The sequence below is a fragment of the Hyla sarda genome, chromosome 3 (assembly GCF_029499605.1).
Source record: "Hyla sarda isolate aHylSar1 chromosome 3, aHylSar1.hap1, whole genome shotgun sequence".
NCBI lineage: Eukaryota > Metazoa > Chordata > Amphibia > Anura > Hylidae > Hyla > Hyla sarda.
The window spans coordinates 219,993,823-220,282,180 of NC_079191.1; positions in this window are offsets into that span (position 1 = coordinate 219,993,823).

The following is a 288,358-nucleotide window of genomic DNA, read 5'->3' on the forward strand; positions in this document are numbered from 1 at the left end:
CTGTATAAATTGACCTGCTTGCAAATTTTAAGTCTGTAGCATGTCAGTTTGGGTTGTATTGAGTTGTGGTCTCCTCTAGTTACTTTGGAAAATTTTTGCTGTTTGGTATCCACTGCAAAATCTAAAACATATAGACAAAGTTTAGCCTTTTCAACAAAATCTGTAGTGCCACTGTGGATTTATCAATGGAAATTCTGAAAATCCAAATAGAAAATGTGCAATGTATCCATTCCATGTGAGTATACCTTTAACCCCTAGGAAAAATTGGACTTAAATGCATGGCATGGCCACCTGGTACTTGGCACACCCTGACATACTTTTACATTCTGCAATGCATTCTGTCTATGAAGGGAGCACAGAAGCTATACTCACATTATACATTGTGAGTGACAGCTGCTATTAGCAGCCATGGACATCAATGATCAGTTAAATAGTGTAATATATATAATTATACTGTATATATAACATAATGGAAGACATTTATCATTGTTTGCTTTGGTAAGCAAGTTCTTAAGTCAATAGGGGGAATTTATTGAGGGATTTACACAGTTTTTTGTGTATATCTGTTGCAACAATGTGCAACTTTTAGTGGTACGCCGGCCTGCACGATTTCTCAATGAACAAATGTTTTACACCAGATCTGCTTTTTACTTTGCAGTGGTCAGTGATTTACGATGTGCGACTTTTCTAAAAAAAAAAAAGTCTCAGATTTGTCTGACAGCTTTCTATTACACATAAAACCTACAGCAGAACAGGCCTGGCTTACAAAACTGGCTTTCAAAAAGTTGCACAAAAGTCACCAAAAGTCGCAGCTGAGACTTTTGTGAGACTTTTTTTTTTACTTTTTACATTTGTTCACATACTGGAGATTTGTACTCCAGGCCAGACCGGGAGCAGACTTGCAACTTTGTGTAGTGGGTTTTCGCTTTTTTTTTTTTTTTTGCTTATGTGTGACTTATGCACATCAAAAATACGTGACCACTGTGGTGTGAAAACTAAAATTTGCTTAGGTAAGGCTGAGTTCTTATCCACAAAAGTCGCTCAGGCGCACATGCATCTTCATACCTTGAAATACCTTGATAAATATCCCCCATAGTGTGAATGTGTGTATGTTCCAGCATCACTTTTAAACTTCGAAATATATTTCCATTAAATTTGGTACGCATGTTACTAATATGTCAACTAAGAATAAAGGGTAGGTTAATTAACCCTTACCCATTTCCATTTGCGAGGGTCTGGGTTTTTGTTTAAAGTCCCATACAAGTTTATGGGAAATATATGTAACTGCATAACTTACTAACAGCTGGAGATATCTCAATAATACTTGGTACACATATTACTTATATGTCAAATAAAAATATACCTACTCCCTTAAGTGAAGAATGGGGTTTTTGTTTCAAGTCCCATACAAGTATATGGGGCTTCCACTACCTTACTCCACAAACCTTGCTCTTCATCTACTGGTGAGTGTGTCAGTCTGGCTTGCAAGCCACACCCTCCCTGCATGACATGCCCCATCTTACAAAGCCACTACCTTTAAGTCCCACCCCTTTTATTTTCTACCCTTTTGTGCATCAGTCTGGCTGGCAAATCATCCCACTCCCACAAAGCCATGCCCCCTTCTATTTTCAGCATAAATATCTTCATCACAATTCAGCCCCACCTAGGACAGCATATGGGGACGGGATGAAAGGTAGGGATATAAGGACCAGATAAAAGGTCAGGATATGAGGTCGGGATATAAGGATAGGATTTGAGATGGGGATGTGAGGTTGGGGATGTGAGGACGGATTTGAGGGTGGGATATGAGGACATATATGAGGTTGGGATATGAGGATGTAATATGAGGTCGGGATATGAGGTCGGGATGTGAGGATGGGATGTGAGAACGGCATGTGGGGACGATATATGAGGACCAAAGCTTCCTCATTTGTTGCTTTTCCTCACAAGGATTAGGTAGGAAAAACCAGGCAATGTTGGGTACTCAGCTAGTAATGACTTAAAAAAGAAACATATATGATATTGCATGTGGAATTGTCCAAACTGTTAAAACAAAATGTTCATGATCATGCACGGTGAAAATATCAAAAGCCAGAATTGCAGATTTTTCATCCCATCATCAAAAAAAAAACTAATAAAAAGTAAAATAAAATAATAAAAGTAATCAAAACTTGTATCAAAATGAAAATGGTACCAATAAAAATTACAGACCATTGCACAAAAAAGTAAGCTCTCATCAGGGCCGGCTCCACCTATAGGCCAAATAGGCAGCCGTCTATAGCGCTTCCTTAATGTCCACTGCAAGAAAGGTATTGCACACTGTCTCCAGGACTTGATAGCAACCGCTCACCCCAGTAGTAATGAGGTTAGTTTATTAATGTGTCATGCCAGTAGTAAGGTGGAGCGTGTAAAAGTGCACTGTCTAACAAAAACCCCTCTTAAATATTGCAGAATTGCCCCCCTATTTGCCACCAATCATAAAATGAATAGCAAAATATTTCTGTAAAATAGATTTAAAAAATATGTTCACGTTTTTAATCTCATAGGGGGACATTTATCAAAGCATTTAGTAGTTTTTTTTTGTGTAAAATTTTCGCAAAAAAGTCGCACTTTTTTCTGCGACTTTTTGCTTGTTCAGTGTCCTAAGCAAAAAATAAAAATCTTGCTTACCAAAGCAAAAAGTGATTTTTGACTTGCAGTGGCATACATTCAATGCGGGGCTGCATCTCCAGGCTCGGAAACCCGGAAGTTTCCGGGACTGGAGACGTGACGTAATGGCCGTCACGTCCCCTCCCATAGACATGAATTGAGGGGCTGTAATGTCACGAGGGGGCGTTGCATTACATCACATCTCCAGTCCCAGAAACTTCCGGGTTTCCGAGTCTGGAGATGTAGCCCAGCATAGAATGTAGGTGGTGCAGGGAGATCATGGGGCTTCCAGCAGTGGGCCCCCCGCAATCAGACATCTTATCCCCTATCCTTTAGATAGGGGATAAAATGTCTAAAGTTGGAATACTCCTTTAAAAGATAAATTGAAAATTTGTGTTGCCAGATTACAAGACCGGTTATTGTTTTTACTTTTACCTGATGGTGCTATGTTATGTCTGCTTTTAAAAAAAAAAAATCTTAAAGTTCTTATTGATACCATTTTAGAATACATATGACTTTTGGATCACTTTTACCTTTTACTTGTCCAACATGGGAACATTGACAGTGATCAGTAGATCGCTGGTATAATAAACTTCACTAGTTCTCTAGTGCAGTATATTCTACCTGTCAACATAACACTGACAGACAATGTACTTTGCCATGCTGCATGTCACATCTGGTTACTCAGATATCCATGACAGGCTATAGGGTCTTTACATGGCCCATGGCTGCCATGGAGACCCATTGTGTTATTGGAATCCCGATGGGGTGAGCGGAGAAAGGGGACTCCTTACATGCATCAGTCATAAATTGAGCACAGCATGTGAGGGGTTACTCTACCAGGAGCTGACTTTTCTCCACTTCTAGTAGTTATATAGGGAGCCTGGCTCTCAATATGAGCTCCCTTGATCATTGCACAAGACTCAAGCTGCCTTATTCAAGCCTCCCCATAAAAACATGGTGGGCTAAAATAAGGACCCTTAATAAAAGGGGGTGTCGGCAGTCATTAAGAGGCTATATGCATAACAAACAATACATTACCAGAAAAATATGAATATCACATAATTAATAAAAATAATAATAATATATATTAAAAAATTGTGTTTTTAGAGGCTTTTTTAAAAGACATATCAGAAGAAAACCCATCAACTAAGCCTAAAACTATCATTTCTAAATAACACAAGTAAGAGCTATAATTCATTTTGAATCCATAAATCAACGCATTTGGAAATTGCTACTTGCATGTATTGCGGGAGTTCTCAGCAACTAGAGACACGCCAGAAGTGTTTCTTTTTAAACAAACTTTTGGCTTTGGCTCAAAAACTTCACCTGCAGTTTTTCAAAAGTTTAAAGGGGTACTCCACTGAAAACATTTTTTTTTTTTATTAACTGGTGCCAGAAAGTTAAACAGATTTGTAAATGACTTTTATTTAAACATCTTAACTCTTCCAGTACTGAATAGTTGCTGTATTCTCCAGAGGAAGTTCTTTTCTTTTTGAATTTCCTTTCTGTCTGACCACAGTGCTCTCTGCTGATACTTCTGTCCATGTCAGAAACTGTCCAGAGCAGGATAGGTTTGCTATGAGTATTTGCTCCTACTCTGGACAGTTCCTGACATGGACAGAGGTATCAGCAGAGAGCACTGTGGTCAGACAGAAAGGAAATTCAAAAATAAAATAACTTCCTATGAAGAATATAGCAGCTGATAAGTACTGAAAGAGTTAAGATTTTTAAATAGAATTAATTTACAAATCTGTTTAACTTTCTGGCACAGGTTGATTAAACAAAAATGTTTTCCAGGGGAGTACCCCTTTAAAGAAACAGAATAACAACACAAACCATGAGCATGTGTTCACATCTTGTAGTTAAATAACAGTTTCAATGCAGTACTGTGGCAGTACTAAAGTTCTTTGACTGTGATTATGCAGAATTTTGACATCATTCTCAGCGTGGGAATTTCGACTGTCTTTTCATACAATGAGTGCACTAATGGCCATATTTTCATATGCGTTAATAGAACACATTATTGGACAGAAATCAGCTTTTTAGACCTATTTTACTGCCATTTTTTGTTGTCATAATACACTGTGTGAACCAAGCCTAATACATTTTGAACACAAGGATGCTTTTTATATTGCTATTGGAAAATGAAATAAGCAGAGAGCTACAATACTGTAACATACTTGGTTGGCAAGCAAATCTATGAAATGCGTGCCTTATGGGTCCATAATTTCCCATGTGACACTTTTAATTGCTTTGCCCTGCTTGTTGAAGATCTGTCTAAAGACGCATCAACAATCTCATAAAATCTCCCTGGTAAATTAAAATAAGAGCATAAATGAGTCATTTTTCCTAAATTGATTATTCACAGGAGATTCTACCCAGTGGTAAAGTCAATGAGAAATAACATGATCCCTCATGAACAACATATTTTATTAAGTTTATTAAATTGTCCTGGCTTTTAAGAATGCTTTGTGATTCCATGATAGCAATAGAATATGCAATTGATGTAAAATCTTGTAGTGTGCAGTATTGGAGTAATTAGACGAAGCCCATAGTAATGCAGGGCAATAACTAGGAGACTCGAGCTGTGTAAGTTTTAATATTGCTAAGCTCATTCACTTAGGTCAAAACAGATGTCAACTGTATCATAAAATTCATAAAAACGGTAACTTTTTTAAAGCCTAGGTTTGGTGGAATACAATATATAGGTTCTGCTTGTGAAGAGTGATAAAAGCACAAACATGCTATAAAGTATAGAAAACATCTGTTTCATGTCACACACCCTAGGAAGCGCTCACACTGTCAGGTTTTTCTTTTCAATTATTAAATGGTTAAAGGAAAGACTGCAGCTTCTCCTCTTTTTAAATCCAGTCCTCACTTTATATTCAATACTTGAAATTAAAAACCTAACTGTGTGAACACAGCCTTTTTGTTTTTCTTAATTGACCACATCTTCAGTCATCACGTATGAATTTCATAAACAGCAATTGCTTTTATATTGTTGTTGCTGTTTTTGTAGCTAGTTATGCATTTATTATTATTTAGAGCATTATGAAAACATATCAGGGAAGATAGAAGAATTGATTATTATTTGTAATGGTTTTTCTGTCTTCTTTCTGTCACAAAAATTTTTGGCAAGACAAAATTTTTTTTTTTTTTTTTTATGATAGCAATGCTTTAATTTAACCCCTATACATCCTATACATAACAGCTAGCATCGGAGCAATGCTCCGGTCATGCGTGGCAAGTCCCGGCTGCTGATAGCAGCCAGGGACTCGCCAGTAATGGCCGACATCTGTGATAGCACTGAACAGTATTAACAATCAAATTATTGCTATAAATAGTCCCCTATTAGGAATATTAAAGTGTAAAAATAACAGTAAAATCCCCTTCCCCCAAAAAATTTTTAATTGTCCCCCAAAAAGCGTAAAAAAAATATTTTATAAACTTATTTTGTATTGCCGCGTGTGTAAGTATCCAAACTATTAAAAAAAATTTTTTATAACATTTTATTTTTTAAAAAATGTATAAAAATGTCTTAAACGTTTTATATATGCAAATGTGGAATAAAAAAAAATTACAGATCACAACGCAAAAAATTTGCCCTCATACAATAAAGTGTGCAGCATGAAAACAAAACCTTCCAAAATTAGCAAAAGTGCAGTTTTCTTATCAATTTACCCACACAAATAGTATTTTTTTGGTTGCGCCGTACATTTTATGGTAAAATGAGTGATGGCATTACGAAGGACAACTGGTCACGCAAAAAACAAGCCCTCATACTAGTCTGTGGATGAAAATATAAAAGAGTTATGATTTTTAGAAAGCAAGGAGGAAAAAAGCAAGCAAGGAATCCTTAAGGCCCAAATGGGCTGAGTCCTTAAGGGGTTAACATTGGTGGCTAAGGAACTAAACATCACTGCAACCCTGCCACCATGACTGGTCAAAATTTTTGACTCATTGAAAAAAGTATTACTGTATTGATATTTTGATATTTCTTGCACAGAGTATAATGCTTCTTTTTTTTGACAATAAGCTCTTAGTGATTTCTCAAATCCATAATAAATTAAATCTAAATAATTGCCATAAATATTGCTCGAATAATGTTCATAGAGTACTGTTCTATTGCTAACTATTGTATTACAGATGTTGTCTCATCAAGACAACCTGTCTATGTATATATATATATATATATATATATATATATATATATATGTATATATATATATATATATATATATATATATATATATATATCAGAATGGCAGGTCCCTTGCTTTTTTTTTATGGCCGGACAACTTTTAGCATTGATTCTAGTGGACAGTGGCTACCACATGGAAAATACTGTATATGGCTGGCCATAGCTTTTCTGAAGATATAGCATTCAGGTTATCAAATAATGAGTTAAAAAGGGTGTCTTGATGAGAGAATACTTTTTTTGGCATCCCCAACCCAGTAAAACATGCAGCATTATATCACTAGATGGGGACAAGTTATACATAAAGGTTGTATTCATTTTTTTTTTCAAATAGAACTCATTTGCCCAAATATGTGTGACCTTTAAGTGGTTTAATGCCATAGTCTTCAGATTTAAGTGGGCAGGGCTATCTTAAAGGGTGTGGCTTCTACTGTCCTAGCACATTTATTATATTTTTCTTTAAAAAGTGGTGTTTATTATAGCTGTAAATTTCTATATGTAGTGCATTGACAGTCTCCAATGAGCCATATTTATTAAGATTTGCCAGTCTTTAATAAATTCCCCCTCAATAATCTCTGCTGCAGGGTACCTTGAAGTCAATGTGTTTTTTTCTTGAGTACAATATTTCTCCAAATGTTTGCTCACACAGCTATTTTAACTAGTTAACTTCCGTGTCCCCACATTCTAAGGCCATTATCATAAAGTGCTTATGTAACTTTTCTTTATTTAATAAATTAGATACATAAAAGAATTACTTGCTTTAATACTGAATTTATATTTTTATGTTTTAGTTGTCAATATTTAATTTATAAAAAAAAGGACTGGAATTTATATTTGTGATGAACAAACAAATCTACACCAACAAAGAGATTTTGCAAGGTTTGGGATTTATTATTTGAGTATTTTTATTAAATTTATATTGATTTTTTTTATTATTTGCTGCGAGGAAAAGACACTTATGTTTTCATAAGCAACAATACTTTAGAAAGAATAGATTTACATTAGCTGTTGAAGTTACAGCTTTTTTAATATAACTTTCTAAACAGAATGGCAAGATGCTTTTAAAAAATCATTTACTGGAGTCGTATTTCAGTAATGGTCTGGGCTAAGCCACTATAAAGTACATTGTGCAGCTTTAAAATAATAAGACAAACCTTTACATTTTTATTGTTAGAAAATGAGCTACTGCCAGCAAAAGTTATCATGCCCTAATATATTTGCTCTTCCAAACTTCCAATACATGATCTATTCTCATCATTTCCATCCTGAAAAAAAAAAGCTGTATAATGGTGTAATTTCTCATTATTGGTATTCAGTATTTATAGGATTCCATCATATTGAAAGCAGTAGTGCTATACAACACAGGGAAATGACTACAGAATCAATAAACATAATCTCAAGTATTTCCTTCCAAATGAGCAGGCAAATGGCAAGAAAGGAAACCAAGCAAGAAATTAGAGAAAATTCTATTGTCTGACCTGTAGTATAACATTTATTTTTATAACATTACATTTCATTATCAGTAACCACATGTACAAACTTTATTCTTTAGTGTCAGTCTTCTCTTTAAGAGTAAGGCTGGGTTCACATATATCAGTCGTCCGGCAAAGTTTCCCTCCGGCGTGCACTGGAGGGAAACTGATGCTAGAACTGATCCCATTCATTTGAATGGGACAGTTCACAATCATCCAGCGTCTCAATTTTGACGCCGGATGGTTGGACATGCCGGAGGGCACAGGACAGGGGAACACAGCTTGCTGCATTCCCCTGTCCATTGTCCAGAAACAATGGACGCCGCATGCCATACAACTGATGACAAGTTGTCATCAGTTGCGGCATCAGTTGCGTCGAGATTTAGGCTGAGTTCACCTATGCCGGATGCCAGACATACGTGAACCCAGCCTAATTCATTTGCAAAAAATATGTCTGAAAAAATGCATCCCTTTTTTTAAAATGAATATGCTCTATGTAAGTCTATGGAAAGTGGTTGCCTGTGCACGCAATATTTAAAAATACAGATTCATTTTTGCAGCAGTGTAAAAAGCATGACATGGCACTTATGCACATGGCTGTAAAAATTCTGCTGTATTTTTTACACATAGTGTGCACAAACACAGACATAAACACACACACACAAACACACATATTTATTTACTACTTTTGACATCCCACATAACAAGTTCATTTTTATTGTCTGCAGAACGTGTGTTTGTGTGTGTGGGGGGGGGTTCGTTTTTCAGATCTAGTCTCCGTTCACCTACGCCGGATGCCGGACATATGTGAACACAGCCTTATTGTTCTGACTGCTTGGTAAACAAAATAGAATAAACAAACCCCCACATAATGGAGCAGTTATGTTATTTCTTTATTTCCCCCTTTAATAAACTAGTCCTCCAAGTTCTTATGTGGCTTATATGAAAGTGAAAAATACTAAATACAAAAATTTGCTAGAGCTGAAAGAGGTTAAAGAGTATAGAAAAATTAAGTAAAATTAATTCCCTTCTTATTAACCTCCTTAACCTAGCAGAAATAGTCATATTGGTCTTTTGCCAAGAGACTGTAGTAAAATGATACAGTGTATTGGACTGTGGGAGGATAATTTAAATTAATTGTAAAAATCAAGCTGAAAACTAAAGAATATACAAGCATTATAGTAAAGATTCACAAGGCTCTCACATAAAATCTAAATAAAGTTAATTATTGTTCATCTGCATTTTAAGGAAACAAGTCATTCTTGCTTTTTTGTATATTTCCAGGATGGATTTTCCATATAGTTATCAGCTGGCAAAATAGGAATGCTCATAGTTAGGCTTCTAGCTATTTCGCTTTTTCATTTCATGGCTGCAGCACTATGCTGTATTGAATGTAATGCCTGCTTTTTTTCTTGTGCAAAGTCCACCTTTCTCTAAGGGATCTTTGAAAACATATCTTCATGAATTTTGTATGTCTGTAACATCAGCTGACAACAAAGACATAGTTACAAAGTCTTATTTTTGTACTGAAAATTGTGTTCTACCCTATCTGGGATTTCAGGGTTTATAACTTCGAACTATATTTCTCATTGCTTTATGCTTATACATCAGTATTACAACAATATACCTGTAAATTTAAAAAAACGTCTGCTGCATATAACAGTGATAACAGGGGATTTAGCACTGAACCAGAATATGGATGAGTCAAGTTATTAGAGAGAGGGTCATAAATGACAACCAGGTAACTATGCTTATCATGCTGAGTAGTATTGTTTAGGCAATATATCTTTTGGAATTATTCTAGATTTTTTCATTGAAATCTTTAGCATGTTATGGCTGTAATTTAACCCCTTAAGGACCAGGCCCATTTTGGCCTTAAGGACCAGACAAATTTTATTTTTGCATTTTCGTTTTTTCCTCCTAGCCTTCTAAAAATCATAACTCTCTTATATTTCCATCCACAGACCCATATGAGGGCTTGTTTTTTGCATCACCAATTGTACTTTGTAATTACACCACTTATTTTACCATAAAATGTATGGCGCAACCAAACAAATATTGTTTATGTGGGAACATTGAAAAGAAAACCGCAATTTAGCAAATTTTGGAAGCTTTTTTTTCCAAGCTGTACACTTTCCGGTAAAAATGACATGTTTTCTTTATTCTGTGAGTCAATATGATTAAAATGATACCCATGATTATATCCTTTTCTATAATTGTACCGCTTAAAAAAATTCTCAAACCATTTTAACAAAATTTGTATGTTTGAAATTGCCCTATTTTGACCACCTATAACTTTCTAATTTTTCCGTATATGGGGCTATATGAGGGCTAATTTTTTGCGCCATGATCTGTAGTTTTTATCAGTATCACTTTTGCTTTGGTGTTACTTTTGATACATTTTTTATAAAATTTTTGGGGAATAAAATGTGACAAAAAAGCAGCAATTTTGGACTTTTTAAATTTTTTTACGTTTACGTCGTTCCCCGTACGGGATGATTAACAATATATTTTAATATTTCAGATTTTTACACATGTGGCGATACCAAATATGTGTATTAATTATTTTTTTTACGCTTTTTTGGGGTAAAACGGGAAAAACGGACATTTTACTTTTTCATTGGGGGAGGGGGATTTTCAAATGTTTTTACTTTTTTATTTTAAGTTTTTTTACTTTTTTTCTTTTTAGCCTTTTTATGTCCCCATAGGGGACTATTTATTGCAATCAGTTGATTGCTAATACTGTGCAGTGCAATGTATAGGACACAGTACTGCTCAGTATTATCAGTGATCTTCTGCTCTGGTATGCTCGATCTCAGACCAAAGCAGAAGACCCCGGGAGTTGGCCAGAGCCAGGTGAGGGGACCTCTGGCCGCCATGCTGGATGATCGGATCCCCGCGGCAGCGTCGCGGGCGATCCGATCATCCATTCAAAGTACCGCACTGCCACAAATGCCGTGATCTGTATTGATCACGGCATCGGAGGGGTTAATGGTGGACATCTGGGCGATCGCGGATGTCCGCCATTACCGGCGGGTCCCTGGCTGCTGATAGCAGCCGGGACCTGCCGGGCATGACTCGAGCACCGCTGCGGTGCTCGCGATCATGTCGGCGCGTAAATGTACGTCATGGAGCGTTAAGTACCACATCACCATGACGTACATTTACGTCCATTGTCGTTAAGGATGCAGGGTTTTTCCATTTTTGCATTTTTATTTTTTCCTCATCACCTTCTAAAAATCATTACACTTTAAATTTTGCACCTAGAATTCCAAATTATGGCTTATTTTTTGCGCCACCAATTCCATTTGCAGTGACAGTAGCCATTTTACCAAAATATCCACGGTGAAGAGGGAAAAAATTCATTGTGCGACAACATTGAAGAAAAAATGCCATTTTGCAATTTTTGGGGGCTTCCGTTTCTACGCAGTGCATTTTTCGGTACAAATGATATCTTATCTTTATTCTGTAGGTCCATCTTGTTTAAATCATCCCTACTTATATGGGTTTGATTTTTTTATTACTTCCAAAAAAATCATAACTACATGCAGGGAAATTTATATGTTTAAAATTGTCATCTTCTGACCCATATAACTTTTTATTTTTGGTATGAGGGCTCATTTTTTGCGCCGTGATCTGAAGTTTTTATTGGTACAATTTTTATATTGATCGGACTTTTTGATCGCTTTTTATTAATTTTTTCATGATATAAAAAGTGACCAAAAATACGCTATTTTGAATTTTTTTGCACATACGCCATTGACCATGTGGTTTAATTAACAATATATTTTTATAGTTTCGACAATTCAGCATGCAGCGATACCAGATATGTTTATTTTTATTTACACAGGTTTTTTTTAAATGGGAAAAGGGGGGTGATTCTTACTTTTAAAAGGGAAGGTGTTAAATGATCTTTATTAACTTTTTTTTACACTTCTTTTTGGCAGTGTTATAGCCCGAACCCCCCCCCCCCCCGTGTCTATTTTAGTGCATATACTGGTCTCATACACAGATCATTGCTGTGAATTGACATGGAAAAGATCAGTGTAATCGGCGGTCAATTGCTCAAGCCTGGATCTCAGGCTTGGAGCAATCAATCAGCGATCGGATGCGATGGAGGCAGGTGAAGGGACGTCCACTCGTGTTCTAGCTGATTGGAACATCGCGATTTCACCGCAATGGTCCCGATGAGCCCGACTTCATTTTAGACCCGGCGATCAACTTTGAACACCTCTTCTAAAGGGTTATTATGGCACGGCACAACGATCGGTGCTGCATGCTATTAGCCCAGGGTCCCAGCTGTCATTAGCCACTGGGACTGACCCGGTAAGAGGTTAAATAACACTTTTGAAGTTATATACATTTTATTGGAGTAATCATTTTTTCAGAGTTCATAATACTGTATAACTGACTTACTACTTTATTCTATGGGTCCGGATGATTCCAATTATATCAAACTTGGATAATTAATGTTTCACTTTAAGGTTTAAAAAAAAAAAGAATATTATAAAAGATAAAATAAATCTGTTCATTGCAGTGTTCTCACCCCTACAACCTTTTAATATTGTCACCTATAAAGCTGTGTTAGGGTTAATTTCTTGCACCATGACCTGTATTTTTTAATGGTAACACTTTTGTGTAGTTTTGGCTATTTGATTACTTTTAATTACAATTTTTCTAGGAAGTGATGTGACCAAAAATTAGTAATTGCAATTTTGGCCTTCGGAATTTTTGGGCTTTTCACCATTGACCTGCAGGAACAGGAATGTAATCGGCACTCGATTTCTGAAGCCTAGCTAAGTCAGGCTTTAAGAATTGCCGATAGAAGGAAGATGCTTCCCCAACAACCCATCAGCAGGGGGAGGGGTAGGGGACAATAGGACCCCTATACCCCAGAAATAATGGCATTTAATAATTCAATCGCTATTAATTGTAACATTTAACCATTTAAATTAAGAGCGTTAGAGCGATCTTTGATGTCGGTCATTATTGGCAGATGTCAGCTGCTTTTAGCAGCAGGCATTAGCTAGTTATGATGGGAATCAAACTCGCAAACTCACATCTTATTCCCCTCCCATGACGTGAAGGTACCTTAAGGGTCAGGAAGGAGTTAAAAGATTTTTAATAAAGCTGTTCTGTATTAGTATAGTGGGAAATAAGTAAAATTAGTTGCAATAGTTTGCATACTATTTCATATATCTTTATTTAAAACCGTATAAATAAGTATAGAGTCTATTGTTTTCCCTTCATATCAGTGCTGTGTGGGCCAGATGATAGCTTAACATTTTCTTCATGATTATTCTTTTTTTTTTGTTATTGTTTAAACTATTACATTACTAATGGTAATAAAGTTAATAATACTTTTATGCAAAAATATCGCAGTAGATGTGTAAGTAACTAAGAATTCTTTTACAGGAAGTACAGAAAGTACAGTATGCATGTCGATACCAGTAATGCATGGCTAAAATTACATCCCATTGCTGCTGGATCTCTACTTGATAAGTATAAAGGGGTTAGCCACCATTAAGTGATTTTAGTACATACCAGACAGTAATGGACTTGCTTAGGAAGTATCAGTGCTTTTCTTTGGGCTAAATGGCTACGTTGTGAGATAACTATAAAGCTAAGGCTACCTTTTTGTGAATAGGCTAATTTATGTTGTAGTTCGTTCCCTTAAACTACAAATTCCTTGATTCATTGTTTTTAAGTTTGAGATCCCTTTTCTCCCTCCCACACATCAGCCACCCCACCCATTGAAACACATCCAGGGGCGGACTGACAACACTCAGGGCTCCTGGACCAAAAAAAAGCAAGGCACCCCTGTGTGGTTCCGCCGCTGGTCACACTTCTGCACCTATTCTACCCAATTCCCTCGACCACTCAAACACACAAAATAAACTACATTTTAAATATAAGAAACACTTTAACAAAGGTAAAATAATTTTCCATGAACAATCATACCAGTATAAAATGAGTAAATATATATAACCACACAATAAATTGATAATACCGCCATACTGTACTGAATAAAACCACTATACACAGACCAGTATACTATACAGGAGCTGTATAAAATATAGGTGATTATACCCAGGATCATATGGCGGTAGATATCATTGGGGAGATTTATCAAAACCTGTCCAGAGGAAAAGTTGCCCAGAGCAACCAATCAGATCGCTTCTTTCATTTTGCAGAGGTCTTGTTAGAAATGAAAAAAGCATGCTGATTGGTTGCTGTGGGCAACTGGGCAACTTTTCCTCTGGACAGGTTTTGATAAATCTCCCCCGATCTGTACACCATATAAGTGATTACAGTTACATAAAGGGACCCACAATTATGTCTTTTCTGATCAGCAGCGGTGTATACATCTTCTCCTTTTACCCCTTGTAAAAATGCAAAAATTGGGTCTACAAGAACATGCAAGTGTAAAAAATGAAGATTGTGAATTTTCTCCTTCCCTTTGCTGCTATTCCTGTGAAACACTTAAAGGGTTAAAACACTGACTGAATATCATTTTGAATACTTTGGGGGGTGTAGTTTTTATAATGGGGTCATTTGTGGGGTATTTCTAAGATGAAGACCCTTCAAATCCAGGTCAAACCTGAACTGGTCCCTGAAAAATAGTGAGTTTGAAAATTTTGTGAAAAATTGGAAAATTGCTGCTGAACTTTGAAGCCCTCTGGTGTCTTTCAAAAGTAAAAACATGTAAATTTTATGATGCATACATAAAGTAGACATATTGTATATGTGAATAAAAAAAATTATTTGGAATATCCATTTTCCTTACAAGCAGAGAGCTGCAAAGTTAGAAAAATGCAACATTTTTAACTTTTTCATCAAATTTTGGGATTGTTCACCAAGAAAGAATGCAAGTAATGCCGAAAATTTACCATCAAAATAAAGTAGAATATGTCACGAAAAAAACAATCTCAGAATCAGAATGATAACTAAAAGCATTCCAGAGTTATTAATGTTTAAAGTGACAGTGGTCAGATGTGCAAAAAATGGCCGGGTCCTAAGGTGTAAAATGGCTGGGTCCTTAAGGGGTTAATAATATTCTTAGGATAAAATATATGTTCTCAACATTTTTGGGAAATCAAACATTAGGAAAGGCATGCAAAAAACACCATGTGCCACCTACACCACCAAGTATTGATGTGATACAAAGACCTCTAAAAGGTGAAAGGGAACAACGTATGGTTCATTGTAACCGGTGGGGGTAAAAAACTTACCCTGTAAGGTCCTACTCTCGCATTATTAATTCCCTTCTTGGTAGGTGGCACATGGTGTTTTTTGCATACCTTTCCTTTTCTAGGATATAAAAAAAATTGGGGTCCATATATTTTATCTTAAGAAAAGTTAAAGGAGTACTCCGATGCAAATCATTTCATGGGCAAAGCATGCATTAAGTAAAGTTATATAACTAAGTAATATACTTGCGCTTTGCATATTGAATGGATCCCGATGTTTTTCAGCTCTCTGCCGCCGACCGGAAGCTCTGTAGTTCTCCCGTGTTTGATGACGCTTGACCCTGTATTCTCAGCGCTCCGCTGCCATGTTAGCCCGGTGACTCACATTTCCCATGAGTCATTGTGGGCTCTGCCTGCCTCCCAGCCCGGAGTAGGCTACTCCCCCCTTGCTTATTTATTCATATATTCATGTTTGCTGAGCTGGCATAGGCTCAGCTCAGCAAATGCCTATCTAGCGCAGCCGGCCAATCAGATGTGATGAGCGGGCATTCTGGGAGGTGTAGTTTTTTTACACTGCGCTGGCCATGCACAGAACCAGGAAGTAACGGAAAGTTCGGACAGGCATAGCGCAGGAAAGGCTGGACCATTCTGCACGATATGAGGCTCTATGGACAGGTACGTGAATGGGCTACATTTTGATATTAGTTTATTTTTTTTAGGGGGCATCTGAGTTTTTCTTTAAGTTTTAGCTAATACATATCCTCAATACTTGTGGTCTGATGCAGAGGAATTTCTGTAACTGGGGAGCAGCACCTTAAATATGTTTTTCACTATCCATATTTGTGAAGTGTTGTTGTGGCACCATGGTCAATCTACTCTCATGCATCGGGCATTGGTGGGTAAAAATCATGACTGATCCATGCCTGATTCATGTTCACAAAGGTCAGTCTCTTCATATTTTTTATGGACAGACGAGTTCTACTTGGGGTTACTATGGCCCCTCACTGCACTAAACACCTGCTCTGATGGCACACTGCTGGCCAGGCAGGACAGCTTTTCCAGGGCAAACTCTGCTAGTTGCGGCCACAAATCAAGTTTGGCTGCCCAAAAGTCCAGCAGATCTTCAAGGGGTGTTGGCATGGTCATGTCAAGGTATGCCACCACCTGCTGGTTAAGGTCCTGCTCCAGGTCTACCTGCTGCTGAGGAGTTGCTTCACTATGTGGGTGAAGAAAGCTACTCATCAGCGACTGTAGACTCAGGCTGCTGCTGATGGAGCTGGTACTGCTCCTTCCACCCAACCCCTCCCCAGCAGCCATGGCAGTGGAAGGTGAGCGCACAGGGTCCCCTGAGTAAGACCGGCGAGAGGATGAATGATGGTGCCGATAGGCATCGGCCAAATGACTATGTAGTATGCCTCTTTAGGAGGTCAGTTTGTCCTCCCTCTCAGTGGGTGTTAAAAAGGCCCCCATTTTGAGCCGTATAGAGGGTCCAATAAGGTGGAGAGCCAGAAGTCATCCCACTGCAGAATGGTGACAATTCGGCGGTAACTACGCAAGCAAGCGAGCATGCATCGTGCCATTTGTACAGGTGACTTGGAGGGACTCCCTGCCTCCATCTCCACTACATACTGCCACGGTGTGTCTGGGTCCTCTGTCTCACTGTTACGCCGAGCGCTCCGGGTTCCCGCTCCTCCCCGGAGCGCTCGCTTCACCTCCTCCGCTGCAGCGCCCCGGTCACGTCCTCTGACCCGGGGCGCTGCGATCCTGCTGCTAGCCGGGATGCGATTCGCGATGCGGGTAGCGCCCGCTCGCGATGCGCACCCCGGCTCTCCTACCTGACTCGCTCCCCGTCTGTTCTGTCCCGGCGCGCGCGGCCCCGCTCCCTAGGGCGCGCGCGCGCCGGGTCTCTGCGATTTAAAGGGCCACTGCGCCGCTGATTGGCGCAGTGGTTCCAATTAGAGTTATCACCTGTGCACTCCCTATATTACCTCACTTCCCTTGCACTCCCTTGCCGGATCTTGTTGCCTTAGTGCCAGTGAAAGCGTTCCTTGTGTGTCCCTTGCCAGTGTTTCCAGACCTTCTGCCGTTGCCCCTGACTACGATCCTTGCTGCCTGCCCCGACCTTCTGCTACGTCCGACCTTGCTTCTGCCTACTCCCTTGTACCGCGCCTATCTTCAGCAGCCAGAGAGGTGAGCCGTTGCTAGTGGATACGACCTGGTCACTACCGCCGCAGCAAGACCATCCCGCTTTGCGGCGGGCTCTGGTGAAAACCAGTAGTGGCTTAGAACCGGTCCACTAGCACGGTCCACGCCAATCCCTCTCTGGCACAGAGGGTCCACTACCTGCCAGCCGGCATCGTGACAGTAGATCCGGCCATGGATCCCGCTGAAGTTCCTCTGCCAGTTGTCGCTGACCTCACCACGGTGGTCGCCCAGCAGTCACAACAGATTGCGCAACAAGGCCAACAGCTGTCTCAACTGACCGTTATGCTACAACAGTTGCTACCACAGCTTCAGCAGTCATCTCCTCCGCCAGCTCCTGCACCTCCTCCGCAGCGAGTGGCCGCTCCTGGGATACGCTTATCCTTGCCGGATAAGTTTGATGGGGACTCTAAGTTTTGCCGTGGCTTCCTTTCCCAATGTTCCCTGCATCTGGAGATGATGTCGGACCTGTTTCCCACTGAAAGGTCTAAGGTGGCTTTCGTAGTCAGTCTTCTGTCCGGAAAAGCCCTGTCATGGGCCACACCGCTCTGGGACCGCAATGACCCCGTCACTGCCTCAGTACACTCCTTCTTCTCGGAAATCCGAAGTGTCTTTGAGGAACCTGCCCGAGCCTCTTCTGCTGAGACTGCCCTGTTGAACCTGGTCCAGGGTAATTCTTCCGTTGGCGAGTATGCCGTACAATTCCGTACACTTGCTTCAGAATTGTCCTGGAATAATGAGGCCCTCTGCGCGACCTTCAAAAAAGGCCTATCCAGCAACATTAAAGATGTTCTGGCCGCACGAGAAATTCCTGCTAATCTACATGAACTTATTCACCTAGCCACTCGCATTGACATGCGTTTTTCTGAAAGGCGTCAGGAACTCCGCCAAGATATGGACTCTGTTCGCACGAGGCGTTTCGTCTCCTCGGCTCCTCTCTCCTCTGGTCCCCTGCAATCTGTTCCTGTGCCTCCCGCCGTGGAGGCTATGCAGGTCGACCGGTCTCGCCTGACACCTCAAGAGAGGACACGACGCCGTATGGAGAACCTCTGCCTGTACTGTGCTAGTACCGAACACTTCCTGAGGGATTGTCCTATCCGTCCTCCCCGCCTGGAAAGACGTACGCTGACTCCGCACAAAGCTGAGACAGTCCTTGATGTCTACTCTGCTTCTCCACGTCTTACTGTGCCTGTGCGGATGTCTGCTTCTGCCTTCTCCTTCTCTACAGTGGCCTTCTTGGACTCTGGTTCTGCAGGAAATTTTATTTTGGCCTCTCTCGTCAACAGGTTCAACATCCCAGTGACCAGTCTCGCCAGACCCCTCTACATCAATTGTGTAAATAATGAAAGATTGGACTGTACCATACGTTTCCGCACGGAGCCCCTTCTTATGAGCATCGGATCTCATCATGAGAGGATTGAACTTTTGGTCCTCCCCAATTGCACCTCGGAGATTCTCCTTGGACTTCCCTGGCTTCAACTTCATTCCCCAACCCTGGATTGGTCCACTGGGGAGATCAAGAGTTGGGGGTCCTCTTGTTCCAAGAACTGTCTAAAACCGGTTCCCAGTAACCCTTGCCGTAACTCTGTGGTTCCTCCAGTAACCGGTCTCCCCAAGGCCTATATGGACTTCGCGGATGTTTTCTGCAAAAAACAAGCTGAGACTCTACCTCCTCACAGGCCTTATGATTGCCCTATCGACCTCCTCCCGGGTACTACTCCACCCCGGGGCAGAATTTATCCTCTCTCTGCCCCAGAGACTCTTGCCATGTCCGAATACGTCCAGGAGAATCTAAAAAGGGGCTTTATCCGTAAATCCTCCTCTCCTGCCGGAGCCGGATTTTTCTTTGTCTCCAAAAAAGATGGCTCCCTACGTCCTTGCATTGACTACCGCGGTCTTAATAAAATCACGGTTAAGAACCGCTACCCCTTACCCCTCATCTCTGAACTCTTTGATCGCCTCCAAGGTGCCCACATCTTCACTAAATTGGACTTAAGAGGCGCCTATAACCTCATCCGCATCAGAGAGGGGGACGAGTGGAAAACGGCATTTAACACCAGAGATGGACACTTTGAGTATCTGGTCATGCCCTTTGGACTGTGCAATGCCCCTGCCGTCTTCCAAGACTTTGTCAATGAAATTTTTCGTGATCTATTATACTCCTGTGTTGTGGTATATCTGGACGATATCCTAATTTTTTCTGCCAATCTAGAGGAACACCGCCGGCATGTCCGTATGGTTCTTCAGAGACTTCGTGACAACCAACTCTATGCCAAAATTGAGAAATGTCTGTTTGAATGCCAATCTCTTCCTTTTCTAGGATATTTGGTCTCTGGCCAGGGACTACAGATGGATCCAGACAAACTCTCTGCCGTCTTAAATTGGCCACGCCCCTCCGGACTCCGTGCTATCCAACGCTTTTTGGGGTTCGCCAATTATTACAGGCAATTTATTCCACATTTTTCTACCATTGTGGCTCCTATCGTGGCTTTAACCAAGAAAAATGCTGATCCCAAGTCCTGGCCTCCTCAAGCAGAAGACTCCTTTAAACAACTCAAGTCTGCCTTTTCTTCGGCTCCCGTGCTCTCCAGACCTGACCCTTCCAAACCCTTCCTATTGGAGGTTGATGCCTCCTCAGTAGGAGCTGGAGCTGTTCTTCTACAAAAAAATCCTTCCGGGCATGCTGTCACTTGTGGTTTTTTCTCTAGGACCTTCTCTCCAGCGGAGAGGAACTACTCCATCGGGGATCGAGAACTTCTAGCCATTAAATTAGCACTTGAGGAATGGAGGCATCTGCTGGAGGGATCAAGATTTCCTGTTATTATCTACACCGACCACAAGAACCTCTCCTACCTCCAGTCGGCCCAACGGCTGAATCCTCGCCAGGCCCGGTGGTCTCTGTTCTTTGCCCGATTTAATTTTGAGATTCACTTTCGTCCTGCCGATAAGAACATTAGAGCCGATGCTCTCTCTCGTTCCTCGGATGCCTCAGAAGTTGATCTCCCTCCGCAACACATCATTCCACCTGACTGCCTGATCTCCACTTCTCCTGCCTCCATCAGACAGACTCCTCCAGGAAAGACCTTTGTTTCTCCACGCCAACGCCTCGGAATCCTCAAATGGGGTCACTCCTCCCATCTCGCAGGTCATGCGGGCATCAAGAAATCTGTGCAACTCATCTCCCGCTTCTATTGGTGGCCGACTCTGGAGACGGATGTTGTGGACTTTGTGCGAGCCTGCACTATCTGTGCCCGGGATAAGACTCCTCGCCAGAAGCCCGCTGGTTTTCTTCATCCTCTGCCTGTCCCCGAACAGCCTTGGTCTCTGATTGGTATGGATTTTATTACTGATTTACCCCCTTCCCGTGGCAACACCGTTATTTGGGTGGTCGTTGATCGATTCTCCAAAATGGCACATTTCATTCCTCTTCCTGGTCTTCCTTCTGCGCCTCAGTTGGCTAAACAATTTTTTGTACACATTTTTCGTCTTCACGGGTTGCCTACGCAGATTGTCTCGGATAGAGGGGTCCAATTCGTGTCTAAATTCTGGAGAGCTCTCTGTAAACAACTCAAGATTAAATTAAATTTTTCCTCTGCATATCATCCCCAGTCCAATGGACAAGTAGAAAGAATTAACCAGATCCTGGGTGATTATTTGCGACATTTTGTTTCCTCCCGCCAGGATGACTGGGCAGATCTCCTTCCATGGGCCGAATTCTCGTATAACTTCAGGGTCTCTGAATCTTCCTCCAAATCCCCATTTTTCGTGGTGTACGGCCGTCACCCTCTTCCCCCCCTCCCTACCCCCTTGCCCTCTGGTCTGCCCGCTGTGGATGAAATTTCTCGTGACCTTTCCATTATATGGAGAGAGACCCAAAATTCTCTCTTACAGGCTTCTTCACGCATGAAGAGGTTCGCGGATAAGAAAAGAAGAGCTCCCCCCGTTTTTTCCCCTGGAGACAAGGTATGGCTCTCCGCTAAATATGTCCGCTTCCGTGTCCCTAGCTACAAGTTGGGACCACGCTATCTTGGTCCTTTCAAAATTCTGTGTCAAATTAATCCTGTCTCTTATAAACTTCTTCTTCCTCCTTCTCTTCGTATCCCTAATGCCTTTCACGTCTCTCTTCTCAAACCACTCATCCTCAACCGTTTTTCTCCCAAATCTGTTCCTCCCACTCCTGTTTCCGGCTCCTCGGACGTCTTCTCGGTCAAGGAGATTTTGGCTGCCAAAAAGGTCAGAGGAAAAAATTTTTTTTTAGTAGACTGGGAGGGTTGTGGTCCTGAAGAGAGATCCTGGGAACCTGAGGACAACATCCTTGACAAAAGTCTGCTCCTCAGGTTCTCAGGCTCCAAGAAGAGGGGGAGACCCAAGGGGGGGGGTACTGTTACGCCGAGCGCTCCGGGTTCCCGCTCCTCCCCGGAGCGCTCGCTTCACCTCCTCCGCTGCAGCGCCCCGGTCACGTCCTCTGACCCGGGGCGCTGCGATCCTGCTGCTAGCCGGGATGCGATTCGCGATGCGGGTAGCGCCCGCTCGCGATGCGCACCCCGGCTCTCCTACCTGACTCGCTCCCCGTCTGTTCTGTCCCGGCGCGCGCGGCCCCGCTCCCTAGGGCGCGCGCGCGCCGGGTCTCTGCGATTTAAAGGGCCACTGCGCCGCTGATTGGCGCAGTGGTTCCAATTAGAGTTATCACCTGTGCACTCCCTATATTACCTCACTTCCCTTGCACTCCCTTGCCGGATCTTGTTGCCTTAGTGCCAGTGAAAGCGTTCCTTGTGTGTCCCTTGCCAGTGTTTCCAGACCTTCTGCCGTTGCCCCTGACTACGATCCTTGCTGCCTGCCCCGACCTTCTGCTACGTCCGACCTTGCTTCTGCCTACTCCCTTGTACCGCGCCTATCTTCAGCAGCCAGAGAGGTGAGCCGTTGCTAGTGGATACGACCTGGTCACTACCGCCGCAGCAAGACCATCCCGCTTTGCGGCGGGCTCTGGTGAAAACCAGTAGTGGCTTAGAACCGGTCCACTAGCACGGTCCACGCCAATCCCTCTCTGGCACAGAGGGTCCACTACCTGCCAGCCGGCATCGTGACACTCACCTTCCTCATAACCCTCTAGCTTCTCTAGCTGCTCCTGCTCCTCCTCTCCTGTCAGATGACTAGAAATGCCGCCCATCTCGTGAAACCTAAACTGTGCTCCACTGTGCCCCTCCTCCAGTTCAGCCCCCACAGGGCTCATGTGGGCGAGAGAAGTAGGCACCACGTCTCCAGTGCCCTGACCAGCCAACGTTTCCAACACGTGTTGTCCAGTAAATGAAGCACTGAAATGAAGTTGTTCATCCTGTAATCCTGGCGACTGACTAATAATGAGGCTTCCTCAAAGGGCCTGAGCAAACGGCAGGTGTCACAAATGAGCTGCCACTGGTTGACATTGAAGTTACCCAGGGGAGTCCCCCTATCCACTTGGATCATCAAGAAATCGGTGATGTCTTTTCTCTGTTCATATAGTTTGTCCAACATATGGAGGGTGGAATTCCAATGTGTGGAAATGTCGCAAATCAGACTATGTTGGGGGATACCCTCATGATGCTGCAGCTTAAGGAGGGTGTTATTTGCGGTGTACGAGTGGCTGAAGTGCATGCAAAGTTTCCTTCCCATTGTTAGGATGTATTGCAGATAGGAAACACTTCAGGAACCGCTTGACAACCAGATTGAAGAAGTGTACCATGCAGGGCGCATGGCTCAGGCTTCCTTGTTGCAGTGCATGCGAGATATTCTTCCCGTTGTTGGTCACCATGGTTCCCATTTCCAGTTTTCTTGGAGTAAGCCATGGTTTTATTTCTAGATGAATAACTTTTAGCAGTTCCTCCTCTGTGTAACTCTGTTCGCCAAGGAAAACCATGTGAATAATAGCGTAATGTCTCCTCCACTTCTTGGCTGGGCAGTAGCTGCTGATTGTCCTCTAGTAGATCGTCCTCACTAAATAGTGGAGCTGAACCCACAGCATTAGATACTTCTGTGGGGGGGAGGGAACAGCATAGGACAGAGGCAATTGGAGGACAGGGACTGCTTCCAGGCCATGCCAATTGAGGGTGGTGGTAATATAGAGAAAAAGAGAAGACCGCGAACGGCGCCTAGAGAATAGTGTAGCACCTTATAGGTGGCCGCTCACCTTGAAGTAGAAGATAAATAGCATATCCCCTCTGATAGAGGTATAGAGGGGGAGCAGGCTGCTCAGCCGGAGGGTCCTCAGGAGTCAGGAAATCCTGTCCTGTAGTAGCATGCGAAGAGTATAGAAGAAAAGGGACCAGCAGATTCCAGCCGCTGCTTGCTCAAACACCATAAGCAGAGATTAGTAGTAAAAGATCCTTGCAGGGATCATATTTATTATTAAAATAATAAAATTACAGATGACGCGTTTCGAGGGTAACCCCCTCTTCATCAGATCAGTATGATCAGTACTATTGTCACACACAGTAATAGTACCCGCTTTGCATAAAGTTGTTAGGCCCCCCTGTGCCCCCAAATATAGCAGTAGGCCCCCAAACTGCCCCCATATATAGTTGTAGGCCACCATACTGTCCCACTTTGGTGCTCCACTGCTCCTCTGGTCTGAGGACCTACTGCTATGGCTCATAGCAGTATGTCCCCAGTCTGCAGGGACAGTGGAGTAACAAAGCTGATGGTAGTTACTGCCCACAGAAGCCCAATGCCCGCGCTTCCCCTTTGCTTTCCTTGTGCTCCACTTCTTGGTGCAGTGACATCAGTCTAACATTTTTTTCAAAGTGGTCCAGACCAGTAACCAGTGACTGTGGCTGCCATTACTGATTTTTTTCAAGTACTCCCTGGAGAACTGCTAAGTACCCCTGAGGGTACTTGTATCCCAGATTGAGAACATCTGATCTAGAAGAGGATTGGGAGAATGTCTTATGGCCAAATGAAACCAAAATAGAACTTTTTAAAACCCATCGTGTTTGAAGGAGAAAGAATGAGTTGCATCCAAAGAACACCATACCTACTGTGAAGCATGGGGGTGGAAACATCATACTTTTGGGCTGTTTTTCAGCAAAGGGACCAGGACAATTGATCCGTGTAAAGGAAAGAATGGGGCATGTATCATGAGATTTTGAGTGAAAACCTCCTTCCATCAGCAAGGGCAATGAAGATGAAACGTGGCTGGGTCTTTCAGCATGACATGATCCCAAACACACTGCCCGGGCAACGAAGGAGTGGCTTTGTCAGAAGCATTTCAAGGTCCTGGAGTGGCCTAGCCAGTCTCCAGATCTCAATGCCATAGAAAACCTTTGGAGGAAGTTGAAATTCCGTCTTGCCCAGCGACAGCCCCAAAATATCACTGCTCTAGAGGAGATCTGCATCACGGAATGGACCAAAATACCAACAACAGTGTGTGATAACCTTAATGAAGCCTTACAGAAAATGTATGACCTCTGTCATTGCCAACAAAGGGTATATAACAAAGTATTGGGATTAACTTTTGTTAGTGACCAAATAATTATTTTCCACCATCATTTTCAAGTAAATTCTTAAAAAATCAGACAGATTATATGGATTTTTTATTCTCATTATGTCTCTCATAGTTGAGGTATACATATGCTGAAAATTACAGGCCTCTTTCTTTTTTAAGTAGGAGTACTTGCACAATTGGTGGCTGACTAAATACTTTTTTGCCCCACTGTATCAGGCTGAATGAGCTCTGGTCACAAGTGGCCTGCATGGGGAAGAACACATATTGTAGAGGGGGCTCAGCTAAACAATATAACTGCAATGATTTTGGGGTGCTAAATTTAGGCATCTGAATAGAACAAATACTCAAAAGAAAAGAAAAGCGAACACCTTTATATCATCAATACACACCCAAAAAGGGAGATACATAGAATTTTTTTTATTGTACACTTAAATAAAAAAAAAAATGACAGGACAAGACATTTAAAATCACTTTAAACTTCCCCAAACATGTTGGAAATCCTTCACTGGAGGGGACAAAAGAAGAATACCCTCTAGCGGGAACCCACCCTCTATGGAATACACAGGGCTGGATTATCATTGGCGCTCCTGGAGCGCCTGCTCCGGGCCTCGGGCCCGCATGGGGCCCCTGTCACATTCGGGACATCCCTGTGTCTTGAAAAATCTTTTCAGGACACAAGGATGTCCCTGTTACCTCTCTGCAGCCCCGCGTTATCTTTAAAAACGCAGGGGCCACTGGGAGGTAGGGCACGTAGGAACATCACTGACGTCCTGTGAGCGGAGCAGTGAGGAGGACACATGCATGGTAAGTTGAACGTCATCTTAAGTGTTCCGACCACCGCTCCTCTGGTCCCGGGACCTGCTGCTATGGCCCATAGGCCATAGCAGTAGATCGTGACCCCAGACCGAAGGAGTGGTGGTCGGAACACTGAAGTGGGGCAGTACACAGGCATACAGCCTCCAGCCATACACTGTATATGGCTGAAGGCTGTATGTCTGTGGGGAATTAAGCTGCACTCAATGTGGAGAACAATACTGCACCTAATGTGGGGGAACTATACTGCACCTAATGTGGGGCAGCTGTACTGCACCTAATGTGGGGGAACTGTACTGCACCTAATGTGGGGGAACTGTACTGCACCTAATGTGGAGAAGAACCAAGTAGTGGAGAAGAACCAGGAGGACATGGGGGGCTGAAGTGAGGTTGTTTGGGGGGGGGGTGTTGAAGTTAGGTAAGTGTGGGTTTGGTAAAGGGGGCAGAGGAGTGTGAAGGGGACTGGGGGGGTAGAGGGTGATGAAAAGTGGAATAGTGGAGAAGGACCAAGAGTGTTGAAGGGGGGGGGGGGGGACTTAAGGACCAGGGGAGGACTAAGGCTAAGTTTCCAGAGAAGGCAAAAGCACAAGAAAAAAATGCCCAAAATGACCATAACACAGGAAAAAGCAGTAGCAGTTTTTCTGTGTTTTTGCTGGTAAAAAAAGGGCTCCTCCACACTACGAACTTCCGTCAGCAGAATTTTGCTTGTTTTCAATGGGATGCTGCTGCTCTGTGCACACTACGGAAGACACAGTGTGTGGTAGTATTATTTTTAGAGGGCATGATGTTTGGCAGTATGATATACAGGGTACACAGGGTTTGGCAGTATTATATTTAGGAAGCACAGTCTCTTGAAGGGTTATAATGATTGTTGTCTTTATACAGAGGATGAGGATCGGCTGGCAAAGTGAGGAACCAATGATGTCCAGGCGTTGAACTTTACAGAGGCAGATGGAGCTGGACCAGATGAAGAAGAAAAGAAAAGGAAAGACAACAGAGAAGACATCTCCTGTGAGTCATGTTATGTTTGTGTATTCTTCTGACTGTCCCATTAGATCTCTCGTCACTTCTAAGTTTTCTAAGTTTTGCAGTAATGATGGATGAAGCTGTACTCCAATTTGAGGCTCTAGCTGTTACAAAACTACAACTCCTAAAATGCCTGAAGCTCTCCAGACATTATGGGTGTTGTAGCTTTGCAACAGCCGGAAAGGGTGACTTGAACTGAAGTGATTTTAGACCATGCAGCCCATTTTATTTTAATTGGGGCCTGTCTCCTTGACAGACATGCAACAAGTCTCAGTGGAAGGGAAGGGGGACTGTCAGGGGGGGGGGGCATCATAATGAAGTGCTCCGTCTTCACAGGCAGCCTTAAAGGGGTATTCCAGGCCAAAACTTTTTTTTATATATCAACTGGCTCCGGAAAGTTAAACAGATTTGTAAATTACTTATATTAAAAAATCTTAATCCTTCCAATAGTTATTAGCTTCTGAAGTTGAGTTGCTGTTTTCTGTCTAACTGCTTTCTGATGACTCACACCCCGGGAGCTGTCCAGCTCCTATGGGGATATTCTCCCATAATGCACAGCTCCTGGGACATGACATCATCATTGAGCAGTTAGACAGAAAACTTCAGAAGCTAATAACTATTGGAAGGATTAACATTTTTTAATAGAAGTAATTTACAAATCTGTTTAACTTTCCAGAGCCAGTTGATATATATATAAAAAAAGTTTTTGCCTGGAATATCCCTTTAATCTGGCCCTGGGAAAACACAAGTGCATAAAACCTCCTCACAAGAGTCCCAATATGCTAATAAATCTGCAGAAGATGGCCGTATTAGTAGTAAAATACAAAGATAAAGGTAAAAAATACTAGTTTACCCCTAGAATGGACAAAAAGCAGGAAAAAATTTATAATGGCCCTCTGCCTCCAGATGGCCCCTTACAGTGAAGACTGAAATACACACATATAAATATAAGCAACACTGTGAATATGGTGTAAAGCGAGACAAGGCTGGACACAAACGGAGGAGCTAGTGGTAAAAATGTACTTATCAAGGGTGGGTATCCCCAAAGATGCCCATATAGGCTAAATAAGGGCCAGGGACTATATTCGACAGACTAGGTGGGCTAAATGGTTATCTGCAGACACATTCTATGTTTCTATATATTTGGCTACTATAAGAGAATGTAATACAATTATTTAATAAACATTTTAAGCAATACATGTACTGTATATAATGCTTTATAACAAAAATTATAAACAAAAAATCTACCGAAAATAAAAGATGAACACAAAGAAGTTCATCAAAAATTAAATAGAATAAATGAAAATATCCCAAAGCTATAAAAAATATTAGCCAAGTAATGTCTCATGCGAAACATTGCCATAAATGACACAGACCTCTGCACTACAAGCTTTTCTCAGTATTGCTGTAATTTGATATTGTGTGATATAGTGGGTTGTTTTCCATAAAATATTCTAATTATATTTGACAGATACCTAATTAAATTAACATATTAGAAATACTTGTACATAAAAAGCTTGAAGCTATTATTTCTTGTAAAACAAATGGTGGTCATTATTACAATGTCCCATGAGACCAAGAATGAACGGTGTAGACTAAAATATAATTGGTTGATAAGCAAATAGCATGAAATATATGTTATCATTTGTTCTGCTCTGCAGTACATTTACCTGCTCAGATGTTTGTTTTCTTCAGCATCCACCCATAGTTTTATACATGGAAATAAGGTAATTAGAAGACAGATTATTTGTAGTAACCTGCTCCTTAATTGAGAAAAATAAAGTATAATTTTACAGTAAATACTGTTCGATATTTGCTTATAAAATGTAACAAACTATAACAACTTTATACTTCATTATATAAAAAAATTGTATTATAATTTTAATTTAAACCATGTGTGACCCATCAAGAGAAAAAATGAACAGGCTATTTTTTTTTATCATATTGTATTTTATTATGTATTGAATTATTTTTAGTTCATTTATTTTTCTTTGGGGGCACTCAAATGTCATAAGTTAATACTCAAATGTCAAAAGTTAACTCTCAAATGTCAAAAGTTAATTGAAATGACAGTAACCCTTTAAAAACGCATTATTTGATATTGGACACTGGGACAGAAGTGGTATGAATGACAGCACTGATCTACGTTCTTGCTGCATAACGATTAGTCTACATTTTGGAATCAGGTTCTGTGGCCTAAGTGAACTGATATGTTTAAAGAATAAAAAGGAGGAACAGAAGCTATAAGAAAATAACTGTCAATGATGAGGGTATTCCTGTAATGCTTTGTGGTTTAATGGCATTTAGTGGTGCTCACAATGTTATGTATTTCCAAGGAAGTGCAACATAGTTTCAGCGACATGTTGTTGAATATGGTTTCACAACCTCCTTCCCTCATAATATAATGCAGATTTTCACAGTGGACTTCACCCTCTGCATAGTAAAGAGTAACATCTACAGCAAATCTACCAAAACATTTGGAAAAAAAACACTTGTGGAGTTTTACAGATTTATTGAAAATTTCCAATATAAAAAGAGCAATCTCTCAATATACCTTTATTGGTCACGGTTGTTTCAAACAATTCCCCTATATGAGATAGCTCATATAATTCTAAACATTTTTGTAAATCATTTGTTTACCAAAAATGACTCATTTCCCTAGAAAAACAGCTTAATGGTCTCGGCAACTAGGTATCTACCTTTCTTGCAATTTACTGTTTACTGTCTGCTGTTAGGGGAAATTTGTCTCTAGCAACATACACAGCAGAGAGGGTAGAGAGAGAGAGAGGAAGAGAGACACTGTGTACTTGCATCTGTGAGTAATACTACAGAAAAAACTATGAAGTCATTTAATAAAGATACAAGAATGATATGTTTATTATTCACATTTTAAAAACACATGGAGGTATTCAAAAAGAGTGGGGGGAAATACAATACCAAAAGTGTCACCTTGAACCCTGCTACATCACCTCATACTCTTCAGACATATATGACAGCATGTAACTTGTGCATGGTAATCATGATATATACAATTTAAATACAGAGTATAGGCAAAGCTGAACCAATACATACTTAAACAACAAATACCAACGGGTCTCAGGGAGCAGAGTGACACCACCTCAATGCGGCGTTTTGAGATCAACCTTTGTTGAGGGGTTGATCCTCTTAGACTGTCCTCTCAGCTGTTCGGGTTTCCGCGATTTCACTGCGGCAGACCCGAACAGCTCCGCTGAGCTAACTGGCAGTGTATTCTCCCGTTTTAGATGCCGGTATCAACTTTGATTGCGGTGTCTAAAGGGTTAATACTTGACATCAGCCCGATCGGTGATGTCTGGTATTAGCTGCAGGTCCTGGTTTCTGATAACAACTGGGACTCAGCAGATACTAAGTGTGCTCAGCTTCTGAGTGCGCTGCACATTATGGGAGCTGGCCATGGACAATATATGTCCGTTGTTGTTAAGGGGTTGATCATTTTTTAATATCCAAATTAAATTTATATATGATCTTACCCCTTTTTTAATATTTCTCCCCGCTGGCTCTGTGATGTCCCTGTCCTCTCGGAAAAACCTTCTTATCTACCAGCTAAAATAAAATTTTGTTTTTCTACATACAGAATACATTCCTAAGCTATCAATAAATGCCTTAGGTACCACTTCTGTTTTTTAATATTTCATAGTACCCAACAAAATATAAGAGGCCTATGTACATCCCTTTCTTCAATCTATTAAGTACAACAACTGTAGACTTCTATGGGAGAAAAAAAAAAAAAAACATTGTCTAAACATGCTGGCGTTTTTGAAAAACTGATACAGACATATACCAAAACAGTAAAATTCAGCACTAATTTGGACATCATCTGTGCCTTATCTGCATCCAAATAAGGCTGGGTTCACATATATCAGGCATCCGGCATAGTTTCCCTCCGGTATGCCCCTGAGGGAAACTGATGCTAGAACTAATCCCATTTATTTGAATGGGACAGTTCACAATCATCCAGCATCTCAATTTTGATGGCCGATGGTTGGACACACTGGAGAGCATCGGACAGGGGAACGCAGCTTGCCTGATGTCCAGAAACAATGGACGCCGGATGCCATAAAACTGATGACAACTTGACATCAGTTGTGGCATCAGTTGCGTCCAGAATTAGGCTGAGTTCACCGATGCCAGATGCCAGACATATGTGAACCCAGCCTAAGAAGGAAGGACCACAAGAAACCGTCTGTGAGAGAGATGAGGACATGGAAAGCAGTCTGGCCCTCTGCTCCCTTGCCCTCTGTTTCCCTGTGGCTCCTCTTCTCCCTCTCCATCTTTTACAGGCAGCATCTTACAGTGATACTGCCTGCACCAGAGATTTTCATCTACCTGCACTCAAGCGACAGAAAAGGCTGCCGTCTGCTTTCTGTTACATCACGCTGAACTAAACTGCTTGTGGATCCTAAAGATGCACATGCAGCTGAGAGCTGTGCTCACATTGGGATTTGGAAAATGTGTTCTGGATGCCAGTCCCCTTGTGACTGCAACCATTTTACATCTGATGTACAGAGATAATAGTTGAAAAAGAGATTGTTGTAATGTTTTATACCACATACTGTACAGCTTGAAAAGCATATACTGTATGTGCGAAGAGGAACTTAGAAATGCTGTATTACAGTAATATCATTGCTTTGCGTTGTGTGCAAAACCATTCTTTTATTGCAGAAAGAATAGTTTAGAAAGCTAATGTTAATGTAAGTATGCCTGTACAAAAGCCGTAAGAGATTTTCTTTGTCAGCACAAGTTACCTTACTGAAATATTAATAAGTATTAATAGTAAAAGTCATTTAGCTAAGAAGATCATTAAAGGACTCAAAGAGGGAAGCATGAAAGTATAGAAACTGAAACTACTTTACAGTGAGATAATTCAATTTACATTTCTATTCATTTCATATAATATCATATTTAAACTGTATGCGTTAACAGATAACCATGGCTAATGTAATGCCTATAATGTATTCACAACACTGTATTTAAGTATATTGACTGCAGGTTGAACTTAAAAGTGGAACTTTTACTCTGTCCCCACAATATTTTCAAGTAGATTAATAACAGGAATATCTGTTGTACAGCAGGTTTAACATTTGCTAAAGTAATGAGGTTATACATTTATTGAATAACTTATCATTATAAGTATGATTACTGTAAACTTTCTCCATTCCAGAATTATGCTTTGTAAAGTTTTCAAAAATTATCTAAAACATTTTCTTTCAGTAATATATATGTTACCAGTCATTCCGTTGGAACCTTTTTTTTTACCTACAAAGGTAAATATATGTTTTGGCCTTGTGATGCGACATACAGGTTGTTTTAGTTACAGCACAGTTTTCAGTCTTGTACTGAGCCGTGCAGCCATGTTGTCCATCACATAACCAAGACAGAGTTTCGTCCTCTGGATGTAAATAATAAATGTTTCTCTAGAAGGACAGCTGAAGTATTTAAAACTATGAGGATTTTTTTTATTCAGAAAATAATGGCACAACATGCTAAATATATTTAGTTCCCACTTATGGACTCTGTGGATGTGATTTATAACCTACCAGTGCAGCAACACTGGATTTTAACATTAGGTTATTATCATCATTATTACTTATAAGTTATAATACCACGATTGTCACGATTCGGCTAGCTGGTTGTGGATCCACTGTGTCAGCGAGGGATTGGCGTGGACCGTGCCGGTGGACCGGTTCTAAGAGGCTACTGGTGTTCACCAGAGCCCGCCGCAAAGCGGGATGGTCTTGCTGCGGCGGTAGCAACAAGGTCGTATCCACTAGCAACGGCTCAACCTCGCTGACTGCTGAGAAGGCGTGGGACAGAAGGACTAGGCAGAGGCAAGGTCAGACATAGCAGAAGGTCGGGGCAGGCGGCAAGGTTCGTAGTCAAAATGGATAGCAGGAGATCAGGTAACACAGGCTTGGACAACACTAAACACTTTCACTGGCACAAGGCAACAAGATCCGGCAAGGGAGTGCAGGGGAAGTGAGGTATTATAGCCAGGGAGCAGGTGGAAGCTAATTAGGCTAATTGGACCAGGCACCAATCATTGGTGCACTGGCCCTTTAAGTCTCAGAGAGCTGGCGCGCGCGCGCCCTAGAGAGCGGAGCCGCGCGCGCCAGCACATGACAGCCGGGGACCGGGACGAGTAAGTGACTTGGGATGCGATTCGCGAGCGGGCGTCCCGCTATGCGAATCGCATCCCCGCCGGCAATGTCAGTGCAGCGCTCCCGGTCAGCGGGTCTGACCGGGGCGCTGCAGGGAGAGAGCCGCTGTGAGCGCTCCAGGGAGGAGCAGGGACCCGGAGCGCTCGGCGTAACAGTACCCCCCCCCCCTTAGGTCTCCCCCTTTTTTTGTCCGGCAACTGCTTCACATGGGACGAGGACACCGGGAGTGATTGTAGGGTTTCCTCAAAGGCAGGCAGTACAGCAGGAGTGGGAATGGGGAGGGAGGGCAGAGGGTGAAGCTTGGCACGGGGCAGGGTGTCACATGGACGGGGGCCATGAGGAGGCAAGGCACAGTCCTGATAAGTCTTGGGGAGACCAGGTGTAGGAGGAGGCACTGAGGCTTGCCTGACGGGACTGGGAGAAGAGGAGAGGCATTTGTGGCAAGCAGAGCCCCAATTCTTGATCTCCCCGGTGGTCCAGTCAAGGGTGGGAGAATGAAGCTGGAGCCATGGCAGACCGAGGAGGACTTCGGAGGTGCAGTTGGGAAGGACGAAAAATTAAATTTTTTCGTGATGGGGTCCAATGCACATTAAGAGGGGTTTTGTGCGGTAACGCACGGTGCAATCCAATCTAACTCCGTTGACCGCGGAAATGTAGAGCGGCTTGACGAGACGGGTCACCGGGATGCAGAACTTATTCACCAAAGAATCCAGAATAAAATTTCCAGAGGCACCAGAGTCCAAGCAGGCCACGGCTGAGAGGGAGGAGTTGGCAGAAGGAGAAATCCGCACGGGCACCGTGAGACGTGGAGAAGCAGACTTCAAACCAAGAGACGCCACACCCACGTGAGCTGGGTGCGTGCGTGCGTTTCCTAGACGTGGAGGACGAATAGGGCAATCCACCAAGAAATGTTCGGTACTGGCACAGTACAGACAAAGATTTTCTTCCCTACGGCGATTCCTCTCTTCCTGGGTCAGGCGAGACCGATCCAATTGCATGGCCTCCTCGGCGGGAGGCACAGGCGTAGATTGCAAAGGATACTGTGGGAGAGGTGCCCAGAGATCTAGGTCTTTTTCCTGGCGGAGCTCCTGGTGTCTCTCAGAAAAACGCATGTCAATGCGGGTGGCCAAATGGATAAGTTCTTGCAGGTTGGCAGGAATCTCTTGTGCGGCCAGCACATCCTTGATGTTACTGGATAGGCCTTTTTTAAAGCCTCGTTATTCCAAGATAATTCGGAAGCGAGAGTACGAAATTGGATGGCGTACTCGCCTACTGAAGAATTACCCTGGACCAGGTTCAGCAGGGCAGTCTCGGCAGAAGAAGCTCGGGCTGGTTCCTCGAAGACACTACGGACTTCAGCGAAGAAGGACTGGATTGTGGCTGTGGCAGGCTCATTGCGGTCCCAGAGCGGTGTGGCCCAAGACAAGGCCTTTCCAGAAAGAAGGCTCACTACGAACGCCACCTTAGACCGTTCTGTAGGAACATATGCAGGGAACATTGAGACAAAAATCCACGGCAGAGTCTAGAGTCCCCATCAAATTTGTCCGGCAGGGACAAGCGGAGGCTAGGAGCGGCCACTCGCTGCGGAGGAGGTGCAGGAGCTGGCGGAGGAGATGGTTGCTGCTGTAGCAGAGGCAGAAGTTGCTGTAACATGGCGGTCAACTGCGACAGCTGCTGTCCTTGTTGGGCAATTTGCTGCGATTGCTGAGCGACCACCGTGGTAAGGTCAGCGAGACTTGGCAGCGGCACCTCAGCGGGATCCATGGCCATATCTACTGTCACGATTCGGCTAGCTGGTTGTGGATCCACTATGTCAGCGAGGGATTGGCATGGAGCTTGCCGGTGGACCGATTCTAAGAGGCTACTGGTGTTCACCAGAGCCCGCCGCAAAGCGGGATGGTCTTGCTGCGGCGGTAGCAACCAGGTCGTATCCACTAGCAACGGCTCAACCTCGCTGACTGCTGAGAAGGCGTGGGACAGAAGGACTAGGCAGAGGCAAGGTCAGACGTAGCAGAAGGTCAGGGCAGGCGGCAAGGTTCGTAGTCAAAATGGATAGCAGGAGATCAGGTAACACAGGCTTGGACAACACTAAACGCTTTCACTGGCACAAGGCAACAAGATCCGGCAAGGGAGTGCAGAGGAAGTGAGGTATTATAGCCAGGGAGCAGGTGGAAGCTAATTAGGCTAATTGGACCAGGCACCAATCATTGGTGCACTGGCCCTTTAAGTCTCAGAGAGCTGGCGAGCGCGCGCCCTAGAGAGCGGAGCCGCGCGCGCCAGCACATGACAGCCAGGGACCGGGACGGGTAAGTGACTTGGGATGCGATTCGCGAGCGGGCGCGTCCCGCTATGCGAATCGCATCCCCGCCGGCAATGTCAGTGCAGCGCTCCCGGTCAGCGGGTCTGACCGGGGCGCTGCAGGGAGAGAGACGCCGTGAGCGCTCCGGGGAGGAGCAGGGACCCGGAGCGCTCGGCGTAACAACGATAATAAAAGATGATGAAATGTTTTGGGGAAGATCTCCTATATAGGGGTCTTTGTGTCCTGGGCATTATTGCCCTGGTTTTGGTATATGTTTACTTAAAATCAGCCACTATTTCCTCTTTCAACTAACAGTCTGCTCACCATGAAGTTTTATAGGCCATGTTAGACAATATGCCAATGGCACCTTGAGCCTATGAGTTCCCTAAACTCATACTAAATGTCCCAATATGCAGATTTCCCACAAGCTCTTCATCATTTGCTCTGAAACACACTGTAATGTCTAGTTTTGCATTTTTCTGCTTTGGTGTCTTGTTCATTCCCTGGCTAGGGAATAGTTAATGCTATTGCAACTTGGGCAGGGTTATGTAAACCCGAGCTCTGCTGGTACCCTCTGCTGGTGATTAGTGCTACTATGACTGTTTTATGATTCACCTTTGCTATGTCTGTCTGTTAAGATCTGTGTGTTAACCATAGTTATTATTCCTGTTATGATATACTTTTTTGTCTGCTTGGTTTTAGTAAATCTGTTGTTTTTTTTGTATTATATATGTCCGTTCTGCTTTAACATTGTTATCTTAGTCTGTGTTCACACTGTTAGTCTTGTGCTTGTTCCCGTGCTCACTATTTAGTCTCTAGAGTCTGCTCAGACTCATCCGGTTTTCAGTCCAGTGTTCCGTGTATTATATTTCTGTTTCCTTCTAGGCCAGTATTCTGATATCTCGGTGAGATGTCTCTCCATGTTTGAAGTGGTGTGTCTTGTTTGTTTATTTGTTCAGTGCTCAGTGTGAACTGTGCTCTATGTTTCCTGACCTGTTTAGGGTTTGAAATTCAGTTCATCTGTTCATCCCCTGCATCTCCTGGTTTCTGCTGTATACTTATTCCATATCTAGTCTTGTTCATTTATTCATATCTGCCGTTAATCTTGATTCTGGTTTCTGAACTGTATGTTAGTATGCTTTATTCTGCATTGTTTGTATATTTATATCTGTTCTGGTTTTTGGATTCCCATTTAGTTTCTGACCTGTCCCCAACTATTTACTGTATTATATCTGTACCTTTCTGCCCATTGGACTTTTGCGCAGGAAGGGAACAGGGCCCAGTTGTCAATCCATCATTTACGGTGGATGGGCAAGTAGGCTGGGAGAGTGTTTCTAGGGACAGCTTAGGGCTCACTCTCCCTGTCCACCCATGATCATGACACCCACATTCTATTTTTAACAAACACGTCATTCTGACCTCCAGCCCACCGATGTTCCTATTATGAACAAGCCACTTCACAATCCAACTCTCTAACACCCCACTTATGTACAAGGCCTAACATTTTGAGGCCAATCCCAACTGTCATGTGAGACATTTATTTTAAGCTTCATGGTCTCAAACCAATTACTTTTATTTTCTACTTTCTGCCATGGTGCATTAGCACTGTGGCGCAGGTTCCCATTGCACACCCCCACATCAGCATCTAGCTTTTTCTGGGACCCCACTTATGCTGTCAACTTCTCCTGACAGTTAAAAAAACATTTTCCTTTCAGCTACTATGACAGAGCATGATGGTGCTAGTGAATACCACACTGAACAAGTCTGTGCAACCAGGGATCTCAAAATATAAATGACATTTACATAGTATTTTTTAAATAGAAACAAACAATAAAACAGTCTGGACATGTGACATATGCAGTCTTTTTACCTTAATGATTTGAGCATAATGGAAATTGGGTCCCCGATCCCCTGTTCTATTAGCCAGAGGGGGGAAGCAGCTACAATAGGAATCAGTCACTCTGGACGACCCAGTATCTCCATTCGTTAAACAGACAGCCCATTGATTTCAAGGGATATTGCATTGATTGCAGGAAAATTGAACACTTGCTACTTGGTTGCCCCATAGATTAACTCTTTAATGTTGCACCCAGTTTTGGCCCTAATAAGACAGACCCATTTGTCAAATCTGACATGTATCACTTAATGTGGGAATATCTTTTTAATGATTTTACTCATCCAAGGGATTTTGAGTTTATGTGTGTCCGTTTTTACTTTATGGTGGTGATGCCACAAACTTCTTTGTATGATTAAGTACCAACATTTTTAGACATGTGAATTTCTCAGCCTACAATAAAGATAGTCAAGTCATACAAATTCATTTGAAATTACCATACCTACCATTTGGACCCTTTTAATTTCTAGCATATTTTCTTTTGTTCCAGTCTTGTACTAAAAGGAAAAAATGTAAGGGGTATTCCGGCCAAAGATATCTCATCCCCTATCAAATGGATAGGAGATAAGATGTCTGATCATGGTGGGAACCTTCACTTAACTACCATGATTTGTTAAAAATAATACAGTCAACAAGGGGATCATTAAAAATAATAAGAGACAAAATCACTTTTGTTACCAGCTATAGTCAACAGTTTAACCTGTTGGGGACGAAGGGCGTATGCATACGCCCTTGCGTCCTGGTACTTAAGGACGAAGGGCGTATCCATACGCCCGTGGGAATTTCGGCCCCCGCCGCGCGCCGGGCGGGGACCGGGCCGGGGTGACTGCTGATATCTATCAGCAGGCACCCCGTGCAAATCCCCAGGGGGGTCATTAGACCCCCCATGTCGGCGATCGGCGCAAATCGCAAGTGAATTCACACGTGCGATTTGCGCCGATTCCGGGTCATTCCGGGTCTATGGTGACCCAGTGACCCGGAATAGAAGGGGGATCGCGGGTGTCTAAGACACCCACGATCCCCCTAAAGCGTTAGGAGTGAGGTGGCAGAGTTGCCACCCCTCCTATCTCTGCTATTGGTGGTCTAGACGCGACCACCAATAGCAGATCTGGGGCGGAGGGGTTTACTTTCGTTTTCCCCGTCCTGCCCTCCCACAATAGGGGAACGGGGAAAACGAAGAGGAGCGGCGCCAGAGTCCACTTACCCCTCCAGAGGCCACGGAGCGACGGGGATCGTCGGGCGGCGACGGAGATCTGCGGTGGCGTGCGGCAGAAGAGGACGGCTCCCGGATGCGACGGAAACCGGTGAGTAGTTGCCTAGCAACATCTAGAGGGCTACAGTGTGAGACCACTATAGTGGTCTATAGACTGTAGCCCTCCAGATGTTGCAAAACTACAACTCCCAGCATGCCCAGACAGCTGTTTGCTGTGAAGGCATGCTGGAATTTGTAGTTTTGCAACAGCTGGAGGTCTGCAGTTTAGAGACCACTGCACAGTGATCTCTATACTGCCCTCTAGATCTTGCAAAACTACAACTCCTAGCATGCCCACACAGCTGTTTGCTGTCTGGGCATGCTGGGAGTTGTAGTTTTGCAACATCTGGTGGTCCACAGTTTGGAGATCACTGTTCAGTGGTCTCTAAATTGTAGCACTCCAGATGTTGCAAAACTACAAATTCCAGCATGCCCACACAGAAAACAGCTGTCTCGGCATGCTGGGAGTTGTAGTTGCGTACCTCCAGCTGTTGCATAACTACATCTCCCAGCATGCCCTTCCGTGATCAGACATGCTGGGAATTGTAGTTTTGCAACAGCTGGAGGCACACTGGTTGGAAAATACTGAGTTAGGTAACAGAACCTAACTGAAGGTTTTCCAACCAGTGTGCCTCCAGCTGTTTCAAAACTACAACTCCCAGCATGTACTGACAGACCGTGCATGCTGGGAGTTGTAGTTTTGCAACAGCTGGAGGCTCACTGGTTGGAAAATACTGAGTTAGGTAACAGAACCTAACTGAAGGTTTTCCAACCAGTGTGCCTCCAGCTGTTGCAAAACTACAACTCCAAGCATGTACTGACAGACCGTGCATGCTGGGAGTTGTAGTTTTGAAACAGCTGGAGGTTTGCCCCCCACCCCATGTGAACGTACAGGGTACATTCACACGGGCGGGTTTACAGCAAGTTTCCTGCTTCAAGTATGAGCTGCAGCAAATTTTTTGCCGCAGTGCAAATTCCTAGCGGGAAACTCACCGTAACCCGCCAGTGTGAATGTACCCTAAAAACACTACGCTACACTAACACCTAATAAAGAGTAAAACACTACATATACACCCCCTTACACTGTCCCCCCCAATATAAATGAAAAACATATTGTACAGCAGTGTTTCCAAAAGGGAGCCTCCAGCTGTTGCAAAACAACAACTCCCAGCATTTCCGGACAGCCACTGATTGTCCAGGCATGCTGGGAGTTTAGCAACAGCTGGAGGCACCCTGTTTGGGAATCACTGGCGTAGAATACCCCTATGTCCACCCCTATGCAATCCCTAATTTAGTCCTCAAATGCGCATGGAGCTCTCTCACTTTGGAGCCCTGTCGTATTTCAAGGAAACAGTTTAGGGCCATATATGGGGTATTTCCATACTCGGGAGAAATTGCACTACAAATTTTGGGGGGCTTTTTCTCCTTTTACCCCTTATGAAAAGGAAAAGTTGGGGTCTACACCAGCCTGTTAGTGTAAAAAAAAAAAAAATTTTACACTAACATGCTGGTGTTGCCCTTTACTTTTTATTTTCACAAGAGGTAAAAGGAAAAAAAGACCCCCAAAATTTGTAACGCAATTTCTCCTGAGTACGGAAATACCCCATACCCCAACAAGGCTCAGGAGTGAGAGCGCACTATGTACATTTGAGGCCGAAATTGGTGATTTGCACAGGGGTGGCTGATTTTACAGCGGTTCTGACATAAATGCAAAAAAATAAATACCCACATGTGACCCCATTTTGGAAACTACACCCCTCACGTAATGTAATAAGGGGTGCAGTGAGCATTTACGCCCCACAGGGGTCTGACAGATTTTTGGGACAGTGGTACGGGAAAATGAAAAATTTAATTTTTTTGTTTGCACATCCCACTGTTCCAAAGATCTGTCAAACGCCAGTGGGGTGTAAATGCTCACGGTACCCCTTATTACATTCCGTGAGGGGTGTAGTTTCCAAAATGGGGTCACATGTGGGGGGTCCACTGTTCTGGCACCACGGGGGGCTTTGTAAATGCACATGGCCCCCGACTTCCATTCCAAACAAATTATCTCTCTAAAAGCTCAATGGCGCTCCTTCTCTTCTGAGCATTGTAGTTCGCTCGCAGTGCACTTGACGTCCGAACATGGGGTATTTCCATACTCAGAAGAAATGGGGTTACAAATTTTGGGGGCATTTTCTCCTATTACCCTTTGTAAAAAAGTAAAATTTGGGGAAAAAACAGCATTTTAGTGGAAATTTTTTTTTTTCATTTACACATCCGACTTTAACAAAAAGTTGTCAAACACCTGTGGGGTGTTAAGGCTCACTGGACGCCTTGTTACGTTCCTTGAGGGGTGTTGTTTCCATAATAGTGTGCGATGTGGTTTTTTTTGCTGTCCTGGCACCATAGGGGCTTTCTAAATGTGACATGCCCCCCAAAAACCATTTCAGAAAAACTCACTCTCCTAAATCCCATTGTTGCTCCTTCGCTTCTGAGCCCTCTACTGCGCCCGCCGAACACTTGACATACACATATGAGGTATTTTCTTACTCAAGAGAAATTGGGTTACAAATTTTGAGAGGATTTTTTTACTGGGTCTACAAGAACATGCCAGTGTAAAAAATGAAGATTTTGAATTTTCTCCTTCACTTTGCTGCTATTCCTGTGAAACACCTAAAGGGTTAACACACTTACTGAATGTAATTTTGAATACTTTGAGGGGTGCAGTTATTATAATGGGGTAATTTATCGGGTATTTCTAACCAGAAGACCCTTCAAATCCACTTCAAACCTGAACTGGTCCCTGAAAAATTCCGATTTTCAAAATTTGGCAAAAAATTGGAAAATTGTTGCTGAACTTTGAAGCCCTCTGGTGTCTTCCAAAAGTAAAAACTCATCAATTTTATGATGCAAACATAAAGTAGACATATTGTATATGTGAATCAATATATAATTTATTTGGAATATCCATATTCCTTATAAGCAGAGAGCTTCAAAGTTAGAAAAATGCAAAATTTTCAAATTTTTCATGAAATTTTCAAATTTTTCACCAAGAAAGGATGCAAGTATCGCCGAAAATTTACCACTAACATAAAGTAGAATATGTCACGAAAAAACTATCTCGGAATCAAATTTATAAGTAAAAGCATTCCAGAGTTATTAATGCTTAAAGTGACAGTGGTCAGATTTGCAAAAAATTCTCCCGTCCTTAGGGTCATAATGGGCTCCGTCCCCAAGGGGTTAAAGAAGTGGGACATATTATTAGGCTTCTGCCACCAGAGAGCCAGAAGGAGTTGCGGGCTGCCACTAAAGAGAAGGGGCAAGAAGAAGACATCATGCACTGCTGCTTAGGGCCTGACACCAGACACCGATCACACAGACACCGCACCCACATTGCAGACACTATAGACTTTTTCAGTCCCAGTAAACCCACCCACACTATTGATGCATGCACAGTTTTATAATTACATTGAAGCATATGTAACAGAGTTCTCAGTCCGCTATATGGAAATATAAATCCCCATATCTCGGGAATGGGGGGCTCAATCACCACAACATAAAAAAGGGCCTAACCTATCTATCCACAGGTCCTCTTTAATGACAGGAAGCATTTTCACAACAAGAACATATTTATATTATACAAATATGTTCTGAATGGGAACTAGTAAACAGGAAATTTCTGCAACAAATATTTATTTTTAGAAATTAAAAAAATGTGTAGCACATTACAGTGTTTCAGCATTCTGCTGTTTTGACTTCTCAGATATGTTTTCTTTGAAGATGGTCCAAATATGATGGGCAGAACATCAGGATTATACAGAACAAAGAAATGGATAAAGACGTATTTATATTGGTCTAATTTTTAGTTCAGGAGCCAGGATAAAGTAAGATGAAAGACGGATGCCCTACAGATTTTTTTTATGTACTGTAGATTTCCATGGACTGAATGCTTTTGCACATTCAATTCTTTATTTTTCATTTATTTGTTTGATTTGTCCTTTCCATGACCTCTTCACTAGAAGAAGCATATCAAATATATTTATTCCTGGAATATTCATCTCAGGCATTGATCATATCGAGGATAATATAATATTCATATTTTCCAGAAACTATTTTCTGCTTTCCATGTTATTTTGTATATAAATTTTTTTTTTTAGGATTATCTACAACACAACTCGAGGAGAAATAGGTGAAAAAAAATGAAAAGCTCAGCAAAAACAAATATTGTTAACAAGTTATTGATAATGTAACTTATGATAAGTGTATGCCTGGAGTAGAGGGAAAGTGCAAAGAATAGAACAGATCCAGAGAATATTTAAGTTTTTTAAAGATCCAGTTCTCTAAGAAGACAGTGGGGAAGGAAATGCAAGTGCCCAAACATAATATAGATAAAGTATGTTCCTCAAAGGGGAAGCCTATTACAGATGCCTCGGAGTCTACTGAACTTCAATATAATATTTTTTTTTTATTTCATACTGAGGCATAAAGAGATTTGGCACCTTTTTCACAGCAAATAATTCTTGTAAGCACTTTTTTCATGCAGAGGTATTCTCACCTATAAGCATATTTTTTTTGCTACCATACACAGAGCATACCCTGAGGTTGTATTTTTAATGTACACAATGAAAGTTTAGAGCACTGGGCTGACTTTTCATTGGGGTGCAAACTCTATTCTACGGATAATTTGCACCTGAATGGAAGGGGGTCCGCTGTGCTGAGGGAGAGAATCCTGGAAGGGGTGGCTGAGTATTTAAACTAGGTGAGTGGGGGGAGGATAATAAAGCAAAGAAAGCAGACAGTGGGATGGATAGGTTAGAGAGGGGTCAGGACATAATGGTGGGTGGAGAGGAGTCCTGTGGGGGGAGGTTAAGAGCAGTGGATAAGGAGATCCATGGGTTACAAACCAGCCGTAAAAATAAATGTTGCCCGAAAATTGTAATCTCAATAATTCAAAAAATTCCATTAGCCCCAATAACTCAATAACTTCAATAAGCCCCATTAACTCAAAAAATACCATTAGCCCCAATAACTTAAATAACAACGTTAGAACCAATAAGGCAAAAAATCCCATTAGCCCCAATAACTTAAATAGTACAATTAGCCCTTATAACTCAAAAAATAACATTAACCCCAATAACTCTGAAAATCCCATTAGTGAGACTATATGTGTAAAACTTAATGGAAATGTAAAGTGTATGTTCACAAATGCCAGAAGCCTAGCAAATAAAATGGGGGAGCTTGAGGCCTTGATACTGGAGGAACATATTGATATAGTTGGGGTCACTGAGACATGGCTGGACTTCTCGCATGACTGGGCTGTTAATCTGCAGGGGTTTACATTGTTTCGCAAGGATAGAATGAACAGAAAAGGTGGTAGAGTCTGTCTATATGTAAGAAGTGGTATGAAAGCCAGTGTGAACGATGCCATAGTGTGTGATGATTCTGAGGATGTGGAATCACTGTGGGTAGAATTACAAAAGGAGGGAAATATTGAAAAAATAGTATTTGGTGTAATCTACAGACTCCCTAATATCACTGAAGAGATAGAAGGTCAGCTGTATAAACAAATAGAGAGGGCCGCCCGGGCAGGTACAGTGGTAATAATGGGAGATTTTAACTATCCAGACAAAGATTGGGGCCGGGGGCTGGCTAAAACTACAAAGGAGAGAAAATTCCTTAATTTATTGCAGGATAATTTTATGGGCCAGTTTGTGGAGGACCCAACAAGAAGTGATGCCTTGTTGGATCTGATCATTTCCAACAACGCAGAGCTGGTTGGTAATGCAACTGTGCGGCAAAACCTTGGTAATAGCGACCACAATACAGTTACTTTTGACTTAAAATGTAGAAAACAAAGACAGACGGGGAAGGCAAAAACATATAACTTTAAAAAGGCAAATTTCCCTGGGCTGAGAGATGCACTACAGGACATAGACTGGGGGGAGGTGTTCTCAAATAATGATACAGAAGGTAAATGGGACATATTTAAATCAACTCTAAATAACTATACAGCTAAATATATAACAAAGGGGAACAAATATAAACGATTAAAACTAAATCCTACATGGCTGACAAATGATGTTAAAAGAGCAATAAACAACAAAAAAATAGCCTTCAAAAAATTCAAATCTGATGGGTCAGCTATAACATTTAAACAGTACAAAGAGCTTAATAAAATCTGTAAAAATGTAATAAAAACAGCAAAAATTCAAAATGAGAGACAGGTGTCCAAAGAAAGCAAAACTAATCCTAAATATTTTTTTAGATATATAAATACAAAAAAAAACAAGGACAGAGCATGTATGACCCCTTAATAATGATAATGGGGAGGTTGTCACAGGCGATCAAGAGAAGGCAGAGCTACTGAATGGGTTCTTTAGTGCTGTATACACTATGGAAAAAGGAGCTGACATTGGCCAGGTCAGTGCTGGTAACACATCATGTAATGTACTGAACTGGCTTAATGTAGAGATGGTACAAGGTAAGTTAAGTAAAGTAAATGTAAGAAAATCTCCAGGGCCGGATGGGCTACACCCAAGAGTTCTTAGAGATGTAAGTTCAGTAATATATGTACCCTTGTTCATGATATTTAGAGATTCTCTGGTGTCTGGTATTGTGCCAAGGGACTGGCGCAAGGCTAATGTGGTACCAATCTTCAAGAAGGGCTCTAGGTCTTCGCCAGGCAATTATAGACCGGTAAGTCTAACATGCATTGTGGGTAAATTGTTTGAAGGACTTATAAGGGATTACATACAGGAATACATAGGGGATAATAGTATTATAAGTGATAACCAGCATGTGTTTACTAAGGATAGAAGTTGTCAAAGCAATCTAATTTGCTTTCATGAAGAGGTGAGTAGAAGCCTTGACAGAGGAATGGCTGTGGATATAGTGTTTCTGGATTTTGCCAAAGCATTTGATACTGTCCCTCACAGACGTCTGACAGGTAAATTAAGGTCTTTGGGCTTGGATCGTACCCAGAGAGTGGTGGTCAATGATTCGTACTCTGATTGGTCCCCGGTTATTAGTGGTGTACCCCAAGGTTCAGTACTGGGCCCGCTGTTGTTTAATTTATTTATCAATGATATAGAGCATGGTATTAACAGCTCTGTTTCTATCTTTGCAGATGACACCAAGCTTTGTAGCACGGTACAGTCTATATAGGGTGTGCATAAGTTACAAGATGACTTGGATAGACTAAGTGTCTGGGCATCCACTTGGCAAATGAGGTTCAATGGTGATAAATGTAAAGTTATGCATCTGGGTACTAATAACATGCATGCATCGTATGTCTTAGGGGGGAATAAACTGGCAGAGTCACTGGTAGAGAAGGATCTGGGTGTACTTGTAGATCACAGACTTCAGAATAGCATGCAATGTCAGGCTGCTGCTTCCAAAGCCGGCAGGATATTGTCATGTATAAAAAGAGGCATGGAGTCAAGGGACAGGGACATAATACTCCCCCTTTATAAAGCATTGGTACGGCCTCACCTGGAATATGCTGTTCAGTTTTGGTCGCCTGTTCATAAAAGGGACACTGCGGAGTTGGAAAGGGTGCAGAGACGCGCGACTAAACTAATATGGGGCATGGAACTGTTACGCCGAGCGCTCCGGCTCCCCGCTCCTCTCTGGAGCGCTTGCAGCGTTTTCCTGTTCGCAGCTCCCCGATCAGACCCGCTGACCGGGAGCGCTGCGATAATGTCCCTAGCCGGGATGCGATCCGCGATGCGGGACGCGCCCGCTCGCGATTCGCATCCCGGCCCGCTTACCAGACTCGTTCCCCGTCTGTGCTGTCCCGGCGCGCGTAGCCTCGCTCTCCAGGGCGCGCGCGCGCCGGCTCTCTGCGATTTAAAGGGCCAGTGCGCCGCTGATTGGCGCCTGGTTCTATTAGTGTATTCACCTGTGCACTTCCCTATATAACCTCACTTCCCCTTCCCTTCCTTCCGGATCTTGTTGCCATTGTGCCAGTGAAAGCGTTCTTTGTATGTCCCAAGCCAGTGTTCCAGACCTCTTGCCGTTGCCTCTGACTACGATCCTTGCTGCCTGCCCTGACCTTCTGCTACGTCCGATCTTGCTCTTGCCTAATACCTTGTACCGCGCCTATTTCAGCAGTCAGAGAGGTTGAGCCGTTACCGGTGGATACGACCTGGTTGCTACCGCCGCTGCAAGACGATCCCGCTTTGCGGCGGGCTCTGGTGAATACCAGTAGCAACTTAGAACCGGTCCACCGGTATGGTCCACGCCAATCCCTCTCTGACACAGAGGATCCACCTCCAGCCTGCGGAATCCTGACAGGAACATCTTAGCTATGAGGAGCGATTAAAGGAGTTACAATTGTTTAGTCTTGAGAAGAGACATTTAAGGGGAGATATGATAAACGTATATAAGTATATAAATGGCCCATACAAAAAATATGGAGAAAAACTGTTCCAGGTTAAACCCCCCCAAAGGATGAGGGGGCACTCCCTCTGTCTGGAGAAGAAAAGGTTTAGTCTAAAGGGGCGACACGCCTTCTTTACCGTGAGGACTGTGAATTTATGGAACGGTCTACCTCAGGAACTGGTCACAGCAGGAACAATTAACAGCTTTAAAACAGGGTTAGATACATTCCTGAAACAAAATAACATTAATGCTTATGCAGAATTATAAAACTACATCCATTTCCCTTATCCCCTTACACCAATTACCAGGTTGGACTTGATGGACGTATGTCTTTTTTCAACCATACTAACTATGTAACTATGTAAGTTAATGGAAAAGTTGATGTCATTATACACAGTGTTTAAAAAAGTTTCCATTACTCCAACAATGGAATTATGGAAATGTTTTAATCAGTGTGTGCACTGACAGACACTTTTCCATTGCCTTTCATCCTGCAAATTATTAGATTAAAAATAAGGGCATATTTTATTCCTATTTTATGGACATGTTTTGCTATTTAATTTGCGATGTGTGAACATAGTCTTACAGGTACTAGTCTCTTAATAATGATGGTGCATTTTTGATTGTCCATGCACCGCACACTTATATCTAAAGTAAGAGTTGGTGTAGAGTTCATATATAATTTATCAAAGTTCTTGGAATAAATTATAATAACCCTTAATTAAAAAGAAATATGTAAAAATGGCATTTAAAAAAAACACACCAATATGTAAAAATGGCATTAAAAAACACACCATAGCAAAACCCACACTCAATGAAACAATGCCATTGCCTCAACAGACAGTGATTTTGAAAAAAAATTGCCACTGAGCCCAAAAATGCTTAAAAATGTCAAAAAGTAGTGAAAGAAGACCCAACCTGAAAACGTGTAGCAGCAAAGTCATAGGACCTGCATTTCATTAGATCAGTGTTATCTAAACAGTGTCTCCAGCTGTTGCAAAACTACACCCAGCATGCCCGGGTAGTATTTGGCTGGAGACACACTGTTCGCAAAACACTGCATTAGACTCTACTGAATAAAGTGACTAGAGATGAGCGAATTTTCGAAAAATTTTATTTCAGACGATTTGCCGAATTTTCCGAAAATATTTGGTTCAGTCCGAATTTATTCAGGCAAATCACTATTAAAAATGGCTATTTCTGGGCTACAGAGAGCCTCAATAGGGTTGTAGAACACTTTGCCTTGTCATAACACTCATAGGGAGTGTGCTGTGTTAGTGAAATAATACTGTTATTCAGTATGAAATGCAGATTACAGGAATCCCTATTAGAATCACTGTCAAAGAGCGGCACAATGACTGAGCCTGGAAGTGGCATCAGTATGAGGAGACCATATGGCAGCATAATGACACAGCGTGGAGGTAACAACAGCATGAAGAGACCATATTTTGGCTGAATGACCAAGCCTGGAAGTGGCAACAGTCTGACGAGACCATAGGGCCCCACAATTGAAAAGATTAAAGATATATTTTAACATTCAAATTGAAGATTTCAAATAGATGAACCTAAAAACATGTATTTAATGTGCCAGCAATATGAGGAGATCACATGGCAGAACAGTGGCACAGCCTGGAGGTATCAGCAGTAAGAGAAGACCAAATAGAGGCGGAATGACAAAGCTTGGAGTTGGCAACAGCCTAGCGAGACCATAGGGCCTCACAATTAAAAAGATTAAACATATTTTTTACCATTTATGTTGAAGATTTCAAAGAAATGAACCTAAAAAGGTTTATGCAATGTTCCAGCAGCATGAGGAGACACCATATTAGACAGTGACACAGGCTGGAGGTTGGCAGAAGCATGAGGAGACCATAATCTGGCAGAATGAAACAGCCTGAAATTGGCGGCAGCAAAAGGAGACTATAAAGTGGCTGAATGACACAGCCTGGAGTTGGTGGAAGCATGAAGAGACCATATAGTGGCTGAATGACAGAGATTGAAGGTTGGGGCATCATGAGGAGACCATATAGTGGCTTAATGACAAAGTGTGGAGGTGGCAGAAGCATGAGGAGACCACATAGTGGCTGAATGACACAGCCTAGAGGTGGCGGAAGCATGAGGAGACCATATAGTGGCTGAATGACACAGCCTGGAGGTGGCGGAAGCATGAGGAGACCATATATTGGCTGAATGACACAGCCTGGAATTGGCAGCAGAAAGAGGAGACCACATGGTGGCAGAACGAGACAGCCTGGAGCTGGCATCAGCATGAGGAGAACATATGGTGGCTGAATGAGAAGCCTGGAGCTGGCATCAGCATGTGGAGAACATATGGTGGCAGAATGGGACAGACTGGAGCTGGCATCAAGATGAGGAGAACATATGGTGGCAGAATGAGACAGCCTGGAGCTGGCATCAGCATGAGGAGAACACATGGTGGCTGCATGAGACAGCATAGAGCTGGAATCAGCATGAGGAGAACATATGGTGGCAGAATGAGACAGCTTGGAGCTGGTATCAGCACGAGGAGAACATAAGGTGGGGGTTGAATGAGACAGCCTGGAGCTGGCATCAGCTTGAGGAGGATATATGGTGGCAGAATGAGACAGGCTGAAGCTGGCATCAGCATGAGGAGAACATATGGTGGCAGAATGAGAAAGCCTGGAGCTAGCATTAGCATGAAGAGAACATATGGTGGCAGAATGAGACAGCCTGGAGCTGGCATCAGCCTGAGGAGAACATATGGTGTGTGAATGAGACAGCCTGTAGCTGGCATCAGCTTGAGGAGAACATATGGTGGCAGAACAAGACCGCCTGGAGCTGGCATTAGCATGAAGATATCATATGGGGGCAGAATGAGACAGTCTGGAGCTGGTATCAGCATGAGGAGAATATATGGTGGCAGAATGAGACAGCCTGAAGCTGGCAGCAGCATGAGGAGAACATATGGTGGCAGAATGAGACAGCCTGGAACTGGCATCAGTATTAGAAGAACATATGGTGGCAGAATGAGACAGTCTGGAGGTGGCATCAGCAGCAACAGGAGTCCAGAAAGTTACCCAGTGGCAGAGTGGGGTGGTGGGTGGCAATACCAGTACCAGGTGACAAAGGTGGGTGAAATGAGGAGACCATATAGTGGCTGAACGACACAGCGTTGAGGTGGCAGAAGCATGAGGAGACAAGATAGTGGCTGAATGACACAGCCTGGAGGTGGCGGAAGCATGAGGAGACCATATAGTGGCTGAATTGCACAGCTTGTAGATGGCAGAAGCATGAGAAGACCATTTAGTGGCTGAATGACACAGCCTGGAGGTGGTGGAAGCATAAGTACACCATATAGTGGCTGAATGACACAGCCTGGAGTTGGCAACAGCATGAGGAGAACATATATTGGCTGAATGAGACAGCCTGGAGTTGGTGGCAGAAAGAGGAGAACACATGGTGGCAGAATGAGACAGCCAGGAGCTGGCATCAGCATGAGGAGAACATATGGTGGCAGAATGAGACAGCATGGAGCTGGCATCAGCATGAGAAGAATATATGGTGTGTGAATGAGATAGCCTGGAGCTGGCATCAGCATGAGGAGAACATATGTTGGCCGAATGGGAAAGCCTGGAGTTGGCATTTGCATGAGGAGAACATATGGTGGCAGAATGAGACATCCTGGAGCTGGCATCAGCATGAGGAAAACATAGTGGCAGAATTAGACAGCCTGGAGCTGGCATTTGCATGAGGAGAAAATATGGTGGCCGAATGAGACTGCCTGGAGCTGGTATCAGCTTGAGGAGAACATATGGTGGCAGAATGAGACAGCATGGAGCTGGCATCAGCATGAGGAGAACATATGGTAGTAGAATAAGACAGCCTGGAGCTAGCATGAGCATGAGGAGAACATATGGTATCAGAATGAGACAGACTGTTGCTGGCATCAGCTTGAGGTGAACATATAGTGGCAGAATGAGACAGCCTAGAGCTGGCATCAGCATGAGGAGAACATATGGTAGCAGAATAAGTCAGCCTGGAGCTGGCATCAGCATGAGGAGAACATACGATGGCAGAATGAGACAGCCTGGAGCTGGCATTTGCATGAGGAGAAAATATGGTGGCCAAATGAGGCAGCCTAGGGCTGGCATCAGCATGTGGAGAACATATGGTGGCAGAATGAGACTGCCTGGAGCTGGTATCAGCTTGAGGAGAACATATGGTATCAGAATGAGACAGCCTGGAGCTGGCATCAGCATGAGGAGAACATATGGTAGTAGAATAAGACAGCCTGGAGCTGGCATCAGCTTGAGGAGAACATATAGTGGCAGAATGAGACAGATTGTTGCTGGCATCAGCATGAGGAGAACATATGATGGCAGAATGAGACAGTCTGGAGGTGGCATCAGCAGTATCAGGAGTTCAGAAAGTGAGCCCGTGACAGAGTGGGGTGGTGGGTGGCAATTCCAGTACACGGTGATGAAGGTGTGTGAAAGGAGGGGAACTTGGCATCAGATGTGTGGCATCAAGTGGGTGGCAAGATCAGAATAGTCGCGGAGGCAGGTAGGCAGAAGAAAATGGTCTCTTTTGTAAAAGTGTTATTGTGCCAGAGTAAGTATTGAGGATATGCATTAAATAACATATATACACCCAATTGTTTTTATTTAACAAAAGGAAAGGTGTGCAAAAACACCACCTACAAAACCAAGTATTGATGTGATGCAAAGACCTCTAAGGTGGAAGTGAAAAACGTATGGTCCATTGTATCCGGTGGGGGTAAAAATTTCTCCTATAAGATCCTACTCTGGCACTATTAATTCCCTTCTTGGCAAATGTTACTCACGCTTAAAAGGCCGGCCCCACACAGGAACCTCTCCCTATTTCTACATACAAACACTGCCATTTTCCAGGGTTTTCAGTTGGAAATAGGGAGAGGTTCCTGTGTGGGGCTGCCCTTTTTAGGACGAGTAACACTTTCCTCCAAAGGTATTGTCCATTGTAGAAGGTGGGGGTAAAAACTTCCCCTGTAAGGCCCTACTCTCGCCCTATTAATTCCCTTCTCGGCAAGTGTTACTTGCCCTTAAAAGGGCGGCCCCACACAGGAACCTCTCCCTATTTCCAACTAAAAACCCTGGGAAAGGGCAGTGTTTGTAGGGGGAAATAGGGAAAGGTTCCTGTGTGGGGCCGCCCTTTTTAAGGCGAGTAACATTTGCTAAGAAGGGAATTAATAATGCGAGAGTAGGGCCTAACAGGGGAAGTTTTTACCCCCACCAGTTACAATGGACCATAAGTTGGTCCCTTCCACCTTTTAGAGGTCTTTGCATCACAAATACTTGGTGGTGTAGGTGGCACATGGTGTTTTTAGCACACATTTCCTTTTCTTAGATATAAAAAAATAATAATTGAGGTCCATATATTTTAGAAAAGTTAATCTTTAGCTAATGCATATCCTCAATACTTACTTGTGGTCTGATGCGGAGGAATGTCTGTAACTGGGGAGCAGCACCTTAAATATGTTTTGCACTATCCATATTTGTGAAGTGTTGGGGTGGCACCATGGTCAATCTACTCTGATGTATCAGGCAATGATGGGTGTAAATCACGTCTTTGGCTGGCCTTTCACAATAACTAGACAAAAATTAGTTTTTCCAGGAAAAAAACAATAACGTGTGTTGATATAAAGCTGTTTTTCTGTGCAACACACGCAATCCGAAATAAAACGCTGCTGATAGGCTGCATGCTGCTTGTGATTCAGGGTCATCCCGCCTACCCGCCTTCCCAGAGTTTCCTTGCCCCACCATTTTAGATGCCCTGGAGCCTGGACTGCACTAAATGGAGTTTATTGAAGCGATTCATGCAATCGAATCGTGGCGATACTCTGAATCGTTGCAAAGCAAATTTTATCTGAAAAAGTGCAATTCTGTCACAGGTTATTACCTCTATTACAATTACTTAGCAGGTTATTCTGTTTATTACAGCTGTCTATGTCTCATTCCATAATCTCCTTTTGGTTTGGCTAATATTTAATAATATACTTCCTTCTCAAGGACAGATAATTTGCATTTCTTTAAACTTTTTCCCATGGGGCATTGCCTTAACCCCTTAAGGACACAGGGCGTATCCATACGCCCCCGTTTCCAAGTCCTTAAGGACACAGGGCTGGATACGCCCTGCGCATTTCCGGCCCCAGCCGCTAGCTGGAGCGGAGCCGGTGCCGGATGCCTGCTGAAATCGTTCAGCAGGCATCCCGGCATATCGCCCAGGGGGGTCATTATGTCCCCCCATGTCAGCAATGGCCACAGATCGCTGGACAATTCAGTCCAGCGATCGGCGTCGGATTCCGGGTCAATCGGGTCTCCAGTGACCCGGTGACCCGGAATTACTAGCTGATCACACAGCCATAGCCAGCAGGGGTGAGGTGGCACTGGTGTCACCTCACGATCGCCCTGATTCGTCGGCCGACCAATCAGGGCGCCTGCTGCAGTTGTCTTCCTCTTCCGGAGGACAGGAGCGGGTGCGGGAAGAAGACCCCCGGAGCTGGGGACCCCGATCCCCGGCGTCAATGTTGGGATCGGGGCCCCAGGAGCGACGGCGGCGGCGAGGGACTGACCTACGCGGCGGCGGCGTGGAGCAGCAGTAGGAGGTGAGTGACAGCCTCCTGCTGTTGCTTAGCAACAGCTCCCAGCATGCAAAAAGGGCATGCTGAGAGCTGTAGTTATGCAACAGCAGGAGGCAGACCACCACAACTACCAGCATTCCCTTATGGGCATGCTGGGACTTATAGTTTTGCAACAGCTGGAGGCACATTTTTTCTATGGAAAAGTGTACCTTCAGCTGTTGTATAACTACAACTCCCAGCTTGCACAATCAGCTAAAGTGCATGCTGGGAGTTGTAGTGGTGCATCTGCTGGTTGCATAACTACAACTCTTTTGGGGAAACCAAGCATTTTAGGTAAAATATATATATATATATTTTTACATATGCAAAAGTTGTGAAACCCCTGTGGGGTATTAAGGTTCACTTTACCCCTTGGTATGCCATGTGTTTTTTTTTTTTTTTTTTGCTGTCCTGGCACCATAGGGGCTTCCTAAATGCGGAATGCCCACAGAGCAAAATTTCCTTCAAAAAAGCCAAATGTGACTCCTTCTCTTCTGAGACCTGTAGTGCACCAGCAAAGCACTTTGTACCCCCATATGTGGTGCTTTCTGAATCAGGAGAAATTGGGCTTCAAATTTTGGGGGGTATTTTCTGCTATTACCCTTTTTTAAAATGTAAAATATTTGGGAAAACAAGCATTTTAGGTTAAAAATCTTTTTTTTTTTTTTTTTTTACATTTGCAAAAGTCATGAAACACCTGTGGGGTATTAAGGCTCACTTAATTCCTTGTTATGTTCCTCAATGGGTCTAGTTTCCAAAATGGTATGCCATGTGATTTTTTTATTTTTGACATGCCCCTCAAAAACTATTTCAGAAAAATGTTCTCCCCAAAATCCCCTTGTCGCTCCTTCCCTTCTGAGCCCTCTTCTGCGCCCGCCGAACACTTTACATAGACATATGAGGTATGTGCTTACTCGAGAGAAATTGGGTTACAAATACAAGCAAAATTTTTCTCCTTTTACCCCTTGCAAAAATTCAAAAATTGGGTCTACAAGAACATGCGAGTGTAAAAAATGAAGATTTGGAATTTTCTCCTTCACTTTGCTGCTATTCCTGTGAAACACCTAAAGGGTTAAAACACTTACTGAATATCATTTTGAATACTTTGGAGGGTGCAGTTTTTATAATGGGGTCATTTATGGGGTATTTCTAATATGAAGACTCTTCAAATCCACTTCAAAACTGAACTGGTCCCTGAAAAATATCGAATTTGAAAATTTTGTGAAAAATTGGAAAATTGCTGCTGAACGTTGAAGCCCTCTGGTGTCTTCCAAAAGTAAAAACATGTCAATTTTATGATGCAAACATAAAGTAGACATATTGTATATGTGAACCAAAATGAAATTTTATTTGAATATCCATTTTCCTTACAAGCAGAGAGCTTCAAAATAAGAAAAATGCAAAATTTTCAATTGTTTCATCAAATTTTGGGATTTTTCACCAAGAAAGGATGCAAGTTACCACAACATTTTACCACTATGTTAAAGTAGAATATGTCACGAAAAAACAATCTCAGAATCAGAATGTTAAATAAAAGCATCCCAGAGTTATTAATGTTTAAAGACACAGTGGCCAGATGTTCAAAAAATGCTCTGGTCCTTAAGGTGAAAAAGGCTCGGTCCTTAAGGGGTTAAATTAAGTTGCCATACTCTTTATTGAGAAACTGTACCTATCCCCTCTGGGGAATTTTTAAGCCTAGATAAAATAAGTAATGCATGTAAATTAAAATAATTTTCTTAGAGTAATTGGTTTAAGGGTTAATTTTACATATATTTAATTATTATTTAATATATGAAATATATTTTAGTAAACATGCTGTTCATAGCATAAAAAGTCTGCTGTAAGCAACATTATATCTGCATCACCTGTCATAGGAAAGTTGCTAGCCTTGCTGGTTGTACAGTAAATATCTGTAAAAATAATTACTGTATAATTATAGTCTTAGAGGAGTATGCATAAAAGCATTCAGCATGCCTAGATTTACATTGCGAAACCAATACTGCAGAACATTTACAATCTGCTAATACTATCAGGCGTGTTAAAGAAAAATAGTCTGAAAGGAAATAAACTATTATATAAATTTACTAGGCAAAATTAATTCTGTCTCAAATATTGGCCAAAAAGTATAATAGATGGGCACAACATTTTTTATGTATATTACACATTTATTACCCCTACCTTGACATTATAAAAATGTATAGTGAAAGGTGTGAGGCTAAAGTAAATCATAAAGTGCAAAATATTGATGTCATTCCAATCTGACATTATCTGTGCCATTTATACTCTTGTTTTAAAAGGGTATACAATGACAGTATTAACCCCTTAAGGACCAAGCCCATTTTTACCTTAAGGACCAGGCCAATTTTAGTTTTTGCACTTTTATTTCAAATCATACCACTTTCAATTTTGCACCCACAGACCCATATATGGGCTTTTTTTTTTGCACCATCAATTGTACTTTGCAATGACATGAATTATTTAATAACAAAATCTACCGCAAAACCAAAAAGTATATATTTGTGGGGTAAAATTGAAAAAAAAAAAGCCATTTTGTAACTTCTGGGGGCTTCTGTTTCTATACAGTGCAATTTTTCAGTAAAAATGACACCTTATCTTTATTCTGTAGGTCTATATGGTTACAAGGATACCCAATTTCTGCAGGTTTCATTTTGTTTTACTACTTTTAAAAAAAATCCTAACTACATGCACTAAAATTAATATGTTTAAAATTGTCATCTTCTGACCTATAACTTTTAAATTTTTCCACATACGGGGCTCTATGAGAGCTAATTTTTTTGTGCCATGGTCTGTAGTTTTTAATCGGTACAATTTTTGTTTTGATGGGACTTTTTGATCGCTTTTTATTAGTTTTTTATGGTATATGAAGTGACCAAAAATGCACAATTTCGGATTTTGGTATTTTTTGTGTGTACTCCATTGACCATGCGGTTTAGCTAATCTTATATTTTAATAGTTCGGACATTTATACACACGGTGCTACCACATATGATTATTTTTATTTTTTATTACATTATTTTCTTAAAAATTTTTGAAAAGTGGGGTGATTTTAACTTTTAATAGGGAAGGGGTTAATTAACTTTTTTTTAACTTTTTCTTAAATTTTTTTTTTGCCCCCACTGGGGGCTTCAACTTGCAATCTTTTGATTGCTTACACTTATCAATGCTATGCTAAAGCTCTACAAAAATATTCTGCAATGTGTTAGAGGTTTCCATTACTTTATAATTTGCTATAGATCTTGAGTGAGGCAGCCCTTCTGAAAGCAGCTGCTCCTGCCTAGATCTACATTCCATAGCCGCAGCCATCCTGATTAATGTCAATGGTAGTTACACGAATTGCGTGAGACAGTTGACTCAGCTTTTTCAGGCTTCCTGACCAACTGAAGCCACCACAACCAGAGAGCCATCGTTTTTGCTCATGGGAAATCTCTTTACAACCAATATTGAGACTAAACATATTGCAAAACTACCATACCACTTGTATATATACACATATAATTATTATCGTATTATCTCATACTTTAAATACATCATGGCTTCTCACATGTTTTTTTTGACATATGAATTATCTCCAAGACACTTCATTCAACTGAATTTAATGATTGACATTTTGGTTAAGCTGCCTAGACCTTGTTATTCTCCTTGGGAAATCGTTCAATTTCAAGTAGAAATTACCTAATTCTGTAAAAGCTTCAATGGGATTATTTTTCACCCCATGTGCCTATGTCTATGTTGAATGTCATTTTTATCTGCACTCTAGTCTTAAATCTTTATCAAATGCAATAATACAAAACTGTATGCAAGTTTCAGTACTTGGTGAAATTGCATTTCATGTTAAAAGTGAAAAGTTATTACAGTCAATGCAGGAACAAAACAGAAATATTTAGCATTTTTGCAAATATTAATGCAACATAAGGCCCATTTTGATAAAGAGGAAGACCATGTTTTTTGTCATATTTTCAGCTAAAAACTGACAATATTCAGGAAACATTTTCTACTTTTTTTCAGTTATTTTTCATGAAAAAGAAATGTTTTATAGCCTGGAAATACCGACCCACAAAAAGGCAGTTTTTTAGCCTTAACCCTTTAAGGACTCAGGGCGAACCTGTAAGTCCTGAGTCCGCTCCTTTCTATAACGCGGGGCCACAGCCGGGACCCGTGGCTAATAGTGCCCGGCACTGATCGCGGTGACGCGTGCTATTAACCCTTTAGACGCGGCTTTCAAAGTTGATCGCCGCATCTAAGGTGAAACTAAAGTGCTGCCGGTTAGCTCAGGGGGCTGTTCGGCACAAAGCGGCATCATGAACAGCTGTTGGACACAAGGAGGGTCCCCTTTCCTGCCTCCTGGTGTCCGATCGCTGAGTGACTGCTCAGTGCCTGAGATCCAGGCATGTGCAGTTAAGTGGCAGAATCATTGATCAATGGTTTCCTATGAGAAACCATTGATCAATGTAAAAGATCATTTTGTGCAGTGTTATAGCCCCATATTGCAAAAAAAAAAAAAAGGGGGGGGAAAAAGTTAATAAAGATCATTTAACCCCTTCCCTAATAAAAGTTTGAATCATCCCCCCTTTTCCCATTTAACCCCTTAAGGACCCAGCCAATTTTCAGTGTAGGACCCGGCCATTTTTTGCACATCTGACCACTGTCACTTTAAGCATTAATAACTCTGGGATGCTTTTACCTTTCATTCTCATTCCAAGCAGGTTTTCTCGTGACACATTCTACATTATGATAGTGGTAAAATTTTGTTGATGCTTGCATCATTTCTTGGTGAAAAATTCCAAAATATGATGAAAAAATTGGAAATTTAGCATTTTATTTTTTACTTTGAAGCTCTCTGCTTACAAGGAAAATGAAAATTCCAAATAAATTATATATTGATTCACATATACAATATGTCTACTTTATGTTTGTGTCATAAAGTTGACATATTTTTACTTTTGGATGACATCAGAGGGCAGCAATTTTCCCAAAAATTTTCTAAATTGAAATTTTTCAGGGACCAGTTCAGTTTTGAAGTGGATTTGAAGGGCCTTCTTATTAGAAATACCCCATAAATGACCCCATTATAAAAAACTTCACCCCTCAAAGTATTCAAAATGACATTCAAAAGTTTTTTTTAACCCTTAAGGTGTTTCACAGGAATAGCAGCAAATAGAAGGAGAAAATTCAAAATCTTTTTTTTGCACTGGCATGTTCTTGTAGACCCAATTTTTGAATTTTTACAATGGGTAAAAGGAGAGAAATCTTCCTAAAATGTGTAACCCAATTTCTCCCGAGTATAGACAAATCTTATCCAATATATGGGACAAGTATGGGGAGATACTTAAACTTAGCTTTTATTGATTATAGATAATAAATCAAATAAAAAAACCAAGTGCAACCAAGTGTATAGACAACAGTATAAAATTGCTGAATATATTCAAGAGAAGGCTAAAAAAAAGGGCCTTCTATGGATATTTGTTGGTAGATGGTGGTTACCAAGAGACTGTCAGTCCAGCCCCACCAATGATAACACTTACAAGAGACACTCGTCAATAATATCAATAAATCTAGAAACCTCAACATACGGGTGCCTTACACGTTTCTGTCACAGTGGAGTGACGTCATCATGGGTAAAGCTTATGTTTATGTTCACTGAACTAATGTGGTGCTATGGTGAAAGAGCCAGACATTTAGGTTCAGCCTATGATCTCAATATTCAATATAGTAGTTGATAATATCTAATAATATTAATCATTCGTATCATATCCATGGGGGATGGCAACCCATGATGTCGGGCATGCCTTTTTCAATATAATCGGGAACCCATCCAATTAGATATATATTACAGCCCTGAGACTTGAGGAATAGCCTTCCGTGGGCATATGAGATTACAGTCTCTGTATTGCGGCACATGTGAGATGCAGCGTGCACCTGCATTAGCAGGGAGCTGGACTGTTTGGCTTCAGAGCGCTGTCTTAAGTAAGGAAATGCCTCTCGAGTAAGGAAATACCTCATATGTGTATGTCAAGTGCTCTGTAGGTGCACTAGAGGGCTCAGAAGGGAAGGAGCAACAGTGGGATTTTGGAGAGTGAGTTTTTCTGAAAAAGTTTTTTGGGTGCATGTCACATTTAACCCCATAAGGACCAAGCACGTATGAGTACGAACCTGCACCCTGGGTCTTAAGGACCAGGCACGTATTCATACGTCCGTGGGAGTTTCGGTCCCCACCGTGCGCCGGGCTGGGACCGGACCGGGGTGACTGCTGATATCGATCAGCAGGCACCCCGCGCAAATGCCCAGGGGGGTCATCAGACCCCCCCATGTCGGCGATTGGCACAAATCGCAAGTGAATTCACAATTGCGATTTGCATGATTCTGGGTCATTACAGGTCTATGGTGACCCGGAATATAAGGGGGATCGCGGGTGTCTAAGACACTCACAATCCCCCTGAAGAGATAGGAGTGAGGTGGCAGGGGTGCCACCCCTCCTATCCCTGCTATTGGTGGTCTAGACGCGACCACCAATAGCAGATCGGGGGGGTTAACTTTCGTTTTCCTCGTCCTGCCCTCCCACAATAGGCGGGGCAGAACGGGGAAACGACAGAGGACAGGTGCCGGAGTCCACTTACTGATGTGTGGAGGCTGCGGGCGATGATCGGCGTCGGAGATCAGCGGGCGGCGATGTCGTGCAGCAGGCTCCCTGGATCCGACGGAAGCCGGTAAGTTGCCTAGCAACATGTGGAGGGCTGCAGTCCGAGACCACTATATAGTGGTCTCTATACTGTAGCACTCCAGATGTTGCAAAACTACAACTCCCAGCATGCCCAGACAGCTGTTTGGGCATGCTGGGATTTGTAGTTTTGCAACAGCTGGAGGGCTGCAGTTTGAGACCACTATATGGTAGTCTCTGAACTATAGCCGCATCTGGCAGATTGCTGCATCTGGAGGGCCACAATTTGCAGTGGTCTCTATACTGTAGCTCTCCAGATGTTGCAAAACTGCAAATCCCAGCATGCACAGACAGCAAACAGCTGTCTCAGCATGCTGGGAGTTGTAGTTGTGATCCTTCCAGCTGTTGCATAACTACATCTCCCAGCATGCCCTTCGGTGATCAGTACATGCTGGGAGTTGTAGTTTTGCAACAGCTGGAGCCACACTGGTTGGAAAATATTAGTTTTCCAGATAACAGAACCTAACTGAAGGTTAGATAACAGAACCTAACTGAAGGTTTTCCAACCAGTGTGCCTCCAGCTGTTGAAAAATTACAACTCCCAGCCTGCATGGTCTGTCAGTACATGCTGGGAGTTGTAGTTTTGAAACAGCTGGAGGTTTGCCCCCCCATGTGAACGTACAGGGTACATTCACACGGGCAGGCTTACAGTAAGTTTTCTGCTTCAAGTATGAGCTGCGGCAAATTTTTCACAGCAGCGCAAACTCCTAGCAGGGAACTCACTGTAAACCTCCGGCAGTGTGAATGTACCCTAAAAACACTACACTACACTAACACAAAATAAATGGTAAAACACAACATATACACCCCCTTACACAGTCCCCCCAATAAAAATTAAAAACTTATTGTACGGCAGTGTTTCCAAAACGGAGCCTCCAGCTGTTGCAAAACAACAACTCCCAGAATTTCTGGACAGCCACTGACTGTTCAGGCATGCTGGGAGTTTAGCAACAGCTAGAGGTACCATGTTTGGGAATCACTGGCTAAGAATACCCCTATGTCCAACCCTATGCAATCCCTAACTTAGTACTCAAATGCGCATGGTGCTCTCTCACTTCGGAGCCCTGTCGTATTTCAAGGAAACAGTTTAGGGCCACATATGGGGTATCTCCGTATTCGGGAGAAATTTTACTACAAATTTTGGGGGAAATTTTTTTCCTTTTACCCCTTATGAAAAGGAAAAGTTGGGGTCTACACCAGCCTGTTAGTGTAAAAAAAAAATTTTTTACACTAACATGCTGGTGTTGCCACATACTTTTTATTTTTACAAGAGGTAAATTGTAACACAATTTCTCCTGAGTACGGAAATACCCCAGATGTGGGCACACAATGCTCTGCGGGCGCACAACAAGGCTCAGCAGTGAGAGCGCACTATGTACATTTGAAGCCTAAATTGGTGATTTGCACAGGGGTGGCAGATTTTACAGCGGTTCTGACATAAACGCAAAAAAATAAATACCGACATGTGACCCCATTTTGGAAACTACACCCCTCACGGAATGTAACAAGGGGTATAGTGAGCCTTAACACCCCACAGGTGGGTGGGAAAATGAAAAAATATTTTTTTTTTCACAAAAATTCTGGTGTTTCCCTAAATTTTTCATTTTTACAAGGGAAAATAGGAAAAAAGCCCCCCAAAATTTGTAACCCCATTTCTTCTGAGAATGAAAATACCCCAAATGTGCATGTAAAGTGCTCGGCGGGCGAACTACAATGCTAAGAAGAGAGGGAGCGCCATTGGGATTTTGAAGAGAAAATGTGTCCGGAATTGAAGGCCACATGTGTTTACAAAGCCTCCATAGTGCCAGAACAATGGAACCCCCAACATGTGACCCCATTTTGGAAACCACACCCCTCACGTAATATAATAAGGGCTACAGTGAGCATTTACACCCCACAGGTGTCTGACAGATTTTTGGAACAGTGGTCCGTGAAAATGAAAAATTTTATTTTTCATTTGCTCAGCCCACTGTTCCAAAGATCTGTCAAATGCCAGTGGGGTGTAAATACTCACTGCACCCCTTATTAAATTCTGTGAGGAGTGTAGCTTCCAAAATGGTATGCCATGTCTTTTTTTTTTTTTTTTTTGCTGTTCTGGCACCAAAGGGGCTTCCTAAATGCGACATGCCCCCCGACCAAAATTTGCTCTCAAAAAGCCAAATATGACTCCTTCTCTTCTGAGCATTGTAATTCGCCTGTAGTGCACTTCAGGTCAACTTATGGGGTACCTCCATACTCAGAAGAGATGGGGTTACAAATTTTGGGGGGGTATTTTCTGCTATTAACCCTTGCAAAAATGGGAAATTTGGGGGGAAACACACATTTTAATGAAAAAAAAAAACAACATTTTTTTTTACATATGCAAAAGTCGGGAAACCCCTGTGGTTTATTAAGGCTCACTTTATGCCTTGTTACGTTCCTCAAGGGGTCTAGTTTCCAAAATGGTATGCCATGTGTTTTTTTTTTTTGCTGTTCTGACACCATAGGAACTTACTAAATGCGACATGCCCCCCAACCAAAATTTGCTCTCAAAAAGCCAAATATGACTCCTTCTCTTCTGAGCATTGTAGTTCGCCCGTAGTGCACTTCAGTTCAACTTATGGGGTACCTCCATACTCAGAAGAGATGGGGTTACAAATTTTGGGGGATATTTTCTGCTATTAACCCTTGCAAAAATGTGAAATTTGGGGGGAAACACATTTTAGTGAACATTTTTTTTGTTTACATATGCAAAAGTCGTGAAACACCTGTGGGGTGTTAAGGCTCACTTAATTCCTTGTTACGTTCCTCAAGGGGTCTAGTTTCCAAAATGGTATGCCATGTGTTTTTTTTTTTGCTGTTCTGGCACCATAGGGGCTTCCTAACTGCAACATGCCCCCCAAAAACCATTTCAGAAAAACGTACTCAGCAAAATCCCCTTGTCGCTCCTTCGCTTCTGAGCCCTCTACTGCACCCGCCGAACACTATACATAGACATATGAGGTATGTGCTTACTCGAGAGAAATTGGGCTACAAATAAAATTAAAAATTTTCTCCTTTTACCCCTTGTAAAAATTCAAAAATTGGGTCTACAAGAACATGCAAGTGTAAAAAATGAAGATTGTGAATTTTCTCCTTCACTTTGCTGCTATTCCTGTGAAACACCTAAATGGTTAAAACACTTACTGAATGTCATTTTGAATACTTTGGGGGGTGCAGTTTTTATAATGGGGTCTCTTATGGGGTATTTCTAATATGAAGACCCTTCAAATCCACTTCAAACTTGAACTGGTCCCTGAAAAATAGTGAGTTTGAACATTTTGAGAAAAATTGGAAAATTGCTGCTGAACTTTGAAGCCCTCTGGTGTCTTCCAAAAGTAAACACCTGTCAATTTTATGATGCAAACATAAAGTAGACATATTGTATATGTGAATTTAAAAAAAATTATTTGGAATATCCATTTTCCTTACAAGCAGAGAGCTTCAAAGTTAGAAAAATGCAAATTTTTTTATTTTTTCATCAAATTTGGTGATTTTTCACCAAGAAAGGATGCAAGTTACCACAAAAATTTACCACCATGTTAAATTAGAATATGTCACGAAAAAATAATCTCGGAATCAGAATGATAACTAAAAGCATTCCAGAGTTATTAATGTTTAAAGTGACAGTGGTCAGATGTGCAAAAAACGCTCTGGTCCTTAGGTGTAAAATGGCCTGATCCTTAAGGGGTTAAGAAGCCCCTATGGTGCCAGAACAACCAAAAAAAAAACCATATAGCATACCATTTTGGAAACTACACCCCTGAATGAACGTTACAAGGGGTACAGTGAGCCTTAACACCCCACAGGTGTTTGACGACTTATGTGTATGTGTAAATGATTTATTTTCACTAAAATGCTAGTTTTCCCCCAAATTTTTTATTTTTACAAGGGGTAATAGGAGAAAATGCCCCCCAAAAGTTGTAACCCCATCTCTTCTGAGTATGGAAATACCCCATGTGTGAAAGTCAAGTGCTCTGCTGGTGCACTACAATGCTCAGAAGAGAAGGAATCACATTTGGCTTTTGGAAAGCAAATTTAGCTGAAATGGTTTTTGGGGGGGCATGTCGTATTTAGGAAGCTCCTATGGTGCCAGAACAGCAAAAAAAACTACTTGGCATTCTATTTTGGAAACTACACCCCTCAAGGAACGTCACAAGGGGTACAGTGAGCCTTAACACCCCACAGGTGTTTGACGACTTTTTGCTAAAGTTGGATGTGTAAATGAAAAAAAAATGTTTTCACTGAAATGCCGGTTTGGAAATACCTCGTGTCGACGTCAAGTGCTCTGTTGGCGAATTACAATGCTCAGAAGAGGAGGAGCGCCATTGAGCTTTTGGAGAGTGAATTTGTTTGGAATGGAAGTCAGGGGCCATGCGCGTTTACAAAGCCCCCCGTGGTGCCATAACAATGAACCCCGCCCACATGTGACCCCATTTTGGAAACTAAACCCCTCACAGAATTTAATAAGGGGTGCAGTGAGTATTTACACCCCACTGGCATTTGACAGATTTTTGGAACAGTGGGCTGTGCAAATGAAAAATTACATTTTTCATTTTCAAGGACCACTGTTCCAAAAATCTGTCAGACACCTGTGGGGCGTAAATGCTCACTGTACCCCTTATTAAATTACATGAGGTGTGTAGTTTCCAAAATGGGGTCACATGTTGGGGGTCCATTGCTCTGGCACCAGGGGGGCTTTGTAAACACACGTGGCATTCAATTCTGGACAAATTTTCTCTTCAAAAGCCCAAAGGCGCTCCTTCTTTTCTGAGCATTGCAATTCACCCGCAGAGCACTTTACATCCACATATGGGGTATATTCTTACTCAGAAGAAATGGGGTTATGCATTTTGGGGGGCTTTTTCCTATTTTCCCTTGTGAAAATGAAAAATTTAGGGTAACCAGCATTTTAGTGAAAACATTTTTTGTTTCATTTTCCCATCCAACTTTAATGAAAATTCTTCCAACACCTGTGGGGTGTTAAAGCTCACTATACCCCTTGTTACGTTCTATGAGGAGTGTAGTTTCCAAAAGGGGGTCGCATGTGGGTATTTATTTTTTTGCGTTTATGTCAGAACCGCTGTAAAATCTGCCACCCCTGTGCAAATCACCAATTTAGAACTCAAATGTACATAGTGCGCTTTCACTCCTGAGCCTTGTTGTGCGCCCGCAGAGCATTTTATACTCACATATGGGGTATTTCCGCACTCAGGAGAAATTGCGGTAAAATTTTGGGGGTTTGTTTATTCCTTTTACCGCTTGTGAAAATAAAAAGTATGGGGCAACACCAGAATGTTAGTGTAAATTTTTTTATTTTTTTTATACTAACAGGCTGGTGTAGCCCCCAACTTTTCCTTTTCATAAGGGGTAAAAGGAGAAAAAGCCCCCCAAAATTTGTAGTGTAATTTCTCCCGAGTACGGAAATACCCCATATGTGACCCTTGAAATATGACAGGGCTCCGAAGTGAGAGAGAGCCATGCACATTTTAGGGGTGGACATAGGGGTATTCTACACCAGTGATTCCCAAACAGGGTGCCTCCAGCTGTTTCTAAACTCCCAGCATGCCTGGCTGTCTGGAAATGTTGGGAGTTGTTGTTTTGCAACAGCTGGAGGCTCCATTTTGGAAACACTATTCATTTTTCATTTTTATTGGGGGGACAGTGTAAGGGGGTGTATATGTTGTATTTTACCCTTTATTATGTGTTAGTGTAGTGTAGTGTTTTTAGGGTACATTTGCACTGGCAGAGTTTCACAGCGAGTTTCCCGCTAGGAGTTTGCACTGCGGCGAAAAATTTGTCGCAACTGAAACTTCAAGCAGGAAACTTACTGTAAACCCACCAGTGTGAATATACCCTGTAAATTCACATGGGGGGACAGACCTCCAGCTGTTTCAAAACTACAACTCCCAGCATGTATTGACAGACCATGCATGCTGGGAGTTATACTTTTGCAACAGCTGGAGGCACACTGGTCGGAAAACCTTCAGTTAGGTTTTGTTACCTAACTCAGTATTTTCCAACCAGTGTGCCTCCAGCTGTTGCAAGACTACAACTCCCAGCATGTACTAATCACCGAAGTGCATGCTGGGAGATGTAGTTATGCAACAGCTGGAGGTACGCAACTGCAACTCCCAGCATGTCTAGACTGCTGTTTGCTGTTTGGGCATGCTAGGATTTGCAGTTTTGCAACATCTGGAGGGCTACAGTTTAGAGTCTCCTGCACAGTGATCTCCAAACTGCTGTGTGGGCATGCTAGGAGTTGTAGTTGTGCAAGATCTAGAGGGCCACAGTTTAGAGATCACTGCACAGTGATCTCCAAACTGTAGCCCTCCAGCTGTTGTAAAATTGCAAATCCCAGCATGCCCAGACAGCAAATAGCTGTCTGGGCATGCTGGGAGTTGTGGTTTTGCAACATCTGGAGGGCTACAGTTTAGAGACCACTGTATAGTGGTCTCAAACTGTAGCCCTCCAGATGTTTCTAGGCAACTCACCGGCTTCCGTAGGATCCAGGGAGCCAGCCGCACGACATCGCTGCCCGCCGATCCCCGTCACCCGCTGCCGTCGGATGAGTAAGTGGATCTTCCGTTTTGGTCCTCTGTTCAGCCTATTGTGGGTGGGCAGAACAGGGAAACCGAAAGTTAACCCGCCCGCCCCCGATCTGCTATTGGTCGTCGCTTCTTGATGACCATTAGCAGGGATAGGAGGGGTGAAACCCCTGCCACGTCGCTCCTATTCCTTTAGGGGGATCGTGGGTGTCTTGGACAACCCTGATCCCTTTTATTTTCCAGGTCACCGGGTCACCATATACCCGTATGACCCGGAATCGTGCAAATCGCAAGTGTGAATACACCTGTGATTTGTGGTGATCGCCGACATGGGGGGGTCTGATGACCCCTCTGAGCATGTGCACGGGATGCCTGCTGAATGATTTCTGATCCCCACCGGGCGCGCAGCGCTTGAGTCAAGGGTCCTTAAGGGGTTAAAAAAACTGTGTAAATAAAAATAAATTATGAGGTATTGCAGCGTGCAGAAATGTCTGAATTATAAAAATATATAATTAATTAAACCGCACGATCAATGGTGTATGCGCAAAAAAATTCCAAAGTCACTTTTTATATCATGAAAAAATTAATAAAAAGCGATCAATAAGTCCGATCAATACAAAAATGGTACCACTAAAAACATCAGATCACAGGGCAAAAAAATTAGCCCTCATACCGCCCCATACGCTGAAAAATAAAACAGTTATAGGGGTCAGAAGATGACAATTTTAAATGTACAAAATTGTACAAAAAGCTATGATTTTTTTCAGAAGTACGACAAAATCAAACCTATATAAGTAGGGTATCATTTTAATCGTATGGACCTACAGCATAAAGAGAAGTTGTCATTTTTACCAAAAAAAGTACTGTGTAGAAACGGAAGCCCCCAAAAGTTACAAAATGGCTTTTTTTTCTTCAATTTTGTCGCACAATTTTTTTTTTCCATTTCGCCGTAGATGTTTGGGTAAAATGACTGATGTCATTACAAATTAGAATTGGTGGCGTAAAAAATAAGCCATCATATGGATTTTTAGGTGCAAAATGTAAAAAATTATGATTTTTTTAATAGGTAAAAAACGAAAGTGCAAAAACAGAAAAACCCTGAGTCCTCAAGGGGTTAAATGGACAAACCATGTTACCAAGACCATGTTAATAAAAATTTTTTTTTATTAAACATGTTTTTATTGTGCAAAAAATAATACAATGTAAAAAAAACTTATACATTTTTGATATTGCTGCATTCATACTGACTCACAGAAAAGATCATATATTTTTATTGAATGGTAATAAAACATCTGTGTAAAGGGAGAAAAAATAATGTTAGACTTGCTGTTTATTTGGTTTCCATTTCCATTTCCAGAAAAAATAAATGTAAGAAAAATTTTTCAGAAAGATATATGTACCCAAAAGAATTCCTATAAAACTACAACACGTTCCACAAAATAAAATGTCTTAATCAACCATTCTCCAAGAGGATCTGTGGCCTACCCAGACATTATGACTTTTAATACCCCCTGAAATCTTAGGATACCCTGAGTTCTTATTTTAATAATATTTCTCCTGTTCCAAATACATGAGGGGTTTTGTATCCCATCTGACTATTGATTAATCTGTCAGATGAACGTATCCTTCACAATGCTGGCGTGTGATCTCAGGCAGAAGGATGTTATGAGATGTATATGATCTCATAACACCCTGTAAGTGTAGGGGATGATGGGGGTATAGAACCCAGGCAATTTTCTCCTCTTCAGCTCATTAAGGTTGTTTCAACTCCCCAAAGATGAGCGAGTTTAGCACCAGATCCCTGCTCCCAGTTCCATGCTAAAAAATGGTTTGTAGTGTAAAGCCTGCTGGACCTGGAAGAGTAACAAGAAAAAGGCAAAAGTTGGGCCGTTGGTGGCGCTGGTCCTGATGAAAAGAAAGCTCTGTAGACCCTTCTCAGTGTCTAAATGTGGTTTTATTAGCACAGAAAGCAACGCGTTTCTGGTCCGAACTGGACCCTTCGTCTGGCAGTGGCAGTTTTTTTCTTCTACTTTCTATATGGACCTGGAAGAGTGTAAAGCAGGAGCCATGCACTGGAATGTACACAAGGTGAGCTTCACACTGCAAGGACCTTTAAACTACAAATCATTCTCAGGACCTGTCAGTGTGTAGCCTACATTATACATTTGCGTGCACAGCTCCTGCTCCTGCTCTACACACTGCCAGGAACTGCAGCCTATACCCTACAAACTTTTTTTTACCATTGAGCTGTGAGCCAGAATCTGGTGCTACACTCGCTTGCCTCTGGGGAGTGCAATCAACATAGGGAAACTGGAGAGACTAGGATTGTGCTGGAACTTTTACCCCATCATACAGTTGCAGGATAGTTTAAAATCACAAAAATCTTCCTGTCTAAGGCACAGCCAGCCAGCTCCAGCACACCCCTTGTAAATCGCTGTCCCTTAGAGCATAATCAGCATACAGTAGTGTAATGAAGGATAAGCTCATTTGACAGTTTTACTGACAGTCACAAGGGGTTCAAAACCCTTTATATCTTGGAAATGGCAGGGCATATTCTTAAAGTAATAAGACCCCTAGACTCAGGGCATCCTAAAATTGGGAAGTGGGAAGTACTGAACTGACCATAACTAAGTTATGAATGGATTGGATCCAGGGCCATTAAGCTTAGTTTTACAGCAGCTATTTTCTTTATTCAGCCACATTGTTCACACTTATGAAATGTATGATGCTTGTATGCTCTTTTAACCATTCTTGCCCTCCTTGATATATTAATTATGTCCCAGGGGTGTAGCTACAGGGGGTTGCAGAGGTTACAGAGGTTGTAGTCAAACCAGGGCCCTGGTGCCGAAGGGGGCCCCAAAGCACATTTGCCCCATAAGAGACCAATAGTTTAATTGGCACATAGGATTCTTTGGAAGATTTTGCATCAGGCCCAAAAATTAGAAGTTATGCCTCTGTTATGCCCTTTTTTTTTTACATCTCTCCTGGCCATACAGTAGTTGACATGTATCACAGCTATGTACATTCAACCAGATGAATAGGTGCGGATGTATGACATTAGGGTTAATATAAATCGAAATGTAGGTGCACAACTGTGGTGGATGTACAATTACATTGGCTAACCCACAAAACTGATGTAAAATTGAAACATTAGCCAGTATTTCCTTAGATGAAGGACATACCTGAGCCCGCACACCACGCCAAGGTTTCTCAAGTGGCACGGGACCTAACACTTATCTGCCTGTGCATGATAAGCAAAACCAGGGGCCAGTGGACAATTACAGCAGCATTACATCCGATTTATAGACTGCTCCCACGTCAATTTTACATCAGTTTTGAGGGTTAGCCAATGTCATTTTACATCCACCACAGTTATGCACCTACATTACGAGTTATATTAACATTAATGTCTTACATCCGCACCTATTAATCTGGTGTAGGATGCCATTATGGTACTTGTGGTTTGTTGCAGGCATCCTCCATTATATGCATATTTATGCTGGGGATTGCCCTTAGCAACAGACCACAAGTACAGGATCTGCCCCCCACTAAAAATGCATATCGACATTTGGGGTTAGCATCTCCTGCCATGTGAGGCTACACCTTTGTAATTCCTAAATATTACTTACTAATGTGCCTGTATCATCACTATAGGTAGCATTAAGATGCACCTGTGAGGCCGGCAACATATAAGCCTACTTGGGTGGGGCTTATGACCTGTCTCCCTCCTCCCATTGTATGTGTATAACGACACTGGAGTTGACCTGGGAGCAGTCTATGAGTCGAATCTAATGCTGCTGTAATTGCCCACTGGCCCCTGGTTTTACTTATCATGCACAGGTAGTTAGGTAGGTAGTGTTAGGCCCGTGCCACTTGAGAAACCTTGGTGTGGTGTGCGGGCTCAGGTTTGTCCTTCATCTAAGGATATACTGGCTAATGTCTCAATTTTACATCAATTTTGATGGTTAGCCAATGTCATTTTACATCCACCAGAGTTGTGCACCTATATTACGATTTATATTAACCCCTTAACGACGCAGGACGTATATTTACGTCCTGCGCCGACTCCCGCGATATGAAGCAGGATCGCGCCGCGATCCCGCATCATATCGCGTCGGTCCCGGCGTTCATCAACTGCCGGGACCCGCGGCTAATACCACACATCGCCGATCGCGGCGATGTGCGGTATTAACCCTTTAGAAGCGGCGGTCAAAGCTGACCGCCGCTTCTAAAGCGAAAGTGAAAGTGACCCGGCTGCTCAGTCGGGTTGTTCGGGACCGCCGCGGTGAAATCTCGGCGTCCCGAACAGCTGGCAGGACACCGGGAGGGCCCTTACCTGCCTCCTCGGTGTCCGATCGGCGAATGACTGCTCCGTGCCTGAGATCCAGGCAGGAGCAGTCAAGCGCCGATAACACTGATCACAGGCGTGTTAATACACGCCTGTGATCTGTGTAAAAGATCAGTGTGTGCAGTGTTATAGGTCCCTATGGGACCTATAACACTGCAAAAATTTTTTTAAAAAGTGTTAATAAAGGTAATTTAACCCCTTCCCTAATAAAAGTTTGAATCACCCCCCTTTTCCCATAAAAAATAAAACAGTGTAAAAAAAATAAATAAACATATGTGGTATCACCACGTGCGTAAATGTCCGAACTATAAAAATATAGCATTAATTAAACCGCATGGTCAATGGCGTATGCGCAAAAAAATTCCAAAGTCAAAAAAAGCACATTTTTGGTCACTTTTTATGCCATTTAAAAATGAATAAAAAGTGATCAAAAAGTCCGATCAAAACAAAAATCATACCGATACAAATTTCAGATCACGGCGCAAAAAATTAGTCCTCATACTGCCCTGTACGTGGAAAAATAAAAAAGTTATAGGGGTCAGAAGAGGACATTTTTAAACGTATAAATTTTCCTGCATGTAGTTATGATTTTTTCCAGAAGTGCGACAAAATCAAACCTATATAAGTAGGGTATCATTTTAACCGTATGGACCTACAGAATAATGATAAGGTGTCATTTTTACCGAAATATGCACTGCGCAGAAACGGAAGCCCCCAAAAGTTACAAAATGGCATTTTTTCTTCGATTTTGTTGCACAATGATTTTTTTTTCCGTTTTGCAGTGCATTTTTGGGTAAAATGACTAATGTCACTGCAAAGTAGAATTGGCGACACAAAAAATAAGCCATAATATGGATTTTTAGGTGGAAAATTGAAAGGGTTATGATTTTTAAAAGGTAAGGAGGTAAAAACGAAAGTGCAAAAACGGAGTCCTTAAGGGGTTAACCCTAATGTCTTACATCCGCACCTATTCATCTGGTGTAGGATGCCATTATGGTACTTGTGGTTTGTTGCAGGCATCCGCCATTATATGCATATTTATGCTGGGGATTGCCCTTAGCAACAGACCACAAGTGCAAGATCTGCCCCCCACTAAAAATGCATATCGACATTTGGGGTTAGCATCTCCTGCCATGTGAGGCTACACCTTTGTAATTGCTAAATATTACTTACTAATGTGCCTGTACCATCACTATAGGTAGCATTAAGATGCACCTGTGAGGCCGGCAACATATCAGCCTACTTGGGTGGGGCTTATGGCCTGTCTCCCTCCTCCCATTGTATGTGTATAACCATACTGGAGTTGACCTGGGAGCAGTCTATGAGTCGGATCTAATGCTGCTGCAATTGCCCACTGGCCCCTGGTTTTGCTTATCATGCACAGGTAGTTAGGTAGGTAGTGTTAGGTCCCGTGCCACTTGAGAAACCTTGGTGTGGTGTGCGGGCTCAGGTATGTCCTTCATCTAAGGATATACTGGCTAATGTCTCAATTTTACATCAGTTTTGAGGGTTAGCCAATGTCATTGTACATCCACCACAGTTGTGCACCTACATTCCAATTTATATTAACCCTATATGACATATAAGTAATATGTGTATCAGATATTATTGAAATAACTCCAGCCGTATGGAAGCTATGTGGGAACATACATTCCCATTGATTTGTATGGGACTTTAAACAAAAAACCCGACCCTCACAAATGGGGTTAGTTAAGGGTTAAATTAACTATCCTATATTTTAAGTGGACACATAAGTAACATGTGACCTAGTATTATCGAAATATCTCCAGCCGTTTGGAAGTTAAGCAGTAACATATATTTCCCATAGACTTGTATGGGACTTTAAACAAAAAACCCAACCCTGGCAAATGGGGGTGAGTAAGGGTTAAATGACCTATCCTATGTTTGTTGTTGACATATAAGTAACATGAGTGTCAAGTATCAGTCAGTGTTTTGTCTTTTAATCAGTAGCCATTAAGATCAAACAATATTGGAAATAGTTGGAATGTTTAGCAAACTCCAATATAGAGATATCTTGGCAGTATCCCGGTGGGGAGTGTCATGACTCACTATATCATTAATGAATAGGAGTGACTGCTCCATCTAATACTCGATCCAGGCTGTGTTTATAAGCGCACATCATATTTTTGGTTTTTCACAACTGGTAATATTTTAAATAAAGAATAATAAAGAAGTACTTTTAATTTGGGGTTCCCTAGTTTGGGAATTTATTCCCAGAGGAGTGTAAATCCGAATGGGAATAGTAGATTTTGAGTTACTGACCCTAGGAATCTCTTTGGGATTATTTGATATTGATTTTGATGAGCGATCTCCTCCAATATAGACATGATTTTAATGATTTTTTTACAAGTTTAACCCCTTAAGGACGCAGGACGTAAATGTACGTCCTGGTGCGATGGTACTTAACGCACCAGGACGTACATTTACGTCTCATGCATAACCGCGGGCATCGGAGCGATGCCCGTGTCATGCGCGGCTGATCCCGGCTGCTGATCGCAGCCAGGGACCCGCCGGCAATGGCCGACGCCCGCGATCTCGCGGGCGTCCGCCATTAACCCCTCAGGTGCCGGGATCAATACAGATCCCGGCATCTGCGGCAGTGCGCGATTTGAATGAATGATCGGATCGCCCGCAGCGCTGCTGCAGGGATCCGATCATTCATAACGCCGCACGGAGGTCCCCTCTCCTTCCTCCGTGCGGCTCCTGGCGTCTCCTGCTCTGGTCTGGGATCGAGCAGACCAGAGCAGCAGATAGCCGAAAACACTGATCTGTTCTATGTCCTATACATAGAACAGATCAGTATTAGCAATCATGGTATTGCTATGAATAGTCCCCTATGGGGACTATTCAAGTGTAAAAAAAAATGTAAAAAAATGTAAAAGTAAAAGTAAAAAAAAAGTGAAAAATCCCCTCCCCCAATAAAAAAGTAAAACGTCGATTTTTCCTATTTTACCCCCAAAAAGCGTAAAAATTTTTTTATAGACATATTTGGTATCGCCGCGTGCGTAAATGTCCGAACTATTAAAATAAAATGTTAATGATCCCGTACGGTTAACGGCTTGAACGAAAAAAATAATAAAAAGTCCAAAATTCCTACTTTTTTAATAGATTTTATTAAAAATTTTTTATAAAAAATGTATTAAAAGTTTTTTATATGCAAATGTGGTATCAAAAAAAAGTACAGATCATGGCGCAAAAAATGAGCCCCCATACCGCCGCTTATACGGAAAAATAAAAAAGTTAGGGGTCATCAAAATAAAGGGATTATAAACGTACTAATTTGGTTAAAAAGTTTTTTTTTAAGCGCAACAATAATATAAAAGTATGTAATAATGGGTATCATTTTAATCGTATTGACCCTCAGAATAAAGAACACACGTCATTTTTACCATAAATTGTACGGCGTGAAAACAAAACCTTCCAAAATTAGCAAAATTGCGTTTTTCGTTTTAATTTCCCCACAAAAATAGTGTTTTTTGGTTGCGCCATACATTTTATGATATAATCAGTGATGTCATTACAAAGGACAACTGGTCGCGCAAAAAGCAAGCCCTCATACTAGTCTGTGGATGAAAATATAAAGGAGTTATGATTTTTAGAAGGAGAGGAGGAAAAAATGAAAACGTAAAAATTAAATTGTCTGAGTCCTTAAGGCCAAAATGGGCTGAGTCCTTAAGGGGTCAACCACTACATGTGGTCAACTTTTTCAAGTATTATATGCATTGTAGCAAAAAGCACTTTATATGGACATGTATGCCCTAGTTGTGATAATACACAGTATAATGTAATCACATTGACAAGTATAAAAATCCCCTTATTTGTATGTACCCCTATGTGTATGAAAGGTTCAGTTGGGGAACTGAAATGTTGCATCTGGGACATGAGTCAATAAATAACCACCATGTTTACAGAGCTGGAGTGCTGCGTCATTGTGTTGCCTATTTTATTTTGTAGCCATTGTCCTACACAGCAAAATGGCCATTACCTAAAAATGACTAGTGGTATAGACCGGTAGCTGTATTGTGCTATCCTTACATAGGGCAGCATATTCAGCTGAAAGATTATATTTAACATATCTGACAAAGGCTACAAAATCATTTGATTTCATATACAGCATTTAAGTCACGTTTCTGGTGTTGATTTTAGAGATATTTTTTAGGCTAAGTTTCCACTTGCTTTTTTTTTTTCTGGCAGTTTTTGGAAAACTACCACTGTAGTTTTTGAGCCAAAGTCAGAAGTGAATCCATAAGGGAGGAGAAGTGTAAATTCTTCCTTTATATGTCCTATTCCTTTTGAATACACTTCTGGCTTTGGCTCAAAAACTGCAGTGGCAGATATCCAAAAACTGCCAGAAAAGAAACCAAGTGGAAACTTAGCCTTAGGCATTTTTTGATTGAGGTTGCCAGTTGTTCTCAACATATAATTGAGGAGGTTTTTCCAAACTGGTGCAAGGCAAGCAAAGTAGCCAATAGCCACCAGAAAAAAATCCATCTTATATTTTTCAAGGGTCTTGAGAAAAATAAAAGCAGTAACCCTCACAGGGCGCAGGATATTTTTCCAGTTTTGGTCAAAAATACATTTTTAAACTAATGCCTAATGCAGGTTCTGCAGGAAAAACATATTATTATTTATAACCAATAGGTACATGCTCACTCGGAAACAAATGTTGTCCTTTTTGACTGAAGCAATTTACAGGGTTAAAGTATCACCAAAGTCAGTTCATTGAAAATCTAACTTGCCCGTTGAGATATTCTTAGGTCCCAGCTGTCCATTTCAGTGCTAAATGATTTAATATGCATAGACTATAATTTACATAGCAAGTAGTTGTGTGAAATGAATTATTTATTCACTGACAAATACTCATTGCCCATTGTACTGTCAGATACCAAGATGAACCATATTTGACCCGTTGTGCAAATTTGCTTTAGAGAATTTATAATCTTTGTATAGACGTGACATTGAAGTTCTGTCACTGGAAATTCAAGAAATTCAAGCTTTGATTAAATCGGTTTTAAGACACAACAGCATAATGATAAAAATGCAACAAAAATATCTCAGTTCTCAATATTAGAAATTTCTAAATAAAATAATCATGCAAAGGTATTAGAGTATTTTTTTTATTTCCTATACCATGCAAATGACCAATTATGAACCACCTAGACTTCTTAAAAAAGGAATGTATAATGTATCGTATTAATATTATTTATTTATAATTGTAGAAGGGAATATGGGAATATGTGTTGCATAGATTTTTTTTTCCTGATTAGAGCTACACACTGAAAACAGTTTTTTTTTCTAATCTATTATTATTTTCTGATTATAATTTTTTTTTATTTAACATTTTTTACATTAATATGGGACAGCCTTCTTGCCTGATTGAAAAAGCATTTAGTGATATGCTTTACATCAGGACCCATGGACCATAGACAGCTATAGACAGGACATACCATTCAGATAAATTGGAAATCTTTAGAGAGGTCATTTTGCAGGAAGGGGGATGCTGATCTCTGCTGTGATTGATGGTGCATCCAGAGGTATCTCTCTACTGGTGTCACCTTTCACTGTACTCTTGAGAAGAAAGGCATTAGTGGGAAATGAACTGCACAAAACATGAAGTCTCAGCTTAGTTTTAGTCCTAGTGGCCAAAAAGGAAACTACAAAATTTCAGGATTACTTTAACCCCTTAGGGACTCAGCCCATTTTCACCTTAAGGACCCTTTTTTTGCAGTTCCGCCAACTCTAACTTTATGCATCATTAACTCTGAGATGCTTTTACCTTTTATTCTGATTCTGAGATAGTTTTTTTTTGTGACATGTTCTACTTTATCATACTTGTACAATTTTGTGGGCTTCCGTTTCTACGCAGTACATTTTTCAGTAAAAACAACACCTTATCTTTATTCTGTAGGTCCATGCAACTAAAATGATACCCTACTTATATAGGTTGGATTTTGTCATACTTCTGAAAAAAATCATAAATACATGTATGAAAATGTATACGTTTAAAATTGTCATCTTCTGAACACTATACCTTTTTTTATTTTATTTACTGCGTATGGGGCGGTATGAGGGCTAATTTTTTGTGGAGTGAGCTGAAGTTTTTAGCGGTACCATTTTTGAATTGATCAGACTTTTTGATCGCTTTTTATTCATTTTTTCAAGATAAAAAAAGTGACCAAAAATACGCTATTTTGGACTTTGGAGTTTTTTTTGCGCGCACGCCATTGACCGTGTGGTTTAATTAACAATATATTTTTATAATTCGGACATTTGCGCACGCGGCGATTCCACATATGTTTCTTTTTATTCACTCCGTTTTTTTTAAATGGGAAAAGGGGGATGATTAACCCCTTAAGGACTGAGCCCTTTTTCACAATTCTGACCACCGTCACTTTAAGAATTAATAACTATAAGATGCTTTTACCGATTATTATGATTCTGAGATTGTTTTTTCGTGACATGTTCTACTTTATCATACTTGTACATTTTCGTCGTTACTTGCATCCTTTCTTGGTGAAAAATCCCCAAATGTCATGAAAATTTAGCATTTTTCTAACTTTGAAACTTTCTAATTGTAAGGAAAATAGACATTCCAAATAAATTATATATTGATTCACAAATAAAATGGGGGACATTTACTAATCTAGTCTATTCTGGGTATGCTTATAGACCAGCGTATGTGGTAGTCTCCTATCTATTGTGCTCCTAATTTATCAAAGGTCTCACAGCCCTTGATAAATTCTGTGCTCAGACTTCAGGGTCTACAGCTTAAACTGCATTTAGACCTGCTCCAACATGGTCTGACATTTCAGAGTATTTTGGGCAGATGCGACTTGTTGCACAAAAGTCGCACTTGATAAATTCAGCACCAATGCATTTTCCAATGCATTTCAGTCTAAAATAGACTTGCATGCATCATGTTCTAAAAATCCTCTACAGCAAAAGTCGCAGAAAAGTCGCACATATTTAGACTGCGACTTTCTGTGCGACAAATTTAGACAGGAAAAAACAGTCTAAATCCTTTGATAAATCTCCCCCAATATGTCTACTTTATGTTGGAATCATAAAGTTGACATGTTTTTGAAATTATTAGAGGGCTTCAAAGTATAACATCAATTTTCAAAATTTTCACGGAAAATTCTAAATCTGAATTTTTTTAGGGACCAGTTCAGTTTGAAGAGGATTTGAGGGGCTTTTCTGTGAGAAATACCCCACAAATGACCCCATTATAGAAACTGAACCCCTCAAAGTATTCAAAATGACATTCAGAAAGTTTGTTAACCCTTTAGGTGATTCAGAAGAATAGCAGCAAAGTGAAGAAGAAAATTAAAAATCATAATTTTTTACACTCGCATGTACTTGTAGAGCCTTTTTTTGAATTTTTACTAGGGGTAAAAGAGAAATCCCCACAAAATTTGTAACCCAATTTCTCTAGAGTAAGGAAATACCTCATATGTAGATGTAAAGGGCTCTGTGGGTGCACTAGTGGTCTCAGAAAGGAAGGAGCGACAATGGGATTTTGAGAGTGAGAGTGAATTTTAGGAAGCCTCTATGGTGCCAGAACAGCAAAACAAAAAACATGACATACTATTTTGGAAACTACACCCCTCAAGGAACATAACAAGGGAAACAGTGAGCCTTAACACCCCACAGGTGTTTGACGACTTTTCGTTAAAGTCGGATGTGTCAATTTTATAAAAAAATTTCAGTTTTCAAGTTTTTTGCCAAAATTTTACATTTTCACAAAGGGTAATAGGAGAAAATGCCCCCCAAAATTTGTAACCCCATTTCTTCTGAGTATGTAAATACCCCATATATGGACGTCAAGTGCTCTGCTGGCGCACCACAATGCTCAGAAGAGAAGGAGTCACATTTGGCTTTTGGAAAGCAAATTTATCTGAAATAGTTTTTGGGGGGCATGTCAAATTTAAGAAGCCCCTATGGTGCCAGAACAGCAAAGAAAAAAAAAAAAAACAACCACATGGCATACTATTTTGAAAACTACACACCTCGTGGAATGTAACAACGGGTGTAGTGAGCCTTAAAACCCCATAGATGTTTGACAACTTTTTGTTAAAGTCTGATGTGAAAATGAAGAAAAAAAAATTGTCACTAAAATGCAGTTTTTTTCCCTAAAATTTTAAATTTTTACAAGCGGTAATAGGAGAAAATGCCCTCACAATTTTTTAACCCCATGGAAATACCCCATGTGTGGATGTCAAGCGCTCTGCTGGCGCACTACAATGCTCAGAAGAGAACGAGTCACATTTAGCTTTTGGAAAGCAAATTCAGCTGAAAAAAAACACATGGCATACTATGGAAACTACACACATCAAGGAACAAAACAATCAAGAGAGGGAGAAAAGAGCAGAAGCGGCGCTGATAGTGCCGTTAATCCTAGATGATATGGGATGCTAGTAAGGATGTAGGTAAAATTCTGCTCACCTTGGCATGTTGCGCGGGCAGGCACAACACTGATTAGTGCTTGAGAAAATGTTCAGATGTCGGGAGGCAGCCGGACGTCGATCCCGCTGAGGCAGCAGTGCAGATGCAGAAGGGAACAGCTGGAAAGAGGCAGCCTGGCAGTGCTGACCTCTGGACCAGGAGGAGAATCTGACTATTTTGGCTCAAAAGGCGCGCTCGTGGAGACTTCAGATTTGTAAATTAATGCCATCTTTATTGGGTCAAGAATGTGAGTTTTACAGCAAGGACAATGTGTTTCAAAGGTTACACCTTCTTCTTCAGGTCCAGTCAAGGAATGTAACAAGGGGTACAGTGAGCCTTAACACCCACAGGTGTTTGACAACTTTTCGTTAAAGTCAGATGTGTAGATGGAAAACATTTTTTTTTCACTAAAATGCATTTTTTTCCTCAAATTTTGTATTTTTACAAGGGGTAATAGGAGAAAATGCCCCACCAAAATTTGTAACACAATTTCTTTTGAGTATATATGTGGAAGTAAAGTGCTCTGCATGTGAACTACAATGCTCAGAAGAGAAGGAGCGCCATTGAGCTTTTGGAGAGAGAATTTGTTTGGAACGGAAATCGGGGGCCATGTGCATTTACAAAGCTCCCATGGTGCCAGAACAGTGGACCCCCCCACTTTGGAAACTACACCCCTCACAGAATTTTATAAGGGGTGCAGTGAGAATTTACACCCCACTGGTGTTTGATAGATCTTTGGAACAGTAGGTTATGCAAATGAAAAATACTTTTTTTCATTTTCTTGGACCACTGCTCCAAAAATCTGCTAGACGCCTGTAAGGCAAAAATGCTCACTGTACCCCTTATTATATTACATGAGGGGTGTAGTTTCCAAAATGGAGTCACATGTATGGGGGGGGGGGTCCATTGTTTCTGCACCATGGGGGCTTTGTAAACATATGTGGCCTTTAATTCCAGACACATTTTCTCTCCAAAAGCCCAATGGTGCTCCTTCCCTTCTGAGCATTGTAGTGCTCCCACAAAGCACTTTACATCCACATATGGGGTATTTCCTTACTCTGAAGAAATGGGGTTACACATTTTGGGGGGACTTTTTTTTCCTATTTTCCTTTGTGAAAATGAAAAATTTTGGGTAACACCAGCATTTTAGTGAAAACATTTTTTTTCATTTTCCCATCCAACTTTAACGAAAATCGTCAAACAACTGTGGGGTGTTAAGGCTCATTATACCCCTTTTTACATTCCATGAGGGGTTTAGTTTCCAAAATAGGATCACATGTGGGTATTTTTTTTTTTCGTTTATGTCAGTACACTGACATTAAACTAACATTGTTTTAAAATGAAAACAAACTTTAAGTGTCCCGGCCCCCATCGTGTGGGTACAAAGGACCAAATCCAACAAGCCCCCACAGCAACATCAGTAAAGCATATATTGCCTGAATGACACAGCCTGGAGTTGGCTGATTCACGAGTACACAGCAGGGCTTCACAATTCCTCAAAAAAAAAACCACATATTTAGAATTTTTTTTAAAAGATTTTGGAAAGCGGGTGCTACCTATGAGAAGATTTGAAATTACCAGACCCAGGCACAGCAGTGCCATCATTTTTTCATTTGAAATTTAAAACAACCTTTGCATGTCCCGGACCCCATTGTGTGGGTACAAAGGATCAAATCCAACAAGCCCCCACAGGGCTCTTGTGGCCGTGAGATGTAGGCACAACGTCTCCATTGCCCTGACCGGCCATTGTTTCCAAGACTTCTCGCCAAGGCAATCCATGTGAAGAACAGCATGACACCGCCGTGACCTGCACACATGGTATGCTGAAGGGCCACTGAGACTTTTCCGGGCAGTGGAGGCTTAAGACACAGTGGAGGATGTGGAGGCGGAGTAGCACACTGTCACAGGACCAACGGGCTGACAGAGTGTAGAACGAAGCAGCATTGAGTACACACCAGGGCTTCAGAATCCCAAAGAAAAAACAACCATTTTTTTTTAACCCCTTAAGGACCGAGCCCTTTTTCACCTTAAGGACCGGAGCGTTTTTTGAACATCTGACCACTGTCACTTTAAACATTAATAACTCTGGAATGCTTTTAGTTATCATTCTGATTCCGAGATTGTTTTTTCGTGACATATTCTACTTTAACTTAGGGGTAAAATTTTATGGTAACTTGCATCCTTTCTTGGTGAAAAATCACCAAATTTGATGAAAAAAATGAAAATTTTGCATTTTTCTAACTTTGAAGCTCCCTGCTTCTAAGGAAAATGGATATTCAAAATATTTTTTTTTTGGGTTCACATATACAATATGTCTACTTTATGTTTGCATCATAAAATTTATGAGTTTTTACTTTTGGAAGACACCAGAGGGCTTCAAAGTTCAGCAGCAATTTTGAAATTTTTCACAAAATTTTCAAACTCGCTATTTTTCATGGACCAGTTCACGTTTGAAGTGGATTTGAAGGGCCTTCATATTAGAAATGCCCCATAAAAGACCCCATTATAAAAACTACACCCCCCAAAGTATTCAAAATGACATTCAGTAAGTGTATTAACCCTTTAGGTATTTCACAGGAATAGCAGCAAAGTGAAGGAGAAAATTCTAAATCTTCATTTTTTACACTCGCATGTTCTTGTAGACCCAATTTTTGAATTTTTACAAGGGGTAAAAGGATACAATTTATACTTGAATTTGTAGCCCAATTTCTCTCGAGTAAGCACATACCTCATATGTCTATGTAAATTGTTCGGCGGGCGCAGTAGAGGGCTCAGAAGTGAAGGAGCGACAAGGGGATTTTGGAGAGTACGTTTTTCTGAAATGGTTTTTTGGGGGCATGTTGCATTTAGGAAGCCCCTATGGTGCCAAAACAGCAAAAAAAAAAAAAAAAAAAACATGGCATACCATTTTGTAAACTAGACCCCTTGAGGAACGTAACAAGGAATTAAGTGAGCCTTAATACCCCACAGGTGTTTCATGACTTTTGCATATGTAAAAAAAAAAAAATAATAATTTTCACTAAAATGTGTGTTTCCCCCCAAATTTCACATTTTTGCAAGGGTTAATAGCAGAAAATACCCCCCAAAATTTGTAACCCCATCTCCAATTTTTGCAAGGGGTAAAAAGAAGAAAATTTTTACTTGTATTTGAAACTCAATTTCTCTCGAGTAAGCACATACCTCATATGTCTATGTTAATTGTTCAGCGGGCGCAGTAGAGGGCTCAGAAGGGAAGGAGCGTCAAATGGTTTTTGGGGGGCATGTCACCTTTAGGAAGCCCCTATGGTGCCAGAACAGCAAAAAAACACACATGGCATACCATTTTGGAAACTAGACTCCTCAGGGAACGTAACAAGTGGTAAAGTGAACCTTAATACCCCACAGGTGTTTCACGACTTTTGCATATGTAAAAAAATTAATTTTTTTTTTACCTAAAATGCTTGGTTTCCCAAAAATTTTACATTTTTAAAATGTGTAATAGCAGAAAATACCCCCCAAAATTTGAAACCCAATTTCTCCCGATTCAGAAAACACCCCATATGGGGGTGAAAATTGCTCTGCTGGCGCACTACAGGTCTCAGAAGAGAAGGAGTCACATTTGGCTTTTTGAAAGCAAATTTTGCTCTGGGGGCATGCCGCATTTAGGAAGCCCCTATGGTGCCAGAACAGCAAAAAAAAACACATGGCATACCATTTTGGAAACTAGACCCCTCGGGGAACGTAACAAGGGGTTAAGTGAACCTTCATACCCCACAGGTGTTTCATGACTTTTGTATATGTAAAAAAAATATGTTTTTTTTAACCTAAAATGCTTGTTTTCCCAAAAATTTTACATTTTTAAAAAGGGTAATAGCAGAAAATACCCCACAAAATTTGAAGCCCAATTTCTCCCGAGTACGACGATACCCCATATGTGGCCCTAAACTGTTGCCTTGAAATACGACAGGGCTCCAAAGTGAGAGTGCCATGCGCATTTGAGGCCTAAATTAGGGATTGCATAGGGGTGGACATAGGGGTATTCTACGCCAGTGATTCCCAAACAGGGGGCCTCCAGCTGTTGTAAAACTCCCAGCATGCCTGGACAGTCAGTGGCTATCTGGCAATACTGGGAGTAGTTGTTTTGCAACATGCTGGAGGCTCCGTTCTGGAAACAGTGGCGTACCAGACGTTTTTCATTTTTATTGGGGAGGGGAGGGGGGCTGTGTAGGGGTATGTGTATATGTAGTGTTTTTTACTTTTTATTTTATTGTGTGTTAGTGTAGTGTAGTGTTTTTAGGGTACAGTCGCACGGGCGGGGGGTTCACAGTAGTTTCTCGCTGGCAGTTTGAGCTGCAACAGAAATTTTGCCGCACCTCAAACTTGCAGCCGGATACTTACTGTAATCCTCCGCCCATGTGAGTGTACCCTGTACGTTCACATTGGGGGGGGGGGGGATATCCAGCTGTTGCAAAACTACAACTCCCAGCATGTACGGTCTATCAGTGCATGCTGGGAGTTGTAGTTTTGCAACAGCTGGAGACACACAGGTTGTGAAACACCGAGTTTGGTAACAACAGTGTTTTGCAACCAATGTGCCTTCAGCTGTTGCAAAAGCTACAACCCCCAGCATGTACGGACAGCGGAAGGGCATGCTGGGTCTTGTAGTTATGCAACAGCCGGAGGCTCTGACGGCCCCGATCAGCCAGTAATTCCGGGTCATCGGGTCACTGGAGACCCGATTGACCCGGAATCCGCCGCAGATCGCTGGACTGAATTGTCCAGCGATCTGCGGCAATCGCCGACATGGGGGGACATAATGACCCCCCTGGGCGATATGCCGGGATGCATGCTGAACGATTTCAGCAGGCATCCGGCTCCGGCTCCCCTCCGGCTAGCGGTGGGGGCCGGAAATGCTCAGGGCGTATCCATACGCCCTCGGTCCTTAAGGACTTGGAAACGGGGGCGTATGGATACGCCCTATGTCCTTAAGGGGTTAAATGTAAGAATATTTAGGACAGAGAGTGTTACCTATATATTGCCTGAATGAAACAGCCTGGAGTTGGCTGATGCATGAGTACACACTAGGGCTTCACAATCCCCCCCAAAAAACACAACAATTGTAGAAATTTATGAAGAAGACTTTTGGATGGCGGGTGCTACCTATGAGAAAATTTGAAATTCCCAGACCCAGGCCCAGCAGCGCCATCAGTGAACCATATATTGCCTGAAGACACAGGCTGGAGTTGGCTGATGCATGAGTACACACCAGGGCTTTACAATCCCTAATAAAAAAGACAAACATTTTTGACGAAGATTTAGGACAGCGAGTGCTCTCTATATATTACCAGAATGACGCAGCCTGGAGTTGGCTGCAGCATGAGGAGACCATTGAAATGTGTGATTTTGAGGGGGCGTGACCTGGCTGCCTGACTGAATGCACGTGTGAGACTCGGGCTCCCGCTCCAGTGCTATCCTAAGCGACGAATATCTCATCCAGCAAGTTGGTTTTGACATCCTCGGGTGTCGGAAAACCCCCGCTATGCCTACCACGAGGAAAAAATTGGCTCACCAAGCCAAGCTCTCTAAATTTCACTTCACCAGAAGTCCGGAGGACTCCCAAGATGGCCGCCACAAGAATCGTGGGCAGGCCTCAAAGCGCTCTCCTCATCCCAGATCTCCCCCTCACTCACCAACTCGGGGCCTCCACAGATCCACGTCCGTCCCAACCCTGACGGCTATATCAGGGATCGGCGCTTCTCTTCCTGGCACCTCCGACCAACATCACTCCCCGGCCTCTGCCGTGGCGGGGACAGAGGTGAGTGGAACGCACTCCACCTCCGGGGGCACCACAGACTCCCCCTCTGCATTTCCCCCACGAAGCCCACTCCAGCAGCGGAGACGTCTGGAGGATCGCTGTCTCTCCCCTGTTTCCCTCGCTCACGGTGATTGTACTGACAGGGTCTGCACTGAAGATGACCCTCTCCTGCAGCTTCAGGTGTCTGATGTCCCACTAACAGACACTGTTATGAAGGGAATGCTGATGCTTCAACAGAGGTCTATGCTGCGTGCTATGCAACAACTTATAAACCCATTGAGCACTGAATTAACAAGCCGGGGGGAGAGTGGATCACCTTGAGGAGAAGTTTGGCGAGTTTGCTGAGTCCCAAAACACTGTAATTGATGTGCATATCTCTATGGAAGATGAAATTAGCTACCTTAAGGCTAAAATGGCGGACATAGAGGACAGAAGCAGGCGCAACAATGTCAAGCTTAGGGGAGTGCCTGAAACGGTCCTGCCTCAAAATATTCTGGCTTATGTTTAAACCTTGATAAAAACTGTGCTGCCAGATTGTACAGATAAAGATTTGGAGGTGGACAGGGCCCACAGAGTCCCGAGACGCAAACATCTTGCAGACTCAACTCCTAGAGACATTCTGGCAAGGGTGCATTTTTTCACCGTGAAAGAGGCTCTCATGACTTTTGCTAGAAAAAACGGGGGCTTGCCAGCTCCGTACCACGGCAAACAGATCTACGCAGATTTATCTGTAGTGACACTACAATTGCGCAGGGACCTGTCAACTATTACGTCTGCGCTTCGTCAAGCCAAAATACCCTACAAGTGGGGTTTTCCTGTCCGCCTCAGAACGAAACGCAAACTATCTGGTCAGTGGCCGAGGGACAGCGTCTTCTTGGACAGTGGAAGGTGACTATCCCTAACCCACCTGCTCACCCACCATCCAGACTCTGGGAAGAATGGAAGACTGCTCGCTAACTTGCTGTTCGTCTGATGATTGCGATGTGGAGCGACTTGGGGCTTGAGGGCTCCGGGTGCAGGAAGCATCGGGCTGCAGTATGGACCTTTACCCCCCTTCTATTGATAGGCTGAGGTCTATCATGGACTGCAAACATATTCTTTACCTACATTTATTTAGCTTTATCTGTTGTCTTGTTTGTCTGTTTTTATGTCTGTTTGTTGGTGTAGGTCCGAGAAATACAATACCGGGCATCGCTGTGATCTCACGGAAGCAGACGCCCTCGCTGGGAGGCGCTCTGTTCCACTATCTTAACATTAGTAACGTAACTATGACTATGTTTTTTCTCTTGGTATATCATGGTACTGTTATTCACTAGTATGAATGTTAACCCCTTCCCGCTATTGGACGTATGCATACGTCCAGGCAAATAACACATTCGCGCAAATGGACGTATGCATACGTCCAAGCGATCTCCTGCTCTGCCGCGGGCAGCGCAGGAGATCGCGGGTGGGACTCAGCTGTCAATCACAGCCGGAGTCCCACCGCAGCTGCCGGGGCCGCGATCACGCCGGTCCCGGCAGCATTAACCCCATAGATGCCGTGATCAGTTCTGGGGGCGGGGGGGTTAAAGTTCGGTTCCCCTCCGCTATGCCCACCCATCGGTGTCCGGGCACAGCGGGGGGAACCGTGTAGTAGCGGCGGCGGCAGCGGCGGTCACTTACCCGGCGGCAGTGATCACGGCGGCGGTGGAGGTGAGTATGACGCCGCGTGTCCGGGAGTCTGTTGCCTAGCAACATCTGCAGGGCGACAGTTTAGAGAGTGGTCTCTAAACTGTCGCCCTCCAGATGTTGCAAAACTACAACTCCCACCATGCCTTGACAGCTGTTTGCTGTGTTGGCATACTGGGAGTTGTAGTTTTGCAAGATTTAGAGGGGTTCAGGCTGGAGATCACTAACAGTGGTCTCTAAACTGTAGCCCTCCAGATATTACAAAACTACAACTCCCAGCATGCCCAGACAGCAGTTTGCTGTCTTAGCATGCTGAGATTTGTAGTTTTGCAACATCTGGAGGGCCACAGTTTAGAGACCACTGTCAGTGATCTCCATACTGAACCCCTCTAAATTTTGCAAAACTACAACTCCCAGCATTCAGGAACAGCAAATGGCTGTCTCGGCATGCTGGGAGTTGTACTTTCGTGCCTCCAGCTGTTGCATAACTACATCTCCCAGCATTCCCTTTGACAATCAGTACATGCTGAGAGTTGTAGTTCTGCAACAGCTGGAGACACACTGGTTGGGAAATACCGAGTTAGGTAATAGGTTCTATTACCTAACTCAGTATTTTCCAACCAGTGTGCCTCCAGCTGTTGCAAAACTACAACTCCCAGCATGCACGTTCTGTCAGTGCATGCTGGGAGTTGTAGTTTTGCCCCCCCCCCCATGTGAATGTACAGGTTACATTCACACTGGTGGCGGATTACAGTGAGTTCCCTGCTTCAAGTTTGAGCTGCAGCAGCCGCAGCTCAGACTCCTAGCGGGAGACTCAGTGTAATCCGCCGTCAGTGTGAATGTAACCTAAAAACACTACACTACACTAACATAAAATAAAGTGTAAAACACTACATATACACACGTACACTGCCCCCCCCCCCCCACCACCCCTTCCCCCCCAATAAAAATGAAAAAAGTATCCTACAGCAGTGTTTCCAAAACGGAGCCTCCAGCTGTTGCAAAACAAAAACTCCCAGCATTTCCGGACAGCCATTGACTGTCCAAGCATGCTGGGAGTTTAGCAACAGCTGGAGGCACCCTGTTTGAGAATCCCTGGTGTAGAATACCCCTATGTCCACCCCTATGCAAATCCTTAATTTAGGCCTCAAATGCGCATGGCGCTCTCACTTTGGAGCCCTGTCGTATTTCAAGGCAACAGTTTAGGGCCACATATGGGGTATCGCCGTACTCGGGAGAAATTGCCTAACAAATTTTGGGGGGCTTTTTCTCCTTTTACCCCTTATGAAAAGGTAAAGTTGGGGTCTACACCAGCATGTTAGTGTAAAAAAAAAAACATTTTTGTACACTAACATACTGGTGTTGCCCCATACTTTAAAATTTCACAAGCGGTAAAAGAAAAAAAGCCTCCAAAATTTGTAACGCAATTTCTCCTGAGGACGGAGATACCCCATATGTGGGCGCAAAGTGTTCTGGGGACGCACAACAAGGCTCAGAAGGGAGAGTGCACCATGTAAATTTGAGGTCTAAATTGGTGATTTGCACAGGGGTGGCTGATTTTACAGCGGTTCTGACATAAGTGCAAAACAATAAATACCCACATGTGACCCCATTTTGGAAAATACACCCCTCATGGAATGTAACAAGGGGTACAGTGAGCATTTACACCCCAAAGGTGTCTGACAGATCTTTGAAACAGGGGTCTGTGAAAATGAAAAATAAAATTTTTAAGTTCCACAGCCCACTGTTCCAAAGATCCGTCAAATGCCAGTGGGGTGTAAATTCTCCCTGCACCCCTTATTACCTTCCGTGAGGGGTGTAGTTTTAAAAATGGGGTCACATGTGGGGGGGTCCACTGTTCTGGCACCACGGGGGGGGCTTTGGAAATGCACATGGCCAAATTCTCTCTCCAAAAGCTCAATGATGCTCCTTCTCTTCTGAGCATTGAAGTTCGCCCCCAGTGCACTTCACGTCCACTTATTGGGTATTTCCATACTCAGAAGAGATGGGGTTACACATTTAGGGGGGTATTTTCTGCTATTATCCCTTGTAAAAATGTAAAATTTGGGGGAAAACAAGCATTTTAGTGTAAAAAAAATAAAAAAATTTTTACATATGCAAAAGTCGTGAAACACCTGTGGAATATTAAGGTTCACTTTACCCCTTGTTACGTTCCCCAAGGGGTCTAGTTTCCAAAATGGTATGCCATGTGGTTTTTTTTTTCTGTCCTGGCACCATAGGTGCTTCCTAAATGCGGCATGCCCCCAGAGCAAAATTTGCTTCCAAAAAGCCAAATGTGACTCCTTCTCTTCTGAGACCTGTAGTGCGCCAACAGAGCACTTTTCATCCCCATATTGGGTGTTTTCTGAATCGGGAGAAATTAGGCTTCAAATTTTGGGGGGTATTTTCTGCTATTACCTTTTCAAAAATGTAAAATTTTTGCTAAACCAAGCATTTTTGGTAAAAAAAAATATTTTTTTTTTTACATATGCAAAAGTCGTGAAACACCTGTGGGGTATTAAGGTTCACTTTATCCCTTGTTACGTTCCTCAAGGAGTCTAGTTTCCAAAATGGTATGCCATGTCGTTTTTTTTTTTTGCTGTCCTGGCACCATAGGGGCTTCCTAAATGCGACATGCCCCCCGAGCAAAATTTGCTCTCAAAAACCCAAATATGACTCCTTCTCTTCTGAGCATTGTAGTTCGCCCGTAATGCACTTCAGGTCAACTTATGGGGTACCTCCATACTCAGAAGAGATGGGGTTACAAATTTTGGGGGGTATTTTCTGCTATTAACCCTTGCAAAAATTTGAAATTTGGGGGGAAACACACATTTTAGTGAAAATTATTATTTATTTTTTTTTACATATGCAAAAGTCATGAAACACCTGTGGGGTATTAAGGCTCACTTAATTCCTTGTTACGTTCCTCAAGGGGTCTAGTTTACAAAATGGTATGCCATGTTTTTTTTTTTTTTTTTGCTGTTTTGGCACCATAGGGGCTTCCTAAATGCAACATGCCCCCAAAAAACCATTTCAGAAAACGTACTCTCCAAAATCCCCTTGTCGCTCCTTCGCTTCTGAGCCCTCTACTGCGCCCGCCGAACAATTTACATAGACATATGAGGTATGTGCTTACTCGAGAGAAATTGGGCTACAAATTCAAGTATAAATTTTATCCTTTTACCCCTTGTAAAAATTCAAAAATTGGGTCTACAAGAACATGCAAGTGTAAAAAATGAAGATTTTGAATTTTCTCCTTCACTTTGCGGCTTTTCCTGTGAAACACCTAAAGGGTTAAAACACTTACTGAATGTCATTTTGAATACTTTGGGGAGTGCAGTTTTTGTAATGGGGTCATTTATGGGGTATTTCTAATATGAAGACCCTTCAAATCCACTTCAAACCTGAACTGGTCCATGAAAAATAGCGAGTTTGAAAATTTTGTGAAAAATTGTAAAATTGCTGCTGAACTTTGAAGCCCTCTGGTGTCTTCCAAAAGTAAACACTTGTCAATTTTATGATGAAAATATGAAGTAGACATATTGTATATGTGAATCCAAAAAAAAAAAATATTTGGAATATCCATTTTCCTTACAAGCAGAGAGCTTCAAAGTTAGAAAAATGCAAAATTTTCAATTTTTTCATCAAATTTTGGGATTTTTCACCAAGAAAGGATGCAAGTTACCACAAAAATTTACCACTATGTTAAAGTAGAATATGTCACGAAAAAACAATCTCGGAATCAGATTGATAAGTAAAAGCATTCCAGAGTTATTAATGTTTAAAGTGACAGTGGTCAGATGTGCAAAAAAGGGCTGCGTCCTAGAGGTGAAAATGGGCTGTGTCCTTAAGGGGTTAATGGTCTCAACAGTCCTATGCGTAGATCTCATGTGTGGAAAGAAGCTAGATGTTTAAAATGTGATGTGCTATGTCTCCAGGAGACGCATTTAATAAACCAGGATGCTTTTAGGTTAGCCTCAAAATCGTTCCCACACATAATCCAAGCTCACTATAGCTCTAAATCCTGGGGAACAGCCATAGCTGTTAGAGACACTGTGGCGTTTACATTGCTTGAATCCCACATGGATCCCTTGGGCCGGTATTGCATCCTGATATGTTCTATGAACAATGAAACATACACAGTAGTTTCCTTGTATGCTCCCTTTTTGCGGAAGCTAATGCGGAAAATTAACCGCTGTAAGCAAGGTCACCTGATTATGTGCAGGGATTACAACATCACAATAGACCCCACGGTCCTCACCACCTCACCGTTATCAAGCAACCCGGTCACATCAGCAGATATCTTATGGAGGGAGGAATTGTTTGACGTATGGCACATTCATCATGGGGAAGAACGCGACTACACTTTTCCCTCAGGTGTGCACAATGTGTACTCCAGACTAGACTACTTTCTGGTGGACAGGGCTCTACTTCCAGGGGTACATTCTACCACTATAGACGACATTACGTGGTCTGACCACGCTGCAGTAACACTCTCCTTGCAGGAACATGTCAATACAGGTCCAAAATATCTGTGGAGGAGCAACCCCTTCTTGTTATCGCACTCCCTACACGGTAAACAAATAGAGACAGACCTAATAGAATATTTCCACCTTAATGCCCCGACTTCTCCGAATCCACAATCCTTGTGGAATGCTCACAAGGCCACTATTCGCGGCTCTTTCATTAAGCAGGGTGTGATCTACAAAAAACAATCAGGCAAAATGCTCTCAGATATCTTAGATGAAATTCAATTAGTTGAATCCCAAAATAAATTGAGTCCCTCCGACCGATTAGCAGCTACACCTAGAGACCTACGACTGAGGCTAAGGGGACTGCTTTTGCCAGCATATGAGAGGGCTCATGGAAAGACTGGAGCGGTCTGCTATACACAAAACAATAGGGCCGGTAAATTGTTAGCGGCACGGCTAAAATCTAAACATGTCAAAAGCAGAATACCTCACTTACTTCACCCCATTACACACCATAAACTATACTCCCCTGAGGACATTGCCAACGGATTCCAATCGTATTATTCTCAACTGTACAATCTAAGTGACTCTATCCCCACCCCTCAAAACCTTGTGGAAGAAACCATGTCCTTCCTTAGTTCCCTACTTTGACAATGCCCCAACTACAAACTCTCAATTCCCCTATATCCATAGCTGAAATTGACGCGACCATAAAATCTCTCCCCGTGACAAGGCCCCCGGACCGGATGGCTTTGCGAACCACTATTATAAAAAATGTATAACCATACTGGCCCCGCATATGAGAGATTTTTTTTCAAGCAGTACTAGAATCTGGGACTTTTCCTAGGGAAAACTCGCAGGCTCTTATTATCACCCTGCCCAAGCCGGGCAAATCACCAGATGTGCCTCAGAATTTCCGTCCGATATCACTCTTAAACCAGGACATTAAAATTTTAGAAAAAATGTTAGCTACTCGTATAGCAGCAATCCTTTCCCACCTAATCTATATGGATCAAGCTGGTTTTGTTCCACACAGGCAAAATTACTTCAACACCAGACGGATGATGGGTGTATTTCACTGGGTGATGGCTGGTGGGGTCTCCATGCTTGCCCTGGCTCTGGACGCGGAGAAGGCGTTTGACCGCCTTCGGTGGTCATTCGCCTTCTCTGTTCTTCGTCATATGGGCTTCTCTGGTCCTATTGTAACAGCTATTGGCGCCCTTTACCATGACCCCACAGTGAGGATATATGTGAATGGGGCGCTGTTAGACGAGTTTGGGCTGACGAATGGCACAAGACAGGGGTGCCCTTTGTCCCTCTTAATATTCGTGCTTGCCATGGAACCTCTGGCCCAGGCTGTTAGGGAGGACCCGCTGGTCTCGTGGGTGGTCATCGGGGGTAGGCCCCATACCATATCTCTCTATGCTGATGACGTCTTTCTCTCGTTGACCAACCCTGAGATATCAGCTGCAAGAGCAATGCACCTGATTCAGATTTATGGTAAGCTTTCTTATTATCATCTAATTCTTCAAAGACGCAAGCCCTGCCCTTAAATATGTCACCCCATCTCATCTCCCGACTGAAGGCTGCCTACACCTTTGATTGGCGAACCACCAACATCACATATTTAGGCACCACACTAGCCAGCTCTACTTCCATGGTATACAAACTTAATTATGAATCTCTTTTGTCAGAAACACAGGCTGATCTCCTACGTCTCTCTAAGCATGAGATCTCATGGACTGGCAGGGTGGCTGCCTTCAAGATGTTTGTACTCCCCAAATTTTTATATATATGCCGTGCTTTACCAATCCCGCTCCCTGAGAAGTTTTTCGAAATAGCCCACTCTGTGCTGACTAAATTCATATGGAATGACAAGAAACCCAGACTGGCCAAACATATTCTCATTAGAGACAGAGACTCCCGGGGTCTGGCACTCCCAGATCTGAAATTGTATTATATCTCTACCCTGGTGTCTATGCTAAGGGGATGGCAACATCCTAATCCTGATGTGCCCTGGATCCACTTAGAGCAAGCTTTAGTCTCCCCCTTCCTACTTAAAGATTTATTGTACGTTCCCTTTTGGAATATATCAGTCCCCTCAGACGGTGGCCCAGTGGTGAAGGCTTCCTTGGCCGCCTGGTCCTCATTGCACAGACTGACTGCCCCCAACTCTCACCCAAATGTCACAACACTACCTTTCACTCTGATGCAGGCAATCTTATCACACGCTGATCTACGTAGCTGGGTATCAGGGGGGGTTGGCTCAGTACAGGACATTATACAAGGCGACTCCATACTACCATTTGATAGTCTTAGCAAGACCTATTCTTTATTTTCCACAGAATTTTTCAAATACCTGCAAGTGCGTCACCTGATTCAAAGTATGACCCCGACAGGCTTGTTATCTAACCCCCTAGCTTTCCTACACACTACAGGAACCCAAAAAGGTATCAAACCATTATACAACTGCCTGATACAATCAGCACATTTTGTTAAATCCCATCCACTACGTAGTTGGGAAAAAGATTTAAACATGACCTTTACAACGGAAGAATGGCGGGGTTCATTCAGGGTAATGCGGAAGTTCCTGAAATGCTCGTCACATTTTGAATCTGCTTTCAAAACTAAACTGAGATGGTATCACTCTCCAGTTAAACTAGTGCTATTCTACCCGGGGACTTCCCCCTTGTCTTGGCGGGGTTGCACACAAAAGGGTTCCATATTTCATATTCTGTGGACATGCCCCATTATACAACCTTATTGGAAATTGTTTAGGACGATGTTGGTCAGATTGTTCCCATGGCGAATATCCTGGTCTACTCAACTAGTTGTTCTCCTGTTAGGGACAGAAATCTACCCATTGGAAGGGAGAGCTTTGTTGTGCATTTTGAGTGTTATAGCAAAAACAGTCCTTCTTCGTAAGTGAATCCGCACAAATACCAGAACGGGAGGAACTGACTGCGGCAATTAATCTGACATGTGCCTATGAAGGGATCCTTTCCAGAGGAAATTATACTTATGATTCATTTAGACGTACATGGAATTTATGGCTCAGATCTTCATACTATGTGGGGAATGAAGGATGATCTAGCCCTCCAGAGGGACTCCGTTCTATTAGCTATAAGCTGTTGTTGAGGCCCATGCTACTAGGACTGTACCTATGCGTAGCTAAATGTGCATACTAGCCACTGTGATGCCCTGCTGCTGCTGATGATGTGCATTTTATAGTATTCACTTAGTCTATTGCCACATGCTTGTTGTATATTGCTACACCAACTATGTTCTATTGTTGTACTTCTTGGTTCACCGGATTGATCCGGCCTTGTTGTATTTTGAAACTTTAATAAAAATGATTCTTTAAAAGAAAAAGAAAAGAAAGAAAAAAAATAAAGAAATGTGTGATTTTTTTTATATGAAATTAAAATCAAAATTTGTGTCCCGGACCCCGCCGTGTGGGTACAAAGGACCTAATCTCACAAGCACTCACAGGGTTCATGTGGCCGTAAGATGAAGACGCAACGTCTCCATAGCCCTGACCAGCCATTTTTGGTTTTTGTACCTTTGTTTAAGAACAAGCGCATATCCAAGAGTCCAGAAGACTCTATAATGCAGGACGGTGGACCACCAAAAGATATTCTTCTATAACATATTTTTTTATGAAATAAAGAAGCAGAGTTCATCCCTCTGCCCAAGGCCAGAAGTGTTAGTGAGGCAAGTAGTTCCTGAAAGACACAGGATGAGTCAGGAGCAGGCATTCACAGTACCCAAGAGGGTTTTATAACCCCTTACATTTAAAGATCAATGTTGAAATTAGCATTCAGCATGTATTAGCTACTGCTAAACTTCCAAAAATTAGGGGCCCAAGGCCAGAAGTGTCAGTGAGGCAAGTAGTTCCTGAAAGACACAGGATGAGTCAGGAGCAGGCATTCGCAGTACCCAAGAGGGTTTCATAACCCCTTACATTTAAAGATCAATGTTGAAATTTGCATTAAAGGGGGTATTCCAGGCAAAAACTTTTTTTTATATATATCAACTGGCTCCAGAAAGTTAAACAGATTTGTAAATTACTTCTATTAAAAAATCTTAATCCTTCCAATAGTTATTAGCTTCTGAAGTTGAGTTGCTGTTTTCTGTCTGACTGCTTTCTGATGACTCACGTCCCAGGAGCTGTGCAGCTCCTATGGGGATATTTTCCCATTATGCACAGCTCCCGGGACGTGACATCATCTTTGAGCAGTTAGACAGAAGACTTCAGAAGCTAATAACTATTGGAATGATTAAGATTTTTTAATAGAAGTAATTAACGAATCTGTTTAACTTTCCAGAGCCAGTTGATATATAAAAAAAAGTTTTTGCCTGGAATACTCCTTTAACCTCCCTCGCGGTATGATTCTGTCTGGAAATGTGTACCAAAAGCGGTACAATTTTTTTAAACTCCCCCCATTTCACATCTCCCCCGTCACATTCCCCTCTCCCTTGTCACATCCCCCGTCACATTCTCCCCCCTCCTTGTCACATTCTCCCCCTCCTTGTCACATTCTCCCCCCTCCTTGTCACATTCTCCCCCCTCCTTGTCACATTCTTCCCCCCTTGTCACATTTCCCCCCTTGTCACATTCTCCCCCTTCATGTTACATTCCCCTCCCCCAGTCACATCCCCCCCCCTTGTCACATCCCCCCTTCATGTCACATTCCCCTCCCCCTTGTCACATCCCCCCTTCATGTCACATTCCCCTCCCCCCGTCACATCCCCCCTTCATGTCACATTCCCCTCCCCCTGTCACATTCCCCCCCAGTCACATTCCCCCCCTTGTCACATTCCCCCCTTGTCACATTCCCCCCTTGTCACATTCCCCCCTTGTCACATTCCCCCCCTGTCACATTCCCCCCTTGTCACATTCCCCCCTAGTCACATTCTTCCCCCCCCCCTGTCACCTTGTCCTGCAGCAAATACACTAGGTTTGCCGGCAGATTTCAAACCTAGTGTATTTGCTGCAGAACAAGCCCTTTCCCCTTCAGCCAATCACAGGCTTTACACCACTGCGGCCTGTGATTGGCTGAAAAGTGAAAGGTCCTAGAAGATGAATAGTGAAGAGAGGACACCCCGGACCGCACGGAGGGGAACGGCATCTGCAGGGACCGAACTAGGTGAGCAAAAGTTTTTTTTATTTTACTACTTCTTCCTTTTACACTTAGCTCAGTGTTTTTCTACCAGGGGGCCTCCAGCTGTTGTGAAACTACTACTCCCAGCATAATCAGATAATCGCATGTTTTCCTGGGGGGCCGCATCGCTATATCGCATTGCTTTTGCGATATATCGTGCAGCCCGGCCGGGAACTCTGCAATTCTACCCCAAGCGTGACTCGGGGTTACCGATCCTGGCAGGGAAAATTAACCCCGAGTCACGCTCGGGATTACCGCTCAGGAGGTTAAGCATGTATTAGCTACTGCTAAACTTCCAAAAATTAAAGGCCCAAGGCCAGAAGTGTCAGTGAGGCAAGTAGTTCCTGAAAGACACAGGATGAGTCAGGAGCAGGCATTCACAGTACCCAAGAGGGTTTCATAATCCCTTACATTTAAAGATCAATGTTGAATTTTGCATTAAGCTTGTATTTAGCTAATGCTAAACATCCAAAAATTGAAGGCCCAAGGCCTGAGGCATCAAAGAGGCAATTAGTTCCTGAAAGACACAGGGTGAGCCAGGAGCAGGCAATGGCAGTACCAAAGAGGGTTTCATAACCCTAATTGATAACCCAAGAGGGTTTCATAACCAACCATAATTGGGAAATTTTGGTGTAGCAGCATGGTCAATCTACTCTGAGGCATCTGGCATTGGTGGCTGGAAATCCTGGCTGATCCATCCCGGATTCATCTTGACAAACGTCAGTCTCTCCACATTTTGAGTGGACAGACGAGTTCGCCTTGGGGTGACTATGGCCCCGGCCGCACAAAACACCCGCTCTGATGGCACACTACTGGCCGGGCAGGACAGCTTTCCCAGGGCAAACTCTACTAGCTGCGGCCATAAATCAAGTTTGGCTGCCCAGAAGTCCAGCGGATCTTCAATGGTTGTTGGCATGGTCATGTCAAGGTATGCCACCACCTGCTGGTTCAGGTCCTGCTCCAAGTCTACCTGCTGCTGATGAGTTGCTTCACTATGCGGGTGAAGAAAGCTACTCATATGCGACTGTAGACTCAGGCTGCTGCTGATTGAGCTGGCACTGCTCCTGCCACCCCTCACCAGCAGACATGGCAGTGGAAGGTGAGCGCAGAGGGCCCCCCGAGTCAGACCTGCGAGTGGATGGACCATGTGGCATCGGTCAACTGACTACGGAGAATCTCTCTGTAGTAGGTCAGTTTGTCCTCCCTCTCAGGGGGTGTAAAAAAAGGCCGCCATTCTGGGACGGTAGCGAGGGTCTAATAAGGTGGAGATCCAGAAGTCATCCCGCTGACAAATTTTGACAATTCGGGGGTCACTACGCAAGCAACTGAGCATGCATCGTGCCATTTGCGCCAGTGACTCGGAGGGACTACCTGCCTCCATCTCGACTGCATACTGCCACGGTGTGTCTGGGTCCTCTGTCTCGCCTTCCTCATAACCCTCCAGCTCCTCTGGCTGCTCCTGCTAATACTCTCCTGTCCGATGACTAGAAACACTGGCCATCTCGTCCAAACTAAACTGTGCTTCGCTCTGCCCCTCATCATCCTCCTCCTCCAGTTCAGCCCCCACAGGGCTCATGTAGCCTTGAGATGTAGGTGCAACGTCTCCATTGCCGTGACCAGCCATGGTTTCAATCATTTGTTGTAGGAAATGTAGGATTGAAATTACGTTGTTCATGGCGTAATCCAAGCGACTTACAAATAATGTGGCTTCCTCAAAGGGCCTCAGCAAACGGCAAGTGTCAAGTATGAGCTGCCCCTGGTTCACATTGAAGTTACACAGGGGAGTACTCCTATCTGCTTGGATCATCAAGAAATCGGTGATGGCTTTTCTTTGTTCGTATAGTCTGTCCAACATATGGAGGGTGGAATTCCAACATGTGGCAACGTCACAAATAAGACTATGTTGTGGGATACCGTTCTGACGCTGCAGCTCAAGGAAGATGTGCTTGGCCGTGTACAAGTGGCTGAAGTGCATGCACAGTTTCCTTGCCATTTTCAGACTTGAGGAAGTGCTTGACAACCAGATTCAACACGTGTGCCATGCAGGGCGCATGTTTCACACTTCCTTGTTGCAGCGCGGACACGAAGTTCTTCCCATTGTCGGTCACCATGGTTCCCATTTCCAGATTTTGTGGAGTAAGCCATACTCAGATTTCTTTACGAATTAACTTTAGCAGTTCCTCCCCTGTGTGACTCCGTTCGCCAAGGCAAACCATGTGAAGAACAGCTTGACACTGCCGTGCCCTACACACATGGTACGATGAAGGGCCACCGAGATTTGGACGTGCAGTGGAGGCCGAGGAAACGGTGGAGGATGAGGAGGCGGCGTCGCACACTGTAACAGGACCAACTGCCTGGGAGCGAGAGAGTGGAGGAGGAAGCGGTGTGACCTGTCCAAGTTGCTGTTGTGGCTGTGCAGGAACCACATTTACCCAGTGGGCCATAAAAGACAAGTATTGTCCCTGCCCATAGTTATTGGTCCATACGTCGGAGCTGCCGTGCACTTTTGAACACACCGACAGGCTCAAGGACTGGCCCACCTTCTCTTGTACAAACTTATGCAGGGCTGGTACTGCCTTCTTCGCAAAGAAATTACGGCTTGGGACTCTCCACCTCGGCTCGGCTCAAACCATCAATTCTCTGAAAAGGGAGGGACTGCAACACCAGCAACTTGGACAGGAGCACATTCAACTTCTGCACCGTCGGATGAGTGGGCGCATACTGTTGTCTCTTGGACATGGCTTCGCCGATGGATTGTTGGCGGAATGGCTGACTAAAAGCGGGAGAAGCAGGAGCGACAGAAGGAGGGTTTGACACACAGCTCCCTTCGGCTGAGGTGGTGGAGCCTTGGCTGGATGAAGGAGGGAGCGGATGGCCACTGGGTGATGCAGCAGGCTGGACCACTACATCGAAGCCACAGTTCTCCCAGGCTGCTTTAGGGTGGCGAAGCATGTGTTCACGCAGGGCCGTGGTGCCGACATTGGGACCCTGGCCACGCTTCACCTTCTGCCGACAGATCTTGCATGTGGCTATGTGAACCTCCTCCAGATGCCTTATGAAAAACTTCCACACCGCCGAGTAGCTGATTTTCCCACCCGCAGTCTGCACTAATTGACTGCAACTGGCCCCATCTCCAGGAACCCCTGTTCAACTACCTCCCGGAAAGGTAGGCTGCAACGAAGCAGGTAGTCTCCACTGGGCACGTTTGGCACCTGAATTTCCACTCCTGCCACCACGCTGACTGCCAACCGCTCTACTGCCTTGCTGCCTCAAGGGCAACCTGCAACTCTCTTCTCCTGATGATGATGAAACCCCTTCTGCACCCAGCTCCCAATTGCGATAGGCTTCATCATCATCAACAGGTGTGTGCACATCACTGATGTCCTCCTCAGGTTCCCCAAGAGTGTCTGCTTAAGAACCCTGAACACTTGCAACACCGCCTCCCATGTCACTCTCCGCATAACTACTTGGCCACCTAGCGGAGCAAGCGGCGTATGACTCCTCCCCTTCTTGGCTGTCCAGTAGCTGCTGACTGTCCTCTATTAGATCGTCCTCAGTAAATAGTGGAGCTGAACCCACAGCATAAGATACTTCTTTAGGAGAGGGAACAGCATAGGACAAAAGGCAATGGGAGGACAGGGACTGCTCCCGGGCCATGCCAACTGAGGGTTGTGTCTGAGGAACCCACCGACTGTTGACTGGGGTTGTCAGATGTCACTTGTGATGATGTGGATGCGCGTGTTAACCAATCGACGACGGCAGATGGGTTGCTGGTAATGACACGACCGCTGGCTGATAATGGGAGCTCAGGCCTCTCGCTGCGACTCCTGCTGCCACTCGCCCCAAGTCTGCTGCCAACTCTGCCTAAAGTATTTAGGCCTCTGCCACTCCTCTCTGCCGTCCTGGCACTTCTCTGCCTGACATACTTAGTGCGTTTATGAGGGTATTACAATACGCTACACTACTCTTTAAACAGTATTTGTCTAGAACAGCAGCAGGTGATTACTTACGGCTGTCCTTTCACAGTATGTAGGCCCTTTACAGATTAACAGGTACAAGATGGTACAATACTTGGATGTACCTATGCGGTATGCACTGATGAGGGCAGTAATATGCGTAACTATACGCAGAAAAAAATCTGTATTTTTGTAAAACACCAGCTGGTGGATACTATTGTTTGTACTTTGACGGTATGGAGCACCTTGACAGATTAATAGGTACTAAATGGTACAATACTTGGATGTAACTATACGTAGAAAAACTCTGTATTTAAAAAAAAAAAAAAAAAAAAAACAGCCGCTGAATACTATTGTTTGGACTTGCACAGTATGTAGCCCCTTGACAGATTAACAGGTACAAAATGGTACAAATGCACTACAGTCCACTGAACAATCACGTATTTCTGAACAGCAGCAGGACCCAACAGTGCAGCACCACAAAAAAACTAAAAAATACAGGGATTAAACCCTAAATTGCACTCACACAATTCTGAGCAGCAGAAGATTTGTGGAGCAAAAAAATAAATAATCAATTGGGCTGAAAAATTAGGAGATAAGATGCTTCAGAAAGTTCAGGCAGCTTGGAGATCTGTAGGTATCTGCTGCTCTCTGCTGCAATGCTCAATAACATCAATACGAGGTTTAGCTATCAATGATCCTTCTCAGTGTAACAGCAAAGCACTCCTGCCTTTCCCTAATGCTGATGTGACTAGCAGTTACAGTGTAACGCTGTGGTGTGAGCTATCCACACACACACAGTCCCGTCCTCTCCATCTGAGTGCATAGATGAAATGAAGAGAGGCAAGATGGCCGCCGATTACCTAGGAGCTGTGACATCACAGGGGTCAGTGAACACTGGTAGGCTGCATCTCACATGTGATTCAGGGTCAGCCCACCTACCTTCATTCCCGCTGCTGTTTCCCGCCCTCCCATAATCCCCTGCCCCATGTACTCACATGTGGATCCGTCATCTTAGGTCTCCAATAGCCTGGAACGCTGTAAAATGGAGTTTAATGAAGCAATTTGCGCGATTGAATCGTGGCGATATTCGCATTCATTGATAATCAAATTTTTCATTAAATCCGTAACAAATTCGGGTTAGTCAACTTTGTTTCGCTCATCTCTAATCACAACCATAGATTTTTGTCACAGCCCATTTTGGCTTTAAGGACACGTTTATCGTTGCATTTTTGCTTTAATTCTTCGTCTTCTAAAATCCATAACTCTTTTATATTTCCATTCACAGACCCTCAAGAGGGCTTGTTTCTTGTGTGACAAGACTTTGTAATGGAAATCACTCATTTTACCCTAAAATGTATGGTAAACCATAAAAAATATTTTTTTGTGTAAGAACATTTAAACGAAAATTACAATTTTGCTAATTTCGTATTCACGCTGTACACTTTACACAAAAAATTACATGTTTTCTTTATTCTCTGGGTCAATACAATTAAGATAATTTTAACAAAATCTGTATGTTTAAATTGCCCTATTTTGATCACCTCTAACTTTCAAATTTTTCTGCATACAGGAATGTATGAAGGTTAATTTTTTGCGCTACGATCTGTAGTTTTTTTTAGTTCCACTTTTGCATATATATGTGACTTTTTGATCACTTTTTATAAATTTTTTTGCAATGTGATGTGACCAATGTGTATGTTTATTTTTAAATTAAAATTGGGGAAAAGGGGTGATTTAATTCTTTATTGGGAGAAGGGCTTTTTCACTTTATTTTTTCCCTTTTTTTTCCCTTTTTTTCTTTTTTACATTTATTTTACACTTTTTTAGTTCCCATAGGGGACTATTTGTAGCAATCATCAGATTGCTTATACCGTTCAGTGCTATGCATAGGCATAGCATTGATCAGTATTATTGGCGATCTTCTGGTCTGGTTTGCTGGCAGGCAGATCAGAGCAGAAGACCCCGGGAGACAGATGGAGGCAGGTGAGGGGACCTCCGTCCACCAACTTGGCTGATCTGATCCCTGCAGAAGTCACAGGTGATCAGATCCTCCGTTTTAAGTGCCGCATTGCCGCAGATGCCTTGATCTGTATTGATCATGACATCTGAGGGGTTAATGGCAGACATCAGTGCAATCACTGACAGCCGCCGGAAACCACCATACATAAAGCGAGTGTAGCTCCTGTGCTCGCTTCATAGCCACAACGTAAATGTACAGCGCTGTGCACGAAGTAACTCGCTGCAGCACCGTACATTTACACCGCGTGTCCTTAAGGGGTTAATCCCCCGATGATACAGAAAGAAATGTTGGAAATGTTGAAAAAGGAACCCTAAATAACCATTGATATGCCTTTTTTAAGTGGGCATGAAAAAGCTTTATTCTAGAGCCCTGATCATCCATGAATGTGTAATATATGGCAATGAATATCTCATGAAAATGGTAACCGTCTAGGGGTATGATATAGCTTCAGCAGGTTAACAGTTAGTTTACGTGTGTGGATTTTATGTGGATATCACTTTGTACATATCATTTTTGTAAACATTGTTTTAGACTGAGTAGACTCGTTCATGACAACGGTATTCTTTAACTGCAGTGGTCTCACTAAACAGAATTATTGCCCCTGCCACATCGCAAGAAATGCTTAGGAGAAATTTTAAGAGGAGAGATTTCAAATGTGGTAAAGTGTCCAAAGTGTTGACATTCTTGCTGGCTAAAGAAAAGGGAGGAATTGTCTAATTAGCGCTGACCACCTCAGTAAAAACATCCACAAGTCGTCTTTGTTCCTCAAAATGAACGCCTTTATCAGGTAAACTTCAGAAAGATTTATAAACCTGACGAATAGGTTCAGCCTCGCAACACTTCTTTAAACCTCAAGCACTACTTAATAAAGCAGCTTGTTTTGTGGAACAAAGACAACTTGTTGATGCTTCATAAAGAGGTGGTCAGCACCAATGGAAGATTTCCTATCTCTTCTACCTAACCAGTTCCAGAGAGATTTGGAAGTGGTATCAGGTATGTGTATATATATACTTCTATTAAAATATATACACATAAAGTGCAGACCAAAAGTTTGGACATACCTTCTCATTCAGAGTTTTCTTTATTTTCATGACTATGAAAATTGTAGATTCACATTGAAGGCATCAAAACTATGAATTAACACATGTGGAATTATAGACCTAACAAAAAAGTGTGAAACAACTGAAAGTTAGTGTTGAGCAGCATAGGCCATATTAGAATTTGCGAATATTCGCGAATATATGGACGAATATTCGTCATATATTCGCGAATATTCGCATATTCGTAATATTCTCGTTTTATTTTCGCATATGCGAAATTTCGCGTATGTGAAAAATAACATATGCGGAAATTAGCATATACAAAAATTAGCATAAGCAAAAATTCGCACACCAGTCTCACACAGTAGTATTGTAGCCTTCTTTACACCACACAAGCTTTAAGCAGAGAGGGATGATCACTGTGATGTATACTGTGAAAAAAAAAACAAAAACGAATATTCGTAATTACTATATTCGCGAATATTCGCTAATTCGAAAATATGCGATATTCGCGAATAAAATTCGCATTGCGAATATTCGCGAGCAACACTACTGAAAATATGTCATATTTGAAGGTTCTTCAAAGTAGCCACCTTTTGCTTTGATTACTGCTTTGCACACTCTTGTCATTCTCTTGAGCTTCAAGGGGTAGTCACCTGAAATGGTTTTCACTTCACAGGTGTGCTGGTGTGGAGGAGGAGGTGTGATGGTGTGGGGGTGCTTTGCTGGTGACACTGTTGGAGATTTATTCAAAATTGAAGGCCTACTGAACAGCATGGCTACCACAACATCTTGCAGCGGCATGCTATTCCATCCGGTTTGCGTTTAGTTGGACCATCATTTAATTTTCAAAAGGACAATGACCCCAAACACACCTCCAGGCTGTGTAAGGGCTATTTGACCAAGAAGGAGAGTTATGGGGTGCTGCGCCAGATGACCTGGCCTCCACAGTCACCGGACCTGAACCCAATCAAGATGGTTTGGAGTGAGCTGGACCGCAGAGTGAAGGCAAAAAGGGCCAAGTGCTAAGCATCTCTGGGAACTCCTTCAAGACTGTTGGAAGACCATTTCAGGTGACTACCTCTTGAAGCTCATCAAGAGAATGCCAAGAGCGTGCAAAGCAGTAATCAAAGCAAAAGATGGCTAGAACCTAGAATATGACATATTTTCACATTTTTTGTTATGTATATAATTTCACATGTGTTAATTCATAGTTTTGATGCCTTCAGTGTGAATCTACAATTTTCATAGTCATGAAAATAAAGAAAACTCTGAATGAGGTGTGTCCAAACTTTAGCTCTGTACTGTATATATATATATATATATATATATATATATATATATATATAGATATATACAGAGAGCAAAGCAAAACAGCAGCACTCCGATTTAGATGAAAGCGTGTCAGGCTTTATTCATCAGATGCCACAACGTTTCAACCGTTTCTCACGGTCTTTGTCAAGCACATAACATGTGCAAGTGCTTACATATATAGGGGTGAAACATGTGCAATAGTTTTGCATAATTAATTAGGTTACAATATCAAAACAGTGTAAAATACCGTGATCACAAATAATCATAAAACAATATTAAAACATAGTGAATAAAATTCATGTTAAGACGCCATAAGGGCGATATACTATACAGTGTTAGTGTCACATATAGTGTATATAATATCTAAAATCACATAAATAATATCGCAGAGGGAGGAGTCGAGGGTAGTTCTGGCACTGCCTACTCACCAGTTCGTTTGTAAACATATGTCACGAGGAACGCCATGGTTGCTTCCGTTTCTCTGTGTGCGGCCAGACTGTAAGAAAGACTCCGGTCATGTGATGCTCATGTGATGTTAGTATCTCGCACAGGCGCACTGAGCGCCATAAGGATGTAATGACCCGCAATGCGTGTCAACGCTCCCTTGTTCTCTGCGCATGCGTGCACTCAAGGCGCATCAGGGTATGGTTAGATGCCGTAGTCACGGGCTCATGCGTACTCACTCTGAGCTCTTACTCAGCACCATTTTTGACTAGGGAATTCTTACCCAAAATATTTAGGGATCCAAAATCATGCAATTACATTCACACTGGCACAGCAATCTCCCAGGTCCCCAACACTGTTAGGCAGCGTTAGGGCTCCAGCACTGGATACCCCACCAGTACCATTTTTCTGTAGCCGGATGAGTGACCCCTGGACAGGGATCTAACTCACTCGTGCAACAAGTGTTGTGAAAGGGACCAGCCAATCGGCTCTTGTTTGGGAAAAGTGCCACATATGCGACTTCACTCAAGGACCCAGTTTAACAGAGTGCAAGCATGAAGTGTCATGTCCCTGGCATCATACATTGCCCCACACAGAGAAAAGTCGGCATCCAAGGCAATAAAGATAGTATAATATACAGTACTCTATAGAAGTTATTCATATAATTCTTATTCTTTCATTCTGTTGTTCTGGTGAGGGGGCCGCCATCCTCTCTCTCTCCATCTGCATAAAAAGAAAGCATACAAAAATTACTAAAAATTCTTTTAGCAAAAATAATTTTTACAAAAGATGTTTTTACAAAAAATTTTTGCAAAATTTTTTTTTGACAAGTTCAAACATACACAGTCATGAGACGCGACAGTAGCCTAGGCATTACATATTTTGTGTGTTATCTTAAAATCTACATTGAGCCCCTTCGGTTTAAGTGTCTGTAGTTCAAAGATCCACTTGAGTTCCAGTCGCTTCAGGAGACTGATCCTGTCTCCTCCATGGGGTATGGAACATGGTCCAACAGTATAAATCTCAAATCATTCTCTGTATGTTTGGCTTCTACAAAGTGGCTTGAAACAGGCAAGTCTAGTTTCTTCTTTCTGATGCTATACCTGTGTTGATTGTATGTAGTTTTAAATGAGCATGTGGTTTCCCCCACATACAATAGTCTGCAGGGGCACCAAAGTACGTAAACTACGTACTCAGAGATACAAGTCAAGTAGTATCTAAGTTGGTATTCCTTTCCTGTCGAGGGGTGCACAAACTTGTTCCCCTTATGCATATAGTTGCAGTTTATGCATCCTCGACAGGGAAAGGATCCTTTGTTTGCTGTAGTGATAAACTGTTGTTTATCTCCCTTGAGTGAAACATCTGTTTTCACAAGTTGATCCCTGAGATTGCGTGCCCTTCTGTATGCCATAATGGGTGGATTTTCAAATTCCGGTATGTTCTCATGACCTTTATGTAAAATGTGCCAGTGTTTTCTCAGCACTTGGCCAATTTGTCCTGATACCTCGCTAAAAGTAGATACAAATGAAATGCGACTACTAGCGGCTTTTGTTTTTGTATTCGTTAACAACTGGGTCCTATCCTTTATTTTTATATTTTCTATAGTTGTACTAACTAGTTTCTTGGGGTAGCCCCTCTTTATAAAGTTTTGTGCCATTTGTTGTAGGGCGGGTTCCAAATTGTCCTCATCGCTGATGATGCGCTTCGCCCTGGTCATTTGACTCAAAGGTAAAGATCTTATCATTTGTCTAGGGTGACCACTCTCGAAGCGCAGCATCGCATTACAATCAGTTTTTTTCTTGTACAAATTTGTGTGTACTACACCATTTTTTAGACTCACTGAAGTATCCAGAAACTGAACTGTATCAAATGAATGCGTAAGTGTAAATTGAATCCTGGTATTGATCTGATTAAGGAAAGCCTGAAACTCCAAGAGCTCCCGTACACTTCCTGTCCAGATTAGGAAAATGTCGTCTATGTATCGCCACCACCCCAGTACAAGACTGAAGTGGTGGGACACATAGACGACAGATTCCTCAAGATGGGGGGGAAACCACATGTGGGGGAAACCACATGCTCATTTAAAACTAGATACAATCAACACAGGTATAGCATCAGAAAGAAGAAACTAGACTTGCCTGTTTCAAGCCACTTTGTAGAAGCCAAACATACAGAGAGTGATTTGAGATTTATGCTGTTGGACCATGTTCCATACCCCAGACGTGGAGGAGACAGGATCAGTCTCCTGAAGCGACTGGAACTCAAGTGGATCTTTGAACTACAGACACTTAAACCGAAGGGGCTCAATGTAGATTTTAAGATAATACACAAAATATGTAATGCCTAGGCTACTGTCGCGTCTCATGACTGTGTATGTTTGAACTTGTCAAAAAAAATTTGTAAAATTTTTTTGTAAAAACATCTTTTGTAAAAATTCTTTTTGCTAAAAGAATTTTAAGTAATTTTTGTATGCTTTCTTTTTATGCAGATGGAGAGAGAGAGGATGGCGGCCCCCTCACCAGAACAACAACATGAAAGAATAAGAATTATATGAATAACTTCTATAGAGTACTGTATATTATACTATCTTTATTGCCTTGGATGCCGACTTTTCTCTGTGTGGGGCAATGTATGATGCCAGGGACATGACACTTCATGCTTGCACTCTGTTAAACTGGGTCCTTGAGTGAAGTCGCATATGTGGCACTTTTCCCAAACAAGAGCCGATTGGCCTGTCCCTTTCACAACACTTGTGTCACGAGTGAGTTAGATCCCTGTCCAGGGGTCACTCATCCGGCTACAGAAAAATGGTACTGGTGGGGTATCCAGTGCTGGAGCCCTAACGCTGCCTAACGGTGTTGGGGACCTGGGAGATTGCTGTGCCAGTGTGAATGTAATTGCATGATTTTGGACCCCTAAATATTTTGGGTAAGAATTCCCTAGTCAAAAATGGCGCTGAGTAAGAGCTCAGAGTGAGTATGCATGCGCCCGTGACTACGGCATCTAACCATACCCTGATGCGACTTGAGTGCACGCATGGGCAGAGAACAAGGGAGCGTTGACACGCATTGCGGGTCATTACATCCTTATGGCGCTCATTGCACCTGTGCGAGATACTAACATCACATGAGCATCACATGACCGGAGTCTTTCTTCCGGTCTGGCCGCATACAGAGAAACGGAAGCAACCATGGCGTCCCTCGTGACATATGTTTACAAACAAACTGGTGAGTAGGCAGTGCCAGAACTACCCTCGACTCCTCCCTCTGCGATATTATTTATGTGATTTTAGATATTATATACACTATATGTGACACTAACACTGTATAGTATATCGCCCTTATGGCGTCTTAACATGAATTTTATTCACTATGTTTTAATATTGTTTTATGATTATTTGTGATCACGGTATTTTACACTGTTTTGATATTGTAACCTAATTAATTGTGCAAAACTATTGCACATGTTTCACCCCTATATATTGTAAGCACTTGCACATGTTATTTGCTTGACAAAGACCGTGAGAGACGGTTGAAACGTCGTGGCATCTGATGAATAAAGCCTGACACGCTTTCATCTAAATCGGAGTGCTGCTGTTTTGCTTTGCTGCCTGTTTGTGGGGGCTCTTGACCTGGGCCCGACCAGCTTGCACCCGTGGACACCCCGGGAGTGCGGTCCTTTTTGTTGAACTATATATATATATATATATATATATATATATATATATATATATATATGTACAACACAAATAGAGAAACATAGTTGCACATCCAGCATTTGTATTTTGATCTATTTACTTCTCAGCTTAATTTAACCCCTTAAGGACTCCTTCCTTCCTCCTTAACTTTAAAAAATCATAACCCTTTCTATTTTGCACCAAAAAATCCATATGATGGCTTATTTTTTGTACCACCAATTTTACCCAAAAATCTACGGCAAAATGGGAAAAAAAATCATTGTGCGACAAAATTGAAGAAAAAACTAAATTTCGTCAATTTTGGGGGCTTCCGTTTGTACGCAGTACATTTTTCAGTAAAAACAACACCTTATCTTTATTCTGTAGGTCCATGCAACTAAAATGATACCCTACTTATATAGGTTGGATTTTGTCATACTTCTGAAAAAAATCATAAATACATGTAGGAAAATGTATACGTTTAAAATTGTCATCTTCTGACCACTATACCTTTTTTTTTTTTATTTACTGCGTATGGGGCGGTATGAGGGCTAATTTTTTGTGGAGTGAGCTGAAGTTTTTAGCGGTACCATTTTTCAATTGATCAGACTTTTTGATCGCTTTTTATTCATTTTTTCAAGATAAAAAAAGTGACCAAAAATACGCTATTTTGGACTTTGGAGTTTTTTTGCGCGCACGCCATTGACCGTGTGGTTTAATTAACAATATATTTTTATAATTCGGACATTTGTGCACGCGGCGATTCCACATATGTTTCTTTTTATTCACACCGTTTTTTTTAAATGGGAAAAAGGGGGTGATTAACCCCTTAAGGACTGAGCCCTTTTTCACAATTCTGACCACCGTCACTTTAAGAATGAATAACTATAAGATGCTTTTACCGATTATTATGATTCTGAGATTGTTTTTTCGTGACATATTCTACTTTATTTTGGTGGTAAATTTTTGTCCTTACTTGCATCCTTTCTTGGTGAAAAATCCCAAAATGTCATGAAAATTTTGAAAATGTTGCATTTTTCTAACTTTGAAGCTCTCTGCTTGTAATGAAAATTGATATTCCAAATAACTTTTATATTGATTGTCTACTTTATGTTGGCATCATAAAAAATACATATTTTTACTTTTAGAAAAAATTAGAGGGCTTCAAAGTAGAGCATAAATTTTCAAAATTTTCACGAAAATTGTAAAATCTGAAGGGACAGATGTTACAGAACTACAACTCCCAGCATGCCTGGGCAGTCTAGGCCTGCTGAGAGTTGTATTTTGGCAACATCTGGTCGGCCACCATTTGGGCACCACTGTAATAGTGGTCTCCAAACTGTGACCCTCCAGATGTTGCAAAACTACAACTCCCATCATTCCCTGTCTGGGCATGCTGGGAGCTGCAGTTTGGCAACCACTAGGAAGGGCAGCAGTAAATATCGCTTACTGCCCCCATTCTCCCCCCCCCCACCATCGCTTCCCTACCTGCGCCACTGATCTCCACAGTCTCCAGCGATGATCTGCGGTCCCCACGGCATCTTCTGCACAGGTACAGGCCGCCATCTTCTCCCTCTGTTCTGCCCGACATCCAGGGATGGGCAGAACGGGGGGTTCCATGGCAACCCCCTGTCGTGCACTGCCATTGGTCAGAACTCAGTTCTGACCAATGGCAGGGAATAGGAGGAGATTGCAGCACTGCGACCTCGCTCCTATCCCTCAGGATGATCGGGGCTGTCACTGACAGCTCCGGACATCCCTATTTTCAGGGTGATCTGGTCACCAGAGACCCGATCAGCCCGGAATAGGAGAAAATCGCATGTCTGAATTGACATGCGATTTTCTCCGATCGCCGACATGGGGGGGTCTCAGGACCCCCCTCGGCAATGTGCCGGGATGCCTGCTGAATGATTTCAGCAGGCATCCCGGTCCGGTCCCCAACCGGCTAGCAGCGGGGACCAAAATTCCCACAGGCGTATCCATACGCCCTCAGTTCTTAAGGACTTTAAAACGGGGGCGTATGGATGCACCCGCCGTTCTTAACAGGTTAAAATTTTTATTAGGGAAGGGGTTAAATGATCTTTATTCACTTTTTTTTTCTCACTTTTTTTGCAGTGTTATAGCCCCCTCTAGTGGCTACAAAACTGCATGCCCCAATCTCTTACATAGTTCAATGGTTTCTCATAGGAAACCATTGATCAATGACTCTGCCGCTTGACTGCTCATGCCTGTATCTCAGGCACTGAGCAGTCATTCGGCGATCGGACACAAGGAGGCAAAGTGGGAGACCCTCCTCGTGTCATACAGCTGTTCAGGATACCACGATTTCACCGAGGCATTCCCGAAAAGCCCCCTGAGCTAACAGGCAACGTTTTACTTTCACTTTAGACATGGCGTTCAACTTTGAACGCCGCATCTAAAGGGTTAATAGCGCGGCACCGCGATCAGTGCCGCGCGCTCTTAGCCACAGGTCCCAGCCGTTGCTAGAGGCTGGGCCCGACCACGCTGTGGCCCTGTGTTACAGAACGGGAGCGGACTCAGGACGTACAGGTACGTCCTGAGTCCTTTAGGGGTTAAAAAAATAACAGTTTGTTAGTATACATTTTGATCAAAAAGTAAATCCCACTTGTTACATCAAGGCCACCTAATTAGAGTAGGTCCCTAACCTAACACTGGTGTAGCACTGGGCAGCAACCACTGCCTCTGGGAAACCATGCCGACAGGGGGAACGACCCAGTGACCAGGCAGCCCCACTGCTGCCCAACCAAGCCCCCGGCTCTGGGCCACCCCACCCCAAAGACAAAGCATCACAGAAGCAATGGCTGCCACAGAGTACCACAGAGTACCAGTGTGAACACCTACTATGTGCTCCTTACCAGAGGACTGGGAGAATGTTAGGAGGAAACCCTTATGCAGTCTCCTGATAAACTTTGGTGTGCACAGGTGTTAACCTTTGAATGCTACTCTCTTAGTAAAAAATATTGTCCATACATTTCTTTTCATTGAAGCACTGTATTTCTTTTGTCTTTTGAGGCAAAGATCTTAACTTTTTGTCTTAATTTTCTATATCGTAACTGTTCAAACACTTGGCAGCATATCCTGTAAATTGGGAAGTGGGACCTTCATGGATTGGACTTGTCCTCCAATATCAGGAAACTCTCAACTGATCAAGCGTCTGTTTGATTTCCTGGAAAAACTAGTTTAATCCATGGAGGTCCTACCTCACAACTTACAGGATCTGCTGCCAACATATTAGTGCCAGAGGCTACGCGACACCTTCAAAGGTCTTGTGAAGTCCATGCCTAAAAGGGTCAGAGCTGTTTTGGAAACTCATTGGGGACCTACACAATATTACCTACACAATATTAGGCTGATGATTTAATGGTTTAGCGGATCTGTGTATATACAGTACATGTCTCCTTGAGATAGATAGAAAGATGGATAGATAGATAAACAAACAAACAAATAGATAATTTTATACTAGGAATTATACTTGCCAATATTATATTATATTATACTTCATTAAAACCAATGATAATTTGCATTTATTTAAATACACTTAACATTCAGTATTAATTTACATACCTTATATTTTGTGTAGAAGGGTATTTAACCAAGTTTACGTGAGATTCAAACAAAGTCCAAGGTTAATAATGTGTTAACATGAATAGAGATTGTATTCCCCATCCAGTGATGCTCATTCCAACTCATGGTAGTTTACCAAACACTAACACATTATTGCTTTTCTTTACAGAAGAAAGTATCTTAAAAGCACCACTTAGTTCCACGCAATTTAGGAGAATAGTAGGTGTGTCTATAAAGTAAAACATAAAATTGGTTATGCTGTATGAATTTTATGGGTCCAAATAACCCATTGGGATAGATAATGTCCACTCCTTGCTCTAATTGGCAATAATCCAAACCTCCCCAGCTGATATACACACACAAAAGAGATTTTTATAGGATTTTTATAACTAGTGGAACACCTAGAATACAGGTTTAAACCAATGTAAGGAGGAAGTGGAGCTAAATTTGCACTTCAACAGTTTCTTTTGTCTACCATGATGATTACTTATTTATAATATTATAGTGGATATCGAAAAAATTATATGTATGCTGATACGTCTGTTTAGATAAGTAAATAGAGATACTAGTGTGGTGTCCCGTTACCGGATTGCATCCGTTACCTTGTGGTAAGGTCCCCAAAGTCAGAGTCCCTAGGTACCAGTGGGATCCTCATCTATTGTTAGCCCCTAGTCACCCCTTTAACCCCTTGGGGACGGAGCCCATTATGACCCTAAGGACGGGAGCATTTTTTGCCAATCTGACCACTGTCACTTTAAGCATTAATAACTCTGGAATGCTTTTACTTATACATTTGATTCCGAGATTGTTTTTTCGTGACATATTCTACTTTATGTTAGTGGTAAATTTTCGGCGATACTTGCATCCTTTCTTGGTGAAAAATTTGAAAATTTCATGAAAAATTTGAAAATTTAGCATTTTTCTAGCTTTGAAGCTCTCTGCTTATAAGGAATTTGGATATTCCAAATAAATTATATATTGATTCGCATATACAATATGTCTACTTTATGTTTGCATCATAAAATTGATGAGTTTTTACTTTTGGAAGACACCAGAGGGCTTCAAAGTTCAGCAACAATTTTCCAATTTTTCGCAAAATTTTCAAAATCGGAATTTTTCAGGGACCAGTTCAGTTTTGATGTGGATTTGAAGGGTCTACTGGTTAGAAATACCCGATAAATGACCCCATTATAAAAACTGCACCCCTCAAAGTATTCAAAATGACATTCAGTAAGTGTGATTACCCTTTAGGTGTTTCACAGGAATAGCAGCAAAGTGAAGGAGAAAATTCAAAATCTTCATTTTTTACACTGGCATGTTCTTGTAGACCCAGTTTTTGAATTTTTACAAGGGGTAAAAGGAAAAAAATCCTCTCAAAATTTGTAACCCAATTTCTCTTGAGTAAGAAAATACCTCATATGTGTATGTCAAGTGTTCGGCGGGCACAGTAGAGGGCTCAGAAGCGAAGGAGCAACAATGGGATTTAGGAGAGTGAGTTTTTCTGAAATGGTTTTTGGGGGACATGTCCCATTTAGGAAGCCCCTATGGTGCCAGGACAGCAAAAAACCCCACATTGCACACTATTATGGAAATGACACCCCTCAAGGAACGTAACAAGGGGTATGGTGAGCCTTAACACCCCACAGGTGTTTGACAACTTTTTGTTAAAGTCGGATGTGTAAATGAAAAAAAAATATTTTTCCACTAAAATGCTGGTTTTTCCCCAAATTTTACTTTTTTACAAAGGGTAGTAGGAGAAAATGCCCCCCAAAATTTGTAACCCCATTTCTTCTGAGTATGGAAATACCCCATGTTTGGACGTCAAGTGCACTGCGAGCGAACTACAATGCTCAGAAGAGAAGGAGCGCCATTGAGCTTTTAGGGTGCATTCCCACAGGGAGTATACGCAGCGTATTTGACGCTGCGCAAAATTTATGGCAGCAGTGGGAAATACGCTGCGTATCCCTTGCTCACTATACACACAGGGCTTTCCGGCGGCAGCCCTATGTGTGTAGTGAGTTTTGGAGGCGGAGCCATATGCCGGCGTGTCTGTGACGCGCGACTCCGCCTCCAAAACTCACTGCACACATAGGGCTGCCGCCGGAAAGCCCTGTGTGTATAGTGAGCAAGGGATACGCAGCGTATTTCCCGCTGCTGCCATAAATTTTACGCAGCGTCAAATACGCTGCGTATACGCCCTGTGGGAACGCACCCTTAGAGAGATAATTTGTTTGGAATGGAAGTCGGGGGCCATGTGCATTTACAAAGCCCCCCTGTGGTGCCAGAACAGTGGACCCCCCCACATGTGACCCCATTTTGGAAACTACACCCCTCACGGAATGTAATAAGGGGTACAGTGAGCATTTACACCCCACTGGTGTTTGACAGATCTGTGGAACAGTGGGCTGTGCAAACAAAAAAAATTTATTTTTCATTTTCACGTACCACTTTCCCAAAAATCTGTCAGACACCTGTGGGGCGTAAATGCTCACTGTACCCCTTATTATATTCCGTGAGGGGTGTAGTTTACAAAATGGGGTCACATGTGGGTATTTATTTTTTTGCATTTATGTCAGAACCGCTGTAAAATCAGCCACCCCTGTGCAAATCACCAATTTCGACCTCAAATGTACATAGTGCGCTCTCACTCCTGAGCCTTGTTATGCGCCCGCAGAGCATTTTACGCCTACATATGGGGTATTTCCGTATTCAGGAGAAATTGCGTTACAAATTTTGGGGGTCTTTTTTTCCTTTTACCTCTTGTGAAAATAAAAAGTAAAGGGCAACACCAGCATGTTAGTGTAAAAAAAATTTTTTTTTACACTAACAGGCTGGTGTAGACCCCAACTGTTCCTTTTCATAAGGGGTAAAAGGAGAAAAAGCCTCCCAAAATTTGTAGTGCAATTTCTCCCGAGTACAGCGATACCCCATATGTGACCCTAAACTGTTTCCTTGAAATACGACAGGGCTCTGAAGGGAGAGAGCGCCATGCGCATTTGAGGACTAAATTAGGGATTGCATAGGGGTGGACATAGGGGTATTCTACGCCAGTGATTCCCAAACAGGGTGCCTCCAGCTGTTGCTAAACTCCCAGCATGCCTGGACAATCAGTGGCTGTCCGGAAATGCTGGGAGTTGTAGTTTTGCAACAGCTGGAGCCTCTGTTTTGGAAACACTGCTGTACAATACGTTTTTCATTTTTATTGGGGGGACAGTGTAAGGGGGTGTATATGTAGTGTTTTACTCTTTATTAGGTGTTAGTGAAATGTAGTGTAGTGTTTTTAGGGTACATTCACACCTGCGGGTTACGGTGAGTTTCCTGCTAGGAATTTGCGCTGCGGCAAAAAATTTGCCGCAGCTCATACTTGAAGCAGGAAACTTGCTGTAAACCCGCCCGTGTGAATGTACCATGTACGTTCACATGGGGGGGGGGGGGGGGCAAACCTCCAGCTGTTTCAAAACTACAACTCCCAGCATGCACGGTCTGTCAGTACATGCTGGGAGTTGTAGTTTTGCAACAGCTGGAGGCACACTGGTTGGAAAACCTTCAGTTAGGTTCTGTTACCTAACTCAGTATTTTCCAACCAGTGAGCCTCCAGCTGTTGCAAAACTACAACTCCCAGCATGCACGGTCTGTCAGTACATGCTGGGAGTTGTAGTTTTGCAACAGCTGGAGGCACACTGGTTGGAAAACCTTCAGTTAGGTTCTGTTACCTAACTCAGTATTTTCCAACCAATGAGCCTCCAGCTGTTGCAAAACTACAACTCCCAGCATGCACGGTCTGTCAGTACATGCTGGGAGTTGTAGTTTTGAAACAGCTGGAGGAACACTGGTTGGAAAATACTGAGTTGGGTTCTGTTACCTAACTCAGTATTTTCCAACCAGTGTGCCTCCAGCTATTGCAAAACTACAATTCCCAGCATGTCTGATCACGGAAGGGCATGCTGGGAGATGTAGTTATGCAACAGCTGGAGGTACGCAACTACAACTCCCAGCATGCCAAGACAGCTGTTTTCTGTGTGGGCATGCTGGAATTTGTAGTTTTGCAACATCTGGAGTGCAACAATTTAGAGACCACTGAACAGTGATCTCCAAACTGTGGACCTCCAGATGTTGCAAAACTACAACTCCCAGCATGCCCAGACAACAAACAGCTGTGTGGGCATGCTAGGAGTAGTAGTTTTGCAAGATCTAGAGGGCAGTATAGAGATCACTGTGCAGTGGTCTCTAAACTGCAGACCTCCAGCTGTTGCAAAACTACAAATTCCAGCATGCCCACACAGCAAACAGCTGTCTGGGCATGCTGGGAGTTGTAGTTTTGCATCATCTGGAGGGCTACAGTCTAGAGACCACTATAGTGGTCTCAGACTGTAGCCCTCTAGATGTTGCTAGGCAACTACTCACCGGCTTCCGTCGCATCCGGGAGCCGTCCTCTTCTGCCGCACGCCGCCGCCGATCCCCGTCGCTCCGCTGCCTCCGGAGGGGTAAGTGGACTCCGGCGCCGCTCCTCTTCGTTTTGTCCCGCCTATTGTGGGTGGGCAGGATGGGGAAAACGAAAGTAAACCCCTCCGCCCCAGATCTGCTATTGGTGGTCGCGTCTACACCACCAATAGCAGAGATAGGAGGGGTGGCAACTCTGCCACCTCACTCCTATCGCTTTAGGGGGATCATGGGTGTCTTAGACACCCGCGATCCCCCTTCTATTCCGGGTCACCGGGTCACCATAGACCCATAATGACCCGGAATCGGCACAAATCGCAAGTGTGAATTCACTTGCGATTTGCGCCGATCGCCGACATGGGGGGGTCTAATGACCCCCCTGGGCATTTGCACGGGGTGCCTGCTGATAGATATCAGCAGTCACCCCGGCGCGGTCCCCGCCCGGCGCGCGGCGGGGGCCGAAATTCCCACGGGCGTATGGATACGCCCTTCGTCCTTAAGTACCAGGACGCAAGGGCATATGCATACGCCCTTCGTCCCCAACAGGTTAATAATTAAAGTTATTCAAATTCTAATTGTCTATGGGGACATGTATCAAAGATTTTACCCCTGTTTTGTGTGTATTTTTTTGCGCAAAATTTTGCGCAAGCCCTTTTTTTGCGCAATTTTTTTGCGCACGTTTTGGTAGAGTATGTCCTCCAGATGTGGTTGAATCAGGGTACCTTGGAGTGACATCTGTAGTACACATGGATTTATTAACTGCGTACTTCTTTTTTTACACCAAAAATTTTGCCGCAAGAGCTGTTTTTTTTGCGCAAATATAAGCCATCTTGGACTTAACGTAGCAAGATGCTCTAAATCATTGATTCTATTTTCCAAAGAGTGGATTGAGGAGATTACTATATTTACCCGCAATTTATGAAGCTCATTGCACTTGATTGATAAATTTAGCGCTTCTGCACATAATTTAGAATTCGGGAAAAGTGGTAAAATGCTTCTACCATACACAAATAATGATACATGTCCCCCTATATGTATATAAAGTGTACTTACCTTGTTGGTAGTGTCGCAGGACCTGCGGGTCACGTGATGCGTTCCAGAACTCTATGGTTTTTACTCAAGGACCTTTGGAGATAGTCAGGTGATCACCCACCATGCTTTGTAACGGTGAGTGACAGCTGACATGGACCAATCCAAAACGGCCCTGCCCATATAAGGGAGTGGCGGCCATTAATCTTTCTCTTTCCTCGTGGGCTGCTGATGAGGACGAATATGCGCAGCTGTCATCGGCAACCACTAGGCCAAAGCCTTGCAGCAACGGCCATCATTCCAAAACTGTGAGTTACTTCAATTCCCTATTACTCCACAAGATCACTGGACCTAAACAGACCCCTAAATCCAGCGGATCTCTGCAAAACCTAATTCTACTAATCTCAGGATAACTTATCGGTCCTAAGCAACTGTCAGTCACTGCCGTGCTGATAATAGACTCTGTTGCTAAGACTGTTACCGTTATGGAATGTACCGCAATTCATCAGTAAAGTTCCTGCAAGTTCAAGTTCAGCACTGCCGTGGACAATCATTTATTTCTGCATGCACCTATCGTTTCTGGGAAGGGTGGTGATAGGCCTAGCAACTACCTCTGCGTATTAACCCCACCCTGGCGTCATATTCCAACACAACAACACCCCAACTACACTATAACCCCCAAGGGCTACCACACTAGTTTTTACCTAACGTCAATAGAGATATGACAACTAGTTATCTAAACAACAATAGGTACAAAATAGTGTTCAGCCTACACTACAGTATATGATCTAAAGTATGTAGATACCCCTCTTATTTATTGACTTCTCATGTTTTGGCCACTCCTGTTCCAGGAGCATAAGATCAAGTAGAAAGTCATGAAATAATAATTGTACTATGATAGGATGCCATGCCACCTTTGCCATGAATCCGTGTGAACAATTTCTGATTTACTAGTTTTCTGAAGTCATGGCATGTCATGGCTAGACCAACAAGACAATAAACCATGGAATCTGCCAAACTTGGTCCACGGGCTGAAGCTTGTGGCAAAGCATCAGCTTAAAGGGGTATTCCAGCACAAGATGTCTAGGGGCAGAGTACCCCTTTAACTAAAGCTAGAGTAAAGAATTCAGTCGTTGATCCCTAGAGCAATGAAAACATTCTCTGATTTGACAATTTGATGATAAATTTGTGTTGGGTTGAGGCCAGAAAGCACTACCTTATGAAAAGCATATTATCTACTGTAAAATTTGATGAAGGATAAATAATGGTAATGTTTATGGTTTGACAAGCAGTCTGCCTCAGAATAGGCGGACACTTCCTGTTCTGCAGCGATCACCTTTCAGCAGTTGTGTCATCACAGGCAGGATTATCATAAAAAATAACATCTACCGTATATACTCGAGTATAAGCCGAGTTTTCCAGCACGATTTTTCGTGCTGAAAACACCCCCCTCGGCTTATACTCGAGTGAACTCTCCACCCGCAGTGGTCTTCAACCTGCGGACCTCCAGAGGTTTCAAAACTACAACTCCCAGCAAGCCCGGGCAGCCATCGGCTGTCCAGGCTTGCTGGGAGTTGTAGTTTTGAAACCTCTGGAGGTCCGCAGGTTGAAGACCACTGCGGCCTTCGACATCATCCAGCCCCCTCTCACCCCCTTTAGTTCTGTACAGTACTCGCCTCCGCTCGGCGCTGGTCCGGTGCTGCAGGACTGTCCGGTGAGGAGGTCGTCCGGTGGGATAGTGGTTCCGGGCTGCTATCTTCACCGGGGAGGCCTCTTCTAAGCGCTTTGGGCCCGACCCCAGAATAGTCACGTTGCCTTGACGACGACGCAGAGGTACGTTCATTACCAACGTACTTCTGCGTCATCGTCAAGGCAACGCCTCTATTCTGGGCCCGAAGCGCGGAGAAGAGGCGCCCCCGGTGAAGATAGCAGCCCGGAACCACTATCCCACCGGACGATAGTCCTGCAGCACCGGACAGTCCTGCGCCGAGCGGAGGCGAGTACTGTACAGAACTAAAGGGGGTGAAAGGGGGCTGGATGATGTCGAAGGCCGCAGTGGTCTTCAACCTGCGGACCTCCAGAGGTTTCAAAACTACAACTCCCAGCAAGCTGGGAGTTGTAGTTTTGAAACCTCTGGAGGTCATCAGGTTGAAGACCACTGAGGGCGGATGATGACAAGAGGATGATAAAGGGGGGGTGGGATGATGACAAGGGGATGATGAAGGGGGGTGGGGATGATGACAAGGGGATGATGAAGGGGGATGGGGATGATGACAAGGGGATGATGAAGGGGGGGTGTGGGATGATGACAAAGGGATGATGACAGGTGATGATGATGAGGGTCTGGATGATGACAGGGTGATGATGATGAGGATGTTAATAACAGGGTTCTGGATGATGACAGGGGGGGATGATGTATTTCCCACCATAGGCTTATACTCGAGTCAATAACTTTTCCTGGGATTTTGGGGTGAAATTAGGGGCCTCGGCTTATACTCGGGTCGGCTTATACTCGAGTATATACGGTATGTACGTAGATAAAACAAGAACTTGTGATTGACAGTAGGTATTAGTCACAGATTGCCACCTCCCTCTACCTATGCCTAGAAAATTGTCCCATAAAAGTTAATCTTAATTGTCCCATAAAAGTTAATCTTAACCTTCATATTGAATGTGCAGCTGCAAGAAAGTATATATGTCTAAATTCTGGTTCAGCAGCTCAAGCAAGTTGGCCACCCAATAAAATAGCATAGATAAATAGCTTTTACCATAAAAAAACAAGAAAAAAAACAAGAGTTCATCAAGTGCAACCTAAAACCATACTGTGTTGATCCAGAGGAAGGCTAAAAAAAACTCTATAAGGCTGATTAATTACCCCATACCAGGGGGATCCTTCCTGACTCCAATATGACAATCAGAATAAATCCCTGGATCAACATTCTATCCACATGAATCTAGTATCCATAACTGGTAATAGTATATTTTTTCAGCAAATTATCCAGGCCTCCCTTGAACATGTTTATTGAGACAGCCTTCACAACATCAAAAAAATAAATGGCTAAAACAATGGTGTGCATAAGGAAAAACCATCAAACACCATGTTAATGATACTTGTATAGAAGGTGCATTAGCTGCTAAGAGCAAGCTCTTTAATATAGTGTGCATGGAAATAGTTAAATATACAGCCATGAAGTGCAATGCATACCAACAAGGAAGCCACAGTAAGAGTCGATAATTTTTTTGATCGCTGTATTGTTATAATTGGCCAGGATTATCATGAGAAAATACTTTTTAAGTTGCTGTGTTAACATCTTAACGATGCAGGGCTTATATTTACACCCTGCGCAGGCTCCCGGGATATAACGCAAGGTCATTAACCCTTCAGACGTGGCGGTCAAAGTTGGTCGGTGCATCTTAAGTGAAAGTAAACCCTTCCCAGCAGCTCAGTCGGGCTAATCAAGACCACCGCGGTGAAACAGCTGTGTCCCAATCAGCAGTATGGACACGAGGAGGGTCCCCACCTGCATCCTCCTTGTCTGATCGTCATTTCACTGCAATGTAAATAAAAATTTATATAAACATATGTGGTATTGCCATGTGCGTAAATGTCCGAACTATAAATATATATTGTTAATTAAAAAGCATGGTCAATGGCGTACACGTAAAAAAAATTCCAAAATAGCATATTTTTGGTCATTTTTATACCATAAAAAATGAATAAAAAGTGATAAAAAAAAGTCAGATCAAAACAAAAATAGTACTGTTAAAAACTTCAGATCACGATGCAAAAAATTTGCCCCCATACCGCCCAATAAGCAGAAAAATAAAAAAAAGTTACAAACGTCAGAAGATGACATTTTTAAACGTATACGTTTTTGTGCATGTAGTAATGATTTTTTTCCAGAAGTAAGACAAAATCAAACCTACATAAGTAGGATATTATTTTAATTGTATGGACCTACAAAATAAAGGGAAGGTGTCTTTCTTACCAAAAAATGCACTGCGTAGAAACTGCAGCCCCCAAAATGTACAAAATATTTTTAGTTTTTTTCAATTTTTCTTTGGTTTTGCTGTAGATTTTTGGGTAAAATGACTGATGTCAATACAAGAATTGGCACAAAAAAAAAAGCCATCATATGGGTCTGTAGGTGCAAACTTTAAAGGGTTATGATTTTTAAAAGGTATAGGAGGAAAAAACGAAAGTGTAAAAATGGAAAAACCCTGAGTCCTTAAGGGGTTGATCCTATGTTATGCTCTGCAATGTTTTTAGTGTTTTTAAGTCACTTGTAACATTTTTATAGGTTTTTGTTTGTTTTGGTTACTATGAGCAACATGGTATTTTGATATGAGATACTATTATTTTAGGGATACTTAGTGTGTAATGTATATACACCCCCTATACTTTGTGCTTTCTGGCTATTGCACAATAGGTTCTGCACCATTATAGCATTTGAGTGCTGTGTTGTGAGGTCAGTAGAACCCCTGTAGCTGGAAATCTGTACTATAGCTTAATGTAATGCAAGTGCCTTCTCATGGTTTGTGAAGACACTTTTCAACACCCTATGCTTGTTCAGTGATGCCCAATTACACTTGTAATGCAGAGTGAATAACTATCTCCCATTTTTCTAATCTGATGATCTGTCCATGCAGAGGTTCCCCTCTGTGCACCTCATGCAGTCATTCCAGTTTGTCTTTGGTTTCCCAACCACTGGGACACACAAATTTGAACTGTGGTGACATGTGTAAGGATCTAAACGAGTGATAAACCAAGATCTCTAAAGTCATGGATTCGGTCCCTCACAGTTTTTTACAAGTGTTGATCATTGGCACAATGACGAACAGGAGACATCACATGATCACATCCTCCTGACTTGACCTGATTTAGTAAAATTACAAAAAAAAATTGCTTGCAATCTGTCTTTTATACCTTTTAAGCCCCTCCCACATTCCACAGATTAGACATAGGTGCTTGAAAATATGACCCTTTACAGATCTTAGTGACACTTGCTACTTTCTCGATTTGCATAACCTTACAGCTTGTCTTTCTTGGTGATGCAATTTCAATGTTAGGAAGTGTGATTAGTATTTTAACCTAAACTTCCTGTGCTTCATAATGAGTTTGCCTATTTACTATATATCTTCATACAACTTTGTAGGCTAGTATGATTTAAAGGACTATTCCTTCCTCAAACTATTGGTTATCCCCATCTCAGGATATGTCATAAATGTTTGATAGATGTGGGACCTGCACCTATTTCTAGAACTGATGCCTCTTGCTCCATCTAGCCTTTTTGCAACAGCTAAGGTAGGAATGACACCAAAAACAGCTGGGAGACTTAAAAGACAAAGAGGCGCTGCCTTGTGTGAAATCTCATTATCACAGCAAATTCCAAGATGAGAGCAAAAAACGCATTCACCTATAGTTGTTGTGCTAATGGAGACACAATGCTCAGCAGCGGATATAAATGAAGATCCTTGGCTGCTGTGGCTTCCCACGTTGGATTACCCACGTGCAGGAATGAAAAGGACAAGACAAAGAAAGAAAATGGAAGCTTGTACTGTGCTGCCAGTGTTCAAACCAGGGACAGTGAGTATAGAGTAAAACATGCAACGCGTTTTAGGGTTATGTATTTGATCACGTCTGAAGAAAGGGTTTGCACAATCCTAAAACATGTTGCATGTTTAAAATCAATAAAACTACTTTATGTTCACTGTCCTATCCATCAAAAACAGCTGAACATGGTGTTAGATTAAGCATGGCACTGTCCATACTCAAATGCTTTTAATGGAGAACTAAAAATCAAGTTTGAATATTCAGTGCACTTTATGTTGTTGTTGAACTCTACTGAGGATAGTTGGGAGGTGCAAAGATGGTAGGTGAGTGGTAGTTTTATTCTTATTTTACTATTATTAAACAGTTCCCACAACAATTCTTTTTAAGTCTTATAACCTTCAAGATATTAAGAAGAGGTCATACACCTATAACACCCATCATTTATGATACCCATGCTTAGTTGGAAGATCCTTGGCCAAAAAAACAGGAGGAAGCTCAGTTGTTTCTAACACTGGCATATGGTGTGTTTTTATTTTTCTGAAGTTCCTGTCCATGTAATTATGCAATTTAGTAAATAATGTTAGTTATTAACAAAAATGACCCAAAAAAATAATCTTTCAGACACAGGAACACACACTTCAACAGTTGAGTATGTTTTTTTATTGTCAGTAGAAAATGTTCTTCAACATTCTAAGTGATTGGATTGTGTGTTGGACTAAATGGAATTGGCTTCAGCAGATAAAAGTAATGACTTAAATAGAAATGGCAATATTTTTCAAGGTCAATTGAGTTTTCTGCTATTTTGATATTGGCAAGCCTTTGTTGCTTTTCAAAAAATGACATCTTTTTACTTATATTTTTGTACATACATATTTTTCTGGGCTAGCAGGGCATGGAGGAAGTTGGGTCAAATCACTGCTCTGGCACCATTTGGGCTTTAAGGGAACCTGACGGGAGATTAACACTGCCTCCCTTTTTACTATGTTTATTAACCTCTTGGGGATGCAGGGCGTATGAGTACACCCTGCATCCCTGGCCCTTAAGGATGAAGGGCGTACCTGTACATCCTGCATCCCTGGCCCTTAAGGATGAAGGGCGTACCTGTACACCCTGCGGATTTCCGGTCCTCGCTTCTCGCCGGGCAGGTACCGGACTGGTATGCCTGCTGAAATCATTCAGCAGGCATCCCGGCACATTGCCGAAGGGGGTCCCTTTTTGTGCCCCTTGGCACATTATAATGCAGGGACAGCTTTAGTTAAACAGGAACAAATGTTAGGAGTAAAAAAAAAATTTTTTTCTTTTTTGCAGTGCACCACTACTGTAGGTGTCCACGGGTCTGTAGCACCTTTAGCTGTGTGACCCCAGCCCTTTTTTTGCTAATCATGTGGCTGGACCCTCTTCCGTATAAAAGAGCGTCCGGCCACTGTTAGCCAATCACCCACCCACCGCTGATCACTCCTATAGTATTGATCAGCGTTTTTTTGGTGGTGCAGATAATACTGTATATACTCGAGTATAAGCCGAGTTTTTCAGCATGATTTTTCGTGCTGAAAACACCCCCCTCGGCTTATACTCGAGTGAACTCCCCACCCGCAGTGGTCTTCAACCTGCGGACCTCCAGAGGTTTCAAAACTACAACTCCCAGCAAGCCCGGGCAGCCATCAGCTGTCCGGGCTTGCTGGGAGTTGTAGTTTTGAAACCTCTGGAGGTCTGCAGGTTGAAGACCACTGCGGCCATCGACATCATCCAGCCCCCTCTCACCCCTTTTAGTTCTGTACAGTACTCGCCTCCGCTCGGCGCTGGTCCGGTGCTGCAGGGCTGTCCGGTGAGGAGGTCGTCCGGTGGGATAGTGGTTCCGGGCTGCTATCTTCACCGGGGGCCTCTTCTCCGTGCTTCGGGCCCAGAATAGAGGCGTTGCCTTGACGATGACACAGAAGTACGTTGGTAATGAACGTACCTCTGCGTCGTCGTCAAGGCAACGTGACTATTCTGGGGCCGGGCCCGAAGCGCTTAGAAGAGGCCTCCCCGGTGAAGATAGCAGCCCGGAACCACTATCCCACCGGACGACCTCCTCACCGGACAGTCCTGCAGCACCGGACAAGCGCCGAGCGGAGGCGAGTACTGTACAGAACTAAAGGGGGTGAGAGGGGGCCGGATGATGTCGAAGGCCGCAGTGGTCTTCAACCTGCGGACCTCCAGAGGTTTCAAAACTACAACTCCCAGAAAGCCCGGACATCCGATGGCTGCCCGGGCTTGCTGGGAGTTGTAGTTTTGAAACCTCTGGAGGTCCGCAGGTTGAAGACCACTGAGGGCGGATGATGACAAGAGGATGATGAAGGGGGGGTGTGGGATGATGACAAGGGGATGATGAAGGGGGGTGGGGATGATGACAAGGGGATGATGAAGGGGGGGGTGTGGGATGATGACAAGGGGATGATGAAGGTGGTGTGTGGGATGATGACAAGGGGATGATGACAGGTGATGATGATGAGGGTCTGGATGATGACAAGGTGATGATGATGAGGATGTTAATGACGGGGGTCTGGATGATGACAGGGGGGGGATGATGTATTTCCCACCATAGGCTTATACTCGAGTCAATAACTTTTCCTGGGATTTTGGGTTGAAATTAGGGGCCTCGGCTTATACTCGGGTCGGCTTATACTCGAGAATATACGGTAGGTGAATTTTTTAATATTTTTTTTGCACCTAAAGTCGGTCCGTGCCACCAGCAGCAGGCCTGTGCTGTGTGGACGGACCGTACCTCTGTGTGCGGCCTGCCCCACTGCTGTCAGGGATTTATCAGCATTTTGTGGGGGGGGGGGGTTCAGTTTGGTGCTTTTTTTTAGGGTTTTAGTGGGGGTTTTTTTTCAGTTTTTTTTGTGTGGGGGACTGTGTAAGTTTTCAGTTTTTTTGTATGGGGGACTGCCACTGTACTTGACTGAGTGGCCAGACCCCCCACTGACTTCTGCACCCCCTGCCGACACCAAGCGCTAATCAGTGCACACACAACTGATTAGGTAAACACTTTATTTTGGTGCAGGGCTTTTTTTGTGCTAGAAGTCCTTTTTTTAAAGAAAAAAAACTACTTTATTTTCCTTTTTTTAGTTTAGTTTTATTTTATATCTTTATATTTTTGTTCTTAGGGCGAGTTAGGTAATAGGTTAGGGCAGGTCAGGGCGGGTTAGGGTAGGAAGTATCACACCACAAAGTTTTCCCACAAATACACACACTCCCCCCCCCCCCATTAGAGTAGGGAAATGGCCTGCAGGGCATTTTTAGCGGCGGAGGCATATGCCTTACTTGCCTCCGACACTGAAAGCGCCAGTGAGGGTGAGAAAGACCCCACCTTCCTTATATCTTCCTCGTCCTCACCATCTAGTGATGAGGATGAGTCACCAAGGTGGCGGAGACGCTGCTATGCGAGGCCACAAATCAGCTCTGCTCCTTGCCCTGTGCCCCATGCTAGTATGAATCCCCCTGGCACTGATACTAGTCAAACCCCCCAGCCAAGTTTACTAATGCCCTGTACGACTTTGTCAATCTGATGGACGAATATTTAGGCCCAACAGTTCGTCGCCGTAAACCCAGGCTCCTTTTTAGCTAGGCCCAGTGGCTGGTTCCCAGCCTATGCAGCCGAAAGGATGACCTTTTGGGGCCTCATGCTGCATAAGGGCCTAGTTAAAAAACCCAAGGTCATGCAATACTGGAGTGGGGACATCCTCTACCAATGCCCGATCTACAGTATGGGCATGACCTGTCCCCAGTTCGAGGCCATTCGGAAATTTTGCATTATGCTGATAATGCAGCATGTCCCCCCAACATATTATAGGAGGCCTATGTCTCTGGAAGGCAAGTCCCATTGATGAGTCTCTCATCAGCTTTAAGGGGTGCACTCAGCTTCCGGCAATGCATCCCATTCAAGCGGGGGAGTATGGTGTGAAGATGTATAAACTTTGCGAGAGTACCTCAGGGTACACTTGCAAGTTTAGGTTGTATGGGGGACGAAATTCCCGGATTGAACCCCCAGAATGTCCCCCCACTCTGGGTGTTAGCAGGAAAATTGTTTGGGGCCTTTTGAACCCATTGCTATATAAGGGTTACCACCTTTACTTGGATAACTTTAATACTAGTATCCCTCTGTTCACATCCCTTGCCGCCAGATCCACGCTTGCTTGTGGGACAGGCCTTTCGACCCATCCCCTCCAGACTCCTATGCCCCGGGGTGAGTCCCGTGCCCTTACCCATGTAAACTTGTTGCTGATCTGGTATAAGGATAAGAGGGATGTCCTTATGCTGACCACAATTCATGGGAAGGGCAGCACCCCTGTCCCTGTGCGAGGTACCATGGGACAGGTCCTCAAGCCCGATTGTATTCCAAACTACAACCGATATATGGGGGGAGTTGATCTCTCTGATAAATTCCTCAAGCCATATAATGCCATGCGGAAAATACGGGCATGGTACAAAAAAGTTGAGGTCTAAATAGAACAGGTTGCCATGTACAACTCTTTTGTATTGTCCCAGTACGCTGCCAACACAGGGACATACCTGAAGTTCCAAGAGGGAGTTCTAAAGGCCCTATTCTTTGGCTAACGTCGAAGAGCGGGTCAGAGCACATCTGGAACTGTGGTCGCCCGGATCGTCCCAGGCCAACAAACCCCATGTGAGATCCCCCACACTGGAAAGAAAGGACAATCCCAGAAAAAATGCAGAGTGTGTCACAGGGGGGGATTCGGAAGGACACCACCACTCAATGTAACACTTGCCCCGATCATCCAGGCCTATGCATTAAAGGGGTTATCCAGGAAAAAAACTTTTATATATATATATATATATATATATATATATATATATATATATATATATCAACTGGCTTCAGAAAGTTAAACAGATTTGTAAATTACTTCTATTAAAACATCTTAATCCTTTCAGTACTTATGAGCTTCTGAAGTTAAGGTTGTTCTTTTCTGTCTAAATCCTCTCTGATGACACCTGTCTCGGGAAACGCCCAGTTTAGAAGAGGTTTGCTATGGGGATTGGCTTCTAAACTGGGTGTTTCACGAGACAGGTGTCATCAGAGAGTATTTAGACGGAAAAAAACAACCTTAACTTCAGAAGCTCATAAGTACTGAAAGGATTAAGATTTTTTAATAGAAGTAATTTACAAATCTGTTTAACTTTCTGGAGCCAGTTGATACATAAAACATAGGTTTTTCCTGGAGTACCCGTTTAAAGATTGCTTCAGGGAGAATCTCACTTCCATGGAGCACTAAATTTTTTATCCTTTTCCCTATTTTTAATTCCCCAGAATTCAACTCCAATGTACCTGTCCAGAGTACATTGTCTTCAAAATTTCAAACCCAAACAACCCCCCCCCCCCCCTCAAAAAAAAAAAAAAACTCTTTCTTAATACCCCTGATAATATATATATTCCCCCCCCCCCCCACAAAAAAAATAAAAAAATTGGTCATGGGAAACCGAGTCAACAGCATTGGGGGTTTGCAAGTTGCCTCATATGCACAGCGCTCTCTCCCCACCTGAGTGGGGTATGCATTTGAGGTAAAAGAATAGGGACGGCCACATACATCACATTCCCAGAATGATGATTAAGAGCATAGGGTTTGGGGCGGGCATCATTTTTACTTTTGGCTAAACTCTGGGTCATCATTCTGGGAAAACAGTTAGCAATTCAATAATAAATTAGTAATTTTCATTTTCCCCAAACTACACTTCATCCATTCCAGGAAAAAAAATGAAGGAACACCCATCTGTTCCAAATCTCCACTTCACCCTTATATACCTTCCCTAGGGGGTGTACTATTTGTAATAGGCTCATATGTGGGTGTTCCTTTCTTGTATTTTGCTCTGAAGGTATGTAACTGTTAGGTCCGTAAGAAACATTGGCCTCAAATGCGAAGAGTTCTCGCTGAGCTCTGTCGTATTTCCAGGCGACAATTCGGAGTCACATGTTAGTTGTTCCCAGAAAGATGAAGCAGAGCATAGGTTGAAAATTGCAATTTTCAAAAGCTACCCCTTCATTCATTCCTGGAAAATAAATTTTGGAAACACCTGTACATTCAAATGTCCTCTTTACACCTATACCCATTCATCGGGGGGTACTTTCTGTAATGGTGTCATATGTGGGTGTTTCTTTTTTGTATATTTGCTACTGATATGCCATAGGCCACACATAGAAACAGACCTCTGTGACTTCTGGACCTTGTTTTGCGGCTGCCCAGCACGTTACCCCATATGTGGATGTATTTCCACAATCAAGAGAAAAATCTCTTCAAAATTTGTAACCCAATTTCTCCCATTACCCCTAGTAAAAATGTAAAAAATTGAGTAACCACGGAATTGGTGTAAAAAGTAAAATTTTTCATTTTACCGCCAACTGTTGAAAAAACCTGTGAGGTGTAAGTACTCGCTGTATTCCTTGTTACCTTCCTTGAGGGTTGTAGTTTAAAAATTGTGGTCACTTTCTGTTTTTTTTTTTTGTTTTTTTGAGATTTTATGTCAGAACCTCTGGCATTGCAGTGCAAATCACCATTGCAGTGCAAATCTCATCGGTGATGTCTCACTCCTAAGCCCTGTTTTGCACCAGCATAGTGCTTTACTGCCACATATGGGGTATTTCCTTACTCTGGAGAAGTTGGGTTACAAATTTTGTTGGGCTTTTTTTCTCTTACTACTTGTGAAACAACAAAAAAAAATTGGGTTAATACCAGCAATTCAGTGCTAAAAATGGAATTTTTCACTTTTACGGCCAACTGCTCAAAAACCCTGTGAGGTTTAAGTACTCACTTTAACCCCTTAAGGACTCAGCGTTTTTCCATTTTCATTTTTTCCTCATCACCTTCTAAAAATCATAATGCTTTCAATTTTGCACATAAAATTCCATATAATGGTTTATTTTTTGCGCCACCAATTCTACTTTACAGTGACATTAGTCAATGTTACCAAAAAATCCACGGCAAAATGGAAAAAAAAATACATTGTGTGACAAAATTGAAGAAAAAATTTCATTTTGTAAATTTTGCGGGCTTCTGTTTCTACGCAGTGCATTTTACAGTAAAAATTACACCTTATCTTTATTCTGTTGGTCCATACGGTTAAAATGATACCCTACTTACACAGGTTTGATTTTATCTTACTTCTGAAAAAAACATAACTACATACAGGAAAATTTATACATTAAAAATTCTCATTCTGACCCCTATAACTTTTTTATTTTTCCGCGTTCGGGCTGGTATGAAGGCTCATTTTTTATGCTGTGTCCTGAATTTTTTATTGGTCAGACTTTTTGATCGCTTTTTATAAATTTTCCATGATATAAAAATTGACCAAAAATACGCTATTTTGGACTTTGGAATATTTTTTTCGCGTTCGGCATTGACCGTGCGGTTTAATTAATGATATATTTTTATAGTTCAGACATTTCCGCACACGGCGATACCACATATGTTTATTTTTATTTACACAGTTTTTTTATGGGAAAAGGGGGGTGATTCAAACTTTTATTAGGGAAGAGGTAAAATGACCTTTATTAACTTTTTTTTCACTTTTTTTTTGCAGTGTTATAGCTCCCAAAGGGGGCTATAACACTGCACACACTGATCTTTTACACTGATCCCTGCAAAGCCATAGCTTTGCATGGATCAGCATTATAGGGGGTTGATTGCTCAAGCATGTAGCTCAGGCTTGGAGCAATCAAACGCAGATCGGACGTGAAGGAGCAAGGAAAGGGGACCTTCGCTCGCGTCCTAGCTGATCAGGACATTGCAATTTTATCAGGATAGTCCCGATCAGCCTGACTGAGCTGCCGGGAAGCTTTTACTTTCGTTTTAGACACAGCGATCAACTTTGATCGCCGCGTCTAAAGGGTTAATAGCGTGCGGCACAACAATCAGTGCTGCATGCTATTAGCCCAGGGTCCCGGCTATCATAAGCCGCCGGGACCGACCTGGAATTATGCGGGGTCACGGCGTGACCCCGTTTTAAATACCAGGATCGGGCACATGGCGTACAGGTACGCCCTGCGTCCTTAAGAGGTTAACCATTGTTACATTCCTTGAGTGGTTTAGTTTCCAAAATATGGTCACATATGTGGGGTTTCTGCTGTTCTTGCACAATGGGGGCTTTGTAAAGCCCAATGTTGCTCATTGTATTCTGAGTGATGCAGTGCTCCAGCAGAGCACTTTACATCCACTTATGGGGTATTTTCTTTCTCAGGCAAAATTACACTAAAAATCTTGGGGGCATTTTCCCCTGTTACCCCATGTGAAAATAAAACATTTGGGATAACACTATCATTTTAGTGTTAAAAATCCCATTTCTCAATTTTAAGGCCCACTATTCAAAAAAGGTGTAAATACTCACTGTAATCCTTGTTATGTTCCTAGAGGGGTATAGTTTCAAAAATGGTGTCACATGTAGGGGGTTTCTGCTGTCTGACACCATGGGAGGTTTGTAAATGCACATGGCCCCCGACTTCAATTCCAGCAAAATTCTCTCTCCAAAAGTCCAGTGGCGCTCCTTCTGTTCTGAGAACTGTAGTGCGCCAACAGAGCACTTTATGTCCACACATGGGGGTTTTCTTAATTTGGAGAAATTGGGCTCAATTTTCTCCTATTACACCGTGTGAAAATGAAAAATTTGGAGTAACACTATCATTTTAGTGATGAAAATCAAATTTTTCATTTTCTCGTCCAAGTTCAACGCAAACCTGTCAAACACTTGTGAGGTGTTAAGGCTCACTATACCCCTTGTTATGATCCTTGAGAGGTGTAGTTTCCCAAATAATGTGCCATGTGGAGGTGTTTTTTTTTTTTTTGCTGTTCTGGCACCATGGAGGCTTCCTACATGCAGCATGCCCCCTAAATGCCATAACAGCAAAACTTGCTCTCCAAAATCCCACAGTTGCTTTTTCCCTCTTGAGCCATGTTGTGAGCCCACAGAGCATTTTATGTCAACATATAAGGTATTTCCATACTCGAGAGAAATTGGGCTACAAAGTTTGGGGGGCTTTTTCACCCTATACCCCTTGTAGAAATGGAAAAAAAAATCAGGCTACATTAAAATGTTAGTTTAAACAATTGAGATTTTGATTGGATTTCTCCTCTACTTTGCTTCTATTCCTGTGAAACACCTAAAGGGTTAACAAACTTTCTGAACATCATTTGGAATACATTGAGGGGTGCAGTTTCTATAATGGGGTCATTTAGGCATATTGTAGACATATTGTATATGTGAATCAATATATAATTTATTTGGAATGTCCATTTTCCTTACAAGCAGAGAGTTTCAAAGTTAGAAAAATGCTAAATTTTTAACATTTTCAAGAAATGTTGGGATTTTTCCCCAAAAAAGGATGCAAGAAACAACAAAAAATTACCACTATGTTAAAGTAGGATATGTCACGAAAAAACGTTCTCGGAATCAGAATAAAAGGTAAAAGCATTTCAGAGTTATTAATGCATAAAGGGACACTGGTCAAAATTGCAAAAAAAGGCTGAGTCCTTAAAGGGGTTATCCTCCATAAGGTGATTTTAGTACATACCTGGCAGACAGTAATGGACATGCTTTGGAAGGATAAATATTGGGGTGAAAATCACAGAAGAATTGTGAGAAAACCGCCACTAACATGTACAGACACTATATTATGAACTACACTAACTTTACAGCACAGTCAAATTAAAAAAAATCCTGGAATACTCCTTTAACCCCTTAACGACGCAGGACATAAATCTATGTCCTGGTGATGTGGTACTTAACGCACCAGGACGTAAATTTACGTCCTGAGCATAACCGCGGGCATCTGAGCGATGCCGGCATCATGCATGGCAGGTCCCTTCTGTGGATTGCAGCCAGGGACCCGCCGGTAATGGCGGACACCCGCGATCCCGCGGATGTTCGCCATTAATCCCTCAGATGCCGTGATCAATACAGATCACGGCATCCGCAGCATTGCGATCACTTAACAGGATGATCGGATCGCCCACAGCGTTGCCGCGGCGATCCAATCATCCGGCACGGCAGACGGAGGTCCCTTCACCTGCCTCCGCTGTCTTCCGGGAGTCTTCTGCTCTGATCTGCCTTCCCGCAGACCAGAGCAGAAGATGACCGATAACTCTGATCAGTGCTGTGTCCTATACATAGCACTGAACAGGATTAGCAATCAAATGGTTGATATAAATAGTCCCCTATGGGGACTATAAGAGTGTAAAAATAAAAGTAAAAAAAAGTTTTAAAAAAAGTGAAAAACCCCCTCTCCCAATAAAAACATAAATTGTCCCATTTTCCCTATTTTACCACCAAAAAGTGTCAAAAAAATATTTGATATGCATATTTGGTATCGACACGTGCGTAAATATCTGTACTATTAAAATAAAATATAAATGATCCTGTACGGTGAACGGCGTGAACGTAAAAAAAAAAAAAAAAAGGCCAAAATAGCTGCTTTTTTATAACATTTTATTCCAAAAAAATTAATAAAAAATGTAATAAAAGTTTTGTATAAGCAAATATGGTATTAATAAAAAGACAGACCACAGCGCAAAAAATGAGCCCTCATACCCCCGTTTATACGGAAAAATGAAAAAGTTATAGGTCTTCAAAATAAGGGGATTTTAAACGTACTGATTTGGTTAAAAAGTTTGCGATTTTTGTAAGCGCAACAGTAATAGAAAAGTGTATAATCATGGGTATCATTTTAATCGTATTGGCCCAGAGAATAAAAAACACATGTCATTTTTACCATAAATTGTACGGCATGAAAACAAAACCTTCCAAAATTTGCAAAATTGAGACACAAAAAACAAGCCCTCATACTAGTCTGTGGATGAAAATATAAAAGAGTTATGATTTTTTGAAGGGGAGGAGGAAAAAACGAAAGCGTAAAAATAAAATTGTCTGAGTCCTTAAGGTCCAAATGGGCTGAGTCCTTAAGGGGTTAAGGGGAAAAAGTCCATTAGAGACATAAGTAATAACAAGGAAAAAGAATTTTAAACATAATCATAAATATTGCAATTGAGGGGTATCCAGACCATATTAACCTCTTGGGGACTGAGGGTTTTTCCGTTTTTGCACTTTCCTTTTTTCCTCCTTACATTAAAAAAATCATAACTCTTTCAATTTTGCACCTATAAATCCATAGGATGGCTTATTTTTTGCACCACCAATTATACTTTGTAATGACATTAGTAATTTTACCCAAAAATCTAGGTTGAAATAAAAAAAAAAAATCATTGTGTGACAAAATTGAAGAAAAAATGCCATTTTGTAAGTTTTGGGGGCTTCCGTTTCTACACAGTACATTTTTAGGTACAAATGACACCTTTTCTTTATTCCGTAGGCCCATACGATTAAGTTGATAACCTACTTATATAGGTTTGATTTTGTCGTGCTTCTAGAAAAAATGATCTGAAGTTTTTAGCGGTATCATTTTTGTGTTGATCTGACTTTTTGATTGCTTTTTATTCATTTTTTCAAGATATAAAAAGGGACCAAAAATACGCTATTTTGGACCTTGGGATTTTTTTGCGCATACGCCATTGACCATGCAGTTTAATTAACAATATAGTTTTATAATTTAGACATTTCCACACACGGCGATATCACATATGTTTATTTATTTTTTTATTTACACTGTTTTTCTTTTACATAAGAAAAGGGGGGTGATTCTAACTTTATTAAGGAAGGGGTTAATTGATCTTTATTAACTTTTTTTTCCAATTTTTTTTTCAATGGTATAGCTCCCATAGGGGGCTATAACACTGCACACACAGATCTTTTACATTGATCAATGGTTTCTCATAGGAAACCATTGATCAATGATTCTGCCGCTTGACTGCTCATGCCTGGATCTCAGATACTGAGCAATCATTCTGCGATCAAACAGCGAGGAGGAAGGTAGGGGACCCTCCTGCTGTCCTACATCTGTTCGGGATGCCGCGATTTCGCCACGGCGATCCAGAACAGCCCCCTGAGTTAACCGGCATTAGTTAACTTTTAATAGCACACGGCACCACGATCAATGCCGCGTGCTATTAGCCACGGGTCCAGGCCGTTGTTAGTGGCCCCGCATTATAGAAAGGGAGTGGGCGAAGGGCTTACAGGTAGGCCCTCCGTCCCCAACAGGTTAAAGCGGTACTCCACTGGAAAACTTTTTTTTTATCAACTGGTGCCAAAAAGTTAAACAGATTTGTAATTTACTTCTATTAGAAAATCTTAATCCTTTCAATACTTATTAGCGGCTGTATACTACAGAGGAAATTATTTTCTTTTGGGATTTTTTTCTGTCATGACCATAGTGCTCTCTGCTGACACCTCTGTCCATGTCAGGAACTGTCCAGAGCAGGACAAAATCCCCATAGCAAACATATGCTGCTCTGGACAGTTCCTAAAATGGACAGAGGTGTCAGCGGAGAGCACTGTGGTCGTGACAGAAAATAAATCCCAAAAGAAAATAATTTCCTTACAGCCGCTAATAAATACTGGAAGGATTAAGGTTTTTAATAGAAGTAATTTACAAATCTGTTTAACTTTCTGGCATCAGATGATTTAAAAAAAAAGTTTTCCATGGGAGTACCCCTTTAAGTACAACAATGCATGAAATAGGTTGTGGCTAATACTTGACACATGGTTCACATATTTATCCTGTTAGAAACATGATGTTGATTCATGATTTTATTCATAGGGACACATTTTTACTAAGGTTTGAATTTGAAGGTCATGCTAAGTCAGGATGTCCAGAGGGATAGGTATTTTTAAGGTGTGGTGTCATCACAGAATACAAATACCTCAAGGTTATGACATTTGGTCTACCCTGGAGATCAACATCTCTTTGGATGCTGGGTCTACAGAGTAACAATTGAGGGGTATGAGCAATGTTGCAGCAGTTAGCAGGTAGGTTGTAAAATAACTCTATCTCTGGGACTGTAAGGCAGCCAGAAAGCACTAAACATTTTAGGGTGTACATACTCCCTGGTGCGTTTAGGACCAGGTGACCTAAGTGTATAGGTTAATAAAATAACAATATGCATTTTTTTTTCATTACTGCTGAGAGTCATAACATTTTTATATTATCCTATATAGTGCTATTTTTTTGTGTGACCAATTGTAATTTGTAATGACACCTTTCTTTTTGCCATAAAGTGTAGGGCGCAAAAAAATAAAAAATAAAAATAAAAATAAAATTGTGTGGCAAAATCAATGATGTCTGCCGTTATCCATGAGGTCCCGGCTGCTGATAACAACTAGTTCCGATCATTGCGTCAGGTAATGCTAAGTCCCAGGACACAACAATATACATGAATGTCCGTTAACCCCTCCCCGACCCATGGCGTACAAGTATGTCATGGGTAGAGTGAGGGGAATATGGCGCAGGCCGTTCGTCAGGACTTCAGCACTTCCAATTAATCTTTCAATTATTTTCTAAATACTTTGACTTCTTGCCATCCCAAAGTTTATTAACAATAAAGACAAAGGAAACCCAAACAATTCACATAAGTCACAACTTATCAGTACCTTCTGGTGTCAGATGTTTTCATCATCCTTATAACCAGGAGGTCAATATTCAATATATGCAAACTTTTTGTGCCTAAACATTACTCCTAGGTCAAGTGGACCTAAAAACAGGAAACATTTAATACATATTACTGTTTTTCTGAAGTTCATATCGTATTGTTCGTGTCCCTTTGACTGGTGTCATGGCAGGAACTGTCGGGAAACTACAATTCCCAAAAGTCAGTACAGCTCACATCTGACTACTGAGTCACTCCTATTGGCTGACACATGGCAATGGCACTGCAAGGGGGCTTGGCAAAATATGAGACACTGCAGCAAGTCAAGCCCCCTAGTAAAGGAGTGAAGTCACATGGTCTTCATCTCTGTAAGGAGGAGCAACTCTGAAGTAAAATGAAATTGTGCAAGATTTCTATGTTTCACCATGTAAAGATTTTGGGACAATTTATCAAAACTTGTGCAGAAGAACAGTGGAGCAGTTGTCCATAGCAACCAATCAGATTTCAGCTTTCACTTTCAGAGGCTTTTGGTTGCCTAGGTCAAGTGCTCCACTGCAAATCTCCAAGTGATCTATGAGAATGTGCCTGGAATCATGTAGCCATTTAATAGAAATTAGTCACTGCACCATTTTACGTGATTATCAATAAACAGAATATGTCTGATGTCCAACGGGTACCAAATAGCAAGAAAACCATCGTCTTGTCAAATATAGTTTTACTAATTATCCAAATTCTAAGGCAATCATACAAACATAATCATTCACCTCACGCCTGGAAGCATAAGTCTTGTTCTTTTGATGAATATTTATAAGACAGTGTAAAGCAGCCTACTTTTCCCTTCAGGCAAGACAATTTGGAGTTCATCAATATGTATTACCAAGGACTTTTATAAAAGGCACTTCAAAGGAAATTCATCAGGCATTCCTTTTGTCTAGATTTCTGTTAGACTGGTACTTCCTTTTGACAAGTATCAATAAATTATCCTCTGATGACTGCAAACTTGATGTCTTATTCAGAAAGCCCCTCATACAGTATTATTTGAACTATACTTTAGCCTTCCAGTGAACTTGTTTTAATCTAATATGTAATTTAAAAACTTCAAAATATGCTAATGAAGCAAAATAGAGTCACACATGCTAACTAATATTGTGGAACAAATTGCAGATTTTTGTTTGAACTTTTCACAAGTTCCACTATAATTAATTAAATTAGCCAGTATATATATATATATATATATATATATATATATATATATATATATCAAACAATAGAAACTGGAGAGGAAAACAGCTGGAGAGATAGGAGCCTGGCAGGGCTAACCTCTCTGGACCAGGAGTAAAAAATCTGATCGTTAGGCTCTCAAGGCGCACTCCTGGAGACTTTAGATGTTTAAATCAATGCCGTCTTTATTTATTCAATGATGGCAGTTTACAGCATGGATGACGCGTTTCAAAGGTTACACCTTCTTCTTCAGGTGTAACCATAAGCGCAATACAGTGTTGAGCCTGCCCGCACAACACACTAAGGTGAGAAAATTTCACTCACATCTTCACCATGCTCCCATACCATCTGGGATTAACTACACTATTAGTGCCGCTTCTGTTACTTTTTTTCCAAATAATAGAAACTGGTATATTTTGTATTTACCGATAGATTCCCACAGATTAACATGTAATTCAATTGGATAATGTATATAATTGTGAGGGCTCAAAAGTTGGTCCCATGCAATAGTCAGTGGGGAGGCAGCTGTGATCGGCACACCTGTACAAAGAATGAGCTTCAGAGAAAAAACTGATTCAGACCCTCTAACTTCTAACAAAATGTGAATCACGTGGACCACATTGCTGCAAAACAGTGCTGACAAAGCTGACAGTGCTACATGGCTCAGGCACAGATATTAACCCTTTCCCTGCCAGAGATGAATCTACGTCCTGGCAAAGATGCACTTGAGTTTTCAAGGACATGCTGTATCTGCTGCGTCCCTGCTACTAGTTGCTTTAGCTCTGTAACGTTAACTCTTTTTTTACACTGTGCAATAATTTCTCACCATTATAGTGTAGTAAAGTGAGCACATGATGGGTTCTCCTTGCTACTAATTGTGGATGCTGATATATTATATATTTGACACCTTGGTTTTACAACTAAGATTTGAAATAACTCTGATCCGCTTAGATGCCACGGTCAATAGTAATGTCAGCACTGAAGTGGTTTTATAAAGGCCCATGTTACAATCACAGGTAATAATTAGAGCCTTATATTTTGTCCTTGTTCTATCAGGTGCAGAAACCTACTAGGTCCTGCAGAATCAAGTATGCTGCCTTTCAGTGTAACCATGACATTAAGAAGTATAATAGAATTAATCAGAGTGGTAAAATTCCCCAATATAAGAGAAAAAAAAAATCATCAATATTTATAAAAAAAAAATTACAGTACATATTTTTTTTATTTTTTTTAAACAAAATTATTATATTAAGGGAAAAAAAGATTAAAAGTTCAATCAGTTTTCTAAAAATTAGAATCTGCTCATGATAGGATCATAGCTCAATGGATGTCAAATGCGGATATTACCTTAGTAATAAAATTGAAAACATTTATGGGCTCTCCAAATATTAATGCAAAACTACTAAATGTACTGTAGAAGATGCAAATGAATTTCAGCTCACCCCAACAACTGTGCAGGGACCAGACATGTCTTCCGTGGCTATTAAATAAAAGTCTTGTGCCCGAGTCTGGCGCTGGACCTCACTTGTTTTGTACATATACTAAATGTACAGTATTTAGGGAAAAAATATTTTAATTCAAGGATCAACAATACGCTTGTTTACAGAGCCTTTACCTGGCTCAAGCTTCAGACAAGCATGGCTGCACAAATAATCACTTTGAGATCAGCTGAGAATTCTGGCCATATTACACAGGGAGATTTGAGGTCTTTTCAATCCAGAGGATGACAGTCAGGTGTGAGTGGGTGACCTATTTTTTTTTAAGAAACAGGGATCTATCAATGTCTGATGTTCACAACACGTTTGTCTTAGTGTATCATGGCAAATCGGCCAAATCAGGGCTGTTTTCAACCTGCTCAGGGGTCACCACACCCCACACCAAAAAAACTTCTCAAAGCATTCACAAGGTACAAAACTTCCTAAATATCGAATGCAAACATACTTCAAAAATGGTTTATACCAATACCCTGGTCAAAGAAATTAACAATGTGCAATATTTATTGCAGCCTGCCTGACCGACACTGTTTCAACTTACGCAGCATTCCATACAGGAGACGGCCATGTCTCCCGCAGCACTTTCTCCTGCCTAGGAGAGATTATCTATGCGAGCAAACAACAGTGCCCGAGTTTAGCATCTACAAGTGAGGTGAGCAGTTTATGCTATTAAAGCATCCTCAATTAAGGACAAATACTCTCATCAGACCCAGACTGGTGTTATTACACATGGAACTTTGATATATTTGCCAATTTATCTATGGACAATTCAGTGGAACTTTTGAGAAGGTGGCAATGACTATTATAGACTAACAATATTCCATTTCCAAGTTGCAAGATAATCTTGTTATTCAGAAATTGCTATATATTGAATGAAAATAGTATACATTTTATCCCAATATCTGACCTTGAGCCCCAAAAATGTTTTTCTTATTGATCCAATTTCCTAGTCACTGTGGGTGACCATTTGGTTGGCTCGGTCTTCATTGGTGCTTAGTTTTAAAAGAGCCTCTCGGACTTACTATTTTCATTTCAATATTTAATGTAGTATACATTGCTATTTCTAGACTTTTAAGTTAAGGGTGGCCTTTGCAGATGACACCTTCTTATGTAGTAGAGGCGAGAGTTTTGCTGGATTTGTAGGGGTTCAGATTTAGGATTCAAGGCTATTTTACATATCATAATACATTTATGGCATATTTTTTAGATTGTGCTGCAGGCAGGGATCCATGGAGCAGAGACCCACTGTGGCAGGTTGGGTGGGTCAAATAGGGGGGGGGGGGCTTGGATGGGATGTGTGGTTAAAATAATCTGACCATAATCATGGATAGTAGAGTTTAGCTCCACACAGCTGATGGCTCGCGGGCTGCTTGGATAGGGGATAAGATGTCTAGGGGTGGAGTATCCCCTTTAAAGGCATGGGAGAAAAAAATTCAACGACACATAATTTTTGTGCTAATTAAGAATTATTTACCAGCTATTAGCCCTCACTTACATTTGCAAAACCGATATGTTTTGTCGTGTTGTGCGCCAGATTCTTTTTACTAGTAAACCTGAAAGAGCTGTGTGACCATCAGGGCAAGGGGGCGTGGTCACCAAAAAGGGGTGTGTTCCCGACATTTTCACAAAAACCCAACATATTTACTAAGGTTTCCACAGAAAAGGTGGTGGATTACAGATGAGGAAAACACTACAGATTAGTGCATGGGCAAAAAAAAGCAAAATGTAGGGAAAAGTGTAAAATGTAGGGAAACCTTACAAAATACAGTGGATAAAAAATTTAAGGGAACTAAAACCCACAAAAAAAACCTACAGTCCATTCTTAGTAAATCAGGGCCATTATCTGTATAATGGAATCACATCTCACATGAAACACTGTTGGGGTTTTACAGAAGCAATGGTGGGTACATCAGTATAATTTTTTTTATTTATCCTAATCTTATGGGGTGGGCATATTGACACCTTTACTGGTATGCCCTTGGTCTTTGGTGCTTAACCCCTTCGAGACAAAGCCCAATTTGACCTTAAGGACGAGGCCAATTTACGTTTTTGCACATTCGTTTTTTTCTTCCTCCTCTTCTAAAAATCATAACACTTTCAATTTTGCACCTACAGACTCATTTAAGGGCTTGTTTTTTGCATCACCAATTGCACTTTGTAATGACATTATTTATTTTATAATAGAAATCTGCAGAGAAACCAAAATAAAACTTATTTGTGAGGTGAAATTTAACTTTAAACAATTTAACTTTTGGGGGCTTCGGTTTCCATATGGTTACAAGGATACCCAATTTATGTAGGTTTTATTTTATTTAAAAAATTATATCTACATCTTTGTCATCTTTTTACCCCTATAACTTTTTAATTTTTTGCATACAAGGGCAAATTTTATGTGCCGGCGTCTGCAGTTTTTATCGGTACCATTTTTGTTTTGATGGGACTTTCTCATCGCCTTTCATAATTTTTTTATGGTATATGAAGTGACCAAAAATGCACAATTTGGACTTTGGTATTTTTACGTGTACGCCATCGATATTTACATGCAGCGGTACCACATATGATTATTTTTTATTTAATTTTATTTAAAAAATGGGAAAAGGGAAGGTGATTCAAACTTTTACTAGGAAGGGGTTAATTCACTTTTATAAACTTTTTTAACACTCCCCCCCCCCCCCCATAGGGGGGCTAAAACATGCAACCTTTTGACCAGTGCTATCAATGCTCAGCTGCTCCAGCCAGTGAGGAAGCAGGTGAGCACCCTCCCGTTGTCCTCTCAGCTGATTGGAAAATTGCGGTTTCATCGGGACACTTTTACAGTCGGTTTAGACGCCGCAATCAACTTTGACTGCGACGCCTAAAGGGTTTTTGCGTTTCCATTTTTTACTCCTCAGCTTTTAAAATCTATAACCTTTCAATTTTTCCATCAATTTTCCATCTATTGGGCTTGTTGTTTTCGGGACTGACTAATTTTACTTTGTAATGATGTCACTCATTTAACCACAAAATGTATGGTGAAGCAAAAAAATTAATAAATAAATAAATATTTTGGGGACAAAACTGAAATGAAAAAAAAATGCTATTATGTCGGGCTGTATGAGGGCTAATTTTTTGCACAGTGATTTGTAGTTTTTATCAGTATCAATTTTCGTTTTGATGGGACTTTATGATTGCTTTTATTCATTTTGTATAGTAAATAAACTGTTCAAAAATCAGCAATTCTTGACTTTGGTATTTTTCATGTCTACGCCATTTATCATATGGCTGATGTAACATTGATCGTGTTGAGCAACATAGGCCATATTCGAATTTGCGATATTTCACGAATATATGGACAAATATTCGTCATATATTCGCTAAATTTGCATATTCATAATGTTCGCGTTTTATTTTTGCATGTGCGAAAATTTGCATTTGCGTATGCGAAAATTTGCATATGCGAAAATTTGCATATACAAAAATTTGCATACGCAAAAAGTTGCATATGCGGGAATTAGCATATGCAAATTTTCACACATGTGAAAATTCACACGCCAGTCTCACACAGTAGTATTAGAGCCTTCTTACACCACACAAGCTGGAAGCAGAGAGGGATGATCACTGTGATGTGTACTGTGAAAAAAAATGAATATTCGTAATTACGAATATATAGTGCTATATTCGCGAATATTCACGAATTTGCGAATATGCGATATTCGCGAATATGCGAATATTCGCGAGAAACACTATTTTGTGTCATAGTTCGGACATTTCCACATCCAGCGATGTCACATATATTTCTGTTTATTTTCGTTTACATTATTTTCTTTGAAAAATGGGAAAAGGGGGGTGGTTCAAACTTTTCTTAGGGGAGGGGCTTTTTCACATTTATTATTTAATTTTTTACACTTTTTTTAGTTCCCATAGAGAGTTGGGATCTATTGCCTGCTAACACTGTTCAATGCTGCGCTATTGCACAGCATTGATCAGTGTAATCGGCGCTCTGCTATGCTAGCCTGTCTAGCCCACCAACCGCCCACAGGAATGTGCTTTAGGTCACAGGATCAACTTTGATCGCAGGATCTAAAGCATTAATATCCTAGCATCCACGGTTGCATCTGCAGGCTATTAGCTGCGGCCCCTGGCTGATAATTCCAGCCAGGGGCCACATGGTACTGAGCGAGATGATGTCACAATCCAGCTCTGATACTGTCCACCCCCCCACCCAGGACATATGTCCTGAGGAGGGAAGGGGTTACTAAAGTGAGGAGATTTGAAAGATTAATAAAAGTTGGAATTAAGATGGTAGAAGATGTTTTTTCAGAGAAAAGATAAAAACTTGGGGATGATGAAAGTTGAATTTATCCTTTCGAATAATTGCTGGTTAGAATACTGTTGGTTAAAATATGCATGTTTAAAAATGAAAGATATTAGTGTTGTCCAATCCCAGTTTTCTAAACATAATAATCAAAAAGGAGATGAAGAAGAGAGACTACTGAGAAATTTGTAAGAATCTTTATGTTGTAAATTTGGAAGGATTAGAAATAAAACAATGGGAAAATGGGAAGAGGAGAGGTCCAATTAAAGAGTTAGAGTGGAAAAGATTTTTCAAAAACATGAGTATCCTCCAATTTAAACCAGGTCATTTAACGTCAATGTAATCTACAAGCTTTATTATACCCCCTCTGTTTTTGTATCAGAAGACTTTCTGCATATGATGTGGTCCATGAGTGAAAGATTTTTGGAACAAAGTTTTAGAGGATAATAGCAGGACTTTAGGGATGAATATTCCAGTGTGTCCTGTAATGGCTATTCTGGGGGATAGTCCAGACTATCGAATACCTAAGAAGGCAAAAATTTAATTGAACATTATTATTATTTGAAGTTGGGCTGTAGATTATAAAAGGATGGATTTCATCCCACCTTCCACGATGTGGAAAGAGTGCATTGATAATGTTTTGGTGTTTGGTATTTTTTTGCGTTCACGCCGTTTACCGCTGTTTATGTTAATAGTTTGGATATTTACTTGAGCAGCGATATTAAATATGTAAATCTTTTTAAGGATCTTTTTTTGTCTTAACATAAGGGAGATTACATTTTTTCATTGGGGGGTTATATAATTTTAGAAATCTTACACTCCCATAGGAGACTTTTATATGCAATCATTATTTTGCATTCAATGTATAATGCTATAGCATTATACAGTGTGATTGGCAATCGGTTTATTTAGCCTGGCTAAGCCCAGGCTACATCATTGGTTAAATGATCAGCGGCAGGAGGCAGGTAAGGGGACCCTCCTCGAGATCGCCACTGCCCGTCATAAGCAGTGAGTGTCTGGCTATTGATAATAGCTGACACTCACTGCTCTGAAGTGAGTGCAGCTCCTGAACTTGCTTTAAAGCCGCTTAAGGATCCAGGGCATACAGGTACACTCTTGGTCCTTAAGAATCAGGACACAAGGGTGTACTGTATGCACCTTAGTTTTTAATAGGTTAAGACCAAATGGTCATTACACTGCAAAAGATTCAGTTACCCGGTTTTCCCTTCTATGGATAGAATGTCCAAATAGTCATGTTGCCTTTATGACAACATATATAGATATTTTTCCTTTGAGACAGCAAAAGGAGCAATGTTAAGATAATGGCCCTGATTTTAAATTGTAAACCCGACATGTTTTGTCGGGTTGTGCACCAGAAATTCTGTCTGCGCCAGAATTTACGCCAGAATTGAAAAGAACCCGACTAACTCTCCATTTTACTGAGACAAACCGAAAAAGACGTGACCGCCAAAAAGGGGCGTGTCCTCGACATTTTCACATTAACCCAACAAATTTACAAATGTTTCCACAGAAAATGTGGTGGATTTCAGCTGAGGAAAACCCTACATATTAGAGCATGTGTAAAAAAAAATTTAATCTAGGTAAAGTGCAAAATGTAGGGAAACCTTAGTAAATACGGTGGAAAAAAATTGTAGGGAATTAAAACCCACAAACAAAACTCCACTCCACTCTTAGTAAATCAGGGCCAATATCTGCAATACTGCAAGGAGAACATTGTTGCTTTCCAAAAGGAACATTATTGCCTATTTGCAGCTTGTTCAATATCACCTGTAGAGATGAGCGAACCGAAGCTGACGAACCCGAATTCGTTACGAATTTCATGAAATATTCGATTCGCCTACGAATGCGAATATCGCTGCGATTCTATCACGCAAATTGCTTCATTAAACTCCATTTTACAGCGTTCCAGAGTGAAGGAGACCTAAAATGGCAGATCCACATGTCACTACATGGGGCAGGGGATTATGGGAGGGTGGGAAAGTACAGCGGGAAGGGAGGTAAGCAGGATGACCCTGAATCACATGCGAGATGCAGCCTATCAGCATTCATTGACCCCTGTGATGTCACAGCCCTATATAATCGGCAGCCATCTTATGGATGCTCATTTCATGCCATATACACTGCAGAGATAGGACGAACTGTGTGTCTATGTGTGTTACACAGACACACTGAATTGCTTATACCACAGCATTCCACTGCCAACTGCTAGTCACACCAGCATTGTGGACAGGGAGAAGTGGAGTGCCTTGCTTGTTCTGACTGAGAAAGATTTTACGCCATAAACCTCCTATTCACTTTATTGAGCATTTCATCAGAGAGGGGCAGATAGCTATTCGTTGTCTCATACATATGAACAAGCTGCCTGAACTTTATGAACCATCTTATCACAGGAGGCAGAAAAGATTTTTCAGCGCAATTCTGTGCCTTTTTTTCCACAAGAAATCATCTGCTGCTTATAATTGTGTGTAGACGGTATGAAAACCAGATCACACCATTCTTAACACTCTGTGACAGAGTGCAATTTATAGTTTAATCCCTGTTTTTTTTGTTTTTTTTTGTGGTGCTGCACTGTTGTGTCCTGCTGCTGTGCAAAAAGACGTTTTTTCAGCTTACTGCATTTGTCTGCCCTCATACGGGCATACTACATACCTACATGAAAGCAGTCTACTATTTTGTATCTGTAACAAGACTAGATACAGGGAAAATCCAAGCAAAAGTAATCACCGGCTGGTGTTTTACAAAAATACTGAGTTTTTTGGCGTATTGTTGCGCATATTTTTGCCCTCATCAGTGCATACCGCATACGTACATCTAAGTAGTGTACCACTTTGTACCTGTTAATCTGTGAAAGGCCTACATACTGTGAAAGTCCAAGCAACAGTACTCACCGGCTGGTGTTTTACAAAAATACAGAGTTTTCTGGCGTATTGTTGCACATTTTGTTGCCCTCATACCTGCATACCTCATACGTACATCTAAAAAGTTTATAATTTTGTACCTGTTAATCTGTCAAGGGCCTACATACTGTGAAAGTCCAAAAAAATTACTCACTGGCTGGTGTTTTACAAAACTTACAGAGTTTTTAGGCTCATTGTAGTGCATTTTTCTGCCCTCATCAGTGCATACCACATACCTACATCAAAGCAGTCTACTATTTTGTATCTGTAAATCTGTAAAAAGTCTACATACTGGGAAAGTCCTGGCAAAAGTAATCACCGGCTGATGTTTTTACAAAAATACGTTATCCAAGTGTACTGTAGTGCATTTTTCCCCTCATACGGGCATACCACATACGTACATCTAAGTAGTGTACCATTTTGTACCTGTTAATCTGTCAAGGGCCTACATAGGGTGAAAGGACAGCCAAAAGTAATCCCCTGCTGCTGTTCTAGACAAATACTGTTTAACCCCTTAAGGATCATGGGTTTTTCTGTTTTTGCACTTTCGTTTTTTCCTCTTCACCTTTTAAAAATCATAACCCTTTCAATTTTGCACCTAAAAATCCAGATGATGGCTTATTTTTTGTGCTATCAATTCTACTTTGGAGTCATAATAGTCATTTTACCTAAAAATCTACGACGAAACGGAAAAAAAAACATTGTGCGACGAAATTGAAGAAAAAACGCCATTTTGTAAATTTTTGGGGCTTCCGTTTCTACGCAGTACATTTTTTGGTAAAAATTACACCTTATTTTTATTCTGTAGGTCCATAAGATTAAAATGATACCCTACTTTTATAGGTTTGATTTTGTCGTACTTCTGTAAAAAATCATAACTACATGCAGAAAAATTTATACGTTTAAAATTGTCATCCTCTGACCCCTATAACTTTTTCATTTTACAGCGTATGGGGCTCATTTTTTGTGCCGTGATCTAAAGATTTTAGTGGTACCATTTTAGTATTGATCAGACTTTTTGATTGCTTTTTATTCATTATTTCATGTTATAAAAAGTGACCCAAAATACGTTATTTTGGACTTTGGATTTTTTTTGCATTTACGCAATGTATTACATGTTTTGTTTTATTTATGGGAAAAGGGGGGTGATTTGGACTTTTATTAGGGAAAGGGTTAAATCACATTTATTAACTTTTTTTTTTTACACTTTTTTTTGCAGTGTTATAGCTCCCATAGGGGGCTATAACATTGCATACACTGATTGCCAGCACTGTTCAATGCAAAGCCATAGCTTTGCATTGATCAGTGTTATCGGCGGTCGATTGCTCAAGCCTGCATCTCAGGCTTGGAGCAATCAATCAACCGAAGGGACACACCGGAGGAAGGTAAGAGGACCTCCGATCGTGTCCCAGCTGATCGGGACATTGCATTTTCACTGCGGTGGTCCCGATCAGCCCCACTGAGCAGCCGGGCAGCTTTCACTTTTATTTTAGACGCGGCGTTTAACTTTGAACGCCGCGTCTAAAGGGTTAATAGTGCCCAGAGACCCGGCTTGAGATACATGCCGGGACCCCCACGTGACCCCGCGTTATATCTCAGGAGCCGGTCGTTAAGTGGTTAAAGAGTAGTGAAGCCGGTGGTGCAGACACTGTTGAGGAACCTGAGGAGGACATCAGTGACGTGCAGAAACTTCTTGATGATGATGATGAAGCAGATCGCAATTGGGAGCTTGGTGCAGAAGGGGCTTCATCATCATCATCATCATGAGAAGAGAGTTGCAGTTTGCCCTTGAGGCAGCAGCTGAGCCAGCAAGGCGGTAGCATGGTAGGCAGTCAGCATGGTGGCATGAGTGGAAATTCTGGAGCCAAACGTGCCCAGGGGAGACCACCTGCTTCGCGGCAGCCTACCTTTCTGGGAGGTAGTGGAATAGGGGTTCCTGGAGACGGCGCCAGTAGCAGTCAATTAGTGCGGACTGCAGGTGGGAAAATCAGCTACTCTGTGGTATGGCAGTTTTTCATCAGGCATCCGGAGGAGGTTCACGTAGCCACATGCAAGATATGTCGGCAAAAGGTGAAGCGTGGCCAGGGTCTCAATGTCGGCACCACGGCCCTGCATCAACACATGCTTCGTCACCATAAAGCGGCCTGGGAGAACCATGGCTCCGATGTAGTGGTCCAGCATGCTGCATCACCCAGTGTAATACAATACAGGAATATGGGTGCACTACTGTGGTAGATGTATACAATGACGTTGGCTATCCATCAACACTGATGTTAAAATTGAGACATTCGCCGGTGTATCCTTATATGAAGGACACACCAGAGTCCGCACACCAACGCCAAGGTTTCTCAAATGGCACGGGACCTACGCTAATCCTACCTGTGCGTGATAAGCAAAACAGGGGCCAGTGGGCAATTACGGCAGCATTCGGTCGACTCACAACTTCCTCCCAGTTACCCTCCAGCGTGACTGAGCACATATGCAATGGGAGGAGGGAGGCAAGTTGCAAGCCCCACCTGAGTTGGCTAATATGGGTGCATAGCCTCACAGGTGCTACCTAATGCTGCATTGAAGATATTCAAGGCGCATTAATTTTGGAGTTTACACACATCCAAGTCTAAAATTTAAACAAACAACAAAAAATTTGGTCTCAAATGGCTGGAGGTGCTCAACCCCAAATGCGGTTGTGCATTTATACTGGGGGAGCAGATCCTGCCCTTGTAGTCAGTTGCTAGGGGCAATCGCCAACATAAAAATGCCTAAAATGGAGGATGCCTGCAGCGGACTACAAGTGCCACAATAGAATGCTACACAAGATAAACGGTGTGGATGTGTAACAATTAGAATAATACAATACAGGAATATGGGTGCACTACTGTGGTAGATGTATACAATGACATTGGCTATCCATCAACACTGATGTTAAAATTGAGACATTCGCCAGTGTATCCTTATATGAAGGACACACCAGAGCCTGCACACCATCGCCAAGGTTTCTCAAATGGCACGGGACCTACGCTAATCCTACCTGTGCGTGATAAGCAAAACAGGGGCCAGTGGGCAATTACGGCAGCATTCGGTCGACTCACAACTTCCTCCCAGATACCCTCCAGCGTGACTGAGCACACATGCAATGGGAGGAGGGAGGCAAGTTGCAAGCCCCACCTGAGTTGGCTAATATGGGTGCATAGCCTCACAAGTGCTACCTAATGCTGCATTGAAGATATTCAAGGCGCATTAATTTTGGAGTTTACACACCTCCATGTCTAAAATTTAAACAAACAACAAAAAACGTGGTCTCAAATGGCTGGAGGTGCTCAACCCCAAATGCGGTTGTGCATTTATACTGGGGGAGCAGATCCTGCCCTTGTAGTCCATTGCTAGGGGCGATCCCCAGCATAAAAATGCATACAATGGAGGATGTCTGCAGCGGACTACAAGTGCCACAATAAAATCCTACACCAGATAAACGGTGTGGATGTGTAACAATTGGAATAATAAAATTCTAATCTAATTCTAATTTGGTGTAGGATTCTATTGTGGCACTTGTAGTCCGCTGCAGGCATCCTCCATTGTATGCATTTTTTATGCTGGGGATCGCCCCTATCAACGGAATACAAGGGCAGGATCTTCTCCCCCAGTATAAATGCACAACCGCATTTGGGGTTGAGCACCTCCAGCCATTTGAGACCACGTTTTTTGTTGTTTGCATCACCCACTGGCCAGCCGCTCCCTCCTTCAGCCAGCCAAGGCTCCACCACCTCAGGCGAAGGGGGCTGTGTGTCAAACCCTCCTTCTGTCGCTCCAGATGCTCCTGCTTCTCCCACTTTTAGTCAGCCATTCCGCCAACAATTCATCTGCGAAGCCATGTCCAAGAGACAACAGTGTGCGCCTACTCATCCAGCGGCGCAGAAGTTGAATGTGTTCCTGTCTAAGTTGCTGGTGCTGCAGTCCCTCCCTTTTCAAGTGGCAATCTCTGCACCTTTCAGAGAATTGATGGCTTGTGCCGAGCTGGGGAGGAGAGTCCCAAGCCGTCATTTCTTTGCGAAGAAGGCAGTACCAGTCCTGTATAAGTTTGTACAAGAGAAGGTGGGCCAGTCCTTGAGCCTGTCAGTGTGGTCAAAAGTGCATGGCAGCGCCGACGTGTGGAGCTGTAACTACGGGCAGGGAAAATACATGTCTTTTACGGCCCACTGGGTAAATGTGGTTCCTGCACAGCTACAACAGCAACTTGGACAGGTCACACCGCTTCCTCCTCCACGTTCTCAGGCAGTTGGTCCTGTGACAGTGTGCGACTCCGCCTCCTCATCCTCCACTGTGTCCTCGGCCTCCAGTGCACGTACAAATCTCAGTGGCCCTTCATCGTACCATGTGTGTAGGGCACGGCGGTGTCACGCTGTTCTTCACATGGTTTGCCTTGGCAGGTCACACAGGGGAGGAACTGCTGAAATTCATTCGTAAAGAAATCAGAGTATGGCTTTCTCCACGAAATCTGGAAATAGGAACCATGGTGACCGACAACGGGAAGAACATTGTGTCCGCGCTGTGACAAGGAAGTGTGAAACGTGCCCTGCATGGGACACATGTTCAATCTGGTTGTCAAGCACTTCCGGAAGTCTTCACCCCATTTGCAAGACATCCTAACAATGGGAAGGAAACTCTGCATGCACTTAAGCCACTCGTACACAGCAAAGCACACCCTCCTTGAGCTGCAGCGTCAAAACGGTATCCTACAACATACTCTTATTTGTGACGTTGCCAGACGTTGGAATTCCATCCTCCATATGTTGGACAGACTATACAAACAAAGAAAAGCCATCACCAATTTCTTGATGATCCAAGCAGATAGGGGTACTCCCATGTGTAACTTCAATGTGAACCATTGGCAGCTCATATGCGACACCTGCCGTTTGCTGAGGCCCTTTGAGGAAGCCACATTATTTATAAGTCGCCGGGATTACGCCATGAACAACGTAATTCCACTCCTACATTGCCTAGATCAAATGATTGAAATGATGGCTGGTCATGGCAATGGAGACGTTTCGCCTAAATCTCACGGCTACATGAGCCCTGTGGGGGCTGAACTGGAGTAGGAGGATGAGGGGCAGAGTGGAGCACAGTTAAGGTTGGATGAGATGGGCGGTGTTTCTAGTAATCGGACAGGAGAGGAGGAGCATGATCAGCTAGAGGAGCTAGAGGGTTATTATGAGGAAGGCGAGACAGAGGACCAAGACACACCGTGGCAGTATGCAGTGGAGATGGAGGCACGGAGTCCCTCCGAGTCACTGGCGCAAATGGCATGATACATGCTCAGTTGCTTGTGTAGTGACCCCCGAATTGTCATAATTTGTCAGCGGGATGACTTCTGGCTCTCCACCTTATTGGACGCTTGCTACCGTCACCGAATGGGGGCCTTTTTTACACCCACTGAGAGGGAAAACAAACTGAACTACTACAGAGAGATCCTACAGAGTCAGTTGGCTGATGCTTATCGGTGACATGGTCCATCCACTCGCAGGTCTAGCTCGGGGGGCCCTCTGCACTTACCTTCAACTCCCATGGCTGCTGGGGAGCGGAGGGGTGGCAGGAGCAGTAGCAGCTCCATTATCAACAGCCTAAGTCTACAGTCGGTGATGAGTACCTTTCTTCACCCGAATAGTGAAGCAACTCATCAGCAGCAGGTAGACCTTGAGCCGGACCTGAACCAGCAAGTGGTGGCATACCTTGACATGGCCATGCGAACAAACCTTGAAGATCCGCTGGACTTCGGGGCAGCCAAACTTGATTTATGGCCGCAACTAGCAGAGTTTGCCCTGGAAAAGCTGCCCTGCCCGGCCAGTAGTGTGCCATCAGAGCGGGTGTTTAGTGCAGCCGGAGCCATAGTCACTCCAAGGTGAACTCGTCTGTCCACAAAAAATGTGGAGAGACCTACCTTTGTAAAGATAAATTAGGCATGGATCAGCCAGAATTTCCACCCACCAATGCCACATGCCTCAGAGTAGATTGACCATGCTGCTACACCAACACTTCACAATTATCGTTATGAAACCCTCTTTGGGTTATCAATTAGGGTTATGAAACCCTCTTGGGTAATGCGAATGCCTGCTCCTGACGGATCCTGTGTCTTTCATGAACTACTTGTCTCACTGATGCTTCTGGCCTTCGGCCTTTAATTTCTGGATGTTTAGCAGTTGCTAAATACATGCTTGATGTAAATTTCACCATTGATCTTTAATTGTAAGGGGTTATGAAACCCTCTTGGGTAATGTGAATGCCTGCTTCTGACTGATCCTGTGTCTTTCATGAACTACTTGCCTCACTGATGCTTCTGGCCTTGGACCTTAAATTTTTGGATGTTTAGCAGTAGCTAAATACATGCTTAATGCAAATTTCAATGTTGATCCTCACTGATGCTTCTGTCCTTGGGCCTTAAATTTTGGGATGTTTGCACTAGCTATATACATGCTTAATTGAAATTTCAAAATTGATTGTGCAATGTAAGGGGTTATGAAAGCCTTTTGGGTACTGCTGATGCCTGCTCCTGAATGTGTGTTTCAGGAACTAATTGGCTTATTGATGCTTCTGGGCTTCGGCCTTAAATTTTGGGATGTTTAGCACAAGCTAAATACATGCTTGATAGAAATTTCAACATTGATATTTCAATGTAAGGGGTTATGAAACCCTCTTAGGTACTTCTGATGCCTGCTCCTGACTGCTCCTGTGTCTTTCAGAAACGTATTGGCTTACTAATGCTTCAGGGCTTGGGCCTTTAATTTATGGATGTTTTGCACTAGCTTACATACACGCTTAATTGAGATTTCAACATTGATCTTGAATTAAGATTGAAGATTAGGGATAATTAAATCCTCTTGTGTTCTGCTGATGCCTTTTCCTGACTGTGCTTTCAGGAACTATTTGGCTTACTCATGCTTCTGGGCTTGGGCCTTACATTTTCGGATGATAGCACTACCTAACATGCATCTTCAACATTCACCTTTTACTTTCAGGGGTTGTGAACCCCTCTTGTGTACTCATGCTGCTTCCTGCTCTACTCTGTCAGCCCGTTGGTCCTGTCACATTGTTCGACTCCATCAAAGTTTCAGACTCTCAGTGGCCCTTCAGCATACCATGTTTATAGGGCATGGTGGTGTCACGCTGTTCTTCACATGGTTTGCCTTGGCAAAAAGTGTTGGAAATAATGGCTGGTCAGGGCAATGGAGACATTGCGCCTACATATCACGGCCACATGAGCCCTGAGGGGACTTGTTAGATTTGGTCCTTTGTACCCACACGCCGGGTCTGGGACACTAAAACTTGGGAGTTAAAAGTTAAATTTCAGAATCATTAAATAAAATTTCAAATTCTTAAATTTAAAAAAAAAAATCATACATTTCATTGGTGTCACGATGCCGGCTGGCAGGTAGTGGATCCTCTGTGCCAGAGAGGGATAGCGAGGACCGTGCTAGTGGACCGGTTCTAAGACACTACTGGTTTTCACCAGAGCCCGCCGCAAAGCGGGATGGTCTTGCTGCGGCGGTAGTGACCAGGTCGTATCCACTAGCAACGGCTCACCTCTCTGGCTGCTGAAGATAGGCGAGGTACAAGGGAGTAGGCAGAAGCAAAGTCGGACGTAGCAGAAGGTCGGGGGCAGGCGGCAAGGTTCGTAGTCAGGGGAGATAGCAGAAGTTCTGGTACACAGGGTTTTAAACACACAAAACGCTTTCACTAGGCACAAGGGCAACAAGATCCGGCAAGGAAGTGCAAGGGAGGAGGTTAGATATAGTCAGGGACCAGGTGGGAGCCAATTAAGCTAATTGGGCCAGGCACCAATCATTGGTGCACTGGCCCTTTAAGTCTCAGGGAGCTGGCGCGCGCGCGCCCTAGAGAGCGGAGCCGCGCGCGCCAGCACATGACAGCAGGGCACGGGAACGGGTAAGTGACCTGGGATGCGATTCGCGAGCGGGCGCGTCCCGCTGTGCGAATCGCATCCCCAACGGCCATGACAGAGCAGCGCTCCCGGTCAGCGGGACTGACCGGGGAGCTGCAGGGAGAAAGACGCCGTGAGCGCTCCGGGGAGGAGCGGGGACCCGGAGCGCTAGGCGTAACAGTACCCCCCCCCTTAGGTCTCCCCTTCTCTTTATCGGGTAACTGCCTCCCCTGGGATGAGGACACCGGGAAAGGATGGAGGGATTCCTCAACGGCAGGCAGAACCGCAGGAGTAGGAATGGGGAGAGAGGGCAGAGGGCGAGACCTGGCACGGGGCAGTGTGACACCAGGACGAGGGCCATGAGGGGACACAGAAGCTTGCCTGATGGAACTGGGAGGGGGGGAGGGGCATTTCCTGTGGCAGGCAGAGTCCTTAATGACCTTAGGGGGACCGGATACAGGAGGAACCACAGGGTCACGGCAGGGAGTACTGGGAACCGGTTGAAGGCAGTCCTTGGAACAAGAGGGACCCCAACTCTTGATCTCCCCAGTGGACCAATCCAGGGTTGGGGAATGGTGTTGAAGCCAGGGTAGTCCAAGGAGAACTTCAGAAGAGCAATTAGGAAGGACAAAAAATACAATCTCCTCGTGATGAGGTCCGATGCACATTAGGAGGGGCTCCGTGCGGTAACGCACGGTGCAATCCAACCTGGCTCCGTTGACCGCGGAAATGTGGAGTGGCTTGACAAGACGGGTCACCGGAATGCGGAATTTATTCACAAAGGACTCCCGAATAAAATTCCCAGAAGCTCCAGAGTCCAGGCAGGCCACGGCTGAGAGGGGAGAGCTGGCTGAAGTGGAAATCCGAACAGGTACCGTGAGACGTGGAGAAGCCGACTTGGCATCAAGAGACGCCACACCCACGAGAGCTGAGTGCGAGCGTGCGTTTCCCAGACGTGGAGGACGGATTGGGCAATCCACCAAAAAATGTTCAGTACTGGCACAGTACAGACAAAGATTCTCTTCCTTACGGCGATTCCTCTCTTCCAGGGTCAGGCGAGACCGATCCACTTGCATGGCCTCCTCGGCGGGAGGCCTAGGCGCAGATTGCAATGGAGACTGTGGGAGAGGTGTCCAGAGATCTAAGTCTTTTTCCTGGCGGAGCTCTTGATGCCTCTCAGAAAAACGCATGTCAATGCGAGTGGCTAGATGAATGAGTTCATGCAGGTTAGCAGGAGTCTCTCGTGCGGCCAGAACATCTTTAATGTTGCTGGATAGGCCTTTTTTAAAGGTCGCGCAGAGAGCCTCATTATTCCAGGATAGTTCAGAAGCAAGAGTACGGAATTGTATGGCGTACTCGCCAACGGAGGAATTACCCTGGACCAGGTTCAGCAGGGCAGTCTCAGCAGAAGAGGCTCGGGCAGGTTCCTCAAAGACACTTCGAATTTCCGAGAAGAAGGAGTGTACAGAGGCAGTGACGGGGTCATCGCGGTCCCAGAGCGGTGTGGCCCATGACAGGGCTTTTCCAGACAGAAGGCTGACTACGAAAGCCACCTTAGACCTTTCAGTAGGAAACTGATCCGACATCATCTCTAAGTGCAAGGAACATTGCGAAAGAAAGCCACGGCAAAACTTAGAGTCCCCATTAAATTTGTCCGGCAAGGACAGGCGGAGGCTAGGAGCGGCCACTCGCCGCGGAAGGGGTGCTGGAGCTGGCGGAGGAGATGGTTGTTGCTGCTGTAGCTGCGACTGTACTTGCTGTAGTTGTGACTGGAGTTGCTGTGTCATGGTGGTCAAGTACGACAGCTGGTGATCTTGTTGCGCTATCTGTTGCGACTGCTGGGCGATCTGACGAGCTTGCTGGGCGACCAGCGTAGGGAGGTCAGCGACAACTGGCAGAGGAACTTCAGCGGGATCCATGGCCGGATCTACTGTCACGATGCCGGCTGGCAGGTAGTGGATCCTCTGTGCCAGAGAGGGATAGCGAGGACCGTGCTAGTGGACCGGTTCTAAGACACTACTGGTTTTCACCAGAGCCCGCCGCAAAGCGGGATGGTCTTGCTGCGGCGGTAGTGACCAGGTCGTATCCACTAGCAACGGCTCACCTCTCTGGCTGCTGAAGATAGGCGAGGTACAAGGGAGTAGGCAGAAGCAAAGTCGGACGTAGCAGAAGGTCGGGGGCAGGCGGCAAGGTTCGTAGTCAGGGGAGATAGCAGAAGTTCTGGTACACAGGGTTTTAAACACACAAAACGCTTTCACTAGGCACAAGGGCAACAAGATCCGGCAAGGAAGTGCAAGGGAGGAGGTTAGATATAGTCAGGGACCAGGTGGGAGCCAATTAAGCTAATTGGGCCAGGCACCAATCATTGGTGCACTGGCCCTTTAAGTCTCAGGGAGCGGAGCCGCGCGCGCCAGCACATGACAGCAGGGGACGGGAACGGGTAAGTGACCTGGGATGCGATTCGCGAGCGGGCGCGTCCCGCTGTGCGAATCGCATCCCCAACGGCCATGACAGAGCAGCGCTCCCGGTCAGCGGGACTGACCGGGGAGCTGCAGGGAGAAAGACGCCGTGAGCGCTCCGGGGAGGAGCGGGGACCCGGAGCGCTAGGCGTAACAATTGGTCTCCTCATGCTGCAGCCAACTCCAGGCTGTGTCATTCAGGCAATATAGTCATTCAGGCAATCAGTAGTTTTCTGATACAGCTGCTGGGCCTGTGTCTGGGAATGAAGAATTTGGCTAGCTAGTGCTACCTACCATAACAAAATTTTTATTTAAAATTTCAAAAATTCTAGTTTTTTTTTGTTTTTTTTAGTTGGGGGGTGGGATTGTGAAGCCCTGGGGTCTCCTCATGATTCAGTCAACTCCAGGCTGTGTCATTCAGGCACTATATGGTTTACTGATACCGCTGCTAAGCCTGGGTCTGGGAGTAAAAATGTTGTTATGGTAGGTAGCACTAGCTATCCAAGATCTTCGGTTTAAATTTCTGAATTCATCTTTTAATCTTAGGTATTGTGAAGGCCTAGTGTCTACTCCTGCTGGTGCCAACTCCTGCCTGTGCCATTCAGCCACTATATGGTCTCCTCATGCAGCCAACACCTCCACGCTGTGCCATTTAGCCACTATATTGTCTCCTCATGCTTCAGCCTCATCCAACCTGTGTCATTCAGCCACTATATGGTCTCCTCATGCTGCCAACACCTCCACGATGTGTCATTCAGCCACTATATGGTCTCCTCATGCTGCCAACACCTCCACGCTGTGTCATTCAGCCACTATATGGTCTCCTCATGCTTCAGTCTCATCCAAGCTGTCATACAGCCACTATATGGTCTCCTCTTGCTGCCAACACCTCCAAGCTGTGTCATTCAGCCACTATGTGGTCTCCTCAAGCTGCCAACACCTACACGCTATGTCATTCAGCCACTATATGGTCTCCTCATGCTGCCAAAACCTCCACGCTGTGTCATTCAGCCACTATTTGGTCTCTTCATACTGCCAACACCTCCACGCTGTGTCATTCAGCCACTATATCATCTTCTCATGCTGCCAAAACCTCCACGCTGTGTCATTCAGCCACTATATCGTCTTCTCATGCTGCCAAAACCTCCACGCTGTGTCATTCAGCCACTATATGGTCTCCTCATGCTGCCCAAACCTACACACTGTGTAATTCAGCCACTATATGGTCTCCTCATACTGATGCCACCTCAAGGCTCTGTCATTGTGCCGCTCTGTGGCAGTGATTCTAAAAGTGATGCCGGTAATCTGCATGTTATTCTGAATAACAGTATTATTTCACTACCCCAGCACACTCCATATGCGTGTTAGAACACAGCAAAGTGTTATATACTCCTATTGAGGCTCTCTGTAGGCCAGAAATAGACTTTTTTAATATAGTTTCACCGCAAATAAATTTGTATTGAAACAACATTTTTGGGGAAAATTCAGCATATTGGCCGAATCAAATTATTGAAAGTTCGATCATCTACAATCACCTGGACAAGCCAAAATGCTATTGGAACAATGTATTGAGGATGGATGAGACTAAAATACAACTTTTTGGTTAAATTACAAGTGCTATGTTTGGATAAAGGAAAACACTGCGTTCCAGTGTAAACACATCATATTATCTGTGAAACAGTGGTGTTAGAATCATGATTTGGGCCTGTTTTGCCGCATCTGAACAAGGAAGTGGTTGTTATTATTAATTAAGCAATAAATTACAGATTATTCCAGCAAATTTTCAAAAGTTTAGTTCGATTTATTTGCTGAATTTCGGTAAAATGTGTGCTTCGCATTGTACTAGTTTAGTTTGAATCGGAACTTCATCTGTAGCCCTAAAACTTATGTATAACACTGCTTAAAAGCCCTGTATAACATTGTAAGATTGCCTAGGGGTCTATGAAAGTACTTCTGATAAGTGTTGAGCGGCATAGGCCATATTCGAATTCGCGAATATTCACGAATATATGGACGAATATTCGTCATATATTCGCGAATATTCGCATATTCGTTATATTCTCGTTTTATTTTCGCATTTGCGAATATTCGCGTATGCGAAAATTAACATATGTGGATATTAGCATATACAAGATTAGCATATGCGAAAATTAGCATATGCTAATTTTCGCGTATGCGAATTTTGCGCACGTCAGTCTCACGCAGTAGTATTACAGCCTTCTTTACACCACACAAGCTGGAAGCAGAGAGGAGTGATCACTGTGATGTGTACTGTGAAAAAAAAAAAAAAACGAATATTCATAATTACGAATATATAGCGCTATATTCGCGAAAATCGCGAATTCGCGAATATGCGATATTCGCGAATAATATTCGAATTGCGAATATTCGCGAGCAACACTACTTCTGATCTGTTTTTAAGTACAGATAATGTCTACAGATAATGTCTATAAATGGATGCTACTTAGTGGTAACTAATGGCTTGTTTTAAAAAATGTTGTATGCTTTTTATGCCTGCTAGTGTTAATCTGAAGAAGCACATGCGCCGGGTCCTGGAAGAGAAAGAGGCGGGGGATGTGTGCTAAATGCAACCCCCGCTACAGGTGACGTCACTGACAATTGTTAGTGGCATATATAATGAAGAGAGGGTAGCCCCAATATTATGTTCCTTGATAAAGTCATTCTGATGAAATGTACGTCGGAACTGACAGGGACCTGGTGCAATATGGGTGAGTGATATGTTTACTATCCTCGCCCGCTGCACATCATGTTCTCCGTTGCACGCCGTCACTTTGTGCAATAAAGAAAAATTTCACAATCTCCTGAGGTGCTATCCTTACATCTATCTGTACATATTGGGATATGTTTATTATGCTGGGCTAATATTATTTGGCTATACTGGTAATAGAGCATGTGATTTAGTGAGGACGTTGGTCACTTATATCCAGTGCATTTTACTCCAGTGCAATTGTAAGCATAGGAGTGCCCCCCATTTTTTTTTTACCATTCATTACTTTCACCTTTATGGTTGTTGATTTTGATATTTCTATTGTGAGACACCATATAGTGGTGCCATTAGTTTTGTTTTTAAAGTGTCTTGATGTTTCCTGTTCATTGATGGTATTGTCTATTTATTGAAAATAAAGTTTTCTTTTTTTTATCAGTAGTAATGCTCTTTTTTGTTGTTGCAAGTGTAAAATAGTTTTTAATTACTCGTTGCACAAGTATATGTGGTATTTTACCCATTTAATTTTGTATTAAACAGGGAAGATTAGATATCCCCTTCATAAGAGATTTCAGGAACACATCTTATCAATTGCATCAATAATAGGGTGTCCATGACTGATATTCCATGTCGAATCTACACATGGTGAAGACTCAGCTTGCCTTCACCTTCGGTTTATGGGGATTGAATACATAATGGTACCAAAAAATTGATTGGACAGGCACACTAGACTTTTACAATGTAAAGTAATGGTGAATTTTCTGCAAGGAAATATTAGGTTCACTGAGACTTAAAGGGGTACTCCAGCGATAAACATCTTATCCCCTATCAAAAAAATAAGGGACCCCGCAATCTCCGGGCTGGCAGTGGTGGCATCCAGAACACGTAAACGTGGAGCTTCCATGTTTGTGACGTCCCGCTATGCCTCCTCCATTCATGTCTATGGGAGGGGCTTGACCGTTACTACATAGGCGTCACGCCTCCTCCCATAGACCTGAATAGAGGGGGCGCAGCGGCTGTAGTCACCAGTCATCCGGCACAGAGCAGATTTCGCTCCGTGCATGGATGACCGGGGTGCCCGGCTATCAGACATCTTATCCCATATACTTTTGATAAGGGATAAGATGTTTTTCGCTGAAGAATTCCTTTAATAAAAGGAATATTTCCTTGTGTTTGTGACTAGTCCTTGTACACTGTGTGCAAATTATATTTACATCTGTATGTAGTTCTATTATATTAAAAAAAGAGTAATTTTTTTTACACAAATTAATACAAGTGGTCTAATGACATATACAGTGGGGTAAAAAAGTATTTGGTCAGCCACCAATTGTGCAAGTTCTTTCACTTAAAAAGATAAGAGAGGCCTGTAATTTTCATCATAGGTATACCTCAACTATGAGAGACATAATGAGAGAAAAAAATCCATAAAATCACATTGTCGGATTTTTTAAGAATTTGGGGGGTATTTATGAAGCATTTTGCCCTGGTTTTCTTGGGTTAATTTGTATCAACATTTTGGCGCAGTGTGTTTTTTGTGACACTTCCTGTGACTTTTCATTTACCTGTGTTTTGGTTTGTTGCTGTGGTATACGTGTTGTTGGTAGATTTTTTAGCAGTGTCAGGGATTTATGAAAATGCAACTTTTTTTTTAAAGTTGCATACTTTGGAGCAACCCACCAAAATGGACGCTAATCACCACCAAATAAAAAAGCACTTACAAACTAACTGTGGATAGTATTATTAAAAAGTTGCATAATTTTCACACGGAAAACCCCATACAGAGTGGAGTAATGTGAGAAATGTGATCAGCACCAGATTTCTCACTTGCCCTGCACCATGTGATAAATTAGGTGCAGGTACACAGTTTCCACTACATGAATTAATGGAGTAAAAAGACGTTCACCTACTCCACTTTTCATAAATACCCTCCCTTATTTGCAAATTATGGTGGAAAATAAGTATTTGGTCAATAACAAAAGTTCATCTCAATACTTTGTCATATACCCTTTGTTTACAATGACAGAGGTCATACGTTTTCTGCAAGTCTTCACAAGGTGTTCACACACATTGTTGCTGGTATTTTGGCCCATTCCTCCATTCAGATCTCTTCTAGAGCAGTGATGTTTTGGGGCCGTCGCTGGGCAACACAGACTTTCAATTCCCTCCAAAGGTTTTCTATGGGGTTGAGATCTGGAGACTGTCTAGGTAACTCCAGGACCTTGAAATGCTTCTTACAAAGCCACTCCTTCATTGCTCGGGTGGTGTGTTTGGGATAATTGTCATGTTGAAAGACCCAGCCATGTTTCATCTTCAATGCCCTTGCTGATGGAAGGAGGTTTTCACTCAAAACCTCCCGATACATGGCCCCATTCATTTTTCCCTTTACACCGATCAGTCATCCTGGTCCCTTAGCAGAAAAACAGCCCCAAATCATGATGTCTCCACCCCCATGCTTCACAGTAGGTATGGTGTTCTTAGGATGCAACTCAGCATTCTTTCTCCTCCAAACACAACAAGTTAAGATTTTACCAAAAAGTTCTACTTTGGTTTCATCTGACCATATGACATTCTCCTAATCTTCTTCTGGATCATCCAAATGCTCGCTAGCAAACTTCAGACGGGCCCGGACATGTACTGGCTTAAGCAGGGGGACACTTCTGGTACTGCATGATTTGATGTGTCACTGTTACATTATTTGTTACCCATATGTTTATAGACATTTTTCAATAATATCCAGTGACCTCTTCCATGTTTACATTTGTATTTTCTATGGTACACCAGTTATTCCCTGTACTCCATGTAGGGCTACACCACTTGCCTGCTCCCATCTTCTGTGACTGCTATTGTAGTGCCTTATTTTATCCTCTTTTTTATTATTTTTTATTGTATGTATTTTTTGCATATGTGTTAATAAAAGTCATTTTACATGATCTGGTTCTATTTTGTTGGTAGTGTTATGATTTGAGTCCCTGGTGGCGTAGTATGTTACTGATGGTAGCCTTTGTTTCTTTGGTCGCAGGTCTCTGCAGGTCATTCACTAGGTCCCCCGTGTGGTTCTGGGATTTTTGCTCCCCGTTCTTGTGATCATTTTGACTCCATGGGGTGAAATCTTGCGTGGAGCCCCAGATGGAGGGAGATTATCAGTGGTCTTGTATGTCTTCCATTTTCTAATAATTACTCCCACAGTTGATTTCTTCACACCAAGCTGCTTGCCTATTGCAGATTCAGTCTTCCCAGCCTGGTGCAGGTCTACAATTTTGTTACTTCCACATCTCTTTGGTCTTGGCCATAGTGGAGTTTGGAGTGTGACTGTTTGAGGTTGTGGACAGGTGTCTTCTATACTGCTAACAAGTTCAAACAGGTGCCATTAATACAGGTAACGAGTGGAGGGCAGAGGGGACACTTACAGAAGAATTTACAGGTCTGTGAGAGCCAGAAATCTCACTTCAAACTGAGAGGAAAAAAAATAGTTTTTTTAAATGTATTTAATCGCCGGTGAGTGCCAGTCATTTCTACCCAATTGGTTGGAAGATTTGCTCTGTGTTTATATGTAAAGCACCACAGTGACTTGCAGGTGGTCCAACCTGTTTAAAAAAAATGTGTTCATTGCAGGGGTGACATATTCCATTCATCTACAAATTAGGGAGTTACTAACAGTATGTTTAGACATTAGGGGGGAGATTAATCAAAACCTGTCCAGAGGAAAAGTTGCCCAGTGTCCCATAGCAACCAATCAGATTTTATTTTGCAGAGGCCTTGTTAAAAATGAAATAAGCAAGCTGATTGGTTGCTATGGGCAACTGGGCAACTTTCCCTCTAGACAGGTTTTGATTAATCTCACCCAATATGTTGCTTCTTTATTTTCACTATAAACTAAAGATTTAAAACATGGTCATATTTTAGCAACCAAACAGGAACCATTTGTCTTTCATTGCTGAGATTGGTACTTGCAATGAGAAACGATAAAATATATATATGTTAATGTGATTGTTACTTGTAAGAACACGTCTTTCATTTAGCAGTGACAGTGAAACACAGAATTTGTTTTGCTGGTTATTAGCAACAGGCTGGCAATTACACGAGAAGTTTTAATAACTTCTGAAGTGCTAGCTGCTATGTTGATGTATATTTGTGCACGAAGGGTGAAGGAATTTAGGAAACATTTCAGTCTTTCTGCAAGATTTCAGTCTATCTTTTTTAATGATTAGAAAGTCATGCTTCTTCTGCACTGTTCTTTATGCCTCAACTCCTTAAAACCTGACATGAAGCTTAATAAGCTTTAGATAACATAATCTCCATATAATAGGATTTTTTGAAGCCAGTTGCTAAGTATATGAATTATTACAAGGAAAGAAAGCAAAATGTAATATCAAAGAGCCAACTTTAGAAGTTCAAACAGAGGGCAATGCATACTTCTATCAACAAAATTGTTTAATAGGACAAAAATCAACAGTTCACAAAGTTAAAGATACTCAAATTAGAGGTGGATTGGAATGTATTTTAAATTCCTCTACAAGTGATGATATACAGTGGTCCCTCAACATACGATGGTAATCCGTTCCAAATGAACCATCGTTTGTTGAAACCATCGTATGTTGAGGGATCCGTGCACCGCTCGTTACAGCTGCCCTGGATGTCGTCCTCCATCGCTGTTGAAACGTCCCCGGGGTGTCCCCGACGCTCCGGACATCTCTGCTTCCCCGGGATCCTCGCTCTCTGTCACATCACATCACTACGCACGCTGCTCCTATTGGATGACTGACAGCGTGACGTGATGACTGACAGCGGCGACGTGATGACGATGAAGGAGAGCGCTGGTGATGCAGGGGATCCCGAAGAGGACGCTCCGGAGCCCCGAGGACAGGTAAGAGACCATCACCGGAGCACACGGGACACTGTAAACGGCTGTCCGGCGGCAACTGAAGCAGTCTGCGCTGCGGGATAACCGTTTATGCTATGGCCCCGACATACAAAAGGATCGTATGTTGATGCTGCCTTTAACATGCGATGGCCTCTGAATGGCCATCGCATGTTGAAATTATCGTATCTCAGGGCCATCGTAGGTTGGGGGGGTCACTATATATATATATATATATATATATATATATATATATATATATATATATTTATATGTAATAATTAACCACTTAAGGACCAGGCCATTTTACACCTTAGGACCAGAGCGTTTTTTGAACATCTGACCACTGTCACTTTAAACATTAACAACTCTGGAATGCTTTTAGTTATCATTCTGATTCCGATATAGTTTTTTCGTGACATATTCTACTTTAACATGGTGGTAAATTTTTTAGTAACTTGCATCGTTTCTTGGTGAAAAATCCCCAAATTTTATGAAAAAAATGAAAATGTTGCATTTTTCTAACTTTGAAGCTCTCTGTTTGTAAGGAAAATGGATATTCCAAATAATTCTTTTTTTGATTCACATATACAATATGTCTACTTTATGTTTGCATCATAAAATTGACAAGTTTTTACTTTTGGAAGACACCAGAGGGCTTCAAAGTTCAGCAGCAATTTTCCATTTTTCACAACATTTTCAAACTCACTATTTTTCAGGGACCAGTTCAGGTTTGAAGTGGATTTGAAGGGTCTTCATATTAGAAATACCCCATAAAAGACCCCATTATAAAAACTGCAGCCCCCAAAGTATTCAAAATGACATTCAGCGTTTTAACCCTTTAGGTGTTTCACAGGAATAGCAGCAAAGTCAAGGAGAAAATTCACAATCTACAATTTTGGAGAGTACGTTTTTCTGAAATGCTTTTTTGGGGGGCATGTTGCATTTAGGAAGTCCCTATGGTGCCAGCAAAAAAAAAAAAAAAAACATGGCATACCATTTTGGAAACTAGACCCCTTAAGGAACGTAACAAGGGGTAAAGTAAGCCTTAATACCCCACAGGGGTTTTACGACTTTTGCATATGTAAAAAAAAAAATTTTCACTAAAATGTGTTCCCCCCCTGAGTATGGAGGTACCCCATAAGTGAACCTAGAGTGCACTGCTGGCGAACTACAATGCTCAGAAGAGAAGGAGTCATATTTGGCTTTTTGAGAGGAAATTTTGCTCGGGGGGCATGTCGCATTTAGGAAGCCCCTATGGTGCCAGGACAGCAAAAAAAAAAAAAACATGGCATACCATTTTGGAAACTAGACCCCTTAAGGAACGTAACAAGGGGTAAAGTAAGCCTTAATACCCCACAGGGGTTTTACGACTTTTGCATATGTAAAAAAAAATTTCACTAAAATGTGGGTTTTCCCCAAAATTTTACATTTTTACTAGGGTTAATAGCAGAAAAGACACCCCACAATTTGTAAATACATTTCTTTGGAGTAAGGACATACCTGATTTTTGGATGATTTTGGCTCCGCTGGTGCATACCAGGTCTTGGTATATGCATGAGGTCAGTCAGGGGCCTTGAGCTTTTCATAGCAGAGGATGTGAGACCCCCCCCTCAAGGAGCGTTAATGGGGGGAGCACTGAGCCCTAAAATAGGGGAACACTATGGGGGACAACGGGCCGTAACTGGGGTATACAGGTGGGGTACAGAGGCCCGTAATATGGGGTACAGTGGGCCAGAAAATTATAAATTATAATAAAAAAGGATATATTCTCAAAATGATGACCCAGAGCATAGCCAAAACTGAAAAAAAAAATATGCCCACCCCAAACCCTTTGCTCTGAGTCATCATTCTGGGAATGTGATGTGTGTGGCCGTCCCTAACCTTATTAAAAGAAAAAAAATAAAGCTGTGGCCAAAAAAAACGGATGCCGCACGCAGCTCCCTGAACCCCTAATAGGACCCAGGATCAGACCCTAATAGGACCCTTGGGGACCTATTAGGGGGGCCGACTTTTTTTTTTTACTTTTCTTTTAACTTTTTTTACTTTATCAACTCCTACATGTCCCTGCAATCCACTGTCCCTATTCTAAGGCTGGTGATGGGGCTCCGGAGCTCCGAGGGGGGATCCACGGTCTTCTCCTCACTGCTGCACCCCCTGACTGAACAGAGAGCGGGTGCAGCAGCGGGAAGGGGCCGTTAACCCCTCCTCTGCCGCGTTACTATTGGTCAGAGGATCGCCGGCCAATAGTAGCGTTGCTGGGGAGGTGACAGTATTGTCACCTCTCCCCAGCAACGGCAGGTGATTGGTGGTGTATCGTACACCGCCGATCACCATCTAGTTCCGGGTCATCGGGTCACCACTGACCCGAATGACCGGAATCACCCCAGATCGCCCGCGCGATTTCGCGGACGATCTGCGGCGATCGCCGACATGTGGGGGGCCCGGGACCCCCCTCGGCATTTGCCTCGGACGCCTGCTGAACGATTTCAGCAGGCGTCCGGTTTCGCAACCCGCCCGGCACGCAGAATTCGCGAAATTCGCCAGGACGTATGAGTACGTGCCTGGTCCTTAAAACCCAGGGCGCAGGGATGAACTCATACGTGCCTGGTCCTTATGGTGTTAAAGGAGTTATCCAGTGCTAAAATCATTAAAAAATAAAATGTCTTCTAAAAGACTTATTTTAGCATATCTAAGCTCCCTCTCAGTCCTTCCTCAGTCCTCACGCCTGTGTTCTCATTGTGCTCTGTCAAATACAAGTCGCTTGTGCTGTACATGGCCAATCGCAGTTGAGCAGGCTCACGTGACCAGATTGGGTAGGAGGTGGTGGGGCCCAGGCCCGGGCTCTGCATCATATCAATATTAAAAAAGGGTGTGGTGCTGAGTCCAGGCTTAGGCACGGCATCATAAAAATATTGAGAAGCTGGACTGGGAGCTGCTTAGCCCAGCTGAAATGTGACATGTTGGGCCCAAAATGGCCACTGAGCTGGTAAAAGAGTGTGCCCAAATGCTATAAAAATATAGAACTACTGAACTTTCACCCAGGGAAAGAACAGCAATGAAAGTCAGAAAAACTGCAAGAAAGGTAAGGACAATATATTAGTAAGTGATATAACTTTAGGTTTGGAAGATTAGCTTTATTGAATGCTTGGCACTGGATAAACCCTTTAACCCCTTAAGGACCGGGGTTTTTTCTGTTTTAGCATTTTCGTTTTTTGCTCCTTGCCTTTAAAAAATCATAACTCTTTCAATTTTACACCTAAAAATCCATATGATGGCTTATTCTTTGCGCCACCAATTCTACTTTGTAATGACATCAGTTATTGTGCCCAAAAATCTACGGTGAAACGGAAAAAAAAATCATTGTGCAACAAAATTGAAAAAAAAAAACGCAGTTTTGTAACTTTTGGGGGCTTCCGTCTCTACGTAGTACATTTTTCGGTAAAAATGACACCTGATATTTATTCTGTAGGTACATACGGTTAAAATGATACCCTAATTTTATAGGTTTGATTTTGTCGTACTTCTGCAAAAATCATAACTTCATGCAGTAAAATGAATACGTTTAAAATTGTCATTTCTGACCCCTATAACTTTTTTATTTTTCCGTATATGGGGCGGTATGAGGGCTCAATTTTTGCGCCGTGATCTGAAGTTTTTAAGGGTACCATTTTTGCATCGCTTTTTATTCATTTTTTCATGATATAAAAAGTGATCAAAAATGCACTATTTTGGACTTTGGAATTTTTTTGCGCGCACGCCATTGACCTTGCGGTTTAATTAATGATATATCTTTATAATTCGGACATTTCATATCATATTTCATATGATATATGTTTATTTTTATTTTTATTTACACTGTGTTTGTTTTTTATGGGAAAAGGGGGGTGATTCAAACTTTTAATAGGGGAGGGGTTAAATGATATTCATTCACTTTTTTTTCACTTTTTTTTTGCAGTGTTATAGCTCCCATAGGCACCTATAACACTGCACACACTGATCTTTATCATTGATCAGTGGTTTCTCATAAGAAACCAGTGATCGATGATTCTGCCACTTGACTGCTCATGCCTGGATCTCAGGCACTGAGCAGTCATTCGGCGATCGGACAGCGAGGAGGCAGGAAGGGACCCTCCTGCTCTCCTGTAAGCTGTTCGGAATGCCGCGATTTCGTCGCGGCTATCCCGAACAGCCCACTGAGCTAACCGGCATGGTTTCAGTTTCACTTTAGAAGGGTTAATAGCGCGCGGCACAGCGATCAATGCCGCGCGCTATTAGCGACGGGTCCCGGCCGTTGTTAGAGGCTGGGCCCGACTCGCTATGACGCGGGGCAATGTCGTGGCCCCGCGTTATAGATCGGGAGAGGACACATGACGTTCCAGTACGTCATGTGTCCTTAAGGGGTTAAAGGTGGAAAACTATTATTATTTTTTTTTTTCAAATCAACTGGTGCCAGAAAGTTTTACAGATTTTTAAATTACTTCTATTAAAAAATCTTAATCCTTCCAGTACTTATCAGCTTCTGTATACTCCAGAGGAAGTTGAGTTGATCTTTTCAGTCTGACCACAGTGCTCTCTGCTGACACTCTTTTTTATTATAAAAGTACAAAACTTTACAAAACACAAAACAAGTTCATTTCACTGTAACATAATTAAGAAAACTGAACATAAAAACAAACTATCCGTCTCAAAATAACAACTTAAACCTTCCTAACCGGCCAGCCCAGATAAACCAAAAACAAATAAATAAATCATTACCTACTACAGTCCAACACACACACACCTAATGAACATAAATAAAGCTTTCCTCGCTGTGATCAAAAACTAAAAATATCCAAACTAGGAAACATAACCTCTTTTTTTTTTTTTAACAAACAAAACAAAAATATGGCTAGCTGCCGTAACTAAAATAATCCAACTTGGAAAACAATTTTTTTTTACAGTTTTTTTTTTTTAACCTCCCCCCCCCCCCCACACACACACATACCCACAAACAAAAGATAATCCACACTACGACACAAACATAAAAATACTCCCCCCCCAAAAAAAAATATCACATCACGCTCACGTAACTAAGCGAATGAATACTCTTAACACTATACTATAATAACTAAAAACTGGTCCGACTGCCTTTCTCTCAAAATAGCTTTGTCATTATACAAATAATAAATAAATATTTTTATACATAAAAACAATACAGAATATACATAACAAACAACTCAATAACACAGAAAAACAACCTATACTAAACTATCCCATCACCCACCACCCCCTCTGGACATGGGTCAGAGTCCATAGGTCACAGATTTTGTCCACAACTGACCCATGCCAGACCCCAAAAATATTACCCACTGCAACAGCCCAGTCCTGGGTACACACCACCACCACCCCCCCAAAACCCCCAACCCAACCTAAAATACACCCCTACCCACCTAATGTAAACAGAACAATATATACATACTCTACAACAAAGCAATATTAACAATACAATACACCAAAAACCCAAGGCCCAAGTTTGGTTGCCTGCAAGCCCTTTACAATCCATCCATAGAACAAAACAAAAGGCTAAGGGGACATGCATAGCCCCCCACCAGGAAGACGGATGGCAATCCTGATAAAATTAAATTTAAATTCCTTTCCCTATCAACCTCTAACCCTATCACTATCCCTACATGAAACTGACCCAATACTCACCCTAAGATATATACACTATCCCTGGCCAAAATTAAGGTACTTCACCTTAAGGGCCTAGTACCTAGGGCACATCAAAAGAAAAACCTCTCCATAGGAGAGAAGCCCTACTGGTACCAAGACTGCCATACTCCAAAGATCTGATTTTCCCGAGGTCACCAGTGATATTCCTACAGACCTCCACCTCAGAGAGGATTTTCTGTTGGGTCGACACCAAACACCGTGCATTCCACGTGTAGTACCTAACCACTAAACTAACTAAGAATAAAGTGCCCCGGTCTCGGCCACCCAGGGACCTGAATGCCCCATAAGCCCACTCCGGATAGGTAAGGCCGGCAAGTTGACTCCAGCCGATGGAAGCGCCCACCCTGTTGTAAACCCCTATATTAAAGGTACAATGAAGCAGGAAGTGGTCCATGCTTTCCAACGTGTCCCCACAATCTTCTCAGGGACATCCCCGGTCATCAGAGTTCCTACACTTCAGGTTGTCCCTTACATATAGCTTACCCTGAAAGCAGCGCCAAGCCAAGTCCCAAAACTTCTGGGGGATCCTTTTCATGTTTAAAAGATACAACCCCACCGTCAGATCCCAACCTGGGCAGTCCCTGAGCGCCAGAGGCTTCTGGAAGTGGGTCAACAGAACCCGTTTGTCAAGGAACTGCCTTGACTGGGTCCTGATCTCCCACACTCCCAGACCCATCCGACGTATCGCCTTCAGAGTCGGGGTAGCGTAAGCCGAAAGATATCCATGGGGCGTACGGAGGTCCTTCACTCGCCCTCCTCTCTCCCATTCCTGGAAGAAAGGCTGAAACCATTCCCTGCAGGAGATTACCCACAGAGGAGCCCTCTCTTTCCAGAGGTTTGCAATGTTGGCTTTCAAGAAGGTGTTCGTAAAGAACACCACAGGGGTTACCATAGATAAACCCCCTAGTCTCCTTGTGCGGTATGTAACCTCCCTCTTGACTAGGTTCATCCTGTTCCCCCACAACAGTTGGAAAAACAGGCTGTAGATCCTAGTGTAGTAAGCCTCTGGCAAGATACATACACTGCCCAGATAGATAAACAAGGGGAGCAGGTATGATTTGATCAGGTGTACCCTTTCCCTGTATGTCCTAGACCAACCCTTCCACTGGTCCACCTTCTGAGCGGCATCCTGGAGCTTACCATCCCAGTTTTTGGTGGGATAATCATCCTGGCCGAATGTGATGCCTAAGACTTTTGCTGATTCTTGGGGCCCTGGAAGGGTGTCCGGGAGATCAAACGTGGGATCTCCCCCTCCCAGCTAGAGACTCTCACACTTAGACCCGGATGCCTCCGAGTAGCGGTCCACCTCCGACATCACCACATCGACGAAAATAGTGACATCGTCAGCATACGCCACCACTCTCTGGGCGACAGCCGGCCAATGGTCCGCGACTCACCCTCCTAAGGAAGGGATCGATCGCGAACACATATAAGAGCGGGCTCAAAGGACAACCCTGACGGGCTCCGGACCCCACCTCAAAAGAGCGGCCAGACCACCCGTTCGCCAGCGGGAAACTCTCTGCCCCTACATACAAGATCTTAAGCCAATTAACAAAAAGACTCGGTAAGCCATATCTCAGGAGGACGGACCAGAGGTACTCGTGGTTCACCCGATCAAATGCTTTGGCCTGATCCAAGGACAGCAAGTTCCCCTTCCAGAAACCTGCACTACTCCGCTCCACTTCCTCCCTGACACTAAGGACAGCACTTAAGGTGCTTCGGCCTGGAACAGTGCAGTGCTGGGCCCCTGAAAGGAGCCAGGGTGCAAACTTCATCAACCGATTAAACAGTATCTTAGCCAGAAGCTTCCTGTCCACATTGAGAAGAGCTATGGGCCTCCAATTCTCAATATGGCTGGGATCTTTACCCTTTGGGAGAACAATCAGGGCTGACCTCCTCATTGACTTCGGCAGAGTGCCCGAGGAGAGACACTCATTGAATACCTCAGTCAAGAGGGGAGCTAAAGACTCCTTAAAGGTCATGTACCACTCGTATGTTAAGCCATCCGGACCTGGCGACTTCTTGGGGGCAAGCCCCTCGATCGCCAGTCTCACTTCCTTTTCCCTGATTTCATCTGCCAAAACATCAAGAGAGGGGTCTACCTCTGGCTCAGGAACGGTTTTAGCCAGAAAAGCCGACATCCTGTCTCAATCTAGATCCTTCCTCCGCAAGAGGTGCGAGTAGAAGGATCTGACAACCTCCAAGATCCCTGATCTGGACCGATTCAGAGATCCTGTACTATCAATCAGTCCTGAAATGACTTTACTACTCACTGACATCTTACAGTTTCTGTAAGGGTCGGGCGAGCGGTACTTCCCGAAATCCCTCTCAAAAACCAAAGATGCGTGCCTATCATACTGACACCTCATCAGCAAGGACTTCACTCTGGAGATATCCTCTCAGCTACCTCCAGTCGAGACGAGAAGCTCGAGTTTCCTCCTCAGACCCTGATACAAGCGATACCTGTTCAGGGACCTGAGGCTCGAGAGCTGGCGGAAGAACCCCGCAACCCGCTTCTTGAATATCTCCCACCATTCCAGCTTATTACTATAAAGATCCAGTAAAGGTACCTGACTCTGAAGAAAATCCTCAAAGGACTGTCTTACCTCCGCTTCCTCCAGGAGGGAGAAATTCAGCTTCCAGTAACCTTTACCCATTCGGGGGGGTCTCTGAAACATTCAGGGAAATAAAATCATACAGTGATCGGAGGACTCCACCTCAACCACGGACACTGCGGAAGAGACGGCTTCCTCCTTTAAATAAAACTTATCTATCCTAGACCTGCGACTACCTTGATGATAGGTGAAACCCGCGTGGCCCGAGGGGCTCCGGATATGGGTGTCCTCTAGGCAAGCTTCTCTAGCTATGCTAATCAGTGCCACACTATCGCAAGTCAGCTGACCATTGAAGCCTCTCCTATCTTGGGACCTCGTGACATTATTGAAGTCCCCTCCAAAGATCACCTGCCAACGCGTAAAAAGAAAGGGCTTAATCCTCATAAAAAGATCTTTACGGCCCCGCTTAGTACTCCCCATTTCTAATTCAATAAACCGTTGGCATTCAACAGGAGCGGTAAAAAGGACCGCCACCCTACTATACGGCTCAGCCGCAAGAGACCAGTGGGAGGGACCATGCCTCCACTTTCTTCTGGCTTTTACCAGAGAGGCTAGATCTGACAACCTGGTCTCTTGTAAAAAGAAAATGTCGGCTTCAACGCGGCCGAGAAAATCAAAGGCTGCAAATCTAGCCGTATCAGACTTTATGCTGGCACAATTAATAGATGCCAGCTTCAATGTGGTGAGAGCTGCCATACAGGGTGATTCAATCTGATGGCCACACCCTTTACTTTTGTTTTCCCTTCTTCTTCGCCCCCTCATCCCCCAAAGAAAATGAGAGAGCAGGACCACTCTTGGATCTTTTTTTTGATTCAGAAAGATCCATATTATCCCTGTCTCCGTCAGGCCCCGGTCTAGCCCTGCCCTCTGAGGAAGGTGCCTCAACAGGACAGGGCCCAGTTCCCCCCAGAGGCTCTTTCTCCCTAGGCACCTCGCCCTCACCTTCCCCCTCCAAGGAGGGGGAGGAGATGGTATCGATGACGAGGTACTGGTTTGACAGGTCAATCAGAGGGGGGCAGCCAGGCTTCTGCTTTGGGCCTGGCCCGTAGTACTAGGAGCTTCAGAGGGCTCTGACCTCTTCTTTCTCCCTTTCCTTTTGCACTTAACTTTCTTTTTGGGCCTCACCCCACTCTCCTCATCCACACTTTCATAGTGGGAGGAATCGGAAGGGTCGGCCATATTGCCATCCTCTCTGTGAAGTCTCCTCATCTCCTCATCCAGCACGTTCTCCTCCTGGACTTCAGCGGTTACAGGGCCAGCTTCAGGAGCAGAGACTGAAGCTACCCCCGCCACCTGGGCACTCTCCAGCTTCCTACTCTTTCTACGATTTTCCTCCCGCCTTAGTTTGGCAGGGCCCTTTTTCCTCCTCACTAGCCCTGTTGCACCGTACCCTCCCCAGCAGAGGCAACTTCACTCTCCTCAGCTGGAGCGGCCGCTGCACGGGCGAAGGCACTAGGACAATGGCTGAAAGGGTGTCCGAGGACACCACACAGGTGGCACCGGATCTGCCGACAGGATGCAGCCAGATGACCCACCCCACCACACAAAGTGCAGACCTGCACAGTACAGGCTGCGCTTAAGTGGGTGGGGCTGCCACACCTGTGACAGACCTTAGGTTGCCCCTGGTAGAAGACCTGGATCCTATCACGTCCAAGGAAGGCAGCTGACGGAATGTGGGCAACCGTACTCCGTGAACGCTTGAGTTTTATGGAAAACGTCCAGGCCCCGGACCAGATCCGGTGCTCATCCAAGTTTTTCTTGAGCATGTCCGTCACATCCCCATACCGTCCGAGCCAGGTCATGATGTCATAACAAGAAAGTGACTCGTTACGGGTCAAAATGGTCACTTTGCGGCGAAATCCCGCCAGCCGGGCTCGTTCTTTGCCACTTCGTAGTTTGACCAGAAGAGTTCGAGACTCTCTGGCCGAACAAAACGGACATCAAAGATGTCACTTGCCCTGAATTCCATCTGAAGGAGGAGCTCAACCACTTTTGCGCGAGGTGACACGCATCCCCGCCCCTCCAAATAAGACGGACCACATTCCTACGGTTATTGTCCTGCCCGGGTGTCGGGAGGGACCAGACCACCTCCCCATTCCGCTTTTGGAAAGCCCCCAAACCGTGCCTCTCTATCCAGAAAGACAGGTCGACCTCCCCCTTCCCTCTACCTGGATTGACCTGTCCCCCCTGCGTAGAGCCATCAGGAGGCGCTGTTGGAAGTGGCCACCAGAGCCTGACGGAAACAGGGACCCCCCTGAACCCCCGGCAGCGACATTAGCATAGCTCCTAGGAGCAGTCACTACCGGGTGGGCAGCCGGACCAGACCCAGACCCAGACCCAGAACCATCAGTACAGCCACTCACACAACTACTCCCATCTTTATTCACATTCATACCAGACTTCCCATTCTTACCACTACTACTCCCACCATCACTCACTCCACTTACACTCCCACGTACACTCCTCTCAACCACAACACTACTACACTCAGCATTCTCACATCCTCCACTCTTTTCCTGTCTAACAGATTCTGGACTGGCTGGGACCTGTAGTACTGCTGGTTTAATTAACAGTCTCTGTGCTGGCTTGGCTGCTAGGGTCGGCGCTGATGGCTCCTCCTTCGTGGCTTTTGTCACCTCCTGAGTCTGGGGCTGCCCCTCCGAGCGCACCCCAGCTCCACCCACAGTGCCAGCACTTGCTTTGCCAGACCACACGGGCTCTGCGGATGATGTTGCCACCCGGACACTCCCCTCTCTCACAGTGGAGTTCCCCGCAGTGCCCGCAGAACACACAGTACTCGGGGGACCGCCCCCCGAGCACATGGACCCACCTCTCTCTGCAACCAGCGCCCAGACACCCCCCCTCACAGGGGAGTGCCCCGCAGCGCCGCAAATGCCCACAGTACTCGGGGAACAGCCCCCCAAGCACACGGCGGAATAGCTTGTCTCTGGCACTTGGACATGCCCCCCGCCACCCTGGGGCGGTCCTGTAGTGCCAGAGCTGCCCACCATGAACCTATCCTGCCCCTCCCTACCGGCAGGATGGGTGGGTTTTACATTTATTGCGTTCACAGCCATTTCTGACACCATGCTGTACCCCCCCATGCTGGCTCCGTTCCACCAGAGAAACAGAGTCTGGCAGTCTGAGGGGCCCAGCAGTCTGAACCAGCTTTGCAGCCGGCCCCTACTGCTGGAAAGGAACAAACATGTACTTCACTGTCTCCTGGGTCTTCTGCTTTTTAGATTTGCGCTTCACTGCCACATCTTCGCACTGGTTATCTCCAAAAAGGTAAAGTTCTGGAGGTGGGCTGGGGACTCCTGCATAACAATAACCCTCAGTAATCCCCCAGCTTCACTCTCCAGTTCATCCTCCTCACTTTCACTTAATGCAATCGCCACCTGAGCTGGCTCTATGTAGCTGTCCTGGGTGTTAGGTGTTATAGGGAGTAGCTACAGGCACAGCTTCCACCTCCACCACTTGTGCTCTTTCCTCCACCTTCTCCTTCTCCTCCTCTACACCTTTATCACCATCCACACTTTCTTCACCGCCACTACTCTCCCCATCATCCACCTCCACCGTACCTGGGGATTTCATGGCGGCAAACCGATCCTGATTCTCCAGCTTTTCCCTGAAGAGACCGCTCCCCTCCAGGATCTCTGCTCTTCTCTCCTCCAGCTTTGTTATGTCAGCTTTTAGGGCCTTGATCTTCTTTTTCATCTCTCGCCTGTTTCTCTTGGACCCAGAGTTTGCCACACTCTGAGTCCCACGCAGGTCATCTTTCGCCAACCTCAGCTCTTTACCACACTAGTCGTATTTCGCAAAACGTGCAGTCATGCGGGAGCAGTAAGTGGAGCTGGACTCATTGGGCCCTCTCTCAACCCACAACTCCACGCTTCTCCTCCTTGTCTTTCTCCCACCGCTGGACTTCTTGCTGGCACCCGTTGCTGGGGGAGCAGAGCCTGCATTGCTACAAACTCTACCAGATCTTCTCCCCCCGGCCGGAATTGCTGATGAATCACCTGCTCTGGTCTGCTGGAAGTCTCTGGAGCACACAAAGAGACACACCTGAATGAGCTGCACACCAAACTGCTCTGGACTACAGGAAGTGCTCTCTGCTGACACCTCTGTCCATGTCAGGAACTGTCCAGAATAGGAGAGGATTGCTATGGGGATTTGCTCCTGCTCTGGACAGTTCTTCACATGGACAGAGGTGCCAGCAGAAAGCACTGTAATCAGACCAAAAAGAACAACTTAACTTTCTCTGGAGCATTCAGCAGTTAACAAGTACTGAAAGGATTGCCATTCTTTTTTTTTTATAGAAGTAATTTACAAATCTGTTTAACTTTCTGGCACCAGTTGATTTGAAAAAATAGTAATAATAATAATAATAATGTTTTCCAAGCCTTCCTAGTGATTTGTCTGATCCTTTTTGTTGAGGAGCTGAGGAACACTATAAAAGAAGGATGCCATGTATATTTTTAGCAAAGCAAGGTCTTTTACATTTGGTTGGTGATGCTTCATTTGTTTTGTTTTGCCAGCCTATTGTAGCCTATTGTACTAAAATACTTTGTTCAGGGAATTTTAGGTTGATGCTGAAATATCTGTAGATACTAAACATGATTAACTAATCTTGAGAAAAGTTGGCAAAATGTGTGTTAGGTGATGCCAACTCAGTTCAAAGAGGCAATGATGCTTCCATATCATTATTATGTTTATTCCTGAAATGTTTATTTTCAGAAAATTACTTCATGATTCTTCAGGTTTTAGGTAAACAAAGTTTTACCTGGGTCATTCGTGTTGGGGAGGGGAAAACAATAGACATTTGATGTGATACTCCTAGAAGAGAAAATAGCCCTCTAAGTCTTTGAAATACTATTATTTTCTGGAGGAATCATTGCTAAAAAAGGATATGCCAGCTATCAAAATGCTTGGACAATAAGCTGGATTGTTTTCTTAATTGTAGTAAGTCAGCACTGATGATTATCAAGGTGGATAGTGAGAGGATACCATCTCAGTGTACACCTATTATAATATATCTGGGCATAGAAGCATCTACATCTATGTAAGACTATGAAAATGTAAACTGTAAAAAAAAATAGAATATGGCATAGGCTTTCCCCATATAAAAGTGAACAAAACCAACATCATAAAAATAATATGGTTGCCCCTGTGTTTGTTCCAGTAGTTATTAAATAATAACCTACAAACAAGTCAGGAGGAATTTATTGACAATGAATGCTGTAAACAATGTGTTAAAAAATGTTTGCATCCACAGACCAAGCCAATATACTTATCGTTATCGTATCGTTAATTTACTTTAACCCTTTAACGATGCAGGACGTAAATGTACGTCCTGGTGATGTGGTACCGTATTTTTCGCCATATAAGACGCACCCAATTTTAAAGGAGGAAAATCTAGAAAAAAAATATTCTGAACCAAATACTGTAGTAAAATATTTTATATCAGTATAGTTCCCTCACAATAGTTGGCAGTATAGTTCCCCCACAATAGTTGGCAGTATAGTTCCCCCACAATGGTAGGCAGCTCCTCCCCCCTCCCCCCACAATGGTTGGCAGCATAGTTCCCCCACAATAGTTGGCATTATAGTTCCCCCCACAATGGTAGGCAGCTCCCCCCCCCCCCAATGGTTGGCAGTATAGTTCCCCCACAATAGTTGGCAGTATAGTTCCTCCACAGTGGTTGGCAGTATAGTTCCCCCACAATGGTTGGCAGTATAGTTCCCCCACAATGGTTGGCAGTATAGTTCCCCCACAATGGTAGGCACTGGCAGCTCCCCCCCACAATAGTTGGCAGTATAGTTCCCCCACAATGGTAGGCAGCTCCCCCCTTCACAATGGTTGGCAGTATAGTTCCCCCACAATGGTTGGCAGTATAGTTCCCCCACAATGGTTGGCAGTATAGTTTCCCCACAATGGTTGGCAGTATAGTTCCCCCACAATGGTAGGCAGCTCCTCCCCCCCCCCACAATAGTTGGCTGTTCCTCCCCCCCCCCAATAGTTGGCAGTATAGTTCCCCCACAATGGTAGGCAGCTCCCCCCCACAGACATACAGCTTCCAGCCATATACAGTGTACAGCTGGAGGCTGTATGTCTGTACTGCTGCCCCCACAGTGTTCCTGTCACCGCTCCTCTGGCCCGTTGTCACAAACTACTGCTATGGCCTATGGACCATAGCAGTAGGTGCCGGGACCGGAGGAGCGGTGACTGGAACACTGAAGATTACACGCCGCCGGTCACTCACCAGGCCCCGGTCGGCGCGCGTCTTCCTCCTTTCCTCCGGCGCCTCTATGGTTGTACGCACGCCGGGACGTCACTGACGTCCCGTGCGTACAACCATAGAGAGGCGGAGGATCGCAGGAAGACCGCAGGAGGACCGGAGGAGGACGCGCATCGGCCGGAGAATGGTAAGTGACCCGAGGACATCCTTATGTCCCGAAAAGATTTTTCGGGACATAGGGATGTCCGGCATAGGAATACCTATGATTTTATCTGCCCGGGCCGGCTCCTGTGTGTGGCTGCAGGCGGGGGCCGGCCAGAGCAGGTAAAAACTAATACTGTACACTATATTAAAAACCAGGGGGCCTCCAGCTGTTGTGAAACTACAACTAACAGCATGCCTAGACAGCCTTTGCCGGTCCGGGCATGCTGGGAGTTGTAGTTTCAGAACAGCTGGAGGTATCCTGGTTTTTAGTATACAGTTTTTAGTAATTCACCTGCCCGGCGCCTGGAACTGTATGTTCCAGGCGTAGGGCAATAAACATAGCCGGTGTGAGGGGAAAAATTCACCGGCGGTCATGAGGCTGCTGCGGGCGGGGAGCGGGTAGTCAGCGCTGTACCGCACCGCCGCAGTCTCTGTACTTACTCGCCTGCAGCAGCCTCGGGCGTATATTCGCCGTATAAGACGCACCAACTTTCCCCACCCCGTTTTGGGGAAGAAAAAGTGCGTCTTATACGGCGAAAAATACGGTACTTAACGCACCAGGACGTACATTTACGTCCTGAGCATAACCGCGGGCATCGGAGCGATGACGGCATCATGCGCGGCAGGTCCCAGCTGTGGATCGCAGCCAGGGACCCACCGGTAATGGCAGACACCCATGATCCCGCGGATGTCCGCCATTAACCCCTCAGATGCCGTGATCAATACAGATCACGGCATCTGCAGCATCGCGATCACTTAACAGGATGATTGGATCGCCCGCAGCGCTGCCGTGGCGATCTAATCATCCAGCACGGCAGACGGAGGTCCCCTCACCTGCCTCTGCTGTATTCTGGGAGTCTTCTGCTCTGATATGCCTTCCCGCATACCAGAGCAGAAGATGACCGATAACCCTGATCAGTGCTGTGTCCTATACATAGCACTGAACAGCATTAGCAATCGAATGTTTGCTATAAATAGCCCCCTATGGGGACTATAAGAGTGTAAAAATAAAAGTAAAAAAAAGTAAAAAAATAAAGTAAAAAAAATGTGAAAAACCCCCTCCCCCAATCAAAACGCAAATTGTCCCATTTTCCCTATCTTACCCCCAAAAAGTGTAAAAAAATTATTTTATATACATATTTGGTATCGCCGTGTGCATAAATATCCGAACTATTAAAATAAATGTAAATGATCCCGTACGGTGAACAGAGTGAACGTAAAAAAAAAAAGTCCAAAATAGCTGCTTTTTTATAACATTTTATTCCAAAATTTTTTTTTATAAAAAATGGAATAAAAGTTTTGTATAAGCAAATACGGTATTAATAAAAAGTACAGATTACAGCACAAAAAAATAGCCCTCATACCACCGCTTATACGGAAAAATGAAAAAGTTATAGGTCTTCAACATAGGGGGATTTTAAACGTACCAATTTGGTTAAAAAGTTTGCTATTTTTTTTAAGCGCAACAGTAATAGAAAAGTGTATAATCATGGGTATCATTTTAATCGTATTGACCCAAAGAATAAAAAACACATGTCATTTTTACCATAAATTGTATGACGTGAAAACAAAACCTTCCAAAATTAGCAAAATTGCGGTTTTCTTTTTCCTTTCCCCACACAAATAGTATTTTTTTGGTTGCAAAATACATTTTATGGTAAAGTGAGGGATGGCATTACAACGGACAACTGGTCGCGCAAAAAACAAGCCCTCATACTAGTCTGTGGATGAAAATATAAAAGAGTTATGATTTTTTGAAGGGGAGGAGGAAAAATCTAAAACGTAAAAATAAAATTGTCTTAGTCCTTATGGTCCAAATGGGCTGAGTCCTTAAGGGGTTAGTTGTTGTCAGTGTCGGATTTCTGTTAAAATTTAAACTTATCTTACAAGAGACTAAGAAGGATGAGCTTATTAACATCCAGGAGTTCAATTTCTTGTTTCCTAGGTTTCCCGTTATGTCAACCTTTTATGGTATGCCGAAAATTCACAAAGCGAAAATTCCTCTAAAAGGCAGACCAATTGTGTAAGGGGTGGATTCCCTGAAAAAAAGTGATCAGCGTGTATGTTGACAATGTGTTACGATCATATGTAAAGATGTGATTACTTCATACGACGGATTGAGGGGATACCAGTAGATGACACGATTTACCTTACCAGCATAGATGTTGAATTCCTCTATAGCTCAATTCCACATGATAAGGGACCCAGGGCAGTAGAATACTTCCTACAAAGCAGATGCAATCATTTTTTTGGGCTCATAATCAGTTTGTATTATCTATCCTTAGGTTTATCTTAACTTTTTTCTGTTTGATCGTTGTCTGTATCACCCGCTAAGCTAAAGGGTACCGCCATGGGGAGCCTGTGCACCCCCACTTATGGAATATCTTCACCTGGGAAGGTGGAAAGACAGTTTAGTCTTCCCACCAGAGACTCATATCTGGTTGTCTAAGGTCCAATTGTGGATCCAATATGTTGAATTTTTTTTTGGTTATGGGCAGGCAGTAAAGAGGAGTTTGGAGCAATGATTCAACATCTCAACAAAACCATATTGGTTTATTCTTTACTTATGAAATTGATGAAAAGGAACTCTTCTTTCTTGATATTCCGAAGGGACAATATATGCAGGTTCGGATAAATTGTACTACCGAAAAAAAAATTCACAAGTAGGCAAAGGGACTTAAATTCTGGATGAGGGGCTATCCATCAGACTGTCTTCAAGCAGCTTATATGCATTCCAGTCAACTAAGAAAAAATGATCTGCTTACTTCTAAGAGTAATAAAACATCAGACCATTTCACATGTATTATTATGACATATAATGATAAATCACCAATCATATATAATATCATTAGAGATGAGCGAACGTTTCAAAAATTCGATTCGGCCGATTCGCCGAATTTTCCGGAAAAGTTTGTTTCGATTCAAATTTTTTCGTGGCAAATCTATATTAAAAAAGGCTATTTATAGCCTACATACAGCCTCTATAGGGGTATAGAACACGTTGCTGTGTTTTAAAACGCATATGGAGTGTGCTGGGGTAGTGAAATAATACTGTTATTCAGAATAACATGCAGATTACCGGCATTACTTTTAGAATCACTGCCGCACAGCAACACAATGACAGAGCCTGGTGGTGGCATCAGTGTCAGGAGACTATATAGTGACTGAATGACAGCGTCGAGGGGTTGGCAGCATGAGGACACCATATAGTTGCTGAATGACACAGCTTGGATGAGGCTGAAGCATGAGGACACCATATAGTGGCTCAATGACACAGAATGGAGGTGTTGGCAGCATGAGGACACCATATAGTGGCTGAATGGCACAGTGTGGAGGTGTTGGCAGCATGAGGACACCATATAGTGGCTGAATGACACAGCTCGGAGTTGCCAGCAGCATGAGTAGGCACTAGGCCTTCACAATCCCTAAGATTAAAAGATGAATTTAAACCGAAGATTTTGGATAGCGGGTGCTACCTATGAGAAAATTTGAAATTACCAGACCCAGGCCCCACAGCGGCATCAGTAACCCATATATTGCTTGAATGACACAGCCTGGAGTTGGCTGATGCACAAGTTCACACCAGGGCTTCACAATCCCCCCCAAAATACACCACAATTTTAGAAATTTTTGAAAAAGATTTTGGATAGCAGGTGCTACCCATGAGAAAATTTGAAATTAACAGACCCAGGCCCAGCAGCGCCATCATTTTTTTATTTGAAATTAAAAACAACCTTTGCGTGTCCCGGACCCCAGCGTGTGGGTACGAAGGACTAAATCCAGCAAGCCCCCACAGGGCTCATGTGGCCATGAGATTTAGGTGAAACGTCTCCATTGCCCTGACCTGCCATTGTTTCCAAGATTTCTCGCCAAGGCAAACCATGTGAAGAACAGTGTGACACCGCCGTGACCTGCACATATGGAAGGGCCACTGAGACTTGTCCGTGCAGTGGAGGCTTAAGACACAGAGGAGGATGTGGAGGCGGAGTAGCACACTGTCGCGGGACCAACGGGCTGACAGAGTATAGCAAGAAGCAGCATTGAGTACACACCAGGGCTTCAGAATCCCAAAGAAAAAACAACCATTTTTAAAATATTTAGGACAGCGGGTGCTACCTATATGTTGCATGAATGACACACCCTGTAGTTGGCTGATGCATGAGTACACACTAGGGCTTCACAATCCCTCAAAAACACAACAATTGTACAAATTTATGAAGAAGACTTATGGATAGCGGGTGCTACCTATGAGAAAATTTGAAATTCCCAGACCCAGGCCCAGCAGCGCCATCAGTAAACCATATATTGCCTGAATGACACAGGCTGGAGTTGGCTGATGCATGAGTATGCACCAAAGCTTCACAATCCCCCCCCCCCCCCAAAACACCACAATTTTTTTTAAAAGATTTTGTATAACGGGTGCTACCTATGAGAAAATTTGAAATTAACAGACCCAGGCCCCCACAGCGGGATCAGTAACCCATATATTGCCTGAATGACACAGTCTGGAGTTGGCTGATGTACAAGTTCATACCAGGGCTTCACAATCCCCCCCAAAATACACCACAATTTTAGAAATTTTTGAAAAAGATTTTGGATAGCGGGTGCTACCCATGAGAAAATTTGAAATTAACAGACCCAGGCCCAGCAGCGCCATCATTTTTTTATTTGAAATTAAAAACAACCTTTGCGTGTCCCGGACCCCAGCGTGTGGGTACGAAGGACCAAATAAAAAAGACAATGGAAGGAGTGCGGGGTGTCTCTGGCAGGAGGCTTCCCCAAAAATGCCGAGAGTGCTGGAGCGCTTCACTGGTACTGGTGAAATAGAACTGCAGACTGCAGTATTAAAAGGCACCATCAAGGCGCCATCTCTGTGTTTTTTCTTTCCATATATATCCTGTAATAAAAAAGACAAACATTTTTGATGAAAAATGTTAACGAAAATTTAGGACACTTAGTGCTCTCTATATATTACCAGAATGATGCAGCCTGGAGTTGGCTGCAGCATGAGGAGACCATTGAAATGTGTGATTTTTTTTATTTGACATGTAAATCAAAATTTGTGTCCCGGACCCAGCCGTGTGGGTACAAAGGACCTAATCTCACAAGCACCCACAGGGCTCATGTGGCCGTAAGATGTAGGCGCAACGTCTCCATAGCCCTGACTGGCCATTCTTGTTTTTTGCACCTTTGTTTAAGAACAAGCGCATATCCAAGAGTCCAGAAGACTCTATAATGCAGGACGGTGGACCACCAAAAGACATTCTTCTATAAAAGATTTTTTTATGAAATAAAGAAGCAGAGTTCATCCCTCTGCATATTTTTTTTTTTAATTTTACTTAAAAAATCACACGCAACAATCGTTCAATGGTGTAATGGTTATTATTGTGAAAAATTCAAGTTTATTACTGTGATAATTATCAGAAAATTTGAAAAAAACACTACCCAAGAGTGTTTAATAACCCCATACATTGCACCATAAATGTTGAAATTTTAATTAAGCATGTATGTATGTATTTCAAAAATCCTAAAATTAAAGGCCCAGGCCCAGAAGCATCAGGAAGTCAAGTACTTCCTGAAAGACACAGGAGCAGTCAGGAGTAGGCATCAGCAGTACCCAAGAGGCTTTAATAACCCCTTACATTGCACAGGTGTGTTATGCCCTCAGATGTCCGGGGCTGCACGCGCGCTACACTGAACGGACCAGCGTGTGTCTATCTTTCACCAACAGTTGCGGGTAACCCGCTGAACCCCCTTCGTGATAGGGATCAGGGATTGCAATTATTTGCCAGGAAAGAAGAATCACAACTAAGCGCCGGTCATACGCTTGGGTTCATTAAGTCCCTGCCCTTTGTACACACCGGATGTCTCTACTACCGATTGGATGGTTTAGTGAGGTCCTTGGATCGGCCCCAGCAGGGTAGGAGAAGGCCCTAGCAGAGCGCCGAGAATTTAAAGATCATTGTTGAAATTAGCATTAACCCCTTAAGGAACCGGGCTTTTCCGTTTTTTCATTTTCAATTTTTCCTCCTTAACTTTAAAAAATCATAACTCTTAAAAATTTTCACCTAAAATTATATATAATGGCTTAATTTTTGCGTCACTAATTCTACTTTATAATGACATTAGTCATTTTACCCAAAAATCTACGGTGAAACGGGAAAAAAAATCAATGTGCGACAAAATTTATGAAAAAACACTATTTTGTAAGTTTTGGGGGCTTCTGTTTTTACGCAGTACATTTTTTGTCAAAAATGATACCTTATCTTTATTCTGTAGGTCCATACGGTTAAAATGATACCCTACTTGTATAGGTTTGAATTTGTATCACTTCCGAAAAAAATCATGAATACATGCAGGAAAATTTATACGTTTAAAATGGTAATCTTTTGACCCCTATAACTTTTTTATTTTTCTGTGTTCAGGGCACTTTGAGTACTCATTTTTTGCGCCATCATCTGAAGTTTTTAGCAGTACGATTTTTATTCTGATCAGACTTTTTGATCACTTTTTATTCACTTTTTTTTGGAATTTTTTTGCACGTACGCCATTGAACGAGCGGTTTAAAAAGCGGTATATTTTTATAATTCGGACATTTCCGCACGTGGCGATACCACATATGTTTATTTTTATTATTATTTACATATTGTTTTTTTTATTTTTGGAAATGCCGGGTGATTCAAACTTTTATTAGGGGAAGGGATAATTGAAAGGGTTAATGATTTTTTTACACTTTTTTAATTCAATATTATAGCTCCTATAGGGGGCTATAACATTGCATTAACTGATCTTTTACTCTGATTGATCCATCTCCATAGGAATGGATCAATCAGGGTTTTCGGCGATTGAATGCTCAAGCCTGGATCTCAGGCTTGAAGCATTCATTCGGCGATCGGACAGCGCAGGAGAAGGTAAGAAGACCTCCTCCTGTGCTACAGCTGTTCGGGATGCCGCGATTATATCGCGGCGATCCCGAACAGCTCCCTAAGCTAGCCGGGCACTTTTACTTTCGTTTTTAGCCACGCGGCTCAGCTTTGAGCGCGCGGCTAAAGGGTTAATAGCGCGCGGCACAGCGATCAGTGCCGCGCGCTATTAGAGGCGGGTCCCGGCTTCACTATGACGCCGGGCCCGCCGCGATATGATGCGGGGTCACCGTGTGACCCCGCGTTATATCGCAGGACCGGGACTCATGACGTATGCATACGTCATGGGTCCTTAAGAGGTTAAGCATGTATTAGCTACTGCTAAACTTCCAAAAATGTAAGGCCCAAGGCCTGAGGCATCAGGGAGGCAATTATTTCCTAAAAGACACAGAATGAGTCAGGGGCAGTCATTCGCAGTACCCAAGAGGGTTTCATAACCAACCCCTTACATTTAAAGATGAATGTTGAAATTTGCATTAAGCATGTATTTAGCTACTGCAAAACATCCAAAAATTGAAGGCCCAAGGCCTGAGGCATCAGGGAGGCAAGTAGTTCCTGAAAGACACAGAATGAGTCAGGAGCAGTCATTTGCAGTACCCAAGAGGGTTTCATAACCATCCCCTTACATTTAAAAGTCAATGTTGAAATTTGCATAAAGCATGTATTTAGCTACTGCTAAACATCCAAAAATTAAAGGCCCAAGGCCAGAAGTATCAGTGAGGCAAGTAGTTCCTGAAAGACACAGGATGAGTCAGGAGCAGGCAATCGCAGTACCAAAGAGGGTTCCATCACCCTAATTGATAACCCAAGAGGGTTTCATAACAAACCATAATTGGGAAATGTTGGGGTAGCAGCTTGGTCAATCTACTCTGAGGCATCAGGCATTGGTGGCTGGAAATCCTGGCTGATCCATCCCTGATTCATCTTGACAAACGTCAGTCTCTCCACATTTTTAGTGGACAGACGAGTTCGCCTTGGGGTGACTATAGCCCCGGCCGCACTAAACACCCGCTCTGATGGTACACTACTGGCCGGGCAGGACAGCTTTTTCAGGGCAAACTCTGCTAGTTGTGGCCATAAATCAAGTTTGGCTGCCCAGAAGTCCAGCAGATCTTCAATGGTTGTTGGCATGGCCATGTCAAGGTATGCCACCACCTGCTGGTTCAGGTCCTGCTCCATGTCAACTTGCTGCTGATGAGTTGCTTCACTATGCAGGTGAAGAAAGCTACTCATCAGCGACTGTAGACTCAGGCTGCTGCTGATTGAGCTGGTACTGCTCCTCCCACCCCTCCCCAGCAGCCATGGCAGTGGAAGGTGAGCACAGAGGGCCCCCCGAGTCAGACCTGCGAGTGGATGGACCATGTGGCCGATAGGCATCAGCCAACTGACTACGTAAAATCTCTCTGTAGTAGGTCAGTTTGTCCTCCCTCTCAGTGGGTGTAAAAAAGGCCCCCATTTTGGGACGGTAGAGAGGGTCTAATAAGGTGGAGATCCAGAAGTCATCCCGCTGACGAATTTTGACAATTCGGGGGTCACTACGCAAGCAACTGAGCATGCATCGTGCCATTTGCGCCAGTGACTCGGAGGAACTACCTGTCTCCATCTCCACTGCATACTGCCATGGTGTGTCTGGGTCCTCTGTCTCAAGTTCCTCATAACCCTCCAGCTCCTCTGGCTGCTCCTGCTCCTCCTCTCCTGTCAGAAGACTAGAAACACCGGCCATCTCATCCAACCTAAACTGTGCTCTGCTCTGCCCCTCATCATCCTCCTCCTCCAGTTCAGCCCCCACAGGGCTCATGTAGCCTTGAGATGTAGGCGCAACATCTCCATTGCCGTGACCAGCCATGGTTTCAATCATTTGTTGTAGGAAATGTAGGAGTGGAATTACGTTGTTCATGGCGTAATCCAGGCGACTCACAAAATAATGTGGCTTCCTCAAAGGGCCTCAGCAAACGGCAGGTGTCACGTATGAGCTGCCACTGGTTCACTAGTGTTGCTCGCGAATATTCGCAATTCTAATATTATTCGCGAATATCGCATATTCGCGAATTCGCGAATTTCGCGAATATAGCGCTATATATTCGTAATTACGAATATTCGTTTTTTATTTTATATTTTTCTTCACAGTACACATCACAGTGATCACCCCTCTCTGCTTCCAGCTTGTGTGGTGTAAAGAAGGCTGTAATACTACTGTGTGAGACTGGCGTGTGAAAATTCGCATATACGAAAATTAACATATGCTAATTTTCGCATATGCAAATTTCACATATGTTAATTTTCGCATACGCGTATTTTCGCATACGCGAATATAAAACGAGGGTATAACGAATATGCGAATATTCGCGAATATATGACGAATATTCATATATTGTGCTGCCACAAAATAAATTTTGCAGACAATTTGTAAAACCAATGTAACTTGTGAAGTCCTTTCTATATCCCTCAGTGAGGTGCTTTGACTGTACTAAATGTCTGTATATACGGGTGAAACTTAAAAAATTTCAATATTGTGCAAAAGTCCATTGTATTTCAGCAATGCAACTTAAAAGGAAAGGAAACATGAACTGCTCCAAAATTTCCTGGTAGATAGAGATTAGTGTTGCTCACGAATATTCGCAATTCGAATATTATTCGCGAATATCGCATATTTGCAAATTCGCGAATTTCGCGAATATAGCGCTATATATTCGTAATTACGAATATTCGTTTTTTTTTTTTTTTTTTCACAGTACACATCACAGTGATCACCCCTCTCTGCTTCCAGCTTGTGTGGTGCAAAGAAGGCTCTAATACTGCTGTGTGAGACTGGCGTGCAAAAATTTGCATATGCGAAAATGCGCATATGCTAATTTTCGCATACGCTAATCTTCGCATATGCGAAAATAAAACGAATATGCGAATATTCGCGAATATATGACGAATATTCGTCCATATATTCGCGAATCTTCGCGAATTCGAATATGGCCTATGCCGCTCAACACTAATAGAGATGTCGCGAATTGTTTGCCGGTGAACAGAACCAGGCGAACTTAGCATGTTCGCGTTCGTATCGCCGGGCGAACATATGTGAAGTTCGATTCGCTCCCTATACTTTAACATTGCGGTAAACTTTGACCCTGTGAGTCAGAGTCAGCAGACACATTACAGCCATTCAGCAGCAGTCCCTCCCTTCCAGACCCTCCTACCTCCTGCATGAACGCCATTTTACCTTCATTCGGCATGCTGCAGGCTTAGAAAGTGGAGGGACAGAGAAGCTGCTCCTGCTGTAATAGGGAAAACGATAGCTAGGTTGCTGCTAGGTGGTGTATTCAGGGTCCACTTTACTCCTAAAGCACTAGTCTAACATCTGCTTTAAGGACAGCACCCAAAAAAGCCCTTTTTAGGGCTCAAATATCAGTCTGTGTGTCTTGCAACAGCTGGAGGCACCCTTGTTGGGAGGGGACCGCTGGTTAAAAGGGTACTCCAGTGTAAAACTTAAGTTCCTTCAAGCAACTAACTACAGTTTTAAAAGGGCTATAAGTTCAGTCCGTGTGTCTTGCAACTGCTGGAGGCACCCTGGTTGGGGACCTCTGCTTAAAAGGGGAACTCCGCTGGCAACCTTTTTTGCTCATTGTCACACTAGTGCAAATCACATTTGGTGTGACAGTTGTTCAAATAAAAAAAATTACCTTTTTTGGCTGTAAAATAAAACCAGTGCTGCCTAAAGGGGGGCTCTAACTATGTGCTGCCTAATATGGGGGAATCTATGTGCGGCCTAAAGAGGGGATCTAAATATGTGCTGCCTAAAGGGGGCTCTATGTGCTGCCTAAAGGGAGGCTCTAACTATGTGCTGCCTAATATGGGGGAATCTATGTGCTGCCTAAAAGGGGCTCTAACTATGTGATGCCTAAAGGGGATCTAACTATGTGTTGCCTAAAGGGGGCTCTATGTGCTGCCTAAAGGGAGGCTCTAACTATGTGCTGCCTAAAGGGGAGCTCTAACTATGTGATGCCTAAAGGGGGGATCTAACTATGTGTGCCTAAAGGGGGTTCTATGTGCTGCCTAAAGGGAGGCTCTACCTATGTGCTGCCTAAAGGGGGGCTCTAACTATGTGCTGCCTAATATGGGGGAATATATGTGCTGCCTAAAGGGGGGATCTAACTATGCGATGCCTAAAGGGGGGCTCTATGTGCTGCCTAAAGGGGGATAAAGCACATTATTCCAAAGAATTTAGGAATAATAGGTGATTTATGCCCTTTATGGATTAAAACCAGACTCTGCATCAACTATGTAATTTTCCATGAGAGTTTTGCCATGGATACCCCTCCAGCACACCACAGTCCAGGTATTAGTCCCCTTGAAACAACTTTTAAATCACTATTGTGGCCAGAAAGAGTCCCTGTGGGTTTTTAAAATTCGCCTGCCCATTGAAGTCAATGGCGGTTCGCCCGGTTCACCGATTCGCGAACATTTGCGGCAGTTAGCGTTCGCCGTTCCCGAACCAAAAATGTTATGTTCGCGACATCACTACTGGTAGATGGATGCATTGACCCTGGATTTAATGAAGCACAGTGGACCAACATCAGCAGATGACATGGCTCCCCAAATCATAGTAATTGGGGAGAGGGTTTGGGGTTTTTATGAGGTATAAGCAATAATCATCAAAATTATGACAAATACTTAATCTATCTTGCTTTGCATTTAATGAGTCTCTCTTATATATTATTCTCACCTTTTATGTTACTGAAATTACTGAAATAAATGAACTTTGCACGATATTCAAATTTTTCGAGTTTCACCTGTATGTATGCATTTATTTATTACATTTATATAGAACACCAATTTTTACGCAAAAGAAACCTACAAGATTCACTCCTTTGTAAAAAGTACAAAATACATATTTAAGTTCTTGCCTAAAGGAGACACATTTTTGAAGAAAAATCAAAAAGAAGAAACACGAGGATCACTCACCACAGGTACAGTACTTCAATCCTTTATTTTGTATGGAATACAGGTATGGCTTTCTGTGGGTGATAAGACAGGGCATGAGGTATCGGGAGCACCGTTCAAGGTGACGGCACCGTTTCACGCTGTGTACACATTTCTTCAAGCACCTTTTATATAGTATACAGATGTGGAATAGAAAAAAATACAAAAATATCCATTAAAGCATCATCAGTATACACCATACAATAAAAACAAGTGACTGGACTCGAGTTATATTCAGAGGTATACACTTAGCTTGTTGTGCTCATTCAGACCCATAGGTCCTGTAGCATCTAATCAAGCTATCCAATACGCTGTCACGATGCCGGCTGGCAGGTAGTGGACCCTCTGTGCCAGAGAGGGATTGGCGTGGACCGTGCTAGTGGACCGGTTCTAAGCCACTACTGGTTTTCACCAGAGCCCGCCGCAAAGCGGGATGGTCTTGCTGCGGCGGTAGTGACCAGGTCGTATCCACTAGCAACGGCTCACCTCTCTGGCTGCTGAAGATAGGCGCGGTACAAGGGAGTAGGCAGAAGCAAGGTCGGACGTAGCAGAAGGTCGGGGCAGGCAGCAAGGATCGTAGTCAGGGGCAACGGCAGAAGGTCTGGAAACACTGGCAAGGGACACACAAGGAACGCTTTCACTGGCACTAAGGCAACAAGATCCGGCAAGGGAGTGCAAGGGAAGTGAGGTAATATAGGGAGTGCACAGGTGATAACTCTAATTGGAACCACTGCGCCAATCAGCGGCGCAGTGGCCCTTTAAATCGCAGAGACCCGGCGCGCGCGCGCCCTAGGGAGCGGGGCCGCGCGCGCCGGGACAGAACAGACGGGGAGCGAGTCAGGTAGGAGAGCCGGGGTGCGCATCGCGAGCGGGCGCTACCCGCATCGCGAATCGCATCCCGGCTAGCAGCAGGATCGCAGCGCCCCGGGTCAGAGGACGTGACCGGGGCGCTGCAGCGGAGGAGGTGAAGCGAGCGCTCCGGGGAGGAGCGGGAACCCGGAGCGCTCGGCGTAACAGTACCCCCCCCCTTGGGTCTCCCCCTCTTCTTGGAGCCTGAGAACCTGAGGAGCAGACTTTTGTCAAGGATGTTGTCCTCAGGTTCCCAGGATCTCTCTTCAGGACCACAACCCTCCCAGTCTACTAAAAAAAAATTTTTTCCTCTGACCTTTTTGGCAGCCAAAATCTCCTTGACCGAGAAGACGTCCGAGGAGCCGGAAACAGGAGTGGGAGGAACAGATTTGGGAGAAAAACGGTTGAGGATGAGTGGTTTGAGAAGAGAGACGTGAAAGGCATTAGGGATACGAAGAGAAGGAGGAAGAAGAAGTTTATAAGAGACAGGATTAATTTGACACAGAATTTTGAAAGGACCAAGATAGCGTGGTCCCAACTTGTAGCTAGGGACACGGAAGCGGACATATTTAGCGGAGAGCCATACCTTGTCTCCAGGGGAAAAAACGGGGGGAGCTCTTCTTTTCTTATCCGCGAACCTCTTCATGCGTGAAGAAGCCTGTAAGAGAGAATTTTGGGTCTCTCTCCATATAATGGAAAGGTCACGAGAAATTTCATCCACAGCGGGCAGACCAGAGGGCAAGGGGGTAGGGAGGGGGGGAAGAGGGTGACGGCCGTACACCACGAAAAATGGGGATTTGGAGGAAGATTCAGAGACCCTGAAGTTATACGAGAATTCGGCCCATGGAAGGAGATCTGCCCAGTCATCCTGGCGGGAGGAAACAAAATGTCGCAAATAATCACCCAGGATCTGGTTAATTCTTTCTACTTGTCCATTGGACTGGGGATGATATGCAGAGGAAAAATTTAATTTAATCTTGAGTTGTTTACAGAGAGCTCTCCAGAATTTAGACACGAATTGGACCCCTCTATCCGAGACAATCTGCGTAGGCAACCCGTGAAGACGAAAAATGTGTACAAAAAATTGTTTAGCCAACTGAGGCGCAGAAGGAAGACCAGGAAGAGGAATGAAATGTGCCATTTTGGAGAATCGATCAACGACCACCCAAATAACGGTGTTGCCACGGGAAGGGGGTAAATCAGTAATAAAATCCATACCAATCAGAGACCAAGGCTGTTCGGGGACAGGCAGAGGATGAAGAAAACCAGCGGGCTTCTGGCGAGGAGTCTTATCCCGGGCACAGATAGTGCAGGCTCGCACAAAGTCCCCAACATCCGTCTCCAGAGTTGGCCACCAATAGAAGCGGGAGATGAGTTGCACAGATTTCTTGATGCCCGCATGACCTGCGAGATGGGAGGAGTGACCCCATTTGAGGATTCCGAGGCGTTGGCGTGGAGAAACAAAGGTCTTTCCTGGAGGAGTCTGTCTGATGGAGGCAGGAGAAGTGGAGATCAGGCAGTCAGGTGGAATGATGTGTTGCGGAGGGAGATCAACTTCTGAGGCATCCGAGGAACGAGAGAGAGCATCGGCTCTAATGTTCTTATCGGCAGGACGAAAGTGAATCTCAAAATTAAATCGGGCAAAGAACAGAGACCACCGGGCCTGGCGAGGATTCAGCCGTTGGGCCGACTGGAGGTAGGAGAGGTTCTTGTGGTCGGTGTAGATAATAACAGGAAATCTTGATCCCTCCAGCAGATGCCTCCATTCCTCAAGTGCTAATTTAATGGCTAGAAGTTCTCGATCCCCGATGGAGTAGTTCCTCTCCGCTGGAGAGAAGGTCCTAGAGAAAAAACCACAAGTGACAGCATGCCCGGAAGGATTTTTTTGTAGAAGAACAGCTCCAGCTCCTACTGAGGAGGCATCAACCTCCAATAGGAAGGGTTTGGAAGGGTCAGGTCTGGAGAGCACGGGAGCCGAAGAAAAGGCAGACTTGAGTTGTTTAAAGGAGTCTTCTGCTTGAGGAGGCCAGGACTTGGGATCAGCATTTTTCTTGGTTAAAGCCACGATAGGAGCCACAATGGTAGAAAAATGTGGAATAAATTGCCTGTAATAATTGGCGAACCCCAAAAAGCGTTGGATAGCACGGAGTCCGGAGGGGCGTGGCCAATTTAAGACGGCAGAGAGTTTGTCTGGATCCATCTGTAGTCCCTGGCCAGAGACCAAATATCCTAGAAAAGGAAGAGATTGGCATTCAAACAGACATTTCTCAATTTTGGCATAGAGTTGGTTGTCACGAAGTCTCTGAAGAACCATACGGACATGCCGGCGGTGTTCCTCTAGATTGGCAGAAAAAATTAGGATATCGTCCAGATATACCACAACACAGGAGTATAATAGATCACGAAAAATTTCATTGACAAAGTCTTGGAAGACGGCAGGGGCATTGCACAGTCCAAAGGGCATGACCAGATACTCAAAGTGTCCATCTCTGGTGTTAAATGCCGTTTTCCACTCGTCCCCCTCTCTGATGCGGATGAGGTTATAGGCGCCTCTTAAGTCCAATTTAGTGAAGATGTGGGCACCTTGGAGGCGATCAAAGAGTTCAGAGATGAGGGGTAAGGGGTAGCGGTTCTTAACCGTGATTTTATTAAGACCGCGGTAGTCAATGCAAGGACGTAGGGAGCCATCTTTTTTGGAGACAAAGAAAAATCCGGCTCCGGCAGGAGAGGAGGATTTACGGATAAAGCCCCTTTTTAGATTCTCCTGGACGTATTCGGACATGGCAAGAGTCTCTGGGGCAGAGAGAGGATAAATTCTGCCCCGGGGTGGAGTAGTACCCGGGAGGAGGTCGATAGGGCAATCATAAGGCCTGTGAGGAGGTAGAGTCTCAGCTTGTTTTTTGCAGAAAACATCCGCGAAGTCCATATAGGCCTTGGGGAGACCGGTTACTGGAGGAACCACAGAGTTACGGCAAGGGTTACTGGGAACCGGTTTTAGACAGTTCTTGGAACAAGAGGACCCCCAACTCTTGATCTCCCCAGTGGACCAATCCAGGGTTGGGGAATGAAGTTGAAGCCAGGGAAGTCCAAGGAGAATCTCCGAGGTGCAATTGGGGAGGACCAAAAGTTCAATCCTCTCATGATGAGATCCGATGCTCATAAGAAGGGGCTCCGTGCGGAAACGTATGGTACAGTCCAATCTTTCATTATTTACACAATTGATGTAGAGGGGTCTGGCGAGACTGGTCACTGGGATGTTGAACCTGTTGACGAGAGAGGCCAAAATAAAATTTCCTGCAGAACCAGAGTCCAAGAAGGCCACTGTAGAGAAGGAGAAGGCAGAAGCAGACATCCGCACAGGCACAGTAAGACGTGGAGAAGCAGAGTAGACATCAAGGACTGTCTCAGCTTTGTGCGGAGTCAGCGTACGTCTTTCCAGGCGGGGAGGACGGATAGGACAATCCCTCAGGAAGTGTTCGGTACTAGCACAGTACAGGCAGAGGTTCTCCATACGGCGTCGTGTCCTCTCTTGAGGTGTCAGGCGAGACCGGTCGACCTGCATAGCCTCCACGGCGGGAGGCACAGGAACAGATTGCAGGGGACCAGAGGAGAGAGGAGCCGAGGAGACGAAACGCCTCGTGCGAACAGAGTCCATATCTTGGCGGAGTTCCTGACGCCTTTCAGAAAAACGCATGTCAATGCGAGTGGCTAGGTGAATAAGTTCATGTAGATTAGCAGGAATTTCTCGTGCGGCCAGAACATCTTTAATGTTGCTGGATAGGCCTTTTTTGAAGGTCGCGCAGAGGGCCTCATTATTCCAGGACAATTCTGAAGCAAGTGTACGGAATTGTACGGCATACTCGCCAACGGAAGAATTACCCTGGACCAGGTTCAACAGGGCAGTCTCAGCCGAAGAGGCTCGGGCAGGTTCCTCAAAGACACTTCGGATTTCCGAGAAGAAGGAGTGTACTGAGGCAGTGACGGGGTCATTGCGGTCCCAGAGCGGTGTGGCCCATGACAGGGCTTTTCCGGACAGAAGACTGACTACGAAAGCCACCTTAGACCTTTCCGTGGGAAACAGGTCCGACATCATCTCCAGATGCAGGGAACATTGGGAAAGGAAGCCACGGCAAAACTTAGAGTCCCCATCAAACTTATCCGGCAAGGATAAGCGTATCCCAGGAGCGGCCACTCGCTGCGGAGGAGGTGCAGGAGCTGGCGGAGGAGATGACTGCTGAAGCTGTGGTAGCAACTGTTGTAGCATAACGGTCAGTTGAGACAGCTGTTGGCCTTGTTGCGCAATCTGTTGTGACTGCTGGGCGACCACCGTGGTGAGGTCAGCGACAACTGGCAGAGGAACTTCAGCGGGATCCATGGCCGGATCTACTGTCACGATGCCGGCTGGCAGGTAGTGGACCCTCTGTGCCAGAGAGGGATTGGCGTGGACCGTGCTAGTGGACCGGTTCTAAGCCACTACTGGTTTTCACCAGAGCCCGCCGCAAAGCGGGATGGTCTTGCTGCGGCGGTAGTGACCAGGTCGTATCCACTAGCAACGGCTCACCTCTCTGGCTGCTGAAGATAGGCGCGGTACAAGGGAGTAGGCAGAAGCAAGGTCGGACGTAGCAGAAGGTCGGGGCAGGCAGCAAGGATCGTAGTCAGGGGCAACGGCAGAAGGTCTGGAAACACTGGCAAGGGACACACAAGGAACGCTTTCACTGGCACTAAGGCAACAAGATCCGGCAAGGGAGTGCAAGGGAAGTGAGGTAATATAGGGAGTGCACAGGTGATAACTCTAATTGGAACCACTGCGCCAATCAGCGGCGCAGTGGCCCTTTAAATCGCAGAGACCCGGCGCGCGCGCGCCCTAGGGAGCGGGGCCGCGCGCGCCGGGACAGAACAGACGGGGAGCGAGTCAGGTAGGAGAGCCGGGGTGCGCATCGCGAGCGGGCGCTACCCGCATCGCGAATCGCATCCCGGCTAGCAGCAGGATCGCAGCGCCCCGGGTCAGAGGACGTGACCGGGGCGCTGCAGCGGAGGAGGTGAAGCGAGCGCTCCGGGGAGGAGCGGGAACCCGGAGCGCTCGGCGTAACATACGCTTTGCTGCGGAGCAGCTTCTGAGGTCTATCTCTACTAGTCCGTTGGATATATCCTCTCAATTCCTGCAAATTTTATTGCATTCCGATTTCCTGCATGATTCTCATGTATATGTGCAATAAACCTTTTTGCACCTTTCCTTGTGCAAATAGATCTTAGATGTTCTCTAATCCTATCTATTAACTTACACTTGGTTTTACCTATGTAATAGAAACCGCATGGACATATTAGGCAGTATACAACAAAGGTGGTCTTGCATGTAATGAACTGGTTTACTGTGATGGATTCAGGTCCTAATCAGAATATGCGTTTAGCTAGATTATAATTGCAAACTGAGCAATTTTGATATTTAAAATTGCCCTTAGGTCTACTCTCAATTATCCAGTCTTTTTCTTTCAACTCACTTTGTTATTTTACATTTTTTATCTGGTCGCCTATTGTTTTATTCAGTTTAAATGTTATTATAGGTTTATTGCTTGCCATTGATTTCAAATAGTATAAACCAATTTTTTCGTATAACTGTATTCATTGTTTTGTTCATGGGAGTGTTCTTGAATGCAAAAGTAAACCTTTTCTTTTTTTACTTTCTATTTCTTTTTATGCAACAATTCCTGCCTAGATCTTGTTTCTGCTTTCTGGAATGCTGATTCTATCACTGGGGTAGTCCCTTTCTTAAAAGCATTTTATTAGGGCATTGGCTTGCTGCATGTAAGTGTCATGATTTGAGTTCAACCTTTTCAGATGAATAAATTGACTAAATATGAAGTTATTTTTTGTACTCATTGGATGGGAGCTATCAGTGTAATAGGGCATTCCATGCTATTTCCTTCCTACAGCCTTCAGTTTCTATAGAACCATTATTTATCACTATTTCAGTGTCTAAAAACTTCAGGCTAAGGTTTGCAAATACATAGGTAAATGTCATATTTACCATATTTGTCTGGTTCAGATACGATACGAACTGACTTAATCTCTCTTCAGTGCCCTCCCATACAATTACAATGTTGTCCACATATTTGAAAGACATGCCAACATATTTGAAAGACACAGGATACCTACTTCATATACTTCATGACTTTATCTGGCAAGAAGGATACCATCTGGCTTCTATTGACGTTGAGAGCCTGTACACCCGCATCCCTCATGATGCGTGTATCCAGGCAATCCGTCAATGCCTGCTTGGCATAGTCAAATCAGCTGATTTTGTCCAATTTGTAGATGAATCCCTCTGATTCATCTTGGAAAATAATCTTTTCCAACATGATGGATCCTGGTGCAGACAGAAAGATGGTACGGCCATGGGGGCTCCGGTCTTTTGTATGTATGCAAACCTGTTTCTGTCTGTACTAGAGAGGGATTTCGTATTAACAACTACCCATCCCTTTATTTGGAATATCAAACTTTTTTATCGGTTCGTGGATGACATTGTAGTCGTATGGGAGGGCACTGAAGAGAGATTTACTCAATTCGTATGGTATCTGAACCAGACAAGCATGGTATATATGACATTTACCTATGTATTTGGGAACCTCAGCATGGAGTTTTTAGACACTAAAATAGTGATAAATAATGGTTCTATAGAAACTGAAGGCTATTGGAGGGAAATAGCACGGAATGCCCTATTACACTATGATAGCTCCCTTCCAAGTACAAAAAATAGCATGCCACATAGACAATTTATTTGTCTGAAAAGGGTGAACTCAAATCATGACACTTACATGCAGCAAGCCAATGCCCTAAAAAAACGCTTTCAAGAAAGGGACTACCCTATATCAGTGATAGAATCAGCATTCCAGAAAGCAGAAAAAAAGATCTAGGCAGGAATTGTTGCATAAAAAGAAAGAGAAAATAAAAAAGGAAAGGTTTACTTTTGCATTCAAGAACACTCACATGAACAAAACAATGAATACAGATATACAGAAAAAAATGGTTTATACTAGAGCAGAATCCAGATTTGAAATCAATAGCAAGCAATAAACCTATAATAACATTCAAATGAAATAAAACAATAGGCAACCAGATAAAAAATGTAAAAAAAACAAAGTGAGGAGAAAGAAAAAGACCTAAATCCATCATGTTTAACCAGTTCATTATATGCAAGACCATCTTTGTTGTATGCTGCCTAATATGCCCATGCGGTTTCTATCATATAGGTAAAACCAAGCATAAGTTAATAGATTTGCACTAGGAAAGGAGCAACACGGTTTATTGCACACATACATGAGAATCATGCAGGAAATCTGAATGCAATCACATTTGCAGGAATTGAGAGGATAGATCCATCGGAATATAGTAGAGATAGACCTCAGAATCTGCTCCACAGCAGCATATTGGATAGCTCGATTAGACGCTACAGCACCTCTGGGTCTGCATGAGCACAATGAGCTGTGTATACCTCTGAACATAACTCGGGTCCAGTCACTTGTTTTTATTGTATGGTGTCTACTGATGATGTTTTAATGGATATTTTAGTATTTTTTCTATTCTACATCTGTATACTATATAAAAAGGGGCTTTACCTATGACATACTGTCATTTCTGGGCCTAAAGAAACGCCTACACAGCATGAAACTGAGCTGTCACCTTCAACGGTGCTCCTGTCCTGTCTTATCACCCGCAGAAAACCATACCTGTTTTCTACATGAAATAAAGGATTGAAGCACTGTACCTGTGGTGAGTGATCCTCATGTTTCTTCTTTTTGATTTAGTTTTGCATTTACTGGAGAGAGTACCGCCGTATGGGACTTGTTATACAGGAGCCAATTGTGTTCCAGTCCAGCGGCTCGCTGCATTACCTGTACAGTATACCCCAGTAGTGCCAGGTGTTTACCTTTTTTTTTATTTTTATACCTTTGAAGAAGGATAGTCAACCTTGTAGACTCTGCTGCTGCCTTTCTATTCCTCTATCTTTTAATGTATTGGATTTGTAGAGGACTTATCTGCTATTGAACCACTGAAATTACAGAAGCAAGATTGCTATATATGGACAGAAATCTTATTGTTAAACAATGGTTGCGTGCTCCATCAATACAGACAGACTTTATAGATACGATTAATTGGCTTATATCCAAGAAGAAAAATAAATAGACCAATAATATGTAGAATGACACTCAGTGCAGGATATTTTATCTTAGGGTACATATCCTTACAAACTTTGACTCACAAATGTATCCAAAATTCAATATTATTCATGTTTTCATGTATTCAAGCAGTGATGTCTAATTTTAAGTACCTGAAAATTACTCAATTGAGAGTTTGAAATGATGCTTAAACACATACACATATACAGTGGGGAGAACAAGTATTTGATACACTGCCGATTTTGCAGGTTTTCTTCTTACAAAGCATGCAGAGATCTGTAATTTTTATCATAGGTACTCTTCAACTCTGAGAGACTGAATCTAAAAAAATATATAAATAAAAAAATAAAATCACATTGTCTGCTTTTTAAATCATTAATTAGCATTTTATTGCATGACATAAGTATTTGATACATCAGAAACGCATAAGTTAATATTTGGTACAGAAACGTTTGTTTGCAGTTACAGAGATCAAATGTTTCCTGTAGTTCTTGACCAGGATTGCACACACTGTAGCAGGGATTTTGGCCCACTCCTCTAGATCCTTCAGGTTTCGGGGCTGTCGCTGGGCAATACGGATTTTCAGCTCCCTCCTAGGATTTTCTATTGGGTTCAGGTCTGGAGACTAGCTAGGCCACTCCAGGACCTTGAGATGCTTCTTACGGAGCCACTCCTTAGTTGCCCAGGCTGTGTTTTTCGGGTCGTTGTCATATTGGAAGACCCAGCCACAACCCATCTTCAATACTCTTACTAAGGGAAGGAGGTTTTTGGCCAATATCTTGTGATAAATGGCCCCATCCATCCTCCCCTCAATACGGTGCAGTCATCCTGTCCCCTTTTTCAGAAAAGCAGTCCCAAAGAATGATGTTTCCACCTCCATGCTTCACAGTTGTCATGGTGTTCTTGGGGTTGTACTCATCCTTCTTCTTCCTCCAAACACTTCTTCTTCCTCCACATTACCTTCTCTCATTCCTCCTCTGGATCATCCAGATGGTCATTTGCAAACTTCAGACGGGCCTGGACATGCGCTGGCTTGAGCAGGTTGGCCTTGCGTGTGCTGCAGGATTTTATTCCGTGAAGGTGTAGTGTGTTACGAATGGTTTTCTTAGAGACTGTGGTCCCAGCTCTCTTCGGGTCATTGACCAGGTCCTGCCGTGTAGTTCTGGGTTGATCCCTCACCTTCCTCATGATCACTGGTGCCCCGGATAAAGAGAGGTTGAACGTCATCTTCCTCCAACAGTTGCGCCAACAGTTGTGCCTTCTCACCAAGACACTTGCCTATTGTCCTGTAGCCCACCCCAGCCTTGTGCAGGTCTACAATTTTATCCCTGCTGTCCTTACACAGCTCTCTGGTCTTGGCCAATGGGGAGAGGTTGAAGTCTGTTTGTTTGATTCAGTGTGTGGACAGGTGTCTTTTATATAGGTAACAAGTTCAAACAGGTGCAATTAATACAGGTAATGAGTGGAGAACAGGAGGGCTTCTTAATGAAAAAAACAACAGGTCTGTGAGAGCCGGAATTCTTAGTCTTTTTTAGGTGATCAAATACTTATGTCATGCAATAAAATGCAAATTAATGGAAAATGGTCATCTGTTCACCCACACTAAACCTAATACACTGGGTTATAGTGTGGGTGAACAGGATACCGATGAGGGGTTAATGGGTTAAATACATACCTGCACTCCGGAGAATATTTTTATATAATTTTCATAAAAGGAAAAATGTGTACCGGTATCACTTCTCTTCTGGCCGGGCCTCTTGTGGCACACTCTGTCTGTTTTTTGTGTTGCACCAGTGGCCCCTCACTATACTCACCATATGACTCATTGGTAAGGGAATCTTCCGATTCCAATATGGCCACCTGCAGTGCAATGCATTTTACGGCTGGATCCACCTTCTCTTTTCTGTGTCACATAAAAGTTATGTGTTTGTCATGAAAACAAGTCATGAAATCATCACTTGGTTTAGTATTGTATCAACTATACTCGCAGTCCAAAGTTTTGTCCCACTTTACTCCTGCAGTGTACCTCTGTTTAGTCTATTTCCATAAACATATTGGATGCATTACAGATTATATTACTCAGCATGTCACAAAGTCATGAAAAGTGATTCATGTACAGATTTATATGGAATTGCATCAGTATGTCATTTATAGTTCAATTTCTTTCCTAGAAGACAGCCCGTTAGTAGTACTAATCAGTAATATTGATGCAAAAAATGATGATAAATTGTGGACAGTAATGCAAATCTTTCTTATAGATGTTGCATGTGATTCTGTGATTCAGTTCATAGTAAAGGAAAAATTGCCACAACCTATGACACAACAGCATTGAGGATAATGCGTGTAAACAAGTCGAGGTTTCAAAACTGTTCTTAAAGGGGTACTCTTCTCCTATTCATACTATCCCCTATCCAAAGGATAGAGAATAAGATGTCTGATAATGGGGGGGTCTCTCCACTGGGAACCCCCGCAATGTCTCCTGAAGCACCCCTGTCATCTGGTGCACAGAGCAAGCTTCGCTCCGTGCCTGATGACTGGCAATGCCGGGGCCAGAGGATAGTGACGTCACGACCCCTGCCCCCTCAATGCAAGTCTATGGGAGGGGGCGTGATGGCCGTCAAGCCCCCACCCATAGACTTGCATTGAGGGGGCGGGATGTGACATCACGAGGGGGCAGGGCTGTGACATCACAATTCTCCGGCCCCTGCATCGCCAGTCATCAGGCACGAAGCGAAGCTCGCTCCATGCATCAGATGACAGGGGTGCTGCCGGAGAGATTGACGGGGGTTCCCAGCAGCGGGACTTCTGCGGTCAGACATCTTATCCCCTATCCTTTGGATAGGGGATAAGATGTCTAGGGGCGGATTACCCCTTTAAGCCCTTTAAGGACTCAATCCATTTTTACCTTAAAGGGGTACTCCGGTGGAAAAAAATTTTTTTAAATACACTGATGCCAGAAAGTTAAACAGATTTGTAAATTACTTCTATTAAAAAATCTACTTATTAGCAGCTGTATGCTACAGAGAAAATTGTTTTCTTTTTGAATGTTCTTTTTGTCTTGACCACAGTGCTCTCTGATGACACTTGATGCCCGTATTAGGAACTGTCCAGAGCAGGAGAAAATCCCCATAGCAAACCTATGCTGCTCTGGATAGTTCCTGACACGGACAGAGGTGTCACCAGAGAGCACTGTGGACAAGACAAAAAATGTATTAAGAAAGAATAGAATTTCCTCTGAATCATATAGCTGCTAATAAGTAATGAAAGGATTAAGATTTTTAAATATAAGTAAGTTACAAATCTGTTTAAGAGTACCCCTTTAAGTACCCCTTTAAGAACCCAATTTTCGTTTTTGCATTTTTGTTTTTTTCCTTCTCCCCTTCTAAAACTCATAACCTTTTCAATTTTGCACCTACAGACCCAAACAAGGGCTTGTTTTTTGCTTCACAATTGTACTATGTAATGACATCACTTATTTTATCATAAAATCTGCAGCAAAACAAAAACAATTTTTTTTGGGGTGAAATAAAAAAAAAAAAACTGCCATTTTGTAAATTTTGGTGGTGGCTTCCCTTTCTACACAGTGCACTTTTCGGTAAAATTAACGCCTTTAATTTATTCTGTAGGTCCATAGGGTTACAAGGATACCCAATTCATGTATTTTTTTATATTTACTACTTAAAAATAATTATAACTACGTGCACCAAAATTAGTATGTTAAAATTGTCATCTTCCGACCCCTATAACTTATTTATTTTTCCACATACGGGGGTACGTGAGGGCTAATTTTTTGTGATGTGGTCTGTAGTTTTTATCAGTACCATTTTTGATTGGGCTTTTTGATCGATTTTTATACATTTTATTTGGTATATGAAGTGACCAAAAATGCACAATTTTGGACTTTTTACATGTACACCATTGACCGAGCGACTTATCAAACTTTATATTTTAATAGTTCAGACATTTACACACGCAGCGGTGCCACATATGATTATTTTTATTTTTTATAACATTATTTTATTTTAAAAATGGGAAATGGGGGGATTCAAACTTTTATTAGGACGGGGTTAATTCTCTTTTATTAACTTTTTTAACACTTCATAGGGGGCTAAATCATGCAATATTTTGATTGCATATACTGATCAATGTTATGCCATAGCATATCATTGATCATTGTTATCGGTGCTCTGCTGCTCCAGCCTGGAGCAGCAGATCACCGATAGGATGGTGAGGAGGCAGGTAAGGGCCCTCTCGCTGTCCTCTGCTGAGCTGCCGGGATTAATTTTGTTTAGTTTTAGACGCCACAATCAACTTTGCCCAGCATTAACACTGGGTCCTGGCTGCTGATAGCAGTTGGGACCCACAGGGTTTGATGCTTTAAACCCCTGTAATGGGACCAAGGCATACAGGTTCGCCCTGTGTCCTTAAGTCCCAGGACGCAAAGGCGTACCTGTACACCCTGCGTCCATAAGGGGTTAAGTAATGGAAGTGTTCAGTCCCATATAAACTTTTAATCAACTAATTAACAAAAGGAGCTCTTCCCACCTTTTAAATCCTCCATCATTCGGATGGAGTGGTTACTGGACTTTAGTTACCTGGCTACCGTGATGATATGTTGTATGTTGAAACTTATCAAGACAACACATCAGCTGGAGCTGCATAAACATAGACTGCAGATATGATTAAAACTTCACTTTTAATAGTAGCTGGTAAAATAACCAAACAAAACAAACAAACAAAAAAATCTAGTGTACAAAATATTAACGGACCGCCACCATTAATAAGAGATATCGCTAGTAGAAGCTCGAATATCTGCTATTGGGCAGTCCTAGAGAAATGAAGGAGTACTGTAGTCGTAGGGCTACTATGTATAAATAGTCATTAGATCACTACTGCTGATCTTCCTTCAAAAAAGGTGCATGCAAAAGGTGCGTCTTCCAGCATAGATAGTGGTTGTCATAGTGCAGTAATGACTCTGCTAGTTAATATATCCAAAAAACAACAATTTAAATGTGAAAAACAAATTAACTAATACTCAAGTGTCTTGCAATTAGCCACAAATTAAATCTCTAGATGTCACTTGCAAAGAACTAGAGTGTTGAAGTACACATATGGTTAATATATACCTGTTTGAGAAGACGGTCCCGATCGGCATCAATATGGAGATCTGAAACGCAAACCACTGGTGTCTATAGTTTCCCAAGTCAGAACGAGGCGTGAAGCGCTACCTGACGTCACATACATCCTCCCTTTGCATCGTGATATCTCAGATCCTCGGGATGGGTCAGGGCCGCGTCTATGACACGTATGACCCAGACTGAGGGAGTCATGTGATGTAGGGGGAGGAGCTAACCAGCTTAAAAACCAGCGCGAACGAGAGACTCTTTGTACGACCGCCACCAGAGTCGCACATACAGAAATGAGCACATGGATCAAACTATAATAAAGAGCCAAGACGCCGGTCCCTGATGATTGATGGCAAAGGAAACGCCTAGGACCCCTGCTCTGGACATGATAAGATATGTAACTATGCTGCTTTATTAATGCATGTGTTATTGGATTAGATGAAGGACAGCTGCAGCACATAGGGCTAAGTGCAATGACTATGGATGGATGCTGGAATCAATAGCTTGTACTGCTGCTTACTGCAAGTTATCTGCAGCTACTGAATTAAGTGTAATATATAACTGCTGCACAACTGAAGGGCTAAGTGCAATGATATCAATTTTGCTTTGGTGCCAACTCTATAATCTGCTGCTATATATCTCTGCTGCTATGTTGGAAAGTGCAATACCTACTGTTACAGAATTGAGTACAATGACGGTATGCTGTTAAGATATGTGCTATCTATTGCTGCTTGTTGACACTGCTACTAGGATTTCTGCTGCTATGCTGGAAAGTGCAATACTAATTGCTGCAGAACGGAGTGTTATGATGATATGCTGCTAAGATATATGCTATCTATTGCTGCCTATGTATGCTGCTATCAAGGCCTTGTACCACTGGGATATATTGACTAGCAGAGTCATTACTGCACTATGACAACCACTATCTATGCTGGAAGACGCACCTTTTGCATGCACCTTTTTTGAAGGAAGATCAGCAGTAGTGATCTAATGACTATTTATACATAGTAGCCCTACGACTACAGTACTCCTTCATTTCTCTAGGACTGCCCAATAGCAGATATTCGAGCTTCTACTAGCGATATCTCTTATTAATGGTGGCGGTCCGTTAATATTTTGTGCACTAGATTTTTTTGTTTGTTTGTTTTGTTTGGTTATTTTACTAGCTACTATTAAAAGTGAAGTTTTAATCATATCTGCAATATAAGGTTCCCTTTCGCTTTATTGGATAAAATTTCTGGGAGACCTAAACCTTTAGGTAGAAGCTATACTAAGTATACTAAACATAGACTGCCAAGGCAAATGGAACATTGCTGTGGGATTAGTAGGGAATTTGAAAGGTAAGTAAATCATAGTTACTTTATACTATTTTCAGCTCTTAAAAACTGTGGGCAAGTTTTTAATGCCCATTTTTGAGCTCAAGAGAGAAGTGGATGTAGAAGGAAGGAAAAGTATAAGTGCACTACAATGACAAAAACATTGGGACACCGTGAGGTCAGGCACTGATGTTAAATCTCCATTTAAAGGGGTACTTCACTGAAAAACATCTTATCCCCTGTCCAAAGCATAGGGGATAAGATATCAAATCATGGGGATCGCCAGGGGGTATCCGGCACGGCACCCCAGTCATCCGTGCACTGAGCGGATTCCGCTTTGTGCTGGATGACAGGCAACTACAGCCGCCCCGTCCCGCCATTGATGTCTATAGGACGGCTAAGTAATAGCCATTACGCCCCCCTCCCATAGACATGAATGGAGGGAGTTTGACGTGACGTCACAAACACGGAAGCTCCAAGCTTCCGTGTTCCGGACGACACCGCTGCTGGTCCAGAGATCGCAAGGGTCCCCAACGATGGGACCCCCGCGTTCAGACATCTAATCTGATAAGATGTTTTTCGACGGAGTACCCCTTTAAGTTTATGAAAAAAGTTTTACATGGGGTTCAAAGCAAAGCTTTCTGTGGGCCAGTCAAGTATTTCAATTTCAAACTTACGTAACCATGCCTTTATTGACCTTGCTTTGTGCATAGGAGAACAGTCGAGCTGAAACAGAAAATAGTTAATTTACAAACTTGGAAGCATATAATTAGAGATGAGCGAATTTTTGAAAAATTCGATTCAGCCGATTCGCTGAATTTTCCGAAAAAATTTGGGTACAAATTTATTTACAGTGAATCACTATTAAAAACAGCTATTTCTGGTCACCTCAATTGAGGTGTATAACACTTTGCCTTGCCATAACACACATAGAGAGTGTGCTGTGTTAGTCAAATAATACTGTTATTCAGTATGACATGCAGATTAGAGGTGTCGCTATTAGAATCACTGTCGCAGAGTGGCACAATGATGGAGCCTGGAGGTGGGAGCAGTATAAGGAGACCATATAATGGCTGAATGACATAGCGTGGAGGTGGTGGCAGCATGAGGAGACCATATAGTGCCAGAATGACACAGCGTGGAGGTGGCGGCAGCATGAGGAGACCATATAGTGGCTGAATGACACAGCGTGGTGGAGGTGGTGGAAGAATGAGGAGACCATAATCTGGCAGAATGACACAGCCTGGAGTTGGTGGCAGCAAGATGAGACCATATAGTGGCTGAATGATAGTGTGGAGGTGGCAGCAGCATGAGGAGACCATATAATGGCTGAATAACCACCAACTAATAGGTTACCCTTGGGCAACCCAAAAAAAAGACTGATTTCCCAATTATCAAACTAATTTTAAAAGTACAAACTTTATTTATTGTTTTTGCACATTATGCTTGTTTTAAATTCACATTCGCCATAATGTCCCAATAGTGAGAGCCAATGTTCAATATATGTGACTAATAGACAATGTAAGGTGCCTGCAGGAACACCCATATGCCTTTAATGCTAGGACGATGGCGTTATAATAAAATCGTAATGCCCCCCCCCCCAACATGTTTCACTACCGAAGTAGCATTGTCAAGAGGCAACACTACTTTGGTAGTAAAACTTGTTGGGGGGGCCATTTAGATTTTATTATAACGCCATCGTCCTGGCATTAAAGACATATGGGTGTTCCTGCAGGCACCTTACATTGTCTATTAGTCACATATATTGAACATTGACTCTCACAATTGGGACATTATGGAGAATGTAAATTTTAAAGAAGCATAATGTGCAGAAACAATAAATAAAGATTGCACTTTTTAAATTAGTCCGATAATTGGGAAATCATTTTTTTGGGTTGCCCAAGGGTAACCTATTAGTTAGTAGTTAAAGTTTTCCACCCTCCAATTTTCTGTCTCCATTAGTTTTTTTTTAGTTCAAGTTTTTTTTTTGAGTTATAATGGCTGAATGACACAGCGTGGAGGTGGCAGAAGCATGAGGAGACCATATAGTGCCATATAGTGCCTCTATTCTTGCACTATCCCTTCTTGGGAAGTGTTACTCGCCCTAAAAAGGGTGACCCTACACAGGAACCTTTCCCTATTTCCACCTACAAACACTTCAATTTCCCAGGGTTTTTAGGTGGAAATGGGGAGAGGTTCCTGTGTAGGGTTGCCATTTTTTAAGACGAGTAACACTTTCCTCAAAAAGGTGGAAGGGAACAACTTGTTGTCCATTGCAGCAGGTGGGGGTAAAAACTTCCCCTGTAAGGCACCCTATTAATTTCCTTCTGGGCAAGTGTTGCTCGCCCTAAAAATGGAGGCCCCGCACAGGAAACTCTCCCTATTTCCACTCAAAAACCCTGGGAAAGGGCAGTGTTTGTGTTACGCCGAGCGCTCCGGGTCCCCGCTCCTCCCCGGAGCGCTCGCTACACTCTCCCCGCTGCAGCGCTCCGGTCAGATCCACTGACCCGGGGCGCTGCGATTCCGCTTCCAGCCGGGATGCGATTCGCGATGCGGGTAGCGCCCGCTCGCGATGCGCACCCCGGCTCCCGTACCTGACTCGCTCTCCCTCGGTCCTGTCCCGGCGCGCGCGGCCCCGCTCCCTAGGGCGCGCGCGCGCCGGGTCTTTGCGATTTAAAGGGCCACTGCGCCGCTGATTGGCGCAGTGATTCCAATTAGTGTCTTCACCTGTGCACTTCCCTATATCACCTCACTTCCCCTGCACTTCCTTGCCGGATCTTGTTGCCATTGTGCCAGTGAAAGCGTTTCCTTGTGTGTTCCTAGCCTGTGTTCCAGACCTCCTGCCGTTGCCCCTGACTACGATCCTTGCTGCCTGCCCCGACCTTCTGCTACGTCCGACCTTGCTTCTGTCTACTCCCTTGTACCGCGCCTATCTTCAGCAGCCTGAGAGGTGAGCCGTTGCTAGTGGATACGACCTGGTCACTACCGCCGCAGCAAGACCATCCCGCTTTGCGGCGGGCTCTGGTGAAAACCAGTAGTGACTTAGAACCGGTCCACTAGCACGGTCCACGCCCATCCCTCTCTGGCACAGAGGATCCACTACCTGCCAGCCGGCATCGTGACAGTAGATCCGGCCATGGATCCCGCTGAAGTTCCTCTGCCAGTTGTCGCTGACCTCACCACGGTGGTCGCCCAGCAGTCACAACAGATAGCGCAACAAGGCCAACAGCTGTCTCAACTGACCGTTATGCTACAGCAGTTACTACCACAGCTTCAGCAGTCATCTCCTCCGCCAGCTCCTGCACCTCCTCCGCAGCGAGTGGCCGCTCCTGGTCTACGCCTATCCTTGCCGGATAAATTTGATGGGGACTCTAAGTTTTGCCGTGGCTTTCTTTCCCAATGTTCCCTGCATCTGGAGATGATGTCGGACCTGTTTCCCACTGAAAGGTCTAAGGTGGCTTTCGTAGTCAGCCTTCTGTCTGGAAAAGCCCTGTCTTGGGCCACACCGCTCTGGGACCGCAATGACCCCGTCACTGCCTCCGTACACTCCTTCTTCTCGGAAATCCGAAGTGTCTTTGAGGAACCTGCCCGAGCCTCTTCTGCTGAGACTGCCCTGTTGAACCTGGTCCAGGGTAATTCTTCCGTTGGCGAGTATGCCGTACAATTCCGTACTCTTGCTTCAGAATTATCCTGGAACAATGAGGCCCTCTGCGCGACCTTTAAAAAAGGCCTATCCAGCAACATTAAAGATGTTCTGGCCGCACGAGAAATGCCTGCTAATCTTCATGAACTTATTCACCTAGCCACTCGCATTGACATGCGTTTTTCCGAAAGGCGTCAGGAGCTCCGCCAAGATATGGACTCTGTTCGCACGAGGCGTTTCTTCTCCTCGGCTCCTCTCTCCTCTGGTCCCCTGCAATCTGTTCCTGTGCCTCCCGCCGTGGAGGCTATGCAGGTCGACCGGTCTCGCCTGACACCTCAAGAGAGGACACGACGCCGCATGGAGAACCTCTGCCTGTACTGTGCTAGTACCGAACACTTCCTGAGGGATTGTCCTATCCGTCCTCCCCGCCTGGAAAGACGTACGCTGACTCCGCACAAAGGTGAGACAATCCTTGATGTCTACTCTGCTTCTCCACGTCTTACTGTGCCTGTGCGGATGTCTGCCTCTGCCTTCTCCTTCTCTACTGTGGCCTTCTTGGACTCTGGATCTGCAGGAAATTTTATTTTGGCCTCTCTCGTCAACAGGTTCAACATCCCAGTGACCAGTCTCGCCAGACCCCTTTACATCAATTGTGTAAACAATGAAAGATTGGACTGTACCATACGTTTCCGCACGGAGCCCCTTCTAATGAGCATCGGATCTCATCACGAGAGGATTGAACTTTTGGTCCTCCCCAATTGCACCTCGGAAATTCTCCTTGGACTTCCCTGGCTTCAACTTCATTCCCCAACCCTGGATTGGTCCACTGGGGAGATCAAGAGTTGGGGGCCCTCTTGTTCCAAGGACTGTCTAAAACCGGTTCCCAGTAACCCTTGCCGTGACTCTGTGGTTCCTCCAGTAACCGGTCTCCCTAAGGCCTATATGGACTTCGCGGATGTTTTCTGCAAAAAACAAGCGGAGACTCTACCTCCTCACAGGCCTTATGATTGTCCTATCGACCTCCTCCCGGGCACTACTCCACCCCGGGGCAGAATTTATCCTCTCTCTGCCCCAGAGACTCTTGCCATGTCTGAATACGTCCAGGAAAATTTAAAAAAGGGCTTTATCCGTAAATCCTCCTCTCCTGCCGGAGCCGGATTTTTCTTTGTGTCCAAAAAAGATGGCTCCCTACGTCCTTGCATTGACTACCGCGGTCTTAATAAAATCACGGTTAAGAACCGCTACCCCCTACCCCTCATCTCTGAACTCTTTGATCGCCTCCAAGGTGCCCACATCTTTACTAAATTGGACTTAAGAGGCGCCTATAACCTCATCCGCATCAGAGAGGGGGATGAGTGGAAAACAGCATTTAACACCAGAGATGGACACTTTGAGTATCTGGTCATGCCCTTTGGCCTGTGCAACGCCCCTGCTGTCTTTCAAGACTTTGTTAATGAAATTTTTCGTGATCTGTTATACTCCTGTGTTGTTGTATATCTGGATGATATCCTAATTTTTTCGGCCAATCTAGAAGAACACCGCCAGCATGTCCGTATGGTTCTTCAGAGACTTCGTGACAATCAACTCTATGCTAAAATTGAGAAATGTCTGTTTGAATGCCAATCTCTTCCTTTTCTAGGATATTTGGTCTCTGGCCAGGGACTACAAATGGATCCAGACAAACTCTCTGCCGTCTTAGATTGGCCACGCCCCTCCGGACTCCGTGCTATCCAACGCTTTTTGGGGTTCGCCAATTATTACAGGCAATTTATTCCACATTTTTCTACCCTTGTGGCTCCTATCGTGGCTTTAACCAAAAAAAATGCCGATCCCAAGTCCTGGCCTCCTCAAGCGGAAGACGCCTTTAAACGACTCAAGTCTGCCTTTTCTTCGGCTCCCGTGCTCTCCAGACCTGACCCTTCCAAACCCTTCCTACTGGAGGTTGATGCCTCCTCAGTGGGAGCTGGAGCTGTTCTTCTACAGAAAAATTCTTCCGGGCATGCCGTCACTTGTGGTTTTTTTTCTAGGACCTTCTCTCCGGCGGAGAGGAACTACTCCATCGGGGATCGAGAGCTTCTAGCCATTAAATTAGCACTTGAGGAATGGAGGCATCTGCTGGAGGGATCAAGATTTCCAGTTATTATTTACACCGACCACAAGAACCTCTCCTACCTCCAGTCTGCCCAACGGCTGAATCCTCGCCAGGCCCGGTGGTCTCTGTTCTTTGCCCGGTTTAATTTTGAGATTCACTTTCGTCCTGCCGATAAGAACATTAGGGCCGATGCTCTCTCTCGTTCCTCGGATGCCTCAGAAGTTGAACTCTCTCCGCAACACATCATTCCACCTGACTGCCTGATCTCCACTTCTCCTGCCTTCATCAGGCAAACTCCTCCAGGAAAGACCTTTGTTTCTCCACGCCAACGCCTCGGAATCCTCAAATGGGGTCACTCCTCCCATCTCGCAGGTCATGTGGGCATCAAGAAATCTCTGCAACTCATCTCCCGCTTCTATTGGTGGCCGACTCTGGAGACGGATGTTGTGGACTTTGTGCGAGCCTGCACTATCTGTGCCCGGGATAAGACTCCTCGCCAGAAGCCCGCTGGTTTTCTTCATCCCCTGCCTGTCCCCGAACAGCCTTGGTCTCTGATTGGTATGGATTTTATTACTGATTTACCCCCTTCCCGTGGCAACACTGTTATTTGGGTGGTCGTTGATCGATTCTCCAAAATGGCACATTTCATCCCTCTTCCTGGTCTTCCTTCAGCGCCTCAGTTGGCTAAACAATTTTTTGTACACATTTTTCGTCTTCACGGGTTGCCTACGCAGATCGTCTCGGATAGAGGTGTCCAATTCGTGTCTAAATTCTGGAGGGCTCTCTGTAAACAACTCAAGATTAAATTAAATTTTTCTTCTGCATATCATCCCCAGTCCAATGGACAAGTAGAAAGAATTAACCAGGTCTTGGGTGATTATTTGCGACATTTTGTTTCCTCCCGCCAGGATGACTGGGCAGATCTCCTTCCATGGGCCGAATTCTCGTATAACTTCAGAGTCTCTGAATCTTCCTCCAAATCCCCATTTTTCGTGGTGTACGGCCGTCACCCTCTTCCCCCCCTCCCTACCCCCTTGCCCTCTGGTCTACCCGCTGTGGATGAAATTTCTCGTGACCTTTCCATCATATGGAGAGAGACCCAAAATTCTCTCTTACAGGCTTCATCACGCATGAAGAAGTTCGCAGATAAGAAAAGAAGAGCTCCTCCCGTTTTTTCCCCTGGAGACAAGGTATGGCTCTCCGCTAAATATGTCCGCTTCCGTGTCCCTAGCTACAAGTTGGGACCACGCTATCTTGGTCCTTTCAAAGTTTTGTGTCAAATTAATCCTGTCTCTTACAAACTTCTTCTTCCTCCTTCTCTTCGTATCCCTAATGCCTTTCACGTCTCTCTTCTTAAACCACTCATCCTCAACCGTTTTTCTCCCAAATCTGTTCCTCCCACTCCTGTTTCCGGCTCCTCGGACATCTTCTCTGTCAAAGAGATCTTAGCCTCTAAAAAGGTCAGAGGGAAAACTTTTTTTTTAGTGGACTGGGAGGGTTGTGGTCCTGAAGAGAGATCCTGGGAACCTGAGGACAACATCCTAGACAAAAGTCTGCTCCTCAGGTTCTCAGGCTCTAAGAAGAGGGGGAGACCCAAGGGGGGGGGTACTGTTACGCCGAGCGCTCCGGGTCCCCGCTCCTCCCCGGAGCGCTCGCTACACTCTCCCCGCTGCAGCGCTCCGGTCAGATCCACTGACCCGGGGCGCTGCGATTCCGCTTCCAGCCGGGATGCGATTCGCGATGCGGGTAGCGCCCGCTCGCGATGCGCACCCCGGCTCCCGTACCTGACTCGCTCTCCCTCGGTCCTGTCCCGGCGCGCGCGGCCCCGCTCCCTAGGGCGCGCGCGCGCCGGGTCTTTGCGATTTAAAGGGCCACTGCGCCGCTGATTGGCGCAGTGATTCCAATTAGTGTCTTCACCTGTGCACTTCCCTATATCACCTCACTTCCCCTGCACTTCCTTGCCGGATCTTGTTGCCATTGTGCCAGTGAAAGCGTTTCCTTGTGTGTTCCTAGCCTGTGTTCCAGACCTCCTGCCGTTGCCCCTGACTACGAACCTTGCTGCCTGCCCCGACCTTCTGCTACGTCCGACCTTGCTTCTGTCTACTCCCTTGTACCGCGCCTATCTTCAGCAGCCTGAGAGGTGAGCCGTTGCTAGTGGATACGACCTGGTCACTACCGCCGCAGCAAGACCATCCCGCTTTGCGGCGGGCTCTGGTGAAAACCAGTAGTGACTTAGAACCGGTCCACTAGCACGGTCCACGCCCATCCCTCTCTGGCACAGAGGATCCACTACCTGCCAGCCGGCATCGTGACAGTTTGTAGATGGAAATAGGGAGAGGTTCCTGTGTGGGGCTGCCCTATTTAGGATGAGTAACACTTGCAAAGAAGGGAATTAATAATGCGATAATACGAGAGTAGGGCCTTACAGGGGAAGTTTTCACTGCTACCGGTTACAATGGACCATACGTTGTTCCCTTCCACCTTTTAGAGGTCTTTGCATCACATCAATACTTGGTGGTGTAGGTGGCACATGATGTTTTTTGCACACCTTTCCTTTTCTTAGATATAAAAAAAAAATTGAGGTCCATATATTTTATTTGTGGTCTGATTCAGAGGAATTTCTGTAACTGGGGAGCAGCACCTTAAATATGTTTTGCATTATCCCTATTTGTGAAGTGTTGGTGTGGCACCATGGTCAATCTACTCTGATGCATTGGTGGGTGGAAATCCTGGCTGATCCATGCCTAATTCATCTTCACAAAGATCAGTCTTTCCACATTTTTGGTGGACAGACGAGTTATCCTTGGGGTTACTATGGCCCCCGCTGCACTAAACACCAGCTCTGATGGAACATTGCCCTGGAAAAGCTGTCCTGCCTGGCCAGTAAAGTTTGGCTGCCCAGAAGTCCAGCGGATTTTCAAAGTGTGTTGGCAGGGTCATGTCATGTTTTATTCGCGAATATCGTATATTCGCGAATTTGCAAATATTCGCGAATATAGCACTATATATTCGTAATTACGAATATTAGTTTTTTTGTTTTTTTTTCACAGTACACATCATAGTGATCACCCCTCTCTGCTTCCAGCTTGTGTGGTGGAAAGAAGGCTCTAATACTACTGTGTGAGACTGGCGTGCAAATTTTCGCATATGGGAATTTCGCTTATGCTAATTTTTGTATATGCTAATTTTCGCATATGTTAATTTTCACATACACAAATTTTCGCATATGCAAAAATAAAACGAGAATATTACGAATATGCAAATTTAGCGAATATATGATGAATATTCGTCCATATATTCGCGAAAATTTGCGAATTCGAATATGGCCTATGCCGCTCAACACTAGTCAAGGTATGCCAACACCTGGTGGTTCAGGTCCTGCTCCATGTCCACCTGCTGCTGATGAATTGCTTCACTATGCAGGTGAAGAAAGTTACTCATCAGCGACTGTAGACTCAGGCTGCTGCTGATGGAGCTGGTACTGCTCCTTTCACCCCACTCCTCCCCAGCATCCATGGCAGTGGAAAGTGAGCACAGAGGGCCCCCCGAGTCATACCTGCGAGAGGATGAACGATGGTGCAGAAAGGCATCTGCCAACTGACTACATAGGATGTCTTTGTAGTAGGTCAGTTTATCCTCCCTCTCAGTGGATGTAAAAAAGGCACCCATTTTGTGCCGGTAACGAGGGTCCAATAAGGTGGAGAGCCAGAAGTCATCCCACTGCTGAATGGTGACAAATTGGCGATCACTATGCAAGCAAGTGAGCATGCATCGTGCCATTTGTGCAACTAACTCGGAGGGACTACATGCCTCCATCTCCACTGCATACTGCCACGGTGTATCTAGGTCCTCTGTCTCGTCATTCTCATAATCCTGGTATCTAGCTCCTCTGGCTCCTCCTGCTCCTGCTCTCCTTTCAGATGACTAGAAAAACCACCCATTTCGCAAAACATAAAATGTGCTCCACCCGCCTCTTCCTCTTCCAGTTCAGCCCCCACAGGGCTGATGTGGCCGTGAGATGTAGGCGCCACGTCTACAGTGCCCTGACCAGCCAGCTGCAACTGGTTGGAATTGAAGTTCCACAGGGATGTCCCCCTATCTGCTTGGATCATCAAGAAATCGGTGATGGCTTTTCTCTGTTCATATAGTTGTTTCAACATATGGAGGGTGGAATTCCAACGTGTGGAAACATTGCAAATCAGCAATGGAATCGCAATTTTTGCTTTCTGCGATATAGCGGGAAAACATGCGATTATCTGCTCGGGTCGGCTCCCCTGGCTGTCTGGGCATGCTGGGAGTAGTAGTTTCACAACAGCTGGAGAAAAACACCCTGGTAGAAAAACACTGAGCTAAGTGTAAAAGGCCATCGGGAGGAAAATAAAAAACCTTCTGCTCACCTAGTCCCGGTCCCTGCAGATGCCGTTCCCCTCCGTGCAGTCCGGTCCCTGTTTTCTTCATTATTTATCTTGTTGGACCTTTCCCTTTTCAGCCAATCACCGGCCGCAGTGGTGTCACATGTCAAGCCAGTGATTGGCTGAAGGGGAAAGGACTTGTTCTGCAGCAAATACACTAGGTTTGAAATCTGCCCGGCAAACCTAGTGTGTGTTGCTGCCAAACAAGAAAAGGTGAAAAGGATGGATTCATGTGACAGGGGGAAATGTGACAAGGGGGGGGGGGGGGGGATGTGACAAAGGGGGGAGGGGGAATGTGATAAGGGGGGATGTGATAAGGGGGGGAATGTGATAAGGAGGGGGATGTGACATGGAGTGGGAATGTGACATGGAGGGAGGAAGAATGTGACAGAGGGGGGAATATGACACGGGGGAAGAATGTGACAAGGGGGGGGTGACAGGGGGTGGGGAATGTGACATGGAGGGGGGGATGTGACAAGGGGGGAAGAATGTGACAAGGGGGGATGTGACAAAGGGGAGGAGAATGTGATTGGGGGGGAAATGTGACAAGGGAGGGGGAATGTCACGGGGGGAGATGTGAAATGGTTGGGGGGGGATGTGAAATTTCAATGCAAATTTTTTTACCACTTTTGGTACAAATTTCCAGACATAATCATACCGCCAGGGAGGTTAAAACAGTATTTGTTTAGAACAGCAGCAGGTGTGTACTTTTTGCTGACCGTTCACAGTAACTAGACCCTTAAAACTTTAACAGGAACAAAATGGTACACCACCTACGTACGCACAGTTTACACTTAATAGAGGACAATACGCTCAACTACGCAAACTGTATTAGGCACTAATAGCAGGTGATTATGGCTTTTAGTGCTCTGCTCACCCTCACTGGCTGGCTACTATTAGCTTTTCCGTTGTTGTACACACCAGTGCTGCAGCACACAGTCGCTGTGTACTACACCCAAAATTGCACTCTCTCTCTCTTAATCTCTCTCCTTTCCCTATCAGTGCTTCTAGGCTGGATTTGGGCTTTAGGTGAATCACTGCTGTGAAAATGCTTTTCTGTGCAACACACACTACTCTCTGTTCCTCTATCTATGCAATAGATCGCTGAAGTGACTGGCTGCAATATGGCTGCCGATTATATAGGGCTGTGACATTACAGGGGTGGCTGGCTGCTGGTAGGCTGCATGCTGCATGTGATTCAGGGTCATCCCTGCCTTCCCAGTGTTCCTTGCCTCATGTCCTGACATGTGGAGCCGCCATCTTAGATCCCCTGGAGCTTGGACCACTCTAAATGGAGTTTAAGGAAGCGATTTGTGCGATTGAATCGCGGCGATATTCGGATTTGTTGCAAAGCTAATTTTTCCTGAAATTCGTAACAAATTCGGATTCGTCAGATTCGATTTGCTCATTCCTACATATAATTGTCCAAAATGTCTTAGAATGCTCAAACATTAAGATTTCCTTCACAGGAACCAAGGGCCTAGCCCTGTTGCACATTTTTTGTGCTTATTTTAATGCCAGATGAGGTTCAAAACTCAGCAGTCATTCTGTTGGTAGCTTAATGTTGACTTTTACGTACTTTGCACATCAGCACTTGGCGACCCTGCTTGATTTTGTAGTTGTGGCTGAGACTGAGTGAAGCGCCTGCATTAAATTGTAAAAGGGGTATTCCGGGCAAAAACATCTTATCCCCTATCGAAAGGATAGGGGATAACATGTCTGATCGCGGGGGGCCCGCTGCTGGGACTGAAGTTTTGGAAACCTCCGGGCCTCCGGGCTTCCGAGACGGCGGCATGCCCCCTCCATTCATTTCTATGGGAGAGGGCTGCTGCAGGGAGATCGCGGGGGACCCCCGCGATCAGACATATTATTCCCTATCCTTTCGATAGGGGATAAGATGTTTTTGCCTGGAATACCCCTTTAAGAGCTTTGTCCCAATACTTTGTCCATTAAGTATATAATTTATGCATCAAAAACTGTATGTGTGATTCCAGTCTTAATCTTTTCACATGTTAGGTAGATGGTAGACATAGCAGACATTTTAACACCATCACCCTTAGTACCATATGCTTCATACTAACAGAACATATGCAGACTTAAATTTTTAGCTCTAAAAAGCCTTCAAGGTATTTATTTATTTTTGATTCCTTCTATTAAGAAAAAGAAACCTAGCAGGATATAAGTATATAAATTACCAAACCGATTGAGTACTATGAAAATGTTGTGTCACAGTTTATTAGACTTAACATATTTCAGGATGAGATATTTCCTGCAGTTTACTCCTCCTTCTCCATCTGTCCTATGTGCAGGACATCACTGCAAGACACTAATGCCCAGAGCTGTTTCCAATTAAATCAGTTTGTGACTCCGTAGGTGTTTACTGTTGTGTGAAATTTAGTGATAAATGTGTGTCAAACAGGAAATTGTGACATTTTATATTAGACGCATAAAAGAAATGTTTACATCAGATGTTATTTATCTCTCTGAAGAGCATTTCATTTTTCTAGGTTGACTATCATTATCAAAGGAGACACACGCAATTAAACTTTATTAAGAGACGGATCCTTCAGCACTCCATCCCTAACAGACTAGTTCTCTTGTGTTTGTTGCAACACTTCTGGTTTATTCTAGTCAATTACCTTAGTAAATCTAATTGGTTTCTTTGACCATTCATCTGACATAGCATCAACAATAGGCTTTGTATAATTGATTTAACAGCATAGAAATATTGATATGACTCAGTGACATAATCCTGTCATTTATTTTAAGTCCTGTAAATAATATAAAAGGAACCTGTTATGGTCTTTTTTAGGTTCCTAAACTGCCATCATGTCTTTATACTGAATGTTAATAGTATTCAAAAGTTTTCCCTTATTCTAATCATGTGCATAATGTAGAAATTGAACTTTTCTACATTATTTTGCCAGTGAGGAAAGTTTACTCGATGCTTCAAGTCCCAACTTAATGTGCCTAAAATATAACTTTTATTCTAAGTTACAGTAAAAAAAAAAACCACCAAACATATATATAGTGTGAATCCAACACCAATAAAAGAAATACTCAAAAATTCTAATGATCATAGTATGAATGCTAATCAATGAAGTAATATATAATGAGTCAACGAGGTTGTACCAACAAAATACCTGGCATGATATATCCTCCTCATGTACGATCACTACCTACAAGTGAGTGATCCAGCTCACCTTCCCTGATGTACGGTGCTCGTACCGGTGCCCGGCAAGGAATCCAATATTGAAGAAAAAATGTACGGAGGGTCCAACACTTCGTTGCAAGCAGCTTTATTGAAGATACATCACACCATAAAAACGACAGTCAGTCAGACATGTTTCGAGCGCTTGCACTCGAAACATATATGACTGACTGTCATTTTTATGGTGTGATGTATCTTCAATAAAGCTGCTTGCAACGAAGTGCTGGACCCTCCGTACATTTTTTCTTCATAATCACTCCCTACCCTCTAAACGCGCTTCTGTCAATACTACTGGTAAAAAACAAGTATGACATCATCAGGGAAGAAAAGAAACCAGCCAGAGCATGAGAATAAAGATGTTACTCGATGTTGCAGAGTCATGCAGTCCAATCCACACATCCTATTTGGCTTGATTTATGTCCAACAGGCCAATGATACTATATATAATTACAAGCCAGCACAAGCATGGCCTGCGGGAGGTGAATCAGGAATCATGGGGACAATTCATCAAAACCTGTGCAGAGGAAAAGTTGACCAGTTGCCAATATCAACCAATCAGATTGTTTTTATCATTTTTGAGGTCTCTTGAAGAATTCAAGAAGCAATCAGATTGGTTGATTTGGGCAACTTGTCAACTTTTCCTCTGCACAATGTGTTTGGAGGCTTGACTGCATCGTGCAACATCCAGATGACATTTCACAGCACATGTTATGTTACAAGCTCAGTTTCTATTTAAGGCAGCAATATGCAGATTATATAGGGAATCTTTAGAATACTATTACCGTTCATTATGACAGTAGTGGCTTAGGGGCCTAAAACCTTGTGACAGGTTCACTTTAAATAGCAACATAACTACATTGTTTGCATTATATTTGGAATACCTATACAATTATGAGAATGACTGTATTTATTTTACTAATTGGACTGCTGTATTATTTAGTGATCCTCCACCCTGCATTTTATTGTATGAATTTTCAATGACTTGATGAATACTATCTCTCTGGTTAAAGGCTCATTAATGTAATAAATCGCATCATCATGCAATAATATTACACAAGGGACTTAAAATATGTTCGAATATGAAAACTGTGCACATATTTTAATTATACAGCTTAGACTGGAGGCCTTCTTCATGTTCTGGAAAGACAAATCTTCAAAGCATTGGTAAACTTTCAGTGAACCTGAAATGCTGAAATTATCATCAGCCCTCAGGATCTGAATGCAAAACTTTGCTTCCTCTGAATCAAAGAGAATATATGATGTGTAGTCTATGGTAAAAATGCTGAAGTTTAAGACAAAACATAAAATATTTAATGTGATAAATAATTTTGCATTGACTGGTATTACTTTCACTTCAAAGACCTCTACTCACTTCAGTCATCGTTACATCTAAACTATTTGTCATGTTTAGAGTAAATGAATACTGAAATGTCTAAAAAAAATAAAACATTGTTAAAACATAACTGAAAAGCAATTAGCTATATTCCAGCAAATGTCATATTTGGAACTATTTTGCACAATGATGTAGAAGACAAATATAGGGCACTCACGCAATGGAGCTTCATGCGGTAGACAGCTGAATATAAAGTGCAAAATACATATAAAGAGGGGAATTCATCAAGCTTTTTAGAACCTTTTTTTTAGTCTAAAATTGTCGCACAAAAAGCCTCAGTCACTTCCCATGCGACTTTTGTGAGACTTTTGCTTTTGATCATATTTGAAAGTGAACCACCATTTGCAGTGCTTTAGACTAGTTTTATGCAGTGGACACTGATTCATGTGCAACTTTTCTCAGAAAGTCACAAAAAAAGGTGAGGTTGGCCGTCTTTTAGACACAAATCCACACTCATTTACTTCAGCTCTATAAAGCGGACTAAACAGGTACCATGGGCATAGGAGCCTATCAATTCATCAAGTGGCATACAACTTTTGATTAATTTGGCGCAGGAAGGTAACATCAAACATGACTTTTCTGGTCTAAAATGGTACACATACTACAGACAACAATTGATGAATTCCCCTCAAAGATCATTAACCCTTTAACAAAAATGGACGTAAATGTACGTGGTACTTATTGCCCCATGGCGTACATTTACGCTCCCACATGACCGCAAATACTGGACCGCTGCTCGCGACATGCGTGGTAGGTCCCAGCTGCTATCAGCAGCCAGGGACCTGCCGGTAATGGCGGAAAGTCCGCGATTAGCCTCTCAGATGCTGTGATCAATACAGATCACGGCATCTGCGGCAGTGCGGTACTTTAAATGGATGATTGGATTACCCGCAGCGCTGCCACGGCGATCCGATCATCCAGCATGGCGGCCAGAGGTCCGAGCAGAGCTGAGATCGAGCAGACCGGAGCAGAAGATCACCACTAATACTGATCAGTTCTGTGCCCTATGCATAGCACTGAACAGTATTAGCAATCAAAGGATTGCTATAGATAGTCCCCTATGGTGACTATTAACCTGTTGGGGACAAAGGGCGTATACATACGCCCTTGCGTCCTGGTACTTAAGGACGTAGGGCTTATCCATACGCCCATGGGAATTTCTGTCCCCACTGCGTGCCGGGCGGGGACTGGACATGGGTAACTGCTGATATCTATCAGCAGGCACCCCGTGCAAATGCCCATGGGGGTCATTAAACCCCCCATGTCGGCGATCGGCACAAATCACAAGTGAATTCACACTTGCGATTTGCACCGATTCTGGGTCATTACGGGTCTATGGTGACCCGGAATAGAAGGGGGATTGCGGTTGTCTAAGACAACTACGATTCCCCTGAAGCGATAGGAGTGAGGTGGCAGGGGTGCCACCCCTCCTATCCCTGCTATTGGTGGTCTAGACGTGACCACCAATAGCAGATCGGGGGCGGAGGGGTTTATTTTCGTTTTCCCCGTCCTGCCCACCCACAATAGGCGGGGAAGGACGGGGAAACGACGGGGACCGAACGCCGAAGGTCCTCTTACCCCTCCGGAGGCTGCGGGCGACGGTGATCGGTGGGCGGCGACGGAGATCGGCACGGGCGGCGTGCGGCAGAAGAAGACGGCTCCCTGGATCCTACGGAAGTCGGTAAGTTGCCTAGCAACATCTGGAGGGCTACAGTCTGAGACTGTAGCCCTCAAGATGTTGCAAAACTACAACTCTCAGCATGCCCAGACAGCTGTTTGCTGTTTGGGCATGCTGGAATATGTAGTTTTGCAAAAGCTGGAAGGCTGCAGTTTGAGACCACTATATAGTGGTCTCAAAACTGTATCAATCCAGATCTTGCAAAACTACAACTCCTAGCATGCTCAAACAGCACATGCTGGGAGTTGTAGTTTTGCAACAGCTGGAGGCACACTGGTTGAAAAATTCTGAGTTAGGTAACAGAACCTAACTGAAGGTTTTCCAACCAGTGTGCCTCCAGCTGTTGCAAAAGTACAACTCCCAGCATGCACGGTATGTCAGTGCATGCTGGGAGTTGTAGTTTTGCAACAGCTGGAGCACACTGGTTGGAAAATACTGTTAGGTAACAGAACATAACTGAAGGTTTTCCAACCAGTGTGCCTCCAGCTGTTGCAAAAGTAAAACTCCCAGCATGCACGGTATGTCAGTACATGCTGGGAGTTGTAGTTTTGCAACAGCTGGAGGCACACTGGTTGGAAAATACTGTTAGGTAACAGAACCTAACTGAAGGTTTTCCAACCAGTGTGCCTCCAGCTGTTGCAAAAGTACAACTCCCAGCATGCACTGTCAGTGCATGCTGGGAGTTGTGGTTTTGAAACAGCTGGAGGTTTGTTCCCCCATGTGAACGTACAGGGTACATTCACACGGGCAGGTTTACAGTAAGTTTCCTGCTTCAAGTTTGGTCTGCGGCAAATTTTTCGCCGCAGCTCAAACTCCTAGCGGGAAACTCACCGTAACACGACAGTGCGAATGTACCCTAAAAACACTACACTACACTACACTAACACATAATAAAGAGTAAAACACTACATATACACCCCCTTACACTGTCCCCCCCAATAAAAATGAAAAACGTAATGTACGGCAGTGTTTCCAAAACCGAGCCTCCAGCTGTTGCAAAACAACAACTCCCAGCATTTCTGGACAGCCACTGACTGTCCAGGCATGCTAGGAGTAAAGCAACAGCTGGAGGCACCCTGTTTGGGAATCACTGGCGTAGAACACTCCTATGTAATTCCTAATTTAGTCCTCAAATGCGCATGGCGGCGCTCTCTCACTTCAGAACCCTGTCGTATTTCAAGGAAACAGTTTAGGGCCACATATGGGGTATTTCCGTAATCGGGAGAAATTGCACTACAAATTTTGGGGGTATTTTTCTCCTTTTACCCCTTATGAAAAGGAAAAGTTGGGGGTTACACCAGCCTGTTAGTGTAAAAAAAAAAAAAATTACACTAACATGCTGGTGTTGCCCCATACTTTTTATTTTCACAAGCAGTAAAAGGAAAAAAAAGCCACCCAAAATTAGTAACAGAATTTCTCCCGAGTACGGAAATACCCCATATGTGGGCGTAAAACGTTCTGCGGATGCACAACAAGGCTCAGGAGTGAGAGCGCACCATGTACATTTGAGGCCTAAATTGGTGATTTGCACAGGGGTGGCTGATTTTACAGTGGTTCTGACATAAACGCAAAAACATAAATACCCACATGTGACCCCATTTTGGAAACTACACCCCCCCACGGAACGTAACAAGGGGTATAGTGAGCCTGAACACCCTACAGGTGTTTGACGAATTTTCATTACATTTGGATGGGAAAATGAAAAAAAATGCTAGTGTTACCCTAAATTTTTCATTTTCACAAGGTAAAATAGGAAAAAAGCCCCCTAAAATTTGTAACCCCATTTCCTCTGAGTAAGTACATACCCCATATGTGGATGTAAAGTGCTCGGTGGGCGCACCACAATGCTCAGAAGAGAAGGAGCGCCATTGGGATTTTGAAGAGAAAATGTGTCCGGAATTGAAGGTCACATGAGTTTACAAAGCCCCCATAGGGCCAGAACAATGGACCCCCCCACATGTGACCCCATTTTGGAAACTACACCCCTCGTGTAATGTAATAAGGGGTATAGTGAGCATTTATGCCCCACATGTGTCTGACAGATTTTTGGAACAGTGGTCCGTGAAAATGGAACATTTTATTTTTCATTTGCACAGTCCACTGTTCCAAAGATCTGTCAAATGCCAGTGGGGTGTAAATACTCACTGCACCCCTTATTAAATTCTGTGAGGGGTGTAGTTTCCAAAATGGGGTCACATGTGGGGGGGGGGGTTCCACTGTTCTGGCACCACAGGGGGCTTTGTAACGCACATGGCCCCTGACTACCATTCCAATCGAATTCTCTTTCCAAAAGCTCAATGGCGCTTCTCCTCTTCTGAGCATTGTATTTCGCCCGCACAGCATTTTACGTCCTAACATGGGGTATTTCCATACTCAGAAGAGATGGGGTTACAAATTTTGGGGGGCATTCTCTCCCATAACCCTTTACCATTACCCGTAAAAATTGTAAATTTGGGGAAGAAACTGCACTTTAATGAAATTTTTTTTTTCATTTACACATCCAATTTTAAAGAAAAGTCGTTAAACACCTGCGTGGTGTTAAGGCTCACTGGACCCCTTGTTACGTGCCTTGAGGGGTATAGTTTCCAAAATGGTATGCCATGTGGGATTTTCTGCTGTTCTGGCACTATAGGGGCTTCCTAAATGTGACATGCCCCCCAAAAACCATTTAATCAAAATTCACTCTCCAAAATCCCATTGTTGCTCCTTCCCTTCTGAGCCCTCTACTGCGCCCGCCGAACACTTGACATACACATATGAGGTATTTCCTTACTCAAGAGAAATTGGGTTACAAATATTTGGAGGCTTTTTCTCCTATTACCACTTGTAAAAATTCAAAAACTGGGTCTACAAGAACATGCGAGTGTAAAAAATGAAGATTTTGAATTTTCTCCTTCACTTTGCTGCTATTCCTGTGAAACACCTAAAGGGTTAACAAACTTACTGAATGTCATTTTGGATACTTTGAGGGATGCAGTTTTTATAATTGGGTCATTTGTTGGGTATTTCTAATAGGAAGGCCCTTCAAATCCACTTCAAAGCTGAACTGGTCCCTGAAAAATTCAGATTTTGAAAATGTTGTGAAAAATTGGTAAATTGCTGCTGAACTTTGAAGCCCTCTGATGTCTTTCAAAAGTAAAAACATGTCAACTTTATGATACAAATATAAAGTAGACATATTCTATTTGTGAATCAATATATAATTTATTTGGAATGTCTATTTTCCTTACAAGCAGAGAGCTTCAAAGTTAGAAAAATGCAAAATTTTCAAATTTTTCATCAAATTTTCAAATTTTTCACCAAGAAATGATGCAAGTATTGACAAAAATTTACCACTACCATATAGTAGAATATGTCACGAAAAACAATCTCAGAATCAAATTTATAAGTAAAAGCATCCCAGAGTGACAGTGGTCAGATTTGCAAAAAATGCTCCCGTCCTTAAGGTTATAATGGGCTCCGTCCCCAAGGGGTTAGAGTGTAAAAATGAAATGCGTAAATGGCCGAACTATTAAAATATAATGTTATTAATCCCGTACGGTGAACAGCATGAACGTTTAAAAAAAAAAAAGCACAAAATTGCTGCTTTTTTGTCCCATTTTATTCAACAAAAATTTTAATAAAAAAAATTATAAAAGTTTTATATACACAAATGTGGTATCAATTAAAAGTACAGATCATGGCACAAAAATGACCCCTTATACTGCCGCTTATACGGAAAAAGTAAAAAGTTATAGGTCGTCAATATAGAAGGAATTTAAACATACTAATTTGGTTAAAAAGTTTGCGATTTTTTTTAAGAGCAACAATAGAAAAGTATGTAATCATGGATATCATTTTAATTGTATTGACCCACAGAATAAAGAACACATGTCATTTTTACCATAAATTGTGCGGCGTGAAACCGAAACCATCCAAAATTTGCAAAATTAGAGATTTTCTTTTTAATTTCCCACACAGAAATAGTATTTTTTTGGTTGCGCCATACATTTTATGGTAAAATGAGTGATGTTTTTACGCAGGACAACTGGTTACGCAAAAAACCAGCCCTCATAATAGTCTGTGGATGAAAATATAAAAGAGTTAGGATTTTTAGGAAAGAAGGAGGAAAAAATTAAAATGCAAAAATAAAATTGGCCTGGTCCTTAAGGCCAAAATGGACTTGATCCTTAAGGGGTTAAGGAGAAGTTCAAACAGACAAAATCAGCATGTTTCATTTTTATTCTTTTTATGAAAAGCATGTGGTTTTCACCTGTAAAGGTGCTGTTTGCATTTGAAACCACCCTGCATTCATTTCAGTGGGAGCTTCAAGAAAAATGCATGTTTTTTGTGTGTTTTTTACCCCTGAAAAAGAAGTGGCTTGTCACTTCATTGGTGAGGTTCCACCTGTTCCATCTTTTATGAATGCTGTCATGTTATTTGGTGGAGAACTGTGCCAAATACACATAAAAACACACACACGCTCTCTAGTAAAAAAAAAAAAAAAAAAAAAGCCTGAAAAACTGCTCCAAAATCACCCCCAAAAAACTGCACCAAAATAAAAAAAAGTCTAAAAAAGCACATTTTAAAGAAACGTTTTTGGAGCACTTTTTTTGTGCTCATTTTTGTGTATGACATTACCTCAAAGGGATTGTCCCACAAGTGAAAGCATTTATTTACCACATGCATCAATAAAACTTGGTTGCCAATTTTGCAAGAATCATCATTCCCTGGACCACTTTTGGATAAGTTGATGCAAACCACTGTATATTATACTAGCTATTTAGCTACATGCATTTGTGTTGATAAATTTGGGGGAAGTACATGTGAGGTTCGTATAGGCAAATGGTGGTAAAAAATAGTATTTACTTCAACTGTCAGTATCTGTAGGTTATCGTTGATTGGTGCATATGTTCCTTACTTTTATATTGTAAAGGCTTTGGACTTTACTACTACATTAGTTATCACTACAGTACATTATCTGTATTGTAGAACCAAATGACTGCTATCTCCATTACTCACGTTTACAGACCAATATATCATACTTTCCCAGTGTCCCGCATTCAGAAGGACAATCCCTACTTTTGATCCAAGTCCCTTTGTCCCTCTTTTCTCAGTAAATGTCCCTCATTTTGACCTGGGAAAAGATTTGTATACAGTAGATACGTTTACTATATTCATGCAGGAAGTGTTTTACTATATTCATGCAGGAAGTGTTCTTATTTATTGTAATGCAGCTAGTTGATAACCACCAGCATACTATGCTTACCAGCGTCTGGCAATATCCTCTGAATTCTCTCCTGCTGCTTGAGCCTTTTCTGCAGTTTCCCTTCTGCCCAATAGGGGCAGCGTGCAAGCACTTTCTGGAACTTGTAGGGCCAATGTGCACCCCCAAATAGTTCCCCCTCCAATGCCTGCTTGGCACTCCCTATATACACCCTGTTCCAAATTATTATGCATATTCTATTTAACTCCTTAAGGACCAAGCCCATTTTCACCTTAAAGGGGTATTCCAGGAATTTTTTTTTTATTTGACTATGCTACAGGGGCTGTAAAGTTAGTGTAGCTCATAATAAAGTGTTTGTACCTGTGTGTGACGGTTTTCTCACAATTCTTATGTGTTTTTCACCCCAATATTTATTTTTACCGGCATACAAAATGACTTGTCTGAGATTTTTCCCACTGACTCACTAGTCAGCTGATGACAGGGAGCCTGTCTGCTTCAATGGGTGGAGAGATCAATCTGCAACTAATGCAACAGCTGGAGGCACTGTGATCGAAAACCAAACTGATTTGAATGGATGCGGCTCATTTATGTTTCAATGGGTGGGGTGGCTGATGTGTAGGAGGGAGGAAGATGGATTTGTGGGATTTGTATTTAAAAAAAAGAAAAGTCAAACAGGAAATACTAGTTCACAAACAGCTAGCCTCAGTATTATGGTAATCTCACAACATAGCCATTTAGCCCCAAGACAAGTGCAAACCATTCCATAGCATGTCCATTACTGTCTGCCAGGTACGTACTAAAATCACTTTATGGTGGAGATCCCCTTTAACCCCTTAAGGAAACATGACATACTGGAACGTCATGTGTCCGCTCCCGATCTATAATGCGGGGCCACGGCTTGGTCCCGTGTCATAGCGGGTCGGGCCCGGCCTCTAACAACGGCCGGGACACGTGGCTAGTAGCGCGCGGCACCGCGATCAATGCCGCGTGCTATTAACCCTTTAGATGCGGCATTTCAAAGTTGAACGCTGCGTCTAAAGCGAAAGTGAAACCATGCCGGTTAGCTCAGTGGGCTGTTTGGAATAGCCGCGGCGAAATCGCGACATTCCGAACAGCTTACAGGACAGCAGGAGGGTCCCTTCCTGCCTCCTCGCTGTCCGTTCGCCGAATGACTGCTCAGTGCCTGAGATCGAGGCATGAGCAGTCAAGCGGCAGAATCATCAATCACTGGTTTCCTATGAGAAACCAGTGATCAATGTAAAAGATCAGTGTGTGCAGTGTTATAGGTCCCTATGGAAGCTATAACACTGCAAAAAAAAAGTGAAAATAAAAGTGAATAAAGATCATTTAACCCCTCCCCTATTAAAAGTTTGAATCACCCCCCTTTTCCTATAAAAAAAAAACAGTGTAAATAAAAATAAACATATATGGTATCGCTGCATGCAGAAATGTCCGAATTATAAAAATATATCGTTAATTAAACCGCACGGTTAATGGCGTACGTGCAAAAAAATTCCAAAGTCCAAAATAGTACATTTTTGGTCACTTTTTATATCATGAAAAAATGAATATCAATAAGTCCTATCAATGCAAAAATGGTACCGTTAAAAACCTCAGATCACGGTGCAAAAAATGAGCCCTCATACTGCCACATACGCCCCATAAATAAAAAAGTTATAGGGTTTAGAAGATGACAATTTTAAACGTATTAATTTTCTTGCATGAAGTTATGATTTTTTCCAGAAGTACGACAAAATCAAACCTATATAAGTAGGGTATCATTTTAATTGTATGAACCTACAGAATAAAGATAAGGTGTAATACCGAAAAATGTACTACGTAGAAACGGAAGCCCCCAAAAGTTACAAAACAGCGTTTTCTTTTTCAATTTTGTCTCACAATGATTTTTTTTTTCCGTTTCATTGTAGATTTTTGGGAAAAATGACTGACGTCATTACAAAGTAGAATTGGTGGCGCAAAAAATAAGCAATCATATGGATTTTTAGGTGCAAAATTGAAAGAGTTAGGATTTTTTAAAGGCAAGGAGCAAAAATCGAAAATGCAAAAATGGAAAAAAAACCCGGTCCTTAAAGGGTTAAGGACCCGAGCATTTTGCAAATCTGACCACTGTCACTTTAAGCATTAATTAAAATTTGAACATTTTTTTAAGTTTGAAGCTCTCTGCTTGTAAGGAAAATGGACATCCCAAATAAATTATATATTGATTCACATATACAATATGTCTACTTTATGTTTACATCATAAAGTTGACATGTTTTTACTTTTGGAAGACATCAGAGGGCTTCAAAGTTCAGCAGCAATTTTCCAATTTTTCACAACATTTTCAAAATCGGAATTTTTCAGGGACCAGTTCAGCTTTGAAGTGGATTTAAGCGGCCTTAATATTAGAAATACCTCATAAATGACCCCATTATAAAAACTGCACCCATCAAAGTTTACAAAACTACATTCAGAAAGTTTGTTAACCCTTTAGGTGTTTTTACACTAACATGTTCTTGTTGACTCAGTTTTTGAATTTTTACAAGGGGTAAAAGGAGAAAAAGCCCCCCAAAATTTGTAACTCAATATCTCTCAAGAAAGGAAATACCTCATATGTGAACGTAAAGTGCTCTGTGGGTGCACTAGAGGGCTCAGAAGGGAAGGAGCGACAATGGGATTTTGGAGAGTGAGTTTTTCTGAAATGGTATTTGGGGGGCATGTAACATTTAGGAAGCCCTGATGGTGACAGAACAGCCAAAAAAAAAAAACACCACATGGCATACTATTTTTTAAACTACACCCCTCAAGGAACATAACAAGGGGTACACTGAGCCTTAATATCCCACAGGTATTTGACGACTTTCCGTTAAAGTTGGATGTGTAAACAAAATATTTTTTTTCACTGAAATGCTGGTTTTCCCCCCAATTTTACATTTTTACAATGGGTAATAGGAGAAAATGTCCCCAAAAATTTGTAACACCATATCTTTATCTCTTTGTAACACCATCTCATCTGAGTATGTAAATACCCCATGTGTGGACATCAAGTGCACTGCGGGTGCACTACAATGCTCAGAAGAGGAGTCACATTTGGCATTTCCTGAAATGGTTTTGGGGGGGGGCATGTCACATTTAGGAAGCCCCATATGGTGCCAGAAAAAAAAACTACAACCCTAGGGGAATGAAACAAGGGGTAAAGTGAGCCTAAAAACCCCACAGCTGTTTGACAAATTTATGCTAAAGTTGGACATGGAAATTAAAATTAATATTTCTTTCACTAAAATGCTGGTGTTATCCCAAATTTTTCATTTTCACAAGGGGTTATAGGAGAAAAAGCCTCCCCAAATTTGTAACCCCATTTCTATGTATGGAAATACCCCATATGTTGATGTAAAGTGATCTGCTGGCGCACTGCAATGCTCAGAAGAGAAGGAGCACCATTGTGCTTTTGGAGATAGAATAGAGTTGGAATAGAAGTCGGGGGCCATGTTCGTTTAAAAAAGCCCCCCATGGTGCCAGAACAGTGGACCCCCTCACATGTGACCCCATTTTGAAAATTACACCCCTCACAGAATTTAATAGGGCTTCAGTGAGCATTTACACCCCACTGGTATTTGACAGATCTTTACAGACATTGTACGGTGTGAAAATGAAACCTTCCAAAATTTGCAAAATTGCGGTTTTCTTTGTAATTTCCCCACACAAATAGTATTTTTTTGGCTGCGCCATACATTTTATGGTAAAGCGAGTGATGGCATTACAATGGACAACTGGTCGCACAAAAAACAAGCCTTCATACTAGTCTGTGGATGAAAATATAAAAGAGTTATGATTTTTTGAAGGCGTCCTTAAGGGTTTAATCCCTGAAAAAGTGCCTTAACCACAAACAAACGCTGATCAGTAGTACGGGACCTATCAGCGCCGGGTGGGCTTTATCTAACTACAGAACGCTCTTTTATAGGTAAGAGGGTCCGGCCACACGTTTTGCAAAAAAAAAAAAAATTCTAAAGGTGCTGCGGACCTCTACAGATGGTATGCTGAAAAATAAAAAGGTCTGCGTCCATCAAAAAAATGCTGGGGGCAGACCGCAGCGACCTTGTAGGGCTGGGGTCACGCAGCTAAAGGTGTTACGGACCCACGGACACCTACAGATGGTAGGCCAAAAAAAATATATATAATTATTTCTATTTTCTCTGCCTAACCTAAAGCTATCCCTAATTGCTAACAGTGCTTGATGGCACTGAAATAGTGCTATAAAGCACTTTTTATCTTCTGAGGGGGGAAAATGGCAACACGGGGCTCCATCCTGCTCACCAGCTTACAGATGTGTGGTGGGCAGAATGGAGCAACATGCTCCTCCACCCACCTACCCCCTCCCCATACTGCTGTGATTGGTGCGGTCACCACGGCCGACCAATCACAGCAACACTGCCACCTCCCAGTACAGTACGGATGATGATTGGTGGTGTATATTACACCACTGATCATCATCCTTATCCGGGTCATAGGGTCACACGTGAACCAGATGACCAGCAGTCAACGCAGATCGCTGGTTTGTATTTACGAGTGGGGACCAGAGAAATGCAGGGCGTCCTTTAGGACTCAGGGACAGAGGCATACGGGTACGCCCTGCATCCTTAAGTGGTTAATATCCTGCACACGAGTTCTTGACTAGCTATTGTTACTTCTCTCTTTGCAGTTGACTTTGACAATTTAGAAATGTAAGAACTTTAGTGTCTTCCCACAACCGTGTCACGTTTAGTTCCACTAAATATTTTAATTCAAAAGTTGTAAATGATATAAGCAAGATTTTATCTGTTGGAGTAAAACATATGAAAGTACAAAGCATTATTAAGCACCTGGATAACAAGTGTAATATTGTTAAAACTGTCTAACAAGTGTAAAGAAAAGGGAGAAGGAGGTGTTCTATGTAAAATTTTTAGGGGTGTTTCTGGTGGTCCCCCTTTGTGATCACTGTACAACAAAGATGCTAAACAATGTGTAGATTAGTCACATTTACATCCTGTCCTCATTTAGTCATAAGTTGTTTTTTTTCTGTTAGTGGGCTGTTAAAGCAGTTATATAGGAAAGGATATGATCCTCTTCTGTAAGGAATTAATTTATCCCTGTATTTTGAATATGGTAGACTTAGGTATTTGCTTTAACCCCTTCAGGACGGAGCCCATTTTGGCCTTAAGGACCGGAGCGTTTTTTGCACATCTGACCACTGTCACGTTAAACATTAATAACTCTGGAATGCTTTTAGATATCATTCTGATTCCGAGATTGTTTTTTTGTGACATATTCTAATTTAACATAGTGGTAAATTTTTGTCGATACTTGCAGCCTTTCTTGGTGAAAAATCCGTAAATTTGATGAAAAATATCAAAATTTTGCATTTTTCTAACTTTGAAGCTCTCTGCTTGTAAGGAAAATGGATATTCCAATTTTTTTATATTATTCACATATACAATATGTCTACTTTATGTTTATATCATAAAATTGATGAGTTTTTACTTTTGGAAGACACCAGAGGGCTTCAAAGTTCAGCAGCAATTTTCCGATTTTTCACAAAATTTTCAAACTCGGTATTTTTCAGGGACCAGTTTAGGTTTGAAGTGGATTTGAAGGGTCTTCATATTAGAAATACCCCATAAATGACCCCATTATAAAACTACACCCCCCAAAGTATTCAAAATGACATTCAGTCAGCATTTTAACCCTTTAGGTGTTTCACACGAATAGCAGCAAAGTGAAGGAGAAAATTCACAATCTTCATTTTTTACACTCACATGTTCTTGTAGACCCAATTTTTTAATTTTTACAAGGGGTAAAAGGACAAATTTTTTACTAGTATTTGTAGCCCAATTTCTCTCGAGTAAGGACATACCTCATATGTCTATGTTAATTGTTCGGCGGGCGCAGTAGAGGGCTCAGAATGGAAGGAGTGACAAGGGGATTTTGGAGAGTACGTTTTTCTGAAATGGTTTTTGGGGGGCATGTTGCATTTAGGAAGCCCTTATGGTGCCAGAACAGCAAAAAAAAAAAAACACATGGCATACCATTTTGGAAACTAGACCCCTCGGGGAATGTAACATGGGATAAAGTGAGCCTTAATACCCCACAGGTGTTTCACAACTTTTGCAAATGTAAAAAAAAAAATTATAATTTTTACCTAAAATGCTTGTTTTCCCAAAAATTTAAAATTTTTAAAAAGGGTAATAGCAGAAAATACCCCTAAAAATTTGAAGCCCAATTTCTCCCAATTCAGAAAACACCCCATATGGGGGTGATAAGTGCTCTGCTGGCGCACTACAGGTCTCGGAAGAGAAGGAGTCACATTTGGCTTTTTGAAAGCAAATTTTGCTCTGGGGGCATGCCACATTTAGGAAGCCCCTATCGTGCCAGGACAGCAAAAAAAACCCCACATGGCATACCATTTTTGAAACTAGACCCCTCGGGGAACGTAACAAGGGGTTAAGTGAACATTTATACCCCACAGGTGTTTCACAACTTTTGCATATGTAAAAAAAAAAAAAAAAATTTTACCTAAAATGCTTGTTTTCCCAAAAATTTAACATTTTTAAAAAGGGTAAAAGCAGAAAATACCCCCCCAAAATTTGTTAGGCAATTTCTCCCGAGTACGGCGATACCCCATATGTGGCCCTAAACTGTTGCCTTGAAATACGACAGGGCTCCAAAGTGAGAGCGCCATGTGCATTTGAGGCCTAAATTAGGGACTTGCATAGGGGTGGACATAGGGGAATTCTACGCCAGTGATTCCCAAACAGGGTGCCTCCAGCTGTTGCAAAACTCCCAGCATGCCTGGACAGTCAACGGCTGTCCGACAATACTGGGAGTTGTTGTTTTGCAACAGCTGGAGGCTCCGTTTTGGAAACAGTGGCGTACCAGACACTTTCATTTTTATTTGGAAGGGGAGGGGGGCTGTGTAGGGGTATGTGTATATGTAGTGTTTTTTACTTTTTATTACATTTTTTGGTAGTGTAGTGTAGTGTTTTTAGGGTACAGTCGCACGGGCGGGGGGTTCACAGTAGTTTCTCGCTGGCAGTTTGAGCTGCGGCAGAAAATTTGCGGCAGCTCAAACTTGCAGCCAGATACTTACTGTAATTCTCCGCCCATGTGAGTGTACTCTGTACGTTCACATTGGGGGGGGGGGGGGGGACATCCAGCTGTTGCAAAACTACAACTCCCAGCATGCGCTGACAGACTGTACATACAGAGAGTTTTAGTTTTGCAACAGCTGTAAGCACCCTGGTTATGTATCACTGAGTTTGTGACCTAACTCAGTGTTTCATAACCAGTGTGCCTCCAGCTGTTGCAAAACTACAACTCCCAGCATGTACGGTGCATGGTGTACATTCACTGCTGAGAGTTGGAGTTTGCAACAGCTGGAGGCACACCGGTCGTGAAACACTGAGTTAGGTAAAAAAAAAAAACCTCTAAGTTTCACAACCAGTGTGCCTTCAGCTGTTGCAAAACTACAACTCTCAGCAGTCACCGACAGCCAACGGGCATGCTGGGAGTTGTAGTTATGCAACCAGCAGATGCACCACTACAACTCCCAGCATGCCCTTTAGCTGTTTGTGCAAGCTGGGAGTTGTAGTTATACAACAGCTGAAGGTACACTTTTCCATAGAAAAAATGTGCCCCCAGCTGTTGCAAAACCATAAGTCCCAGCATGCCCATAAGGGAATGCTGGGAGTTGTGGTGGTCTGCCTCCTGCTGTTGCATAACTTCAGCTCCCAGCATGCCCTTTTTGCATGCTGGGAGCTGTTGCTAAGCAACAGCAGGATGCTGTCACTCACCTCCAACGATCCAGCCGCATGAGGTCAGTCCCTCTTCGTCGTCGCCGCTGCTCCTGGGGCCCCGATCCCAACATTGATGCCGGGTATCGGGGTCCCCAGCACCCGAGGTGTACATCCCGCACCCGCTCACGTCCTCCGGAAGAGGGGCGGAGCGGGTGCGGGAGTGACACCCGCAGCAGGCGCCCTGATTGGTCGACGAATCAGGGCGATCGTGAGGTAGCACCAGTGCCACTTCATCCCTGCAGGCTCTGGCTGAGACGGCCCCGAACGGCCCATCAGAGACGGCCCCGAACAGCCAGTAATTCCGGGTCACTGGAGACCCGATTGACCCGGAATCGCCGCAGATCGCTGGACTGAATTGTCCAGCCGACATGGGGGGGGGGGGGGGCATAATGACCCCCCTGGGCGATATGCCGGGATGCCTGCTGAACGATTTCAGCAGGCATCCGGCTCCGGTCCCCAACCGGCTAGCGGTGGGGACCGGAATTCCCACGGGCGTATGGATACGCCCTCGGTCCTTAAGGACTCGGAATGCAGGGCGTATCCATACGCCCTATGTCCTGAAGAGGTTAAACATAGTAGCAAAATGAAATCCTTTTTATTTATTTTTTGCTTACCCTTTTTTTTCCTTCTTTTATTTCTTTTTAAATTTCTCAATGTTGTTTGTTATTTTTACATAGTAAAAATAACACACAACATTGAGAAATGAATGTCATACAGCATCTGTCAGGATACCTTCCCCACCACCAACCCACCCACCTACCTCTGGAGAGGGAAAGAGAAAAAATTAATAAATAAGCAATTTCTTATACTTCTCAACGCCCCTCCACCCCATCCCTCTATTTCACTTTACCCAAACAGTTTCATAATGCCAATCCTGTCATTGGTTTCCTCTAGATATCCAAGTATATCATCTCCTTCTGTAATGAATCTATTTAGCCCTGTATTTTAAATGTGGTAGACTGGTCAACTGGTGCCAGAAAGTTAAAAAGATTTGTAAATTACCTCTATTTAAACATCTTAATTCATTCCAGCTGCTGTATGCTTCAAAGGAAGTTGTGAAGGTCAGGAACTGTCCAGAGCAGGAGAGGTTTGCTATGGGGATTTGCGTGAACTCTGGACAGTTGCTGACACGGACAGAGGTGTCAGCAGAGAGCAGTATGGTCAGACTGTACACAACTTCCTCTGGAGCATACAGCATCTGATAAGTACTGGAAGGGTTAACATTCTTATATAGAAGTCATTTACAAATCTATTTAAGTTTCTGGCACCAGTTCATTTGAAAACTTTCTTTTTTGCGCTGAAGTACCCCTTTAAATCCATGTTTATAGACTACTTTATTTATGGCATGACTAAATGCTCGACTGTATTCAACAGTGTAAAATATATGTAGCTGAAACAGTCATATGTGTCCAGATCTTTTCAATTATTGTGGTATTGTTTTAAATGTGTTCATCGTAGATTTATCCATGAGAAAGAACAGTATATTTTTCCAAGCACTTTGTTTTTAGAGCCTGTCATTTTGTTTTTAATAACATCCATAAGTTATTAATACTTCTGAGGATAAAGGTGCAGAAATGTGACAATTAGTTCCTACAATGGCAGCATTCAGCAACCATTTTTTTATTTATTCAATAATGTACCTCTAAGCAGCTTTTGATTTAATCCTTTTGTTAAGTTAGTACAATACTGCAAAAATACTGTGCCTCTTTGTGAGTGGCACATTACAATTTTTGCAAATAAGAAAACAAAACAAAATTCATACGTTGCTGTGTCCAAAGAAAATAGATTTCAACAGAGAAACACCCAATACTGAAAACCCTCTCTCCCCCCTCTCCCTCTCCCTCCCTCTCTCTCCTTCTATCCATTTATATAAAAATTAGCTTTAATATGTCATACAACCATGGAAGTGTAAGCAAGGTGGTTTAGAAAATATGCATAGATAACTTTTATTTGTGCCTTTTATTAAATATTATGGGTGTTTGTGTGGGTAACAAGTGTTACACAGAGACTGTTAATTACTCATCACTTATGATACCAGGTAATACCAACAAAGACACCTGTTTGGAGTGTGGCCCAATTCACAATTAAACACATTTACAACATTTTAGAATGATCAATAATGGAAATCTTATTTTACAGTTAGATGAACATTGCTAATGTTCTTTAAAACAGATCTTGAAATTAGTCAGTGAATCATGGCAGTTGTTAAAAACACATTAGTTTTGCTTTTCACTAATGGATAAGTACAAATTATAGTTAAGTGAGCACAAAGCCCTCTAGTAATGTAATATTGAAGTCTCCCCAATGAAACATAAAAGCTGAGTGAGAATAAGTTGTCTTTTTTATCTAGTGGGACAGTATTCTTAAGACAAATCTAATATTGATTAGTAAAAACTCTGATAATTTTATCCATTAGGTGATGATGTGATTACTAGTGTTGGGCGCGAATATTGAAAATGCTAATTTTTACCGTGAATATCGGCACTCCACGATTTCGTGAATATTTAGAATATAGGTTCCTTTTTCTTTCTCCGAACATTTATGCGAATATCGGCACTTCCTGACTGGACACTGATCTCTCCCTTCTTTAAGGTGAATGCGCACTATGCAAATTTCATTACGAATTTTTGCATGGGAAAAAAAAAGAGAATGAGCATAGCGAATATGCAAATTTTGTTTATATATTTATATAGGATGAATATTCGTTTATATATTTGCCAAATATAGTGAATTTGAATATAGCCCCTGCCACTCATCACCAGTGATTACATGAAAACCTCTGGGTGTTAGACTAGACTTTAAAGGGGTACTCCGGTGGAAAACAATTATTTTTTTAAATCAATTCATTCCAGAATTTAAACAGATTTGTAAATTACTTCTATTTGAAAATCTTAACCCTTTCAGTACTTATCAGCTGCTATATCTTTCAAAGGAAGTTTTTTCTTTTTGAATTTCTTTTCTGTCTGACCACAGTGCTCTCTGCTAACACCTAGTCCATGCCAGGAACTGTCCAGAGCAGGAGAGGTTTGCTATGAGCATTTGCTACTGCTGCGAACAGTTAGGGCAAGGACAGCCTATGTTAGGAGGTTCCAGTGCGGGACCATCCTTATTAGGACCATAATTCTGCCTAGGGCTAGGGCCTAGGATAGGGACTAGTATAGGGGGTTAAAGGCTACCGGTCCCGGCCCCCCTGTTGTCCCTTCCTTCACTCTCCCTGAGTCATCAGGGGTCAGGGCTTGATAGACACAAATTGTGTATACTTACCTTTCTATCCGGTAATTGGTCTGTTGATCTTTTGTATAATTTTTTGATGCACCAACTTTCTTGGCGGATTGATACGATCTGTGATATATGCTTTATCAGATGTATCTAGAATTATTGTGGTGTTGACCCACCCCATTGTAATGCTTACCTTTTTGGTCTATAATTTGTATTAAGTGGTACCCCTTGTTTTATGGGCTTGTATTGAAAGTTATGTTTTAACTAGTCTATTTTTCTGTGAATATAATTTTGGTCGATAGACTTAATATCTCTATTCTGTGACACTCCATTGAGATTTTGTTGTTTTGTTAGCATACTCCATACATGCTCCATACATACATAATTCCATTCATGCGATCAGAAATACCAAAACCCTGAAAGACTTGATAGACCTTAAAATGGGTCAATGGGATCTGTCATGATTAAAAGTTATTGCTGTGAGACTTCATATATTAACTTTATGGGACCATAACGGGGACAACATGTACCCCTTCATTTGTAACATTTTGATGTACTTAAAATGTTTGAAGATTATATTGATTTGGAACATTTCAACAACTATTGGAGGATTAAAAAGCAAATCTATTTGTGATTGATTGATGATTTTAAATGTTTGCTGCAATATTCATGTTGCATCACTTGTTTGCATTCATTAACATAAAAAATGTTTCCCAGTTCTGAGTGTTTGTAAAGGCGGAGTGAGAAAATCGAAATGGCAAGTGACATTGTGAAGAAAGATCAGAGTCTGATACTGTTATCTCTTCCCCTGTACAGCCCACAATGGCCCAAAGGGGAAAGGGGGGATAGAAACCTTTTTTTTTCATGTTATACCCTCCTAAAAGTCTTAAATAATGTGTGCCCTCTAATTATCACATATAGTAGGATTTTTTTCTACTACACAGTTGAAAATAAGGGTAAAAGTTCATTTTATGGCCCGTCAAAACCATTTATGGCCTAATGAATATGTATTTCAAGTCCATAATTCAAATAATTGCTAGCATGCAGATCATTGGCTTAATGGCTTAATCACATGCATGTACTTTGCACATCTTGAACTTTCATTTTATGAGGGTTTTTTGTCTTTGCCTCTGCTTGAATTACTCTTTTAGCCACAGGCAGGTTTTTATTAAATGTTAAATTTTTAGGTTTAGGAGAATTTAGGAGAACTTGGAGTTAAAATGTTGCCATGAACATAATAAATTGTTGTTGGGGTGGTCCTTCAAGAAATTACTGCTTTCCATCCCAGTGGCTTTAAGTGACATATCTCTTATTTTACACCACTTATAGGGAGAGGTGTGTCAATCAATGCTGTGGGGCAGGGTGCAACTGCAAAGGACTGCCTCAGTTACTATATACTCTGTTCCTGTTGGCTTTTTAACCTGTTGGGGACGGAGGGCATACCTGTACGCCCTCCACCCACTCACTGTCTTTGAAGCGGGGCCACTCATAGCAGGTCGGCGCCTGTCACCTAGCAATGGCCGGTACCCGTGGCTGATAACGCGCGGCACTGATTGCGGTGCCGTGCGCTATTAACCCTTTAGATGCGGCGTTCAAAGTTGAACGCGGCGTCTAAAGTAAAAGTAAAACGTTGCCACGTGGCTCAGGGGGCTGTTCGGGATAGCCACGGTGAAATTGCATCCCAAACAGCTCTAGGACAGCAGGAGGGTCCCTTACATTGCCTCCTGTTGTCCGATCGCCAAATGACTGCTCAGTGCCTGAGATCCAGGCATGAGCAGTCAAGCGGCAGAATCATTGATCAATGGTTTCCTATGAGAAACCATTGATCAATGTAAAAGATCAGTGTGTGCAGTGTTATAGCCCCCTATGGGAGCCATAACATTGCAAAAAAAAAAATATGAAAAAAAGTGAATAAAGATCATTTAACCCCTTCAATAATAAAAGTTTGAATCACCCCCCTTTTCCCATAAAAAAACAGTGTAAATAAAAATAAACATATGTGATATTCCTGCATGCCGAAATGTCCAAATGATAAAATATATTGTTAATTAAACCGCACGGTCAATGGCATACGCGCAAAAAGTCCAAAAAAGCATATTTTTGGAGATCTTTTTATATCATGAAAAAATGAATAAAAAGCGATCAAAAAGTTTGATCAATACAAAAATGGTACCACTAAAAACTTAAGATCACGGCGCAAAAGAATGAGCCCTCATACCGCCCCATACACAGAAAAATAAAAAGTTATAGGGGTCAGAATATGACAATTTTAAACGTATGAATTTTCCTATGTAGTTATGTAGTTATGATGTAGTTATGATTTTTTCCAGACGTACGACAAAATCAAACCTATATAAGTAGGGTATCATTTTTATCGTATGGACCTACAGAATAAAGATAAGGTGTTATTTTTACCCAAAAATGTACTGCGTAGAAACGGAAGCCCCAAAATATAAAAAATTTCGTTTTTTCTTTAATTTTGCCACACAATGATTTTTTTTCCGTTTTGCCATAGATTTTTGGGTAAAATGACTGATGTCATTACAAAGTAGAATTGGTGGCGCAAAAAATAAGCCATCATATGGATTTTTAGGTGCAGAATTTAAAGGGTTATGATTTTAAAAAGGTAAGGAGGAAAAATAAAAGTGCAAAAACAAGGGGTTAAAACTATGATTTTTCCAAATTGCCCGAGTATTTCAGCGTAAATCCTAATGTGCCATGCTGCAGGTGTCAAATTGTCTCTGAACATTTCTGATACTCCTGAGTCAATTTCTTAATCATAGACTTTTATGGAATCCCTTTTAACCTCCTGCGCTGTAATCCCGAGCGTGACTCGGGGATAAATTTCCCTGCCAGGATCGGTAACCCCGAGTCACGCTCGGGGTAGAATTGCAGAGTTGCCGGCCTGGCTGCACGATATATCGCAAAAGCAATGCGATATAGTGATGCGGCCCCCGGGAAAACATGCGACTATCTGCTCTAGTTGGCTCCCGTTGCGGGGGCTGGTCAGAGCAGGTAGAGAAAAATACTAAAAGTCAGTGTTTCCCTACCAGGGGGCCTCCAGCTGTTGCAAAACTACAACTCTCAGCATGCCCGAACAGCCAAAGGCTGTCCGAGCATGCTGGGAGTAGTAGTTTCACAACAGCTGGAGGCACCCTGTTAGAAAAACACTGAGCTAAGTGTAAAAGGAAAAAGTAGTAAAATAAAAAAAACTTTTGCTCACCTAATCCCGGTCCCTGAAAACGTCGTTCCCCTCCGTGCGCTCTGGTCCCTGCTCTCTTCACTATTCATCTTACAGGACCTTTCACTTTTCAGCCAATCACAGGCCGCAGTGGTGTAAAGCCTGTGATTGGCTGAAGGGGAAAGGGCTTGTTCTGCAGCAAAGACACTAGGTTTGAAATCTGCCTGGCAAACCTAATGTATGCTGCTGCAGGACAAGACAAGGTGAGAAGGGGGGGGGGGAGAATGTGACAAAGGGGGGAATGTGACAGAGGGTGGGATATGACAGAGGGGGGGATATGACAGGGGGGAGGGGAATGTGACATGAAGGGGGAGAATGTGACAAGGGGGGGAATGTGACAAGGGGGGGATGTGACAAGGGGGGGGATGTGACAGGGGGAGGGGGATGTAACATGAAGGGGGAGAATGTGACAAGGGGGGGAATGTGACAAGGGGGGAAGAATGTGACAAGGAGGGGGGAGAATGTGACAAGGGGGGGGAATGTGACGGGGGGATGTGACAAGGGAGAGGGGGAATGTGACAAGGGAGGGGGAATGTGACGGGGAGATGTGAAATCAGTGCAAAAAATTGTACCGCTTTTGGTACAAATTTCCAGACAGAATCATAACACCAGGGAGGTTAAGCAAGCAAGTAGATGTAAATATGTATGTGCGCATGTATTTATTTATATTGGTCATCATAACTTTGCAGTACTTTAACTTGCACTCATCTAGTAGGTCAGTCCATCCTTTTGTCTGTTTGTCTTTTTGCCCATTATCTTTTGCCCAGTCATCATCTACATCAAAGCATTTCAGCCATCATAATTTTTAAGCCAATTTTAATGCTTTTGATCTTTGATTTGTATGGATCATTCTGCCAAAGATTATAATTTACTAATTTGACATACACCATCCCATATTATGCTTTATGTAAATAAAAAGTAGAAATTTGTGATTCTACTGACCTCTTATTAAAATGTACACTGACTATCAATCATTAGTAACTAAAGTGCTCCTTACCTGCAGAGTCTTGATGAGACAGTAGAAGTATGCATACCAGATAATGAAATGTGTCAACGATGTTTTACAATGCAGGGATATCTTGCAATGCATTTAGCATGTAACAACTATACTAACAACTATTAAATCCCTAATATAATTCATAGATACTCTAAAACATGGAATGCTAATATAATTTTTTAATAATGCTACAATAGTTTTTTCTCATTTACTACACATTTGCATCACTTTTCTGATATTGTGTTGTATAAAATATGCTAATGTTAAGAGGGATGTCTGTGGCCAGTCTAGGGTAAAGAAAAAAAATTGAAATGCTCTCACCTTCTCCTATCCCCAGCTACCACCAGATACACAGTCTAAAGGAACTTGTTTCTGCAACAGCAGCTTCTAGCCTGTGATCACTGCAGCCAATCACTGGGACCCAGGAAGCACCAGTATGGGTGTTGCAGAGGATTGGTATTATAAGTATAACTCCATATGTATAGAATTATTACCTGTTTAAAAATAATAATCATGGAGCAGAACAACCCTTTTAACTATTTAACTGCTATCAGTAAAATAGTATTTAAAGTAGACTGCAGGACCACCACTTACGATTGGGAAGTGCAACATCATCATCATCGGGATTGGGAAGTGCAACATCATCATGATCATTACTGTCACCTTGTTTAGGTTTCTCATCTCCTATCCCTTCAACAGATTAGATCTGCAAATTCTCCATCTCAGATCCCAAGCCAACTCCTCCTCAAGAAGAACATCCATACTGCTATATCAGATTTGAACTGTCCTCCATCCCTTCTCCATTAATCATAACAGTAAGCATTTTCTCCAGGAGGAATATCAGCGGCTTTACATTACTAATGCCTCTGTTGTCCTTGCTGGCATATTTTGTTGCCTCTTCAAAAGTCCGGAGTATGCGACAGTTGTCTCTGATTAGCTGCCAAAGCTTCAGCTAACGTCGTGCTGGGTTAAAAAAATGTCTGTCTGCTGCATTAGAAAGTTTGTCCAGTCTTTGCGCTGTTGGTACAGGTAGCCCAACATGTGTGATGTAGAATTCCACCTCATTGGAACGTCGCAAATGAGGCGAATTTGAAGAAGATAATTTGGTGCTGTAGATCAATGAAGGCATGTTTAACCCCTTAAGGACATTCACCATAAATGTACGATGCTATGCAGCGCACAGCGCCATACATTTACGGTGTGGCTGTGATGCAAGCCCAGGAGCTGCGCTCGCTACATTCCTAAGCGGGTCCCGGCGGCTGTCAGCAGCCACGCACCCGCTGGTTATGGCAGACATCAGCGATCACACTGATGTCTGCCATTAACCCCTCAGATGCCATGATCAATACAGATCACGGCATCTGTGGCAGTGCAGCACTTAAAATGGCTGATCTAATCGCCTGCGGGGATCAGATCAGCCAAGATGGCAGATGGAGATCCCCTCACCTGCCTCCATCCGTCTCCTGGGGTCTTCTGCACTGATCTGCCTTCCAGCAGACCAGAGCAGATCGCCGATAATACTGATCAGTACTATGCCCTATGCATTGCACTGAACAGTATTAGCAATCTAATGATTGCTATAAATAGTCCCATATAGGGACTATAAAAGTGTAAAATAAATGTAAAAAAATTTGAAAAAAAATGTGAAAAATGTCTGAACTATAAGAATATAATGTTAATGATCCCCTATGGTGAACGACGTAAACGTAAAAAAAAGGTCCAACATTTCTGCTTTTTTGTCACATCAAACTGCAAAAATCTTTTATAAAAAGTGATCAAAAAGTCCCATATGTGCAAATGAGGTATTAAAACAAACTACAAATCATGGCGCAAAAAAAAAAATTAGCCCTCACACATCCATGAATATGGAAAAATAAGAAAGTCAGAAGTCACAATAGGTCAATTTTAAACGTACTGATTTTGTAAAAAAAAAATTGAGATTTTTTAAAAGCAGTACAATAATAGAAATGCATGTACCATGGGCATCATTTTAATTGTATTGACAATGAGAATAAAGAAAACATGTAATTTTTACCATAAATTGTACAGTGTGAAAATGAAATTCCCTAAAATATGCAAAATTTTCATTTTTGTTAAAATTTCCTTACACACATTGTTTTTTTTTTGTTTGTTTTTTTTGGGGGGGGGGGGTTACCATATATTTTAGGATAAAATGAGTGATGTCATTACAAAGAGCAACTGGTCATGCAAAAAAACAGCCCTCATATGGGTCTGTGAATGGAAATATAAAAGAGTTATGGATTTTAGAAAACTAGGAGGAAAAAACGAAAATGCAAAAATAAAATTGGCTGTGTCCTTAAAGAGGTACTCCGGTGCTTAGACATCTTATTCCCTATCCAAAGGATAGGGGATAAGATGCCTGTTCGCGGGAGTCCCGCCGCTGGGGACCCCCAGGATCTTGCACGCGGCACCCTGTTTGTAATCAGTCCCCGAAGCGTATTCGCTCCGGGTCTGATTACCGGCGACCACATGGCCGGCGGCGTGTGACGTCCCGCCTCCGCCCCCAGGGACTGATTACAAACGGGGTGCCGCATTCAAGATCCCGGGGGTCCCCAGCGGCGGGACTCCCTCGATCAGGCATCTTATCCCCTATCCTTTGGATAGGGGATAAGATGTCTAAGCAACGGAGTACCCCATTAAGGTCAAAAAGGGCTGTGTCCTTAAGGGGTTAAAAACATGGTAACCTGTGAAAATAAAAAAGAAAGGACCGACAAACGGCACCTCGTGTATTACCCTAAGGCAATGAGTGGTGAGTGGGGGGCAACCCCGCGGAGCTTATAGATGGCCGCTCACCTTATAATTAGAGATGAGCGAATCGAAGTTGACGAACCCGAATTCGTTACGAATTTCATGAAAAATTAGATTCACAACGAATGCGAATATCGCCGCGATTCGATCGCGCGAATCGCTTCATTAAACTCCATTTTACAGCGTTCCAGGCTATTGGAGACCTAAGATGGTGGATCCACATGTGAGTACATGGGGCAGGGGATTATGGGAGGGCAGGAAACAGCAGTAGGAATGAAGGCAGGCGGGCTGACCCTGAATCACATGTGAGATGCAGCCTATCAGTGTTCACTGACCCCTGTGATGTCACAGCCCCTATATAATCGGCGGCCATCTTGCCTCTCTTCATTTCATCTATGCACTGAGATAGAGAGGACGGGGCTGCGTGTGTGTGAATAGCTCATACCACAGAGTTACACTGCAACTGCTAGTCAGTGCTGGTCACATCAGCATTAGGGAAAGACTGCAGAGTGCAGAGTACTTTGCTGTTCACACTGAGAAGGATCATTGATAGCTAAACCTCCTATTCACGTTATTGAGCATTGCAGCAGAGAGGGGCAGATTGCTGTCAGCTGCCTCATACAGATCTCCAAGCTGCCTGAACTTTATGAAGCATCTTATCTCCTCATTTTTCAGCCCAATTTAGTTTTTTTTTTTTTTGCTCCACAAATCTTCTGCTTCTTAGAATTGTGTGACAGAGTGCAATTTAGGGTTTCACTGCATTTTTGGTTTTTTTGTGGTGCTGCACTGTTGGGTCCTGCTGCTGTTCAGAAATACGTGATTGTTCAGTGGACTGTAGTGCATTTGTACCATTTTGTACCTGTTAATCTGTCAAGGGGCTACATACTGTGCATGTCCAAACAATAGTATTCACCGGCTGTTTTTTTAAAAATTTTTTAAATACAGAGTTTATTCTGCGTATAGTTACGCATATTACTGCCCTCATCAGTGCATACCGCATAGGTACATCCAAGTATTGTACCATTTAGTACCTGTTAATCTGTCAAGGTGCTCCATACCGTCAAAGTCCACACAATAGTATTCACCGGCTGGTGTTTTTAAATGATACAGAGTTTTTTCTGCCTATAGTTGCGCATATTACTTCGCTCATCAGTGCATACCGTATACGTACATCCAAGTATTGTACCATTTAGTACCAGTTAATCTGTCAAGGTGCTCCATACTGTCAAATTCCAAACAATAATATTCACCGGCTGGTGTTTTTAAATAATACAGAGTTTTTTCTGCATATAGTTACGCATATTACTGCCCTCATCAGTGCATACCGCATAGGTACATCCAAGTATTGCACCATTTAGTACCTCTTAAGCTGTCAAGGTGCTCCATAGCTGGTGTTTTACAAAAATACAGAGTTTTTTCTGCATATAGTTATTAATATTACTGCCCTCATCAGTGCCTACCGCATGGGTACATTCAAGTATTGTACCATTTAGTACCTGTTAAGCTGTCAAGGTGCTCCATACCGTCAAAGTCGACACAATAGTATTAACCACATGGTGTTTTAAAAAAATACAGAGTTTTTTCTGCCTATAGTTGCGCATCTTACTGCCCTCATCAGTGCATACTGCATACGTACATCCAAGTAGTGTACCATCTAGTACCCGTTAATCTGTAAAGGGCCTACATACTGTGAAAGGACAGCCATAAGTGATAACCTGCTGCTGTTCTAGACAAATACTGTTTAAAGAGTAGTGTAGCGTATTGTAATACCCTCATAAACGCACTAAGTATGTCAGGCAGAGAAGTGCCAGGACGTGCACAGAGGAGTGGCAGAGGCCTAAATACTTCAGGCAGAGTTGGCAGCAGACTTGGGGCGAGTAGCAGCAGGAGTCGCAGCGAGAGGCCTGAGCTCCCGTTATCAGCCAGCGGTCGTGTCTCCACCAGCAACCCATCTGCCATCGTTAATTGGTTAACACGCTCATCCACATCATCACAAGTGACATCTGACACCCCCAGTCAACAGTCGGTGGGTTCCTCAAACACAACCCTCAGTTGGCATGGCCCGGGAGCAGTCCCTGTCCTCCCATTGCCTTTGTCCTATGCTGTTCCCTCTCCTAAAGAAGTATCTTATGCTGTGGGTTCAGCTCCAATATTTACTGAGGACGATCTAATAGAGGACAGTCAGCAGCTACTGGACAGCCAAGAAGGGGAGGAGACATGTGCCGCTTACTCCGCTAAGTGGCCAAGTAGTGATGCGGAGAGTGAGGTGGGAGGCGGTGTTGCAATTGTTCAGGGTCCTGAAGCAGACACTGTTGGGGAACCAGAGGAGGACATCAGTGACGTGCACACACCTGTTGATGATAATGAAGCCAATCGCAATTGGGAGCCGGGTGCAGAAGGGGCTTCATTATCATCAGGAGAAGAGAGTTGCAGGTTGCCCTTAAGGAAGCAAGGCCGTAGCACGGTTGGCAGTCAGCATAGTGGCAGGAGTGGAAATTCAGGAGCCAAACGTGCCCGGGGGAGACCACCTGCTTCGCGGCAGCCTACCTTTCCGGGAGGTAGTGGAACAGGGGTTCCTGGAGACCGCGCCAGTAGCAGTCAATTAGTGCGGACTGCGTGTGGGAAAATCAGCTACTCGGCGGTGTGGAAGTTTTTCATAAGGCATCCGGAGGAGGTTCACTTAGACACATGCAAGATCTGTCGGCAGAAGGTGAAGCGTGGCCAGGGTCCCAATGTTGGCACCACGGCCCTGCGTGAACACATGCTTCACCACCATAAAGCGGCCTGGGAGAACCGTGGCTCCGATGTAGTGGTCCAGCCTGCTGCATCACCCAGTGGCCATCCGCTCCCTCTTTCATCCAGCCAAGGCTCCACCACCTCAGCCGAAGGGAGCTGTGTGTCAAACCCTCCTTCTGTCGCCCGTGCTTCTCCCGCTTTTAGTCAGCCATTCCGCCAACAATCCATCGGCGAAGCCATGTCCAAGAGACAACAGTGTGCGCCCACTCATCCAACGGCGCAGAAGTTGAATGTGCTCCTGTCCAAGTTGCTGGTGTTGCAGTCCCTCCCTTTTCAAGTGGTGGACTCTGCACCTTTCAGAGAATTGATGGCTTGTGCCGAGCCGAGGTGGAGAGTCCCAAGCCGTCATTTCTTTGCGAAGAAGGCAGTATCAGCCCTGCATAAGTACAAGAGAAGGTGGGCCAGTTCTTGAGCCTGTCGGTGTGTTCAAAAGTGCACGGCAGCGCTGACGTGTGGAGCTGTAAATACGGGCAGGGACAAAACTTGTCTTTTACGGCCCACTGGGTAAATGTGGTTCCTGCACAGTCACAACAGCAACTTGGACAGGTCCCACCGCTTCCTCCTACACTCTCTCGCTCTCAGGCAGTTGGTCCTGTTACAGTGTGCGACGCCGCCTCCTCATCCTCCACAGTGTCCTCGGCCTCCACTGCACGTCCAAATCTCGGTGGCCCTTCATCGTACCATGTGTGTAGGGCACAGCGGTGTCAAGCTGTTCTTCACATGGTTTGCCTTGGCGAACAGAGTCACACAGGGGAGGAACTGCTAAAGTTCATTCGTAAAGAAATCTGAGTATGGCTTACTCCACGAAATCTGGAAATGGGAACCATAGTGACCGACAATGGGAAGAACATCGTGTCCGCGCTGCGACAAGGAAGTGTGAAACATGCGCCCTGCATGGCACACGTGTTGAATCTGATTGTCAAGCACTTCCTCAAGTCTTAACCCCATTTGCAAAACATCCTGAAAATGGCAAGGAAACTGTGCATGCACTTCAGCCACTCGTACACCGCCAAGCACACCTTCCTTGAGCTGCAGCGTCAGAACGGTATCCCACAAGATAGTCTTATTTGTGACGTTGCCACACATTGGAATTCCACCCTCCATATGTTGGACAGACTATACGAACAAAGAAAAACCATCACCGATTTCTTGATGATCCAAGCAGATAGGAGTACTCCCCTGTGTAACTTCAATGGGAACCAGTGGCAGCTCATACGTGACACCTGCCATTTGCTGAGGCCCTTTGAGGAAGTCACATTATTTGTAAGTCGCTTGGATTACGCCATGAACGATGTAATTCCACTCCTACATTTCCTTCAACAAATTATTGAAACCATGGTTGGTCACGACAATGGAGGCGTTGCGCCTACATCTCAAGGCTACATGAGCCCTGTGGGGGCTGAACTGGAGGAGGAGGATGATGAGGGGCAGAGCGGAGCACAGTTTAGGTTGGATGAGATGGTCGGTGTTTCAAGTCATCGGACAGGAGAGGAGGAGCAGGAGCAGCCAGATGAGCTGAAGGGTTATGAGGAAGGCGAGACAGAGGACCCAGACACACCATCGCAGTATGCAGTGGAGATGGAGGCAGGTAGTCCCTCCGAGTCACTGGCGCAAATGGTACGATGCATGTTCAGTTGCTTGCGTAGTAACCCCCGAATTGTCAAAATTCGTCAGCGGGTTGACTTCAGGATCTCCACTTTATTAGACCCTCGCTACCGTCCCAGAATGGGGGCCTTTTTTACACCCACTGAGAAGGACAAACTGACCTACTACAGAGAGATTCTACGTAGTCAGTTGGCAGATGCCTATCGGCCACATGGTCCATCCACTCGCAGGACTGACTCGGGGGGCCCTCTGTGCTCACCTTCCACTGCCATGGCTGCTGGGGAGGGGAGGGGTGGCAGGAGCAGTACCAGCTCAATCAGCAGCAGCCTGAGTCTACAGTCGCTGGTGAGTAGCTTTCTTCACCCGCATAGTGAAGCAACTCATCAGCAGCAGGTAGACATGGAGCAGGACCTGAACCAGCAGGTAGTGGCATACCTTGACATGACCATGCCAACTGTTACGCCGAGCGCTCCGGGTCCCCGTTCCTCCCCGGAGCGCTCGCCTCATCCTCGTTGCTGCAGCGCCCCGGTCAGATCCACTGACCGGGTGCGCTGCGGTACCGCCTCCAGCCGGGATGCGATTCGCGATGCGGGTGGCGCCCGCTCGCGATGCGCACCCCGGTCCCCGTACCTGACTCGCTCTCCGTCGGTCCTGTCCCGGCGCGCGCGGCCCCGCTCCCTAGGGCGCGCGCGCGCCGGGTCTCTGCAATTTAAAGGGCCAGTGCACCAATGTTGGTGCCTGGCCCAATCTTCCCAATTACCAATTAGTGTGATCACCTGTGTACTTCCCTATATTACCTCACTTCCCCTGCACTCCCTTGCCGGATCTTGTTGCCTTAGTGCCTAGTGAAAGCGTTCCCTTGTCTGTTCCTAGCCCGTGTTCCTGACCTCCTGCCGTTGCCCCTGACTACGATCCTTGCTGCCTGCCTCGACCTTCTGCTACGTCCGACCTTGCTTCTGCCTACTCCCTTGTACCTCGCCTATCTTCAGTATCTTCAGCAGTCAGAGAGGTGAGCCGTTGCTAGTGGATACGACCTGGTCACTACCGCCGCAGCAAGACCATCCCGCTTTGCGGCGGGCTCTGGTGAAAACCTGTAGTGGCTTAGAACCGGTCCACTAGCGCGGTCCTCGCCAATCCCTCTCTGGCACAGAGGATCCACCTCCTGCCAGCCGGCATCGTGACAGTAGATCCGGCCATGGATCCCGCTGAAGATCCTACACTGGTCGCCCAGCTAGCCCTAAAGATCGCCCAACGAGATCAACAGCTGGCATACTTGACCTCCGAGGCACTGCGTATTCAGTCACAGATACAGCAGCTGCAGATACAGCAACAGCTACAGCTGCAACTACCATCTCCTCCGCCGGCTCCTGCAACTCCTCCGCAGCAACCGGCCGTTCCTAACCCCTGCTTGTCCCTGCCGGACAAATTTGGCGTAAAGATCGCCCAACGAGATCAACAGCTGGCATACTTGATCTCCGAGACACAGCGTCTTCAGTCACAGTTACAGCAGCTGCTGCCGCAGATACAGCAACTTCAGTCACAGCAGCTGCTGCCGCAGATACAGCAACTTCAGTCACAGCTACAGCTGCAACAACCATCTCCTCCGCCGGCTCCTGCAACTCCTCCGCAGCAACCGGCCGTTCTTAACCCCTGCTTGTCCCTGCCGGACAAGTTTGATGGGGACCGCAATGATTCTGCCACAGCCACAGTCCAGTCCTTCTTCGCTGAGGTCCGTGGTGTCTTCGAGGAGCCTGCCCGAGCTTCTTCTGCCGAGATTGCCCTGCTGAACCTGGAACAGGGTGTTTCTTCCATTGGCGAGTACGCCATTCAGTTCCGTGCTCTTGCTTACGAGTTGTCCTGGAATAGTGAGGTTCTCTGCGCGACCTTTAAAAAAGGCCTATCCAGCAACATTAAAGATGTTCTGGCCGCACGAGAGACTCCTGCTGACCTACATGAACTCATTCATCTTGCCACTCGCATTGACATGCGTTCTTCCGGATGGCGTCTGGAGCTCCGCCTGCATATGGACTTTGTTCGCACGAAGCGTTTTTTCTCCCCGGCTCCTCTCTCCTCTGGTCCTCTGCAATCCGTTCCTGTGCTTCCCGCCGCGGAGGCTATGCAAGTTGACCGGTCTCGCTTGACACCTCAAGAGAGGACACGACGCCGCATGGAGAATCTTTGCCTGTACTATGCCGGTACCGAACACTTCCTGAAGGATTGTCCTATCCGTCCTCCCCGCCTGGAAAGACGTACGCTGACTCCGCACAAAGGTGACACAGTTCTTGATGTCAACTCTGCTTCTCCACGCCTTACTGTGCCTGTGCGGATATCTGCCTCTACCTTCTCCTTCTCTACTATGGTCTCCTTGGATTCCGGATCTGCAGGAAAATTTTTTTTGGCCTCTCTTATCAACAGGTTCTACGTCCCTGTGACCAGTCTCGCCAGACCCCTCTACATCTATTGTATTAACAATAAAAGATTGGACTGTCTCATGCGTTTCCGCACAGAACCCCTCCTAATGTGCATCGGACCTCATCACGGAAAAATTGACTTTTTTTTCCTCAGGTTCTTTGGCCCCAAGAAGAGGGGGAGACCCAAGGGGGGGGGTACTGTTACGCCGAGCGCTCCGGGTCCCCGTTCCTCCCCGGAGCGCTCGCCTCATCCTCGTTGCTGCAGCGCCCCGGTCAGATCCACTGACCGGGTGCGCTGCGGTACCGCCTCCAGCCGGGATGCGATTCGCGATGCGGGTGGCGCCCGCTCGCGATGCGCACCCCGGTCCCCGTACCTGACTCGCTCTCCGTCGGTCCTGTCCCGGCGCGCGCGGCCCCGCTCCCTAGGGCGCGCGCGCGCCGGGTCTCTGCAATTTAAAGGGCCAGTGCACCAATGTTGGTGCCTGGCCCAATCTTCCCAATTACCAATTAGTGTGATCACCTGTGTACTTCCCTATATTACCTCACTTCCCCTGCACTCCCTTGCCGGATCTTGTTGCCTTAGTGCCTAGTGAAAGCGTTCCCTTGTCTGTTCCTAGCCCGTGTTCCTGACCTCCTGCCGTTGCCCCTGACTACGATCCTTGCTGCCTGCCTCGACCTTCTGCTACGTCCGACCTTGCTTCTGCCTACTCCCTTGTACCTCGCCTATCTTCAGTATCTTCAGCAGTCAGAGAGGTGAGCCGTTGCTAGTGGATACGACCTGGTCACTACCGCCGCAGCAAGACCATCCCGCTTTGCGGCGGGCTCTGGTGAAAACCTGTAGTGGCTTAGAACCGGTCCACTAGCGCGGTCCTCGCCAATCCCTCTCTGGCACAGAGGATCCACCTCCTGCCAGCCGGCATCGTGACACCAACAACCATTGAAGATCCGCTGGACTTCTGTGCAGCCAAACTTGATTTATGGCCGCAACTAGCAGAGTTTGCCCTGGAAAAGCTGTCCTGCCTGGCCAGTAGTGCGCCATCAGAGCGGGTGTTTAGTGCGGCCGGGGCCATAGTCACCCCAAGGCAAACTCGTTTATCCACTAAAAATGTGGAGGTACTGACGTTTGTCAAGATGAATCAGGGATAGATCAGCCAGGATTTCAAGCCACCAATGCCAGATGCCTCAGAGTAGATTGACCATGCTGCTACACCAACATTTCCCAATTATGGTTGGTTATGAAACCCTCTTGGGTTATCAATTTGGGTTATGAAACCCTCTTTGGTACTGCCTTTGCCTGCTCCTGGCTCATCCTGTGTCTTTCAGGAACTACTTGCCTCACTGATGCTTCTGGCCTTGGGCCTTAAATTTTTGGAAGTTTAGCAGTAGCTAAATACATGCTTAATGCAAATGTCCACATTGATCTTTAAATGTAAGGGGTTATGAAACCCTATTGGGTACTGCGAATGCCTGCTCCGGAATCATTCTGTGTCTTTCAGGAACTACTTGCCTCCCTGATGCCTCAGGCATTGGGCCTTCAATTTTTGGATGTTTAGCAGTAGCTAAATACATGCTTAATGCAAATTTCAACATTGATCTTTAAATGTAAGGTGTTATGAAACCCTATTGGGTACTGCGAATGCCTGCTCCGGAATCATTCTGTGTCTTTCAGGAACTACTTGCCTCCCTGATGCCTCAGGCATTGGGCCTTCAATTTTTGGATGTTTAGCAGTAGCTAAATACATGCTTAATGCTAATTTCAACATTGATCTTTAAATGTAAGGGGTTATGAAACCCTCTTGGGTACTGCTCCTCACTGCTCCTGACTCATTTTGTGTCTTTCAGGAACTACTTGCCTCACTTACGCTTCTGGCCTTTTGCCTTTAATTTTTGGAAGTTTAGCAGTAGCTAATACATGCTTAATGCAAATTTCAACAATGATCTTTAAATTCTCGCCGCTCTGCCAGAGCCTTCTCCTACCCCGTCGGGGATGATCCGAGGACCTCACTAAACCATCCATTCGGTAGCAGAGACATGCGGTGTGTACAAAGGGCAGGGACTTAATGAACCTGAGCTTATGACCTGCACTTAGTTGTGATTATTCTTTCCTGGCAAATAATTGCAATCCCTGATCCCTATCGCGAACGGGGTTCAGCGTGTTACCTGCACCTGTCGGTGAAAGATAGACACACGCTGGTCCGTTCAGTGTAGCGCGCATGCAGCCCCGGACATCTGAGGGCATAACACACCTGTTATTGCTCGATCTCACGATTGATCGTGCAATGTAAGGGGTTATTAAAGCCTCTTAGGTATGGCTGATGCCTACTCCTGACTGCTCCTGTGTCTTTCAGGAACTACTTGACTTCATGATGCTTCTGGACTTGGGCCTTTAATTTTAGGATTTTTGAAATACATACATACATGCTTAATTTAAATTTCAATATTTATGGTGCGATGTATGGGGTTATTAAACACTCTTGGGTAGTGTTTTTTCAAATTTTCTGATAATTATCACAGTAATAAACTTGAATTTTCCAGAATAATAACCATTACACCATTGAACGCTTGTTGCGTGTGATATTTTAAGTAATACGGAGAGGGATGAACTCTGCTTCATTATTTCACAATTTTTTTTTTTATAGAAGAATGTCTTTTGGTGGTCCACCGTCCTGCATCATAGAGTCTTCTGGACTCTTGGATATGCGCTTGTTCTTAAACAAAGGTACAAAAACCAAAAATGGCCAGTCAGGGCTATGCAAATGTTGCGCCTACATCTTACGGCCACATGAGCCCTGTGGGTGCTTGGGAGATTAGGTCCTGTGTACCCACATGGCGGGGTCCGGGACGCAAATTTTGATTTAAATTTCAAATAAAAAAATCACACATTTCAATGGTCTCCTCATACTGCAGCAAACTCCAGGCTGTGTCAGTCTTGTAATATATAGAGAGCACTCGCTGTCCTAAATTTTCATTAAAATTTTTCATCAAAAATGTTTGTCTTTTTTATTGTGATTGTGAAGCTTTGGTGCGCACTCAGCCAACTCCAGCGTGTGTCATTCAGGCAATATATGGTTTGCTGATGCTGCTGTGGGGCCTGGGTCTGGGAATTTCAAATTTTCTCACATGGTCTGCCTTGGCGAAAAGTCTTGGAAACAATGGCCCGACAGGGCAATGGAGACGTTGCGCCTACATCTCACAGCCACATGAGCCCTGTGGGGGCTTGTTGGATTTGGTCCTTCGTACCCACACGCTGGGTTCCGCGACACGCAAAGGTTGTTTTAAATTTCAAATTAAAAAATTATGGCGCTGCTGGGCCTGGGTCTGGTAATTTCAAATTTTCTCATGGGTAGCACCCGCTATCCAATATATTTTTCAAAATTTTTTAATTATTTTGTTTATTTTAGGGGGATTGTGAAGCTCTGGTGTGTACTCATGCATCAGCAAACTCCAGGCTGTGTCTTCAGGCAATATATGGTTCACTGATGCCGCTGCTGGGCCTGGGTCTGGGAATTTCAAATTTTCTCATAGGTAGCACCCGCTATCCAAAAGTCTTCTTCAAAAATTTCTACAATTGTTGTGTTTTATTGGGGGGATTGTGAAGCCCTAGTGTGTACTCAGCCAACTCCAGGCTGTGTCATTCAGGCAATATATAGGTAGCACCCGCTGTCCTAAATATTCTTAATTTTTTTTTTTAAATGGTTGTTTTTTCTTTGGGATTCTGAAGCCCTGGTGTGTACTCAATGCTGCTTCCTGCTACACTTTGTCAACCTGTTGGTCCTGTGACATTGTGCTACTCCGCCTCCACTTCCTCCACTGTGTCTTAAGCCTCCACTGCCCGGACAAGTTTCAGTGGCCCTTCAGCATACCATGTGTGCAGGTCACGGCGGTGTCACGCTGTTCTTCACATGGTTTGCCTTGGCGAGAAGTCTTGGAAGCAATGGCCGGACAGGGCAATGGAGACGTTGTGCCTACATCTCACGGCCACATGAGCCCTGTGGGGGCTTGTTGGATTTGGTCCTTCGTACCCACACGCTGGAGTCCACGACACGCAAAGGTTGTTTTAAATTTCAAATTAAAAAATTATGGCGCTGCTGGGCCTGGGTCTGGTAATTTAAAATTTTCTCATAGGTAGCACCCGCTATCCAACATCTTTTTGAAAAATTTATAATTATTTTGTTTATTTTGGGGGGGGATTGTGAAGTCCTGGTGTGTACTCGTGCATCAGCCAACTCCAGGCTGTGTCATTCAGGCAATATATGCTTTACTGATGTTGCTGTGGGGGCTTGCTGGATTTGGTCCTTCGTACCCACACGATGGGGTCTGGGACACTCAAAGTTTGTTTTAATTTTCAAATAAAAAAATGATGGCGCTGCTGGGCCTGGGTCTGGTAATTTCAAATTTTCTCATAGGTAGCACCCGCTATCCAAAATCTTTTTCAAAAATTTATAAAATTGTTGTTTTTTTGGGGGGGGGGATTGTGAAGCCCTGCTGTGAACTCGTGCATCAGCCAACTCCAGGCTGTGTCATTCAGGCAATGTATGGTTTACTGATACCGCTGTGGGGCCTGGGTCTGGAATTTTAAAAAAATTCTCGTAGGTAGCACCCACTATCCAAAATCTTCGGTTTAAATTTCTTAATTCATCTTTTAATCTTAGGGATTGTGAAGGCCTAGTGCCTACTCATGATGCTGGCAACTCCAGGCTGTGCCATTCATCCACTATATGGTCTCCTCATGCTGCCAACACCTCCACTCTGTGTCATTCAGCCACTATATGGTCTCCTCATGCTGCCAACACCTCCACGCTGTGTCATTCAGCCACTATATGGTGTCCTCATGCTGCCAACATGCCCATTCTGTGTCATTCAGCCACTATATGGTGTCCTCATGCTGCCAACACCTCAACGCTATGCAATTCAGCCACTATATGGTCTCCTCATGCTGCCAACACCTCCATGCTATGCCATTCAGCCTCTAAATGGTCTCCTCATGCTGCCAACACCTCCACGCTATGTCATTCAGTCACTATATGGTCTCCTGACACCGATGCCACCACCAGGCTCTGTCATTGTGCTGCTGTGCGGCAGTGATTCTAAAAGCAATGCCGGTAATCTACATTTTATTCTGAATAACAGTATTATTTCACTACCCCAGCACACTCCATATGCATTTTAGAACACAGCAAAGTGTTCTATACTCCTATAGAGGCTGTATGTAGGCTAGAAATAGCCTTTTTTAATATAGATTTGCCGCAAAAAAATTGGATCGAAACAAACTTTTTCGGAAAATTCGGCGAATCGGCCTAATCAAACTTTTGAAAAGTTCGCTCATTTCTGATCACAAGGATGAAAAAAAAATTTGTGTTGTTGAAGCAGGTATTACTATGATTGTGAGCCAATATATTTATTTTTTTATAACCCTGTGACAAATTTTTCTTCCTTTCTTAACCCCTTAAAGACACAGCCCATTTTAGTTTTAAAGGGGTACTCCACTGGCCAACCTTCCAGCTGGGTTCAGAACATTTAGTTCCAAATGCTGTGGGCGCTCTACGGGGGTCGGCCACGCCCCCTCATGATGTCAGGCTATGCCCCACAAAACAAGTCTATTCAAGGGGGCGTAACGGCCACCATACCCAATTCCATCGACTTGCATTGAGGGGGTATGGCCTGACATCATGGGGGGGCATGGCCGACCCCTACAGCACGCACACAGCGTTTGGAACAATAGTTCCAAACGCAGTCAGAAGGCTGGCCAGTGGAGTATCCCTTTAAGGACCAGGCCAATTTTATTTCAGCATTTTCCTTTATTCCTCCTCACCTTCTTAAAATCATAGCTCTTTTATATTTTCATACACAGACCCATATGAGGGCTTGATTTTTGCATCAACAATTTTACTTTGTAATTACATCACTCATTTTACCATAAAATGTATGGTGCAAAACAAAAAAAAATATTATTTAGTGTATGTGGTGAAATTGAAAAGAAAATCGCTATTTAACAAAAAAAAATTTTGTTTTCATGCTGTACACTTTTGGATAAAAATGATCAATACGATTCAAATGATACCCATGTTATATGCAATTTTTTTTAAACTGTACCGCTTAAAAAAAAATCTCTAAATATTTCAACAAAATTTGTATGTTTGAAATTGCCCTATTTTTACCGCCTATAACTATCAAATTTTTCTGTATACCGGTGATATGAGGGCTCATTTCTTGCACTGTGATCTGCAGTTTTTATCGGTAGCACTTTTGTTTATATTTAACTGTTTAATCACTTTTTATAAATTATTTGGGAATAAAATGTGACAAAAAAAAGCAGCAATTTTGGTCTTATTTTTCTATGTTTACGCCGTTCACCATATGGGAAAATTTACATTATATTTTGATAGTTCGGACATTTACGCACGTGGCAATACCAAATATGTTTATTAATTATTTTTATTTACGCTTTTGGGGGTGAAATGTGAAAAGTGGACAATTTAAATTTTTATTGGGGGAGGGGATTTTTAAAATTTTTTTACTTTTTTGAAAAATTTTAACTTCTTTTTCTCACATTTTTTATGTTCCCATAGAGGAATATTTATAGCAATCATATGATTGCTGATACTGTTCAGTACTATGCATAGGCATAGCGCTGATTAGTATTATCGGTGATCTTCTGCTCTGGTCTGCTTGATCTCAGACCAGAGCAGAAGACCCCTGAAAACGGCCGTGAGTGGATCTTCAGCCGCGGCAGTGCGGCAGCCCTGCGGGCGATCCGATCATCCATTTTAAGTGCCGCACTGCCGCAGATGCCGTGTTCTGTATTGATCACAGCATCTGAGGGGTTAATTGCAGACATCAGCACGATGGCTGATGTCCGCCATTACCGTTGGGTCACTGGCTGCTGACAGCAGCCGGGACCTGCAGTGCATTATGTACATGATTACATTTATGTCATGGTGCGCTAAGTACCACCGCACCATGACGTACATTTATGCCCAATGTCGTTAAGAGTTTAAAGGCCATTTTGAAGATAGTCAAGGCTTTGGACACAAAAATTTACAATAATTGGATCAATTTAGATAATAATATGCTTATTTTAACAAGTTTATTTTTTTTCTTGAATCCCCCCCAAAAAAGAGTTAGTTATAAAAGAAGCAATGGTTCTTACATCAAAATAGCAAGTCATCTTCATGCCCCTCAGTCCATTGGTATTCTGGATGCTTAACTTCCAAACAGAAAAAAGTAGAGGGGCCGCAAAGTTGGAGAGTACAGAAGCAACAACAAAGCAATTAGACTCCAGAAGGGACAAATTTGTGAGCAACGAATCAGTCAGATCCACTAAGGGACTGATAGTCTAGCGGGGCCACAGCAGGAACAAATACATGTCTGATCATATGCAATGATATAGTTAATATGTCCATTCAATAATATAACAGCTATTATTACAGAGCAGAAGACCAAGCTAATAGACTGCATTTTATGCAACACAGGGGACTTATAAATAATCACCATGGCTTAGTCAGTGACCTACTTGGGGAGGTCAGAAAACATGTAAAAGTCTTCATTTCTTAACTACTATCCGACCTGTTATTATCTTTAAAATTAGATAGTGTATTAAGAACTCCATGTGAATCCAAAAATATAACCTCAGGACAATTAAAGGATTATAGGTCTCAGACAAAGATGGAATCTGCATAGAAAATTGCTTGTGTTGGAAAATGGACCGCTGTGCATAATTTGTAAATAATCAATCTTGAACAGTGGAACAGAAAATGAATAATAAAATGACCAAAATATGTTTTGACTTTTTTTTCTATATAATATTTCAAAATAAACATTAATTATAATTTAGAATGCTAAATTTACTTCATAATAATTTGCCTATATACTTATCTACATAATCATATGTTGTTGTTGCTGTTGTTGTTGTTATTATTATTATTATTATTAAACTTTGTGTTCACTTAAAAGAGTACCAGAAAGATAAACAGATTTGTAAATTACTTCTATTTTAAAGGGGTATTCCAGGCAAAAACTTTTTTTTATATATCAACTGGCTCCGGAAAGTTGAACAGATTTGTAAATTACTTCTATTAAAAAATCTTAATCCTTCCAATAGTTATTAGCTTCTGAAGTTTAGTTGCTGTTTTCTGTCTAACTGCTTTCTGATGACTCAAGTCTCGGGAGCTGTCCAGCTCCTATGGGGATATTCCCCCATCATACAAGGGATATTCTCCCATCATGCACAGCTCCCGTGACGTGACATCATCTTTGAGCAGTTAGACAGAAAACTTCAGAAGCTAATAACTATTGGAAGGATTAAGATTTTTTAATAGAAGTAATTTACAAATCTGTTTAACTTTCCGGAGCCAGTTGATATTTATAAAAAAAAAGTTTTTGCCTGGAATACCCCTTTAATCCTTTTAGTATTTATCAGCTGCTGTATGCTCCACAGGAAGTTCTTTTCTTTTTGAATTTCCTTTCTGTCTGACCACAGTGCTCTTTGCTGAGACCTCTGTCCATTTTAGGAACTGTCCAGAGTAGGAGCAAATACCCATAGCAAACCTATCCTGTTCCTGACTGTTCCTAAAATGGACAGAGGTGTTAGCAGAGAGCACTGTGGTCAGACAGAAAGGAAATTCAAAAAGAAAAGAACTTCCTGTGAAGCATATAGCAGCTGATAAATACTGGAAAGATTGAGATTTTTTAATAGAAGTAGTTTACAAATCTGTTTAACTTTCTGGCACCATTTGATTTGCAAAAAATGGTTTCCAGGGGAGTATCTCTTTAATTCTGAATTATGATTTAGCATAATTATGTTGGCTTTATTTCTTCACATTTTCTTCTGCTTTCCAAGTGATTGCCTAACTTTTGCTCATCATGTCCTATACATTTGCATTGTACCATTAACCCCTTAAGGACTCAGCCCATTTTGGCCTTAAGGACTCAGACAATTTAATTTTTACGTTTTCATTTTTTCCTCCTCGCCTTCTAAAAATCATAACTCTTTTATATTTTCATCCACAGACTAGTATGAGGGCTTGTTTTTTGCGTGACCAGTTGTCCTTTGTAATGACTTCACTCATTATATCATAAAATGTATGGCGCAACCAAAAACACTATTTTTGTGGGGAAATTAAAACGAAAAACGCAATTTTGCTAATTTTGGAAGGTTTCGTTTTCACACCGTACAATTTATGGTAAAAATGACGTGTGTTCTTTATTCGGAGGGTCAATACGATTAAAATGATACCCATTATTATATACTTTTATATTATTGTTGCGCTTAAAAAAAATCACAAACTTTTTAACCAAATTAGTACGTTTATAATCCCTTTATTTTGATGACCTCTAACTTTTTTATTTTTCTGTATAAGCGGCGGTATGGGGGCTCATTTTTTGCGCCATGATCTGTACTTTTTTTTTATACCACATTTGCATATAAAAAACTTTTAATTAATTTTTTATAATTTTTTTTAAATAAAATTTATTAAAAAGTAGGAATTTTGGACTTTTTTTTTTTCGTTCACGCCGTTCACCGTATGGGATCATTAACATTTTATTTTAATAGTTCGGACATTTATGCACGGGGCAATACCAAATATGTCTATAAAAAAAGTTTTTTACGCTTTTTGGGGGTAAAATAGGAAAAAACTGACGTTTTACTTTTTTATTGGGAGAGGGGATTTTTACTTTTACTTTTACATTTTTTTACATTTTTTTTTACACTTGAATAGTCCCCATAGGGGATTATTCATAGCAATACCATGATTGCTAATACTGATCTGTTCTATGTATAGGACATAGAACAGATCAGTATTATCGGTCATCTTCTGCTCTGGTCTGCTCGATCACAGACCAGAGCAGGAGACGCCGGGAGCCGGACGGAGGGAGGTGAGGGGACCTCCGTGCGGCGTTATGAATGATTGGATCCCCGCAGCAGCGCTGCGGGCGATCCGATCGTTCATTTACATCGCGCACTGCCGCAGATGCCGGGATCTGTATTGATCCCGGCACCTGAGGGGTTAATGGCGGACGCCCGCGAGATCGCGGGCGTCGGCCATTGCCGGCGGGTCCCTGGCTGCGATTAGCAGCCGGGATCAGCCGCGCATGACACGGGCATCGCTCCGATGCCCGCGGTTATGCACAGGACGTAAATGTACGTCCTGGTGCGTTAAGTACCACCTCACCAGGACGTACATTTACGTCCTGCGTCCTTAAGGGGTTAATTATTAATATTCAGTTCAAAGTTCTTCTTTGGTTACAGCAAAGCCTATCATATTTGATACTGTGTTAGTAAGCCAGTGTATCTAAGCCCATGAAATGCCAGACTTTTTATCTAAGCCTGTCCTGTGTAATACTGTTTGCTGGTCTGGTATATCTATGCCTATTTCATTGAAGCCTTTGATCAATTTAGGGGAAATACGCAAACTGTTTAGAATCTCAGTGAGTGGCCAAATATTATTAGAAAACATTTACAGCATGCCTAGGGAAGACATTTGCAGGTAGAGTTCCTGTGATCATAAGCTTCTCTGATTTATTGAGCATATCAAATACATTTTAGATTGTTACTAGTGTTGAGAAAACCTAACCTGTAGAACCCCATTCCAGTCAGAACATTTTTGTTTTGTTGAGAAGGCAAACATTGGCCAGATGATTTCGGTCGAACCTGGTAACATGGCGCCAACACCATGTCAGGATAGGAGACATAAGTAGGAACACAGATATTATGTCAGGGTAGCCCAGAATACTTTGCAACTAGGAAGCCAATAATGGCTGATACATTGTCAGTTTAAGGTGAAATCTGTGTAAAACGTGTAAATTTTTTTTTTTTTTTGGTGTGGTACTCTGAGAGGAAAAAGGTGTGCAAATTAGAGTTTTATGTCACATTTTAACACAATTGTTCAAGAGCATTTTCAATTGTGCTAGTGTTTGCTGGTGGCAGACAGTTACAGGTGAGAATTGCCCTCAAAAAAGATAACACATTGCGTAATCACCAAAAATTCAAGTGTTAAAGTTTTTTAAAGCCTTTGCCACCTTGGTCTAGTCTATTGTGCTTACACAGAGCACACTTTCTTTAAAGCATATCTATAAATGATGTAAAAAACTGCGTAGAGAATATGGCTATATGGCTGCCTCTGTAATGATGTACAAAAAATAAAAATACAATTACAATGAGAAAACAGAAACAGATTTGTAATGGAGCTGGATGTGGATCCTCTAACCTGTGTGGCTGATGACTCGGACCGTATTGGGAAGCAGAGTCTAAGGTGCCGCTGGTCTTCACCAGAGCCCGCTGCAAGGCAGGATGGGCTTGCTGCGGAAGGCGTCTCAGGTCGCTACCCCCCGACACGGCTTGACCACACGTAAGTCTTTCCGGGAGGCAGATGCTGAAGACTTGCAGGTGCTGCAGAGATGAGACGTTCATGAGAAATAATATGCTGCAAAGGAGATTCATGGTCATGCAAATCAGAAAACCAGGAAAGGGCGTCTGCTCGTAAATTCTTTTCCGCAGGAAGTGGATGTAGAAGTTTAATCTGGAGAAAAATATAGACCACCAGGCCTGCCGTGGATTGAGTCGATGGGCTGTCTGAAGATAGAGCAAGTTTTTGTGGTCTGAATAAATAGTGACAGGATTTACAGAGCCTTCCAAGAGTTGACACCATTTTTCTAATGCCAACTTAATGGCCAAGAGCTCGCAATCTCGGATGGCATCATTTTTTTCCGCAGTGGAGAAGGTTTTAGAGAAAAATCCACAGTTTTCCCCTTAGCAGACTTTGGCGTTAACACTGCACCTGCTCCAACTGAAGAAGCATCCACTTCCAAGATAAATGGTTTGTTAGGATCGGGTCTAGATCGAACAGGAGCAGATGGAAAGGCGGACTTTAACTGAATGCTTCTGCAGCCTCCCGAGTCCAGACTTTTGGATTAGCAGTCTTCTTGGTGAGTGCAACGATGGGAGCTACCAGAGTGCAGTAGTGAGGAATGAATTGACGATAGTAATTGGCAAAGCCGAGGAAGCGCTGAATCGCTTTCAGACCAGTAGGTTGTGGCCAGTCCAGAACTGCAGATAACTTGTTGGGATCCATTTTAAGACCTTGACTGGTAACAATATAGCCCAGAAAAGGAAGGCAGGTCTTTTCAAAAGTACATTTCTACAGTTTAGCGTAGAGATGATTTTCACGGAGACGCTGTAACACTTTGCGGAGGTGAATGTGATGAGACTGGACATTGGGCGAGTAAATGAGTATGTCCTCCAAATTAACAACGACACAGGAGTACAGGAGGTCAGGGAAAATATAATTGACAAATTCCTGGAAGACTGCTGGAGCATTACAGAGTCCGAATGGCATCACTAGATATTTGAAATGTCCGTCACGAGTATTAAACGCAGTCTTCCATTCGCCCCCTTCACGTATACAAATCAGATTATAGGCCTCACGAAGGTCTATTTTAGAGAACATTCAGTTACAGTTCTTTACTGTAATTTTATTCAAACCTCGGTAGTCAATTTTATTCAAACCTCGGTAGTCAATGCATGGTCGCAATGACCCGTCTTTTTTTTCCACAAAGAAGAAGCCGGCTCTGGCAGGGGAAGAGGACTTCCTGATAAATCCCTTCTGAAGGTTCTCCTTGATGTAAATAGACATGGCCAGAGTTTCAGGAACAGACAAAGGGTAGATTCTGCCCCTGGGAGGTGTGGTGCTGGGTAGCAAGTCAATTGGACAATCATAGGGACGATGCGGTGGTAACACTTCAGCTTGCTTTTCACTGAAGACATCAGCAAAGTCCTGAAGAAAGGAAGGCAAACCGGGCATAGGAGGAGATGATGGTTCCAATTTGGAGACATGTATGTGGATACAGTGGTTGTTGCAATACGGACCCCAGCGAAGAACTTCTCCAGTTTTCCAATCCAGCTGCAGAGCATGGAGTTGCAACCACGGTAGGCCAAGCAAGAGAGGAGAAGTACAATGTGGGAGAACATAGAAGGACAAGTTCTCCATATGTGAGACTATGACCTGCATAGACAATAGTTCTGTGCGATATAGCACAGTACAGTCTTTCATCATTGACTGTAGAGATGTACAGAGGCTTTAACAGGCGGGACCCTGGCAGACGATGCCTATGTACTAGGGAAGCATCAATAAAATTTCCTGCGGAGCCAGAGTCCAAAAAGGAAAGAACGGTGATGATCTCTTGATGATGAGGATAGGAAAAGCTGGACCGTCATATTTAAGTGTGGAGAGGTGATATTCACACCTAGGGAAGCCTCTCCCACAAACCCTAGGTGCATGCGTTTCCCTGTAACTTAGGACTCAGAGGACAATCTTTTAGGAAGTGATCTGCACTGGCGCAGTATAGGCACAGATTCTCAGTTCCTCTGCAAGTTCTTTCCGGCGGGGTCAGGTGAGACCGATCCACCTGCATAGCCTCCACTGCGGGAGGGAACGTATAAGGTTGCGGTGGCTCCTGGAAGACAGGTGCCAGACGAGGAAAGCGCCTAGGTCGTGCAACGATAGAAGCGAGATACGGACTATCAGGCGGACCGTATCAGGAAGCAGAGTCTAAGGTGCCGCTAGTCTTCTCCAGAGCCCGCCGCAAGACCGGCAGGGCCTGCTGTGGCAGGAGACATCTAGGTCGCTACCCCCAACACGGCTTGACCACACAAGTAGCTGGGCAAGGCGAAATACCGAAGGATAAGGCTGTAGCATAGTCAAACGTAGCAGAAGGTCAAGGCAGGCGGCAAAGGTGCGGAGTCTAATAATATAGCGAGAAGGTCTGGAGACACAGGTAAGGCTAGCAGGCTATAAGGGTCACTTAATCTCAGGCTAGGGTCACTGAAGGTCAGGCAGGGAAGTGTGGGAGGTACAGGGACTTATAATGTGGTGTCAGGTGCAAACACTACTTATGGGCGCACTGGACCTTTAAATTTCAAAGCTCCAGCGCCCGCACGCCCTAGGAGATGAGGATGTGCACGCTGGAGCTGAGACACAGGCAGCAGAGCGAGGTGAGTGACGGGCTGGGATTCCCAGCCCCGCCAGCAGATAGGGACACTGCGCTCACGAACGGAGCTTGTGGCCTGAGCATAGATCGTAACAAGATTATAACAAAAATAAATTGTTTCAGCATTTGGCTCTAGTCAGTAAATAAAAATCACCGCAACACATTCACTTGAGGCATTGTTGCTATGCTTCAATCTATTATTTCTTTGAATCTAATACTGTTAAATTTTGATTTCCACAGATATAGGGGGAGATTTTCTAAGAATTTTGCGCCCAAAAAATGTATCGACCACATTTTCAAAGAGCTTTTTGCCGCATTTTACACTGTTCACCTCAGTATTGTAAAAGTGGGTGTGTCCAAGTATATTGTCTGCTTTACATGATATTTTCAAAGCCTGTGAGACCAGATTATATCAAAAATATGGTGTGAATTATGTAATATTATATATTTTTATATTTTATTTTAATTTTATTTTTTTGCTTTAAATAATTTTGTAATAATGTCCTTTATTTTTATTCTTTAACCTGTTGGGGATGGAGGGTGTACAGGTACGCCCTCGTGTCCTGGTACTTGAAGGGGTATTCGGCCCCTAGACATCTTATCCCCTATCCGTCACGCCCCCTCCAATAGACGTATTGAGGGGCAGGCTGTGATGTCACGAGGGGCGGAGCTGTGATGTCACGATGCTCCGGCCCCTGTATTGCCCATCATTATGCACAGAGCAGAAATGACAGGTAGGTGCTGCAGCCAAGATCTGGGGGGCCCCAGTGGCGGGACCCCCACAATCAGACATCTTATCCCCTATCCCTTGGATAGGGGATAAGATGTCTAGGGGCAGAGTACCTCTTTAACCCCTTAACCTCTTAAGAACCAAGGAAGTACCAGTACGTCCTGGGTCCGCTCCCATTCTATAATGCCGGGCCATGCTTTGGCGTAGCGTGTCTAGCAACGGCCGGGACCCATGGCTAATAGCGCGCGGCACTGATCGATAGTGGTCTGTAAATTGTGGTTCTCCATATGCTGCAAAACTACAACTCTCAGCATGCCCAGACAGTCTGGGCATGCTGAGAGTTGTAGTTTTGCAGCATCTGGAGGGCCACAGTTTACAGACCACTATGTAGTGGCCACACCTATTTTCCAACATGTTTTAAAAAGTGCGCAAAACTCGCCAATTTGGGCGCAATAATTAAAAATTTTGTCTCGAAAAATTTTTGGGGGGCGAAAAAAAAAAAAGGTATTTTCAAAGAGAGATAAGAACCAATTGAAAATATGAGGGAAAAAATGTAATACGTAATTGATTAGCACAACATACAAATACAGCAGTTTTTTAGAATCTTCCCCCCATAGAGTGATGTTTTGTATAGCATTATAATAGTTCTATAAATATGGTAAATTAATTAATCTATTGTATTTTCTTTTTTATTAAGGTTTGATGTTTTACTCTACAACATATTTTACCAGATTAACTTGGAGATAAAAGACTCGATATTATAAAATAAATTGGGATGTCAATAGTTAGCGCTTGCAGGATATACACTTTGGAAAGGATTCACATTTTAACCAGAATAACCAGGTTCCAAACCAGGAAATTCTCAGACTGTCCTACTGTTTCACATTTCTCTAATTTATATAGTACAGGTAAAAAAAATTATGTTGTTAAAGTTATTGATGGTCTGCACATGTCTTAGTAGTTTCATGAACCGATTTAAAGGTTCTACTTAATTTCCCACATTTTTCATTTTACTTTAGACAGTTTTTTGTGTCTAAAAAAGGGTCCAAAAAGGTGCAGGGTTTTTGCGCCTTTTTTTGCCCCTTTTTGTTTACACATTTCTGCTGATTTTGAGTTGCAATCCACTGATTTTGAGTTGAAATCCACTGATTTTGGCAATAGACATGATATGGAAGGGATTTATCATTGCCCCTTTTTGTAAAACGGAGCAAAAAAAGGCGCAAAGCCACTGAAAAGTCTCTAAAACTACACCAGCTCAGACATGGTGTAGCTTTTTGGTGTATGTGTAGACAGAAATTTCAGAAAATGTGGACCTGCACAAAATGTATCAAAGCTTTTACCTTTTAATAACTTTGGTGCTCCTAGACATTGTCAGCACAAAAAAAAAAAAGGTGTAAAAAATGCTTCACTTGCACTGCAATGATAAATGTGGGCCAATGTATTGTAAGTCCCAAGGGAAATATTAGTTCACAAATATAATTGTAAAATTTATTGACTTATTTAATTTTAAGCATGCATTTTTGTCTGTATTAAGAAAAGAAGGGCAGAGAGGGGGCAGTAAATTTTACAATGTGTGAACTTAGCCTTAACTTGAAAATTTTTAAGCTACATATTGAAATTTAAGATAGAGCTGAAGGTATCTAAATTAGCTAGCAGCATGGGGGTGGAACTTTTAGGGTTTAAGATCATATTTAATATACCATCACTATAAATTGCTGATATATAATCTTTACACATTTTTTTTTGCATTTTTTATTCTAGTTAAAATGTTAAATTTCTTTTTAAAAGAAAAGTTTCCCATAATTAAAATAAGATGAACAGGGAATAATAGAAACCTTGTCAAGTCACATTTGTTATACTTAAATGTTTGGATTAAAAAACTATTTAGTTTTAGTGCTGCAGATAGATCTCTATATAATGTATTAATCTGTTTAATAAAATCTATAGGGGAATTGAACTTTCAGAACTGAATGGAGATGTCCCTTTTTCACTCTGTTTAAGGCTTTTTTGGCGTCTGTAGATAAAGGTCATATGGGGTTCCTCTACCTAAACTAGGCTAAGAACATTTAAAATCTTCATAGAATTATCTTTTGCTTCATTTTTGTAATGAAACTTAAATGTTTGGGATTGATCAATTTTAACCTCTTAAGGACCCATGACGTATGCGTACGTCATGAGTCCCAGTCCTGCGATATAACGCGGGGTCACACGGTGACCCCGCATCATATCGCGGCGGGCCCGGCGTCATAGTGAAGCCAGGACCCACCTCTAATAGCGCACGGCACTGATCGCTGTGCCGCGCGCTATTAACCCTTTAGCCGCGCGCTCAAAGCTGAGCCGCGCGGCTAAAAACGAAAGTAAAATGTGCCGGTTAGCTCAGGGAGCTGTTCGGTATCGTCGCGGTATAATCGCGGCATCCCAAACAGCTGTAGCACAGGAGGAGGTCTTCTTACCTTCTCCTGTGCTGTCCGATCGCCGAATGAATGCTTCAAGCCTGAGATTCAGGCTTGAGCATTCAATCGCCGAAAACACTGATTGATCCATTCCTATGGAGATGGATCAATCAGTGTACACGATCAGTACATGCAATGTTATAGCCCCCTATAGGAGCTATAATATTGCATAAGAAAAGGGTAAAAAAAAAATCATTAACCCTTTCAATTATCCCTTCCCCTAATAAAAGTTTAAATCACCCGGCATTTCCAAAAATAAAAAAAAAACATTATGTAAATAATAATAAAAATAAACATATGTGGTATCGCCGCGAATGGAAATGTCCAAATTATAAAAATATACCGCTTTTTAAACCGCTCGTTCAATGGCGTAAGCGCAAAAAAATTCCAAAGTCCAAAATAGCGCATTTTAATCACTTTTTATACCACAAAAAAGTGAATAAAAAGTGATCAAAAAGTCTGATCAGAACAAAAATGGTACCGCTAAAAACTTCAGATGACGGCGCAAAAAATGAGTCCTCAAAGCGCCCTGAACACAGAAAAATAAAAAAGTTATAGTCAAAAGATTACCATTTTAAATGTATAAATTTTCCTGCATGTATTCATGATTTTTTTCGGAAGTTATACAAATTCAAACCTATACATGTAGGGTATCATTTTAACCGTATAGACCTACAGAATAAAGATAAGGTATAATTTTTGACAAAAAATGTACTGCGTAAAAACAGAAGCCCCCAAAACTTACAAAATAGTGTTTTTTCATCAATTTTGTCGCACATTGATTTTTTTTCCCGTTTCACCGTAGATTTTTGGGTAAAATGACTAATGTCATTACAAAGTAGAATTACTGACGCAAAAATTAAGCCATTATATATAATTTTAGGTGAAAATTTTTAAGAGTTATGATTTTTTTAAGTTAAGGAGGAAAAATTGAAAATGAAAAAACGGAAAAAGCCCGGGTCCTTAAGGGGTTAAGGACAACAAACATTTTTCAAACAATGATAATTGATCAGTAACTGAAAGTGCATGTTTCCATTCTCTGTGAATGAGGGTTATGTGGGCTATTAGGCCTTCTTTTTTGAATGAATCTTTTGACGTGGGGTTTAGCATATTGGGTATATGTAATAAAATAAAAAAAATTTATAGAATAGAAAGGCCGCCATTACCCTGTCCCTTTTTACTAATGGGGAATTACTTTTTTGTTTTGTCAGGTTTGGAAAGAGAAAAAGTTGTACTTAAAACATTCAGCAGGTAGCTTTATTATTAAGAGTTGAGAAATTTAGATATAGTAGAGCAATAGAAACTATTTGGTGTATTTTTTCATGTTATATAGATTACTGTAGAACTCATAGAAGATTTGGGCTGCATCTATTGCATTTGAGATTGTGGTTTTTATTCTGATATACAAGAGATTTTAACGATCAGTATTAGAGATGAGTGAATTGAATCAGACGAATGCGAATTAGTTACGAATTTCATGAAAAATTTGATTCGTAATGAATCCGAATATCGCTGCGATTCGAAAAAATTAATCATTCCATTAAACTCTATTTAGTGCAGTCCAGGCTCCAGGGGATCTAAAATGGCAGCTACACGTGTGAGGACATGGGGCAAGGAACTCTGGGGAGGCGGGTAGGAGGGATCACCCTGAATCACATGCGGCATGCAGCCTATCAGCAGCCAGCCAGCCCTTTGATGTCACAGCCCTATATATTCGGCAGCCATCATTGCAGACAGGCATTTCTGGGATTACTTCCTGAGAGAGCAGACAGTGTCTGTGTGTGTTATTGAGAAAATAGATCTTAACAGCAGGGAATCAATTCACCTGATGCCCACATCACTGCAGACAGGCAGATAGACAGGGACAGTAGAGAGAGAGAGTACACTTTATGTTGCAAGTGTACTGGGGTGTATTACTCTAAAGATAATAGGAGACAGTTAGAGTAAGCACTAAAAGACCTAGTCACCTGCTTTTAACAACTAATTCAGGCGTAACCGTACTGGGGATTATTTTGCTATCCTAAGTGTAATATGTACACACTCAGCACTTTTATGTTTTTTCCTGTTAAACTCATAGGGGTCAGTTATTGTTAAAGGCCAGAAATACGTACACACCGGCTTTTAACGCCTGATCCAGGCGTAACCATACTGGGGCGCATTTTCTGGAGGTGGGGTTATGAAGCTCGCATTATACCCGCACGGTCCCAGCTGCTATCAGCAGCCAGGACCCGTGGCTAATGCCGGACATCGCCCTTCAGATGTCAGGCATTAACTTTTTAGATGCGGCAATCAAAGTTGATCGCCACGTCTAAAGTGAAAGTGACAGCTTCCTGGCAGCTCAGTCAGGCTGATCAGGACCATAGCGGTGAAAATGCAATGTCCCGATCAGCTAGGACATTGGACATCAGGAGGGTGCCTTACCTGCCTCCTGCGCATCCGATTGGCGATTGATTGCTTCCAGCTTGAAATCCAGTCTTGAGCTCGACCGCCGATAACACTGATCAATGCAATGCAATGCAATGGCACTGATCAGTGCATCGAATCAATGTACTGCATGTTATAGTCCCCTATGGGAGCTATAACATTGCAAACAAAGTGGAAAAAGAATTAATAAAGATGATTTAACTCCTTCCCTAATAAATAAATGTCTGAATCACCCCCCTTTTCCCATAAAAAAAAACTGTGTAAATAAAAATAAACATATGTGGTATCGCCGCATGCATAAATGTCCGAACTATAAAAATATATAATTAATTTAACTACACGGTCAATGGCGTATGCGCTATAAAAAATTCCAAAGTCCAAAATATCGTATTTATAGTCACTTTTTATACCATAAAAATTTAATAAAAAGCCATCAAAAAGTCCAATGAAAACATGGTACCGATAAAAACATTGGATCACAGTCACGGTGCAAAATATTGTCGTAGAAAAACTTCCGGCACTGGCTTCTTTTCAAATGCTTTATTGTGCATTTAACTTATAAACGCAAGACGCGTTTCGGCTGCTTAGACTTTTTCAATTGCATAAACCATACTGAGCAAATACAATCTTATATAGTGTCACTTCCTGTCTCACGGACATCAGCTGAGCTTATTATGATTGACAGGTGTACAAACCAATAGATACAAATGTAAACAAAAAAAAAAAGACTGAAGTGCACGTGGATAACTTGTAAGACTCCCGCAAGCCCCGTACTATGTAATTATACTATGTATCTGAAATGCAAAAGAGATATAAAGTATTATTACAATATGACGATATATGAATATGCAGCTATGTGTAAGTAAATATGAGAGCATAATTTAACAATATGTAAGCAGATACTATACGGCGGTATATGAAACAAAAAGTGAAGCAGTAAAAAATGTTGTTATAAATTATGTCAGAAAACTTGTCAACTCATAATCCCTGTTTAACCTCTTTAGGACATAGGGCGTATGAATACGCCCTGCATTCCGAGTCCTTAAGGACCGAGGGCGTATCCATACGCCTGTGGGAATTCCGGTCCCCACCGCTAGCCGGTTGGGGACCGGAGCCGGATGCCTGCTGAAATCGTTCAGCAGGCATCCCGGCATATCGCCCAGGGGGGTCATTATGCCCCCCCATGTTGGCGATCGCCGCAGATCGCTGGACAATTCAGTCAAGCAATCTGCGGCGATTCCGGGTCAATCGGGTCTCCAGTGACCCGGAATTACTGGCTGTTCGGGGCCGTCTCTGACGGCCCCGAACAGCCAGAGCCTGCAGGGGTAAGTTGGCACTGGTGCCACCTCACGATCGCCCTGATTCGTCGGCCGGAGGACGTGAGCGGGTGCGGGACGTGCACCCCGGGTGCTGGGGACCTCGATACCCGGCGTCAATGTACGGATCGGGGCCCCAGGAGCAGCGGCGGCGACGAGGGACTGACCTGTGCGGCGAGGATCGTTGGAGGTGAGTGACAGCCTCCTGCTGTTGCTTAGCAACAGCTCCCAGCATGCAAAAAGGGCATGCTGGGAGCTGTAGTTATGCAACAGAAGAAGGCAGACCACCACAACTCCCAGCATTCCCTTATGGGCATGCTGGGACTTATGGTTTTGCAACAGCTGGAGGCACATTTTTTCTATGGAAAAGTGTACCTTCAGCTGTTGTATAACTACAACTCCCAGCTTGCACAAACAGCTAAAGTGCATGCTGGGAGTTGTAGTGGTGCATCTGCTGGTTGCATAACTACAACTCCCAGCATGCCCGTTGGCTGTCGGTGACTGCTGAGAGTTGTAGTTTTGCAACAGCTCAAGGCACACTGGTTGTGAAACTTAGAGTTTTTTTTTTTTTACCTAACTCAGTGTTTCACGACCAGTGTGCCTCCAGCTGTTGCAAACTCCAACTCTCAGCAGTCACCTTACACCATGCACCGTACATGCTGGGAGTTGTAGTTTTGCAACAGCTGGAGGCCCACTGGTTGTGAAACACTGAGTTAGGTCACAAACTCAGTGATACATAACCAGTGTGCCTACAGCTGTTGCAAAACTAAAACTCTCAGCATGTACAGTCTGTCAGCGCATGCTGGAAATGTTACCCCCCCCCCCCCCATGTGAATGTACAGGGTACACTCACATGGGCGGAGGATTACAGTAAGTATCGGGCTGCAAGTTTGATGTCGCAGCTCAAACTGCCAGCGAGAAACTACTGTGAACCCCTGCCCGTGTGACTGCACCCTAAAAACACTACACTACACTACCACAAAATAAAAGAAAAAGTAAAAAACACTACATATACACTTACCCCTACACAACCCCCTCCCCTCCCCAATAAAAATGAAAGCGTCTGGTACGCCACTGTTTCCAAAACGGAGCCTCCAGCTGTTGCAAAACAACAACTCCCAGTATTGTCGGACAGCCGTTGACTGTCCAGGCATGCTGGGAGTTTTGCAACAGCTGGAGGCACCCTGTTTGGGAATCACTGGCGTAGAATTCCCCTATGTCCACCCCTATGCAAGTCCCTAATTTAGGCCTCAAATGCGCATGGCGCTCTCACTTTGGAGCCCTGTCGTATTTCAAGGCAAAAGTTTAGGGTCACATATGGGGGTATCGCCGTACTCGGGAGAAATTGTGTTACAAATTTTTGGGGGTATTTTCTGCTTTTACCCTTTTTAAAAATGTAAAATTTTTGGGAAAACAAGCATTTTAGGTAAAACATTTTTTATTTTTTTTACATATGCAAAAGTCGTGAAACACCTGTGGGGTATAAAGGTTCACTTAACCCCTTGTTACGTTCCCCGAGGGGTCTAGCTTCCAAAATAGTATGCCATGTGTTTTTTTTGCTGTTCTGGCACCATAGGGGCTTCCTAAAGGCGGCATGCCCCCAGAGCAAAATTTACTTTCAAAAAGCCAAATGTGACTCCTTCTCTTCCGAGACCTGTAGTGCGCCAGCAGAGCACTTTTCACCCCCATATGGGGTGTTTTCTGAATCGGGAGAAATTGGGCTTATAATTTTTAGGGGTATTTTCTGCTATTACCCTTTTTAAAAATGTAAAATTTTTGGGAAAACAAGCATTTTAGGTAAAAATTATTAGATTTTTTTTTACATTTGCAAAAGTCTTGAAACACCTGTGGGGTATAAAGGCTCACTTTATCCCATGTTACATTCCTAGTTTCCAAAATGGTATGCCATGTGTTTTTTTTTTTTGCTGTTCTGGCACCATAAGAGCTTCCTAAATGAAACATGCCCCCCAAAAACCATTTCAGAAAAACGTACTCTCCAAAATCCCCTTGTCACTCCTTCCATTCTGAGCCCTCTAATGCGCCCGCCAAACACTTTACATAGACATATGAGGTATGTCCTTACTCGAGAGAAATTGGGCTACAAATACAAGTAAACATTTTGTCCTTTTACCCCTTGTAAAAATTAAAAAATTGGGTCTACAAGAACATGTGAGTGTAAAAAATGAAGATTGTGAATTTTCTCCTTCACTTTGCTGCTATTCGTGTGAAACACCTAAAGGGTTAAAACGCTGACTGAATGTCATTTTGAATACTTTGGGGGGGTGTAGTTTTTATAATGTGGTCATTTATGGGGTATTTCTAATATGAAGACCCTTCAAATCCACTTCAAACCTGAACTGGTCCCTGAAAAACACAGAGTTTGAAAATTTTGTGAAAAATCGGAAAATTGCTGCTGACCGTTGAAGCCCTCTGGTGTCTTCCAAAAGTAAAAACACGTCAATTTTATGATGCAAACATAAAGTAGACATATTGTATATGTGAACCAAAAAAAATGTATTCGTAATATCCATTTTCCTTACAAGCAGAAAGCTTCAAAGTTAGAAAAATGCAAAATTTTCAAATTTTTCATCGAATTTACGGATTTTTCACCAAGAAAAGATGCAAGTATCGACAAAAATTTACCACTATGTTAAAGTAGAATATGTCACGAAAAAACAATCTCGGAATCAGAAAGATAACTAAAAGCATTCCAGAGTTATTAACGTTTAAAGTGACAGTGGTCAGATGTACAAAAAACGCTCCGGTCCTGAAGGCCAAAATGGGCTCCGTCCTGAAGGGGTTAAACCATTCGGTTCCAGTGTGTTTAATTTGTGGATCCATGCGGCCTCTCTCTTACGTAATAATCTTTTTATGTTACCTCCCCTTCTGGGTAAGTGGACTTCCTCTACCACCTGAAATTTCAATTGTGATATATTATGACCCCTATTTTTAAAATGTGTTGGTATAGGAAGAAGAAGATTTTCGCAGCGGATCGTGGACTTGTGACGGTTTATGCGGTATCCTATACATTGTACCGTTTCTCCAACGTACAGGAGACCGCATGGACATTTTATAACATAAATGACATTCCGGCTTTTACAGGTGAAAAAACCCTTGATTGCTATCTTCTTACCTGTATGTGGATGGGAGATATAATCTCCCCTAGCAACATTGCTACATTGACCACACTGTAAGCATGGGAATGTCCCATGTTTTTGGGATTTCAGAAAATGTTGTTTCTGTATCTTTTTATTACTGCCATGTCGGCTCTTACAAGATGATCTCTTAAATTAGGTGGTCTTTTATTGCATATGAGTGGGGGTGTTTTAAATTCCTCTATGTTAGGGTACGATTTTTGTAAGATCGGTCAGTAGTCTCTTATGATTTTATCAATCCTATATTGTTGGGGATGAAAAATCCTAACAAAAGGGATTCTCTTATCATTCTGAATTTCTTTAGTAGTTTGATTAGAGTTAATGGCCTCTTGCAATATCCTCTCGGGGTATCCCCTCTCTCTAAATTTATCCTGCAACTCCTGAAATCGTATCTGCCGTGTGTTGGTATCACTGACAATTCGTTCAATCCTTTTATATTGTGACTGGGGGATAGATTTTTTTACAGCTAGTGGATGGGCACTGGTGTAAAATAATAGGTTATTCCTATCTGTCCTTTCGATAAAGGTCAGTATGAAGTCCCCCCTGTGCATCTTTAACCCCTTAAGGACGCAGGACGTAAATGTACGTCCTGGTGCGGTGGTACTTAACGCACCAGGATGTACATTTACGTCCTCTGCATAACCGCGGGCATCGGAGCGATGCCCGTGTCATGCGCGGCTGTTCCCGGCAGCTGATCGCAGCCAGGGACCCGCCGGCAATGGCCGACGCCCACGATCTCGCGGGCATCCGTCATTAACCCGCCCCCAAAATTTACAAAATGGCATTTTGTCTTCAATTTTGTTGCACAATGATATTTTTTTTTGTTTTCGCCATAGAGTTTTTGGTAAAATGATTGAATTAATTACAAAGTAGAATTGGTAGCGCAAAAAAGTAGGAGTGAAACGAAAGTGCAAAAACAGAAAAACGCTTGGTCCATAAGGGGTTAATCTCTTCAAAATCTTCAAATGACATGTCAAAAATCTCTTTAATTGTGACGCCATATGGTCTCCCAACCCTGCATCCACCCCTGGACTCCAGGCTCTATCATTGTACTGCTCTGTGGCCTACATAGGCTGCCACCAAATGTTCTCCTCATGCTAATGCCACCTCCAGGCTGTGGCATTCTGCCACTAAACGTTCTCCTCTTGCTGATGCCACCTCCAGGCTGTGTCATTCTGCCACTATATGGTCTCCTTCTGCTGATTCCACCTCTAGGCTATTTCATTCTGCCACTATATGTTCTTCTCATGAAGCACTAACTCTATTGACTCTGCTGATTATTTGCTTATTATTGTTATTTTTATTTTTGTTTTATTGTAAATACTGGAAAGTATAAGTGCTAGGGCCCAGCACTTTTTCCTTTTTTATACATTATAATAAATTGTACCAATTTTGAATCTATGAAAGTTTCCTCCATTTTTCTTTTCTCTGTCTCCTTTTTTTCTTCTCTTTTTTATTTTCTCTCCTGTCACTTCAGTCATAATCACAACTACACCTATACACCATTTAATTACAACCACTATTCCTTCAAACTGGCAATAACTTATTTACACTACACCACCAATAACTCATTAGCTAAAATCCACCTACATTACACCACCAACAATACTTCTCTAACTCTTAAAATTAATTACTTAACACATCCATAACTACATTCATACACGTACACCATCCTTTCTTCTTAAGACCTTGAGAACCAGTCACTATATTTTTTCTATTTCATACATGCTTCATTGGGGTAGAAAGGAGATTATACCCTGACTAGTAATTCTCGGTCGTCCACCAGATTGAGTACATCCCAAACATTGTGCCTTTTCTCTAGTATCAGGGCTTGTTTTTTGCGCGAACAGTTGTCCGTTGTAATGCCATCACTCACTTTACCATAAAATGTATGGCGCAACCAAAAAAATACTTTTTGTGTGGGGAAATTAAAAAGAAAACGGCAATTTTGCAAATTTTGGAAGGTTTCATTTTCACGCTGTACAATTTACGGTAAAAATGACATGTATTCTTTACTCTTTGCGTCAATATGATTAAAATGATACCCATGATAACTTTTCTATTACTGTTGCGCTTAAAAAAACGCAAACTTTTTTAACTAAATTAGTACGTTTGAAATCCCCCTATTTTGGGAGACCTATAACTTTTTCATTTTTCCGTATAAGCGGCGGTATAAAGGCTAATTTTTGCACCATGATCTGTACTATTGATACCATATTTTCCTATATAAAACTTTTAATGCATTTTTTAATTAAAAAAAATAAATTTTGAATAAAATGTTATAAAAAAAAATGCAGCTATTTTGAACTTTTTTTTTTTCGTTCACGCCGTTCACCGTACGGTATCATTAATATTTTGTTTTAATAGTTTGGATATTTACGCACGCGGCAATACCAAATATGTATATAAAAAAAATTTTTTACACTTCTTGGGGATGAAATAGGGAAAATGGGACAATTTAAGTTTTTATTGGGGGAGGCCTTTTTCACATTTTATTTTACTTTTTTAAAAACTTTTTATACTTTTATTTTTACACTTTAATAGTCCCCATAGTGGACTAGTGATGTCGCGAACATAAAATTTTCGGTTCGCGAACGGCGAATGCGAACTTCCACAAATGTTCGCGATCCGGCGAACCGCCATTGACTTCAATGGGCAGGCGAATGTTAAAATCCACAGGGACTCTTTCTGGCCACAATAGTGATTTAAAAGTTGTTTCAAGGGGACTAATACCTGGACTGTGGCGTGCTGGAGGGGGATCCATGGCAAAACTCCCATGAAAAATTACATAGTTGATGCAGAGTCTGTTTTTAATCCATAAAGGGCATAAATCACCTATTATTCCTAAATTCTTTGGAATAACGTTCTTTAGCCCCCTTTATGCAGCACATAGAGTCCCCCATATTAGGCAGCACATAGTTAGAGCCCCCCTTTAGGCAGCACTGGGTTTATTTCCCAGCCAAAAAAGGTATTTTTTTTTTATTTGAGCAACTGTCACACCAAATTTGCACTAGTGTGACAATGAGCAAAAAAGGTTGCCAGCGGAGTTCCCCTTTTAAGCAGAGGTCCCCAACCAGGGTGCCTCAAGCAGTTGCAAGACACACGAACTGAACTTATAGCCCTTTTAATACTGTAGTTAGTTGCTTGAAGGAACTTAAGTTTTACACTGGAGTACCCCTTTTAACCAGCGGTTCCCTCCCAACCAGGGTGCCTCCAGCTGTTGCAAGACACACGGACTGATATTTGAGCCCTAAAAGGGGCTTTTTTGGGTGCTATCCTTAAAGCAGATGTTAGACTAGTGCTTTAGGAGTAAAGTGGACCCTGAATATGCCACCTAGCAGCAACATAGCTATCGCTTTCCCTATTACAGCAGGAGCAGCTTCTCTGTCCCTCCACTTTCTAAACCTGCAGCATGCTGAATAAAGATAAAATGACGTCCGTGCAGGAGGTAGGAGGGTCTTGAAGGGAGGGACTGCTGCTTATTGGCTGTAATGTGTCTGCTGACTCTGACTCACAGGGACAAAGTTTACCGCAATGTTAAAGTATAGGGGGCGAATCGAACTTCACATATGTTCGCCCGGCGACACGAATGCGAACATGCTAAGTTCGCTGGGAACTGTTCGCCGACGAACAATTCGCGGCATCTCTATAGGGGACTATTTATAGCAATCATTCGATTGCTAATACTGTTCAGTGCTATGCATAGGACATAGCACTGATCAGTGTTATCGGCTATCTTCTGCTCTTGTCTGCTCGATCGCAGACCAGAGCAGAAGAACCATGGAAGGCATCGGAGGCAGGTGAGGAGACCTCCATCAGCGCAGCACTGCGGACGATTCAATCATCCATTTTAGTGACCGCGATGCTGCAGATGCCGTGATCTGTATTGATCACGGCATCTGAGGGGTTGATGGCGGACATCCAAGCAATCGCGGATGTCCACCATTACCGGTGTGTCCCTGGCTGCTATCAGCAGCCAGGACCTGCTGCGCATGACCCGAGCATCGCTCCGATGCTCACAGTTATGCATAGGACATAAATGGATGTCCTGGTGCGTTAAGTACCAGCTCACCAGGACGTACATTTATGTCTGGCATCGTTAAGGCTTTAATCTCTTCAATTGTGATGCCTTATGGTCTCCCGACCCTACTGCCACATCCAGACACTCTACTGCAGTGAATCTAATAGTGATGCCTGTAATCTGCATGTCATACTGAATAACAATATTATGTCACTAACCCATCACACTCCCTATGCGTGTTACGTCAAGGCAAAGTGTTCTACACTCCTATTACGGCTCTCTGTAGCCCGGAAATAGCCATTTTTAATAGTGATTTGCCAAAAATAAATAGTAATTTGCCACAAATATAAACGGACACTTGTGATCTTTCACGCGGCATCCCGTTACAGGGCTGGAGTATTATGACATCACACCTCCTCCCATAGGCTTGCATTGAGGGGGCGGAGCGTGACATCAACAATACTCCGGCCCCGTGATGGGCAGTCATCAGACCCCGAGCAAACATGCTCCAGGGGCTGATGGTGACGGGGTGCTGCGTAAAAGATCACGGGGGTCTTAGATGTCTTAGCGCCGGAGTACCCCTTTAAGAATGACTATTTTTCACATTTCTATCATTATTTCTATATGTTAATTTGACACTACAATGTTTATGTGGCATAAAGGTAAAGGCAAAGCAGCAAATGAAAATACATTTCAGGAAAGGAATATTACACTTCCATGTCCTGCAGTGAACTTTTCCCATATGAAACAGAATGGCTAAAAACTATTAGACTGAAATAATTTATTAAAGCAGATCTTTGAAGAGGTATGAATAGATTGCAAGGCTTCAAGTTATTTCCACTGTTCTTAAATATCAGTGTCAAAGTCTGGTTACTAAAAATGGCTACCAGGATCCACTCAGTAAAAGGAAATGTACTGTATACACAGTCATGTCCAAATCTTCCATAGAAGTAGGCCTATTCTAGTAAATTGCTAACTTTTTAACACAGGATTCTTATGGCGCTAACCCAAATGACCACAGTGGATAGATGAGAACAACTTTAATCAGACATCATCCAATGCATTTTACTGCGTATTGGCAGCTTCATCAGGCATAGCAGTTGAGGTAGGAAAGTACAATGTATAGTTATGATTTAACCCTTGCATGGTGCAAAGGCCAGGTATATTAAAATTACAAATAAAATGACAATTATCCATACAGATATATAGCATATTGTACAGTACGAAAATACACACTACAATAACTTCAGAATATATAAATTAGTTATTTAAAAATATAATATAAAAGGAATAATATAACATAAAAGGAATATAGTATAAAAGGAACTAACTGACCTTTTCAATATTTCCATTCAGCCCCTGAGGGAACAAGGTGCTGAATGAAAATATTGAAAATGTCTGTTCGTTCCTTTTATATTGCATATTTTATGTATACATACATATATATGTGTGTGTGTGTGTGTGTGTGTATGTGTATACTATTGTTATTTTTTTCTGTTTATTTTTCTGACACTATGCACATAAAGGTGTTTTAAATAATTTATTTTAACAATAGTTTTTACATAATTTAATTTTATGTAACTAATGTATATATTCTGATTTTATTGTTGTGTATATTTTTGTACTGTACAATATGTTATCTATCTGTATGGATAATTGTCATTTTAATATTCTTGACTTTATTTGTAATTTTTATATACCTGGCCTTTTCACTATGCAAGGGTAAATTGTACTTCCCTAACTCACCTGTTACGCCTGATAAAGCTGCCCATGCTCAGTGAAACACATTGCATTATGTCTGATTAAAGTTGTTCTCATCTATCCACTGTGGTCGTTTGGATTAGCGCCATAAGAATCCTGTGTTTCACCTCTGAAGTGCTTTTTCCCGATATCTACTATACTGTGAACATGAAGGCTTCAGATCCTATCTGACTCAATCTTACACGATTCCCATTATTGTATATGTTGCTACACAACCACCCTGGTAAGCAGAAACATTGTTGATCTGCTGATATCCTGGTGATTTTACACTATGAAGCACTTTTGTCTCAGACACTTTTTTCTCACACTCTAACTTTTGACACTATGCAGGTAAAATGCATCAACAAGTATGAATTGGAACAAGCATTCTAGCATATAAGTGGAAAACATCTCCTTGCAAAACGAAATGCTACCTAAGCTATTTAGCATCTATTTATATTTTTGAAATAGCATGTTTTATGCCCTGCAGGTATAGGGAGTAGTTCATTCACATAGGTTAAAGGTGATTTACATACAATGAAACCCCTCTGAGTGCATGCAGGGAAAAGTAAATATATCTGCTAGCTAACCCAACATAAAGAATAGTATATAAAAGTTAAAAACAGAGCATGATTCATATTATTGCTTAAACATCATTTTTGTGCAGGGACTATGCCAACTAATGCTATCTCTGCATTAACTATATATTTATTCTCCTGAGAGAAATGATAAAATATCAGCTATGTAGAGTGAAGTTATTTTATTCTAGAAGAAAAGAACAAAACACCACAATCAAGAATACATATAATCCCCTTAAAGGACAACTGCAGCGGAATTACACTTATCCCCTATCCACAGGATAGGGGATAAGTGTTTGATCGCGGGGGGGGGCAGACCGCTGGGACCCCCCTCGATCTCCCTAATGGGGCACCAGCATTAGCGCCCATGGTGACGTAGCGTCGACCTAGAGGTCGACTGTGACGCCCCGGCTCCTCCCCGTCCCCATACAGTTCCCCGCCTCTCCCATAGAGATGTATGGAGGAGGCATGCCGGCCGCAACGTCATGCTGCGGCTTGCACGCCCCCTGCACGGGACAGCTGCGGCCCCGTACAGGAGATCACCGGGGGCCCCAGCGTTCGGACCCCCCGCGATCAAACACTTATCCCCTATCTTGAGAATAGGGGATAAGTGTTTGTACCGCTGCAGATGTCCTTTAAAGACTTGCCTATATTTGCCATTTAGAATCCAACAAATGTATTTTCTTCTCACTATTTTATTGTTGCATTCTTGGAGCCATAACATTTCTTTTTTTTTTTTTTTTTTATCAATAAAACAATATATGTGGTTTGTTTTTTATTATATGAATACAATCCTTTTATTTTATCACCAATACCATGCATTAACAATAACATGTTACCTTTATTCTGTGGGTTGCTTGGTTAGCTTTTATTCCATTGGGACAATTTCACAATCGTTTTTAACAATTTTTTTGTTATTCTTTTTTCATGATATTAATGTGATTTTAATATTGACTTTATTGCTTGGGCAAGTGATCTTTTGTTAGTAATTCTGATTCTAAGAAGATATCAAAATACTTTATTTTTCAAATGACTTTATATATAAAGAGGAGATTATTTTGGTATCTCTATATCTCTAGCCTTACCTTGAGATGAGGGTAATAATTGTCATTGTAATCACTGTCTCACTCCACCTTTTCTTCTTTGTGTGGCATAGTTTAAGGGCCTGTCTAGTGTTTCATCATCATCTTCTATTTTACAACCTCGTCTTTCTTTGATAAATTAACCCCTTAAGGACCAGGCCATTTTACACCTTAAGGACCAAAGCGTTTTTTGCAATTCTGACCACTGTCACTTTAAACATTAATAACTCTGGAATGCTTTTAGTTATCATTCTGATTCTGAGATTGTTTTTTCGTGACACATTCTACTTTAACTTAGTGGTAAAATTTTATGGTAACTTGCATCCTTTCTTGGTGAAAAATCCCAAAATTTGATGAAAAAAATGAAAATTTTGCATTTTTCTAACTTTGAAGCTCTCTGCTTGTAAGGAAAATGGATATTCAAAATAAAACATTTTTGGGTTCACATATACAATATGTCTACTTTATGTATGCATCATAAAATTTATGAGTTTTTACTTTTGGAAGACACCAGAGGGCTTCAAAGTTCAGCAGCAATTTGGAAATTTTTCACAAAATTTTCAAACTCGCTATTTTTCATGGACCAGTTCAGGTTTGAAGTGGATTTGAAGGGTCTTCATATTAGAAATACCCTATAAATGACCCCATTATAAAAACTACACCCCCCAAAGTATTCAAAATGACATTCAATAAGTGTATTAACCCTTTAGGTGTTTCACAGGAATAGCAGAAAAGTGAAGGAGAAAATTCACAATCTTCATTTTTTACACTCGCATGTTCTTGTAGACCCAATTTTTGAATTTTTGCAAGGGGTAAAAAGGAGAAAATTTTTACTTGTATTTGAAACCCAATTTCTCTCGAGTAAGCACATACCTCATATGTCTATGTTAATTGTTCGGCGGGCACAGTAGAGGGCTCAGAAGGGAAGGAGCGTCAAATGGTTTTTGGGGGGCATGTCACCTTTAGGAAGCCCCTATGGTGCCAGGACAGCAAAAAAAAAAACACATGGCATACCATTTTGGAAACTAGACCCCTCAGGGAACGTAACAAGGGGTAAAGTGAACCTTAATACCCCACAGGTGATTCACGACTTTTGCATATGTAAAAAAAAAAAAAAAATGTTTTACCTAAAATGCTTGGTTTCCCAAAAATGTTACATTTTTAAAAAGGATAATAGCAGAAAATACCCCCAAAATTTGAAGCCCAATTTCTCCCGATTCAGAAAACACCCCATATGGGGGTGAGAAGTGCTCTGCTGGCGCACTACAGGTCTCAGAAGAGAAGGAGTCACATTTGGCTTTTTGAAAGCAAATTTTGCTCTGGGGGCATGCCGCATTTAGGAAGCCCCTATGGTGCCAGGACAGCAAAAAAAAAAAAAACACATGGCATACTATTTTGGAAACTAGACCCCTCGGGAACGTAACAAGGGGTAATGTGAACCTTAATACCCCACAGGTGATTCACAACTTTTGCATATGTAAAAAAAAAAAAAAAAAAAATTTACCTAAAATGTTGGTTTCCCAAAAATTTTTGATTTTTAAAAAGGGTAATAGCAGAAAATACCCCCCATAATTTGTAACACAATTTCTCCCGAGTACGGCGATACCCCATATGTGACCCTAAACTGTTGCCTTGAAATACGACAGGGCTCCAAAGTGAGAGCGCCATGCGCATTTGAGGCCTGAATTAGGGACTTGCATAGGGGTGGACATAGGGGTATTCTACGCCAGTGATTCCCAAATAGGGTGCCTCCAGCTGTTGTAAAAGTCCCAGCATGCCTGGACAGTCAGTGGCTGTCTGGTAATACTGGGAGTAGTTGTTTTGCAACAGCTGAAGGCTCCGTTTTGGAAACAGTGGCGTACCAGACGTTTTTCATTTTTATTGGGGAGGGGAGGGGGGCTGTGTAGGGGAATGTGCATATGTAGTGTTTTTTACTTTTTATTTTATTTTGTGTTAGTGTAGTGTAGTGTTTTTAGGGTACAGTCGCACGGGCGGGGGGTTCACAGTAGTTTCTCGCTGGCAGTTTGAGCAGCGGCAGAAAATTTGCCACAGCTCAAACTTGCAGCCGGATACTTACTGTAATCCTCCGCCCATGTGAGTGTACCCTGTACGTTCACATTGGGGGGGGGGGGGGGGGGGAACATCCAGCTGTTGCAAAACTACAACTCCCAGAATGTAGGGTCTATAAGTGCATGCTGGGAGTTGTAGTTTTGCAACAGCTGGAGGCTCCGTTTTGGAAACGGTGGCGTACCAGACGTTTTTCATTTTTATTGGGGAGGGGGGCTGTGTAGGGGTATGTGTATATGTAGTGTTTTTTTACTTTTTATTTTATTTTGTGTTAGTGTAGTGTTTTTAGGGTACAGTCACACGGGCGGGGGGTTCACAGTAGTTTCTCGCTGGCAGCTTGAGCTGCAGCAGAAAATTTGCTGCAGCTCAAACTTGCAGCCGGATACTTACTGTAATCCTCCGCTCATGTGAGTGTACCCTGTACGTTCACATTGGGGGGGGGGGAGAAACATCCAGCTGTTGCAAAACTACAACTCCCAGCATGTACGGTCTATCAGTGCATGCTGGGAGTTGTAGTTTTGCAACAGCTGGAGGCACACTGGTTGTGAAACACCGAGTTTGGCAACAAACTCAGTGTTTTGCAACCAGTGTGCCTTCAGCTGTTGCAAAAGCTACAACCCCCAGCATGTACGGACAGCGGAAAGGCATGCTGGGTGTTGTAGTTATGCAACAGCGGGGGGCATACTACTTTGGCTGGGGATGCTGGGGATTGTAGTTATGCAACAGCTGGAGACACACTGGTTTGCTACTTAACTCAGTGTGCCTTCAGCTGTTGCAAAACTACAACTCTCAGCAGTCAC